This window comes from Somniosus microcephalus, chromosome 9, assembly GCF_052327205.1.
Source record: "Somniosus microcephalus isolate GS21.2 chromosome 9, FLI_Smic_1.0, whole genome shotgun sequence".
In the NCBI taxonomy this organism is placed as follows: Eukaryota; Metazoa; Chordata; class Chondrichthyes; order Squaliformes; family Somniosidae; genus Somniosus; species Somniosus microcephalus.
In genome coordinates, this window is record NC_140995.1 from 11801132 (window position 1) to 12082886 (window position 281755).

The window sequence follows — 281755 nt, forward strand, 5'->3', positions numbered from 1 at the left end:
AAGATAGTCACCAGGAAATCCAACAGGGAATTCAGGAGAAACTTCTTTACCCAGAGAGTGGTGAGAATGTGGAACTCGCTACCACAGGGAGTGGTTGAAGCGAATAGTATAGATGCATTTAAGGGGAGGCTGGACAAGCACATGAGGGAGAAGGGAATAGAGGGTTACACTGATTGATTTAGATGAGGAAAGACAGGAGGAGGCTCGAGTGGAGCATAAACACCGGCATGGACTGGTTGGGCCGAATGGCCTGTTTCTGTGCTGTATATCCCATGTAATCCTGTGTAATGTAATTATTGGTCAAATGCAAGGTGTGCAATATCTCAGGCTGCAGCATGTGGAAGTCCTTGCACCAGGTCCCCTCCTGGTAAGATGGAGACAGGCCTAGGTTGAGGTGCAGAGGGCAGCAGGTTCACCCCAGGACTGTGGTGAAAATGAGGACCAGTTCAGTCCCAAGAGGCTCCTCCTGACACACAAAAGGCAGGTACCTCACACGCCCCGGCCACGCGGGCAGCACCAATGGCATGCACTAGGTTTTAAGAATTTATGTCTCGCACACGGGCACCCAGGGGAACCACAGTGTGGGTTGGGAATAAAATGATAGCACCACTCAAGTTGTTCTACATGCAGACATTGCCGTTAGCAAGGTTCGGAAGTGGCTCTGATGAGGGCGCACAATGGGAAACTTTGTGAATTGATATGAACAGAGAAAGGTCTGTAGTTGATAGCATTTTTGAGGAGGGAAAGGGGAAGATATAGACTAGATTGTTCATACACTGGCCAGATGTGGTAGTCAAGAGGTCTCCCCATATCAGATTGGCATGAATATCTTTTTGCAGCTGACAACCGGTTGTCCTCCGCTTCTTCTTCAGGCTATGGCTGCTCCTCTTGCTGATGCCCTTGTGCTTTATTGGAACCTTTGTCCTCTGGGGCGTCCACGAGGAAGCCTCTTTCTCAGACAAGGTTGTGCAGCATTCAGTACACCACCACAGTCCTCACGGCCCTCGCCAGCCTATACTCCTTCTTCTTAGGCAGTCCCTCGGAACCGAGGATGACTTGCTTCCACATTAAAAATGAGTTCTCAGGTGACTGCTGAGTCCAATGCGGGACCTACAGTCTCTGTCACAGGTGGGGCAGATGGTGGTTGAAGGGGTGGGTGGGTGGGGTGCTTGGGTTGACGTGCGCTCCTTGCGCTGCCTGCGCTTGGTTTCCGCTTGCTCCCGGCGAAGAGACTCGAGGTGTTCGGCGCCTTCCCGGATGCTTCTCCTCCACTTTGTGCGGTCTTGGGCCAGGGATTCCCAGGTGTCGGTGGGGATGTTACACTTTTTCAAGGAGGCTTTGAGGGTGTCCTTGAAGCGTTTCCTCTGCCCACCTGGGGCTCTCTTGCCGTGTCGGAGCTCTGAGTAGAGCGCTTGTTTTGGGAGTCTCGTATCGGGCATGCGGACGATGTGACCCGTCTATCGGAGCTGATCGAGCATGGTCAATGCTTCGATGCTGGGGATGTTGGCCTGAGCAAGAACACTGACATTGGTGCGCCTATCCTGCCAATGGATTTGCAGGATCTTGTGGAGGCAGCGTTGGTGGTACCTCTCCAGTGCTTTGAGGTCCCTGCTGTACATGGTCCATGTCTCTGAGGCATACAGCAGGGCGGGTATCACTGCTGCCCTGTAGACCATGAGCTTAGTGCTGGGTTAGAGGTCCTATACAGCAGGACACCCGCAGGTCAACCCCTCACCCAGGTAACACTAGCAAGCCGGTAGACACCAAATCAAACCCCGTTGTTAGGAATTTTTGACTACTGAACCCGATCAGATTGAGAGATGAAAGCCTCAGATTCAAAGGTGAAAAGTGGCGTTAAAGCGGGATTCCTACACGCCCCACTTGCACATAAGTGGGAATTGTAATAAAGCAAACTTTTCACAATTTAAAGCACAGGTGAAAAAAAATGGGTTTTTAAAAAAATGCTTGCGTCAAAGCGGGAATTGCAATTAAAGTGAATTACGCATAAACAGGTGCGGCTGTAAGTTATTACAACAGACATCCTTCCATCTAACTCCTTGAAAAGATTGCTAATCCTTTGGAAAAACACCAGGAGGTCACAGTCACTCTTTTCCACGAAATTCTTTTATTGCTTTGACAGCCTTTAATCTAAATGATACTTTGGAAATTCACAGGTTTTTTTCTCTCTTTCAAGGGTTTTGAATTCACCAGTTTGTCTTCTGAAACTTTTAAGTTGACATCCCTCCTCTGATTCAGACACAAGCAGTCTTTTATTTCCGAGAAGGTGGTGATCGGGGATTTCCTAGATTTGCATTGTATCAAAATAAACTTGTTACAGGGATGCAGTGGAGTTTTTTTATAAATGCTTCTGTACACTGACTGGATTTTAAGGAGGAACGGGTACGCTATTTGTAAATTCCGCTGAACCCCAGAAAATCGCGGTGCGTGCTATTCCCCAAAAGAAACCATCACAAGGAACAGGATGTTTGGATTGAGTTGCAGTCAAAACCAACGAACATAGAAAAATAGGAGCAGGAGTAGGCCATTCGGCCCTTCGAGCCTGCTCCACCATTCAATATGATCATGGCTGATCCTCTATCTCAATACCATATTCCCGCTCTCTGACCATACCCCTTGATGCCTTTTGTGTCTAGAAATCTATCTCCTTCTTAAATATACTCAGTGACTTGGCCTCCACAGCCTTCTGTGGTAGAGAATTCCACAGGTTCACCACCCTCTGAGTGAAGAAATTTTTCCTGACGTGACAATCTCACCCTTCGGAAGCACTGCTCATCCAAGAGATGAAGGAAGCTGAGCCTCTGTCTGTAGACCCTGTTAGGTGGGTATGGCCTCCTGCGACCTCGACCCCTCTGTTGCTCCCTTCTCTGCTGGCCACCTGCAGCTCCCTCCTCAGCAGGTCCTTGCTGCTGCCGAGCCTCATTGTCCTCCTCGTCTGAAACCCAATCAAAAGCAGCCTGGTGCACCCTTTCTGATCTGCTCTATGTGAACACCTCCAAACTGTACAAATAAGTCTCTCACAACAAGTGCTCTGGGAGGAGGCTCGTGTGGAGCATAAACACCGGCACCGACCAGTTGGGCCGAATGGTTTGTTTCTGTGCTGTGAATTCTATGTAAACTGTTTCCCAGAGGGAACTGAGAAAGCAGCTGTGAGTGCTGAACCTTTATTCAGATCTAGCCTCTTGACCTTTAACCATCCCGATAAAGTACCGCTCCCAATCTCGCCTCGGTTTCACTGCCGGTTTTCCAATCCCTGGGAAACCCGTGCAGTGGCCGTTAATTCCAAACCAGGCTCACACTCGCATTATAGGAGCCTGATTTACATATGTTAATGACGAACCCACCTCTCCACAGTGGGAAACTGTGACACCACGATATCTGCTGCCGCAGAAACAGAAATTACCACACGTGCCGCGGTTTAGTGTTGCGTTTTGTGCATTTTTGCGGTTTAAACTCCACACCCCCACAACCCACTTCCGTCTGTCTTGGGGGTGCGGGCGGGAAGGGGTCAATATCAAGGCCAGGGTCTCCCCTTGTAATCATGCTTTGGGGGTTTGTTTAACAGCTTTATAGGCCACCTAAACTGCTATTAAATGTTGGCCCAGAAATTCGGGTCTCCACGGGTGAGTACGCACGGGGTACTCACGCGTAGGCCCGATGGAAGTGCCGGTTTCCTGCATGCACTGCGCATGCGCGGGAAACCGGCACTTCCGTTCCTCTGAACGAAGAGGTTCAGAGGTCAAACGCGTGCGCAGGAGAGGCTGCGCGTGCGCATCAAACTTAGTTTTTTTTTTATAGGTTTTCCCGGGAGGGTAAGTCTCCAGAATTTACACATATAAAAAGCAGGCATAAGGCCTGCTTTTTACAAGGTAAGTGGTGAATTAATTAAAATTAAAACATTTTTTCCACAGGTTTATTATTTTTAAATACTTTAAAGCAAGGTAAGTTTATTTTCAGCCCCGTTAGAATATAACATTATTTTTTTCAAAAATTTAAATTGTTTAAAATAGTTATTTAATGTAATTTATAGTTTATTTAAAAAATGTGATGTTTTTTTAAAATTTATTTGAAGGTTTAATGCTATTTTGGGGCCGTAGTATTTATAAGTCTTGACAGCACTTCCTGTCAAGACTTATGAATGGAGCATTCCCTGCTCCGATTGGCTGCCCATGGCCCACGTGATCCCAGGGGACGCATCAAACTAACTGCGCCCCTGGTATACGCAAGCACTGCGCGCCGGCAGATGGATCAGGCCCCGAATCGGAGTTCCACAGGGGCCCACAGCTCAACGGCTGGCGCGCAAGGTAAGTGCAGGTCGGGGGCTTGCACCCGCGGGAAGCCCCCGACCCGAATTTCTGGGCCATTGTATTCAGAAGTACTTCATTGGCTGTAAAGCGCTTTGAGACGTCCGGTGGTCGTGAAAGGCGCTATATAAATGCAAGTCTTTATTCCTTTTTTATGAGCATTGTTCCCGATTCATCACATTTACCCCACTGTCCCGTAGCAGAAAATGTATTTTTTCATTGAGAGCAAAGTTCAGTCCATTTAATAAAGCTATATTGTCCTTCCCCTTCCTATAGTCTTGCACCCTCATGCCATGTCTAGCTAAGAGGGTGGATGGGGACTGCATGCTGCAACTCAATGCTAGATGACTCTACCTATGATTTTCACTCCCTTCCTGCACCAAAGCATCCTTTGTTGTCTCTCCGCAACAGCACAAGTGAGTTTGAAACTTAGCACATGGAGTATCACTAACACAATTCTGAGTGAACGAACGAGCGAATGAACGAGCGGATGATTGAACGATTGAATGGGTGAACGATGTCAGTAGGACTGGCGTGATACGGGTTTTTTCTTGGTTTATTGAAATAGTGGTAGTTTGTACTGTAAATATTATTGATTCATTTGTAAAATTTATCATTGCATTTATATTGTTAACCATAAAGCTGTTCGCAAGGCTTTATTTTTTTCTTATTGTGGTCAATGAATGTAATGGATTTACTATGTAATTGATGAGTTGTATAAGTACTGTTGTACAATTAAAAAAAACACAATTCTGAGTACTACTAGGCGGTGGTGAGGCGAGTTGACGCCTTAACAAATAGTGTTCCTGCTCTGCTTTGTAGATGACATTCCGCTGAACACAGCACCCCCCCCCCCACCTATGGATTTTCAATGAGTATTTCAAACCAAATGTCCCGAATCGCACACACCACGTCTCGCCAGGCTGTAGACAGCTGGAATCATGGATTTTAGGCTGCATTTATACTGTCACCTTTGTGTTGATGCAAGGTGGTTTTGGCTGCCGTCAATGCAAAGCTCAGAGTATAACTGGGAGATTAAAGTCTGCAGAAGACCCCTCCAGGAGGCCATGGCATAGTGACTTGAATTCCCAAAGATGGCAGTATAAATCCAAACATTAATTATAAAAATGCACAAAACCGTAAAAGGCCCATCATTTGAATGATTTCCACCGATGCAATTCACAGAAATCATAGGCTCCAGGCCTCCTACATACTCGCTTAAAACACGTCAAATTACTTGTTTTACCTGAGCTCTTCAATTTTGCAAACAGAATGTGTTGAGATCTCTTGCTGAGCCCAGTAGAGTAAAACCATACAGCTTTTTGCATAAAATATTTGCATCGAGAGAACAATGGTAAAAACCGGCAATGGCAAGGCGAGTGTTTAAACGGTCAACAAACGGAAGACTGAAAGTCCTGCGACCCAACTTGGAAACACAATTGAATTTCGAATCCGCATCAAACACCAACTCCGGACACGATTATGAGCATCAAGTCAAAATGGCGTCGAAGAGCACAAAAGGCATTTTTATTGATGGGTGAGTGCAATTGTGTCAGCTGTGGCTCAGTGGGCAGCGCACTCGCCTCTGAGTCAGAAGGTTCTGGGTTCACAGTCCCCACTCCAGGGACTTGAGCACATAAAGCTAGGCTGACTCTCCTGTGCAGTGCTGAGGGAGTGCTGCACTGTCAGAGGTGCTGTCTTTCGGATGAGATGTTAAACTGAGGTTCCGTCTGCTCTCTCAGGTGGATGTAAAAGATCCCACGGCACTATTTCGAAGAAGAGCAGGGGAGTTATCCTCAGTGTCCTGGGGTCAATATTTATCCCTCAACCAACATAACAAAAAAAACAGATTATCTGGTCATTATCACATTGCTGTTTGTGGGAGCTTGCTGTGTGCAAATTGGCTGCCGCATTTCCCTACAACAGTGGCTACACTCCAAAAGTACTTAATTGACTGTAAATCGCTTTGAGATGTCCGGAGGTCATAAATGCAAGTCGTTCTTTCTTTTTCAACTGAAAGAAGTGTACCAAGTCAACAACAGAAGATGCTGGAAACGCTCAGCAGGTCAGGCAGCATCTGTAGAGAGAGAAACAGAGTTAACGTTTCAGGTCGATGACCCTTCATCAGAACTGGAAAAAGTTAGAGGTGCCTCAGAATTGATGGGGAGGGGAAGCTACTTCACTTCTCCCCACAGGAAGATGGGAGTCAGCTGCTGCAATTTTATGCATGAGGTATTTGGAGACAACCAAAGTGCTGAATAGAAAGAAAGCTGATAGCCTGCACCTTAGCTAGTACATTTTGCCCAGAGTATGTTGTGATATGGGAGTGTTGGATTGCTCATGTGCTTGATTGATGAACTTGGGACCAGAAAATCCTGGGTTCGAATCTCAGCAAAGTTCAAGTACCCTTTCCCTGCCCCCACACTTGCTTAAATATCTGTTACTTCTCCAACTTTTTCCAGTTCTGACGAAGGGTCATCGGCCTGAAACGTTAACTCTGTTTCTCTCTCTCTGCCATGCTGCCTGACCTACTGAGTGTTTCCAGCATTTTCTGTTGTTGTTTCAGATTTCCAGCATCCGCAGCGTTTTGCTATTGTGCAAGTGCACCGAGGATTTGGCTCAGAGACCAGACATTAGCTGTAACGATTCCCCAAGATTGTTTGCAGAACCTTATCGCGCCAACTCATTTTCATTTTTTGTTTCTCTTCTTCTTGTGACCGGAATAGAGTACAGAGAAAGCTTTTGTGGAAGCTAAAGGTCGTTACAGATGGGTGCACTTTAGAGAGAGTTACCTGCTGATGTTTTTTATCTGAGAAGTTTAGAAAAGAATATAATCACTATTTTAAGGGCTGAAAAAAAATATGGGAGGTGGGTGAAGACGTATGGTGATAAAAACTCGCCAGTGCAAGGAACCCCTGTCTGGGTACATGGTGCAGTGGTGATATGGGGGTGGCACTGGGTGCAATCTGGATGCTTTGCTGCTTTTGCTGCTTTGCAGCCTGTCGGCTGGGCTTCCCCAGCGCCCCGCCCCCCGGGGCCCGGATTGCTACAAGAGTCGCGCGACATTACCGGTTCCGGGCACAAGGGGCACGCGACAGCGGCGCCCACCCGCCCGGTTAGCAAAAAAAACACCGGCGACTCGCTGCAGCCAAAGCGTTTGCAAACCGGCGACTCGCTGCAGCCCAAGCGCTTGCAAAACCGGCGACTCGCTGCAGCCCAAGCGCTTGCAAACCGGCGACTCGCTGCAGCCCAAGCGCTTGCAAAACCGGCGACTCGCTGCAGCCCAAGCGCTTGCAAACCGGCGACTTGCTGCAGCCCAAGCGCTTGCAAACCGGCGACTTGCTGCAGCCCAAGCGCTTGCAAACCGGCGACTCGCTGCAGCCCAAGCGCTTGCAAACCGGCGACTTGCTGCAGCCCAAGCGCTTGCAAACCGGCGACTCGCTGCAGCCCAAGCGCTTGCAAACCGGCGACTTGCTGCAGCCCAAGCGCTTGCAAACCGGCGACTTGCTGCAGCCCAAGCGCTTGCAAACCGGCGACTCGCTGCAGCCCAAGCGCTTGCAAACCGGCGACTCGCTGCAGCCCAAGCGCTTGCAAGCCGGCGACTCGCTGCAGCCGTCCGGCGGGGCAACCGCGACCAAAACTCGTTCCCACCCACTGAAAGAGCAGCGGGAAGACCAGCTTTCCAGTGATGGGTAATGTGCACAGGAGCTGGACTGTTACTAGTGGTAATGTCGGGATGTTTATTATTTTTTGTTGGTTCATCTTGCAATCATATTCCATCTGTTTCACCAGTGAAGGAACTCGAGCCGCTTCTGGATAGGATCAAACAGTCTTTAAAGAGTTACTGAGATTACCCCCTCCTCCTCCTAGAATCGTTGAGTCATCTTTCTGAGTAACAAGTTGAAACTGTTGCTCCAGCTGCCTTTAGTCACACTGGGGATGATTTTCTCGCAGATGGTCGGCATATAGTGGGGCGCTTGTGATGCGATTTTCGGTCTCTGACATAGGGCGCTTTATGTGAGAAACTGTGTATATTTTTTTAAAAAGCACTTTTTTGAGGAGGCTGCCTGCAGCATTCTTCACGGCTCTGTCTGATGCCTGATTGTCTGTGTAAGCTGGACAAAGCCAGAACAACAGTAAAAAGAAAAGCGGCCCAGACTTCCTGACGCCAGCCCCAAGAAGAGCTCCCACCAACTCTGCGGCCAGCCGGCCAAGATTGTATCTCGCCAGCTCATTTTCACCCCCCTCTCCCCCTCTCTCTTGTGACCGGAATAAAGTCCAGGGAAAGTTTTTGCGGTCATTACAGATGATCTGCTGATGGTTTAGATCGAAGAAGTTTAGCAAAGAATATAATCGAAACTTTTTAAGCGGTGGGGGAAAAAAAAAGTTATGGGACTCGATGACAACTTTTTAAGGGGTGAAAAGTATGGAATGTTTCACGTAAATTTTGATCATTGTGTACCCGATTTTACTTTTCTCTCATTATACTGTCATTTTATTTTAAAATCTGAATGTTTATATACTTTAATAAAATCAGAGCAAAACATTTGATTTTAAAAACAAGTTTGGTCGGGACTGACCATTCTGGTGTTTTTTGTTGCCTTGCAGCTGCAAGCCATATTGCATCCTATTTGTGCATGGGGGGGAACTCCTGCCCACTAAACGTTAACTTTACAAATGGTGCATCCTATTTGTGCATGGAGGGGGACAACTCCTGCCCAGTAAACGTTAACTTTACAAATGCAAATGGTGCAGGTGTGTAGACCCCCTCCCCTTTTTTTTAAAGAAGAGGAGGCCGGGGTGGCGAATTCAATGGCTGGTATAGAATGGGGCGGTGAGTGAATAGCTGGGCAGCCGCTTGCTTGCTACTTGCTGCTTGCCCTTGTTGCGGCGGGGATGATTGACAGCTCTCGTTGCCATGGCAGCCGCCTGAGCGGCGCCGCGCTGACTGGCTGGAGGAGGGGGGGGGAGGAGGCCCGCTGTGAATGGGTGACGTCATGGGGCTGGCGCCAGCGAGGCGGCCCGGGCTTGTTCTTGCCAATTAATCAGCTGTCAGCGATCAGTCAGGGAGGCAATGGACACAGCTGGGAGACAAGAGCACACACACAGGGACACAATGCAAGCAAGACTTTTGCACCCAGATGTGCACAAGACTTTGAGAATCTGGCTTTCTTGCATTTTGCATCGCATTACTACCAACAACAACAAACCACCCTCCAGATTATAAGCAACCCAAAGATTATATAAGAGAGGGGTGGGGGGAAAATCTGTTAAATGAATAAGTTCTGACCGCTCTGCTTTATTCGTCCCGCGGGGCCTTCGGGATCTGGGAACTGTCGCTTTTTTTTGGTGTGCATGCAAAAAAAATAGTATTTTATTGCAGTTCAAAAGGTAACTGAACTAGTGTTATTTTTTTAATTTTAAAATGGTCATGCTACGTGAAATATTCTCAAGAATCAAGATTGCGTTTTATTCCATACCCATTGCATGCAGAGTCTAGAGGGGGGGGGGCGAATTCCTTTACTTGCAAAGAAAAATTCACAAATGCAAAAAAAAAAGCAACAAAGGTGGATTTTTTTTTAGTATATTAAAAGGGGCGATATGTGCCAATTGCACGGGGAAAAAAGTCTTGTATAATACCATCAAATACTGTCATTATGCATCAAATTTTTGACAGGGCCGTGATAATCTCAGACCGACTGCTTTACTATGTTGCATCACACACAACAAAAAAGAATGTACGGCAAGTGATACAAGCGAGGAAGCTGCACATCACTTATCGCATCAACATACAATGCAGCAGACGTGTTGAGACCGTGACACAGGCAGCGATTGGTAGATTGCAGCCTTCTATATCACTACAGCGCCTAACCATTGCGATGAATGGAGACAATGAACCATTGCACCAGTTATGATCAGACTTGAACGTTCACAACATGCTTTATTATGTATATATATATAAAAAAATAAAAGCTGCCAAGACGTATTTTGGGGTGGGGGGAATTGCTTTAGATTGAAACAGATAATTTCAAACACCAAATGCAGGCATGACTTACAAAAAACTACGGCCGTGTTTACCACATTTGTTAATTCTGAAAGGCAATTCCAGTGGTTTACCATTAAAAAAAGGTATACTGTAACACGTTTTTCAAAAACCGAATCCCTAGAATTTATATGCTTACAAAGAAGGATCATAAGACATCCCAAAAATATGCATGTCATACAGACAAGTTTTGCCCTAACAGCAATTACTAATCACTGCATCGCTTTACATGAAAAGCTAATTTCAGACCGCAGATGTGGAAAGCCCTTGATAATTCTGGAGCGGTTAGTGAAATGACTTAACATCAATAAAACAGTATCGGATTCATTTGGTTAATGGTATGATCACTGTGAAGCAATTTAAAGTTCACATTATAATGTCCAAAACCTCTTAATTTATTGTTAGGCCTGGACACTGAGGCAGCATTGTTTAGAATGTGTAAAGCCTTGCAATATTGGCACACGTCTTTAGATAGTCAGCTAATAGCCTCTCGTTTTAATTGTCTGCACTTTGTGATCGATAAACTGCTCGATAAAGTCGACTCAATGCATTGCCAGTGTTTTCAGTATCATATTGCAATTTCAAAGCCAGCTGAAGAATGATTTTTGAAATGGCAGTGCTCGGCATGACTATGCGCTACTTACTGTCTGGAACTGGGGAAACGGTCCCATTTCACAATGAGGCACCAACCACGGTACCAGAAGGGTCCCAGACCTGAAACGTTAACTCTTGTTTCTGTCTCCACGGATGCTGCCTGACCTGCTGAGTGTTTCCGGCATTTTCTGTTGTTATCACAGGAATACTTACTGTTAATTATCTGAGTGTTTATATTAAAAAAATACTTTCTTGTTACATTTGAGATTATTTCCGGAGCGTTGGACACAAACTTTTTCGCTGTTTGTGAACAGTGTGTTGGTGCCACCATCTCCCGGGAAAGTACAAATGACAATCACTCAAATAAAACAAAAATACAATCCCATATATATGTGCGTGATCCCATACCCAACTGAAAGTTTTCTGTATCCTTAATTAAAGCCCTCCCTCCAATGATAACATTGTAAAATGTTCAATGTTGTCACCAAGAACATCTGTTAGCTTGATCCTTGGGTATTTGTTTACTGGCCATTGAAGAAACAATTGAGAAACTTGCAAAATGACACCTGAACAAGCTTAAAATATATAAAACGCGTTGTATTGAATGAAATGCTCATTCCAGGTTTAATAGTTCGTCTACGACAGGCTGAATTTTCAAAGGGAGAATAATATATACCCGCCGCTGTTTGTTAAGACGTTAAGAACATATACACACACACAAAAACAGAAAGTAAATTGCTGAATGACAAAACAGCACCAGTTTTGTGAAATAACACTTTCTATACATAACACTTTCTTATTAAAAAAAATGGGGAATATTACATTTGGTAAACAGTGCATATTATTGAGCCCGATTTATATGAGATGTCAAATCTCTTATCGATATTTTAGGGCGGATAAAAGCAATTTCTACCCCCAGCCCCTCTGGTTTTATTATTGACATATACAAGATATTGTTGCCCAGGTAGGGGGTCATCAACACGCCCTCTCAAATTCCAGCAGTCGAACACAGTATAACTCCAAAAAATAGTGTTTTTTTTTAAAAAAAGAAAGAGCTGGCTCTAAAAAATGTGATACTACAGGCAGGATTGTGGGTCGCACATCAGAAGAGTCCCTTTAAATGTCGCCGGGTAAAAGCTGCCAGCTCTCTTCCTCGTCGCAAGCTGTTTCCAAACCCCGCCTGCCGGGCAGCACAATTGGTGCGGGAGTGAGGCTTGCTGGAGGGGTGGGAGCAACAGACGGGCCAGTGACATTGCGGCTCTGTCTGTAATTGACATTCCCTCGCACCGCCAATGAGTTGCGGGCCAGGGGAGGAACACACCGAAAGCCCGGAGTTTGCTGCTATATAAGTGCAAGCCAAGTGGAAACGGACGGAGACACAGCAGCAAAAAAAAAACCCACACCACAACCGGGGAGCTTGGTGGCCACTTAAAGTAGGTAGAATCTGGAATACTAGAGCCAAGCAATCAATCTCAATTTTTATTTAAAAGCATTTTTTTTTAGGGGGGAGGGGGTTGGTTTTTTTTAAGCGAGGGGGGGTGGGGGTTGGAGAGAGAGAGAGAGAGAGAGAGAAAAAGGCAAGTCTCTCTTGAGATTTGAAGCAGCTAAGATGAAAGCTGTCAGCCCGATCCGCTCAGCCAGGAAACAAAGCAGCGGCGACGTTGTGCGCGGCCTGTCGGAGCAGAGCCTGGGCATCTCTCGCAGCAAAACGCCGGTCGAGGAACCCCTGGGCCTCCTCTACAACATGAACGACTGCTACTCCAAGCTGAAAGAGCTGGTGCCCAGCATCCCGCAGAACAAGAAGGTCAGCAAGATGGAAATCCTGCAGCATGTCATCGACTACATTCTGGACCTGCAGATCGCCCTGGACACGCACCCTTCCATCGTCCTGCACCAGGGACAGAATTCCCCCTCTAGGACACCGCTGTCAACACTCAACACAGACGTTGCCATCCTCTCCTTACAGGTACCCAATCCAGCCAGCCACCTCCTTTCAATGCACGTTAAAAATGCTTTCAATGCACGTTAAAAATTGCTAAGAGCAGTTGACATTTTTTTAATATCATATTGCATTTTAACGACAAAAAGGTAGTAGTTTTATTTTAATTTTTTCCTGCCTTTAATGCCTTATATTTTTTTCTCTCTGGCTGTACTTTTTTTTTGTTGTTGCCCCTTTTTTGTGATGACATTTTTTCCCCTTTCCTTTCAATTAGGCATCTGAATTCCCCAAACAATTGTTGACAGACGACAGCAAGGCATGTTGTCGCTGATCTGCCAGTAAGTATAAATTACCGATTTTATTTTTGTGTGTTTGTGTGTGTGTATTTTTTGTGTGTGTGTGTGTGTGTGGGGTGGAGGGTTTAACAGCCGCTCTCTGGCCTTGCTTTAGGTAAACCCCGATTCTGGAGAAACGACCTAAATTAATCTATTGTGTGTGTGTGTATATTTTTGGGAAGAGGCAAGTGAGAGTAGTCTTAGCAATCAAACTCGATGGTAAGGTGAAGGCGAGATGTTTTGCTGAAATTGCTGCACCTAAGGTTATGAGAACCGATCTCCCCATGCGAATTTTGTATCCCATTCTGCAAAAAAACAAAATCCCCCCCCCCCCCACCTCTCAAAAAATCCTTTTTATATTTTTGTGTCACTCTTGTGTTAAACCGAAGTGAAACTTAACCCAAAAATGGAAGCTTATGCAGTCAAACAAACAAATGTCTTGTGGTTTGGTTTGGTTTGGGGTGAAATTTGACTTGGATGCACGTGAGTGGGTTTTAAGAGGCACTTTTGTACAGTCGGGGAGAGAGAGAGAGAGAGAGAGTGCAGGCTTGGGGAACGGCTGGAGACTGGCAAAATGCTGTTTGTGTGGCTTTTCTTCTGTGGCGCCAGTCTGTCCGAAGGCCCGAGCTCTGTGTGTTTTGTTACTAACACGCCCCTCCTTTTCTGTTCAGTGTTTTGCAGGTGTTCGTATATCACGAGGCCTGAGCTGATTCAGCCCCCGGAGCGATCGCAGCCACCAAGTGACCCAACAGCAATCATTGACTGACTGTGTGACTCGACTCCCTGAATGATCCTCCAGCTCCTTTTCACCCGGACTGATCGGTTATTTATAAACGGACTTGAATGCCCCTTTCTTCATTGGGAGAAGGCTTGCAGTTGTTGTCTTTATAGTTTTATTATTAATATATCCCAGATGAGGGAAAGCGCAAAAAACACACACACACACACACACATACACACACACACAAGGAAAACCGCCGTTGGAGGAAGACTTTGCCTTCTGAAGGTTGAGCGTGGCCGAAGAGAGAAATCCGATTGTTGATTTTTTTTTTTTTGAAAACATTTTGTCAGAAATTTTATTTTTCTGACATAAGCAGGACTGGCGCTGAGTTTGTGTGATAGACAGCCTTGTGAACTCTAATCAGAGTATTGTGTATAGTAGCGGAGATGTCTATTTCTGCAACGTTGTCATGCTGTACTTAATTAATGCTGAAACTTTTTATAAAAGTTAATATTGTAAATCGTACTTTTTTTATACAAAATAAATCGTCGCTTACTGAATGCGGAGTGAGTTCATTGCCCTTGGAGGTGGCTGAGAATTTTAACATAAACACGTGTACATTGTTATACTGGGCAGAGTGCTCACTGTTCATATAAACAGGGGAAATGTGACTATCCAAGGCAGCTTTCTCTACACGTGGGAGAATGTCTAACCCAGAACATGATGCAAACTAGGTCGATTTCGCAGGAAAGGCAGCAAATTTCAGCAAACTGACTCGCTCCCTAGTGTGTTACACTTCTAAGGTAGTGACAGATTAATCAATGGATGTGCATCTTAATAGCCTGCACGGAGTTTATCGCCTCTTGTAATAAACATTGAGCAGATTTTTGTTAAGATGCACTGGTAGATTTACTGGCTGCAAATTTGCAAACTTATGTCTAAACTTTAAAATTGCCTTTTTTGCTTTTTCAACCTGTACTTCCCCCCCTCCTGCACGATGCTGCGTTGTAAACAAAGTGGTAAAGTTTTCGAGAGAAAGCTTGGAAAACCCATCAAGATTTTACATGCGCCAGGCTTTTTTTTAAACAATAAATGGGACTGAGATAAAGGCAACGTGTACCGACTTGAATCTGATCCTCGAAAGTGTGGGGGTCAATACTGCTTCAAAATAAAGGCGTTTATTAACGATCCAGAAACCATCCCAGTTGGAGAAAATGCGGTCTCACTGATTCAACTCGAGTCTTGTGACTGCCTTCAAAAGTATGTTGTCGCCAATGGCAATCCTAGTAATCAGATTAATGGTGCAATGTTTACTGTTTCGCAACTTTTGTGCATAATTTAATTAGGGGGTTACAACCCTGTATGTAATGGTGCCGTGTGTTGACCCAGCCCGTGCTCATCTTGGAGATGCACCACGTCGCTTGTGAGAATACCTCCAGAAAGAATTGTTGTGTGTTGCGCGTCTCTCCAGTTAATCTGGGTTAGCCAGCGTGTACCCAGTGCTGGGAGCTCTTATTCTGAAAGAAGGAATCTTCTTGCGAAATACCCTCTCACCTGTGCGCAGTAAGACATTAAAGCTGAGTTTTAACAGGTGTTGAGGAGGCGGCAGCCAGTCTGGAGCTTGTTGCCCTTGACACAGTGCCACACACACATACAGCCCCGGGGGCTGCTCGCTATTCCTCCTTCAGCACGATCGAGTGAAAGTCAGACCCATTACTCTGTACAACTACTGCAGCCGAATAGAAATCGACTCATTACTGCCCTTACATTATATAGACATGGTGGGGGGGAGTCTGATCCACTGCACCCATAATGTTATGCAGACTGAGAAAAGTCCGCAATTCTGATCTTCATCCAGTGCATCATCACCCCCAGCAACCAAATTTTAATTTAATTGATTTAAGTTTTTAAGTTACAGTCTATTTGTTTATGGGTTGCTCACTAAGAACACCGGTTCTGGGAAAGCTCTCCGGTCCCCAGTTTGGTGAAACTTTGCTGCACTCCTCACACTGTGCGCAGTGACAGCTGCGAGCACTGTTTTTTGCACTTTAATCCGACGCTGATCACATTGCACACACACACACCGTGAGGAGTCCTCGCTTCAATACCAGGCACACATGGAAAATGCAGAGCGCTGAGGGTTGGGATCCAACTTTGAAACACGTTGGCCGCTCACAAGTCACATCCACACACAACCACCCAGCAACCATTGGCAGGGTCGAAGTGTATGAAACTCTGGATACTGCCCACTTCACAGAAACATTACTGCCTGTTTCACTGGTAAATTGGGGAGAGGGGCGGAGAGGAGATTATTGAGTCCAATGCCATCTCATGATCTGTGTCTGGCATCACACTCGCAGGCCCCTGAATAGCCTGTGTGGTGAGTCTTGTTACCACAACGTGCGGTGACCAGGATATAAATGTCTTTTCCCTTTGACCCATAAACAACCAGCCGCCCCCCCCCTCCCTTGGTGCTTTGCCACACACATTACAGTGCATTCTCCCTGTTTTCCAGGCCTTCGGATGAACAAAGTTGGTGCGAGGCAGCACAGGACACCCCGAAAGTGCCCTGGAACTCACCTGCACAGACAGTTCAGTTCCTGACAGTGCTGCTCTTGTGGGTTGCAACTGCACCGTGGGACCCCAGGCAAATCACGCTTGGGAGGGGGGCAAGTTGCAAGCGAGGATCATTTCCTTACTCCAATAAATCGTGCCCTTGCCTTATACGTTCTTTATGAGATTGACGCTCATGCAATTAAGTTTTATTTTATGAAGATTTGCTTTCTCTCCCCCCGCACCCACCCCACCTCTCTGATCTGGGAGGCAGGCCAGAAACTAATGCAGAGTGAGTTTGAGGGGGCTGAGTGTGTCTGTGTACTGATTTGTGGGAGCAGTGCGCCATCTGCTGGTGAGACACATCCGAATCCACAGCAGCAACAACCTTCCTGACAAAAAAAACATCCCAGGGCCGCTCCACAGAGAACAGCAACACGGGGGGAGGGTTAGTGGTGATGACCAAAAGCTTGCTGAAAGACATATATTTATTTTCAGAAGTGAGGTGGAAAAGTGGAGAGATTGAGGGAGGAAGTTCCAAAGAGTTGAGCCAAGGCCATAGACAAAAAAGAAAGACTTACATTTATATAGCGCCTTTCACGACCACCGGACATCTCAAAGTGCTTTACAGCCAATGAAGTACTTTTTTGAAGTGGAGGCACTGTTGTAATGTGGGAAACGCGGCAGCCAATTTGCACACAGCAAGCTCCCACAAACAGCAATGTGAAAATGACCAGATAATCTGTTTTTGTTATGTTGGTTGAGGGATAAATATTGGCCCCAGGACACCGGGGATAACTCCCCTGCTTTTCTTCGGAATAGTGCCCATGGGATCTTTTACGTTCACCTGAGAGAGCAGACGGGGCCTCGGTTTAACGTCTCATCTGAAAGACGGCACCTCCGACAGTGCAGCACTCCACTGGAGTGTCAGCCTAGCTTTATGTGCTCAAGTCCCTGGAGTGGGACTGTGGACCCACAACCTTCTGACTCAGAGGCGAGTGTGCTACCCACTGAGCCACAGCTGAGACTAGGTTGCGTACAGACCAATTCAGCCTCAGTGAGCAGCCAGGCAGGTGTTGGGAGTCAGTGACAAGGGGACAACGTTTTTGGCAGGGGGCAGGAACAAAGACATCGGTTCCTGCAATCTCCAATCGTAAGAAAGTCTGGACTTTGTCAGACAGGCAGTTTTGACAGCACACAGAGAGAGAGTCATGGGGTGGAGTGAAGTGGTGGAGAGTTGGCTGTTGTCAACGTACATGTGGAAGCTGACCCATTGACTGCGAATTAAGTCACCAAGGGGCAGCATTGTGCATTAGGGAGCGAGGGAAATGAAGGCGCAGGTTGAGGCCACTAAGCATGAGAAATTGGCTTGCTGCATAGGCTGCTGAAGGACTAGAAGGGAGGAGGTCTTAGCAAGGAAGCTGCCATGGGATTCAGGAGGATGGTAGATGACAAAAACAAGGAAGGATGTTCTTGCCATGGAGGGAGTGCAGCGAAGATTCACCAGGCTGATACCTGGGATGGCAGGAATGACGTATGAGGAGAGATTGGGTCGATTGGGCTTGTACTCGCTGGAGTTTAGAAGAATGAGAGGGGATCTCATCGAAACTTATAAAATTCTAACAGGACTAGACAGACTAGATGCAGGAAGGATGTTCCCGATGGTCGGGGAGTCCAGAAACAGGGGTCACAGTCGAAGGATAAGGGGTAAGCCATTTAGGACGGAGATGAGGAGGAATTTCTTCACCCAGAGAGTGGTGAACCTGTGGAATTCTCTACCACAGAAGGCAGTTGAGGCCAATTCATTAAATATATTCAAGAAAGAGTTGGATATATTTCTTAAGGCTAAAGGGATCAAGGGATATGGGGAGAAGGCAGGAACAGGGTACTGAATTTGGATGATCAGCCATGATCACATTGAATGGCGGAGCAGGCCCGAGGGGCCGAATGGCCTACTCCTTCTATGTTTCTATGTTTAAATGGTTGGTGGAAGAAGGTGAGGTGCTTGAACGAGGAAGAGGTGCCAAGGAGTTGGGGAAGAGTCTGAGGTGGGACTTGCCGATCAGAGCTGTGCCACTGTTATTGCAGTTTGGTTTGGGTAAGCGGTGAAATGTGCTGGCTGTCATGAGGCTTCACTGAGAGGGAAGTAATCACAGGCCATAAGCCATGTATCTGTCAGCGCCAGGATGCCACTTCAGTCATCCAGGAGGATATAAACTTCAGTTCATGTTCTTGTTTATTTGGAAATTCCACTAAAAATCACCCTTGTGGTAAGTTCTGTTTACTTGGATAGATTTTGAAATTTGGACTGTCACTACACAGATTTAATACATTTTATTTTTCTTCTGCATATCGTATTCCATTTTACGTGATTATTACCTTTGAAATGTTAAACATACTGTTATGCCGTGTGCAGTTTTACTTGAATCGGTAGGGTGTTGCTGCCCACTGCTGGTCAGAGGTTGAGTTTCAGGCATGCCAGCTTGAAAGCAATTTCCTTTTCATTCATTCAAAATTTGACTTCTCAAAGGGTAAGTTGTACAGTGTGGTGTGCTGCCGAGCCCTACATACCAGGAAGGTCCTAGGTTAGGGGAGCTGAACAGCCATAGAGCAAGATGCTGAATTAGAGTCTCCCCTTAACCAGAGAGCATCGTGACGGGTTAGTTGTACAAGTGTTGCTTTAAGAGGGGGAAGAGTGTGCTGATGCCCGGGGTGGGCAATAAAGAAAAGGGAGAATGTCAAGTGTGTTACCTTGCCTGCCCTGGTGAGGTTGTTGAACTTTTGTGGCACTGTCAATAGTCCTGTGGGTGAGAGAGTTGGCATTCAGTGATATTCATGACTGGCTTGCTGGCATGGACACCCAGGAGTCTGTGCCTCCTTAATTCAGTTTCCTTGTGGAGGGCTTGGAGATTTGAGTGTGACAAATGCTGTGTTCGTGTTCTGTGCCTAGGTGCCATGTTCTACTGCCTTATTTGGCTGCTTGCTCCAGAGAGTCATAGAATCACACAGCACAGAAGGAGGCCATTCGGCCCATCGTGCCTGTGCCGGCTCTTTGAAAGAGCTCCAGTTAGTCCCACTCCCCCCTGCTCTTTCCCCATAGCCATGCAAATTTTTCCTTTTCAAGTATTTATCCAATTCCCTTTTGAAAGCATTGAATCTACTCCTACCACCCTTTCAGACAGTGCATTCCAGATCATAACAGGGTCCTTAGGGGGGTTTATCTACAAGGACAGGCTGGAGAAGCTGGGTTTGTTTTCATTAGAGCAAAGGAGGTTGAGGGGTGATTTGATAGAGGTGTACAAGATTATGACGGGTTTGGATAGGCTAGACGGGGAAAGGCTGTTCCCACTAGTTGATGGTACAAGGACTAGGGGACACAGATTTAAGGTTTTGGGCAAGAGATACAGGGGGCAAGTGAGGAAAAACTTTTTTACGCAGCGAGTGGTGAGGACCTGGAACTCGCTGCCGACGGAAGTGGTGGAAGCGGAGACACTTAATGTTTACAAGGGGAGACTGGATAGGCACTTGAGGGAAATAAACTTGCAGGGCTACGGGGATAGAGCGGGGGAATGGGACTGACCGGATTGCTCTACAGAGAGCCGGCACGGACTCGATGGGCCGAATGGCCTCCTTCTGTGCCGTTATGACTCTATGGCTCCTACTGTAGACGTTCTTGAAAACTATTGATGAAAATTTGCAGTAATGATACCTGAGAGTGAAATGAGTGAGCCAAGCATTGCTCCTTCTGATGAAGGGTCCCAGACCTGAAACGTTAACTCTGTTTCTCGCTCCACGGATGCTGCCTGGCCTGCTGAGTGCTTTCTGTTTTATTGCTCCTTCCTTGCCTGGTTGTCCCCCCCCCCCAGTCTGCTGCTGAAGTGTGCAGGCGGAATTGTCTTTTTAAAGGCTGCACTTTAATTTCTCTGCACCTCTGCAGCTTACACCCATTTTACACCGGATTTACGCCAACCAATACTCCAATGGTTATGCAAATGAACTCACCCAGGAAACCTTCGTGCAAATACCTCTCAGGGGCCCCCTGCGGGTGGAAATATTTCCCACTGGCTCAGCGCGACATAACTCACCACATGGACTTTCTCCCCTAGTGTATTTTGGCTGACAAGTGCACACTGCTTATTATATAAGCAAATTAGGTACCTGTGAAATTCTGAAATCTCAATGAAAAGTTTAACAATTTATCAATTTGGAGAATTGACCGGGCCATTAAAAAAATACATATGGATGAATCTTGCCCTCAGGAAGCTGGAGAACGAGGCAGGGTTACGTAGAATTACATAGAATTTACAGAACAGAAACAAGCTATTCGACCCAACTGGTCTGTGCTGCTGTTTGTGCTCCACACGAGCCTGCTCCCACCCTACTTCATCTCACCCTACTGGCCAAACCTTCTATTACTTTCTTCCTTATGTACTATTTTTTTAAATGCAGGGGATTAAAGGGTTAAATTACGAGGGACAGGTTGGATAAACTTAGCTAGTTTTCCCTTGAATGTGGAAGGTTAAGGGGTGGTCTGATTGGGGTGTTTAAGATGATTAAAGGATTCGATAGGGCAGATAGGGAGAAACTTTCCTCTGGTGGTGGGGGGGGGGGGGGGGGGGGAGTCCAGAACAAGGGGGCCTAACCTTAAAATTAGAGCCAGGCCGTTCAGGGGTGATGTCAGGAAGCACTTCTTCACACAAAGGGCAGTGGAAATCTGGAACTCTCTCCCCCAAAAAGGGTGTCGAGGTGGGGAGTCAATTGAAAATGTCAAAACTGAGGCTGCAATGATTCTGTTGAAGCTCCTTGTCCGGGGGCTGTCCAGGAGAAGCCCCAGGATGTGAATCCAGACAGAACAGGCTTGCAGATTTTGGAGCCCAATATCTCTATAGCATCTTTCGATTAGGCGCTTTACAGCCTTCTGCACTCAACATCGAGTTCAACAATTTCAGACCATAACCTCGGCCCTTATCTTTTTTTCCATTTTTCTTTCTCTCTCTCACATGGCAACTGTCGAGAATTCTGCCATTGCCATTTACACTTCATCTAGAGCCATCTTTTGTTTCTTAACTTGTCCCATTACCATCTCCTTTTGCCTCGCACCATCATCCCTTTTGTCTCTCAATCTCTCCTGCCTTCCATCCTATCACAGAACCTTCCCTTTTGTTCTTTCCTCCCCTCCCCCCCTTTCCCGGCCACTTGCTTAAAAACCTGTTCCGTCTCCAACTTTTTCCAATTCTGACGAAGGGCCATCGACCTGAAACATTGACTCTGTTTCTCTCTTTCTCCACAGATGCTGTCTGACCTGCTGAGTATTTCCAGCATTTTTCTGTTTTTATTTCAGATTTTCAGCATCCGCAGTATTTTGCTTTTGTCGCTATAGCATCAGTTCGTTTGTTTCTACAAAAATCCACAGCTAGACCTCTGTTAATGGCGGCTTCAGGGTCGATGGCCCTGGAGGTGCCATGGGGACTGGGCTTCCATGAAGCAAACAAGCACCACTGCGAGAGGGTTTGAGTACAGGAACAAGGATGTCTTGCTGCAGTTGTACAGGGCCTTGGTGAGACCACATCTTGAGTATTGTGTGCAGTTTTGGTCGCCTTATCTGAGGAAGGATATTCTTGCCATGGAAGGAGTTCAGTGAAGATTCACCAGGCTGATACCTGGGATGGCAGGAATGACGTATGAGGAGAGATTGGGTCGATTGGGCTTCTACTCGCTGGAGTTTAGAAGAATGAGAGGGGATCTCATTGAAACTTATAAAATTCTGGCAGGACTGGACAGACTAGATGCAGGGAGAATGTTCCCGATGGTCAGAGAATCCAGAACCAGGGGTCACAGTCTAAGGATAAGGGGTAGGCCATTTAGGACAGAAATGAGGAGGAATTTCTTCACCCAGAGAGTGGTGAACCTGTGGAATTCTCTACCACAGAAGGCAGTAGAGGCCAATTCATTAAATATATTCAAGAAGGAGTTGGATATATTTCTTAAGGCTAAAGGGATCAAGGGGTATGGGGAGAAAGCAGGGACCGGGTACTGAACTTGGATGATCAGCCATGATCGCATTGAATGGCGGAGCAGGTTCGAGGGGCCGAATGGCCTACTCCTGCTCCTGTCTTCTATGTTTCTATGTTTTAGGGCACAGCGCCAGTTCTTCAACTCTCCCAATACCCTAAACACTCACTTCTTACTCTGATCTATAGGCAATGCTGGCCGGGTAGAGTATCTGACCCATCCCCCGAGCAGGGTCCCCATGGCACCTCCAGGGCCATCGACATTGAACGTACAAAATGATGCTTTGTTAAACCTGTAGAGGACCCTGGGTCAGGCTGCACTTGGAGTGCCGTGCACAGTTCTGGTCTCCATACTATAAAAAGGACATAGCAGCACTGGGGAAAGTGCAAAAAAGATTTACAAGGATAGTACCAGAACTGAGAGATTACAGCTATCGGGAAAGATTGAACCGGTCGGGGTTTTTTTCTTTAGAAAAGAGAAGAATTAGAGGAGACCTGATAGAGGTCTCTAAAAATTATGAATGGGTTGGACAGGGTAGATGTGGAGAGAATGTTTCAATGTATGGGAGAATCAAAAGCTAGTTACTAATAAATCCAACAGGGAAACAAGAAGAAATTTACGACAATCCAGTAGTTACATGGTCACCATTACTGACACTAGTTTTCTATTCCAGATTTATTTAATTAACTGAAATTAAATTCCATCAGCTGCCGTGGTGGGTTTTGCGTCTCCGGATCATGAGTCCCGGCCTCTTTTGTAATTAATTTTTGAAGAACAAGTGCCTTGAAGAACTGACCTAGATTTTTTCTCTCAAACTTTTTACTGGAGTGAGTTTTTATCCACATCAACAATGATACGGCTCGGAAATAGAGAACTGTTCCATCTTGGGCACTCGGTGTCAGTATCAAGCATTCCCAGGTCAGGTACAGCACAGTTAGAAATAAATTAAACAACACCTTACCGATTAAAGGGGAGGGGCCTAGCACAGCCTATTTATGTTGGAGCCCGAGTGGTTCAATTACTAGCCCAGTACCCTAAACACTATGCTACCGTACTATAACCATCATACTATCATTCCCCCCTAATCCACACCGGGAGCATTGAATATTTAATTAAGTGAATCCCACAAGGTCCTACATGAAATGCACGTGCACACTTACAATCGCAACGTCACTAGGCCTGAGCCGGAAGCTCAATCCACCGTCCTTGTGGCCCTCCATTTTTGAACTTTGATTTAAGGAACCAGCTGCTTTTTAATTGCGAGCTATTTTCAAACAGACCAAATGAAATAAGGCCGGAATTTTCCTATTGGTCTTGGAAGCCTGGGAGAAACTTTGCAGGGACCTTCCCTCAGGGGGGACAAGATAAATTGGTTAGAGCCCACCATGGGGAAAACTGCAGATGGTTTGTGGTAATAACCGGCTTGATGGGCCAAACAACCTTTCCTTGTGCCTCTTTTAAAAATACAAACTTATAGAGTTTAGGGGGGAAAAATTCGGTGGCGCCCTCTTTGGGGCGCTAACTTTGCCGGGGCGCTAACCCGAAAACGTTAGCACCTCTGTGCTGTAAATTCAGTGGTAGCGCCCCAAGCAGGAGGCGGGACGCTACTGGAAGCGCTCCCCCTCCTTCCTGGGGCGCTCCCATTGAATATCGCGGCGCTACGTGCAACAGCGCCACGTGCGCGTCGGCACACAGCGCCGCGGTATTACAGGCCTTCCTCCACCTGATTAAAGGGGAGGGGCCTAGCGCAGCCTATTTACGTTGGAGCCCGAGTGGTTCAATGGACGAGACGCTGTTCTTTCTCATCTGGGCACCTGAATTTCAATCCAGCACAGATAGGTGGGACCGAAGTCTCCTCTGTCCCATATGAAATAAGTTCGGGCAGCCTCAGTGAGCTTGGTAACTGGTAACCTCCCTCTGAGTGGACACGGGCTATCTGGTGTGGGAAATAGAAATATCACATGGATGCGGTAGGGTGTTGTTTAATTTATTTCTAATTATGCTGTACCTGACCTGGGAATGCTTGATACTGACACTGAATGCCCAAATTGGAAAACTTCTCTATTTCCGAGCCGTATCATTGTTGATGTGAATAATAACTCACTCCAAAAAAAGGTTTCAGAGAAAAAAACTAAGTCAGACTAAGGCACTTGTTCTTCAAAAATTAATTACAAAAGAGCTGTAACCCTGAACTGAGGAATTCAAAATTGGAAAGACTGAGTAATATTAATTAGCAATTAATGACTATTCTGAATTGTGTACGGTGTCTTTTCAAGGATCAGGTTACCAGACTGTTCTGGAATATAATCAGCTAAAAGTTCTTATTGAATAACAAGCGTTAGATGCCTTACACAGAGAACAGCAATTACAGTAATGAAACCCTAACTTTATCTCACGGTGTAATCAGGTGCTCTAAAAACCATAAACATTGCCAAACAAATCAAATATGATCATATTAAATTGCAATCCTAGAATCATAGAATGGTTACAGCACGGAAGCAGGCCATTCGGCCCGTCGAGCCCGTGCCGGCTCTCTGCAAGATCACCTCAGCCAGTCCCACTCCCCCACCCTTTCCCCGTAGCCCTGCAAAATGTTTTCCTTCAGATACTTATCCAACTCCCTTTTGAAAGATAAGATTGAGTCTGCCTCCACCAGCCTTTCAGGAAGTTTTTTTTATTATTTGTTCACGGGATGTGGGCGTCGCTGGCAAGGCCAGCATTTATTGCCCATCCCTAATTGCCCTTGAGAAGGTGGCGGCGAGCCGCCTTCTTGAAACGCTGCAGTCCGTGTGGTGAAGGTGCTCCCACAGTGTTGTTAGGGAGGGAGTTCCAGGATTTTGACCCAGCGACAATGAAGGATCGGCGATATACTTCTAAGTCAGGATGGTGTGTGACTTGGAGGGGAACTTGGAAGTGCATTCCAGATCTTAACCACTCGCTGCGTAAAAAAGTTTTTCCTTATGTCGCCTTTGGTTCTTCTGCCAATCACCTGAAATCTGTGTCCTCTGGTTCTCGACCCTTCTGCCATAGAAGCATAGAAGATAGGAGCAGGAGTAGGCCATTCAGCCCCTCGAGCCTGCTCAGCCATTCAATGAGATCATGGCTGATCATCCAAATTCAGCACCCTGTCCCTGCTTTCTCCCCATATCCCTTGATCCCTTTAGCCTTAAGAAATATATCTAACTCCTTCTTGAATATATTTCTTAAATCTGTGTCCTCTGGTTCTCGACTGTTCTGCCAATGGGAACCGTTTCTCTCTATCAACTCTGTCCAGACCCCTCATGATTTTGAACACCTCTATCAAATCTCCTCTCAATCTTCTGTGCTCCAAGCTTGAAACTTGAAAGAAAACTTACTTTCCTGAACTGTCGTGGACTCCATTGCCCATCAGAGAATACCTAGATTCTTCCACTGTAGTTTGTAGCAGATCCTCAAATCTAGCTCTTATCAATCATAAGAAATGTCCCTGATTAAACCCAGCGTGCACACACTTTACCAGATTTAGCAGTCAAGGTGACCTATATCTCCCCGTTGCAAAAACAAACTTTGACAGAGCAGCTTTTGTGTTTTCAGGCTCCCAAGTTATGTATCACAAAACTTTAGTAGCATTGAGGTAGGGAATTCAAAATGTTAAACTGTACAATGTTAATCGACATTTTGCCCATTTCTCTCTTCTGCTGCACATCTTGGTTAGATGACATTTGGCAAGAATGCATTCCGAACAAGGTTTCAGGTGTAACGGGATAATCTGTACAAATCTTACGTAAATAGCATGAATGTTAAAATGAATAGTTCCCCATCCTCCATATTAGCTTCGCAACTCTATTTCTCAACTAATTCCACCTCCCCGAGCACAGAATTGTGTCGTGAAGTGTAATTTAAAGGGGGGGAAAAGTGTAAGTGCAATTCTGAAATTTCTTGTGCTGGCGGGAAATTCTAACTTGCCTGCAGTATGAAACCTCCATTATCACTGAGGGTGAATCATAGAAAAAGAAAACACTGCAGACGCTGGAAATCTGAAATAAAAACAGAAAATGCTGGAGATACTCAGCAGGTCAGGCAGCATCTGTGAAGAGAGAAACAGAGTTAACGTTTCAGGTCGATGACCCTTCGTCAGAACTGGAAAAAGCTGGAGATGGAACAGGTTTTTAAGCAAGTGCAGGGGCTGGGAAAGGGGGGAGGGGGTGAAAGAACAAAAGGGAAGGTCTGTGATAGGGTGGAAGGCAGGAGAGATTAAGAGACATTAAGAGATATTCAAGGCGAGCGGAGATGGTAATGGGACAGGTTAAGAAACAAAGGGTGGTTCTAGATGAAGTGTGAATTGCGCTGGCAGAGTGAAAGACAGCTGCCCTGTGGGGGAGAAGAAAAAAAGGCACAAATAGAAAGAGTGGATGAAAAAAATATATATATGATAGGGGCCGAGGTTATGATCTGAAATTGTTGAACTCTATGTTGAGTCCAGAGGGCTGTAAAATGCCTAATCGAAAGATGAGATGCTGTTCCTCGAGCTTACGCTGAGCTTCAGTGGAACAATGCAAGAGGCCAAGGACGGAGAGATCTGAGTGGGAGTGGAGCGGAGAATTAAAGTGACAGGCGACCGGAAGCTCGGGGTCACCCTTGCGGACTGAACATAATCATACGGTGAATCATAGAGCATTTTGTCGGTCACATATACGTTTTACGTTGCTGCAAGGGTACAATTGACTCACAACCTTAGCTGTTGTAGGTTTTGGGTAAATATGCTGAGATGGTTCATCACTCAAATAATCTTTCAGAATTTCACAGAACAAAGAAAAACGAGTATATACCTGTATAATTAAAAGTTTTGTGTTTAGTGTACGGCATTTTTTTTTCATTTTGATTGGCAGGCCTGCTGGTTCTCTCGAATTTCCCACTCACTAAAGAAAACACTACCTCATCTGCTCTGCTTTTCCATTCATTAAAATGCAGAAAGTGAAGGACCAGCAAACAATTAAAATCGCTTAAAGCTTTTTTTTACCAAAATCTTTTGAGCAGACATGTTGGTTTCCCACTCGCCCCACCATCCACCGCCAAAATTTAATTCTTAACGTCATCAAAAAATTATGCAATTGTGAAAAAAATTAATGAATGCATCCATATACCCATTCATTACATGTTAGGAATACTTTCAACCACTTTCCTCTGTATAGGCCTGCCACTCTCGCTGGGGCTTGGAGCTTTTGTTTTATATTCGTTCATGGGATGTGGGCGTTGCTGGCAAGGCCGGCATTTATTGCCCATCCCTAATTGCCCTTGAGAAGGTGGTGGTGAGCCGCCTTCTTGAACCACTGCAGCCCGTGTGGAGAAGGTGCTCCCACAGTGCTGTTAGGGAGGGAGTTCCAGGATTTTGAGCCAGCGACGATGAAGGATCGGCGATATATTTCCAAGTCAGGATGGTGTGTGACCTGGAGGGGAACTTGGAGGTGGTGGTGTTCCCATGCGCCTGCTGCCCTTGTCCTTCTAGGTGGAAGAGGTCACGGGTTTGGAAAGTGCTGCTGAAGAAGCCTTGGTGAGTTGCTGCAGTGCATCTTATAGATGGTACACACTGCAGCCACGGTACGCCGGTGGTGGAGGGAGTGAATGTTTAAAGGTGGTGGATAGGGTGCCAATCAAGTGGGTGTCGAGCTTCTTAAGTGTTGTTGGAGCTGCACTCATCCAGGCAAGTGGAGAGTATTCCATCACACTCCTGACTTGTGCCTTGTAGATGGTGGAAAGGCTTTGGGGAGTCAGGAGGTGAGACACTCACCACAGAATACCCAGCCTCTGACCTGCTCTTGTTGCCACAGTATTTATGTGGCTGGTCCAGTTAAGTTTCTGGTTAATGGTGACCCCCAGGATATTGATGGTGGGGGATTCGGCGATGGTAATGCCGTTGAATGTCAAGGGGCGGTGGTTAGATGCTCACTTGTTAGAGATAGCCATTGCCTGGCACTTGTGTGGCATGAATGTTACCTGCCACTTATCAGCCCAAGCCTGAATGTCATCCAAGTCTTGCTGCAAGCGGGCATGGACTGCTTCATTATCTGAGGAGTTGCGAATGGCACTGAACACTGTGCACTCATCAGCAAATATCCCCACTTCTGACCTTATGATTGAGGGAAGGTCATTGATGAAGCAGCTGAAGATGGTTGGGCCTAGGACACTGCCCTGAGGAACACCTGCAGCGATGTCCTGGGGCTGTGATGATTGGCCTCCAACCACCACAAACATCTTCCTTTGTGCTAGGTATGACTCCAGCCAGTGGAGCGTTTTCCCCCCGATTCCCATTGACTTCAGTTTTACTAGGGCTCCTTGATGTCACACTCAGTCAAATGCTGCCTTGATGTCAAGGGCAGCCACGCTACCTTCCCTCTGGAATTCAGCTCTTTTCTCCATGTTTGGACCAAGGCTGTAATGAGGTCTGGAGCCGAGTGGTCCTGGCAGAACCAAAACTGGGCATCAGTGAGCAGGTTATCGGTGAGTAAGTGCCGCTTGATAGCACTGTCGATGACACCTTCCATCACTTTGCTGATGATTGAGAGTAGACTGATGGGGCAGTAATTGGCTGGATTGAATTTGTCCTGCTTTTTGTGGACAGGACATACTTGGGCAGTTTTCCACATTGTCGGATAGATCCCAGTGTTATAGCTGTACTGGAACAGCTTGGCTAGAGGCGTGGCTAGTTCTGGAGCACAAGTCTTCAGCACGATAGCCGGGATATTATCGGGGCCCACAGCCTTTGCTGTATCCAGTGCACTCAGCCATTTCTTGATATCACATGGATTGAATCGAATTGGCTGAAGACTGGCTTCTGTGGTGGTGGGGACCTCAGGTGGAGGCCAATATGGATCATCCACTCGGCACTTCTGGCTGAAGATGGTTGCAAACGCTTCAGCTTTGTCTTTTGCACTCATGTGCTGGGCTCCACCATCATTGAGGATGGGGATATTCATGGAGCCTCCTCCTCCAGTTAGTTGTTTAATGGTCCACCACCATTCACGACTGGGTGTGGCAGGACTGCAGAGCTTTGATCTGATCCGTTGATTGTTGGATCGCTTAGCCCTGTCTATAGCATGCTGCTTCTGCTTTTTAGCATGCATGTAGTCCTGTGTTGCAGCTTCCCCAGGTTGGCACCACATTTTTAGGTACACCTGGTGCTGCTCCTGGCATGCTCTTCTACACCCCTTATTGAACCAGGGTTGGTCCCCTGGCTTGATGGTAATGGTAGAGTGAGGGATATGCCGGGCCATGAGGTTACAGATTGTGGTGGAATACAATTCTGCTGCTGATGGCACACAGCGCCTCTTGGATGCCCAGTTTTGAGCTGCTAGATCTGTTCTGAATCTATCCCATTTAGCATGGTGGTAGTGCCACACAACACGATGGAGGGTGTCCTCAGCTTGTATTCAGTTCTATAGCAAGAGCTTGCATTCAGTACCTTGGGCCTTCACTGCAGATGTTTTCCAGAGTCCCCTTATGCGCTAGTTGACTGGCCTTCAGTATCTCTTTTGGGGCCTCTGCACATGTATCAGTCATCAATGCTCTTCAATGCCAGTTTGAAAGTCCATGATTTTGGAGGTCATTTTGAATTCAGCCTCTAGACTTTCCCCCTACCCCCTGTTTCTAGATCCTGCCATTGCAACCCAGGACCAGGTCCACACCCCAACCTGCCCATTCCTTTTTCAATTGCCCTGGGCCCAGACTCTGTCACTTCCAGACCTCTCTCTGAGTGTTGCTAGACCCTGGCCCACACACACCCTCAACGCTGCAATGTCCAAGACCCCCATCCTTGAATGTTATTGAATCCCAGACCACCCACTTTGGAACTAAACCTTGACCCAAGTCAGCCTCTGATGCTTCTATCCACATCATCCCACATGCCAACCAGTCCAACAGCCAAGTTTTTCTCTCACCTATTAGTGTTGCAACAACTCCTGCTCCCACATCATCTGGTATGCATCTCCAATGTGTGTTGGATGTCATCATTGGCGTACCTTGGACTTTAACAAAAGTAAGGCATAGAAGGTCAGTATAGTCATTAATTAATGAACATGTGTGAGCACGATCCAGAGACATATAGAAGAGAAAGGAGATTGAGGGAAGGACAGACTTGCAGACTTGCAGAAAAGGTGATAGAGGATGAGTAAGACACAGACAGTGCAATGAGAAAACCTGAGCGGTATACAGAGAGAGAAAATCAGAGACTGAGGGAGAGTGTGAAAAGTACTTCAAATAATGGTAAGTTGTGAGCATTTCACTAACTAAATATTGCATCTCTCTGCCTCAATTGGGTTTTAGTTCGAAATTTCATTCTGGCAATATTCCGCTGGTCGATGTAATGAATAACAAGGTTATATCGGGATGGCAGGGCAGGTGTGCCACAACTGCAGCATGTGGAGTTTGTGGAGAGCATTGTGATCCCGGACGACCGCGTCTGCAGTAAGTGTCTGCAACTCGAGAAACTTCAGCTCCGAGTTGTTGAGCTGGAGTCCGAGGTGCAGACATTGCGGGGCATCAGGGAGGGAGAGAGTTACCTGGACACTTCGATCCAGGAGGCAGTCACACCCCTTAGGTTAGGTAGTGGTACAGGTCTGGTTAGTGGTCAGGGACAGGAGGGTGTGACTGCAACTCAGGCAGGTAAGAGGACCCCAGGTGCAGTGCTGGAGGAGCCTCAGCCTTTGCCTTTATCCAATAGGTATGAGGTTCTTGCTGCCTATGTGGATGAGGGCAAAGTCTGCAGGGTGGATGAGCAAACAGAGCATGGCACCATGGTGCAGGAGGTCATTCAAGTGGGGGGAGTGGAAAGGAATGTTGTAGTGTTAGGGGACAGTATAGTCAGGGGGATAGATACGGTTCTCTACAGCTGCGGCCAGGAGCTCCGAAGGCTGTGTTGCCTGCCTGGTGACAGGGTTAAGGATAACTCTTCGTAGCTGGAGAAGAATTTGGAGTGGGAGGGGGAGGATCCAGTTGTTGTGGAACAAATGACATAGGGGGGACTAGGAATGAGGTGCTGCTGAGGGAGTTTGAGGAGCTAGGGTCCAAATTAAAATGCAGAACCTCAAAGGTAATAATCTCTGGATTGTTACCTGAGCCACGCGCAAATTGACAGAGGGTCAAGCAGATGAGAGAGTTAAATGCATGGCGCAAGGAGTGGTGTGAGAGGAAGGGGTTTCAATTCATGGGGCACTGGCACCACTGCTGGGAAAAAGAGAGAGCTGTTGCGGTGGGACGGGATAGGGAGATCAGGCTGGAAAGTGGAGTTGAGGTCAAAGATCAGCCATGATCTTATTGAATGGCGGAGCAGGCTCGAGGGGCTGTATGGCCGACTCCTGCTCCTATTTCTTATGTTCTTATGCTGTGCTTTTGAGTGAGAAATTATGCAGAACAATTCCCCCCCACCCCCCCGCAAAAACATAGCATTAGTGAAGTGCGACTCCTGCAATCCATTAGTTTGTTTGCAAACAAAGTGGAATTATGTTTGTATCAATTAATCGGAAACAAATTTGATCTTGGTCAGAATTTATATACCATCTGGTCTAAAGCAGCACATAAGAGTCAATGGCAACCAATTCAGATCTGACATAAGGCTTTTGTAATAACGTACAGGAGAAAATCAATGAGGATTCAGATTATGTTGTTACATCAACATCCTGGGGTCACCATTGACCAGAAACTTAACTGGCCCAAGAGTTCAGAGGCTGGGTATTCTGCGGCGAGTGTCTCACCTCCTGACTCCCCAAAGCCTTTCCACCATCTACAAGGCACAAGTAAGGAGTGTGATGGAATACTCTCCACTTGCCTGGATGAGTGCAGCTCCAACAACACTCAAGAAGCTCGACATCATCCAGGACAAAGCAGCCTGTTTGATTGGCACCCCATCCACCACCTTAAACATTCACTCCCTCCACCACCGGCGTACCGTGGCTGCAGTGTGTACCATCTACAAGATGCACTGCAGCAACTCACCAAGGCTTCTTCGGCAGCACCTCCCAAACCCGTGACCTCCATCACCTAGAAAGACAAGGGCAGCAAGTGCATGGGAACACCATCACCTCCAAGTTCCCCTCCAAGTCACACACCATCCTGACTTGGAAATATATCACCGTTCCTTCATCGTCGTTGGGTCAAAATCCTGGAATTCCCTCCCTAACAGCACTGTGGGAGTACCTTCACCACACGGACTGCAGCGGTTCGAGAAGGCGGCTCACCACCACCTTCTCGAGGGCAATTAGGGATGGGCAATAAATGCTGGCCTTGCCAGCGACACCCACATCCCATAAACAAATTTAAAAAAAAGTAAGCCCTATTGAAATCAATTAAGTCATGTAGACCAAGGACTCTGTAATCTAGGTTCAAAATATGAATCCATGGAGTATATTGTTGGTGCAGTGTATTGGAACATTATATTTCAAGATGTCATCATGGAGTGACAGGATATTCATTTACCCTCATTACCCTACACAACCTATTCTTTATTTCAGCTATGCCATTTACGAAGACATTAAATGGACTCTAGATAATTACCTATAAGTGAGGAAAGAAAATGAGAGATAGACTCAATCATTTCAGACTGCTCCTGGGTATCTCCTTGCAGTCTGTTAAAGAACAGTATTTAGCAGAGCCCTATATGCAGGTTGCCTGACCATCCTCTTGGCTGAGGTGGTCTGAATAGGATAGAAAGATTCACCAAAATCCTATACACTTCTCCAGGTTTTCCTCATAACTCAGAGCCCCGACACTGCGAATCAATCTCGTGGCTCTTCTCTACATTACCTCCAGCGCTTGAACGTGCCTCTTGTTTCTTGGTAACCAGAACTGGATGCTGTATTCAAGATGGAGCCTGAAGTTTGATCATTACCTCCTGTGACTTGTATTCCATCGTGTTGACTATGCCATTCAACATCTTATTGGCTTTCCTGATTGTTGTTCTGAGTTGGTCATACTTGCTCATGCCCAAGGTCCTGAAGATCCGTCCACCTCTGTTAATCAATCCTGGCCTACGGTCTCCACTCCCAGCAGCACAAGAACCATCATGTCCCATGGAATATTTGTCCACCTCAGTCTATACCCATGTACATAAAATTTCCAATCCCATTCCTAACCAGATATTTTTCCATTTTGAAATGAGCTAATTAACACAGTATTGACTGCTTTTTCCTGGGAATATGTTCTTCATTATCACAGAATCACAGAAACCCCACAATGCAGATAGAGGCCATTTCGGCCCATCGAGCCTGCACCGACACATATCCCACCCGATCCCCGTAACCCCTACACCAACACATATCCCACCCTATCCCCGTAACCCCACGTATTTAATCCCCCTAACACTAAGGGTCAATTTATCATAGCCAATCAACCTAACCCGCACATCTTTGGACTGTGGGAGGAAACCGGAGCACCCGGAGGAAACCCACGCAAACACGGGGAGAATGTGCAAACTCCACACAGACAGTCACCCGAGGCCGGATTCGAACCCGGGTCCCTGGCGCTGTGAGGCAACAGTGCTAACTACTATGCCACCGTGCTACTGTTCCATGTGCATGCATGGAAAGAGAGGCTGGGAGGAAACTCTTCTAATCTGTAGTTTTACTAGAGCTCTTGTTTCAATGTTAAATAATTGGATTATACACCCCTTTAGTTTTCTTTTCAATAATGAATACAAGTTCAGTTCTACAAGTTTGCTGTTGTAATTTACAGGCATAAATCCAGGAATCATCCTCAAACTTTTTATTTGTACAGGAGAGACCTTCCTGGAGCATCAATCAATCACTACCTGTAACAAATGGCCTTGGGTTGATCACAGCCACAGTAACATTTATTTTTAGTGATCATGAGTTGCAGTGATCCTGTGGATGTGCTACAACAGCAGCAAGTTGCATTTATCTAGCGCCTTTGATGTAGAAAAACATCCCAAAGCGCTTCACAGCGGTGTAATCAAAAAAAAAATGGATGCCTAGGTACAACTGCCAATGGTGGGGTGAAGGGAGGGGGTTGCACAAGAGGCCAAAGTCAGAGGGACAGAGGGTTGCAGGGCAAGAGAAAGTTACAGAGATGGAGAGGAGCGAGGTCAGGAGGGCATTTAAACACGAGGATAGGGATTTTTAACTTGAGGGGTTGGTGTACTGGGAGGTATGTCATGGATGAGGGTTTCAGCAACAGATGGGCAGAGGCAGGGACAGACAAGGAACCCAGTTTTGCCCTATGGAGTAGACAGAAAGTAGTCGTAGGAGCTGGGCATACCTGGAATGGATTTAAGATTTTACTGGCATTTGTTGAAAATTTGTAGTATTTCCTGAGAACTGGCTGATGAGAACCTCAAGGATGTGTACTTTCTCATAAACCTCTCTCAGTAAAGCTGTTCTCTGAAGAGATACTTCCTCTGTCAGGCGGTTCTAATAGCCGCGAGGGTTACCAGTGATTAGAAGCTAACTGGACCAGCCATATCAACATCTTGGCTACAAGAGCAGGGCAGAATCTGGGTACTTTGTGATAAATGACTCTCCATCCAACCCCTCAAAGCCTCTTCACATCTGCAAGACTCAAAGTCAGGGGTGTGATTGAACACTCACTGCTTGCCTGGATAGGTGCAGCTGCAATAACATTCTGGAAGCTAAGACTGGGCGGGCCGTGCGCCGTACACACTCAGTCCATGTATCCTGGCGTTGAACAGCCCAAGGTCCCCCCGGGCTTCTCCAAGGCTCTTTCAGTGCGATATTTCTCTGAAGCCAGTTGCAGGAATGTGCCTCCTAGCTCTATAAAAATACAGTGGGTCGTTGCCACCCCAGACTCGCCCCCCGCCCCCAAACTTCACTTCCTTAGCCCTCAGGACCTACCTGCGAGCCGACCCTCCATCGAAGTCGGCCGAAGCTCCTCAGGCCTGAAACCGCTGCGCTGTATCGGGATGTCCATTTGACATTCACAGCTCACTGGTTCCGTTTAAATGAAGCTCAGGCCTCAAAATGGCTCCAGCTTCTTCGCCCCCCGGAACGGCCGGCCAGCTGGCTGGAGCACTCCGCTAACTAGCCCACAAGTAAAATCCACCCAATGTTTTTACTGGCTCTGAACAATTTATTGGAGAGACCAGACCCAGATTAAGGATTCTGAAGTATTTCATTCACAACATAGGCAGGTAACAATGCTCCAATTATGTCCACATATCAAGAGAGACAGGGTCCTTGGTTAAAGCTAAAACACCACGTTCCATGCGTGGAACTTTCAACTGGCCGACCCGATAGCACCAGCTTTACACCCCACCAACGTTGAAATATATTCTTTTAGACTGGCTCCAATGCATTGCCAAAAATACTGAGCTCTATTTGTTGGAGGAAATTGTTTATCAGCCCAGCTAAACATCCTTTTAAATATCAAAATAATTCAGGAGAGTATTCGTGCGACCAGCCCCGTACTCCCATTGACTACCCAAGCATCTCGGGTATCTTATTTTTTTTAAATTCGTTTATGGGATGTTGGCGTCGCTGGCAAGGCCGGCATTTATTGCCCATCCCTAATTGCCCTTGGGTGGCGAGCCGCCTTCTTGAACCGCTGCAGTCCGTATTAAGAGACAACCACATTGCTGTGGGTCTGGAGTCACATATCGGCCAGACCGGGTCAGGATGGCAGATTTCCTTCCCTAAAGGACATTAGTGAAGCAGATGGGTTTTTAACGACAATCCGGTAGTTTCATGATCACCATTACCATCCAGGTTTATTTAATTAACTGAATTTAAACTCCCCAGCTGCCGTGGTGGGACAGGCCGCTGGATCACTGGCCCGGTGACATTACCACTATGCTACCGTTCCCTTGTTCCACTGTTGACAATGATTGCTAATACAAGGGGGCTGATTAGGGGGTAGCTTTCCTATTTCACACTCCCAATAGGGAGGGGCCATTTCCAGAAGCGCATATTGGAAATTCAAACATGTCTTGCGCATGATTTCTCCAAATTTAAATTAATAATGGTTGGAAGCTCGTGCCCAGCACACACCTGGAACTTCTGATATGTACTCCTGGTAAAAATCAGAAAATTATCCTTTTATAGAGTGAATTTATGCCCTAAAAAGAGCAAAAATTGCCTGATAGCTAAAAGACAATTAGCCTCAAAATTATAACAGATGGAGTTGGTCCTTATAAGGGAAATGCGATTAGAACAGATTTTGAAATTGGTAAATGGCACTAAAACTCTACTGATTTTTCTTAAAGTTCCTGGAACTACAGGGCCTGGCCTCCGTAGTCAGGAAAAGTTACAGTCGGAGCTGGGAATTTTTCCAAAGCTGAGCAGTCTTTCAAAGTTGGGAGGAAACATTTTTTTACTTGGCTTCCCCAAAAAACCACTCAGTGTCAACCAAGTTCCGAAAGTATCCACCAGGAAAAATGAACTCGCATTTGCGTAGCACCTTTCACATCCTTGGGGGGCCCCAAAGCACTTTACCACCAATGGCTTACAGAAAGGATGCAGAATGATGAAACACGGGCGCAATTCACCAGTCAGGCTGTATCAAGCAGAAAAGTCTACTGCAGACAGCCTCCCTTGTGAGGGTATGATGCAGTGATGGCGGATTATAGAACGGTGAAACTGTTGTAATGTTGCTGTAGTAGAATTACAGGAAACTTTTGATTTACCGGCACCTAAATAACCAGAAATCTCGGTTAACCGGCAAAATTCAGGAGTAGGTTTTACTTCATATTGTATTTGTCTTCCTCCATCTGTTGCTGTGCAAGGGTATGGCTGCAGCTGTTGCTAAGCTACAGAGACGCTTGGAACTTGTGGCCATTGTTCTACACTTGTTGCTAAGCAACAGGGTTTGTTGCTTTATACGGAGCTGTCAGCTCTCCCTATCGGTTATCCGGAATTTTTGATGAACCGGCACCACGTCGGTCCTGTCCGTGCTGGATAAAAAAGTTTCCTGTATGGAGAAATATACATTTCTGTCAGCTGGTAATTTGCTATATTTGTCACAAGTTGCTGCCACAGCAAAAAATGAATAGTGGTCAATGACTGTGGGGGAGAGAGTTAAACTGACATCGCTGGCAGTTTCACTGAATAGTATAAGGAAGACAGGGACTACCATGAAAGACCACATCCATAAAGATGCGGTCAAAGATAGCCGACCTTTGGAGAGATATAAAACAATTAAATGGAGACAGCATGTCCAGCATTTCAACTGTTATTACCTAGGTTACATTCCAAGGTATCTTAATTAGCATTCAGCAGTTTGAGTGATTGACTGAAGAGGCAGCTTATACATGTTTGTATTAAGATTCGTAACCAATCCGTGAAGGTGCATGCAGGCCCATATCCAATCAGGTGGCAGGAATGAATTTAACATGAGGTGGCTATGCTTATTGTAATGTATAAAATGTAGTGTTTTCTGTAACAATTTGGAACGGTCTGGCTAAGACAGAGCTGTTTCCCCACCGGTGCAATAAAGACAACTTGAATATCGATCTAAAACCTTGTGTCGCGTGTTGGTTTAAAATACTCCACAACAGTCAATGACTGTGATTATGTACAAATAATCTCTATGTAAAATATTTTAGGTTTTAAGTTGGGGTGGATTCAACTTTCAGTATTAAATTATTGAAACATTTGCAGTTAGTTTATTGTAGAGTCAGAATAACTAGACAAAAATATTAACAACTATTTATTTCAACAGATAGTTACACAAAAGACAGCAGCTTTTTCAAGATCACATAACAAATACAAATCAATATATTAAGATTTTTTGACATTAAACAATGTAATATTAACAGCCCAATCTACCACTACCCTCATTGGGGAAAGTCAAATACCACCAAAATTATTTATTTAACTACATTGACTGTCAAAAGCACAAGTCACAGGTACAGCTCAATGGTGGCATACATGACTAAAATCGGAGGATTCACATAAGCAACGCTAACACAACAAATCAATACTTACAACAGTAAAGCCAATATTCATATTAAATAATATTTGAACAAATGCACTTAATGCAATAAATACTAATCACATTTACAGTTAGAACTTGACAAGACTACCAAAATTACAATCACAAGATATCACTTTAGCTCAGAATCACAACAGTATATTATACACAGACATTGAACAGTACCACTCTCATATATTACTAATACATACACCACCTCCTTGATAAGAATGAACCTAATACTTAATTTAAGGGATGTGCTAATGAAACAAACCATGAAAGGTGTGATGTCAGAAAGATAGCCAAATGCAGAATTTATATCAATGCAACATATCCTTGAGTCGCCTTTTACCAAACATAAATCTTCAACAGATGGTTTACTTTCTTTTACAGGATGCTCTCCCGTTCTTCTCTGTAGGAAGCACTAGGCCCAACTGCATGTAGCTCAGATGCGGTGCTACTCTTTGTGTGCTTGATAAAATTTGATGGAGCTTTAGATGCAAGGCCCCGTTTAATACCGAGACCTCGTAGGTTGTCATTCTTGAATGAAGCTGCATATGTATCATTCTGGACTGGTGCTTTGCCCAGAGCTGAGCTTGCTGTCGGATGGGCAACTCGAGGTGCGTGCTTTCCCAGGTGCTCAGGGTCACCGGCTGTTTCGATGAATTCTTTCCTCTCATCTTCACCTGCATTCGGCAGCCTATTAGAAGCATTGCTGTTGTTGTTCAGGGTCTCAGTGCTTGCTGTTCTGTTGATGTTGGCTACATTAAACATTTTCTGAGCGACGGGCCAGTTTTCCTCAGGGCTACTGGCCAACAGACTGCTTTCAGAGGTTGAACCAGAAGGGCTCTTCTTACCTTCAGAGCAGATAGACATACGGGCAACACTTGGGTCTTGAAGGCCACTTAAACTGTTCGGTATACCTCGTTTATCTCTGGATGGATCATCCTCCAACTCTATCAAGTTCGTCTTCTCCAGCTGACTGTCTTCGGTTTCATCACGGAGAGAGTGGTTTGGCGAACTCTCACTGGATCTGACCCCAGAGTCTGATGAATCCTTTTTATCAAGCATGGCATCAGAAAGATATTCCTTCGATTTGATCAGGGATCTGACCGCTTCACTTCCATGCTCAGTGGAATTGGTTTGTTTTTTGTTTCTGTCTTCTGCCTTCCCATCTTTAAGAAATGGGGTAGAATCAGCTTCTTCTTGACCTGATTCATCTTCATCATTGGGCAGTTTCCGATAATGTAAACCTTTCAATGTTAAATCTGCTCCTTGGAAGATATTCACTCTGTCTGAAGATTTCTTCCTAGAGAGAAGCTTGGTTGTTGAGGGGTCTGGTTTTTCATCTTCTTCAGTGATGGGATCCAATAGCGATGCATCAGATGCAGAAATAGTGGATGATGTATAGTCGCCAAGGTCACTCATAGAAGACTTGCCTCCACGTGGAACGCTGTCTCTTTTTCCTGCAAAGGATTTTTTATCATCATGTTGCTTCTGCTCAGCATCTTGCTCCAAAGTGGTTTGAAAGGGAGCTTTTCCCAACAAAAACTGACCAGGATTGTGGGGTACGGGCAGATTAGACTTGTCAGTGCTGGCAGTTGTGGAGACGGATGGACCATCTAACTGTGCCATCTGTGCAATATATTCTTTATAGGCATCTCTGTATTCAGCCTGTTGCTTGTCTGTGAGCCTGGAAAGGTCGTTGGAAGATTCCAGAGAGTTGATACTTGAGAGACTTGGTGTTCTTTGAGGCTGTAGTTAAATAAAAAAAAGTTTATCACAAACCTATCATCAAATACAGTAATTATCATGTCAATTAGAAATCAACCGAGATGCTTACTCTTAAATTTTATCCCGGCAAATGCCAAATGTTTACATGAGTCAATCTCTCAAAAACATGCAGCAGTCATGATTCTTTGGATAGAACTGGTTCCACAATCATTGTTAAAAGGTCTGCAACTGAATACCCCAATCATTCTTGGGATGAATGCAAGTTATTTAATGCACTTTGTCATTTCTCATCTTACTGTTCAGTGATTTAGAAATCTATTAATTTGTTTATATTTGCGTCCATCAAACTATATTGGCATTAAGTTATTCCTTTCCATGTAGCTGCTTTCCTACTTTCATGAAATTGATATTTTTAAATGGGCATTTATCAACATGTTTAACTGTGTTGTTTAGTACAATATATAGTGCAATATACTTTTGTGTTGTATTGAATTGAAGGCATGAATACAATTGGTTTCTGATACTGTACACCAAAAATGTATTTTCTTCTGACATTAAAGCCTTCAGACATAACCAGCACATTTAAATAAAAATATTTTAAATGTGTGAATACTTTTATCAACTTTGAAATTTATTCAGAAAGAAAGCGTCATTAAATTATATGCTACAGGAAACTTTCCGTCCGGAAAGCTCTATCTACCGGCAAAATTCAGGAGCCGTTTCCTATAAGTTTTTTTACTTCTTGTTGCTTTTTTTTTTCCCCAGTCAGGCTCTGCAAGGTCTAGCTGAAGCTGTTGCTTAGCTACAGAGACACTTTTAAGCTGCGGCCGACTGTTTTGAAGCTGCAACAGGGTTTGTTGATTCACACGGCGCTCAAAAGCTCCGTATGTTTTAACATTAGCGCTGGTTTCTACGGCAGTTTTGGTGGTACGGCACCAGCTCGGTCCCGTCAGTGCCGGATACCAGAAAGTTTCCTGTATAATGCTTCCAGTAATTAATGAGAAACAAATTTTAAGTGCTTTGTGAAAAAATCTTATGAAATCTTTTGCAATGCTAAGCCATTTTATTTACCCATTATCTTTCCAGCAGTATTTTTAGGAACAGGAGTAGGCTGATCTGCACCTCAATTCCATTTACCCACCTTTCCTCCATATTCCTCGATACCCTTACCTAACAAAAATCTATCCATCTCGGTCTTGAAAGCTCCAATTGCCCTAGCAGCCACAGCCTTTTGCGGGATAGAATTCCACAAACCTGTGTGTGAAAAGTGCTTCCTGATTTAATTCCTGAATGACCTGGCTCTAATTTTTAGATTGTGCTCCCTGATTCTGGATTCTCCCACCAGAGGAAATAGCTTTTCTCGATCTACCCTATCAAACCATTCTATCATTTTAAAAACCTCAATTAGATTACCCCTCAACCTTCTAAACCAGGGAACACAACCCAAATTTATGTAACCTGTCCTCATAATTTGACCCTTTAAAGCCCTGGTATTATTCTGGTGGATCTGCACTGTACCCAAGGCCAATATATCCTTCTTGAGGTGAGGTGCTCAAAACTGAACGCAGATTTTCAAGATGGGGTTGACAGAGGCTCAGTACAACTGAAGCATCACTCCCTACCCTTTGTATTGCAGCCCTCTTGAGATTAAGGCCAACATTCCATCAGCATGTTTGATTACTTTTTGTACCTTTTAGTGATTTGCGTACCTGGACACCCAAATCACTTTGCTCCTCCACGGTCTCGCGCCATTAAGGAAATATTCCGATTTGTCTTTATTGGATCCAAAGTGGATTAACCTCACACTTCCCCACACTGAACTCCATCTGTCATAGTTTTGCCCAGTCACTTAATCTGTCTACGTCTTCTTTTAGAAGGTGGTGACATTTCAGGGACTCAACTGGTCCAGTACCAACCTGCCAACTAGGATCGGTGTGTCTCACTGGTTCTTCAATATCAGCTCTCAGTTCCTCAAAGCTGAAAGTTAAGCTGAAGGCTTCCTGAGGGGATTGTCCAGGAAGTTCAGCGTTCCCTGTATAATCGCCATTTGCTGCATGAAGACTGGAACAATCATTTTGTGCTGGCACATTTTCACCAACAGTTCTTAGTTCTTCTTGAATTACCTGGGTATCCAAATGGCGCATCTCAAACACCTAGGAAAAAGATTAAACAAATGGAGTGCAATTACTTGTTTTCTTGATCGGATATACGTTCAATTATTAGGGGAATCCTGTTGTAGTAAAAATGTAGTTTAATGGAACAATTTCACTTTACTACCTATCAAACAGGATAATAAAGGCATATACGAAACAGTGCTGGTTAGTAACGTGTTTGGATTTTTGTCATATATAAAACTTACTTTTTTCCTGCATATTCAAAAAATCTCCTTTAAATATACAGTACAGGGGGAAAAAAAAAAAATCACAATTCTTTTACATTTCTTCATAGAGTTGCAAAAATATGAACAGATGAACAGTCCCTTTAAAGTGCTCCTTACCTCAGGTCTCGTTTTTGTTTCCAAGAATGTTACATAAAATACACACACATATATCACAAATCCAATACCTATGCTTTACTATCGTAGCTTACAATCTCATGCAAAAGCACACTTAGAATTATTTTGTTCATTAAAAAAAAAAGACAGCTTGTTCATTTTAGCTTGCACGTGAAAACTAGCATGGTACCAGAGGGTGACGGGCACCCCCAGAGTTTTCTGCCAACAAGGAGTCAACAGCTTCAGGAGAGATTGACTGTGGTCAGTGATGCTGGGTCCAAGTAGAATATCTAGCGTATGACCGGAGCAAAGGACAGCAATGGCTGTGGGAAAGCAGGGTTCGCAAGGCAGTGGAGCGATATGGCAGCAAGGCAGACGGCATTTCTTGAGCAGAGGAGATGGGAAGCGGAAAGAGAAGCAAAGTAAGTGAACAGGGCAACAAAGGAATGAAAGAAAAGCAAAAAATTGGCTTGTGGGACAGCTTCTCAAGCAGCGGAGATGTTAGAAGAAATGTTAGTGCCCAAAGTGTTTCAATGTTCAGCTGGTGGTGTCAGTTCTGATGATTAAGGCAGGAATTGGTCTTGGTGAGGATAGGCAAATCTGAAGTCACCGTTTAAAAAAAAAACTGCAAAAAAACCTTTTAAAATGAAGTGTTTTAAAGTGTGACAAAGTGACCTGACACCCAGGTGTGACCGTGTTGTTGCACAAAATTGTGACAACAACTTGCATTTATACAGCGCCTTTAACGTAGTAAAACGCCCCAAGGAACTTCACAGGAGCGATTATCAAACAAAATTTGACACCGAGTCACATAAGGAGGTATTAGGGCAGAAGCTTGATCAAAGAGGTAGGCTTTAAGGAGCATCTTAAAGGAGGAGAGAGGTAGCGAGGCAGAGAGGTTTTAGAGAGTAATTCCAGAGCTTAGGTCCCTCGGCAGCTGAAGGAACGGCAGCCAAAGTCTTGTGGGGCTGGAGGAGGTTAGAGATAGGGAGGGGCGAGGCCACGGAGGGATTTGAAAAGGAGGAGAATTTTTTTAAAAGGTGTTACAAAAATGGGAGCCAATGTAGGTCAGCAAGCACAGGGGTGATGGGTGAACGGGACTGGGTGCGAGTTAGGATATGGACAGCAGAGTTTTGGATGAGCTTAATTTTATGGAGTGGAAGATGGGAGTCCAACCACGAGTACATTGGGATAGTTGTCGAGAGGTAACAAAGGCATGGATGAGGGTTTCAGCAGCAGATGAGCAGAGGCAAGGGCGGAGTCGGGCGATGTTACAGAGGTGGAAGTAGGTGGTCTTAGTGATGGCGCGGATGTGTGGCCGGAAGTGCATCTCGGGGTCAAATACGACACCAAGGCTGTGAACAGCCTGGTTCAGCCTCAGACAGTTGTCACGGAGACGGATGGAGTCAGTGGCTAGGGAACGGAGTTTGTGGCGGGGACTGAAGACAATGGCTTCGGTCTTCCCAATATTTAGTTGGAGGAAATTTCTGGTAGGTTACCTGGTAGTGTCAGCTGTGGCTCAGTTGGTAGCACCCTCGCCTGAGTCAGAAGGTTGTGGGTTCAAGTCCCACTCCAGAGACTTGAGCACATAAAGCTAGGCTGACACTCCCAGTGCAGTGCTGAGGGAGTGCTGCACTGTCGGAGGTGCTGTCTTTCAGATGAGATGTTAAGCCGAGGCCCTGTCTGCCCTCTCAGGTGGATGTAAAAGATCCCCATGGGCACTATTTCGAAGAAGAGCAGGGGAGTTATCCCCGGTGTCCTGGGGCCAATATTTATCCCTCAACCAACATCACAAAAACAGATTATCTGGTCATTTTCACATTGCTGTTTGTGGGAGCTTGCTGTGCGCAAATTGGCTGCCACGTTTCCCACATTACAACAGTGACTCCACTTCAAAAAGTACATCATTGGCTGTAAAGCGCTTTGAGACGTCCGGTGGTCGTGAAAGGCGCTATATAAATGCAAGTCTTTCTTTTTCTTTTACCCTTGGACTGCATCGAGAGACAGTTGAACTGAGGTTGATGTCGTTGTACATTTACTGTTATTGCAATTGTCGGATCTGATTTACTGCACAGCATTTCAAGGCCAGCAGAACTGTGGTCCAGTTGCTCATTTCAGGAGTTTGTAGAAAGTGTCATCCTAGAAGTATTTGCAGAGGGAAGACAACGACATTTGTATAGCTACAGAAGCACAGCTAATTTTCCATTTCGTCCAAGCTTTTCAGCATATTAATTCACTTATGAGCTTTAACTGCAAATTCAAAACACGAATACAATCAACCTAAACTATTTGCCCAGTATTGATAAAAGAAAGAAGCCAATGCTCAGCCTACCATGTTTCTAAAAAGTTGCCAGTCACCAAAATTCATGTTTAATTCTTTCTTCAGTTCATCCAGATTGCACTGAACTAATACCCTTCCATTAATGTTTGCCTGGGGGAAAAAAGAGAACATTGCAATTTAAAATACTGGATGTGACTAGTGCCAAAAATTCACTCTTCATTTAAAAATAGGCGTGGACAGCCGTTGATGTCTCCTTGGATACTGTTATATACTTCTTGGGTCAACTGACCAGAAGGCATGCTTATGGAAGGGACCTCCTGAACAGTTGTTCTTTACTTCTCAAGATGACACAGGCAAGACAACAGAAACTCGTATTTCAGATGGAAGTCGAGCAAATTTCAGTGACGATTCTAACTTCCATGTAAAATTTATCTTTCTACGTAACAGCTACTAGACAACCCATTTATCACTTCAAAATAAGGGAGCACCCTCCTTTAGCTCAAATAAATTTGAAATCCCCTTGGATCCACTTTACAACTATAAATTCGATAACAAAAGGGGAAACATTTGTAGGGTTATTTGGAAAGGGCAGCGGGGTGGGACTAATTGGACAGCTCTTTCAAAGAGCCAGTATAGGCATGATGGGCCGAATGGCCTCCTTCTGTTCTGTATCATTCTATGAAAAGAAAACCAGAAGTACTTAAGTAACATTTACAATAACCCCATTTAAGATTAATTTAAAGACCAAATCTCAAATTATTTTTTGAACAAGGTACAGGCATTTCCTTCTGTTTAAGATAAACATATGCATAAGAAAGCCAGTGGTTAAAGATCAAGTTAATTGCAATCTTTTCCACATCACTAAGTTAATCAACACGTACAGGCAACACAGGTAGGGGCAACACCACACCTGTACATCGTGCAGAGCTGAACGCTCAAGTGGCAGAAGATCCTGTGTGTTAAGTTTTTGAAGGTCCATGATCAGAGCCATGGTTATTGCAAGAGTAAAGAACCGTATGATGTTTTGTATTACATCTTGCTGGCAATACAAGAAATATTATTCAGCCGCTGTACATGACCTTGGTTAGTCCTCATTTAGAATACTGTGAACAATTTTGGTCATCTTCCATGGTCATCTCATCTCATATAGAGGAGGGCCACTGGATTGATTGCTAGTTTAGAGGCCCTCAGGTACCACGATAGGCTTAAAGAGCTGGGTCTTTTCAACTCTAGAAAAGCTCAGGCCTTAAAGAGATTACATTGAGATCTTTAAAATAGCGAAAGGATTAGATTCTGTCCACATGGATAGGCTAGTCAAGCAAAAATAGGTTAGAGAGAACCAGGGAGACGAGTTTAAGATATGTAAGCATTGAACTCATTTAGATGTCAGGAGGCACTTATTTTTGCAGAGAATCATCGAGCTATGGAACAAGTTGCTGGCACGTGTAGTGAGTGTAGATTCACTGTCGGCATTTGAAAGGGTGCCGAGTGTGGCCAACGTGACTACATATAGAAGACAGGTGGGTAACTGGGGGATATGTCTCCCAGTCAACGTGGTCTCCTGGAACTTGTTTGACCACCTTCAGAGATCAGACAGGGATCTCTTTCCTAAAATGGCCTAAGGTTTTTTTTTAAAAAAACACTGTTTTTGTGCCTCTCTCGTGAGATGACATGGCTGAGGGATGGGAGTCATGGCATGGAGAAGTTACATCACAAGAGGCTCAACAGGCCAGTTGGTCTTTTCCGGTCCTTCATTGTCATACGTTCATAACACGTGAAGGGATTCCACATGAATTGCAAACACGAACACAACAACTTCATTGAAAGGGTGCAAAACCAACTTTTCCAGATGATAAAATTATTTTCAAGATTAGTGGATTTCCCAAGGCATTGCTCACAGTAAACCAGATGAGGCCTTTTTAGAATGATGGGGCCGTTATACCATGTAACGTACAATGTAGTGATGGCGCGATGCCCATTCGGCAACAAAATGTTAAGTAAATATGAACTAAGGTTAGAGCTTAATTGTTGGGGAAGTTTCCAGAATGGAATGCATTGGTCAGTTCAAGCTGTGGTCAGAAGCACCCGCATTTGAGAGTCAAACTTTGTTGAAGATGCAATAAGATTAAAAGGCACACGCAGTATATAATCTAGCATACAAATCTGTAATATTCAGTAGTTGAAAGATTCTCCACTTTCCTGTATCAAACATAAAGATCACAACTTGCTTGAGATCAGTATTTGGATCCAAGGAAGAAGGATGTGCTGTATTATACCTTGGAGATTCTGTCATTTTCCACCAAATAACAGGAACATTAAAGGGTGTGAGGAGCAAGCATGAGAGTATTATTAAATTAGGTGGCTCATGTGGGGAAAAAAACACTGGTACAGATCCAATGGGCCTAATAGTTTAATTCTGTGTTAGGATTTCAAGCAGATCTTGCATAGCAAAGGATTATGGCCAAAACCTATTCTGAACAGTTCACCCTCAATATAACCCAATCTCACGTTACCACTGCAGCAGACTTCACACAAATTGTTGTTTAGGTTATACATCACTATACCGGGAAGAGGAAGCTTAAAGGAATAAGTGAACTTAAAAAAAAAAAAGTGTTATAGCATGAGCAACCATTCAGAGAACTGGAGGGATTGTATGAATACTACTGGAAAAGAGAATAAAAGAAACAACTTCAAATGAAGGAGAAAGCTGTGGCAGACCCGAACCTGCAGTAATAGCCAGGAAATAAACAGAAGCACAGCAGAAGTTTCAAAAATGTTAATAGTATTAAAATTTGCAAATAAAAGGTGGCAGAATTGTGAAGGATAAACATAGAAACATAGAAGATAGGAGCAGGAGTAGGTCATTCGGCCCTTCGAGCCTGCTCCACCATTCAATGTGATCATGGCTGATCATCCAAACTCAGTACCCTGTCCCTGCCTTCTCCCCATATCCCTTGATCCCTTCAGCCTCAAGAAACATATCCAACTCTTTCTTGAATATACTTAATGAACTGGCCTCCACCGCCCTCTGTGGCAGAGAATTCCACAGGTTCACCACTCTCTGGGTGAAGAAATTCCTCCTCATTTCAGTCCTAAATGGCTTACCCCTTATCCTTAGACTATGACCCCTGGTTCTGGACTCCCCAGCCATCAGAAACATCCTTCCTGCATCTAGTCTGTCCAGACCTGACAGAATTTTATAGGTTTCGATGAGATCCCCTCTCAATCTTCTAAACTCCAGTGAGTATAAGCCCAATCGACACAATCTCTCCTCATACGTCATTCCTGCCATCCCAGGTATCAGCCTGGTGAATCTTCGCTGCACTCCCTCCATGGCAAGAACGTCCTTCCTCAGGGATGGTGACCAAAACTGCACACAATACTCAAGGTGCGGTCTCACCAAGGCCCTGTACAACTGTAGCAAGACATCCTTGTTCCTGTACTCGAACCCTCTTGCTACGAAGGCCAACATACCATTTGCCTTCTTAACCGCCTGCTGCACCTGCATGCTTGCCTTCAGCGACTGGTGCACAAGGACACCCAGGTCTCTTTGCACTTCCCCTTCTCCCAATCTATTGCCAGTCAAATAATAATCTGCCTTCCTGTTTTTGCCACCAAAGTGGATAACCTCACATTTATTCACATTATAGTGCATTTGCCATGTTTCTGCCCAATCACCCAACCTGTCCAAATCATACTGGAGTTTCCCGACATCCTCCTCGCAGCTTACCCTCCTGCCCAGCTTTGTGTCGTCTGCAAATTTGGAGATATTACATCCAATTCCCTCGTCCAGATCATTAATATATATTGTGAACAGCTGGGGTCCTAGGACCGATCCTTGCGGTACCCCACTAGTCACTGCCTGCCACTCGGAAAACGACCCGTTTATTCCAACTCTTTGCTTTCTGTCCGCCAACCAGTTCTCTATCCAAGTCAATACCTTGCCCTCAATCCCATGTGCCTTAATTTTGCACGCTAATCTCTTATGCGGGACCTTATCGAAAGCCTTCTGAAAGTCCAAATACACCACATCCACTGGTTCTCCCTTATCTATTTTACCAGTTACATCCTCAAAAAATTCCAGTAGATTAGTCAAGCATGATTTACCTTTTGTAAATCCATGTTGACTTTGTCCGATCCTGTCACTGCTTTCCAAGTGCTCTGCTATTACATCTTTTATAATAGACTCTAGCATTTTCCCCACTACCGATGTCAGGCTTACCGATCTATAATTCCACGCTTTTTCTCTACCACCTTTTTTGAATAGTGGGGTAACATTAGCTACCCTCCAATCCATGGGTACCGTTCCAGAGTCTATCGAGTTCTGGAAGATGATCAGTAGTGCATCTACTATCTCTAGGGCCACTTCCTTAAGTACCCTGGAATGTAGACCATCAGGCCCTGGGGATTTATCGGCCTTCAGTCCCATCAATTTTCCCAACACCAGTTTCCTACAAATACTGATTTCTTTCAGTTCCTCGCTTTCATCAGACCCTATGTTCCCCGGCATCTCTGGGAGGTTATTTGTGTCCTCCTTTGTGAAGACAGAACCAAAGTATGCATTTAGTTGGTCTGCCATTTCCTTGTTTCCCATTATAAATTCCCCCGATTCTGACTGTAAGGGACCTACGCTTGACTTCACTAATCTTTTTCTCTTCACATATCTATAAAAGCTTTTACAGTCAGTTTTTATGTTCCCTGCTAGCTTACTCTCATATTCTATTTTCCCTTTCTTAATTAATCCCTTTGTCCTCCTTTGTTGACTCCTAAACTGCTCCCAATCCTCAGGATTATTGCTTTGTCTAGCCAATTTATATGTCCTCTCCTTGGATCTTATGCTATCCCTAATTTCCCTTGTTAGCCACGGTTGAGTCACCTTTTTTGTTTTATTTTTACGCCAAACTGGGATGAACAAATTCTGTAGCTCATCCATTCGGTCTTTGAATGTTTGCCATTGCCTATCCACCGTCAACCCTTTGAGCGCCATTCCCCACTCAATCCTACCCAACTCGCTCCTCAGACCATCGTAGTTTCCTTTATTTAAATTGAGGACCCTTGTCTCTGAGTCAACTACTTCATTCTCCATCTTAATGAAGAATTCGATCATATTATGATCGCTCCGACCCAAGGGGCCTCGTACAACAAGATTGCTAATTAATCCTTTCTCATTGCATAATACCCAGTCTAAGATGGCCTGATCTCTGGTTGGTTCCTCGACATATTGGTCCAGGAAACCATCCCGTAAACACTCCAGGAATTCCTCCTCCACAGTAACAAAGGCACAAAGGTGACTAAACATGAAGCATAAATGGTGATTAGGTATATTTGTATACTGCTGTATACACCATTTGGGTAAACTTCAAAACTGAAGATTTCTGACCAATTCTTGTATTTGCACAGGTAAATCTGTGGCCTCTGCAGACGGTCGAAGGATGCTTGTAGGGACTTTCTTTCATTAAATAAAAAGGTAATTAAAAAAATATATATTTATTTTTCCTAGCATGGGACAATAATGGCCAAGTATGGTTCCCTTCTTCAGTAACATGATGTGCAGAAGAGAGATTGCGAATCTGCTCAGTGCTATCACAATATCCCATTACCTGGTGCACTAAAATGATCCAGAAATAATTTCCTCTCTCTCCAATTTTCTCTTCCTTTCTCCCCTCTTGACAGCAGTTACACAAGCACCAGTAACCTTGCAGTGCATTGCCTAGAAAACCATTCCCCACACCAGTCATTGTTGACAGGCTATTCACCCATTGCAGCAGCGGTCAAATTCAACAGCCATCCACGAGTGCACTCATTCTAGTGAAGTTTGTTGGGTTTTTTTTTTATCTTCACACTCTTCCCTTGGAGGATAATGTGAAGTAGTGGAAGGATTTGCAGACTGATCAACATGCCATAACATGAACACTCCTTCCACGGTTATAACCATCTTTATACCAGTCGATAGCGTGATTAGTCCTGCCCGGCAGGAGATTTATGGGCTCCCACATCCCAAATGACGTGATGTGGAGAGGCCACCCACACCCACCCAATGAGAGTATCCCGCTGGCTGTCAACCCAGAAATCAAAGCCAGAGCGGTGCTCTCCATTCGCCGGGACAGTCTGCAGCGGGTTCGAAGCCTGCATTTTCGGACTCAGTGGTGGGAATGCTGCCAGTAAGCCAAAGGCTCGCTCCCCAGTGATGGTAACTCAGCAATAATTAGGCATTGTAATAGTTCCTACCTTTTTGACAGTGGAAACGTACTGAAGCATCATGGTTTGGTCAATTCCTTCCAAGTGTTTAAGTCTTTCACAAATAGCATCCACATTCATTGAATTGAGTGGAACAGTAGTACAAGCTGCTGCAATGGAATTGGCCACCTATCGGGCAAGAAAACATTAAACTATGTAATTTACACTAGCAGATAACTATGTTGAGAATACTCAGGATTATCTGGAAGAAACACAACTAGAATCTTTAATAGGTTTACACACTCTAGTCATTATTAATTAGTTTATACTGCCTTAACCTTAAAATACATTTATATATGTGAAGAGATCTGACATGAACACAAGTCATCAAAAGGTGAAGACCACACGATGGCACAAACTGAACATGGACAAGCATGCTTAGCGTTTTGATGTTACAAGCAGTCACGTTGCAAAAGAGCCAAACAACTCATTAGGCAAGTCTGTATTACAGCAAGAAAATACTGAATTGCATTAACCATTTTAATTCAAATTTCTTAGCTAAACAGTTTTCATTAAACTGTACAATTGCAATGCTAATGCTTGAGCCATATCTGTTAAAAAGGACACAAAATTAAAATGCATAAATAGCATTGAAAACAAAACAGGTTTCCCTAGTCATGGTCAGTGAATGAGCTGTTTAAGGGATGGTAGATTGAGAGCATTAAAATCAAATGGGAGAGTCTATTGTGCAATGGCTTCGCACCTTGTCCTTCCATCTCCGGTATCTGGATTCAAATCCAGCCCAGGCTGATGGACTGAACGTTTTCTCTCTGTGAGGATCCTACAGTTTTCACAGTTCTAACGGAGTTTTAGCAGTCTTGAGAGAGATCCCAATGGGCATAGGTACACAACAGTAAACCGCCCCTGGTTTAGTTTTAACAGGTAATCTCACTCAAAGACCTCAAGGATAGCTGGAGTTGGAAATCGGGAAACTTCATACTGGTGCACTAGAAGATGCTCTTCTGAGATTTGGACATAGTGGAAGGAATTTTAATGTCCAAATGACTCTTCTATATCTGACCTGAGAGTTCTCAATGCTGACATTAGTTGCCTGAAATGGAAAGGTATTCCATTTCTCAGTGCTGACATCCCTTGTCTTAATGAGCAAAAAAATAGTAAAAGCACATATTGGTCAATGTGAAAGCTACTACCCACAATGCCGTGCTTTAATAGTATTTGAAGAATGGCAACTGAAAGCAGAATTAGAATGACCATTTTTCACCTAAGTAACAAAAGACTAAATGCTTATTGAACAGATCTTAGAGTAATATGATGCTTACGTAATTTTATTACAGTTTAGTGTTATACTTCAAAACTTTTAGCTGCTACACTTACCTGTATCATCCATTTAGATGTCCAGCAATATTTGAAAGAACACTACACAGCTCTAACAATCATCTGAGCCAGACAGTCAGAAAATGTCCATTTTGCAATATATATGCACATCACTCTCACATACAGAAAATGATGTACTTTATGGTCATCAAGCTCCAAGCCCGCAAGCAAAAAAAACCGTCAATACTAGCCAAACTCATTTTAACAGGTCATGCCCAAGCATATACGCCACAGTTACAAGGTAGTAAACAAACTATTTTTTCTCGAGAGTACGCACCCTCCAATATCCCGCCTCCCAACCTTTTTTTCCCCCCCAGCCATGCACGTCTGCAGCCAACAAAATGAGTGGCTTGCTCTCAGACCTCCATCTATATTGTTTAGGCTACCAAAAGAAACGTAAAAAGGGCCTCCAATCAATTCTTTTTCCAATTTCCCGTAATCCTCCGGAAACAAAATCACCCTGCCTTGACTCAGCACCTCCAGCCAACAGCGTGACTGCGAGAATGGTTCAAAGTAGGAGACAGCCCACAACCACCACATTGTGTGATGTCTTCGTTTTTTTTAATGCAATGAATAATATCAACAAAGATCAATATTAATTCTTTGTCAATGTTTAAAAAAAAAATTACAGATGATAGTAATCATATTTTAGCAAGATGATTTTTAACTGCACCTTGTTAAAATGTTTAATACAATAGAAATACTTGTTTACATTCCCATAATAAAGGTTTGCCAATAATTGACAGTAAATATTTTACCCTCCTGAATTAAAAAAAAACTAGTATGTTACTAGCATAATGAAGCACTCTTTCTTTTATCACATAACAACGTGCAAAGGGCTTGTTAATCTGATCAGCAAGCAGTTTTGCGGTTCATAAGGCAGTGTAGCACAAACGGTTAAGAATCCAATAGCAAACACTGCTGCTGCATAAATTATTTCACTCCAGGAGCAGACAGGGTTATTTGTGTACCTGCTTTAATATAAGCTGTATAGGAGGAAAAAAAAAAGAGAGAAATACAGACATAAAATTTGTCAAAAAGACACAATAGAAAGGAGATTCAGAGGAAGCAATTTAAAAACAACTTCGATAATTAGAATGCTTCTCAGTAAACCAATTCCATTTTAACCCATTCAAAGTGGAAGTCTCCACTTAACTGGCATCTCATCCCATAATGGCTGGTGGCATACGGCTTGCTGTTCCACACAAACACAAGTTCAGAAGCGCACAGTTTAGGAAATCCGTCGTATATTGATTTTTATTGTTAAAGGTCATCTTTAAAACACACCAAGCTCCTCTGTTTCATCACTAAAAAGAACTTGTTATTTAAGAAGTGCCTGTGTTTCCAAAAAATTACAAAAGATATTCTCAAAACAGTTCATGCCATTAGTAAGAGAAAGGAAAGTCACCTTAACACTTAAGTTTTCTAATGTAGATAAAAGAACAATTGCCAAGGATTAATTAAGAACAAAAGTGCCAAAGATTAATTATTGAAGTAGTTGACAATGCATTAAATATAAGTTTGGAACCTCGAGGTTTTCTTCAATAAACATAAAATACATTCAGAAACACTTCTAAATGTGGATACATAATTGTAGTTTGCCATTTTGTAGATTTGGAAATTCTTTAAAACAGGTCCTTTAGAATAATTACATGTTATAATTACAGTACTGACAGCCAAACAGCATATAACCATTAGATTACTGCATGCTATTTGCAGGCTCCAAAATCAGTATAATTCTTACATGTAACCTATTTAATTTATTGTTCATAAAATTTAGATTGAAATGATGTCACTAACCAGTAGAACGTGTTTCTACAAAATTTACAGAAGGATAATCTTTTTTTAAAATTGTAAGATGCTTGTTGTTACAGAGTACAAAAATGTTACTGCAGTCACTAAAGGGTTTTAAGCAGAACCATAAAATAACAAATTGCATCTAAAAATCAAAGACTACTCATTAAAAAAGTTTATTCAAGTAAATATGGTTTATGGCTTAACATGGAAATGGTGTACAAGATAGACCTTTAATAATGCAGCTTAAGGAAAAAGAGCCTTTGCAAAGCTGCCAACTCTGCAGCTGGCAATTGGAATAGCAGCGGAGGCCATGTCGCCAAGTATCTATGATGCAATTATAATTGCTTTAAACCCAGTCAGCATGTGGAATATTCCATCATGGAGTCAAAACTGAAACTCAATCATTTCTTACAAGAAGGAATATGGAATGAGCAAATGAAATTAGTGTAAAATGCTAATAAATTAAAGTAAAAATTAAAACTTGAGCAGTGTGATGACTTACAGAATTATATATAACAAAGGGCATAACGAGGAGCAGGAGTAGTCCATAAGGCCCATCGAGCTTGCTCCGCCATTCAATATGATCATGGCTGAACTTCTACATCAACTCCACTTTCCCGCCCTATCCCCATTTCCCTTAGTGCCTAAAAAGGGATCGATCTCAGTCTTGAATATACTCATCGACCGAGGACCCACAGCCCTCTGGGGTAGAGAATTCCAAAGATTCACAACCCTCTGAGTGAAGAAATTTCTCCTCATCTAGTCCTAAATGGCGACCCTCATCCTTAGACTACGCCCCCTAGTTCTAGACTCCGCAGCCAGGGGAAACAGCCTCTCTGCATCTACCCTGTCAAGCCCTCTAAGAATTTTATACGTTTCAATGAGATCACCTCTCATTCTTCTAAACTCCAGAGAGTATCGGCCCAATCTACTCAATCTCTCCTCATAGGACAGCCCTCTCATCCCAGGAATCAATTTAGTGAACCTTCATTGCACCCAATCTAAGGCAAGTATATCCTTGCTTAGGTAAGGAGACCAAAACTGTACACAGTACTCCAGGCGTGGTCTCATCAAAGCCCTATATAATTGCAGTAAGACTTTCTTACCCTTATACTCTGACCCCTTTGTAATAAAGGCCAACATACCATTTGCCTTCCTATTTGCTTGCTGTACCTGCATGTTAACTTTCTGTGATTCGTGTATAAGGACCTCCAAACCCCTCTGACTTGGCAATATATTTAAATAGGCAGTTTTAAAGTCCTTTGTGTTTATGTAATTTTCTCCAGAAATTTTCTCCTCAGTCAGACTTTCCTAAAGCCAGCAACTCATACCAGGGTACAATTCCACAGGAGATGGTGACCCTTTGGTAGCGTTGTCACGTGGCTGCTCTTATTGTGTGAGCCCGGACTGTGATTGCTGATTGGCCATAACAGTTGATCGTGACCTTACCTAAATGTTCACATATGTTCTAGCATGGGCTATTGGACAGGCATTAAAAGTGGAAACTAGGAATTATTTTTTCAAACCCCAGCATCACCGTGATCAATCATAGTACCATCATTGCCGTCCCAGCGGAGATCATTTAATTCACTACAGATCAGGTTATCAAACCTGGGGTTTTACCCAGTCTGTATGACACAGTGCTACACCCTTCAATGCTTGTTTATTCACTGAGGCACTGGGGAACTTGTGCCTGTTGCATTATTACTTTTTATATAATTTGGTCTGCTGTTGCTCCCAAAGGGAGTGCAATGCAACATATTGGATATTTTGCCCAGACTAGCAAAGTCTAATGAAGTAAACTATGAATCAGTTTAGGAAACCTTAAATCTGGCCTATAAAAATACCACTAATTGCCAGAACTTACTAAATTAGACAACATGTTGGACATTTTTACTTATATTTTTTATCCACACCTTTGTTTTGGCCCTTTCCCCCCCCCCCCCCTTTCTTTTTTTCTCTCCCACATGGCAGCTGTCTCCCATTCTGCCAGCACATTTCACACCTAATCTAGAGCCGTCTTTTGTCTCCACTAGTCCGATCACCATCTCGTCTGGTTTTGAATACCTCTTCATGTCTCTTCACTTCTCTTTTGTTCTCTCCCAGCCTGGCCTCTTAAATCTATTTCATTTCCTGTGCCTCTTTAGTCTTGACAAAGGGTTCATCCGAAACGTTGACCCGGTTTTCTCTCCACGGATGTTGCCTGGCCTGCTGAGTTTTTCCAGCATTTTCTGTTGTTATTTCGGATTTCCAGCATCTGCAGTATTTTGCTATCGTACTAATGTTGGACATGCTGCCTGGTTGAAATACCATGGTTGGAATTTTCCCCTAAAAAAAACCAGGTGAGTTTGGAGCGTGGGGGCAGTTAAAGTATTAAAAATGGGATTCCCGACCAGATCCCGCCTCCAACCTACCCACTTCTGGTTTTGTTGGAGGCGGGACGGGGGGGCAGGCGACCAATCCACTCCCAGTGGGTGTTACCACAATTTAAATATTGTAATGAGGCTAGCAGCCTCTTTCTCCCCGTCTATTTTGTGTTTAACTGCCTGTGGACGGGTTTCACACAATTCGTGAGACTTGGCAGTTAAACCGAGGCGGGGACTGCTGCACCCAGGAGGTAATTGGCTTTATACCTACCTCCTGGATCCAGGGTCCCGACCATACCCACCCCTGTGATCAGAGACCCCCTCACGAGGCCTGTGAGGAGGCCAGCCATGATCCTCTAGTGGCCGGCCACGATCCTCTTTCCCTCCCGACCACCCCGATTCCCCAACCCGTCGATGCTCTCCCACCCCGATCCGTGCCAATGCTCTCCCAGCCCCCAGCCAATGTTCGCCCCCACCCACGATCCCCGGCTGATTCTCTCTTCCCTGCCTTTGGACCAGCCCTTTGCTTCTGAGGTCTACCTGCCCGCAGCCAGCCAACCTTTCAATCTGGCTGGCTGTGGGCGGGAATTAGAGGCCTCGAATTCAAATCAGGCCCTGCCGTTAAAGTCGGCAGGCCCTGCGGGAAACCCTGGACGCCTCGGAGGCCCCGACCCCCAACCCGCCAGCCTTGAGAAAATTCCAGCCCATGTTTACGAGAAACCCAATGCAAATGTATTTAAAACAAAACTAACTTACTAACTTTGCTTTTATAACCTCTAAAGTTCAATTATTTTTTCCATATATTGCCTATTATATATACATCCTATTAAAAAAAAACAAAGATTTTGAACACACCATCCCCGCACTCTAAACACATACTAAATCTATATATAAAAATATTGATTGTGTAAATGTGGGAAAATGATTGAAAGCCTATAAAAGCAGGCACGCAGCAGACACAGAGGTCTTCTAACTTGAAAATAAAACCAGCTGATGGAAAAATACAAAACATCCTAATACAAGTTTGATTGTGGTTATAAGTTTAAAAAAAAATTAAATGCGTTGTAAATTGCCAGGCAAGATTCCCAGCTTTTGCATTACTTGGATTGAAGTTCCAATAAGCCCCAACGTGAGTCCATCCACAAGTGAAGAGATCTGCCCACTGTTTGGCTGGGTACAAGGTGGCAATGGGAGAGGGGGAAACAACATCGACACTCTGCAACATGGGTAACTCAGGATTAACAACACCTCGAATGCTTTTTGACACAGCATTAACTTTCCAAAGGTAAGAGTCAAGCAGAGCCGCCAAGTTTACTTAAATTGATATTTTGCCCTTTGTTAGAATGTTTTAACATGATTTAAAAAGTCAATCTATTCCAGCATTCCAACAATAATGCTATGATAAAATAGACTCAGGCACAATATTACGGGAAATAAAAGGTCCTCTAAAATAAACAAACAGAATGTGTTAATAGCTGGACCAGGTGGAACGATATCTTAAGTATTCTATTGAACAGTAAAGTTCCTCCAGGGCTCATGAATGAGATAGAATGGTAAACAATGGGATGTGTAAAACTGAATGGGAGGAAGTGATTGAAGATGCAAGATAGAAACAGGAAAATTACACCATCAAATGGAATTTTCCTAACATTCTAATGAAAGTCAGAAAAGTGTAGGTGAGAATAGTAAATTGATAGCTTTCTCTTGGAGTCTGTGTGTCCTGGCCTATGAACAATAATAAAACTGCATTTGATAGCCTGGTCGCTACCCGAGACATTGGGACCATGCAGGGGGCAGTGAGCAAAGATCTTCAGACACCGCTCCACGATTTGTTGATAAGATCACCTGATAGCCCAAGGGTGGCTTGTATCAGATGTCACGTGGCATGGTAGAGATACCAGTGCGTGTGCGTGTGTGCAAATGTGAGGCAACTAGCATGCGGAAATGCATGGTGAATTTGCGCTGAAGAACAGGGCTCAGGCGATGCTCAGTTAATTGACAACAGCACAACATGAAATGGTTACTGTGGCTCAGGAGAGTAAGACAACCTTTTAAATCATTAAGGTACTGACACATGCTCTAAACTGGAAACTCCAAAATGAGCCAAGGTAAAGCCAGAAAGAAAGTTAATTGACTCAGTGATTGCTCATTCTGTGTCCGAATGTTTTAGGATGATTTAAAAAGTCAATCTATTCCCGCATTCCTTTCTTTTAACATTTTTAGTGGTAGAGCAAATGTGAGAGAAAGGGAAATCTTCATCTTGTCTCTATATCTGAACAACAGTTTGGAAACGCAAGGGCAGAGAATGAAAACATCCAGGTCTAGGGAATGGGATAAACATTTGGCCGAAGCACTCACTGTATTATAAACAAAACTTGCAGGACAGGGACAAAGGCTGAAAAGATTATAAAGTGGGTAAACACCTAAAAATGCACCCTCAGCTAAACGTGCAATCGTATTACACAAGCACAGGCCAAAGTTGTATTATGGTCTAAGAACAGAACCAGGTCCCCTTTAAAGCAGAGCGTTCAAGGGTCAGGAGCAATGCAGCTGCGCGGTGAGCTGAGGGCACGGGAGCTGGTCACTCAGGACTTCTGTTGTTCTCGGACATCAGCGAGCATGCTCAGAGGTAGCCTGGGAATGAGGTTGTATTATTTGCATGCCATTTAATATAAATGGAAGACCAAATCAGCCACTGTAATAAAGCTTGTTACAGGAAACTCTTTTTTAACCGGCACCTAAATAACCGGAAATCTCTCTTAACCGGCAAAATTCAGGAGTAGGTTCAGGTAAGTTTTACTTCACATTAGTGGCTGTGTAACCGGGGTTCCTGGATCTGTGGCCGTGTAACCGGGGTTCCTGCACTTGTTGCCGTGCAACAGGGACTCCTGGATCTGTGGCCGTGTAACCAGGGTTCCTGGATCTGTGGCTGTGTAACCGGGGTTCCTGGATCTGTGGCCGTGTAACCGGGGTTCCTGGATCTGTGGCCGTGCAACAGGGACTCCTGGATCTGTGGCCGTGCAACCAGGACTCCTGCACAAGTGCCGTGTAACCGGGGCTCCTGCACCTGTAGCCATGTACGGGGCTCTCGTACCTTGGTACGTATACCTCTCTGTAATCCAGACTTTTTGATCAGCCGGCACCACGCCGGTCCCGGATAAAAAAAGAGTTGCCTGTATTATAAAAAAACACTCGTGTGTGAATCATAAACTGAGTTATTGCCGCCAGACTAACAACCCTTTGTTGCGACAGTAACCACCAAGAAATCCGCTAACACCCTTACTGTTCTCAGTGTTGCTATAGGTGGATACATCCTGAATCCACCAAAAGCTTTGTGGAGAAGTCCTTCCCGTACCGTCCGGCCTGCAAAACAGAAGCAACTGGAACTGAGGGTGGGTGGCGTACCTTGAACAGCTGGCATTGTGGGGCAGCTGCACACGGTCAGAGAAGCCCCCCCACCATTAGAGAGCAGCTGGTCCAGCTCAGAGCAGCCCTGCACTGTGGGAATGCAGGGCCAGGTTTGAGTAGCCAGCATTGCTGGGAACAGGACCGAGTTTGACCAGCCGGCGTCTGTGGAAAGTGGGACCGGGTTTGAGCAGCCAGCGTCTTGGCCCAATCGGAAGCAGCTTTTGTGGAAGAAATGCGGAAGGGAAAAGATTTAATATTGTTAAAACCAATTACAATTTCAAATTTTGGCAAGGATTTCTGCTCTTAAAAAACATTTATCACACCATTTATAATGTAGACTAAGGTTCTATACTCTGAAATTTTATAGAACTTTCTCTTGACAGACTACAGGAAACTCTCGATTTACCGGCACCTAAATAACCGGAAATCTCGGTTAACCGGCAAAATTCAGGAGTAGGTTCAGGTAAGTTTTACTTCATTTTACTTGCCTTCCTCGATCTGTTGCTGTGCAAGGGTGTGGCTGCAGCTGTTGCTAAGCTACAGAGATGCTTGGAACTTGTGGTCATTGTTCTGCACCTGTTGCTAAGCAACAGGGTTTGTTGCTTTATACGGAGCTCTCAGCTCCGTATCTTTTACTATAGCTCTCGGTTATCCGGAATTTTTGATGAACCGGCACCATGTCGGTCCCGGATAAAAAAGAGTTTCCTGTAAAATGTTGAAATGACTGCAGCCCGCATTGGACTCATCAGTCACCTGAGAACGCATTTTTAATGTGGAAGTAAGTCATCCTTGGTTCCGAGGGACTGCCTAAGAAGAGAAGATATTATTGGAACATGGAATGTTTCATTCCAAGTGGCTATTGATGCAGAAACATCATGCAAAAGTGAATTGGACAAGTATTTGAAAAAGAAGAATATGGGAAATAGGATTAGGGTAGATAGCTGAAGTTGAAGAGCATGACACACACAGGGGTAGATGAACAGACACAGGGACTCGGGAGATGTACGAGAGATTTTTGCTGAGGTGCTATTCACATGTTGCAACAGCCCCCAGGATCTTATCTTCTTCATGTATACGGCCATGCAGTAAGTGTTGGCAGGCTAAATGCTTTCCCAGCAGGAATCGCTACTTAGCACTCAGGCGTCAGTCTGGTGGTTAGGCTGCCAGAATGGCCTCAGTACCCTTAAGTCAAGGAAAGCAAATCCACGGTTTCCACATCTGATGACATATTTAGGCAAAATACCGCGGATGCTGGAAATCTGAAATAAAAACAGAAAATGCTGGAAATACTCAGCAGGTCAGGCAGCATCTGTGGAGAGAGAAACAGAGTTAACGTTTCCGGTCGATGACCCTTTGTCAGAACTGGAAAAAGCTGGAGATGGAACAGGTTTTAAGCAAGTGTAGGGGCCGGGAAAGGGGGGAGGGGAGGAAAGAACAAAAGGGAAGGTCTGTGATGGGATGGAAGGCAGGAGAGATTAAGAGATGGTGCAAGGCAAAAGGAGATGGTAATGGGACAAGTTAAGAAACAAAAGATGGCACTGGCAGAATGAAAGACAGCTGCCATGTGGGAGGGAGAAATAAATAAATAAATAAATAAAACAAATGGGAAAAAAAGATAGGGGCCGTGGTTATGGTCTGAAATTGTTGAACTCGATGTTGAGTCCAGGAGGCTGTAAAGTGCCTAATCGAAAGATGAGCTGCTGTTCCTCGAGCTTACGTTGAGCTTCATTGGAACAATGTAATAGGCCGAGGACAGTGAGGTCTGAGTGGGAGTGGAGCGGATAATTAAAGTGACAGGCGATCGGAAGCTCGGGGTCACCCTTACGGACTGAACAGAGGTGCTCCTGCTGTAAGCGTGCATGTGTGGACATCAGTCGAGTACAGCATCATGCTCAGCTGTAACACCTCTGCACAGTCCAATGGCTTAAAGACACCCCACTGTCAATGCTCTCACGCAGCTAATGGCCTCTTCAGCAAGACACTACAGAGCAGTCAGTGTCCAAAGAACCAACAGCAAGAAGTCAACCTTTACCTTGTTAGTGTCATTCCCTGGAACAGCTTCTTCAGCTTAGACCTTAAAGCTTATCCATGTTCAATATTGCATGTAGCCATTATATTCTGTGCTCACAAAAACCTGCTGCTTCAGTTAGATAAGGTTATGCACGTCTGTCATCAAACCCACAAATATCATCATTTTACAATGATCCATATGGATTGAGATTGCGGAACAGCTCTGGCATCAAAGTTAAGAATGAGCCAATGAGATGTTTTCAAACAGTGTGATAATGTAATCAACAGAAGCCTCAATAAGCTGGAATTCACAAATAATAAAATTTATTTCAAGGCTGACAGTCAATGACTGAATTGAAATCAAAGTCTGAACTGAATAAAAAAGTTCTGAAGTATTTATTTAAACCTTTACGAAGTAATGCGCAAGGAGATTTGACTTTGTATTTTTCCCTAAAAAGGCTGACCACATAATTAACAGGCGTTGTGAAAAAGTTATACTCTCCGAACAGAACCCTACATACATGTTCAGCAGGGTGAGGTAGGACCACATTATCATGTTGTTAACTTTGGAAACCTCAAATTCTTGAGATAATGGGGGATTTTCCAGTCCGAGGGCAATTCACATCTGAAAGGAGGTTGCTTCTATTTTGCAGGCCGAACGGTATGGGAGGGACTGTTCTCTGCAGTGCTTTTGGTGGATTCAGGATGCATCCACCAATAGCAGCACTGAGAACAGTACGGGTGTTAGCGGATTTCTTAGTGGTTACCGTCGCAACAAAGGGTTGTTAGTCTGGCGGCAGTAATGCCGTTTATGATTCACGTGCGAGTGTTTTGGGTTTTGCACTGACATAAATAGAAGTGAGAGATTTGTATTTGCACAGTAAGCACACTAGTGGCAGGAACCAAAAACTGCATGTTATCATCATTTAAAGTAATGGGCATGATTAAAGGGGAGTGCCAAAATAGGGTGACAACATTCTAAAAGCCACTGAAGCTTCAATTGCATCTCTACCCATTAGCAGCCTTTGGCAAGGCTGAACAGGATGGGAACCAACAAGAAACAGGCAAAAATGAATTGAAAGGAAACCCAAGGTGTAGGCACAAGTGTGCAACCAAGTGACTGAGCAGCCCAGTGCCAGGCCCTCTGCTTGATGGATGCTAAAGTGCAGATGATGTTGCATGCTGTGATTGTGAAGAGGGCTGCCTTCTGGGCCAGTCCAAGGCACCATCCCCCAAGGCCAAGACTGCAGCCTGTCTGCAAGGAGGTGAAGCCAAGTTTCAGTCCACAGCTGACCATTACTGTCACTGTGCCAGCCCTTTGCTGCACCGTAGTTCCACGTATCTGCCCCATTTGCACGTGCAAATCTGGCAAGCTGATCAGAAAATCTTCACTCGTGTCTCAGTGTTCCTCCCTCTCCAAACCTCAACTTTGGGTGATGACCTACTCATTTGTATGTACAGGTTGAATGAAAGAGAGAAACTTCTTTTCCCTCCACACAACCTACACAGTAAACTCTTTTAATAATTGCCTTCCCTTTCAAGTCGTACAGACTACTTAAGTTATTAAAGTGAATACAGTGGAACCTCAATTAACTGACAAGATGGTAGAACCCCAACCCCAGCAGATACCAGAAACTGACAGATAACCAAGCGTCCCTTGGATACTATACTCTGCCGTTTTCTCTACCACTCCCCACCGGCTTGCCTCAGCCCTCACCACCAGCACTTTACTGTATTACATTTACTGGAAAGACCTATTATTTGATAACTTCTCCAAGCAAACCAGCCACCAAGCCCACCACAGAACCGATGGAGCCAGCCAATGTTCCTTGTGATGCCAACCATGGTCTCGCAGCTAGAGACAAGTATTATAGGCATTAATGTGCTCATCGCCACCTGTCCCACTGGCAACCTCCACGGCATTGATCTCAGCAGATCACTAAAGGCGAGCATACACTAGCTGTAACACCTCCAGAGGTGGCAGGAAGGGGGCACAAAGCTAATGGGCCTATAGTTGCCAGAGTCAGTTTTGTCACTATTTTTAAATATCTGCACCATATTCATTTACTTTCAGTCCTGCAAAACCTCACAAGGGCCCAATGGCTCCTCCATTGCAATAACTAGTGTCTGGCATATTTCCTCCCTAGTCTCCTTCAAAACTCGAGAATGTATGTTATCTGGCCCAGGAATTTTTGTCTCAAATCTCTTCAATTTGTCAGTATGTATGCCACATTTACCCCTAAAATCCTCTAGGTTATTGAGCATATTACAAAAATTGGATATCAAGTTCATTTTTTTTTTTGTGTTTCCCTTATATGTCCCTCTCCTGGTACCTCTAAAGGTTGAGAGTTAGCTTCATACTAATGGAGGTGAAGTCACATCAGGTTCTTATGGAGATTCAAAAATGTCATGATCACTAAAGGTAATACAGGTAGACTATCCTTTATCTGAACTTCCGAAAACCGAAAACCTCTAAAAACCAAAAGTTTTTTCGCTCAGCGTAAGTCGTGCGCACGACATGACCAGAGTGGCGCACGACTTACGCTGAGCAGGGCAGAGGGTCACAGAGTTCCCTCCTGGGTAGGAGATTGCAGGCCGAGCCGGGCAGTGTGAAGGAGGTACCGGGAGAGTGAACCCAACAATACAGTGGCCCGTCCGATAGCTGCAGCGGCCCGTCCAATATTCTTTTCTCCCCCCGACCCGAACCGAACCGCGGCCCGTCCGATATTCTTTTCTCCCCCCGCCACCCGACCCGACCCGTCCGATATTCTTTTCTCCTCCCCACACCCCCCCCCCCCACCCACCCCGAACCGCGGCCTGTCCGATATTCTTTTCTCACTCCCGATCCCCGACCCGATTTGCGGGCCAGCTTAGTAGGAGTCAGCCGATATCCGGCTTTCCAGAGAAGCAGGAAGGGGAATGAGACACGGAACAGTCGCAAGAGGTAGCCTGAACTTTTAAAATTTATATTAACATTTCTGAATAGTATGGGTATCCATGCCTCCATTAATATAAAAACAGACCCATTCAACATGTGGCATCAGTGTCCTGTGGGGGTGATGGGGGGGAGAAAGAGTGGCGGACTAACTGTGTACTACAATATTATTACATAGTAACATCGTTTCAGGCAGAAGACCTTCAGACCATCCAGCCCACATATCCACAGTACTCCCTTAGTGTATTTCTAATAACCCTAAATCTGATTTGTTGACAAGAACATGTCTAGTTCCTTGTTGAAACCCATTAAGTGTTCTTGCTTCTCCACCTGTGCCAGAAAAGCATCGGGCCATTTATATTTTTTAATTATAACTTCAGATCTGATGCACTTAACAAGCCTAGAATCAACTATGTTACGTGCAATAAACCAGGACAAAGATTACAAATAAAATGTGCTCATATTGTGTTTGGCTGCATCAGGTACTGATCAATAAATGGGAATTTGTTAAAGTTAATTTCTTGTAGAGTAACAGGAATTTGCTTTTACGATTTAAGAGGCATTACTATACAAGGGTAATTTTTCCAGAAGCTGGTTTTAATAAAGTCTAGTTCCGTGAACTAACCTGAAGCGATGTACAGACCGAGTAAGACTACAAAAAGTGAAGTTTTTGAAATGACAACATTATGGTCAACACTGCAACCAAGTAAATCACACCAGTGACAGACAGTGAGGAAGAAAATGAAAATGTTCTTCAAAACGGCCTAAGTGGTTAGGTATCATCACAGTGGAAGAAGCAATGAGATGCTACAACTCCACACCACGTGACTACTCATTACCAGTGAGGTGTCTGAGGGGGAAGGAAGCCCCTCATCAGCAGCCTCCGCGATCACCTCCTGACGAGAACAAAAATCACAATTTTGGGTAACAATACAAATACATCAGAGAGCAAATAATGTACACCTTGAACTAAATCTCGTTAACATTACATGCAGAGTGGCGAACTGATTTTTTTTCTGTTTCATGGAACCACTGTAATTGTTTGTGTAACAACTTTTTTTTAAATGTAGTTAACTTGAACTAAATTAAATAGTACAAATTATTCTGCAATTATTAAACCTCTTAAATTCACAGACTGATTTATATATCACCACAAATGGATGAAAATCCAAAATACCATGTCAAAATATGAAGTGGTCAAAGATGACAATGCGGTGGGTCATATAGCCAGTCTGTTTTAGTTGCTATCTTAGTAATTTAAAATTAATTTTTGTTCCTGACCATTGAAAATGAAAGTTTGGCAGCAGCTCCATGCCACTTGACTTTTCCCCATTCGATTTATATATTCTATATATGGCAATTTATGTTACTGTTGTTTCATAGAGAATAATAGCTGCCCACGCTCAACTGCAAAAAAATATGTATGCACTCCAAAATAGTTAGTTTACAATTGCTACAGCCAAAGGGGTATACAAAACCTCAAATCAAAAAGTTCAGCAATTCACCACTGATCATCCAATACAGATTTTTAACGAACACAATTCAGGTATTCGGAGCAAGAAACCCAAAGTTTAAAAAAAAACAACAGCCAGCGCTAGGTTAATATGAATAAACACAAAGGCGAACAGTTTGGAATGAAACAAAAAAGGAGGGAACAACTTTAGCAGAATGTGAAAATAAAAAATTCTGTCAGGGTTCAGAAAAATAACTACTTGTAAAATTTAAATGGGGAGGGGGAAACCCCAAAGAACCAATATTAACTGGGATAGTCAGAGTGTGAAAGGCTCAGAGGGTGTAGAATTCTTAAAGTGCATCTAGGAGAGCTTTTTGAGCCAGCATGTAGAAAGTCCTACAAGAGAGGGGGCGGTACTGGACCTAATTCTAGGAAATGTGGCCGGCCAAGTGGAAAAAGTGCTAGTAGGTGAGCACTTTGGTGATAGTGACCATAATATGGTAAGATTTAAGGTGGTCATGGAAAAGGACAGGGATGGGCCGGAAATAAAGTTTCTAAATTGGGGGAAGGCCGATTTTAATAGGATAAGGCAGGATCTGGCCAAAATGGACTGGGATCAGCTACTTGTAGGAAAATCCGCATCGGAGCAATGGGAGGCTTTCAGAAGGGAGATTGAGATCATACAATGGCAACATGTTCCCGTAAAGGTCAAGAGTGGTTCCAAAAACCACAGGGAACCGTGGATGTCAGGGGATATACGAGAATGGATTAGGAAAAAAAGGAGGGCTTTTGGTAGATACAAAAGGCTAAAGACGGAGGAAGCCCTAGAGGAGTACAAAAAGTGCAGGGGGATACTTAAAAAAGAAATTAGGAGATCAAGGAGGGGCCATGAAATAACACTGGCGAGCAAAATAAAGGAAAATCCGAAGATGTTTTATAAGTATATTAAGGGTAAGAGGGTAACTAGGGAAAAAATAGGGCCCATTAGGGACAAAAGTGGCAATCTGTGTGTGGAGCCGGAAGATGTAGGAGGGGTTCTAAATGAATTTTTTGCATCTGTTTTCACTATGGAGAAGGACGATGTAGACATAGAAATAGGGCGGGGGGGACTGTGATATGCTCGAACATATTAACATCGAGAGGGAGGAGGTATTGGCGGTTTTAGCTGGCCTAAAAATGGATAAATCCCCAGGCCCGGGTGAAATGTATCCCAGGCTGCTGTGTGAGGCAAAGGAGGAGATTGCGGGGGCTCTAACACATATATTCAGGACCTCTCTGGCCACAGGGGATGTGCCACAGGACTGGAGAACCGCTAATGTAGTACCATTATTCAAGAAGGGTAGTAGGGAAAAACCGGGGTACAGGCCAGTGAGCCTAACATCAGTGGTAGGAAAATTATTGGAAAAAATCCTGAGGGACAAAATTTGTCTCCACTTGGAGAGGCAAGGATTAATCAGGGATAGTCAACATGGCTTTGTCAAGGGAAGATCATGTCTGACTAATTTGATTGAATTTTTTGAGGGGGTGACTAGGTGTGTGGATGAGGGTAACGCAGTGGATGTGGTATACATGGATTTCAGTAAGGCCTTCGATAAAGTCCCGCACAGGAGACTGGTCAAGAAGGTAAGAGCCCATGGAATCCAGGGTGCCTTGGCACATTGGATACAAAACTGGCTTAATGGCAGAAGGCAGAGGGTGATGGTCGAAGGTTGTTTTTGTGACTGGAAGCCTGTGGCCAGTGGGGTACCACAGGGATCGGTGCTGGGTCCCTTGCTGTTTGTGGTCTACATTAATGACTTGGATATGAATGTAAAGGGTATGATCAGTAAGTTCGCGGATGATACAAAAATTGGTAGGGTGGTAAATAGCGAGGAGGGTAGCCTCAGTCTGCAGGACGATATAGATGGGTTGGTCAGATGGGCAGAACAGTGGCAAATGGAATTTAACCCGGAAAAGTGCGAGGTGATGCACTTTGGGGGGACTAACAAGGCAAGGGAATACACAATGAATGGAAAGACCCTAGGCAAGACGGAGGGTCAGAGGGATCTGGGTGTGCAAGTACACAGATCCCTGAAGGCGGCGGAACAGGTGGATAAGGTGGTAAAAAAGGCATATGGGATACTTGCCTTCATTAGCCGAGGCATTGAATATAAGAGCAAGGAGGTTATGATGGAGCTGTATAAAATACTGGTTAGGCCACAGCTGGAATACTGTGTGCAGTTCTGGTCGCCACACTACAGGAAGGATGTGATCGCGTTAGAGAGGGTGCAGAGGAGGTTCACCAGGATGTTACCAGGGCTGGAGCGCTTCAGCTATGAAGAGAGACTGGGCAGATTGGGTTTGTTTTCCTTGGAGCAGAGGAGGCTGAGGGGGGACATGATTGAGGTGTACAAAATTATGAGGGGCATAGATAGGATGGATGCTGAGGAGCTTTTTCCCTTAGTAGAGGGGTCAATAACTAGGGGGCATAGATTCAAGGTAAAGGGCGGGAGGTTTAGAGGGGATTTGAGAAAGAACTTTTTCACCCAGAGGGTGGTTGGAGTCTGGAACTCACTGCCTGAAAGGGTTGTGGAGGCAGAAACCCTCACAACATTTAAGAAGCATTTGGATGAGCACTTGAAATGCCATAGCATACAAGGCTACGGGCCAAATGCTGGAATATGGGATTAGATTAGACAGGGCTTGATGGCCGGCGCGGACACGATGGGCCGAAGGGACTCTATCCGTGCTGTATTACTCTATGACTCTATGACTATGACTCTAAGCAAAACAATGTTGTATTGTAAAGATACTATTTTGGTGAAAATGTATGGAGAATCGAAGCAGTATTTTTGAAATTGATACTTCATTAATAGTTAGTACCAACATTTTATAAATCTGTGGTATACCTAGCAGAAGAAAAGTTTCATAATTATACTTCAATGATTTACGAAATATATTCTACATTTCATTACTACGAAATTCACCCTTTTTTGCTTTTGCAATACTTACTAGATGACTGTTCTGTTCCCTTGAGAAACTGGTTTTAGTTGAACGTGAGATGGGATGCTGCAAACTGCCAAAGTATTGCCTTGGCAGGTAACAAATATGAGGGGCAAAATATGGCTATGGAAAAGGAACAGGTGAAAAAAAAACAATTTAGGAAAATCAAATGAAGTCACAAAGAAAATAAATACACAGAACATGTGACATGGCATATCTAATGTTCCAATTGTAGAATATGTTTACTTCCCAAATCCTGATTCACAATGGATTAAACTTAAAGTAAGCACTATAAAACAAAGGTAACACGTGGTTATAAATTAGATGCGAGGGAATGACAAATATGAGGATGTTGCAGTGTCAACACACAGAATCTTTTAAAAAAAAGTCTATAGTCACTTTGCAGCTAGTACAATAAAATAATAGAATAGCAAAATACTGCGGATGCTGGAAATCCGAAATAACAACAGAAAATGCTGGGAAAACTCAGCAGGCCAGGGCAGCATCCGTGGAGAGAGAAACAGAGTTAATGTTTCAGGTCGAAGACTCTTCGTCAGAACTGGACAAAAAGCAAGAAAAGGGATAGGTTTTAAAGCAAGTTTAGGGGCTGGGAAAAGGGGGAAGGGATGAAAGAACAAAAGAGAAGGTCAGTGATAGGATAGAAAGCAGGAGAGATTAAGAGACATTGAGAGATTTTAGTTTACTTACCCGGTTGTAAAATGGATGCTGTTGTCCCACCATGCCACTATAATAGTTGCTAGGATGTTGTGGTGACATTACATTACCATTGAATGAAGTGGAGGAGGAGCAGACTGATGGTGCCTGGCTGAACACAGACGCAGCCCGAGGGGGAGCTTCCTGCAACGGTAGCGAAGGATAAGGAATTCCTGTGATATTCACAGTGGACATCTGCTCCCTGGCAGCTCGGATATCTGTAGACATGAAGAAAAAGCATGAGTAAAGAACCAATTTTTAACAACAGCTAATGCTCATAAACACACATATATTTTCAGCAAGAAAAAAATACATACCAAAAAGTTTTGTGGACTCGGTTGGTACCTTAGGTATCAGTATTTAAGAACACAAGAAATTCGGCCCCTCCAGCCTGCTCCGCCATTCAATAAGATCATGGTTGATCATCGACTGCAACTCCACTTTCCTGCCCGATCTCCATATCCCTCGATTCCCCTAGAGTCGAAAAATCTATCGATCTCAGCCTTGAATATACTCAAAGACTCAGCATTCACAGCCCTCTGGGGCAGAGAATTTCAACAATTCACAACCCTCTGAGTGAAGAAATTCCTCCTCATCTCGGTCTTAAATGGCCGACCCCTTACCCCGAGACTTTGGCCCCCTAGTTTTAGACTCTCCAGCCAGGGGAAAAATTAAACTGCTGCTGATGTCTGCAGGAGCAGATTGGAGAACTTTTGGTATTTTAGGTCACAGCCTAGAAAGGAAGACCTCAAGTCAAACGTATTACAGGACACTAAAGCTCAGACTCTGCATATTAGAAAAACGATAAATAACCCTGCCTAAGAAAAGAATCAATTAAAAGAACTATTTTGCAAAGATTTTACCTCACAAGCACTTCCTGAAACCTTGCTAAAGATCATTACCCTGGAAATAAAAACTTTTAGAAAATTTACCTAATACAAAATTAAAAATTTTATTTGGGGGGGGGGGGGGGGGGTGGTGGAAGAGATTGGTTAAGAAGCATATAGGAACTATTCCTTAAAAAATACATTATAAAATGAAAAGCATAATTAAAAAAAGATTAAACCTAAGTTTAGTGTGCATATCGTCTTTGTCATTATGTACCCGAGGCCAGCACTGGTCCTTACTGTAGATCTGCCAGTAAATATTAAGAAATATCAAAGACTCTGGTTGACCACCCAAATGGTATGTTGGCCTTTATTACAAGAGGATTTGAGTATAAGAGTAAAGGGCCTAGAAATTCAGTGGGCTGCGCCACCCATTAGCGCCTTAAGAGGGAGCTAAGTGGGTCAGAAGCCACTGGCCACGCCTCCCGCTAAATTTAGCAGAACGCTAATGGCGGCGCTAGCCGTTAGTGCTGCGCCGCGACCGATGACATCATAGGTGTGCGCAGTGCCCCGCTACCGCCCTGATCGCGATATTTAGTTGCGCCCCCTGCTTTAACGCTGGACGCTATTTGCAACCGGTGCAGGGGGCCTACCTGCGGCAGTAGAGGCGCTAATTAAAGGAGGTGCGGGGCGGCCATTTTTTTTTTGGCCGCCTGCCAGCACCTCTCCGCGCTGCCATCCCCGGCCTCCTGAGCTCCCCCCCACCACCCCCGCGGAGTGCCAACTGCGTTCCAAGAGCCCGGCACTTCTCCTCGGTGCCGGGCTCTTTTGCCGGCACTCGTGATCCTCGATCGCGCTGCAGAAGGCCCCTCCCCTTTAAGAAGGGGAGGAAGGCCTGCAGTACCGCAGCGCGCCGTGCCGCAGCGTGTGGCGCTGCGGCATGTTGCACCGCGATCTTCAGCTGCAGCGCCCCAAGAGGGATGCGGGGCGCCTCGAGTAGCGTCGCGCTTCCCTCTGGGGCGCGCAAAGTGAATTTCCGGCAGGCGGCCACGACTGCTTCCGGGGCGCTACTTTTAGCGCCCTGGCGAGGCTGGCGCCCCAAACGGGGCACTACTGAATTTCTAGGCCAAGATGTCTTACTGCAATTATATAGGGCACTGGTGAGACCACACCTGGAGTATTGTGTACAGTTTTGGTCTCCTGACCTAAGGAAGGATATACTTGCCATAGAGGGAGTGCAACAAAGGTTCACCAGACTGATTCCTGGGATGAGGGGATTAGAAGAATGAGAGGTGATCTCATTGAAACATACGAAATTCTTACAGGGCTTGACAGGGTAGATGCAGGGAGGATCTTTCCCCTAGCTGGGAAATCTAGAACCAGGGGCCACAGTCTCAGAATATGGGGTCGGCCATTTAGGACTGAGATGAGGAGAAATTTCTTCACTCAGCGGGTGGTGAATCTTTGGAATTCTCTATCCCAGAGGGCTGTGGAGGCTCAGTCGTTGAGTATATTCAAGACAGAGATCGGTTGATTTTTGGATATTAAGGGAATCAAGGGATATGGGGATAATGCAGGTAGGTGGAGTTGAGTAAGAAGATCAGCCATGATCTTATTGAATGGATGAGCAGGCTCGAGGGGCCGAATGGCCAACTCCTGCTCCTATTTCTTATGTTCTTATGTCTACAGAACCACCCCAATTGTCATACATAAAAAGTACTAACCTGCAATAATCTCACGCAGTTTAGGATCCAAATTTACTGTGCATGGTAGAAATGTTTTTACATCTCGTGATGAAAGCATTGGCATTCTTGAAGATAGGAAAACTTCAAAGCTTCGAATATCGCTGTCAATTTCTAGAAGTGGCTCCACATCTTTGGTAGTTGGTATATTTTTGGAAATTCTGAAGATAATCGTAGGAAATACTTTTACATAAATTTTTAAAAAAAACAGACTTCTAGAACTGCCAGAAACAGTAACAGCATATTTTACATTTTGTGAAACATTTACCAAGTATGTTATTTGCACCATCTCAAACTGCAAAGGGGCAAATAAAAACACACTGATAAACAGAATTTAAAAAAAGACAAAATTAATTTTCATAACCCAATGCTATTTATAAGTGAAGTGACAGTGCTGTAATGTACACTTCTTGTCTATAAGAAGTTTCAAACAGATGAATTTCCCTTTGTTTTTTGAAACCAGTAAACAATCGCAATCAGGAAGCGAATGCTGTGTGAACGCAATGTACTAATGTTTTCACTTAAGTGAAGGAAAGCTGTTATAGTCGTCAAAGTTGTGCCAATTAAGTGAATAAATACTCCTGAGATAGCAGAATAATTTAGATTTTTAAACAGTCTCTTAAAAGAGAAAGTAGAAAGGCAAACTATGTAATTCAAAAACTCAAAACAACCAAATTATTGTTCCCTCGTTACAGTATAACCTAAATAACATTTTTGCACAATTGGTCGAGCAAATATCAACTTCATTTTTGATCCATTGGTCACAGAGAAAAAAAAATTGAACTGGCAGTAAATAAAATAGAATTGAAGCAGCTTTTTTAAAGATCGGATCAATGTAGTCCTTTAGTACACAAAGGAAATGTATTTAGTTCTAAGAATAATTAGCAATTAAACAGGGTTGCTTTAAAGGGTTTGAATTTCATTCTCAGCTGACATGTCACATGAAGCAGACTAAAATAATTTTTATTGCCAGCTGCACCCCGCAAGCTGAATCTCGACGGTGAACCCAGTATGTAGTCAACAAATATTTTCAGTGCTCGAGTGGTTTGCAGTTCTGCACTGTTTCAGTATTTTACATATAGCTCAATCAGCTTTACTAGGCCATACTAAAGAAAGAGTTGACTATTACAAATATTGTGTACATCAGTCAAAAAAAAATCACAGTATCAAATAGTTCACCAAACAACAGGCATTTTACTTGTAACTGGCTGAGAGCTACACATGTAAATAGTGTTTTGTTTTGCTCAGATAATGCAGTCCTTTGCCACTCAATTTTGTAAGCATCAGACAGTTGCAAATATTAAAGGAAAAACAATGGCTTGGATTTTCCGGGCCTAAATGCCCCGCAGTTCCTGCTTTCCGCACGCGCGAAGACCCGGAACTTGCGCTGTGTCAAGTTTCAGCTTGACCGATCATCCGCGTCTTTGGGAAATGAACATCCGCTGGCGGAGAGTTGGGCTATTTGTACCATGCTTTACCCAGATCCCGTCTGTAAATGGAACCCCTACAAGTATAAATGGGGATTCCCCCCTTTTGGATTGGTTGGCCTGGCTCACGTGATCCCAGGGGGGCGCCGGCGAACCGCCCGCGCCCCTGAGATACATGGGCCTTTACACGCAGCCCAGGAGCGGGAGTCTACGAACCTCCGGGACCATCAGGTAGGTTCGTACTTTTCTTGCTGTTCAGAGGCATTTGCCCGCGTTGAACCACCAACCGCAAATTCAGGCCCATTTAATTTTCACCATACAAAGCAAAAATACTACAGCAAACATGCAATGACTATAAAATGTTGAAATATTATCAATCATACCCAGTACCCACATTTTAAAAGGCAAAAGTGTAACTCTGCAGGAGTCCATTTTTGCTACTAAATCACAAGTATTTCAAATAGGTGTGCTCAACTCACAATTTAAACATTTTCAGAAGACTACCTGTTTAATATATTTTCCCCACCACTTAAATGGTTACGCTATCCTTTAGCTTCCAGCAATCCTTGTTCAATTGTTCCAAGATTATTTGAAGAGGACTTAATTTTAAAGCATTATTTAATTAAAAAAAAATATATATATCAATTAAAAAAAAAGAGCAAGTGTAAAGATAGCAAGCGAGAGAAAAACAGAACCTCATTTCGAACATGACCCTCTCTATTCATTACAGACCAGCTATAGCTTTTGTTCGCGTTGGAAATATGAACATTCTAATTATTTTTCTCAACGTATAGTCAAATTGTGCCTCTGACCATAACAGTTTGTGTTTTTGAAAAGTATTTGAATGTAAATTGGACAATAATTTTTTTTTTTTTTTTAAATAAAAGCTATTCATTTTTTATTTTAGAAAGCATGAGAGGGGGAGAGAATGTCATTCGTCATCCTAATTAGACCCAATTACAAAACAATGAAATCAATGTTTACCAAGATCTTATCGAAAATTACAAAGTGCTGCCAGGCCTGTGCCCTTCCCCTTCCCTGACTGCTGACAGACACCAGGAATTCAACAGTTAGCCAAGCCTCCACATTCCACTTCCCAGTTCTGCCAAATCTCCGGTCCTGCTCCAGTTTGCCAAATCCAGGTTCCCCCTTTACAATAAAGCCAAAACAAATGACCCATGCTGGAAAATTGAGCGGGGTGTATAACAGGTGAACGATTCGCTACCGCCTGTTTTATCCTTGGTGAGACCACACCTTGAGCATTGTGTGCAGTTTTGGTCGCCTTATCTGAGGAAGGATGTTCTTGCCATGGAGGGAGTGCAGCGAAGATTCACCAGACTGATACCTGGGATGGCGGGAATGACGTATGAGGAGAGATTGGGTCGATTGGGCTTATATTAGCTGGAGTTTAGAAGAATGAGAGGGGATCTCATTGAAACTTATAAAATTCTAACAGGAATAGACAGACTAGATGCAGGAAGGATGTTCCCGATGGCCGGGGAGTCCAGAACCAGGGGTCACAGTCTAAAGATAAGGGGTAAGCCATTTAGGACAGAGATGAGGAGGAATTTCTTCACCCAGAGAGTGGTGAACCTGTGGAATTCTCTGCCACAGAAGGCAGTTGAGGCCAATTCATTAAATATATTCAAGAAGGAGTTAGATATATTTCTTAAAGCTAAAGGGATCAAGGAATATGGGGAGAAAGCAGGGACAGGGTACTGAATTTGGATGATCAGCCATGATCGCATTGAATGGCGGAGTAGGCTCGAGGGGCCGAATGGCCTACTCCTGCTCCTATCTTCTATGTTTCTATCCCCACTGAAGTTGAAAGTTCCGTTCACTGTTTCTTAGAAAGTGGGACCAAAAAAATTTGGGGACATCTGATTTGATAAAAGAGTACAGTAGGAATCGAAATAAGTCATTCTGAAATTGTATAGTGTGCTCTAGTCAGATGACATCTGGAGTACGACATCCTGTTATGGTCAGCAAGACATTTGCAATCAGCAAAGGCGCTTGCCGCAGGATCCGAAGTAAGCTTCCTACAAAGATCTCGCAATCTCTGGGGCGAGAAGTTCGGCTTTTCCGACGCATAATCCAAATTAGCTGCTGTGACGTGAACAAGCTGTCCAAGCAGCCAATCAAAACGCAGAATTCTCAGCAAACCAGGAAGTGGGTAAGTGCCTCTGAATCTAACTTTTTAAAAAAAATGTTAGAGAGCAAAACAAAGATTGGGGCTCTCACATGAGGAAAAGGCAAACCTGAAATAAAGATGAACAAACTTAAAAAAGTGAATTTCGGATGCGCTGCGCTAAATCCTGAGGTTGCGGTTAGTTCCAAAGGGGCAACAATGAACGCGGTTATTACCACCACAAATTCCGAGCCAACAGAAATATTCAAGCATAGGAGGCAGTTCTAAGAACCATGAGACTGATCTGTAGCATCAATGGAATCAGTTATGAGGCAACACTGGAGAAAATAGTTTTTTAAGTCTTGAAATGAAGCATCTGATAAAATAGCAAGCAATATCGAAAAGGTACATCACAAACGATAGGTCAAGGTGATACACTTCAAACTAATAAAAGGTAAACATAGGACATAATAGGAACAGGAGTAGGCCATTCAGCCCCTCGAGTTTGTTCCGCCATTCAATGAGATCATGGCTGATCTGTATCTGAACTCACTTTGGTTCCGTAACCCTTAATACTCTTGCCTAACAAAAATCTTTCAACCTCAGTTTTAAAATTTTCAACTGACCGAACCTCAACAGCTTCTTGGGGGGCGAGGTGGGTAGAGAGTTTCATATTTCTACTACTATTTGTATGAAGAAATGTTTCCTGACATCACCCCTAAACAGTCGAACTCTAATTTTATGGTTATTTCCCCTTGTTTTGGACTCCCCCCACCAGAGGAAATAGTTTCTATCTATCCTATCAACTCATTCAATCATCTTAAACACCTCACCTAGATCACCTCTTAATGCTCTATCCTCAAGGGAACACAAGCCTAATCGATGCAGCCTGTCCTCGTAATTTAACTCTTTCAGCCCCAGTATTATTCTGGTGCATCTGTGCTGCACCTATTCCAAGGCCATATATCCTTTCGGAGATGTGGTGCCCAGAACTGAACACAGTGACATGAATCTTGTCATTCATGTGGAAATGACTCATGAAATGATACTGGGCGGCCTGCTGGTGGCGCTGTCCAGGGAGAGTATAAATACTCGGGCACGGGCCCAGCTTGCTCAGGACATTCTTCAACAGGAACTAGTGAAGGACACAACTAGGTCTCCATGTTGAAAAACAGTTGATTAAAGCCTTGTTTAATACTCAGACCAAGTGCCTAGTAGTTTTCTTACGTCACACAGAAAAGGGGTCGAACTGGAGCTTTATACAACTGTAACATTACTTCCACCCCTTTGTAATTCCAGCCCTCTTGCGGTAAAGGCCAATATTCCAGTGGCCCTTTTAATTATTTGTTGCACCTGTCCACTAGCTTTTAGTGATTTCTGTACTTGGACCCCTCGATCTCTCGGCTCCTCCACAGTTCCGAGCTTCTCGTCATTTGGAAAATACTCTGATCCATCCATCTTAGGTACCAAGTGGATGACCTCACACTTCCCCAGATTGAACTCTATCTGCCACAGTTTTGCCCAGATGTCAGAAAGTTCTTTACACAGAGTGACCAACACATGGAATGGGTTTCCAAGTAGGGTTATGGAGGCAAAAAGCCGAGAACCATTTAAAAAAGCAGTTAAATGTCATGATTGGGGGCCTGGAGGTGAGCCAAAGATCCTTCCACACCTGTATCTATCTCGAGATGTGAATGATTTTGACTTTAGATACTGGAATGAAGTGTTTGCAAGATGAAAACAAAAAGTAAACCTGAGATTAGAGGGTAAGGCCTAGAAATTGGGTATAGCCCCGCTTGGGGCGTTAGAATTGGCGCTGCGCAAATTTTATAGCCAGACGCAACTTACCGCCACCTCGCGCGATATTGGGTTGCAGCGCCCCTAAAGGTGATTGAGGCGCAAAATCAGGCATTACACGGGACTCCTAAGGCGCTAACCTGGCGGCGCTACTCAATATCGGGGCGGGCGGGCGCAGCGCAGGTGCTGTCAATTACCGATGACCACGAGACTTTCAGGCGCCGGCCAACTCTTAAAGGGGTGGGTCAGTAAGGATCAGCAGCCACACTCTGCGCCTTGTAGGCCTCAAAATCGGAGCTGGCCATTCTGTGGCGTTCCAAACTTTGAGAAGATGGAGAGGGTGAGGCAGAGAGCGGAGTGCTTCACCAATGGGGCACTGGATGAATTGGTAGGCGCAGTGGAGCGCCGGTGAGATGTGCTGTACCTCGACAATGGCAGGAGGCCTAATCAGAAGGAATACCGAAGAACTTGGAAGGAAGTTTCTCAAAAGGTCAACTCCAACAGCATGGTGACCAGGAGCCCTGTGCAGTGCAGGAAGAAATTCAACGACCTCACTCGGGTTGTGAGGGTGAGTGGTGTTTCGGCATCCCTCCATCTGCACCTGACTTTATGGCCAGAGGGTGCACAATGCCCCATTGGCCATCTGTCAGCAAGCACCCATGGCCCTTTCTGGGAACACACATGCACATTAAACTCAGGGCATGATGTAAGGGCTATTCCACCATGAGGGGCATGAGATGACAACTCAGGGCATGATGTAAGGGCTATTCCACCATGGGGGGCATGAGATGACAACTCAGGGCATGATGTAAGGGCTATTCCACCATGGGGGGCATGAGATGATAACTCAGGGCATCATGTAAGGGCTCCTTTCCACCATGGGGGGCATGAGATGACAACTCAGGGCATCATGTTTCATCACTTCCCGTCCTTTCTCCTGCAGGCCAAGCTGGCGAGGAACCGCAAGGAGCAGCTTCGCACCGGAGGAGGACGTCCTCAACTCCAGACTCTCACGGATCTCGAAGAGAGAGTCCACCAGATTGTTGGAGGCCGTATGATTGGTCCTGTCACCACTGGAGCTGCCAACCCCATTGTGCACAGCGATGGTAAGGTCCTCACATTTTTGAGCTGTCTCCTTCCACTTGTTCCCCCCGCCAGCATGCTTTTTCACTCTGGACCCATGTCATAGCATTGCAGCACTCTTGCATCCCTTGCTGCCACCCTGTCCTTTTGCTAAAGCCACTCTTCAACCTCCCTGCTTTCAGATGCTGCATCACCAGCTCGGGAGCCGGGCCCTCAAGCTGCCAGTGCCACTGCCTCCGGAGGCGACGAGCAGGAGGAAGCCGGAACATCCGTGCCAGCCTCAGGGGAGCCAGCCCATCTGGAGACTGGGGATAGTAGTTCCCTGGAGGGGAGGGGAGGGGGGTCTCTGATGAGGAACCAGTTGCAGGAACCAGCGGGCTGCAGCAACGCGAGGGGGGTAGGGAAGCTCGGGGGCCGTCTCCCCGGAGGGCGAGGCAGGCCACGATGACTGCTGCACAGAGTGCAGAGGAGGTGCATAGCCTTTCAGAAATGAGCGCCCAGGCTCGGCTCAGGCACACTGAGCTGATGGCTGCAGTGGGGTGGATGCCTGACTCCATCGACACACTGGCAAAGAGTGTGCAGGACTTTGGGGCAGCAATGGAAAGGACTGTCCAGGGCTTCGGGGCAGCAATGGAAAGGACTGTCCAGGGCTTCGGGGCAGCAATGGAAAGGACTGTCCAGGGCTTCGGGCCAGCCCTGGAAAGGTCTGTCCAGGGCTTGACCGAAGCAGTGGAAAGGGCTGTCCCGGCCTTGTCCGAAGCAGTGGAAAGGACTGTCCCGGCCTTGTCCGAAGCAGTGGAAAGGGCTGTCCAGAGCTTCTCCGAAGCACTGGCACCTGCCACGCAAGTGCTCAGTGCTGCCACGCAGTCACTTGCTGGCTGCCTGCACACGCAGATCGAGGCCACGCGAACACTGACTGCTGCCACCCTAGCTGGATCAGGCAGGATTACCCGGGGCCCTTGCAGCACCACAGCAGGCCATCAATCTGTGGACCAGCCGATTGTGGCGCATGTTGCGGTGCTGCCCCGTCAGAGTGCCAGTGTGTCGGCCGACCACGGAGCAGGTGTCCGCTCTCAGGATATAAGCATTCCTGATGCCACCGCTGGCACGTCTCCACTGCAGCTGCCACCACCTGCAGGACAGACTGCTTCCACCCAAGCCCAGTTGGAGCAGTCAGCATCCGGGCCCTCCAAGCCCAGAGTCTGTCCAGGCCGTCCCTCAGGGGCTTCTGCGCTTTCGGACACTCAGCAGGCATCCCCCAGCCTTGACGCAGCCACTGGGGTCCAATTACGGAGGAGCTGCAGGGAGGGAAGGGGCCGATCTCGTAAGAGAAGTAGATCTCCATCAAGGGGTAAAGAGTAGAGGGAGCTGTTGAGACGTCTCATTTGTAGAATTCAAGGCCGTCTACACCTGCTGTGAATGTTAGTCATGTTTTGGGTAGTGTCGCGGGTTTGCCAGACAGTTATGTGTTAGTTCGTTAGTTATGCTTTCTGTTGCCATTGCTTTGTCATGCTGGAAGGAAGCACTTTTTGGAAAATAAAGAAAATGTTTTATTTACACTGGAACTCTAGACTATTTACAAGCATGGTGGCCTTCATAGGCTTTGGGCGAACCAGAGGGCACTGTTCCAATTACACCCAGCATTCCGTCAGAGGGGCCTGGAACCGAGTCCTTATGAGCCTCTGACGGACGGCCCTTCCAGTTTCTGGACCCCTCCCGTCTTCCTCCTCCTCCTCCTCCTCCTCCTCCTCGGCTGGACCTTCAAGGTTGGCTGGCATTGGCTGGGTGCGTCGGATGGCCAGGTTGTGGAGCATGTCGCAGACCACGACGATGCGCGACACTTGCTCCGTCGAGTACTGCAGGGCACCCCCCGAATGGTCGAGACAACGGAACCGCTGCTTGAGCACACCGATTGTGTGCTCCACAATGTTCCTGGTCGCCTGATGGCTGGTGTTGTAATGCTCTTCTGCCGGGGTGCTGGGCAAACGGAGCGGGGTCATGAGCCATGGGCAGAGAGGATAGCCCTTGTCGCCAAGAAGCCAGCCTCGTGGGTGAGCCGGGGCCTCGAAAAGGTCAGCCACTGAGGTCTGCTGCAGGATGAACGCATCGTGGCTGCTGCCAGGGAATTGGGCGTTGACCGCGATGATCATCTGCCGGTGGTCACAGACCAGCTGCACATTGAGGGAGTGGAACCCCTTGCGGTTGCGGAACTCTTCGGGATTCTGTAATGGCGCCCGCAAAGCCGCGTGTATGCAATCAATGGCGCCCTGCACCATGGGGAAGTCCGCTATAGCCGCGAAGCCCTGTGCGCGCTCCCCCTGCTTCTCCAGGGTCAAAGGGAAGGTGATTAATTCCCGCCTCCTTCTATAGAGGGCAGCTGTCACTTGCCGGATGCAGCAATGCACCGCAAATTGAGAAATATTTGCAATGTCCCCAGTTGCTGCCTGAAACGAGCCGCTGGCGAAAAAGTTTAGGGCAACAGTGACTTTGACGGCCACCGACAGAGAGGTCCTGCACCGTAACCGCGGCTGCAGATCTTCAGCAAGCAGGTGGCACAGCTCAGTCACCACATCCTTTCCAAATCGGAGCCTTCGCATACACTGCTCCTCCGACATGGCAATGTATGACACCTGCTGCCTGAAAACCCTGGCAGCGTACGGTCGCATTTGGAGACGTCTATTGCCCCTCCTCCTTCTGGCCATTCCCGGCCCTCTCTCCCTCCGCCTCTGTGCCCTTGCCATATGTTCAGCCAGCAGGACGTTCCCCTCCAAAACAGCTCCCATTATAATGTGAAAGAAGTAAGACGCAGTAATATCTCACCAGCAAACTGTTGTGGACAGAGCTGAAGGTCCAAAGGCACCGCTGGCTCAATGAAAAGTACGCTCTCCCACTGAAGGTCAGCAACCCTCTCCAACAACCAGCAAGATGCCCACCCAAAATGGCTGCCGCTTTTATACTAGTGCAGTCCCCTTTAAATAGCGCCCCCCTAGCCCGAGAAGGACTTGGGAACGTTCCAGCAAGCTGTCACTATTAGCGCCAGGCGGAATGGAGGCGGGCACCACTCAATTTCCGGTCTGGGGCGCCAAAAAGGCGTTGCACACTGAAATGACGTCATGATCTGCCTGCGCCCGCAAGCGGGCGCTAAGATTTAGCACCGGCGCTAAAACCCACTCAATATAGCAAGAGGCGCTGGGTTCACTGCGCACGGGCGAAAATTGGCTAACGCCCCACTTCTCGGCCTCTTTAGGCGCTAATCGCTGGCGCAACCAACCGAATTTCTCCCAAGTGTTTTAATATCATAAGCCAAATCTTTCTTGTAACCATGGACAAAATTGATATAAATGGGCACCACCGTTCCAAAAACCGACCCAAAAATGCAAAAAGGGAATCCAAGGAAGACAACAAGAACACAAAATTAAATTAGAATCTTCACTACACAAAGATCATTTTCTACAAGACTGATTGAAAATTGCTTAAAGATCACAGAAAGCCACTTATTGATAGTTTTTGTCATAATGATGTCATTAATATTGTCTGCATGATGTCATCCTGAGCACCAACCAGCTTATTTGAGTAAAAGCAACCGAAGTTTGCTCTTTTATAAACCAACTATGCCCTCATGCTCAATCACACCATCCTCCTCCACTGCCTCTCCTGTGTTGTCCAGATCGATGGGACTGCCCTTACTTGATTCCACTCACGTATCTGTAGCCACATCATCTCTAGCAATCTCTCCTCTTCCCTTTCCTACACTGTCACCTCTGAAGTCCTCCATGGATCCCTCCATGGCTTCTCCACATATTCATCTATGTGCTGTCCCTTAGCTACGTCTTTGGGATAAAACAAGGTCAGCTTGCATGTACACTGATGACACCCAGCTCTACCAGATCACTTGCTTGATATCCAATATTGGATCAGTCATAATTTCCTCTAGCCTCCTTACCCTACAATCCCTTCTGTACTCTCCCTTCCACTTACTCCGGGCCCTTGTACATTGCCCCCTCCCTTCACTCCACCATTGGCAGTGGTGCCTTCAGCTGCCGAGGCTCCACACTGTGAAATTCCCCCCTAAAGTCCATCCCCCTCTACACCTTTGACACCCTCAAGACCCACTCCTTAATCTTTATATCTTTGGTGCAGCATCTCTTTCTCCTCACGTCTTGAAGCACACTGGAATGTTTTTCTACACTAAAGTTACTATATAATTGTAAGTTGTTGTCATCATAGTCATCTTTGGCAGTTTGGAAAGTTTTGCCATTGTTAAAGGTTTTAAGGCTGAACATCCATGTTCCTTGGAAGACTATTTGGGGGAGAAATTGAGTATAGCCCCGTTTGGGGCGCCAGCCTCGCCAGGGCACTAAAAGTAGCGCCCCGGAAACATTCACGCCCGTGCACCGGAAATTGAGTTGTTGCGCCCCAAAGGGAAGCGCGGCTCTACTGGAGGCGCCCCGCATCCCTCTTGGGGCGCTGCGAGTGAATATCGTGGCGCTATGTGCCGCAGCGCCACACGCTGCGGCACGTCGCGCTGCGGTATTGCGGGCCTTCCTCCCCTTCTTAAAGTGGAGGGGCCTTGTGCAGCACGATCTGGGGCCCAGCTGGGCCCCCGAGGATCGGGAGTGCAGGCAAAAGAGCCCGGCACTGAGGAGAAGTGCCGGGCTCTTGGAGCGCAGACGGCACACCGCGGGGGGGAGGTTCAGGAGGCCGGCGACGGGAGCGCAGGCAGGTGCTGGCAGGCGGCCAACAACAAAAATGGCCGCCCCGTACCTCGCCTTTAATTTGCGCTTCCCCAGCCGCAGGTAGGCCCCCCTGAACCGGTCGGACATAGCGTCCGGCGGTAAATCAGGGGGCGCTGCCAAATATCGCGGCCGGGGCGCCAGCGGGGCGCTGCGCACACCGATGACGTCATCGGCAGCGGCGCAGCGCTAACGGTTAGCGCCACCACTAACGTCCCGCGGAATTTAGCGGGAGGCGTGGGCAGTGCCGCGCCCGGGCGCCAGTTGGCTTGCGACCCACTTAGCGCCCTCTTAAGGCGCTAACGGGTGGCGCAACCTAGTGAATTTCTCCCCCTTTATCTTTTCACTCATTTTTTTCACCATTGGTTAGATTCTTCTGTTGACTGTGCAAAATAATTAACATATCTCAATATAAACAACACAGATTCTTCAACCAAAAACCCAGTTTCACTAAGAAAGCATCTACAACTTTCAAACCATCATGATTTTTGTAGATAAGGATTTAAAGTATTTGCATATAAGCAAATACTTCCTTAAACACGGCAACAGAACACATGACCGTTCGGTTACTGGACAGGACCAATAGATCACTACCGAGGAGCACTGCATTGAACTGTACTAATAAATGTTTCGAATGAAACAGTGGCCTCTGCTGGTAGATATCACTTTCACATATTTATACTAGTATTCCATCTAATGGAAGCAACGGAGCCCCAATGGCCACTTGCCCGGTCAAGTCTAAGTGCTCCTAATTGCTTCCCCAGTCAGTTTCTCCACCCACCAGCATTAATTTTTATTAGGAGTCTGTTTTAACGTGGCAGTGTTCTGTCCTGCTCACCAGCGTCTTTTAAAATTAGAGTCCAAATTAAAGTGTCGGTGAGCGGATGGAGCGGAAGGCCATCACTGACCAGCGGAGCACAGACGCTCTAAAACACTCTCCTCAATAACACTGAAATGCTGGTAAGTGAAGACTGCGGAAATTTATGGGACAATCAGGACCCAGGTAGGCAGGAAATCTTCTCATACAATTCCTACACTGCTGGCACTTTTGAATCTTTAAGCTAATGAAAGAGCCCCAGTCCAGATCATTAGCGTGTAAGGGGGAGTGGATTTTACAAATATAAAACAACATATGAACAAGGATCAACTGAGAAAAAATGACAGCTGAAATGACATTATTTCAACTTCCGGGCATCTTGGTTACACAAACACTGCCACCGCTACTATGATGGAATGTGAATTCACCGACATGGTTCTTCCCAAATCTCAGAAGGGGTATCTGGTAAGAAGTCAATTCCTACCTCCCCCCACATCCCACCATTAGAAGGAAAGAACGTGCCGAAGGAAGACACTGAAAGATCAAGAGGGTTAATCTTGTATTCCTACTAGCATCTAGTTGAAAAGATTTAGACAAAAGAGCAGGGGGCATAACTTTATGACAAAACCATATAGAAAAAGTAAACATGTGCCAAGATAAGCATGTTTGAAATGGGGGAATTAATTTAAATTAACTATGAAGTACATTAGTTAGATACCTTTCATAGATGTTTTTCAGGGTGAGATGATCTGGAACATTGTCAGTCTCTTCCAGGTATAGAATAAGCCAAGAGGTCCTGTACGGCCATTGTTCTGTGAGGTTTATCCACGAGGCAAGCCGGTCCCAATTGAAACTAATCTGGTTAGCCCTCAGTAAACGTCCTGTAATGAAATATAATTAAATCCATCTCTGAAAGGCTTTATTCTTATGATCACAAATAGTTCCAAGACTGAAACAAATTAGAGATGCTATTTTAAATTACAATTCAAACCAACTTGTAGGATAACTCTTGAAAATTGGACGGCCACTATAACTTCTAAACCATCAATACATTACATATTAAACGCATTTATATAATTTCATCCTGAACTTTAATTGGGAATCAACGATTAGAATTGTACAAGCATCTTTTCTGCATCTTCCTGGTTAAACTTTTAAAGAAATAGTTAAGTAAACAATGGCAAGTATGTTTGCCCAAGGAATAATGTTTAAAAACCATGAGATTTAATTTTAACCTTAGCTTCATTTCACCGTAACATTTTGATATTCGAAATAGCAATTTAATTGATGACACCCGGTTGTGCTTCCAAAATTCCATAGATTCTAGAACAGTTCCCGTGGATTGGAAGGTGGCAAATGTAACCCCACTCTAAGAAAGGAGGGAGAGAGAAAACGGTGAACTACAGACCAGTTAGCCTGACATCAGTAGTAGGGAAAATGCTAGAATCTATTATTAAGGACGTGGTAACAGGGCACTTAGAAAATAATAATAGGATTGGGCAGAGTCAACACGGATTTATGAAAGAGAAATCGTGTTTGACGAATCTGTTAGAGTTTTTGGAGGTTGTAACTAGCAGAATAGATAAGGGGGAACCAGTGGATGTGGTGTATTTGGATTTTCAGAAGACATTCGATAAGGTGCCACACAAGAGGTTATTAAACAAAAATAGGGCTCATGGGATTGGGGGTACTGTAATATACTCGCATGGATTGAGGATTAGTTAATGGACAGAAAACAGAGAGGAGGTCATTTTCAGGTTGGCAGGCTGTAACTAGTGGGGTACCACAAGGATCAGTGTTGGGCCTCAGCTATTCACAATCTATATCAATGATTTGGATGAGGGGAACCAAATGTAATATATCCAGGTTTGCTGATGACACAAAACTGGGTGGCAATATAATTTTATTAAATATTTTATCATTCTTCACCCCTTTAGGTATTAAAACAGTAATTTGGTTCCCCAGTCCTAGCGTCCTTCAAAAGACCACCTGCTGTTCAGCACCATTGGTTGGTCAGTCCTGTTCTCAACCACCACGGCTCCCTGTGTTGGCTGCAGGCTAGTTCTCTGCTGCCACCATTGTCCTGATCTCCCTACTGATGCACCAATCCATAGTATGACTTTAAAACGAGGACTGAATTTTGTTTGCATACCTTGGGTCCAATTAACCCCTATCCTTTAACCCAACTTCATCTGAGGACTACAGCTGTTCTCGACTCCTGTGAAAGAGAGAACCTGCTTGTCACCATCCTATGGCACAGTGTTGTGTACTACTGGGTTTCATTCAATTTCCATGTTAAACCCATGTTGAAGTGGTCAGTGACCTTCGAGTATATTAAATTTTCATGGAATTCTGAAGAACTCGTAAAGGTTACAGAGAATGGCAAACACCCAAGAATGATTACAAGGCAATAATCTGACTGGGAGATGTAGAGAACATAATGAACTGTGAGTGAAATTCAAGTAATTTATAGCTGATACTTGAACCAGGAAATAAGATTATTGTGTTGAAATCACTCCAGGGTAGTGAACTTCACTGTAGCTTTATTCATTTTGACTCAGTTTTTTGGCAACAGCAGTTCTCAGTGCGGATGCCAGTCAACGCACTCCAAGTTGTTGCCGTGCGACGATGTCCACCATATAGAACATAACTACTGAAAGTTTATCAGGAAAAAATTAATTGATTACTAGGCAATAACAGAAGTAACATAATTACAGCGAAAACAATACCATGATTACAAAGCAAGAATCCTATGAAGGGGTTTGGAATATATCAAAATTCTACCACCACTCCACCTCGCCAGGTATCATGTAGTGCACAAGCAGCGGAGGAATAATGGCACCCAGTCTGCAGGATTAAATATTATGGTGTAATGACTACAGTGGTTATTGAACAATAATCTACAGTTTATCAGAAAATAAGAACCTATTAAGGGTTTATCAAGCACCTGTGATCTTAAGATGTTTAGACACTTTAAGTATTGACCAAATAAGGCATATGTAGCAGATATGTTCCTAGTGTATTATTGAAAGTACATCTGCATGGAAACCACGTGAAAGTGAAAATGAAAGTTACTACTCACCCGTTACTGAAACAATGTTGAGCAATCGCCTCATGGTCTGAGGACTAATGTCACTAAACCAATCTTCAGTAACCAGAAGCTTGGTCAGATCAAAAGACATCTGCCTGGTAACCTGTCGCTGCATCTGTCGGCGGCGATATGTATCCTGTTGATGCAGAAAATGATCAGTGTTCAAAAAAAGAGAGAAAGAGAAAAAGGAGGGAAAGAGAGAGGAAAAAAGAGAAAGAAAATAGAGATAGAGGGAGAGAGGAGAGAAAGAGAGTGAGACAAAGAAAGGACTTGCATTTATATAGCGCCTTTCACGACCTCAAGCTATCCCAAAGAGCTTCACAGGCAATGAGGTACTTCTGAAGTGTAGTCATTATTATAATGTAGGAAAACGTGGCAGCCAATTTGCACAGAGCCAGATCCCACAAACAGCAGTGAGATAAATGACCAGATAATCTCTTGTAATGAGGTTTGTTGAGGGACAGGAGACCGGGAGAACTCCCCTACTCATCTCCCTATAGGGCCATGGGATCTTTTGCTTTTACATGAGGCGGCTGGTTTAATACCTCATCCAAAATATTGGACCTCTGACAATGCATCACTGTTTCAGTACTACACTGAAGTGTCAGCCTAGATCATGTGCTCGTCTCTGGAGTGGGGCTTGAACTGAAGAACTTCTGTTTCAGAGGAGAGAGTGTGCTCTCTGAGCTCAGGCGGACACCCGAGGGCTGTATAATGCAGGATTTAAAATGTTTAAGTATTTAATATGACAATTCGAATAAAGGAACCATTTTCAGAGAATTTAGCCATAAAAAGTAGGAACACTTATCCCTCAAAACCTGTTGATACCTACCTAGTAATGAATAAATTGCAGTTCATTTTAATGAAACAGATAAGCAAGATCAGAGAGTAACACGCGCCTAGAGTCCCCGTAGCGCGCGCCCAGAGTCCCCGTAACGCGCGCCCAGAGTCCCCGTAACGCGCGCCCAGAGTCCCCGTAACGCGCGCCCAGAGTCCCCGTAACGCGCGCCCAGAGTCCCCGTAACGCGCGCCCAGAGTCCCCGTAACGCGCGCCCAGAGTCCCCGTAACGCGCGCCCAGAGTCCCCGTAACGCGCGCCCAGAGTCCCCGTAACGCGCGCCCAGAGTCCCCGTAACGCGCGCCCAGAGTCCCCGTAACGCACGCCCAGAGTCCCCGTAACGCACGCCCAGAGTCCCCGTAACGCACGCCCAGAGTCCCCGTAACACACACCCAGAGTCCCTGTAACACACACCGAGACTGCTAATCACTGCTGCTTGAAATCTCTCTTTTCTTCACCTTATTGGCCGCCAACCGATCCCTCGTTATGCGGACCGGATCCTAAATTCATTAAAAAATGAAGGTATTTCCTCCTCTCCCCTCTCTTGGGTCTCACTTTACATTGCAATATGCTTTGCTGAGAAGACAAGTAACCTTCTCCCTAGCCGCCACCATCACTTTGAAGATAGTTGCAAGAGTGGCCTGGGATAACCTGTCCCGAAAGGGAAGCAGTTGATCGCTCCACAATTAAATAGTGAGCACAGTTAATATATGGAATCTAACATATAGCAACACCTTGTGTGCCACAACTGCTACGTGCTGTACCACTACAAATGACTACCGTTTTTAGTTAATATGATTGTTAAAGCCTATATTACTTTTGGATGGCATACATTGCTCAATTTTACTTTGATTCTAAGGAATAAAAAAAAGACAAACACGTCCTTAAAGGATCCTTTTTAAAAAACACACACACACTTCATTAGTGTTCATTACTGTATAAATTCTACAGAGTGTTGGAAGAAAGGAATTTAAACTAGAATTTTGTTTTTAAAAAGCAACGTGAGCAGTTACCGCTTAAATTTGTTCTTTAGCAAAAGTGAACCAAGCATCAATAGCCCGGAATTTGCGGTCCGCAGCGAAGCAATGGCCTTCACCACTGGCCCCCCGGAGTAAGCTTCGCAACAAAGATCTCGCAATCTCCGTCGAGAAGTTTGGGTTTCCCGACGCGCAATTCAAATCAATGTAGTGTAGTGGGAATCCCCGAGCGCGAGCTGCTGTGACGTCAACAGGCTGCCTAAGCAGCCAATCAAAAGGCAGAATTCTCACAGACAGCAAACCAGGAAATGGGTAAGCTCATAAAATTCTAACGCTCAGATGGGGACAAGGCAAACCTAAAATAAAGATGAACGAACTGTTTCAAAGATTTTTTTTTAAGTTTCTTAAAAATGATAATTTTTATTAAAATGGATAAATTTGACACTGCACTAAATTAGAATTTGTTTTTCCAAGTCCATAACCATTGTTTAGCAATCAATACGCTGTTAAAACCCCAGTTATACCTAATCCCTTTGGGTCTAACTTTTAATGGGGTATTTAACAGCGCACTTACTGTGGAAGAGCCAAAGTTTTTGGCCTAGAAATTCGGTGGGTTGTGCCACCAGTTAGCGCCTAAAGAGGGCACTCAGTGGCTTTAGCGCCACTGGCCGCGCCGCGCCTCCCGCGATATTTAGCTGGGGCGCTAATGGCGGCGTTAACCTGTTGCGCTGCGCCGCCTCCGATGACGTCATTGGTGTGCGCAGCGCCCCGCTACCGCCCTGATCTCGATATTTGGCAGCGACCGCGTCTGTAGCGCCGTTCGCAAATGGCGCCCGGTTCACGGGGTCTTCCTGTGGCGGCAGTGGCGCAAATTAAGGTGGAGGTGCGGGGCGGCCGTTTTTTCCGGCGGTCGCCTACCAGCACCTCCGTCCCCGGCCTCCTGATCGCCCCCCGCGGCATTGCCGGCTGTTTTCCAAGAGCCCGGCACTTCTCCTCGGTGCCGGGCTCTTTTGCCGGCACTCGCAATCTCTGATCGCGCTGGTGCAGGCCCCTCCCCCTTAAGAATGGGAGGAAGGCTTGCAGTACCGCAGCGCGCCGTGCCACAGCGTGTGGCGCTGCGGCACGTTGCGCTGCGATATTCAGTTTCAGCGCCCTAAGAGGGACGCGGAGCACCTCGAGCCTCGCCCCGTGTCCCTCTTGGGGCACTGAAACTGAATTTCCGGCGGTCGCTGCTGCTCCAAACGCTGCGCTAAATCCGGCGCCCAGGCGAGCTTGGCACCCCGTCTGCGGCTCCACCCAATTTCTCCCCCTTTGTTTGTTCCCATGATGAGAGAGATTTCACTGATTGCCAGCTCTGTGGGGTGGTGGGTCCACAGAGCAGCCTGTGGAGGAGCAGTGAATGACAGACCGCAACTTCAGGATTTCCGCATTAGGCTGCGCATGTGCCAAGTCCTGAAGTTGCGGTCAGTTTCAAAGGCGAAATGACGGCGAATGCTTCCAGCTCGCTGTCATCAGGAGCGCAAGTTCCGGGCCAATGATCTTATCTGTATGGGGTTCTACTTTCCAATGGTTCCCAGCCCTCACTCTGTTGAGATGGTGACTTAGCTACTCAATAGTCTCTTTCAGCACAATTTAACAAAACTCCAATCTCAACTCCACTATTAATTTCTCTTCCAGGAGGTGATGTCTGTAAGGACACAACCCTCAGTCAATACCAATTTCCAGGATTACTGTTGAAATTACACTGTTCAATTGTCTTAGACAGTAAAGCCTCATCATGTAAGCATCAGATGAAAGAAAAAAAAAATAATTTGAATTTAAAACCGTTTCTTACCCTTCTATTGAGTGCCGTCTTACTGCCGAGTTTGGTCAATTCCCCCAAGCTGTGCTGGGAAAGTTTGCGATCATTATCTTCATGCCAACCTGCAGCACAGTAACAGAGACGGTTCAAAATGATTTGTACTCCCAGAACATCTGCAACACAGCTAGAATGCTCAGGAAATACATCTTGTAAAATTGAAGTCACCGACGAGATTCTTACTTGTACATTCTGAGTTTCCAACATCTCCATTAGATGGCGCTGCTGCAAAAACCTTCTTTGCACTGCTAAACCCACGACTGTTTAGATAGACAGGCAGATGGACTATATTCCGCATATAGTCATGTCCATTTATATTAGAGTCTCTTAAAACACTGTTCAGATTCTGATTGATAGCTTTTATGATGATATGTGGGTCACTGGCAAAAATGGCAATAAAGGGACCTTTTGAAAACAGAACACGTACCTAGAAGATAAATTACATGGTAAGGTTGACATTTAAGAATCTAAACTCAAGGGCTAATATATTATCTTACAAATACTGATGCATGCCCATCCTTTTATAACTTGAAACACATCTATCAAATCACCCCGTAATATTTTCTGTTCTTATAAAAACAGCTTCAATTTTGAGTCATTTTTCATACTTGTATTCCCCATATCAAACAGCAGTCTAGTGAATCTAGGTTATATTTTCTCTATTGCTTCAACATCCTTCCTGTAGTGTGGAGCCCAAAACTCCACACGGTACTCCAACTGTAGTCTTACAAAGGTTTTATGTAGATTCATCATTGCAGCTCAACATTTACAGGAAACTTTGGTTTATCCGGACGTTAACTGTCCGGCATGCTCGGTCCACCGGCAAAATTCAGGAGTCGGTTCAGTAAGTTTTTTTCCCCACCAGTCAGGCTCTGCAAGGTCTAGCTAAAGCTGTTGCTTAGCTACAGAGACGCTTGCAAGCTACAGCCGACTGTTTAGAAGCTGTTGCTAAGCAACAGGGTTTGTTGCTAGATACGGAGCTCAAAAGCTCCGTATGTTTTAACATTAACGCTGGTTTGTCCAGCAGTTTTGATGGGACGGCAACAGCTTGGTCCCGTCGGTGCCGGATAGCACAAAGTTTCCTGTATATTGTTTACCTTTGGCCATAAACCCAGTATTCCATTAGCCTTTTTATGGCCTTCTCCACAGGAGCTGCTGCTTTTAATGTCTTGTGAACCCGAACCCCCCAAAATCTTTCCGCCCTTCCACATCACTCAGCTTCTCCCCCTCCACATTCAAGTATAATCATTACTTTTTCAACCAAAAATGTACCTTCTCACATTCACTGACATTGAATTCCATTTGCCACGTTTGTGCCCTTTTCACCATCTTATCAATATCCCCTTGCAACATAGAATCATAGACTCGTACAGCACAGGAGGTGGTCATTCGGCCCATCGAGTCTGTGCCGGCTCTTTCAAACAGCAGTCCGGTTAGTCCCACTCTTTCCCCATATCCCTGCAATTCTTTTCTCCTTCAAGATTTTTCCAATTCCCTTTTGAAGGCTACTATTGAATCTGTATCCACTGCCCTATCAGGCAGCACGTTCCAAATCCCAGCCACTCGTTCCCTAAAAAAGTTTTTCCTCAGGTCGCCTCTGGTTCTTTTGCCAACCACCTTAAATCTGTGCCCTCCGGTTATCGCCCTTCAGCCACTGGAAACAGCTTCTATCACCATCTTCCTCACTGTTTACTACACTTCCAAGTTTCGTGTCATCTGCAAATTTCAAAATTGTGCCCTGTACCCCCAAGTTCAAGTCATTAATGTATATCAAAAACAGCAGTGGTCCTAGTACTGAACCCTGGGGAACACCACTGTATAACTCCTTCAAGTCTGGAAAAACAGCCATTCACCACAACTCTCAGTTTTCTATCACTTAGTCAATGTTGTATCCGTGCTGCTACTGCCCTTTTATCCCATGGGCTTCAAATTTACTAACAAGCCTATTATGTGGTACTTTATCAAACGCCTTTTGAAAGTCCATATACATATCATCCACCGTACTGGCCTCATCCACCTTCACTGTTACCTCATCAAAAAACTCAAACAAGTTCATCAAACACAATTTTCCCGTAACAAATCCATGCGGGCTCTCCTTTATTAGTCCATGCTTGTCCAAGTGGCTGTTAATTTTCTCCCGAAATTGCTTCTAAAAGTTTCCCCATCACCTACGTTAAACTGACTGGCCTGTAAGGGCCAGGTTTATCCTTCTCCCCTTTTTTTGAACGAGGGTGCAACATTTACAATCCTCCAGTCCTCTGGCACCATCTCTGTATCCAAGGAGGATTGGAAGATTGTGACCAGCACCTCCTCAATTTCTACCATTACATCCCTCAGCAACCTTGGATGCATCCTCAGAGGGCCGGGTGACTCACCCACTTTAATTACTGCCAGCCTTTCTACTACATCCTCTTTATCGATTTTTATCTCACCCAGTATCTAGACAACCTCCTTGTTTATCGCAGTGGCAACATCCTCTTCCTTGGTAAACACCGATGCAAAGTACTCATTTTGCACTTCATCCATGCCTTCTGCTTCCACCAACAGATCTCCGTTATGGTCCCTCCCTTAGTTTAAACTAGCTTTTTTAATGCATTCTTTTTCGTTATGACAATATCTATCATCTTGCTTTTAACCAATTCAGAAAGTACTTTCTCCCAACATCCTCTCTTTTGTAAACGCTGAAGCAAAATATTTGTCAAGTATCTCCGTCAATGTCTGTTTATGCTCTACTAATTCACGGTTCTCTCCTTTCAGGGGCCCCACCTAACATCTGACCATGCTCTTTTTACTGATATATTTGTTGAATACTATACTGTCCCTTTTTTAGTTTTTTCCAGATTCGCTCCTCATACGTCATCCTTGCTTTCCCTTATCGCTGTCTTAACCGCCTTCCTTACTTTCTTGTATTCTCTCATTTTTATCATACCTATGGGCCCCTTAGTGCCTCTCCAATTTTTGTTTGTTTCTAACCTTATTTACCTACATTCTAAAATTTGAGCTTTTTAAAAAAAAGGTATATATTTATTCTACAACTCTGAAATCTCTTTAAAAAAATCCATGTTCCAATTTACCTCAACTAGCTCACTCATCTTTTGAAAATCTGTCCCAAGCCACTTGACTCCTTTGTTTTTATACTATCTTTTCCCCCTTTATATTTGCAACTAAACCCTCATCATATGATCACTACTCCAGAAGCGCTAACCCACATTAACACATCTACGTCATTACTCATAACTATATCAAGCAATGCCTCTCCCCTTGTAGGTATAGAAACATACCGCTTGAGGAAGGAGTCCTACACATATTTTAGGAATTCCATTCCTTTTTCTTCGTTTATTCCCTTCCTATCCCAATTAATGAGTGGGTATTTAAAATCTCCTAGAACAGTAATGTTCTTACTCATCTCCCTGCTCGTTGTAAAGATTTCTTCTTCCATTTCCCTTCCACAATACAATCCCTGTAAATACACAATACAACCCCGCTAATGTATCATTTAAAAAAAAAAATCTTTGATCCCTAACTCTGTTTGAACCTCTTTTTGTGCCCATCAGTTCCTTCTACAGCATGTGTTCCCTGCTTAAGGAGTAGTGATCAGTACATGAATAATTTGAAACATGACAGGTATTAAGTGTAGCATGCTTGGGAGGAACAGGTGAATTTGGACCTGTGGTTTCCAAAGCTCTCCGCTACTGGGATTTTCCTCGCCTCATGTCTGGGTGTGTGGTCGACCAATTGATAGAGATCAATTGCTACGATTAGTCAGCAACTCCATTATCATTGTATCATGCAGCAACTTGGATGGTAGAAGGCGAACTAGATAGACCATGGTCATTTTTCATCTAGCAATTCCTACGTTCCTATACTTCACCAATATTACCACTCCTCCTATTTTATATATTCTGTCCTTCTAAAACTACTATAACCCAATATGTTTATTTTCTATTTCTGGCCAGTTTGCAACTAAGTTTCTGCTAGTTCTATTAGATCTACATCTTGTGAGGCAATTGTTTCTAATTCTCCCAGTTTATTTCCCACACCAAGCAAAGCAATACAGGCATTTTCTATTTTTTTGTTAGTATTTAATCCTACCCTTTCCCCCTTTTTTGTCCAAGCTAACATCACATTCCTTTATCTCACTCTTTTCCTGCTTATTAATTCATTGATTTAATTTTACTCCTCTCCTCCCTTTATCCCTTCTCCCTGCTATCTTTGCTAAATTCTTTTTTCTTTCTATATTTACCTCATCTACTTCTATCTGGTCTACTTGCTCTTTCTGATTGCTTTCCTTTTTGGCCCTTCCCTTTCCCGTTAAAATGGTTCTTCACTTCCCTATTTATTCATTCTGCCAGTTCATAACAGGAAAGCAGGCCTTGCTGTTCGATATCCTTAGTGACTAGCTCCCATCTTACCCAGAACTGGTGCCCCATGAAACAGAAATTCTCTTCCCGACACCACCTCTTTAGCAATGCGTCATGCTCCCTAATTTTCCTATCCTTAATCTATTCTAGCACATGGTCGGGGAAGTAAACCAGAAATTACCACCTTTGAAGTCCTATTCCTAAGCCTGCTTCCTAATCTCCTAAAATTACTTTTGCAGAACTTTAGGCCTTTCCATTCCTGCGTCGTTGACTCCCACGTGGACCACAATGACTGGATGCTCTCACTGACCAGAGTCCTCATCCATCTCAAAGGAAGCTAGTGCTTCAAACTTTTTGGAGAGGGTAAAGTGCTCTGGACGTTGCTCTATTCTGTCCCTCTTCACTCTCCCTGACCTGTGTGTAGATTAAACTGCTCTATATACCTTATAGCTTCCTCAGCCATGCAATAAAAGTTCCATCTTACAAACAGTATGGCTTAAACTCCACCATTCGGACATCTGCACCATGCAAAGGTGAAGTTGTTATTTTTTTTTTTAAATGAAGCTATTTAGGTGCATATTAACATATATACTTTATGAAGATATTGTACATTTTGATCACATGGTGCACATGGGAGGAATGCATCAACACATCCAGGTTTCTTGGTGTAACTGTATGTGCACTGGAAGCATTGTGGGTGGGTGGGTGAGTTAAGCCACTTTTTGGGTCTTGGTTTAGTTGTGCCTCAAGATGGGGGAGGAGGCCCTATATATTTGTGGTCATGTCGGTTGGGATCACTGCCCTTCAGAGTAATTGGATGAGGTGCCATGCTAGAAGAGGAGCAATTTAAGTTGAGCGAGTCTCCAAGATGGCCCAGACTGCATGGTATTTCCACATTTCCAGGCAGAGGGCTGATATCACTCACTCATGATTGACATGTCCCACATGTGTTTCATTTAGTTGTGGGGAGGGCTGCATTTCCTCCTGGGTACCCTCCTCAGCACTAAGCTATGTCCCAGTGGACTCCCAGACTGGCTAGATGCAGGGGTAGAAAAGTGCCCTTCTGGCCACAGCCCCTCCAATGCAAAACTGCTTCTTAAAAGGTTTCTGCTACAGTACAAGCATAACAAATGTTGTCAAAGGTGCAAAAGTAAATTACATAGAATGGGGACTATGAGCAGATCCTTGGCTGTATAAGCTAAGCTGCATCTTGAATTCCAAAGTTTGCTCATAACCATAGTATAGTCACCACGGAGATAAACTTTAAGTCTTAATTACAAATAAAATTAACTGGTTATTCAAACTGATCTTCACTGTGCATTCAGTGTTATTTGGCTTAATACACCAACTAAATGAAGATTAAAACAACACATTTTATAAAGTTCACTCGGGGTTCTCCTATGGCACTGCTGACTAAGGAGCAGAGCCAGCGTAATCACGGTATTTGAATAATGAGTTGGAATGGCTCGTGTAGGGTCGGCACTTCCCTGGGCTCTGAGAATACGCATGCATCAATGGGGAACAATGCGCTCAGTTCTCTTACAACAAAATTGGGCAGACCGTCCACATGGGTACTCTATGTCAGCGGCAAATTATTTTTCTTCAAAAGTACACCACGAGTCAGCTGCTCTATTCAACCACGCAACTGGCTTCATTAAGGCCAGATCAAGATTAGAATATCAGATGGTCAGAATGTCATTCAGAAAATAGACATTTTCTCCAGAAACTAAAGGCTAGAAATGACAAATTGCTATTTTCAAAGTAAAAATTTGTCACACCTTCACAGAGGCTTGGGAAATATTCGGAGAGAAGGCGAAGCTGAACAAAGCAAGCTCCAGGAAAGAAGCAAAACCCAAACTCGTTGGAAGTAGTCTTTTTTGTAGACATAGAAACATAGAAGATAGGAGCAGGGGTCGGCCATTCGGCCCCTCGAGCCTGCTCCGCCATTCAATGAGATCATGGCTGATCATCCAAACTCAGTACCCTGTCCCTGCCTTCTCCCCATATCCCTTGATCCCTTTAGCCTTAAGAAATATATCTAACTCCTTCTAGAATATATTTAATGAATTGGCCTCTACTGCCTTCTGTGGTAGAGAATTCCACAGGTTCACCACTCTCTGGGTGAAGAAATTCCTCCTCATCTCTGTCCTAAATGGCTTACCCCTTATCCTTAGACTGTGACCCCTGGTTCTGGACTCCCCCGCCATCGGGAACATCCTTCCTGCATCTAGTCTGTCTATTCCTGTTAGAATTTTATAAGTTTCAATGAGATCCCCTCTCATTCTTCTAAACTCCAGCGAGTACAAGCCCAATCGACCCAATCTCTCCTCATACGTCATTCTTGTCATCCCAGGTATCAGTCTGGTGAATCTTCGCTGCACTCCTTCCATGGCAAGAACATCCTTCCTCAGTTTTCTTTGCTAGTTAGGAGACGCTTTTGTGTTCTCTAGTCTCCTTTAAGCAACTTTGGTGATTTTTTGTGATAAAGGTGAAAGCTACTAACACTGGGAAACAGAACACTGTTCCACTCCTTACAATTCTAGCTAAGCAGCGACAGAGGCCAGACACAAGGTCAAGCTTGCTCCATTCTATTGGAGCCCCTTAACCTCATCCCCAGAAGAGCACTTCCTATTGTACGACTATTAAATTTCCATTTATAACACCAGTTCATTTTTGTCTCTCTACACAAATCAATTTTATACAAATTACAGGAAACTTTGTGATATCCGGCACCGACGGGACTGGCGTGTTGCCGATCTATCAAAACTGCTGGACATACAAAGTTAATGTTGAAGCATACGGAGGTTTTCATCTCCGTATCTGACAACAAACACTGTTGCTTAGCAACAGCTTGTAAACAGTCGGCCCATACCTTGGAAGCGTCTCTGTAGCTTAGCAACAGCTTCAGAGACACTTTCCAGAGCCTGTTTGAAAAAAAAGCCACGAGAAGCAAAAAAACCTAACAAAACGGCTCCTGATTTCTGCTGGTAGAGCGAGGTTTCCGGACATACAACCTCCGGATAAACCAAAGTTTCCTGTAGTGCCCAATACAGGCAGTTTTCTGGTGCGACTTTGCAATCATTAAAACAAGATTAAGACTACCATATCTAATTTCACATGGTCATTAACAACCAGCAAAATGAGATACGGCTTTTATGTCCATCAGCCTGGATTGGATTCCAATTCAGATCCCAGAGGTGAATGGTCAGTGCAGGAATTGATTGCTGAACACAAGTTTAAGATGGAAAGAGGCATCATAATAACAAAAAAATGCACAAATATATATTTTTTGTAAGAGCTTAATAGGAACAGGAGTAGGCCATATAGCCCCTCGAGCCTGTTCCACCATTCAATGAGATCATAGCTGATCTGTGACCCAACTCCATATAACCGCCTTTGCCCCATATCCCTTAATAACAAAAAGCTATCAACCTCAGATTTAAAATTAACAATCGATCTAGCATCTATTTCCATTTGCAGAAGAGAGTTCCAAACTTCTACCACCCTTTGTGTGTAGAAGTGTTTTGTAACTTCAATCCTGAAAGGTCTGGCTCTAATTTTTAGACTCTGCCCCCTAGTCCTAGATTCCCCAACCAGCAGAAATAGTTTCTCTCTATCTACCCCATCAGTTCCCCTTAATATCTTCAAAACTTTGATTAACCTTCTAAATTCTAGGGAATACAACCCTAGGTTGTGTAATCTCTCTTCGTAACTTAACCCTTGACGTCTACACTGCACTTCCTCCAAGGCACTATCCTTCCACTAGTCACATCCTGCCAATTAGAGTACCTGCCCAATTATCCCTACTCTGTGTCTCCTGCCACTCAGCCAATTTCCTAACTAGGTCAATAATTTGCCTTCAAATCCATGAGCTTCAGCTTTAGCTAACATTCTCTTATGAGGGACTTTATCAAATGTCGTCTGGAAGCCCATATAAATAACATCCATAGACATTTCCCTGTCCACTACTTTAGTCACCTCTTCAAAAAATTCAATCAGGTTCATCAGGCGTGACCTACCCTTTATAAATCTATGCTGGCTCGCTCTAATCAGCTGAACATTTTCAAGGTGTTTAGTCACTCTAACACTGATGATCTGTCGTTTTACCCATAACATATTTGCCCAGTTTACTGTGGACAGTCTCTGTCTCTTCGCATTGAAGTCAGCCTTGGTAAATCTAGAATCTTAGCAGCTGTTTTGCATTTCTCCCTTTCAAACACTACGTTGAACGCGATCATATTATGATCCCTTTTCGATATTCACGCGCCGTTAGGCTATTAACTAAATCTGGTTCATTGCTCATTACTAAATCCAAAATAGCCTGCCCCCTTGTTGGTTCTAGGACATATTGTTGCAGAAAACTATCCTGAACACACTCGAAATTCACTACTTTTCTGACATAAGCTAGTCTACTTATCCCAATCTACATGTAAGTTAAAATCCTCCATTAAAACCACTCTGTCTTTACTACATGCTTGTCTAATCTCTGCATTTATGCATTCTACCACTTCAAAGCTGCTACCAGGGGGTCTATAACACAACTCCTACTAGCCTTAAATCCTTTTCTATTTCTTAATTCTACCCATAAAGTCTCCACTGCCTGCTTACCTCTCGGTATATGCTCTCCTATTATTGAAGTGATTTCATCCTTAATCACTAAGGCTACTCCTCCCCCTCTACCATTTTCCCTATCTTTCCTATAGACCTTATAACCTGATATATTTAGTTCCCAGTCCTGACCGTCTTGCAACCGTATCTCAGTAATGGCTACCATGTAATACCCTCCAAGTTGAATTTGCACCGGCAATTCATTCAATTTGTTCCTTATACTCCGCGCATTTGTATAAAGAATGGTTATTTGGGCCACACCCCCTAGCATGTCCTTCAGCTCTGATGTTTTACTCACACATTTCTTATTTCTCTCTCCTGGTTTAATTACTTTACATCTTTTAGTTTTCCCTTTACCTGCCCTAGCCCACAGACAATAAAATCGGGTAACTTATCATAGACCATGGACTCTGAATCTTCCTGATTTCATGTCTCATTATCACACCACATGCGATTTCACCCACTGAGCTATCAGAAGTGAGCGCAGAGCATGGAACCATTTTGTCATTGTTCTCAAAATCAATATATAATGGCCCAAATTTTGCGGTCAGCGGCGAACGAACGATACGTGCTGTTCGTCGCACTTACACGTGCCCACAGATTTTCTGTGGGCTTTTACATTGCGATTTGCAGTACAGGAAACTTTGTGCTATCCGGCACCCACGGGACCGAGCTGCTGCCGTTGCCTCAAAACTGCCGTACTCTCCAGAGTTAATGTTGAGATACGGAGATTCTTATCTCCGTATTTGACAACAAACACTGTTGCTTAGCAACAGCTTCTAAACATTCGGGTGTGGCCTGCAAGCTCTGTAGCTGAAGCTGTTGCTATAGCTACAGACCTTGCACAGCTTGACTGTTCAAACAAAGCAAAAAAAACAAACAAAAAGAATAAAAAACGGCTGCTGATTTTTGCCGGTGGCTCCAGATTGCCGGATAGCACAAAGTTTCCTGTAATTAGAGAGCCGAAACAGCGCGGCGCCCACTACAGGGGATCTGGGACGTGTGTGAACAGACAAGCAACGGCGCGTCTCCTCAACCAATCAGACTGACGAATCCTCACAGACACGCAGAGTCTAAACCAGGAAGTGTAAGTTAGAGTATTTAATTCAATGTAAAATCATGTACAGAAAGCAAAATAGAAGGAAAGCAAGATGGGATTAAGAGAGAAGAGAGAAAAAAGAGACAGAAAGAAAAAGTTAGAAAAATTAACTTTTTTTAAAAATCACCAATAATTAAAATCTAGACTTCACACTTGTAAAAGTAAATTTTTAGTGCCAGAGTGGTTGTTTGGTAATAATTAAGAATTAACGCGCCGTTAAAAATTCACTTACATTTGAATGGACGACCTTAACTTTTTCCGGCTTATTTAATGGGTAAGAACCCCAATTTGATGCCGTTGCATGTATGTGAATGCAGAGCCTCTCGGCGAGGTACCAGTATAGCGAAGCTTGTGGAGGAGCAGGGAAAATTGGACAGCAACTTCCTGATTTCCATGTTTAACTGCGCGTGTGTGTGGTTGTCAGAGGTGCTGTCTGATTTACTCCACAGTAACGGTGAGTGCCGATAGCCTCACCATTATTCTTACCGCAAAATCCGGGCCAATGTAAAGTAGCTTTTCGGTTAAATAGTGTAGCTCCACTGAAATTATTGCAGCAGCCACACTGCAGGCATCATTTAACACATTTATAATAGAAAAGGACAAAAGCAAAAATAGATACGAGCATCTTTTTTTTTTAAAAAGAGCTCCTGATTAATAAGGGACCATTAAATTTCATTTGTAGCAAAGGCTGGCAAACAGTTTCATTGTGAAGGGTTTTGTTAATGTATGGATAGTGGCGATTGAAAGATTACTCACTGTGTCTAGCATCTGCAGGACTTTATCTTGCTCACATGCATCCAATCCATCAATAACAACCACAAGTCGTGTTTGATTCTGAGTAAAGCCATCAATAGACTTGGCCATCCGGGCCATGAGCTCCACTTCATTCTTTAGAACCTTTTAAAGCAAACAGACAATGTCTTTTCCACCAAAAAAAAACTTCTACTATTACAAGTGAACTGTTAGTATTAAACAAGTTATTTGTACATCTAGTTCTTTGAGTTGGGAAGAACTGAAACTAATCAAATTAAATGAAAATTAGAGGTCCACTCAAAGTTCATCCGTGCTTTGGCTGCGCAAGAATGCTGTAGCCAGAAATGTATTCTCTTTCTATCTTTCTCCTCGCTCCAAGCCAGAAGATCAAGCTGAGGTTAGGTTTCACAGGCCCTGCCCTGGCAACCTTCCAGTACATCTCTCAAGTGAGCATTCTTCATGTGTAAGTTTAGACAGCGTGTGCCATCAGACTATTTGCCAAGGAGGGTATTACAACCGACCCTGATCCAGTTTTCATTCAACATCCATTCACAAACTCTTTCCAGCAGGGGTCATTGAATAATCAAGAGTAGAGACTGGTTAATTTTCCTTACTTAGCTCAGGAGCACTGAAGTTAAGTTTTACTACTGCTGATGTCACCCGCACCCCACCCCCCCCACCCCAACGAGATCAAATGACTCAGCACAGACAAGGATCAAACCTGAGACCTTCTGGCTCATGTGACATTGCCGCCCTGGGCAGGGCCTTTGGCCACTAGACCTTCAAGCATGCTCATGTAGATTGGTTTTTAAATTAAGGCTCTGAAGTCTAATTTCAAACAAGGCTTAGACTGGAAGTCCTCATTTTATTCAATAAAACTGCCTTTTCAACAGTGGCCGTAGGCACAGGCACAATGGGCCGAATGGCCTCCTTCTGCGCTGTATCGTTCTATGGTATCTGTAGCATCATTTAGTATCACTTAGTGTCAGCTTGGCTCAGTTCGTAGAGCTGTCACCTCCAGATTACAAGGTTATGGCTCACAAGTTTGAGCACAAAATATAGACAGACACTCCAATGCAGCATTGAAGGAGTGCTACATTTCGAGAAGTGCTATCATTTCAACTGAGATATTAAACAAGAGATCCTTGCTGTCCATTTCAATGGATGTTAAAGATCCCATGGCACTATTCAAAATAGAGCAGGGAATTGTGTCTCAACCAATATCTCTAAAAATAGATCAACTTGTCATTCATCTCGTGACTGTTTTTGGGGTCATTCCTGGAGCAAAATGGCTGCTGCATTTGTCTACCTAACACCTCAAAATTATTCACTGTGTCAAGTGCTTTGAGGTATTGGTACATGAAAGTTGACATTTGACTGTAAGTATTTTTCTTCCAAATTATATCACTACTGCAAATGCTCTAACAAAGAATCCCTCTACAAAAAATGCACTCTCATATCCTAACAACAACTTGTATTTATATAGCGCCTTTAACACAGTAAAACGTCCCAAGGCGCTGCACAGGAGTATTTTAAAGACAGAAAAATTTGACACCGATCCACATAAGGATAAATTAGGGCAGGTGACCAAAAGCTTGGTCAAAGAGGTAGGTTTTAAGGAGCGTCTTAAAGGAGGAAAGAGAGGTAGCGAGGCGGAGAGGTTTAGGCAGGGAATTCCCGAGCTTAGGGCCCAGGCAGCAGAAGACACGGCCATCAAAGGTTGAGCGATTATAATATCAGGGATCCTCAAAGAGGGCAGAATTAGAGGAGCGCAGATATCTCGGGGGGGGGGGGGGGGGGGTTGTGGGGCTGAAGGAGATTACAGAGATAGGGAGGGGCGAGGCCATGGATGGATTTGAAAACAAGGATGAGAATTTTGAAATCGAGGCGCTGCTTAACCTGGAGCCAATGTAGGTCAGCGAGCACAGGGGTGATGGGTGAACGGGACTCGGTGCGAGTTCGGACACGGGCAGCCAAGTTTTGGATGACCTCAAGTTTACGTAGGGTGGAATGTGGGAGGCCGGCCAGGAGTGCGTTGGAATAGTCAAGTCTAGAGGTAACAAAGGCATGGATGAGGGTTTCAGCAGCGGATGAGCTGAGGCAAGGGCGGAGACGGGCGATGTTACGGAAGTGGAACTAGGCGGTCTTTGTTATGCTGCGGATATATAGTCGGAAGCTTTAAGGAAAATTTAGCTACAGGAAACTTTTGTTTAACCGGAGGTTAAAAGTCCGGAAAGCTCTATCTACTGGCAAAATTCAGGAGCCGTTTCCTATAGGTTTTTTTTACTTCTCGTTGCTTTTTTTTTTCCAGTCAGGCTCTGCAAGGTCTAGCTGAAGCTGTTGCTTAGCTACAGAGATGCTTTTAAGCTGCGGCCGACTGTTTTGAAGCAACAGGGTTTGTTGATTCACACGGAGCTCAAAAGCTCCGTATGTTTTAACATTAGCGCTGGTTTCTATGGCAGTTTTGATGGTACGGCACCAGCTCGGTCCCGTCGGTGCCGGATACCAGAAAGTTTCCTGTACTAGCACAGATATTCACATTAACCACAATTACATATTTATTTATTTTTTTATTTGTTCCTGGGCTGTGGGCATCGCTGGCAAGGCCAGCATTTATTGCCCATCCTTAATTGCCCTCGAGAAGGTTGTGGTGAGCCGCCTTCTTGAACTGCTGCAGTCCGTGTGTGAAGGTACTCCCACAGTGCTGTTAGGGAGTATATTTTGTGCCCTTGCTACCCTCAGTGCTTCTTCCAAGTGGTGTTCAACATGGAGGAGTACTGATTCATCAGCTGATGGAGGGCGGTAGGTGGTAACCAGCAGGAGGTTCCCTTGCCCATGTTTGACCTAATGCCATGAGACTTCAAGGGGTCTGGAGTCAATGTTGAGGACTCCCTCCCGACTGTATACCATTGTATCTCTGGTGGGTCTGTCCTGCCGGTGGGACAGGGCATACCCAGGGATGGCGGAGTCGTCGTCTGGGATATTGGCTGAAAGGTATGATTCTGTGAGTATGACTATGTCAGGCTGTTGCTCGACTAGTCTGTGGGACAGCTCTCCAAATGTTGGCACAAGTCCCCAGTTGTGAGCGAGGAGGACTCTGCAGGGTCGACCGGGTTGGGTGTGTCTTTGTCGTGTCCAAAGACGGTGCAGAGGCTGATGTCGGTGGTCCGACCAGTTTTATTCTTCTTGTTGTTTCTTGTAGCGGTTTGTTCCAACTGAGTGGCTTGCTAGGCCATTTCAGAGGGCAATTAAGAGTCAACCACATTGCTGTGGGACTGGAGTCACATATCGGCCAGACCGGGTCAGGGTGGCAGATTTCCTTCCCTAAAAGGACATTAGTGAACCAGATGGGTTTTTACATTACTGATACTCGCTTTTTATTCCAGATTTATTTAATTAACTGAATTTAAATTCCACAGCTGGGATTTGAACTCATGTTAGTCCAGGCCTCTGGATTACTACATAACCACTAAGCTACTGTACCCCTGATAAAACAAAAGTGTAGTCAATCTGATAATTAGGCAGTGGACCAATAGATTACTGGCATAAATGCTACAATTAATATTTTAAAAGAAATCTAAGACGACATTTGCTGTTTGAATCATGACTATCTGCAAATAAATAGCTCACAGAGAGAAAAGGCAATAATAAATGAAACAATTATAAAATGCATCTTTGGCATTCACACACTTCACCAACATCCTTCTTTCACATTATTGCATACAAAATACTTACTTTCATAAAGCCTTCGGGCTTCAGCTTGTGAAGCTTTGAAGCTGCTAGTAAAACTCGCTTTCTCTGAGAGTGAAGGACAGAATCGAGCACCTGCCACCACGTGTGGCAGTTAAGGACCAGTGCCAGACCAAGGATGCAAGCAATCGATATCAGAATGGCATTTACGGTCAGGTGTTCCTCATTTGCCTTGAAGATGGCCAGCAGCAAGATGCCAGCAACGAAGCAGGCCAAGATAAAAATAAAGATGACAAACGATGGGAGACAGCAGGTCTTTTTCCACTTCTTCACTCCTTTTTTACCTTTAAAAAAAAAATACAAACCAACATCATTTGTTTTCATAAATCTTAATTTTTGAAATGAGTGCTCCTTTTAATAGGGCTACACACACTGTATGGAATACACACACATCGTATCCCGTTCATTTCATCATATAATTTATCTTCAATACTTTATTAGTTTCTCATTAGTAATTATTTTAAGTCAGCCTAAGTACACAGAATTCACTGGTTGGTCGATAATGAATATATGAAATGGATTTGAAATTCACTACGAACACTGGACAATGTATCTTAACCACCAAACGCCGGAGTTTCCGCTTGGTTTGATTGCACTGATTATCAACTGAAAAAGCGCAAAAGATCGCAGAATTTACAACACCAGCGAGTCACGCCCATAACCACTTACGCTCAAGATTCTGCAGTCATTTAAGCTGGTTCAAAAGTCAATTCCCCCGAAGCAGTCCCACCCACAAAACTGGCCACGCCCCCCAGAGCAGCATGGCAAGTTTCCACCGATTGCACCAGTTTGGGCATCACAGACACCCGTGGTCCATTGTTAATGACCTGCAGCTGCAGTGACCAGCAGCCAATTGAAGCCTCACTCTGGTCTATGTCTCATACTGACGTTACAATTACTTTAAATTCAGTTTCAATTAGTTCAAATTCAGTCAACTGATCTTCCCTTAGTACACAAGACAGACCTGCGACCAACGGTCACTTGAAACCACTGATTGGCCTGTTTCTTCAGCTGCAGCAATTACTTGGAACACATTCCGTTTAAATTAAGTTTAATTCAGCCATGTTCCAGTCAGTAATTGATTACGCCTACCGACTGCGCTGATTCACGGAAGAGTTTATGTTCGGCCATGTGCAAATGCACAGAAACCTGGGCGCAACTGAATCTCGGCAAAACCAGCGCAGTTTCCAGCACATTTTCCCAATTGTACCCCTGGTGGAAACTCCAGGCCTAAATTTTGACACTGTGGGTGTTCCCCTGATCTCCCACCATTACTTCGGCAGAAGATTGACGGAACCACCAGAGAAATGGGATAAAATGGCTGAAAACGGCCATTTACAACCATTTCTCGGGGAATCCATTCGTCTCCAAGCGAGGTTATGGCACTTTGGGAGAAACCCTGGGAAATTTCCATGCCAATCTTTTTATTTAGCTCATTTGTCTAGACAGACGAGACAAAATATATTGTTGCAAGGGTACAAAGCGATTAGAGTCTTGCACTGAATTCAAACAAAAATGAATGTTCAAATGAATTGATCTAATTTATGTGGTATTGAACACACAGTAAAGGCCGTCTAAATAAGTTTCAGTTCAGACACACAAATGGAACAACATATCACCACACATTTTCCAGCAGGAACTGCTCACGAACTGGGCTCACATAGATAAAACATAGAAGATAGGAGCAGGAGTAGGCCATTCGGCCCCTCGAGCCTGCTCCGCCATTCAATGAGATCTTGGCTGATCATCCAAATTCAGTACCCTGTCCCTGCCTTCTCCCCATATCCCTTGGAAGCTCTTTGGGATCAAGCTAAGCAGAGGCATGAAGGAGAACGAAAGGGTGAGGTAAAATGAAAAATAGTTGGAAAAGTCGATGCACCTGAAAAATTGGTATACAACTTCAATTAGTTCTATTCAACTTGTTAGGGAATGGCGCACCTTGAAAGCTTGAAACCTAAAAAGCGGTAGAAAAACTATAAATACAGAAGAAGAGTTCAGAGCAGGAGTCATGTAAGCAACTATGTGCCTGCCACCAGACAATAATAGCCTATTGTATATCCCCTTACGATCATTAGTTGTCTGCAATGTCTGGGGTAGACAAGCTCGAACACAATCAGCATAGCTCATGTGGTGCTACTTGCAGGTTGTCCACAGTACAGGACAGGAAGCAGAGCCATTGAATGGTTAAAGCAGTATTGATTCAGGCATCTAAATTAGTGTGACTTGTGTAGCATTTCATCATTTTCATGCTAGTTTATTTTGTTTCATTAGAAACACTATTATACATACCGTACTGATTTATCGAACGATTCCCTCACTTGCTTAAATTACATTTTTCCAAAACTACTGACATTTGCAATGTCTAAGAATGATTGTACTAAGATTTCTCAGCTGACCATTTTCTTCAGCATTCATATTCTTCTTTCACTGCTCGAGTTAGAAGTGGGTGTATTTGAAAAGGTCTTGAGGAACTTTTCAAATACACTCAGCAAGGATGTAGAATAACTACAATCCCATCTTCTGCAATTAGCCGTGTGCAGCAGCAGGAAAGACAGCTCTGTTACATTCCTAAAAAACACTGGTAACCGTGAAGATAGGCAGCTTGAGGACTATTTTTTTTTAAATTAATCTGCTTTTCAATTTTAGCGTCTGCATTAACAAACTGTTAGTGCTTACAAACTGGAGATGACACAGAACGACAACAGCCCTTGGTTCAACTGGCAAAAACACACCACTCTTCTATAGTAGCTGCAATGAAAATCCATTTAAGCAATAGAGCTGTATATTCAAATTCGCAGATGGCACTAAGTTAGGAGGCACAGTAAGTTGTGTAGATGGGAGTAGGAAGTTACAAAGGGACTGACGTGAATCAACTGAGCGGCCTGCGGGTGGCGCTGTCCAGGGAGAGTATAAATACTCGGGCACGGGCCCAGCTTGCGCAGGACATTCTTAACAGGAACTAGTGAAGGACACAACTAGACCTCCATGTTGTAAAACAGTTGATTAAAGCTTTGTTTAACGCTTAGACCAAGTGCCTAGTAGTTTTCTTACGTCAGGGACATAGACCGATTAAATGAGTGGAAAAAAACTGTGGCAAGTGGGAGTTCAATGTGGGGAAGTGGGAGGTAATCCACTTTGCATCCAAGACAAATCAGAATATTTTCATAATGGCTAGAGACTAGGAACTGTGGAAGAGGAAAGGTATTTGGATATCCAGGTACACAAATTGTTAAAAGCTAGTGCACAGGTACAAAAAGTAATCAACAAAGCTAATAGGGTGTTGGCCATAACCTAAAGGGGGTTGAAATACAAAAGGGGCGAGAAAGTGATGCTTCCGTCGTGCAGAGCCGTGGTTATATCCCATCTGGAGTGCTGCCTTCAGTTTTGGGCACCGCACCGTAAGCAGGATATATTGGCCTGTGTGGGGGTGCTGCGCAGATTCACCAGAATGGTACATACCATGGTTTAAATTATAAGGACAGGCTGCATAAACTTGGCCTGTATTTCCTTGAGTTTATAAGATTGTGGGGTGAGCTAATCTTTAAAATGATAAAAGAATTTGATAAGAGTAGATAGAGAGAAGCTATTCCCTCTGGTGGGGGGGGGGGGGGGGGGGCGGAGTCCCTCAGTCTTCGAGACTGCAAAGAAGTGGTCATAGGCCAGCAGAAACATTTTGACTGTGGTCAATGACAGACTGAGTTCAAAGCTTTTGTGTTCAAACTCCACCATCGATGTGAGCACATAATCTAGGATGATACCTCGGTGCAGTTCTGAAGGAGTTCTCCATTGTTGGTGGTGCAATTTTCAGATGAGGCATTAGATCAAAGGCCTGTGTCTGCTCAGCGAACATAAAAGATCCCGTGGTAATTTTCCAAGAAGAGCAGGAAATTCTCCTGATGTGCTGGCCAACTTTCCTCTCTCAACCAACAGCACCAAAAACAGATTACCCGGTCATTTGTTTATTTGCTGTTTATGGGATCTTACTGTGTGTAGACTGACTGCTGCATTTGGCTAAAAATGTTACTGCATTTCAAAAATAATCCATTAGCTGTAAAGCGCATAGCACCTTATTACATCCTCAAAAAGTCGCTATGTAAATTAAAGTAGTCTTTTTCTTTTTTGCACATACAGGAAACTTTGTGCTATCCGGCACCGACGGGACCGAGCTGTTGCCGTCCCATCAAAACTGCCGGACAAACCAGCGCTAATGTTGAAACATAGAGATTTTGAGCTCCGTATCTGGCAACAAACCCCGTTGCTTAGCAACAGCTTCTAAACAGTCGGCCGTACCTTGCAAGCGTCTCTGTAGCTTAGCAACAGCTTCAGCGAGACCTTGCAGAGCCAGACTGGTGAAAAAAAAGCAACGAAAAGAGAAAAAACCTAACGAAACGGCTCCTGGTTTTTGCCGGTGGCGCGAGCATTCCGGACAGTTAACCTCCGGATAAACCAAAGTTTCCTGTACATGAAGTTTGGTACATGCTCCCAACTGCCCATGGTCTAGTGGAAGGAACAGAGTTGATGGGCAGAAATGTTATTTCTCATTCCATCCTTTCAATGTTTTATGAAATGCAAAAGAGATAAAGCCAGGGACTTCTCTGTAGCTGTTACAACGCTGCAGTGATGGAAAATAAATTACCATCAAGTAAACGAACCACAGGGTTACTGGTAAAGAGGTTTACAATATCCTTGGGCCTGCTAGCTGTTGATGAGGTTTGCCCAACTTATTAAACATTAGAAATGCATGTAGAAATTAATGCACATTAAACAACTGGAAGGGAATGAAACAAAACGGTAATTATAAAAGCAAAATATTGCAGTTGCTGGAAATCTGAAATAAAAATAGAAAATGCTGGAAACACTCAGCAGGTCAGTTAGCATCTGTGGAGAGAGAAACGGAGTTAATGTTTCAGGATGCTGACCTTCCATCAGAACTATTTGCAGCATTTTCTGTTTTTTATATTAAAAAAAGTAATAATCTTTGGCCCAATTAGACCATTTGGCAATGGCGCCTGGCAATTTCTTGAATGTCGTGATCAGTAGAAGCTGAAATGTTGGAGGTGGGAGAGCATGGAAAAACAAAACTACTCTTCTCTCCTGAAGGCAGTGGCTCCTAATGGGACACAGTTTTGCAGGTGCTGGCAGTCCACCGTAACTTCAGCAAGGTGGCCATTCTTAATGTGGCACGACACAGTTGAGCCAAATTCTTTTTTTTATTCGTTCCTGGGATGTGGGCAAGTCAGCATTTACTGCCCATCCCTAACTGCCCTCGAGAAGGTGGTGGCGAGCCACCTTCTTGAAGCGCTGCAGTCCGTGTGGTGAAGGTACTCCCACAGTGCTGTCAGGGAGGGAGTTCCCGGATTTTGACCCAGCGCCGATGAAGGAACAGCAATTTATTTCCATGTCAGGGTGGTGTGTAACTTGGATGGGGAACTTGCAGGTGACGGTGTTCCCATGCGTCTGCTGCCCTTGTCCTTCTAGGTGGTAGAGGTCGCGGGTTTCGGAGGTGCTGCCGAAGAAGCCTTGGCGAGTTGCTGCAGTGCATCTTGTAGATGGTACACACTGCAGCCACGGTACGCCGGTGGTGGAGGGAGTGAATGTTTAAGGTGGTGGATGGGGTGTCGATCAAGCGGGGCTGCTTTGTCCTGGATGGTGTCGAGCTTCTTCAGTGTTGTTGGAGCTGCAGTCATCCAGGCAAGTGGAGAGTATTCCATCACACTCCTTACTTGTGCCTTGTAGATGGTGGAAAGGCTTTGGGGAGTCAGGAGGTGAAACACTCGCCGCAGAATACCCAGCCTCTGACCTGTTCTTGTAACCACAGTATTTATGTGGCTGGTCCAGTTAAGTTTCTGGTCAATGGTGACCCCCAGGATGTTGATGGTGGGGGATTCGGCGATGGTAATGCCACTGAAAGTCAAGGGGCGGTGGTCAGACTCGCTCTTGTTGGAGATAGTCATTGCCTGGCACTTCTGTGGCACGAATGTTACCATTCTGTTATTAATTAATGTCTACACATGCATACTTTCCAATACAAGTCATGATGTAGCAGTCAGCAGTGGAAACCCTGGCTGATTTGTTCCCTTCTCCCCTCCCTGCAATGAGCGTAAGAGTGCTGTGGCCAACCGCAGCGGCAGTATTCAGGACAGACCAATTTTGGGTAGGGGACCTGAAACACGCGTTAGGCTCCTTATTTGCAAATAATGGACGATGTTCAGGCTTGGGCCGATAAGTGGCAGGTAACATTCACGCCACAGAAGTGCCAGGCAATGACTATCTCCAACAAGCGAGAGTAACCACCGCCCCTTGACATTCAACGGCATTACCATCACCGAATCCCCCACTATCAACATCCTGGGGGTCACCATTGACCAGAAACTTACCTGGACCAGCCACATAAATACTGTGGCAATGAGAGCAGGTCAGAGGCTGGGTATTCTGCGGCAAGTGTCTCACCTCCTGACTCCCCAAAGCCTTTCCACCATCTAAAAGGTACAAGTAAGGAGTGTGATGGAATACTCTCCACTTGCCTGGATGAGTGCAGCTCCAACAACACTCAAGAAGCTCGACACCATCCAGGACAAAGCAGCCCGCTTGATTGGCACCCCATCCACCACCTTAAACATTCACTCCCTCCACCACCGGCGTACCGTGGCTGCAGTGTGTACCATCTACAAGATGCACTGCAGCAACTCACCAAGGCTTCTTCGGCAGCACCTCCCAAACCCGTGACCTCTTCCACCTAGAAGGACAAGGGTAGCAGGGAACACCACCACCTCCAAGTTCCCCTCCAAGTCACACACCATCCTGACTTAGAAGTATATCGGCCGATCCTTCATCGTCGCTGGGTCAAAATCCTGGAACTCCCTCCCTAACAGCACTGTGGGAGTACCTTCACCACACGGACTGCAGCGGTTCAAGAAGTCGGCTCACCACCACCTTCTCAAGGGCAATTAGGGATGGGCAATAAATGCTGACCTTGCCAGGGACGCCCAGATCCCATAAACTAATTTTAAAAAAGGACCTAACTACGTGTTTCAACCTTCACCAACATAGTGGGCAGTGCACTACCGATGTGAGATGTGCATGTGCACACCACTCACCATAGTGCATGCTTCAACACCAACAATTTCTAGACCTTGAAGTTTAAGTCCTGCTATGGAAAATGTTGATATATAATCAAGTGATCCAAAACTTACCTTCTTTCACAGTAAACCAAATCATGCTTTATCTTTTTAAAATGGGTTGAATATAAAATATGATCTGCATGTGAATATTGTTTAAAATATCTTTCTATTTCATAAGTTTATATCATTCTGAAAACAAAACCCTTCTCATAACAGATTCATACCTTGCGTATCTTCAGTCTTGAAGACTCTAAAAAGTCTTGATGCCAGAAAACCAAACTCTCTTTCACAAGCATCAGAAAGAGTTGCAATCATCTCAGCCATTGATGTTTCTCCACCAACACTAGACAGCCTGTTATAGTCTGTGAAAAGAAATCTTTTAAACAAAAAAATAAATTTTTTAAAAATGAAATTCAATAAATTCACTAAAGCACCGAGGACAATGCTGACTTACAAGAGTTTAATACATGAAGTATTAAGGTGTATTTGAATTATTTCAACAATAAATGCTTCATTTTAAATCGGAAATCAGTAAATAGTGTGAAAAATTGCACATATAAATAAAGTGGAAAGTCAAAAGATAATTTTTGGAGCACGGTGGCATAGTGGTTAGCACTATTGCCTCACAGCGCCAGGGACCCGGGTTCAAATCCGGCTCGGGTGACTGTGTGTGGAGTTTGCACATTCTCCCCGTGTTTGCGTGGGTTTCCTCCGGGTGCTCCGGTTTCCTCCCACAGTCCAAAGATGTGCGGGTTAGGTTGATTGGCCATGATAAAAATTGGCCCTTAGTGTTAGGGGGGATTAAATACGTGGGGTTATGGGGATACGGGGATAGGATAGGGCTTGGGTGGGATGGCTGTCAGTATAGGGACTGGGTGCTAGGGTTTGGATGATCAGCCATGATCTCGTTGAATGGCGGAGCGGGCTCGAAGGGCCGAATGGCCTACTCCTGCTCCTATCTTCTATGTTTCTATGTTTATTAAGATGATCCTGGAAAATAAAAGATTCCCTACTTTTAGTATGGTGTGTCTGATTCGTTAACTGCAGTTTATCCCGCACATAGTTCTGGACAACCTCAGCCAGTGGGAGAAAATCACTGGGACAATGTTCCTCTCAGTAATATACTTTGAAGTCATGAAATCTTCCCTTACTCACGTACTGCACAAGAGCGTGCCCACAGAGTATTCATCAGCAAAAGTAGCCTGAGTACCTGTATAAGGCTTTGTTTATACAGCAGGATAGACAAATTCATCAATATGAAATAATGTCCAAATGTTCGAAAAACAATGAGATGAGGAAGATGGGAGAAGGTAATGGCCTATTTCTGTATTAGAATTTCTATGTATTTTTGTGCATGTAGAGGATAAATTATATTCAAAGAATGAAGGAAGATCACACCAGCAGTATGCAAATCTTTTTTTGTCATTAATTTATCCTTCATGTAGCTTAGGAGCACATATGTCATAGAAAAGCCAAAGAATGAGTTAACTATGATTGAATGTAAAGATCTGCCTTAAGAGGCAATCAGTCAACATAAGCATCTTCTTGGGAAGATAAATTGAACTTAATAAAGGTGCCAGTACACAAACGCACTACACCAAAAAACAGACTTTCAGTTCTTGCTGTGAAGATTGCAAGTTTTCTTCAGTCTATTCTCCAAAGGGGATGCTTTCCTCACAAGGAAACACAAAGGCCTAGAAATTGGGTTTTGGCTTAGCCAGGGCTTTAGCGCCGGAAATTAGTGCCGGCGCTAAGTCCCCTGCGCGCGCCAAAAATTCAGTGGCGCCGCGCCCAAACGGCTGCCGGCGCTACTGAAGGGTCTTAGCGCCTAGAAAAGGGCGCTAACTGCCGTTTCGCGCCACAATTCCGGCGCTGCGGCACCCGATGCGGTGCGGCAGGCTGGGGAAGTGCAGGCCTCCTCCTTCCGTTAAGGAGGAGCTGCCTGCACCCGGCCGCGGCCCGCGCAAATCTGCTTAAAAATGAGCCCGGCACCTCGGACAAGTGCCGGGCTTGCATCTGTTCCGGGAGGGGGGGGGAGCTGCGGGCAGGCAGCCGGCGGGAAAGCGGCCGGCCGCCGCGGGGCCTTTAATGCGCCGGCGCTAACTGCAGTAAGGCACCTCTGACAAAACGCTGGTTGCGGCTGCCACGGGCGAGGCGGCCGCAACTCAATTTCGGAGTTCGGGCGGGTTACCACGGCAACCGGGACGCTGCGCACACCGATGACGTCATCGGTGCCGGCGCAGCGCTACCGGAGCAACGCCGATTTAGGGCCCCAGGGAATTTCACTACTGGCCATAACTCCGGCGCAAGGCCCTCTAGCGCCTCAAATGAGGCGCTAAGGCTACTGAATTTTCAGCCGAAAGAGTTATATCCAATTTGTCTATGGGAAATTTGGTAAGTCACTGGATAGCATAATATCCCAACAGCATTAAATCACCAGCAGTGTATGACCAAAGTAATTTCACAAATGTTATATTACCATTCAATAGCATAAATAACTTTCCTATCCTGCCAAAATAACTGTTTGAGCTACTTGCTAGTGGATAAATGTGCCCAGTGAATCTGATATACGTCTGCTTAAGAACGACACTCCCCTTTGTACACTCGAAGAGGTACAGGGCTGTTAATGTATTTCAGTGGGGAATCGGCAAGTAAATTGTGCTTCTTCAGTGATCACTGTGACTCTGAAGCTTCTACCACAGAAAGCGCTGAAGAGAATTGGCTGAAACTTTTGTAAATTGAATCTATGATTCGGGACCACGTTGACAACCTCCACCAACATTCTCAGCTCATTTAGGTCGTCTGCAGCACAGCTGGATGGCTGAGCATTAGTTGGGGAAACTACAGCCCCAAGGCTCCCAACATCTGTATTCTTGCCCTGGAAAGATTTTTAGGCAAATAGTTCAGCACCACAAGGAATTGGAGCTTCCTCAGTGCAAGTTCAAAAAACTGCCAGTTCCTAGAAAAACTCCTCTCTCCCTGGTTATACAACATAATGCAGCATGTATGTGCTCCTGTTAGCTCAGTGGGATTAATGCCATAAGTGCCCGAGTAATACATGCCATGGAAGTCTCAAGTTCAATCCCCATTAGGAATGAGGAAATGACCAGGGTCCCCAATCCAGATCGCTATCCAGTTATACAGCACAGAAAGAGGCCCTTCGGCCCATCGTGTCCACGCCGGCCATCAAGCCCTGTCTAATCTAATCCCATTTTCCAGCACTTGGTCCATAGCCTTGTATGCTATGGCGTTTCAAGTGCTCATCTAAATGCTTCTTGAATGTTGTGAGGGTTCCTGCCTCTACCACCCTTTCAGGCAGTGAGTTCCAGATTCCAACCACCCTCTGGGTGAAAAAGTTTTCCCTCAAATCCCCTCTAAACCTCCTGCCCCTTACCTTGAAACTAAGCCCCCTGGCTATTGACTCCTCTACTAAAGGGGAAAAAGTTCCTTTCTATCTACCCTATCTATGCCCCTCATAATTTTGTACACCTCAATCAGGTCCCCCCTCAGCCTTCTCTGCTCTAAGGAAAACAACCCCGGCCTGTCCAGTCTCTCTTCATAGCTGAAGTGCTCCAGCCCAGGCAACAGGTTATCCCTGCTGGAAGCACATGTGCGCAAATATCGGACGAGAGCAGCGCTGTGACATATCCTCCAACCCATGGGGGAATAGCCTGCTGACACACCCTCATTAGCATGGTCTGGGCACCCTCTAGCACAGGACCTGAGCTGGTGAATCTTTAGGAACATCTATCTAATTTTTTTTTTTTTTTTTTATAAAAGATTTGGACTGAAAACCCACTTCAGTTTGAAAATACATCAGTGTGATGCTATGCATTACGCTGCCAAAACATCTTAAAAAATGACAGCAAATTTAACAATTTGGAGCTCTAAAGAACAGACTTAGAACTTAAATGTCCTTGGTCCAGTGAATTTCCCTCAACTGGATAATGGCAGGTGGAGAGTAAATGAGCAAAAGAGGTGAGCAATTATTTTGAAAAAGTTATGAAAAACTCAGGACTGAGAAAGGATAGAAAGCATTATTAAATGGCTTTTAAAATTGACCTTTACCTGACAGGCAAGGCTCTGGAAGTCTGTTCTGGTAGTTCGGGTGGGTTTACAAAAATCAATTTAAGCAGCAGCTCCAAGTAGCTGATTTGCCGAGCAAGCTTAGCACTCAATACCCAGGCCCAATTCCAATTTTCTCCCTCTCGTCGACCACCAAAGTATATAATTGCTTTGGAAATTAAAAATAAAAATTAAGTTAGTGTACTTCAATATAACGAACCACGTTAGTATTAAGAAGATAACCTGCATTGTAGGGTGATCTTTGCCCTTGTAAGGAACATCATCGAAACAACACTGGATGGAGTAAGTCAGACTTTCACTGAGAAAAATTACATATAGGAACAAACATAGGAACAGGATTAGGCCATTTAGCCCCTTGAGCCTGTTCCACCGCCGAGATCATGGCTGATCTGTGACCATACTCCATATACCCTTTTAAACCATAACCTTTTAACACATTTGGTGGTCATTCTGCCAAGATGTCACCGTATGACCCTTCCTGCTCTCGGGCAGCATACGAGGGCAAACACCATCTGCAATGCCAGTTCATTCTTCCCCAAGGCATTTCTGAAAAATACATGAATTGTTTGGACTCCAAACAAGATTACCACTTGGGAGCACAGTGTGCAGAAGAGGTTAATAACGAGGACGCTGCAAGTTAAGCCATCTTTCTTTCTCCTACAGATTGCTTCCTCCAAATAGCTGGATCCTGACCAAAGAGTACACAGGACGAGAAAGAGGGAGTTCACCATGGGGGGGGGGGGAAGAGAGAAACCAGCTGCAAGGACAGACCTGGGAAATGAAATTTCTTTCTCAGATATTAAGTCTATTGGTTTAGTGAATGTGTGTAGCTGCCCGACAATTATTCATTTATTTAACAGACTTCTTTTTCAAGCAGCAGTCATGGAACAGGTGGGTTGACCATTGACTAAGACAAAACATACTATTTTATCCTTGTACAAGATCTTGGTCAAGCCTCAGTTAGAACACTATCCAGTTTTGGTCCCCTCACATAATGGGCGATATTGAGGCTTTGGAAAGGGTGCAGAGGAGGGCTACTAGACTAATTCCCCGTTAAAAGCATTAGTTATCAAGGTAGGCTAAAAGAGCTGGGACTCTACACTTTTGAGAAGCACAGACTTAGGGGGTCATCTGATCAAGGTTTATAAGATGATGAAGGAATAGATTGTATTTGAGTTGACAGTTTGTTCCAATTTAATAGGTTAGGGAGGACCCGAGGTCACAACTTTAAGTTGTACAAGGACAGATCTAGGTTAGATATCAGAACGTGGCTCTTTCCCCAGAGAATCGTGGACCTCTGGAACAGGCTGCCGACTCCTGCAGTGGACACCAAGCGAGAGCTGGATCTGTTTCTGTCTGGGACAGAGATAGCCTCTTACAAAAGGTAGGTACTGCATAGAATTATCAGGGCCAGAGCGATCTCCTGAACTAGTTTCAACCGTCATGGCGGAGTCAGAGAGGAATTTCCCAGATTTCCCCCCCCCAAATTGGCCTGGGTTTTTAATCTGGTTTTTCACCTCTCCAAGGAGATTACATGGTTTTAGGTGGAGTGGAGAGCAAAGTCCTTGAATTTTTTTTTGTGCGCGGTCCCTTTGAAATTGCTGGACGGCCGCGCATGCGTGGCATCGTTTCCAGTGGCAACAACTTCAGAGCGGCCTGCGCGGGACCTCCCAAACGGTGCACGGCATCGCACCTTAGGGGGAACATTAGTGGAGCGTGTACGTACTGTGATACACAGGCTTTGACAATTGTGGGGGACAGGCCGGATGGACCAGAGGGCCTTTTTCTGTCGGGATGCTTCTAAGTGTCAGCTTCACTCAGTGGTGGCACTCTCAACTCAGCCAGAAGGCTGCGGGTTCAAGTCTCGCTGCGAGTTTCAGCACACAATCGAGTCTAACACCTCAGTGTAGTTGTAAGGGAATGCTGCATTGTTGGAGGAGCTGTCTTTCAGATGAGATGTTAAACGGAGACCCACGCCACAGGCAGGACGAAGTGCGCCCACTCCCGTTCAAAGTGGTCTAGGCAGCACGTAAAATTCATGCTGCTTGCTCATTATAATGTTTGCAGCGCTGATCTCAGCGCTAAACACACTGCTGATTGGCTTAGAGCTGAACGGTGGGGGGGGGGGGCAATATCGGGTGCAGTCTACTGGCCAATAAAATTAGGCCTAGGCTCTCTGCACTACTTAAAGTAGAGGTGCTTTGTTGCAGAAGCACCTCATTGTCAGTCTGGATAAAGCCGTGGCCCAACAGGCAAGAGAGAGGGCAAGGAGATTTTCAGATGCGGCACTGGAGGCTTTGGTCCTGGGGGGTTCAAGTATGCCATCAGGTCCTCTACCCGCAGCGGGACAGGAGGCCTACCAGGCAGAATGCCAGAAGGATGTTTTGGGAAGTGGGGGAGATATCGCAAGCTGTTAGTGCGACGTAAGTTGTCCCCAGGACCTCCTAATACACTGCTCCTGGCTTAAGTGTAGGTAGGACAAGTGCTCTCGGAAGACCCTAGGTGGGTAAGGCCTCCTGCGGAGAGCCCTTCAGCCCCTCCTCCTCCTCTCTCTGCAAGCATCTTGTCCTCCTCTTCGTTGCCTCCGCTCCATCTCCCTGTTATACTCGAGCACGAGGGGGACTGCAAGTAGAGTCCTCATGACTGGGAGCAAGTGGTGTGAGCAGGTCCCTTTAAATGAGGGGCAAGGCATTCTCCACTTGCAGCAACACTCCCGGTCACCTCACCAACTTTAAACTACTCTAGAAACCTCCAAATAGTTGCACAAACTTACACAGAGCCAGAAGAAATGAAAAAAGCAAGTCAGTTGCAAGTTGTTGCTGATCCATTTCAATAGCTTCTGGCGGTGGTTGGGGGGGGGGGGGGGGAAGAGAGTCCTTCATGCTGCTGAACAAATTTTTAGCTATTCGAGATTTGGAGAGGGCGTTGAATAGAACGGCGACGTCCAAAATGGCAGGTCGTGCATTAATTCAGCGTTGCATGCCGATTGACGTCACGATCTGCCTCATTTCCATATCTGCAGCAAGCGCGGAAAACAGCAGCGCTGCTGACCTGCCCAAAATGGTGGCTGCCACAGGACCCACCGGAAGTGAGGTGGCCACCATTTTCTCATCCGAACCAGCCTGATTGGCCGGCGCATACAGGCCAAATTTCACGACCCCAGTCTGCCTGATAAGGTGGATGTGAAAGATCCTGTGGCACTACTTAAACAGCAGGGTGTCATGGCCAATATTCCTCCCGCAACCATCATTATCAAAACAGATTATCTGGTAATTTATCTAAATTTCCCATTTGTGAAAACTTGCTGTGGATGTGGTTTACATGGACTTCAGTAAAGCTTTTGACAAAGTCCCACATAGGAGACTGGTCAAGAAGGTAAGAGCCCATGGGATCCAGGGTGCCTTGGCGCGTTGGATCCTAAACTGGCTGAGTGGCAGGAGGCAGAGGGTGATGGTCGAAGGTTGCTTTTGTGACTGGAAGCCTGTGTCCAGTGGGGTACCTCAGGGATCGGTGCTGGGTCCCTTGTTGTTTGTGATCTACATAAATGATTTGGATGAGAATGTAAAAGGTATGATCAGTAAGTTCGCAGATGACACGAAAATTGGTGGGGTGGTAAATTGCGAGGAGGAAAGCCTCAGGCTACAGGACGATATAAACGGGTTGGTCAGATGGGCGGAAAAGTGGCAAATGGAATTTAACCCTGAAAAGTGCGAGGTGATGCATTTTGGACGGACAAATAAGGCAAGGGAATACACAATGAGTGGTAGGACCCTAGGAAGTACAGAGGGTCAGAGGGACCTTGGTGTACATGTACATAGATCCCTGAAGGCAGCGGAGCAGGTAGATAAGGTGGTTAAAAAGGCATATGGGATACTTGCCTTCATTAGCCGAGGCATAGAATATAAGAGCAGGGAGGTTATGATGGAGCTGTACAAAACGCTGGTGAGGCCACAGCTGGAGTACTGTGTGCAGTTCTGGTCGCCTCACTATAGGAAGGATGTGATTGCTTTGGAGAGGGTGCAGAGAAGATTCACCAGGATGTTACCTGGGATGGGGCGCCTCAGCTATGAAGAGAGGCTGGACAGGCTGGGGTTGTTTTCCTTGGAGCAGAGAAGGCTGAGGGGGGACCTGATTGAGGTGTACAAAATGATGAGGGGCATAGATAGGGTAGATAAAGAGGAACTTTTCCCCTTAGTGGGGGGGTCAATAACAAGGGGGCATAGATTCAGGGTAAGGGGCAGGAGATTTAGAGGGGATTTGAGGAGGAACTTCTTCACCCAGAGGGTGGTTGGAATGTGGAATTCAATGCCTGAAAGGGTGGTAGAGGCAGGAACCCTCACAACATTCAAGAAGCATTTGGATGAGCACTTGAAATGCCATTGCATACAAGGCTATGGACCAAATGCTGGAAAATGGGATTAGACTGGACAGGGATGGATGGGCGGCGCAGACACGATGGGCCGAAGGGCCTCTTTCTGTGCTGTAAAACTCTATGACTCTATGACAAATTGGAATTGGCTTCCAAGCCAACAAAAGCTACACTTCAAAAGTAATTCATTAGCTATGAAGCACTTTGGGATGTCGGGGGAAGTAAAGGGCACTATATTAATGCAAGTTCTTTCTTCGGAACATAGGAACAGGAGTGGGCCATTCAGCCCCTCGAGCCTATTCCATTAGATCATGGCAGATCTGTATCTTAACTCCATCTATCCGTCTTGATTCCATAATCCTGAACGCCCTTGCCTAATAAAAATTTATCATTTGCAGTTTTGAAATTTTCAATTGACCTAGTCTCAATTGATTTTTGGGAGAGAGAATTCTGGATTTCTACTACCCTTTGTGTGAGGAAATGCTCTCTGACATCAGCCCTGAACAATCTAGCTCTAACTTGCTATGGACTTTCCCACCAGAGGAATTAGTTTCTCTCTATCGACCCATCAAATCCTTTAATTAGATCACCGCTTAATCTTCAATAATTAGATCACCCCTTAATCTTCTATACTCAAGGGAATACAAGCCTAGTCTATGCAACCTGTTCTCATAAATTAACCCTTTTAGCCTCAGTATCACACTGCTAAATCTGCACTGCACCTCCTCCAATGGCAATATATCCTTCCGGAGGTGCAGTGCCCAGAATTGAATGCAGCATTCCAGATCATCATATTCATAATCAACTTTATTGTCATTGTTAGTGCACAAGTGCAGTACAACGAAATGTAGGCTTGCGGCTCCCAAGAGTGTACATTTAGATTAAGACATTTAAACATTCAACATTCATTTGGCTTGTAATACATTAACATAAACATAATAAAGTGCATTGGCAGATGTGCAGGCTTTAGAGTTTATTTGTGGAGTTCAGTAGGATGACAGCCCTGGGAAAGAAGCTGTTCCTAAATCTGGTCGTACGGGTGTGATTGCATCTGTAGCGTCTCCCAGATGGCAGGAGGGCGAACAGACTGTGGCTGGGGTGGGTAGGGTCTTTGATGATGGTCAGTGACCTCCGTAAACAGCGTTTCTGATAGATGTTCTCTATGGTCTAACCAGAGCTCTGAACAGCTGTAACATCACTTCCACCCCTCTCGAGATAAAGACCAACATTCCATTAGCCCTCTTAACTATTTTTGTACCTGTCCACTAACTTTTAGTGATTTCTGTACTTGGACCCCTCAATCTCTCGGCTCCTCCACAGTTCCGAGCTTCTTGCAATTTCGAAAATACTCTGATCCATCTTTCTTTGGTCCAAAGTGGATGACCTCACTCTTTCCCACACTGAGCTCCATCTGCCAGAGTTCTGCCCACTCACTTGATCTATTAGTGTCCATTTGCAACTTTCTGCTCCCATACACACAACTTAATGCCTCCTAACTTAATGTCATCTGAAAACTTGGATAACCAACTCTGTATTCATTCATCCAAGTCATTTATAATTATATACTGTAGTTAAAAGCTGAGGTCCCAGTACAGATCCCTGGGGGACACCACTAGTCACATCCTGACAACTTGAGTACATATCCATTATCCCTACTCTCTGTCTCCTACCTCCTAACCAATTCTCTATCCATGCACTCTCATTTGTTAGGTTTTTTACGTGGAACCTTGTCGAATGCCTTCTGGAAGTTCATATAAATAACACCCTTATCTACCAAGTTAGTTATCTCCTCAAAAAATTCAACTAGGTTCATTAAACATGGCAGATGCAGAAAATTGTGCAAAAGCCATATAGGTTTTTTCTATAATCTTTAGTTCATTCCAAAGTGACGACTGGACTTCATGTAGCAAGCAGGAATAGCACCTCACCAATGTACCAACATCATATGGTGAAGTCTTACAGATTATCCCACTGTGCAAGAAATAAATTGTGACCTTTTAAACTCTTGTGTACAGAACCAATCTTTGTTTTCTAAGTATATATGCCATCAGTACCTGTACCTTGTGATTTTCTTGTGTGTAGCTTATTTTACTTGCAAATGAATATTAGTTTTAGGCTAAACGTAATGTGTGACATTATGGTATTTACTGCCTTTTGGAATAGACAAGAGAGCACGCTGAGCATCCCACCACCTTGTCTCCAGTGCTTTACACCGTAATTAAAGTAGAGCAGTTAGTCCTGTGGCATGCTATCCTATTCACAGGGTGCCTAAAGACACAGGTTTTTGTCCAAACAAGTCTTTTTGCTATGAACTGTTAAAAAAAAATTGGAAGAAAGCTCAAATCATACAATTATGTCAAGAAACTAACCAAGTTTGCATCATTGCTGGCAGGTGTAGCAATATTAGAACAGACGTATCACCAAGTTTTTTTACTTACTTCTGTAATTTCCTTGCTCTTGGGGGTTTACTTGTTTTCAAGTGTTATAATATGTTAATATTTGTACTCAAATTCTCATATTTCATATTGTTTACGTTGCAGGATACCATAGTTTCTTCTCTGATATCATTAGCCAAGTCATATATCACATGGCTTGAATGTCCTCGACTCAAATTAAATATCTCAACCTCATCACTACCACCGCCTCCTCCCCCACCCCACCCCACCCCACTCCAGAATGAGGTCTACTTCATTCACAACTCCTCTGGATGCAACGCCACAGCAATAGTCCCTTTAATTTTCTTTTTGGGGGCTGCGCAGCCCATTCAAAATACCACGCCTGCTCGGTTTTCCCCGTTTAAAAGCCGGCGGGCCGGCCGCGTGGGAGCTCGAGAGTGCTGCGCAGCGGCTTAAAGGGAACGTTGCTCCACAGCACTTCCTTTTGTAATGCACGAGACCAAAGGAATAAGCAGCAGCAGCTGAAGCACGCTATCAGCAATGGAGGAGTTTGTGGGGAGGGAGAGGAAAATAAATTGGAGAAAGTGAAGCTGAAAAAGAAAAAAGTAAAACACATTGCTCCTATACAGTAACACTTCCATTTCAAGCACTCTCAATTGCCTTGTTCGGCAAGACGATAAAATTGGTATCTGATCACCAGCAGCACTAATGGACAACAGATATATGTTTTTAGACAATAAGTTACACGTACCGAAGAAGATGTAAATAAGCGCCAGTAAACTCAGTCCAACTGCTATACCAAGCTTCAGATCAACTGCGAAGCCAAGAAGTACTCCTGTTCCGCCACATATCAGGAGTGTAATGAATACCACCAGCCAAGAGAACTGGAAAAGGGGTTCCACCTGCTGACCAGCAAATGTCTTCATTTCATCTAAGAGTAAGAATGAAACATTAGCTTGATCCGCAGAAAATTAGTACAAGTAAACTATTCACTATATTAAATTTTGATTCCAGGAAGAGTCTTTGCTAGCCGCATAACATGTTTATGGCCTAATTTCATGCATCTAAGGCTGAAAACAAACTGATTAAAAACAAAAAAATCTATATCCAAGAAAGGCTCACACGTATTTGTGATCCTTCTTCTGGTGCCCAATATTCTTAAAGCAAACATTAAACATCAACATTCGCAGTATTTTAATTTTCCAGCTGCCTATCAGCATGTGGGGCAAATGTTGACCCTGTTTCTGTGCTTGCCTTTGAAGCACGTGGCTCTGGAGTTTATCGCTTGCTGGTTTGAAGTCAATGCAGTCAGTCCAGGACCCTTCCAGTAACTGACATCACTAGAGCAGCCCAGCCTGGAGGGAAACCCTAGTCTGGGCATTTCCACTAAAACGGGGCAGTTTTTTTTTTTTTTTTTTAAGGTCAAACAAATTTCAGGTTAGTTTATTTTCATTTTCTTCTGTAAAAGGGGGAATACTTTCAATAAGTAGCATCTCCCTCAGACCTTAAGTTTTAGGTGTCAGCTGTAGCTCAGTGGGGAGCACACTTGCCAGAAGGCTGTGGGATCAAGTCCCACTCCAGGGAGTTGAGCACATAAATCTTGGCCCACACTCCAGTGCAGTGTTGAGGGAGTGCCGCACTGTCGGAGGTGCTGTCTTTCGAATGAGGCGTTAAACCGAGGCCCCGTCTGCTCTCAGGTGGACGTAAAAGATCCCATGGCACTATTTCGAAGAGGAGCAGGGGTGTCCTGGGGCCAATATTTATCCCTCAATCAACATAACAAAAAACAGATTACAGGAAACTTTGGTTTATCCGGAAGTTGTATGTCCGGAAACCTCGATCTAACGGCAGAAATCAGCAGCCTTTTTGTTAGGTTTTTTTTCTTTATTTTTCTTCTCCTAGCATTTTTTTTTAAACAGTCTCTGGAAAGCCTCTCTGAAGCTGTTGCTAAGCTACAGAGACGCTTCCAAGGTACGGGCCGACTGTTTACAAGCTGTTGCTAAGCAACAGTGTTTGTTGTCAGATACCTCCGTATCCTTCAACATTAGCGCTGGTCTGTCCGGAAGTTTTCATAGATCGGCATCACGCCGGTCCCGTCAGTGGGAGCTTGCTGTGCGCAAATTGGCTGCCGCGTTTCCTACATTACAACAGTGACTACACTCCAAAAAGTACTTCATTGGCTGTAAAGGGCTTTGAGACGTCCGGTGGTCGTGAAAGGCGCTATATAAATGCAAGTCTTTCTTTTCTTCCACTATAATGACTCAATAGCCAAAGAAAACAACAAACTGGATAAATTGAATATTCTGTACTGATGGGATTACATCTGTGAATAGATGGTCAAAATGAGAACTGACCGTCAACGTCTAATTAGTTCACTGAGGCAATGTCAAATATGATTCAAATAGTTTACAAAATTGTGCCATTTCCAGCAGATCATATCTGCAAGAGTGATCTACAGAGTGGAGAGGTCTTGTACCATCTCCTTTGTTGGAAGTAAAATATTTCATTGTTGGTTCACAGGAGAAATATCTTCCATCATTGCAAAACTCAAGGGATGAGAAAATGCCGTTCAGCTAACCAAACCGGTTCTTTCCAAACCACATACCCCACCCAATTCATTTAATCTCCTAAGGGTGTCTAAAGTTTATTTCCTTATCTCACCCGTTACAGTTATCTTCCTTGGGGTGACATTAGCAAAATCCCAGCAGCAAAGGAACAATCACACCCAACACAGTGTTCAATCATCTCTGCACATATTTTTCTACAATCCTCAATGTTGTCCAAAACAACTCACTCATTCAGCTTATTTTTTTTTTAAAAAGTGATAGCAATATAGCAACATTTGCTGGAAGTCTAATCCATATATCACTGCTCTGCACTGAAGGAAAAACCAACTTATAACATCAAATCTTCCTTCAAGAATTGTGTTTTTGGATTGGAAAAGCCACTGTATTATTTATTTAAGAAGGGAGGGAGAAACCAGGTAACTACAAACCCATCAGTTTACCGTCAATTATGGGGAAATTACTGAAATCTATTAGAGACCAGAGTGACTGAGCATGTGGACAAATATTATCTGATCAGAGAGAGTCAGCATGGATTAGTGATGGGTAGGTCATGTCTGACTAAACTAGTTGAATCTTCTGAGAAGCTCACTAGCATGGAGGATAGGGGAATGTCTATGGAGGTTGTCCATATGGACTTCCAGAATGCATTTGATAAGGTTCCGCACAAGAGAATATTACCAAAAATCAAAGTGCAGGGAATTGGATGTAATCTTGCGACAATGGGTTGATAATTGGTTGGGAGATAGGAGGCAGAGAGTAAGAATAAAGGGAATGTACTCGGATTGGCGGAATGTGACAAGTGGTGTTCCCCAGGGATTTGGACTGCGGCCTCAGCTTTTCACCCTATTTATTAATGACATGGATGAAGGAAGAGTTGGTTGGCCAAGTTTGCAGATGGCACTAAGTTAGGAGGCACAGTAAGTGGTGTAGATGGGAGCATTAAGTTACAAAGGCACATAGACAGACCAAGTGTGTAGGCAAAATTATGGCAGATGGAGCTCAATTTGGTGAAGTGCGAGATCATCTACTTTGGATCAGAGTTAGACGAATCGGAATTATTTTCTTAATGGCGAGAAACAGGAGCTGTGATGGGGCAGAGGGTATTAGATGTCCAGATACAAAAATCACTAAAAGCTACTACTTACCGGTACAAAAATTAATCAAAAAGGCTAATGGAATGTTGGCCTTTATCTGAAGAGGGTTGGAATTCAAAGTTGAGTGAGTGATGTTTCAGTTATACAGAGCCTCAATCAGACCCCCATCGGGAATACAGCGTTCAAGTTTTGGGCATCAAATGTTAGGAAAGTTATACTGGCCTTGGAGGGGGTACAGAGCAGATTCAACAGAATGATACCAGCACTTAATAGGTTAAATTGTGAGGACAGGTTGCATAAACTTGGCTTGTACTCCCTTGAGTTTAGAAGGTCTTCAAAATGATAAAGGAATTTGACAGGGTAGATACAGAGAAACTATTTCCACTGGGATATGGGGGGGGGGGGGGGATCCAAAACAAGGGGGCATAATCTTAAAATCAGAGCTAGGCCATTTAGAAACATTTCTTCACACGAAGGGTAGTGGAAATCTGAAACTTTCTTCCCCTAAAGGCTTGGATGTTGGGTCAATTGAAATTTTCAAGAGTGAGACTGATAGATTTATGTTAGGTAAGGGATATGGAGCAACAGCAGGTAAATGGGGTTGAGGTGCTAATCAGTCATCATCTAAGTGAAGGGCAGAACAGGCTCAAAGAGCTGAATGGCCTACTCCTGTTCCTAAATTCCTATGTTCAGGCTTGCTTATTTTTCATGCCTTTTTATGACTTCCTCCCCAATGTATCCTTCTGTATGCATTCTGTTTTAGCAGAATGGAAGCTTTGTTTTTAAACATCATTTTAAAGAATTGCTTGAAAATGAAAAATAACTGAAGAGGAGATGGAGGTTCCCGTGCAGTTGTCGGTACCCTGTATAGCCTAGCTTAGGCAAACTGTTTCCAGACTTAAATTATCTTGCACAATATTTGTGGTTGACCACACTGGAGGAAGATGTTAAAATTGAGAATATTTTGGGGCCAGGCATATGTGGAATAATAGCACAAGAATAACTAAAGTGCTATTCACACATTTAAAAAAAGTAGAGGGAAAATTACTCAACCAGCATGTAAACACTAGGACATGAATATCTAAAAAGGGATATTGTCGCAATGATTTTATCCCAATGGATGACAGAAATTCCAATTTATGTGGAAGTTGAATAAATGAGACCCTATGCGCATCACTGAACCATATATATCAATTCTGTAAATGTGCAATCACAATGTTTTACCTTCAAGCTTTTTCAGAAGAAATGATTTTCCGCTTCCCCACTGTGCATAAAGTCCGACACAAATAGGTGGCTGCATAGTTGGCTCGCTCAGGATATCTGCCAGTGCACTGCTATACAGGTCATAACCAAGCATATCTCCGTCCGTCTCCGAAGGTGAGAGATGTCCTGTGATTTTTTTTTATTAAAAAAGGGGTTATTTTTTTACTACAACATGTAATATCATATGAATTGGTTTCACCATACCTATTTGAAAAAACAAATTTATACCAAGTAGCAAAGAAAAATAAGGACAGTAAAGGAGTATCAGTCAGTCTGCTGCCGTTTAACTACAAGAGACGGATTAGAGAGGAAGGAGCTAGTTATGAAAGCAAGATAACTAAAGCAGAAAAAGGAATGGGGAAAAAATAAAAGCTGAGCTAAGAAAGAGATCGCAACAGAGGGTGGCATACATTATTAGCACCTCGAACCTATTCAAATGGTATTTTCTTTTTTGACTCCAATATAAACTTATCTACTTAACATAGGAAATCTCCAGAAAGGGAAGGAATATATAGTTAAATGATGCTTCAGTTTATTGCAGCTTACAGTGTAACTGCAGCTTCCTCTGAACACATGCGTTCTTCAACGTTGGGGCTCCACCAGAGCAGCTCAATGAATGACTTGCTCGCATCGTGGATCCATAAACCAGACCCATTTGCAATCTCAGCGAAGATACAAGCCCTCGGGATCAGCACTGCAACTTTAAAGCAAAACTAGCAGAAGTTTGCAGCTCAATACCGCAGAATGAAAGTTGATTAGATACGGCAGGGAGTTGTAGCTGTGCCCTGACGAAATCAAAAGAGGATGATTTTGATAACCAGTCCTGGAACACGGTAACATTTTTTGATGTCCTAGAGAAGTCTATGGAAGCAGCTTCCGTGTCAGAGGAAGCAAATTTCCTATTATGGTAACCTTTCCCCAGAACTACTGGACTGCAATCATAAGATCAAGTCAATTATAAAGGCCCTATGCGACTTAAAAAATAAATTCTCAGGATGTGAGCAACACTAACAAAGCTGCATTTATCGCCTATCCCTCAATGCCCTGATAATATGGTGGTGGATGTTTTCCTTGTGCTGATAGTGCTTCCAAAATGGTGTGAAGATATTAAACCAGTTATGATTGCTGCTGTGGGGCTGGGAGGTGCTGTCGAAGTAAGCTTGGCAAGTTGCTGAAATACATCCTGCAGCCACAGTGCACTGGTGGTGGAGGGAGTGGATACGGAGTTCAGTGGCAGGGATGCTGACCAAATGGATTTCTCCATCCTGGACGGTGCAAGCAGTCACGTTTTGTAGCGGCGCCCTTCCATGCAAAAGTATTCTTACACATGCCTAACTTGAGCCCTGTGGATAGTGGAAAGGCTTTAAGGGGGTCAGGCAATGAGCTGCACATCGTAGAGCACCCAACATCTGCTCTGCTCTTTTAATCAGTGATGGTACTATTGTTTAATTAAGCTTTTAGTCTCTGGTGACCTCCAGGAGGTTAATGGTGGAGGACTTGGCAATGGTGGGACTGTTGAAGGTCAGGGGAGATGGTTGAGGCTGCTCCATTGTCAAGAGTTGTGAATGGAGCTGGAAACTGTGGAATCATCTGCAAACAGCTCCACTCCTGACCTTATGATGAAGAGAAGGTCATTGATGAAGCAGCTAAGTTGGTCAGGCCAAGAAATCTGCCTTGAGGAACTCCAGTAGCAATGTCCTGGGTCTACAGTAATTAGCCTCGAACAACAATGAAAGTCGTCCTGTGGGCCAAGTATGACCCAGTCTTTGGAAGGTTTTCTAATTAACCCTCATTGACCTGTTTTCCTAGGAGTTCCTTGGTGCTATACTCAGCCAAGTGCTGCCATAATGTCAAGGGCAGATGCTCCCTTCTCTTCTGGTACTCAAGGCTCTCCGTCCACATCTGTATCAAGACTATGATAAAGTCAGGAATCAAGTGGTGCTGGCAAGACCTGAACTGAGCACCAGCAAACAGGTCATTGGTGAGTCGGTGTTGCGAGATGGCACTATTGATGACCTCGTCCATCAATTTGCTGATGGTTGGTAGGGCAGTAATTGTCTGGTTACATTTGTCCTGCTTTTTAAGGATAGGTCACACCTGGGTAATTTTCCAGATTGTCAGGTATATGCCAGTGTCATGGTTGCACTGCAATAGCTTGGCGGCGGAGAAAAAGTTGGTCACACACAGGGTACAAGATTCTACTTTCAAGACCTATCTTCCAACTTGCGGTATGACACGTCTATATTCAAGACATGTTGGTACAATTTCTCCAGCAGAGTATGGGGGAAAGGTACCAGTGTGGTTCCTGTTGAAAGTCATCACTTGGAAATGCTGCAATTAAATATGGTCTCCGCCACAAACTCCGTTCCCTAACCATCGACTCCATCCCTCACCTGAACACCTGCCTGAGGCTGAACCACACTGTTCCCAATCTTGGTGTCATATTTGACCCCGAAATGAGCTTCCGACCACATATCCACAGCATAACTAAGACCGCCTATTTCCATAACGGCGCCCGTCTGCACCCTTGCCTCAGCTCATCCGTTGTTGAAACCCTCATCCATGCCTTTGTTACCTCTAGACTTGACTATTCCAATGCACTCCTGGCTGGCCTCCCACATTCTACCCTGCGTAAACTTGAGGTCATCCAAAACTCGGCTGCCTGTGTCCTAACTCGCACCAAGTCCCGTTCACCCATCACCCTTGTGCTCGCTGACCTACACTGGCTCCCGGTTAAGCAACGCCTCGATTTCAAAATTCTCATCCTTGTTTTCAAATCCCTCCATGGCCTCGCCCCTCCCTATCTCTAATCGCCTTCAGCCCCACAACCCCCGCCGAGATATCTGCGCTCCTCTAATTTTGCCCTCTTTAACATCACTGATTATAAATCGCCCAACCATTGGTGGCCGTGCCTTCTGTTGCCTAGGCCCTAAGCTCTGGAATTCCCTGCCTAAACCTCTCCGCCTTGCTACCTCTCTTTCCTCCTTTCAGACGCTCCTTAAAACCTACCTCTTTGACCAAGCTTTTGGTCACCTGCCCTATTTTATCCTTATGTGGTTCGGTGTCAAATTTTTTGTCTTTTAATACTCCTGTGAAGCGCCTTGGGACTTTTTACTAAATTAAAGGTGCTATATAAATACAAGTTGTTGTTGTTGTTGCAATTTCCTGCGGTTTAATGCTTTATAACATTATAGGTGGCATGTATTAAGCATAGTTTTTTTTAAGTAATGTCATAAAGTGATATGCAACCAGGCCTGTCTTCAAGGATAAGAGAATGCATATGTCTGTAAACGCATGGCTCCTTGGCTCCACATTCTAAACTCCAACATTGCAAATTTGGCCAATTTCCCTTAACGCAACAAATCTCAACTTTTCAATTAATATTCTAACCTGGAAGAAAACTAACATACTCTAGCATTACTTCAAGAAACCCACACAGGATGTTTAGTAAGCTCTATTCCATATAGCTCTCTTTGTTCTCCTCCCACTGCTCCTCTAAAAGATAATGGCCTAGAAATTGGGTTGGGGCACCAAAGTGGCACAAAAGTCGCCTGAGTGCAGGATTTAGCGCAGCGTTCGAGGCTTTAGCGATCGTCAGATATTTTCAGTTCCATTGCCCCTAGAGGGAGACGGGGCGAGGCTTGAGGCGCTCCGCGTCCCTCTTAGGGCGCTGAAACTGAATATCGCAGCACAACGTGCCGCGCACACTGCGGTACTGCAGGCCTTCCTCCCATTGTTAAGGGGGAGGGGCCTGCAACAGCGCGATCCCTGCTCGCGCGAGTGCTGGCAAACGAGCCTGGCACCAAGGAGAAGTGCCGGGCTCGCAGGAAACAGCCGGCAATGCCGCGGGGGGGGGGGGTCAGGAGGCCGGGGACGGAGGTGCTGGCAGGCGGCCGCCGAAAAAGGTGGCCGCCCCGCACCTCCACCTTAACTTGCGCCGCTGCCGGCACAGCAAGGCCCCGTGAACCGGGCGCGGGTAGCGAACGGCGCAACTGCGGCGTTCGCTACCAAATATCGCGAATGGGGCGCTGCGCACACTGATGACGTCATCGGTGGCGGCGCAGCGCAAATGGCTAACGCCACCATTAGCGCCCCTGCTGAATATCGCGGGAGGCGCAGCCAGTGGCGCTACAGCCACTGACTGCCTCTTTAGGCGCTAACAGGTGGCGCTACTCACCCAATTTTTCCCCCAGTGACTTTCCTGTTCATAAAGCTCTCCTGCTGCTCATGGAAAAACAGCATGATGGTTAAGACGGCGAACATGTCACTCTAGGGCTCCATGTCACTCTAGGGCTCCATGTCACTCTAGGGCTCCATGTCAGGGAACTCAACATACATCTCCCATTCCATTTGTCACATATTTTTGATATCGTCTCACTATCCATGTGTGAAGGAACTGCTTCCTAAACCCTAGAGTAGACAAGTTATCCTGTAGTGCAACTCCTCCTTCAACTATGATCCAAACCTGTCCTGCTTCTCAGAATATGGATCTTGTAAATGTCTAAGCAGGTGTAATCCAACAGCATTCAATTTTTGTTTTAATCCAGCCACATAAAACCAACTATAGAATAACGTTATCCCCTTTTCCACAACACCCATTTCAGCATCAAAAATTAGTTAACTGACTCTTCCAATACCTCAAGAGAACTTATCCAGTAAGTAGCTGGGTTATACGGACCAGGAAAGTCCCAGGTTAGATCCAAAGTTTACGCTAAGATAACTGATCATTGGTGACATGTCAGCAAGCTAACAACAATTGATTTCATCATCCGTCGGCTAGTGCTAGGAGGGTTGGGGGGGGGAAATCAGCAAGGAATCACATTCCTGATCAGTATCCAGTAACCCCTGCTGGAAGTGTCCATGTGCAAATATCAGGACAACATTGGGTTCAACTGTGATGCCCCCCACCAAGTCTCACAGCCGGTTGACACTCACTATCAAAGCTCACGTGAATAATGGTCACTTGGTACCTGTGGAAATATATCCCAAAAGAAAAGTCAATGCCCTGGCTGTAGTATTCAGTTGATTATAATATTCAACTGTTAATCTGCCAAAATCTCAGATTTGAACTAGAGTCCCCCCCCCCCCCCCACCCCTGACTTAAAATGTCCATTTTTAAAATGGGCAGTCGCTTGTATCATCCAAAAAGCAATAACCATTACCCATTTTTATCAACTTCAAAGTTGCCGGTTATAGCGTTTTAAGTGCTCAGTTTACTTCAGGCAGAAGCAGCTATATTAAGGGATTCTGACAATGTAATGAATTTTTATCTTCTTTTTTCACACAGATCGTGGAACGTTATTTCAATTAAACTCAGATTATAACGAATGAAATTACAGGAGACTTTGGGTTATCCGGAGGTTGTATGTCCGGAAACCTCGATCTACCGGCAGAAATCAGGAGCCGTTTTGTTAGGTTTTTTTTCTTCTCGTGGCTTTTTCCCCCCCAACAGTCAGGCTCTGGAAAGTCTCTCTGAAGCTGTTGCTAAGCTACAGAGACGCTTCCAAGGTACGGGCCGACTGTTTGAAGCTGTTGCTAAGCAAGAGTGTTTGTTGTCAGATACGGAGATGAAAACCGCCGTATGCTTCAACATTAACGCTGGTATGTCCGGCAGTTTTGATAGATCGGCAACAGCTCGGTCCCGTCGGTGCCGGATATAACAAAGTTTCCTGTAGGTGGATTCTGTGAATTACAGGATTGAAATTTAACCAGCCTCTTGGTTTACTTAATAATTTCTTTGTTGAGGAATCTCCGCCACTCAACACTAACATGCAGGCGGTATATTTTCTATTCCAATTAGACTTTAGGGCATTATTAAAGGAATTGGAGAACATCCCTTTAACAGAAGGACGTTACTACAGCCCATCTGTGGTTAGTGAGATGTGACTTGGGCCAGGCTGTGAACTGTCAACAGCACAGAGACGAAAAGGAGGTGGTGTCACTGAGCAACAAATGGTTGCAAAAATCCATAATAGGATCGTGCTGGCGGACCTGGTCAGTGGTCATTCTATATTTACAACCCTCAAACTACAGGTTGCAGATAATCTACTCCTCGTTTTCCAGCGTGAGCTGTTTGTGTGTACGGCGTCGCTCAGACCCTATCTGGAGGACTTTTATACCCATATTACAGTGCTACAATGTTATACCGGCCATTGCATATAGCGGGCAAATCGCACCCACTACAAGCGGCAGGGACTGTATGACAAAAAAAGGATTCAAGGGGCAATTAGATGTGTTTTTGGGAATGGGAGGATATGATGAGAAGGCATGTAGGTGGGGCTGGTATAAAAATCAAAAAGGAGGCTTACGAACATGCAACAAAAAAGTTCAATTGCTTGGCATAGCCCTGCGAACTTGGTGCTTTGTCCCCTTTTTACGCTCAAAAAACAGGCGCAATGGGTTCTAACCCCACAGTTTTTTGTACTGGATTGTTTTTGCAATACAGCCACGAGCCATGCATTCTATTTGCCTCTGCAATAGCCTCTCATTACTGGTCCTGCACTTTCAGAGACTCGTACTACGGTTCCCTGTTTATTAGTTATGGCAGGCAGGATGGCCTTACTCCAGCATTTTTAGCTTCCCCCACTGTGGGAAGGTGGGTTCCCTGTCCCTAACCTCCTGAATTATGAAAAATGTTGTAATGGTTCAGGCAAGGACAGCCAAATCTACAAGCAAATATGGTTTCAATGTTTTTACCTCAAAGTTCTCAATATTCATAGTGTACATGTTTGCAACTTTTATACATTGGAGCTACATTCGCAGAGACACGATACAAAATAACGCACCTGGATTCAAATGCTCTGGAAGATTACTCTTCAGCTGCACAATGTCAAGGCCCCAGGTGCTGTCAGCTTTTTTAAGCATAGTTCACGGGGCTCTTCAGAATTTCCTAGATTGCAATAGGGCACCCAGCATACACAGTATCTCTCCTGATGGGATTGGGCAAAACCTCTCTGTATTTGTCTATTTTATTGGAGGTAAACTGGCCAACCTCTTATCTCCCTTTCAGAGTTCCACCTTCCACATTCTCTTTCACCCTTTTTTCCTCTGACTGGGAATGTAAGTGGAGGTTTGACATGTATTTTAAGACATTTTACATAGTTTTAATTTATATTAAAAATGAATCACTCAACCGGGAGATTTAATTAACTCTTTTTATCATTCATTCAGGACTACATACTTCATTGTTCTTCCTTTCTTGGAGTTTACAGACATCACATGGTTCTGTTGTTTACCTATCTTGTTTTAATCATCCTGTTCTGACCTGGTTATTGTTCTTGTTGCACTCTATTTATTTGCTGAAAATTATAAAATTACAAAACTTTTAAAAAACAAACCAAAAAAAAATTTGAATACAGTAAGGGTACAAGAAAAATAAGAGAGGGGGCATGATGTGGGTGGATTATTGTAATGTGCACGATGGGCCAAATGGCCACCTCCTGTGCTGTAATAAATTTCGATGAAATCAAGAGAAATTAAAATTTCAGGGGGGGAGAATTCTCACTAACGACATGCAAGAATATTTGTTCCATGTCCAACTTTGCTATTTTTGGTACAGGTAGACTACCCTTTATCCGAACTTCCGAAAACCGAAACCCTCTAAAAACCGAAGGTTTTTTCGTTCAGCGTAAGTCGTGCGCACGACATGACCAGAGTGGCGCACGACTTACGCTGAGCAGGGCAGAGGGTCACTGAGTTCCCTCCTGGGTAGGAGATTGCAGGCCGAGCCGGGCAGTGTGAAGGAGGTACCGGGAGAGTGAACCCAACAATACAGCGGCCCGTCCGATAGCTGCAGCGGCCTGTCCGATATTCTTTTCTCCCCCCCCGACCCCCACCCTTTCGGATAAGGGATAGTGTATCCTTTATCCGCACTTCCGAAAACCGAAATCCTCTGAAAACCGAAAGTGTTTTCGTTCAGCGTAAGTCATGCGCACGACCCCCAGCCGACCCCAACCCCCCCGCCGACCCCGACCCCCGACAAATTTCCCAGTCTTATAAAATACCTTCCGAAATCCGAAATTTTCCGAAAACCGAAACACGGCTGGTCCCGAGGTTTTCGGATAAAGGATAGTCTACCTGTACTATATTCCGGGGGGGTGGGGGGGAGCGCATAAACCCAGCTCCGTTACATCAAATGGAGTTGAAACTAAAATGAGGAATCAGCCATTTTAAACAGTATGGAACAACAAAGTAGCTGATGAACATCAAACTCTGCACAAACTAAAAATAACAAAGCTGTGATAGAAGCATTTGGAAACTGCATTGCTGATGTTCAATATAAAAGCAGCTATTTTTATTCACGTAAAGGGAGTTCTAGGAACTACATGAAGGCGCTGGGCTTGCAACCAACTGACAACCAAACACATTCTCCAAGTTTTCTTTACTCTCAGTAACTACCGGAGTTAATTTTGAGAAACACCTGTTCTTACACTTGGCTCCCACCCAAGAGAAAAAGTTATACCTTGAATTGATTATGACACAGCAATCTCATCAAGGTCTTCAGATGATGTTACAAAATGAAGAGCAAAGCAGTTTATAACCATTACAGGTGCACTATCCCTTATCCGAAAGCCTTGGGACCAGCTGAGTTTCGGTTTATGGAATTTTTCGGATTTCAGAAGGTATTATTATAAGACTGGAAAATTTGTATTTAATATAAATTTTAAAAGTTCAGGCTACCTCTTGCGACTGTTCCGTGTCTCATTCCCCTTCCTGCTTCTCTGGAAAGCCGGATATCGGCTGACTCCTACTAAGCTGGCCCGCAAATCAGGTCGGGGGTCGGGTGGGGGGGAGAAAAGAATATCAGACGGGCCGCGGTTCAGGTCTGGGGATGGGTCGTCGGGAGGAAAGAATATCGGACGAGCCGCGGTTCGGGTCAGGTCGGGGAGAAAAGAATATCGGGCAGGTCGGGGGGGGGGGGGGGAGAAAAAAATATCGGACAGGCCGCTGCAGCTATCGAACGGGCCGCTGTATTGTTGGGTTCACTCTCCCGGTACCTCCTTCACACTGCCCGGCTCGGCCTGCAATCTCCTACCCAGGAGGGAACTCTGTGACCCTCTGCCCTGAACCTGCCTGGAGTTCCAGGTTCAGGTCATCTGTAAAGGCCCGACATTCCCTACTCGCAGGCCTATCCCTCGGCAGGGAATCAGGAATGGAGAACCAGCCAGAATATGTCCAGGCCCAAAGATCCACTGCAACACCTGGGTGGGGTGGGGTGGGGTGGGGGCAGTGCCCTTTTAAGCCTCACTTGTCTGCTGCCAACTTCTGGCACCCGGGTTTCGGTGTACACCTGACATACTTGCAGCAAAAAGAGACGGATTAACACCTTGGGCCTTCCCACCTCATTTGGCTGGCTGTCCCTCAACCCTGGAAGATCTTCAGGAAGCACCCAAATAACATAAAGGGGTAGTTACCAAAGCCACAGTCTCTGCCCCCTTTTTCTTCTCCTTTGTGCCAGGGATAGCTGCGCACATGCTGGCATCTCCCAGTCAGTCTCTATTATAAAACGTTATCTTTTAGAATTATTGATTAGCAGCGACTCGAGAGTTAAGACATTCAGTTCCACTTCTGTAAAAACCACGGGCTGAAAATTCAGTAGGGTTAGCGCCCCATTTGAGGCGCTAGAGGGCCTAGCGCCGGAGTTATGGCCGGTTTGTAAATTCAGTGGAGCCCTGCCATCGGCGTTAGACCGGTTGCGCTGCGCCGGCACCGATGACGTCATCGGTGTGCGCAGCGTCCCGGTTGCCGTGGTGACGGGCCCCAACGCCGAAATTGAGTTGCGGCCGCCTCGCCCGTGGCAGCCGCAACTAACGATGTTTCAGCAGAGTCCTACCGAGTTAGCGCCGGCGCATTAAGGTCGCGCGGCGGCCGGCCGCTTTCCCGCCGGCCGCCTGCCCGCACCTCCCTCCCCGGACTCCTCCACCCCCCCCCCCGCGGAACAGATGCGTCTGGCCTGCGAGCCCGGCACTTCTCCGAGGTGCCGGGCTCATTTTTTTCAAGATTTCAACGGCCAGCGGGCGGGTGCAGGCAGCTCCTCCTTAACTGAAGGAGGAGGCCTGCACTTCCCCAGCCTGCCGCACCGCATCGGGTGCCGCAGCGCCGGAATTGCGCCGCAATACGGCAGTCAGCGCCCATTTCGAGGCGCTGACACCCTCCTGTAGCGCCGGCAGCCGTTTGGGCGCGGCGCTACTGAATTTTTGGCGCGCGCAGGGGGACTTAGCGCCGGCGCTAAATTTCCGGCGCTAAAGCCCTGGCGCGGCGCCAACTGAATTTCTAGGCCCACAACTGGAAATAAGGTGTCACTAGATGGTAATCAGGAGTGAGAACTCGGATAATTGTTTTTCCCCCACCCACACTAGGAGGGGAGGCCAAAGCCTATATTGTAGCACCGTAGCAGAGATTAGCTTACTTAGCACTGACTTTCCTCATCTGTATGGCTCAGCACCACACCAGATACTATGACATGCCATCAGAGAAGCCCAGTGTATTTTTACGTAATTAGCCAATTTTGATTCTTTTCACAAACACAAGTATTTCGCGATTGCACACAAACAAGTAAAGCTCTTACTTGCTCCAAATATCTGGGTCAAGATGCTTTTCTGATGGCTGCAATCTATGTTGTATGGAGTCTCGCTTGCTTTGTTAGGTCGGTACAGCAGACGTCCATCTTTAGGGTTTCTCAACAGCAATTCTGCTAATTTTCTGCTCCTCCCACGGATCGCTATGTGAAGTGGAGTGTCTCCCTTCTGAAACCATAAATAATAAAAACTTTTGGAAAAATATTTCCCAGTCCAACCATATTGTGCCTTGCTAACCAGACTTCATTTAAAAAAGACAAGTTTACATAAAGGCAATCAGAACATAATTCTGATTGAAGCATAAAAGTTCAGCATTCGACTAAATAAAATAAAAATAAGATTTCACAGCAGATTGATGACATTAAAAAATATTTATTGGCATCCAAATTCTGTGATTTTACTTAAAAAAGACATACAATATAATTAATTACAAGTAACACCTGGGGAATAAAATATTCAAGCACTGCCAGTATTATACATATGTATGTTATTGAATGACATTTTCCCATTGGAAGCAGTGCACTATACTTACTGTAGCGGTACAATTGTTGAACACCCAAATGCTCAGTCAAAAAATAAAAATCAAACAAGCAAATTTTCCAAGGCAAAATATTCACGCATATCTATGTTTAAGCACTAAAGTAAATAACATAAATAAGGGCAGCACTTTGCAGCTAAACGAGTTATCTCCACTCATTCAGATATTATTTCCATTAATTTACTTGGTTTGTTGGCCAAATAACCAATTACTCAGCCAGACAAATCAAATAAACCACTTCAATAAATTCACGAGACAGACTATTGCCTGTTTCAATGAGAGGGGATCTGATTGAAACGTATAAAATTCTGACAGGGTTAGACAGACTGGATGCAGGGAGGATGTTTCCCCTGGGGGGGGAGGGGGGGGTCTAGAACGAGGGGTCACAGTCTCAGGATATGGGGTAGGGCATTTAGGACTGAGAGGAGGAGAAATTTCTTCACTCAGAGGGCGGTGAACCTGTGGAATTCTCTACCACAGAAGGCTGTGGAGGTCAAGTCACTGAATAATATTTAAGAAGGAGATAGATAGATTTCTAGACACAAAAGGCATCAAGGGGTATGGGGAGAGAGCAGGAATATGGTATTGAGATAGAGGATCAGCCATGATCATATTGAATGGCGGAGCCGGCTCGAAGGGCCGAATGGCCTACTCCTGCTCCTATTTTTCTATGCTTCTGTATGGAGTACGGCTGCACGTATTTAACCATATTAGTGTCAGTCACAAACGATCTTTCAAATTGCTACAGAATAATCCACAAATTATACAAGGTAACAAAATGATTAAACTGTAAAAAGGTACAAAGTCAAAGTTGTGGTGAAAGATAAAATAGACCGTATGGCTAGACAGCAGTGGTGTAGAAAAATAAAAACAGAAAATGCTGGAAATACTCAGCCAGTCAGACAGCATCTGTGGAGAGAGAAACAGAGTTAACGTTTCAGGTCGATGACCCTTCGTCAGAATGTTGACAGGTCATCAACCTGAAATGTTAACTGTTTCTCTCTCCACAGGTGCTGCCTGACCAGAGGTTGGGGCTGGGGGAGGAAATACTGGCATAGATCAGGGTCAAATGTTGGCAGGCCAGGATGAAGTGATCTGCTACCATAAGGAAATTTCCATTTCCAAATTTGGTGATCCCCAATTCCGCAGCCTGGCAAGTAATGTACGCCTGCTTCATGCAGGCTTACCCTATATGCTGGGGGCACCAGATGATGAACTGCGAGGTTTTCCTCTGTGCATCATCTAGTCCGTCCCACCTCTTTCCGTAACGTCACCAGTAAAAAAGGCAGAAACAAGAACTGCTCGTCTTCACTCCTTCAGGAAATCCCCATGTGACACAACGGGTCTTGCTCCAAAATTCACTTTCACACTCCAGCCTAAATAATACTCCAGCATGCCCCGATTTCCATCTATGCCTCATATTTTGTATCTATTGATAGTAAAGAGAATGCACCACGGACTGCCAGCTCCAGATTGTATCTTGATCGAGTGTTTGCAAGGTTTGATCCGAATTTATTTCCAAAGTGCTTTCTTAAAGTAATAGCACTCTAATAACGCAAAAGTGATTTTCCCTATTTACACTGGATTACTTCACCTGAAGCCACAGTAAAATGAGATTTGATCCAAACAAATATTCTTGTGATAGCATTCTAGAAAAAACTTTGACCTTAAGCTGACAATAGAAACAGGATATTTATGTAATCACAGAGGTTACCTGCACAATGAAACGCAATTAAATGAGAGGTAGCATCAATGCTGATTAGTGATGCAGTGAAAAACAGAAAAGTAAATTTAGTACAAATAAAAAGGCCTTTTTTTTGCAAACGCTGGAAAGTAAAGTTACTGACGCATTCAAAGAAGCTATCATAGCAGCACATGCCCTGTAGCAATTTATGGTAGCTATGAAGATTGATTGAAATATTTGCTGTCATGTGAAATTGTGTAAAGAATTTTGGGCTACAAATTCGGTGTCGCCCCAGTGGGGGCGCTAAATTTTTTTGAAGTTGGAGAGTTAGCGCCAGGCACTAATCCTTCTAACCTCCCGCTAAATTGATTGTTAGCGCTCCAAGAAAGAACTGGAGCGCTAACTCAAGCGCTAATCACCTAACTCAGGGTGCTACACACAGAGAGCGGGGCGCTACACAGAGAGAGAGCAGGGCGCTACACACAGAGAGAGCGGGACGCTACACACACAGTGATAACCAATTTCAGGTGCAGTCCAATCGGGACTCATCATTCACACTGGCTCCTTCCAGTTCTTAAAGAGGAGGTTCAATCATTCTGCACCACCTCATTCTGAAGCGGAGCCTTCTAAGACACTGCTCCTTGGTTAAATTTATGTAGGAGAAGTGCTCCCGAAATACCCTGGGAGGATAAGGCCTCCTGTTGGCCCTCCTCCCTCTGGGCACATTTTCCAATCTTTGTCTCTGCCTCCGCTGCCGATGCTGGAGGGCGAGGTCGAGTGCCAGTACTGCCCCCATTAATGTAAGCAGTTGTAATGTAGAGAGTTTGAAATTTTAGCAGAATGAAAGTGACAAATTTTTAGCAGGCAGAACACTCCTGAAAGTAAGAAACGTTTAACTCACTTAAGTCGGCTGTTTTGCAATGTGAAACTGAGAAGGCAGCATTGATTGGCCACTAAAATGAAAGCGGATATTGATCCCTTTAAATACCGCTCCTACAGCGACCATCGAATGCAGAATGCCACCTCTTCCTGCCGTTGTTCAGGCCAGGCGCTAAGACAGGGGGCGACAGTCAATTTTGCATCTGAGCCGTTAACGGGGCGTTCCAAACTCACTGATGTCACGATCTGCCAGGTGCTAAAGGGCTAGGTGCTAAATGTTCGCGCCAGCGCTAAATCCTGGGTTAATTTCGCGTGCGGCGTTGGATTCACCGTGCCCTGCCGCAAACCCATTAGCACCCCGCCCCCCCGCCCCCCGCAGGTGCTAACATACCGAATTTCTCCCCCTTTATTTCGGAACTGAAAAATTTACTACTGTTCATCTTGCATCACCAAAAAGCACTTTTTTTTGTACAACCCCAACGAATCCTCTCCAACTGTACATTATGTTGTTTGCCTTAGAATCTCAATTATCCACCCGCCTCTTACCCACACTCTCATTTCACAGGAGTCTGGGGATCAGTAAACCACACTGTAGAAAGCAGTGAGAGAGGGCGCACTGGTCAACTGTTTAGGAGTATGGAGCAGCTTCTTATATTTGACTTTCCCTAAATTGGTTCCTTCTGTCAGCTCAAGAATACCTCAAAAGAAGATCTGAAAGGAATCAAAACTTGAGGGATATATAATAGGCAACTCCAGTCCCCAAAACTGCTCATCAGCACATTCCTCGTTCCAGTGAAATCTCAATTACAGGAAACTCTTCCATATCCAGCACCGACGGGACCGGGATGGTGCCGGTTGATTAAACATTCCGGATAACGGAGAGGTATATCTACCGAGACTATTTTTAACAAACAAAAATTAAAAAATCAAGAAATGTGCAGTATAATTGGGTACTCGCCTACAGAACGTTGTGTTCAATGGACTCGGACTCGGCAACATTTCCGGTTATTGAGGTGTTCGGATCAGAAGAGACTTCCAACAGCGCCAAGAAGCCAAGTACTGGCAGTTTGGAGAACTACCCCCACTGACTAACTCAGCCACTGCGGGAGACTCGAACTCGGCAACATTTCCAGTTATTGAGGTGTTGTTTTCGGGAGTGAGGATTTTGCCGGTTAATAGAGAATTCTGGATATTTAGGTGTCGTTTAAACGAGAGTTTCCTGTACCCATCAATTTTTATTATCTCTCCATCATGGCAAATAATCAAGGTTCCACTGCATATGAATTTTCTTTTTTTTTTTTAAATCTTACTGAATTTGACTCCCACTCCGTAAATTGTCCTGTACTGTGGATGACATCAGAATGAACGTGTTGAAAAGTTCCACACAATATTTCACTGTAATAATTTGTTTTCAACGCAAGTTTTACAACTTGTCGTAAAAGTCAATCATTGAAAATAACAGGACATCAAAGATGCTGCAGCATCAACTTTACTAATCAAATTACATGCAAAAGCAGCTGTTACCTTATCCACTGCCGAGACTTTAGCACCTTTATCCAGTAAAAGTTCAACAATCTCAATATTTCGCATTTTAGTTGCTTTAATGAGAGGCGTCTCACCATCCTGAAAATGCAAGATATTATTCATTTAAAAATCAGTGACTTAAATATTCTATAACCTACTTAACACTGCCTTCTCCAGATGACAACATGAAAAATAGGTCTTCTGTGGAGTTGTAGCAATTCTCAAAGACTCTGCAACAAATAATTTCATTGCATCCACCCCAAAAATCACCAATTAGAGCAAAAAAAAAAGAAATATAACTACTAATCAACTAATTTAATTTGTATTTAATCACAGTTAATGAACATTTCATTTGCAAATAGTTATACCTCTCTATAAACTCAATAGTTATATGTCAACAAGTAATATACCTGTAGTACTAAAACTGGAAATGCTTTAAGACTGGTGTTCTGTTTTTCAGTATTATAATATGGAATATCGCATACTTCAAATGTCCTGGCAATTCTTCGAAAATTTCAAACAAAATTGTGATGAATTGTGTGTCAGCAGAAACATCAGCACCCGGAAATACAGGAAATGTTTCCAGCTTATGCACCCAGAGTCAACAGTAAGTGCTCCAGGCTAGGTACAGTACAAGCTAAGTGCAGGGTAAAGCTCCCTTTACACCCCCCGCAACTTCAGTAGAACATTCCCATAGTACTAATTCATTATTCCATTCCCCTACTAGTTATTATTGTGGTCTCTCCGTCATGGAACTGTAGCTAATTTTGTGCAATAGGATCGCTCTCACTAGGAACTAAATCAAAACTTTACAAACTTATTCACTTAAGTCAATTAAAGATGGCAGAAAAGAAGAACTTTACCAGCAGAGAGAGAATTTCACCCTATATGTATGTGACTGTTTTCATTCGGAAGTGAACCTATGTGCCAGATCTTGCGGCGTGGCCAGTTAAGTTAGGCTTACTCGTGCACATTTAGATTTTAACATTTTTTGCCCACAAAGTTGCTGGAAGTGTGAGCTGATAACGGCGCAGCGAGGGAACCAGGGCATCTGAGACCTTGGTGAACAACAAGACAAACAGTGCATCTCCTTAACCAATGAGTTTTAAGGATTGAGAAATAAACAGAGGAAGAATGGAGAAGGAGGGTGAATTAGAGAGGTTGAATTCAATGTCAAATCAGGTACAAAAGAGAAATAAAGAGAGGGAAAGAGTGATTGAATTAAGAAAGAGAAAGAAAAAGACAGAAAGGAAATGCAAGAAAAAAAGTTAATTTTAAATTTGACATTTTTAAAACTCGAAACAATTCACAACTTGAAGGAATGGGACTCCACACCTAGAATTGTTTACTTTCTGGGCAAGAGGGGTTGACTGGTAGTCATTAACAATTATCTCATTGGTAAAAGGGTACTTATGCTATTAATTACTAGACTTAACTTTCTGTGGCGACTTTAATGGCCGATTAATGTGCAAATGCAGCAACTTCATGAAAATCAAGGGGAGGTTAAGGGCAAGATGCTGTTTTCGTGAAGCTAATGGCGGAGCAGTGCAAATCATTCAGCAATTTGTGGCGATTCGCAATTCATGGGGTATCTCTTCCTCGCTGCAAATTGTTGGCTGATTTTCACATTAATAACGGCTTGCATCGTTCATATGCCGTTACTTTTTCACCAAAATCTGGCCCATAAATATTCTAATGAACTGCAGCACCGACCATTACCAAAAGTGATACAACTCAGCAGATACAATAATACGGGTCTCACAATGGCAAGCACACGCAAGGATCCTCCAGGGGTCAAAGTTGCCAGCATCATTTGGGTCATGAAGTTCAGGGAGAGGGGAAAACTGATTGGGAAAGAGACCTTTTACATAATAATCAAGTTAATTTATTAGATCTGTCAAGATGTCTGCAAATTAGACCTTGCCTCCTGGGGGGACAAAGAGAGAAAGAATAAAGTGACAAGATACCAAAATAAAACAACATTAGTGTAATTTTGTACAGTATCGATTCCAGTAAGTATCCAGTCATACCTTAATGCAGATTTCTGTGTCAGGATTGCACTGAAGAATATCCCTTACTACGGTTGCATTTCCTTTCTCCACAGCCCAGTATAGAGCAGTTTTATTATCCTAAAAACAATTTTAGAAGAAATTACAGCATTAAATAAATTAAAATCTTATTTCACTTTGCCAAAGGCGGAAAAATCTTCCTTTTTCTTGGAACTAAACCACCCAATATTCAACTTTAAACGTGAGCTTGGCTCTGCGGTATTACTCTTGCCTCTGAGTAACAAGGTTGCAGTTTTAAGCCTCACTCCAGAGACTGGAGCACATAACCTAGGCTGACACTGTAGTGCAGTACAGGAAACTTTTTTTTATCCGGCACCGACGGGACCAACGTGGTGCTGGTTCATCAAAAATTCCGGATAACCGAGAGCTATAGTAAAAGATACGGAGAGCTGAGAGCTCCGTATAAAGCAACAAACCCTGTTGCTTAGCAACAGGTGCCGAACAATGGCCACAAGTTCCAAGCGTCTCTGTAGCTTAGCAACAGCTGCAGCCACACCCTTGCACAGCAACAGATCGAGGAAGGCAAGTACAATATGAAGTAAAACTTACCTGAACCTACTCCTGAATTTTGCCGGTTAACCGAGATTTCCGGTTATTTAGGTGCCGGTAAATCGAAAGTTTCCTGTACTAAGGAACAACCACACTGCAGCGGTGTCTTATTTTGGATGAGGTGCTAAACCAAGATCCCATCTGCCTTCTTAGGCGGACATAAAAGAAACCATAGTACCTTTTCAAAGAACAGCAGGAGAGTTCTCCCGGTCCTGGAGAAGATTTATCCCTCAAACTGCAACACTAAAAGCAGATTATCTGGTTGTTTCTCTCATTGCCGTTCATGGGACCTCTGTACACAAACTGGCTGCCGCATTTCCCTACAATAGCGACTACACTTCAGAAATACTTTATTGGCTGCGAATCGCTTTGGGACATCCTGAGTTCGTGAAAGGTTATATAAATGCAGGTCCTTTCAAAACAATTTTTTCCACCAACTGATGCGGTGAAGTGTAAAAGGACTACTCATTTTCCCCATCAGCATCAAACACCCTGTAACATCATCCTATCCTTTTAATTTTTATATTTTACCTCAAAGCGTCAACTCATGATGGGGTATGGTTCCTGAAGCAGAAAGCACCTTTCAGTACCTTCTCCAAGTAGCCATTCTTCATTTATAAGCCAAGACGAAGTCTATTAGCAAAATAAAGAGACCACATCTTGAGTATTGTGTGCAGTTTTGGTCGCCTTATCTGAGGAAGGATGTTCTTGCCATGGAGGGAGTGCAGCGAAGATTCACCAGACTGATACCTGGGATGGCACGAATGACGTTTGAAGAGAGATTGGGTCGATTAGGCTTGTACTCGCTGGAGTTTAGAAGAATGAGAGGGGATCTCATTGAAACGTATAAAATTCTGACAGGACTGGACAGACTAGATGCAGGGAGGATGTTCCCGATGGTCGGGGAGTCCAGAACCAGGGGTCACAGTCTAAGGATAAGGGGTAGGCCATTTAGGACAGAAATGACAGGGAATTTCTTCACCCAGAGAGTGGTGAACCTGTGGAATTCTCTACCACAGAAGGCAGTAGAGGCCAATTCATTAAATATATTCAAGAAGGAGTTGGATATATTTCTTAAGGCTAAAGGGATCAAGGGGTATGGGGAGAAAGCAGGGACCGGGTACTGAATTTGGATGATCAGCCATGATCGCATTGAATGGCGGAGCAGGCTCGAGGGGCCGAATGGTCTACTCCTGCTCCTATCTTCTATGTTTCTATGTTTAAAGCCATCATTTAACCTTTAAGAGAAAGCTTTGCATAAATATGTCCTCGTCTATCCAGGTAATAGAGGACCATTATGTCCCAGAAAGTATTTGATCATCTCAGTTTGCATTTAATAATCTCTGATTTTGTGGATAGTTTTATATTAAAAAACATGTCTCCTCCAGTGTTCACTACTGAAGCTAATCATCTCTGCAGCAATACCTTTCCTTGTCTTGTGATGATCTATGTTTAGACTTACCGTTCCCTTTATATCTATGTCAGCATATTTTTGCAGCAGAGCCCTCACAATCTCCACATGACCACCTTTGACAGCACCAATTAGGACCGTGTCACCACTCTGAAAAGAAAATGCACATACAACATGATGGAAATTTCTCCCACAAGCATAATTCCATGACAATGGGGAATTAATAAGATTGAACATAGCATCAGAATCATCATGTAAATGCACAAACTAAAGTTTAAACCTACTTTTGGTAAAACTGTGCTGTGTGCATGCTGTCCAAGCCATTCATTTAGTTGTTGCTTTTTTAAGTACACAAATACTCAACAAAAATTCCTGCCAATCACAAGGTTAGCTTCTAATCTCAAATATACCATTGTGATGAGGCGTTTCCCTGCAAAGAGGGGGGGGGGGGGGGATCAAAGAGCCAGTCATCACGCCCATCAAATGTGGTAGATTTCCTTGCAGCAAGTTATGCAAATGCAGGAACAGAATGCCCAGCCAGTCTGCTTGGAAAGGGATAGTGTGACACAGGGAGAAAAAGATGGACAAGAAATAAAGACATTCCAAAACTACACTAAGATTACAGTATCCCTTAGTAGAAAGCTTCAAGAACAATAATATGAAGAACTTTAAGGTTCTAAATTACTGTCAAAACCATGAAGGGAATTTTTATGACCAGTAGCCTATATATAATAAAATGCTAGTTACAAACGTCTGGGAAATAAAGTAGCAAGATCCACACTTTTTCCAAGGTTTAGGATTACAAGTGTTAGTTTGTGTAAATTTGAATCTGCATTGTAAACCTCAACTAAAATTCACTGAACACAAACTACTAGAAAAAAAATACTAAATACAAACCCGGTCAGGGATGTTGACATAAGTGCCAGCGTCCAACAGATCCTGAACAATCTCGATGTGACCTTCCTTGGCAGCAATCATCAAAGCTGTATTCCCATCTTTATCAGTCAGATTGACATTTGGGTTGCGATTTAGCAATTCCTTCACTCCTTCAGTATAGCCCCCTTTAACTGCCACTATTAAAGCGGTCATAGAGTTCTACAAAAAGATGTGAAAATTCGTGTTTTTTTTAACAAAGCTTAATACAAATAATATTTTTCTAACATAGATGCCACAGTGTCATCTCTTCCTTTCGAGGAGCTAGTTAGTATTAGTACTAGTTATTAGTATATCTCCTGTGGCGTTGGACACAGGGAGTGAAGACCAAGTGTGAGGTAGTACATTTTGGTAAGAAAAATAAGGAGGTCACATACTCCTTGGAAAAGTGCCTAAATGGAGTAGAGGAACAGAGAGATCTGAGGGTACAAATACACAAATCACTAAAAGTTGCGACACAGGTTAATAAGGCCATTAAAAAAAGCAAACAAAGCACTGGGGTTCATTTCTAGAGGGATAGAATTGAAAAGCAGAGAAGTTATGTTTAACTTGTATTGAACCTGGGTTGGACCATACTTGGGAGTACTGTGAACAGTTCGGGTCTCCATATTATAAAAAGGACAGAAGCACTGGAGAAGGTGCAAAAAGGATTTACCAGAATGATATCAGAACTCAGAGGTTATACCAATCAGGAAGGATTGAACAGGCTAGGGTTCTTTTCTCTCGAAAAGCAAAGACTGAAGGGTGACCTGATGTAGAAGTCTTTAAGGTTATACGGTAGACGTTGAGAAGATGTTTCCACTTGCGGGCCAGACCAGAATTAGCGGCCAGAAATATAAGATAGTCACGAATAAATCCAATGGGGAATTTAGGAGAAACTTCACCCGGAGAGTGGGAGAATATGGAACTCACTACCACAGGGAGTAGTTGAGGTGAATAGCAGAGATACATTTAAGGGGAAGCTGGATAAACACATGAGGGAGAAAGGAATAGAAGGATATGCTGATGGGGGTTATAGATGAAGAAGGGTGGGAGGCAATGTTTCCTTTAAGATGTTTTAAAACCTGAGCCATAGAATGCTGTCAAAAGGCTGCACACTGCCCTGGAGGAGCAGAAGATCCACAAGAGCTGTGCAAAAACGCCCCTGCTATCCCCGTCACCAAGTCCCTTTCTCGGCTTCCCTCGCAGTACCAGGCGGCCCCTTCCTGTGCTGCTGCTGCCTCTCAGAAGGGATTCTGAAATCAGTTGGGAGGTTGATAGGGCGTACAGGAGAACAGAAAACAGAGAGTAGGGATAAACGGGTTATTTTCAGGTTGGCAGGCTGTAACGAGCGGGGTGCCGCAAGGAACAGCGCTGTGGCCTCAGCTGTTTACAGTTATATTAATGACTTAGATAAAGGGACCGAATGCAATGTATCCAAGTTTGCTGATGATACAAAGCTAGGTGGGAAAGCAAGCGGTGAGGAGGACACAAAGAGCCTGCAATGGAATATAGACAGGTTAAGTGAGTGGGCAATAATGTAGGGAAATGTGAAGTTATCCACTTTGGTAGGAAGAATAGAAAAGCAGAATCTTTTTTAAATGGTGAGAAACTATTAAATGTTGGTGTTCAGAGAGATTTAGGTGTCCTCGTACAGGAAACAGAATTAGAATGCAGGTACAGCAAGCAAATAGGAAGGCAAATGGCATGTTGGCCTTTATTGCAAGGGGGTTGGAGTATAAGAGTAAGGAAGTCTTATTACAATTGTACAGGGCCTTGGCGAGACCACGCTGGAGTACTGTGCACAGTTATGGTCTCCTTATCTGAGGAAGATATATTTGCCTCAGACACGATGCAACGAAGGTTCACTGGATTGATTCCTGGGATGAGAGGGTTGTCCAATGAGGAGAGATTGGGCCTGTACTCTCTCGAGTTTAGAAGAATGATGGGTGATCTCATTGAAACATAAAAGATCCTGAGGGGCACTGACAGGGTAGATGCTGAGAGGTTGTTTCCTCTGGCTGGAAAGTCTAGAACTAGGTGGCATAGTCTCAGGATAAGGGGCCAGCCATTTAAGACTGAGATGAGGAGACATTTCTTCACTCGGAGTTGTGAATCTTCAGAATTCTCTACCCCAAAGGGCTTTGGATGCTGAATCGTTGAGTATATTCAAGGCTGAGAGAGATAGATTTTTGGGCTCATGGGGATATGGGGTTCGGGCTGGAAGGTTGAGTTGAGGTCGAAGATCAGCCATGATCTTACTGAATGGCGGAGCAGGCTCAAGGGGCCGTCTGGCCTATTCCTGCTCATAATTCTTATGTTCTAACTCCTCAGTCTTGAACCCAACTTGAGTTAAGGGATGCAATAGGGAGGCTGCACAGGGTGAGAAGAGGTGCAAGGAATAGGCTGGGAATCAGGGCTAGCTAGGAGAAAAAGAAGCAGGGTGCAAAAAAGTCAGAAACAATGACCATCAATATGGTAGAGATATCAGCCAACTAGACTGCAGTCAGCAGGGCTGCAGGTGTGCGTGATTGGGGCAAGGCAATGCATTCTAGTAGGAGGGAAGACTAAAGAGATGGGCCAGTGGCTGAACCCAAAGCCAGCTAGGCAGGAAGTAGTAGGTAGACAGTGGAGGGGTGTGGGGATTATTTATTTGCCGAGAGGCAATATAAATATATTAAAAGGTAAAAATAATTATTTTTAAAAAAATTTAAATCGAGGAACAGCAGTCTAGAGGCCTTGAAGTGGGTGAAAGGGAGGCCAGGAGAAGCGGATAGGAATTGGATTTATCTTTTAATTTTAGAGGGGAGTCAGAAGGCTGAAAAAGATCCCCAAAAAAGGAGGAAAAACAATTAAATTTAGCGTTTAAAAATAAACTGCTAAAAAAAAAGTGGTGGCACATGCTAGATCCAGCATTTAACGCAAATCACAAGAAAGATTTGGTGTTCTTTTCCCAGGTACTTTGTATCAGGGCCACTCTTAAGGATGCGATAAGCTGAGAACTCATTTAGGAGAATAATCTATAGTAGAGAATTTGACGTAGCTAAAATAAGCAGAAAGGGCAGAACCGACCCAAAAACATAGCAAAGGTGTTTTCCTTGAGCCTGTAGATCGAAAACAAACCCCACTTTTGCCCTGGCCCTTATCGCATTGAACACATTAAGCCAGAGAATTTAATTTATACCATGGCAAAACCTGCAGTGTTGATTCAACGACCTTACCTCCCAGATATACCTTGCATGCAATCAGCCCCTGCACCATTCCTGCAACTTCTGTTCTTCGTGAAAGCCCTCAGCTTGGCTCAATTGATGGCGCTCTCACTTCAGTCAGAAGACTGTGAATTCAAGCTCCACTCCAAGATTTGAGCACATAATCTGGGTCAATAGTTCAGTGCAGTACTGAGACACTGCTGCATTACAAGAGCTGCCATCTCTCAGATAAGATGTTAAAACTGGGTCCCAGCTACCTGCTCAGTTGTATATAAAAGGACTCATGGCATTATTTGAAGAAGAGCAAGGAGTTCTCCCAGCATGCTAACCAACATCCCTGCCTCAACCAAGACCACCAAAAACAGATTAACCGGTCATTCATCTTATCTGCTGTTTGTGGGACCTTGTTTCATGCAAAATTGGTTGCCACATTTGCCTACATATCAGCGTTTGCATGTCAAAATTCACTGGTTGCAAAGCACTTTGGAATATCCTGAGAATGTGCTATTGGCCCTGAATTTGCATTCGGTTTGATGGCATCACACTGCCTTTGAATGACCGCAAGTTCGTGATTTCCGCATGTGCTAAATCCCGAACTTGCAAGTTCCGACTGGGCATTGTTTCACCTACCCATTCAAATCAACGTGCTGGTGAAAAGTTGGATTAATTACCCATCTACTGCGCATTAATTACCCTGAAATGTTTTACGTCTGGTGCAAACAGGCGCAGAAGCCTGTTGCACAATGCAAGGGGGGGGGGGGGAGGGCAAATGAGAAAATTGTATTAGTTGGTATGTGCTGACTGACTCAGAGTGTTTCCAGCATTTTCTGATTAAAAATCTACTGGCCAGACTTCAGGTGTCAAAATCTTTCCCGATGAGTTTTTGAACCCAGAAATTAAGCACAGTAAACACCAGCAAAAGGCACTCTATAGATTGGATATATTGGTTTACAGGCAAAGTTTTTATGTGCCAATTATTTCTCTACATACAGGAAACTTTGGTTTATCCGGAGGTTAACTGTCCGGAATGCTCGAGCCACCGGCAAAAATCAGGAGCCGTTTCGTTAGGTTTTTTTCTTTTCGTTGCTTTTTTTTTCCACCAGTCAGGCTCTGCAAGGTCTCGCTGAAGCTGTTGCTAAGCTACAGAGACGCTTGCAAGGTACGGCCGACTGTTTAGAAGCTGTTGCTAAGCAACAGGGTTTGTTGCCAGATACGGAGCTCAAAATCTCCGTATGTTTCAACATTAGCGCTGGTTTGTCCGGCAGTTTTGATGTGACAGCAACAGCTCGGTCCCGTCGGTGCTGGATAGCACAAAGTTTCCTGTATTACAATAAAAAAACCTACAGATTTATAGAAACAAATTATGTACTGGGGTTTGCTATTTTATGGGCACAATTCAAATAATGGAGCATCTAATCTAATACTGAGTAGATAAGAACCGTATATCTAACAAATGCAGTATTATTTACACATAGTTATGAAAGATGTTTGATCAAACGTATATCTGGCATAACTAAAATATATATACCTAACTTTTTAAATCCCTTCAACCAACATTTCCAATTAAGAGTGGCTATTAAACGCGATGTAGCTTGTAAATATATGCCAGTAGAAGACTTCTGTCTTCTATTGACATATATTTACAATCCTGTTTTTTAGCAATCTCCTCGGTTTCCTGATTGGCCAAGAGTCAGGAAGTGAAAGGAGCACCGCCCCACGTGATCCCAGGTTCGCATAAGCACAACCCTGCGTCCCTGGAATCCGTGGACCACTACACTGCGCACGACTCTGCAGTGTCTGAGAGCAACTTCACGAAGAGGGGTTCGCACGAGGTAAGTGCGGATTTCGTTCAGATGTCAGCGGCGGACTCCTTAGCTACACCGCTGACTGCAAATTCAGAGCCAGTGTGCTATTTCACTTCCATTGCTCCGGTTAGTGATGTTTCAGTGATCCCTATGACATTGCAATCACCGGTTGTCACCACTGCCTCAAATTCAACCACTTTATTTTGTATGCTTATTTTAAGCCATAATTACAGCTGCAGATTACGATAGATACAGCTCAAAGGCTTTTACATAAATCTCATTTTTAAATGAACTATTTTTTAACTGAATGCAACATACAGCAGAACCATCTCCATAAACAGTAGGTATGATAGAGCAAGACAGGGTTATGAAGTGGTTTATACTATTAGACACTAATGCCCTTCTTTCCTGCGTTTGTAACGATGCGTTGGTTTTGTGCTTTTGCTGGTAGCGTGACAACTGATGAGTGTTCATAGGTAATTTTGTTGTATCTGTAGTCATATTGCAGACAATCAGCAACATTCAATTAAGTGATGTATTGCTTTATTTATTTGTTTTTTCTTGTATATTAGGTGGTGTTATAAAGTCCAAACAGTGATCGCACAAACTGGGACAAATTCTCACAAAACACAGTCCAGTGGTAACTGGAAGCAAGAAATATATGGGAAAAAGTATACCAGAGTAGCAACATGCAAGTCACAGTCCCATAATTTGATGCATGTTGCAACAAACTTAATTCAGCAGGAATGGTTAACTTCAAATCTGAAAAAGGGACAGAGTTCTAGGAGACAATACTGTCTACGAACTAGTTCTACAGGTAGCAAACAGGGCGTGTAAAGCTTTGCTATGAGTATTCTGCAGACTATCTGGACCAATGTTTAGGTGGTGCTACAGCAACTACACCTAACTCTCCTAGAAATAGCCTGCATGAAGAACTATATTTACTGTTAAATATTATTTACATATCCTTATACTACATGCTATAGAATTAATTTGCTAATCAAATCCAGGTTAGGTGTTTCTCAGCCAAAGAAAAGTCTATCTCTACTACATTAATGCAACTCCTAGTGACCAATTTAACACCAATGGAAGAGGGTTGAGACAGGTAGCCTCTCCGATAAATCAAGGAGAGAAGGGAAAGGGGGTGGGGGTCAGGTGACAAAGGAAAACAAAATTGAGACGGAGGGAAGTGCATGAGCCACAAACATCTGAAAAAAGGTTAACACTTTACTTGGGTAGATGATTCATAACCACAGGCACCAAAAGATAATAAGCTAACAGTAGATCAAGTTACCTTGACTCCATAAAGACCAATTTTCAATACCACAATACCACTAACTTTACGACTTAGCAAAGAACAATCTGTACACCAGATACAGTCATTTGAAAGCAAATCAGCAAAAATTCAACAATGTTACTTATTGTGTCAATGTTTTAGCTTAATGACTAAGTTTTAAACAGAAGTCAAAGAAGTACTAGGTTTGCCATTTTGAATATTGCAATGTTTGCATTTTATTACTTGCTGAAGTTAATTTACAATGATTACATCGGAGCATCATATTGGAAGACCTGCGGCACTCATAACGTCAAGTCAAGCCAAATTGTGAATATCAAATCATTAGAGCTATGCTACATTAAGTAATATTATTTTAATTTGGAAAAATCATTTAGCACCCATTTTCAACTCAAATGCGTTCAGGGGCTATACCAAAATGTACTTGCACACTGAAGATTCTTTATTCCTATGCAAAATTCAAGGGCACTTCATTACAGTTCAGCATAAATATTACACTTACAAAAACATTTTTTTTTGTTTAATCCTCTGCACATTTCAAAACTCATTTTAAACATATATTACATGTAGGAATAAAATAGTTGAGAATACATACAGCTCCTTCTTGATCGACATCAGCACCCATTTCCAACAAATGCTTCACGCACTCGAGATGACCCTTTCTGGCAGCCCAGATCAATGGAGTTGTTCCATACTGAAAAAAACGACATCAGAAAAAGAAATGCTTCTTGCAAATATACTTAAATCTTCTCAAAAGGTATTACTTCTATAGGTTTTAGAATTCACAGATGGGGCAGCAGAGTACCGTTCACAACATGGTTGTAAAGACGCGTTCAACATTTGACAAGTTATATTCTCATCGATCATCTTCAGTCCCAATTGGACTGCCTCCCTGAAGTCATGATTAGAATCCTTTCGTACACAAATAAATTTAAACAAGTAAACACAAGATTTTAAATTCTGTTTTTATAGTACCCCCATATGAAAAACTGCACAGCCAATTACTTTTTTAAAAAATCTCATGCGCACAATACTTCACTCCATTCTGGCAGAAGTTCCAGTAAAATCAATACTTTGCAAGAATTATTACAGTAAGACCTTGGCTACATATCCATTTGATACATCCAATAATATTTTGAGCTTAATGGAAGTGAAAAAGTTTTGTTATAGTCTTTAAAAACAAATTGTTTAATAAACATATTCAATACATAACTGGTTATCCACTATTTTTCCACTAAGTTTCAAACCTTGGCGCTAGCTTGTAGATTAAAATCATTTAAAAAATAATTCATCTTCCATTTAAAAATCAAATAATTATCTATTTATTTCAGAATGACAGAATCATCGCATTAAATAAGAGGAAAAGTTAGCTAACCCTTTCTCATTCTGAATGGTTCACCCATAACTGCCTTTATATCACCAAAAGTAGTTTGTTACCCCATCAATACATGATAGTTAGTGGGAAAGACAGGCCATTTTCCTTGCAAGATGTTCTTCATTCTTCCAATTAAAATTTCCTCCACATACTGCAGCATTATTCCGATTGGTGAGCAAGACCCCGAGGGACTGTGTCCCTCGAAGATGTGGATATTGCTACGACAATCACATACAACTTTCCTTTGCATGCACTATAAAAGTACGTCCCCAACCCAACTAGCCAGAGTATGCAGTCCCAGTTGGGTTCGCATTGGTATATGGAGGATGTTGGGTGAGGGACAGGTAAATGAGGATAGGAGAGGACACAAAGGGGCAGAGGAGAAGGGGGTGGTAGTGGGGAAGAGCAATGGGGAGGGAGAGGACTGCGGCTGGAAAATTACCTCAGAGTTGAGGAGGGAGTTCTGTGGATGAAAAAAATCATTCTGGCAAGGTGGGGCGGGGAAACCGGAAGTGGGTCAACCATACTGTCCTCCCGAAAGTGATGCCAAAATGGGACCATTTAGAATCAATAGTCTAAAAACGTTATGGGATCGGAGCAGAGATGGTCATGATGGCACATTCTTGATGTAAATGCTGTAATATCTGGTGAGCGAGAGCACATAACTGGTGAATTTTGGGGGGGGGGGGGGGGTAGTAGCACATCAAGTTAGGACACATAGTAGCTGCTAATGGAGAAAACAGTGAAGGAATAAAGAATCTGAGACCTGCAGTATACCCTCAGGCAGGACTGAGAAAGGGAGAAGAACCCCTCCATGTGTTACCACGAAAGGGGCTAGGCTCTTCCCCCCCCACCCCCCATACAAAAACACAGCAGATCAATCGGTATCGTCAGGACATTAGGTGAGGGTTACAGCCCGCAGCGAGTACAATGACTGTGGATGGAGGCATGGAATTTTCACTAAGCCATTTGATAGCTGACTGAGTTAGTTTTTAAATTTTAATAGAATTGAGGATTCATTTCAAGTCACATGAATGGATAGGTTCAAGTGGAAAGTAAATTAGGTTTATGAAGTTCCACAGTCAAATACAAAAGATGATGGCGTTACATTTCATGCAGGAGCTCAGAAGCCTAATGTGGTTTCCATGTGTCAACTGAAGCATTCAATTGTTATGAAAAATAACTAAGTGAATCTTGATGAATTTGAAATCAAATCTTAGGATAGAGCTGACATGAAGAAGTCAACAGTCCAGTGTCTGAGGGGAAGCCTCATGGGGAGGAAGCAACAATGGTGTACATCAAGCAACTCGGTTGTCATTCCAGCATCAGTCACATCGCGAGAACAAATATTTTTAATATTTTTAAAGCTCTGGATGGAATATCTGACCCATCAATTAAGAGTGTACATCGCATCTGTCTCAGGAGATAGTTATATTGGATTGTTTGTGTTTTAATACTGCAATCTCAAAAACAGTGGTTTCCAAACCCATTGTGGAGATATCAATATTAATAATTCTCCAGCTACTGGGCAGCCTCTGGGAATCAGGCATGACACAAAGATCAGCAAGCAGCCATGCTTTCGAAGCAGTATTATGGAAGTCTGCAATAGCAGACAATGCCCAACAGTTTGAGCACATGTCACAAAAGATCATTTATATTGCCTCACCTGTGTAACGGACTTATTCTCCAAACCAACAAGTTAGCTACTGCTTTGCTGCAAGCCACTACAAAATCATATGGTACTACTTCCCAACACAAGCTTCACAAATTAATTCCATCCAATTAAAACAAGTTATTTTGGCCTACGCTGCTGTTTTTCCTCCACATTAGCCAACTTGTCCATTCAGAAGCCGACTGAATGATGCGACTAGATCCTTAAAATGCTTAGATGAGGTGGCTCGTGTTGCGAAGAACAGCAGCACAAATATGATGGGCCAATTGGCCTGTTCCAGCTTGCTATAACATTTTATAATTCAATGAAACCTGAAGAGAATCTATGACACACTTATCTTTGCTTACTCTCGACAAGATGCCGTCAACTTTTGTTTAATAATCACTCCTGTGAAGTGTCTTGGGACATTTTACTATGTTAAAGGTGATATATAAATGCAACTTGTTGTCGTGATGAGCTACATTCTTATTCCTATTAATTCAAAGTTGCTTTTTGCTAAAAAAAAAAAAATTATCCAGTACTTTGAATTAAGCAATTTGAATAATACAGTACTGGAGACTTTTTTTTTGCACAATTTCAATTAACAGATAATTCAAGAATCATAATCAAAAATATAAGGATAAAGGATATCAAAAGTACAAGTGCTGCAGCCACAGATAAGTTCTAATAATTGATAGGAATTTTGCAAACAAACTAGGCAACTGAAAATTCCAAGGGGAAAATGTTGTATGGATGGTTCCTTCCTCAAGCATCTTGTCTTTGGAATTACAGACACAAAGGGTGAATTATGACATGCAAGCAAGCATTCTTGAAGTTGATTAAAATTGGATAGTAAGCCAGGAAGACCGGCTGATTAAGGAGAGCCATGAACATTTCCTTCTTGATGAGCATTTAAAAAAAAAATTCCCTCAGAATATGGGCGTTGCTAGCAAGGCCAGCATTTATTGCCCCTCCCTAGGAGACCTTGAGAAGGTGGTGGTGAGCCCTTCTTCTTGAACCGCTGCAGTCTATGTGGTGAAGGTACTCCCACAATGCGGTTCGGAAGGGAGTTCCAGGATTTTGACCCAGCTACAATGACGGGTCAGTGACATATGTCCAAGTTGGGAGTCAGGATGGTGTGTGACTTGGAGGTGATGGGTTTGGGAGGTGCTGTTAAAGAAGCCTTAGCGAGTTGCTGCAGTGCACCCTGTAGATACTACACGCTGCAGCCAAGGTGGTGGAGGAAGTGAATGGATAAGGTGGTAATGGGCTGCCGATCCAGCAGACTGCTTTATCCTGGATGGTGTCAAACTTCTTTAGTGTTGTGTGCTATTCCATCAGACTCCTGACTTGTGCCTTGTAGGTGGTGGAGAGGCTTTTGAGAGTCAGGAGGGGAGTCTCTCACTGCAGAATACCCAGCCTCTAACCTGCTTCAGTAGCCACTGCATTTACAGGAAGTCTAAAGGCTAAAGGCTAAGGCCTAGAAATTCACTTGGGCGCGGGCAGCTCGCTCGCGCCCAAAAGTTAGCGCTGGGCGGGGAGGCATTAGCGCATGCCGTATATTCGTCTTCTGCGCCCCAATTCGGAAGCGGGCGCTCCGATGCGGTGCGGCAGGCTGCGGTACTGCAGGCCTCCTCCTTCTCTTAAGGGGGAGGTGCCTGCAACGGCCGGAGCCCCGATCGCGAGTGCCGGCAAAAGAGCCCGGCACAACAGAGAAGTGCCGGGCTCCACGGAAACCAGCCGGCAATGCCGCGGGGGGGGGGGGGGGGGGGGGTGTGGAGGAGGCCGGGGAAGGAGGTGCAGGCAGGCGGCCGCCGAAAAAGCGGCCGGCCGCACCTTCCGCTTTAAAGCGCCCCACTATGGCAGCAGGACGGCCCCGTTTTCTGGTCGCTGTTTGCGCCCGCTTCGGAGGAGGCGGCCGCAAATAAATATGGGGATCGGCGCGGTTTCGGGGCGTTACGGGCCACCGCGCACACCGATGACGTCATCGGTCCCGGCGCAGCGCTAACGGCTACCGCCGCCAATACCGCTGCACTCAATTTCCGCGCTACCACCCCGCCGGCGCAAAAGACCTCTTTAGGCGCTAAGTGGGCGCAAGGCCCACTGAATTTCTAGGCCAAAAGGCGGAAGTCACACCCCCATCCACATCAATGGGGCTGTGGTGGAAAGGGTGGACAGCTTTAAGTTCCTCGGAGTCCACATCACGGAAGACCTCTCCTGGTCCCTCAATACCTCCTCTCTGGTGAAGAAGGCCCAGCAGCGCCTATATTTCCTAAGGAGGCTGAAGGGATGTAACCTGTCACCCCTGATCCTCTCTAACTTTTACCGCTGCACAATAGAGAGCATCCTGACAAACTGTATCACAGTATGGTATGGCAGCTGTAGCTACTACGACCGGAAAGCCCTGCAGCGGGTAGTCAAAACTGCCCAACGCATTACCGGCACCCGGCTACCGACCATAGAGCACATATACCAGAAACGCTGTTTACGGAGGTCACGGTCCATCATCAAAGACCCTACCCACCCCAGCCACAGTCTGTTCGCCCTCCTGCCATCTGGGAGACGCTACAGATGCATTCGCACCCGTACGACCAGATTTAGGAACAGCTTCTTTCCCAGGGCTGTCATCCTACTGAACTCCACAAATAAACTCTAAAGCCTGCACATCTGCCAATGCACTTTATTATGGTTATGCTTATGTTAATGTATTACAAGCCAAAAGTATGTTGAATGTTTAAATGTCTAAATCTAAATGTACACTCTCGGGAGCCGCAAGCCTACATTTCGTTGTACTGCACTTGTGCACTAACAATGACAATAAAAGTTGATTTGATTTGATTTGATTTGACATGGCTGGACCAGTTGAGTTTCTGATCAATGGCAACCCTCCAGGATATTGAAGGTGGGGGAATTCGGCGATGGTAATACCAATGCCACTGAATGTCATGGGGAGGTGGTAAGACTCTCTCTTGTTGGAGATGGTCATTGCCAGGCACAAATTGCATGGCAACAATATTACTTGCCACTTATCAGGCCAAGCCTGGATTGTTGTCCAGATCTTGCTGCGTACAAGCTTGGACTGCTTCATTATCTGAGGAATTGCAAATGGAGCTCAACACTGTGCAATCATCAGCGAACATCCCCACTTCTGATTGTACGATGGAGGTCATTGATGAAGCAGCAGATAAATAGTTGGGTAGGAGCCACTACCCGGAGGAACTCCTGCAGCCTGGGGAGGAGATGATTGGTCTCCAACAACTACAACCATCTTCCTTTGTGCTAGGTATGACTCCAGCCAGTGGAGAGTTTTCCCCCAATCCCCAGTGACCACTTTTGCTAGGGCTCCTTGATGCCACTCTCAGTCAAATGGTACCTTGATGTCAAGAGCAATCACTCTCACCTCACCTCTAGAATTAAGCTCTTCTGTCCATGTTTGGACCAAGGCTATAATGAGGTCTGGAACGGAGTGGTCTTGGCATAACCTAAATTGAGCATTGTTGAGCAGCCTATTGGTGAGTAAGTGCCGCTTGATAGCACTTTTGACTCCTCCTTCTTTCACTTTGCCGATGATTGAACGTCGGCTGAGAGGACAGTAATTGGGCGGGTTGGCTTTGTCCTGACTTTTGTGGACAGGACATACCTGGGCAATTTTCCATGTTGGGTAGATGCTGTGTTTTAGCTGTACTGGAATAGCTTGGCTGGGGGCGTGGCTAGTTCTGGAGGACAGGTCTTCAGCACTACAGCCTGGATGTTGTCGGGACCTGTAGCCTTTGCTGTGTCCAGTGCATTCAGCCGTTTCTTGATATCATGTGGAGGAATCGTATTGGCTGAAGACTGGCTTCTGTGATGGTGGGGACCTCAGGAGGATGCCATGAAGAATCATCCAATCAGCACTTCTGGCTGAAGATAATTGCGAACACTTCAGACTTGTCTTTTGCACTCACGTGCTGGGCTCCGCCATCGTTGAGAATGAGGATGTTCATGTAGCATCCTCCTCCGGGAAGTTGCTTAGCTGTGCATCACCATTCACGACTGGATGTAGCAGAACTGCAGGGCTTTGACCTGATTGTTTGGCTGTGGGATTGATCCTCTCAGTCGATATAATGTAGCTTCCGCTGTTTAGCATGCATGTAGTCCTGTGTTGTAGCTTCACCAGGTTGGCACCTCATTTTCAGTTCCACGCGGTGCTACTCCTGGACTGCTCGTCCACACTCCTCATTGAACCAGAGTTGGTCACGGTGATGGAGACGTGCAGGATATGCCAGGTCATGAGGCTACAGATTGTGGTGGAATACAGTTAATTCTGCTGCTGATGGCCCATAGCGCCTCATTGATGCCCAGTTTTGAGCATCTTTTCTTAATCTATCCCACTTAGCACAGTGGTAGTGTTACACGACACAATGGAGGGTGTCCTTAGTGTGAAGATGGGACTAGATTTCCACAAGGACGGTGCGGTGGTCACTCCTACCAATACTGTTATGGGCAGATGCATCTGTGACGGGTAGACTGGTGAGGTCGAGATCAAGTAGGTTATTCCCCTGTACTGATTCTATCACCTCTGGGCCGCAGGCCCAGTCTGGCAGCTACATCCTTCAGGACTCGGCCAGCTCAGTCAGTGGTGGTACTACCGAAACACTCTTGGTGATGTTGAAGTCCCCCACCCAGAGTATATTCTGTGCCCTTGCCCTCAGGGCTTCCTCCAAACGGTGTTAAACATGCAGGAGTACTGATTCATCAGCTGAGGGAGGGCGGTAATCAGCAGGAGATTTCGTTGCCCGTGTTTGACCTGAAGCCATGAGACTTCATGGGGTCTGGAGTCAATGTTGAGGCTCTCAGAGCCTCGCCCACCCGACTGTATACCAGTATGCCCCCATCTGTGATGGTGATGGGAGTCTGGGATGTTGGCTTATAGGTACGATTCTGTGAGTATCACTAGGTCAGGCTGTTACTTGACTCGTCCATGGGACAGCTCTCCCAATTTTGGCACCAGGTCCCAGATGTTAGTGAGGAGGACTTTGCAGAGTCGACTGGGCTAGGTGTGTCTTTGTTGTGTCCGATGCCTAAGTCACAGACGAGTGGTCCATGTGGTTTATCTTACTTTTTGTAGCGGTTTGATACAACAGAGTGGCTTGCTCGGCCATTTTAGAGGGCAATTAACAGTCAGCATATAGGCCAGACCGGGTAAGGATGGCAGGTTCCATTCCCTAAAGGACATTAGTAATCCAGATGGGTTTTTACGGCAATTTATGCCAGATTTTTTTTTTAATTTTTTTTAAACCGAATTCAAATTCACACTGCCATAGTGAGATTTGAATTCACATTCTCGATCATTATTCCAGGCCTCTGGATTACTAATCCAGTAATATAACCATTATGCTACCGTACCCCACAAAAGGGGCAGTTCCACGATTGTGGACAGAATCCCCCATACATCTTATAATCTCAAAGAAAATGGAATATTAATTCTTCGACAACTACTTGATGACAACCCAGTGCAAATGTCAGGATAATTCAGTCACCGGTATGTTTACAAGTGAATTATTTACTGGATGATTTGAACAGGCCCTGAAATGCGAGGGAACCCTATTCAAAATGTAAAGACAAGTTCGTTTTTTATGTTTTCTGCCCTACCACCTGTGGTGAAGCTCCTCCACTAAGTAACAACAGGTTGAAGGTGGTCCTCGGTGGAGTAGGATAGCTTCTGAATTATTGGAATGAGGCCTTGTAGTTCTTGCATAATTCTAATCGGTAGCTGCTGCCTTTGGGCATCTTGGACCTTGATCTGGCACTCTGTAAATCCATCCAAAATTCTTAAAGAACTTGCAAAATAGGCCTCACCTTCGCACAAACAGGCAAAATCCCTATCCTTGCAGATAGCCTAGGATAACCTTTCATAGTCATTTAGCAGTGGCTTAGAGTGTCAGTTCTACTGCTTTTAGGTGTTAATGCTGTAGTCTTTTTAGGGGAATTCTAAAAACGGTGCAGCCATTCTGTCCCCATTGAGAACAGTTAAAAAGTACAGGAAACTCTTTGGTATCCGGCACCGACGGATTGCCGGTTGATTAAAAATTCCGGATGGCGGAGAGGGTTATCTACCGAGGCTGTTTTTAACAAAGAAAATTTTTTAAAAATCAAGAAATGTGCAGTATACAGTAATTGGGTACTCACCTACAGAATGTTGTGTTAAATGGATGGTGGAAGATGCTTGATTAAGTACAGTACTGCCAGTTGAGGGTAATGCAATGCAATGACTACCAGCAGCATGGGAGACACACAGTACCCCTGTAAAATGGCAGATCAGAAGAGACTACCGGCAGCGCGGGAGAGTCAGACTCCTGTTATGGGGCTTTGAGGTGTTCCGACTTCCGACAGCGCCAAGAAGCCGAGTAGTGGCAGTTTGGAGAACTACCCCCACCACCGCGGGGGACTCGGCAACATTGCTGGTTATTGAGGTGTTGTTTTCGGAGTGAGAATTTTGCCGGTTAATAGGGAATTCCGGATATTTAGGTGCCGTTTAAACGAGAGTTTCCTGTCATTTGAAGACAGTAATGGCTAGCACCAAGCTGGCTTTCCTAGGTCAAACCATCTTATCTTTAGCTGAGGTCAGCCAAGCCAACCTTTCCCCTGTCCTCAACACATATGCAAGTTAAAAACCCAAACCTTTTTATGGGCACGGAGGTAACACCTTTCCTATACACAGTCAGATCCAGCTTACTTCCACAGCAATTTGACCCCACTGCTGAAGGCAATCTCTCTCCGATTCTAATGCTTTGGGTGCAGTTCAAGTGTGCCCATCAGCCACAATAAGGACCCTGGGCATTTTTCCAGTTCTTGCAGTCTGGCCTTCAGACACTGTTGCTCAGTAAGGAAGTCTTTCTGACTGCGAATCACAGCAGAAGCAAGAATGGCTACCAAGCCACATGGTTACGCTCAACGGGGCCAAACAGTTTTTGTTCAAAGTGCTCCTTGTGAATAGTTTGCAAATATTTTCCATTATAGAATATTCCACCATACAGTGAATTAGAGTACCAATACCTTTAATGCTTAATATTAGCTGCATTTTGGGCCCAGCACTTTGAAGAATTTAATTAACTGCTAGCTAGACGGCTGCAGGAGTGGACTCATTTCACTAAACAGGTTACCATTTTTTGGCAAATATATTAAATATGTCAGCATTCCAATACTGAGTGGCAGACAGAAACTTATGATCAAATTTCAAAACACACAAGCAAACAAATCCTGAAAGCATCTAAATGATATGTACTGCATCTTAGAATCGTAAATAACAGAACAAACTTGGCATAATATTATTCTGTGCTAAAAATAAAACCTTATTTTGGTAAGTATATAGGATGGTGCTTGTGCAGCTTCGATCCAGGTGCCATATCAGATAACAATGTTCACTCACTTTTCTTATAATTAAAACTACCAAAATGGTAACTCGGTATCACAGAATGCCATCGGCTCAAATCAGCCTGGAACTTCTGCGGCTCCACTAGGCTGCATCTCTGGCAGGATAGGACTTCTGCCCATCACACAGACGTGCCATTGACCCGACCTTCCAGCCACAAGGTCGTTTAAATAGTGGAGGCACGCCCTCCAGTCTCCACCAGGGAGTTGCGCCAGATTTGAAGTGGAGAGTTTCTTGGAGGCCTGCTGCAGAGTAGGGATACTGGCAGCCTCCACGGTGCCTACAAAAGAGACCAATTATTTTCAAAAATTTTGGTTCTCTCCTAACTCCGTGCAATCTATTGTTCTTCTGTATGCGTATAGCACTAAGTCGTAAGACGACAAGAGCTTTATGAAGAGTAAACTGGAAACAAAAAAATGTTGCAAACACACAGTTGTGGCTTCTACTTACAGCCTGACAATTCAGGCCTCAGGTATAACCGCAGTATGACATTTAGAGATAGGAAATCATTTGGATGACATCAATGGGGGCTTCCTCCAGCCCTTTACTACAGAAAGGAAACTGCTTTCATTTCCTATTATGTTGTAATTGGAGCCCCATAATGGCATGACTGCTGTACAGTTTTCCAGGCAATCCATTGGTGCAAGATTTGAAAATTTCCTTCCCATCTGAACTATTGTCCCAGAATGTGGCATATTATACTGGCATCAATAGAAAAATGTTAAACAAAATTATAAATCTCAGAATTACACTGATTAGAAGAGATACAGGAAACTTTGGTTTATCCGGAGGTTGTATGTCCGGAAACCTCGATCTAACGGCAGAAATCAGCAGCCGTTCTGTTAGGTTTTTCTTCTTTTTTTTTCTTCTCCTAGCATTTTTTTTTTTTTAAACAGTCAGTCTCTGGAAAGCCTCTCTGAAGCTGTTGCTAAGCTACAGAGACGCTTCCAAGGTACGGGCCGACTGTTTACACGCTGTTGCTAAGCAACAGTGTTTGTTGTCAGATACGGAGATGAAAACCTCCGTATCCTTCAACATTAGCGCTGGTCTGTCCGGAAGTTTTCATAGATCGGCATCACGCCGGTCCCGTCGGTGCCGGATATCGCGAAGTTTCCTGTAACTAGAATAGTTCTGGTTACAATTTTCACTAGTTCCATTTCCATTCATCCTCAACTGTCTCCTTGAATCAGTTTGCTAAGAAATCCTAATATGAATCTATCAATCTGGACTTTCTGTATTTATCAAATCATGAAGATTACATTTGTGTTACACTTCTATGCAGAAGCTGGAATTAAGCATTTGATTTTATGTTACATGTTACATACTTACTGTGTCAGAACAGTTGAGCCTACTTACTTTGTCAGAACAGTTGACTTTGGCTCCATGCTGTAGAAGCATTTCAACAATTTCATGATGCCCTCGTCCAGCTGCCCAAATGATAGGATAAACACTATACTGCTAATAAAAATGCCAAGCTTTCATTAACCGATTACTATTGAAACATATGAAGATATTAAGAGAAAATATAAACATGCAAAAAATGAATCTCAAAGTATGCATTTAAAATATACTGAAGTAAAACACGTGAACAAAAGTTTCTTTAAACAAAATGTAATAAATGGCTGGAATAGCATGTTAGGCTGGGTGGCTGTGCGACAAACCATTCAGGGAAGCCAAAATGTATTTGGATGTGAAGCTAGAAGGGAAGTCTGATTCTATAATGATGAGTTTCAGTAGGCGAAGTGCCTCTTCACAAATTCAGGTCCGCCATGGATACCTTCTTGGGTTCACTAGTGTCAGTTGCTCCCGCAAGGGGTCTGTGTGTGTTACTATTATGGGAATTGACTCACAACTACTCATACAATAGCATAGTCCAGGGGAGTAACAATAGCATCCCCTTGAGAATTGGTCCGAATAAGTGTGTCTTTTGCATGTGTATTTCTTTAATCTCTTCAAAAAGCAAGTTGAAACTTGATACAAATTTTTTTACACTGCTTTATTTCCATTAGGCGAACATACAGAAATTAGTTATGATCAGATTCACTTATTTCTATCAATACAACTAGTTTGTGTGTAATATAAAAATAATGAAGACGCTGCACTACCCCACATCAGTGGATCAGCTTGAAGTTAATTTTCTAATTCTCTTCTCCTATATTCAATCCTATTCACAGCCATTTGCTGTCTGGCTGCCTCTAGCTTGCTCAGCTCTCTTTTTCTAAATAAAATCCCAACTCGTGTCACAGTTTAGTCAAACTGAGTACCCACTCCGCAAGAGCGGAATCTACCAACCTAACGTGGCAACTACCCCTACTGGTTTCACATGAATAGAGCTGTCAGAAAAGCAATTAGTGCGAATGATCACTTGAACGTCAAAGTAGTTTTCATTGTCAGCAGGACACTGGTTCAGACCCCCATTCATATTTTAACCGAGCCTCTATCCTGTGAATTTAACCCCTTGAAAGCCAAGTTTCGCTCAACAGTAGTATTTTTGACATATCACACCAAGGTTTCCTTGTCACGATATGGTCTGATAACTCAAAATGTGACAATGGCTTTCCCCTGTCCTAATCTTTTCTCTTGCGATGTTATTTACTACAATTATGGTTTAAAAATGGACAGGCTAGAAAAAACTTGTTACAAAATTCAAGATCTAAGTAATGTTTTGGGTCCGTTGTCAAATTTCAATCAATAGTTAAGATGTAGCACAGCTCCCTCCCTCCACCACCCCACCCAACGACCCACCCCCCCCAAAAAAAACATGGTCCATCCCTTCTTTTCTCAAAAGAATAAACAAATTCCAGATGTAGGCAATGGCTTCTAGTTCTACCAATTCTTTATTTGACACCACAGCAAATTTCAAATCAATACATGAGTTTAAATACAAATTTCCCTCAAAAACACAGCCATCCCCTTTTCTCAAAAGAACAAAAAATATATTATTTTCTTTTTTCTCAGCCTTTGGCAGAAATCACCATTATGGAGACTCAAGCTGGAACAATGAGATCCAGCAATTAAATATATTTTCCGTGTGGGGGGAAAAAAAGACATTTCATGAAGTGTTATAACTAATCATGCACTGAGCAGTTTGCATCAATTATCTGCAAATCTCAGACAAATCTTCTCTAGATTCCATGTAGAATGTGTGCTTGATTTAGCCGAGTGCAACATAACATGTACAAGCCTAAATCAAATCCACTGAAAAGCATGTACATCAAAAGGAAAATATGGTATCTCTACATGCAATAAATTGTTGGTTCTAGCATAATTCAGAGACAAGTTGCTCACCTGTCCAGTAATATTTGGGTTTGCACCTTTCTCAAGAAGTAATCTTGAAATTTCTGCATGACCTTTGTATGCTGCCCACATAAGGGAAGTCCAGCCACCCTGCAACATCCAAAATAAAAAGGAAGCAGCTTTTAAAAAGCTACGTTTTCTTTCCCCTCACATAAATATAACACCGAGTTAGAAGCAGCATGTTGCAGGCAAGTCTGTAGACTCATTAAATAATTCTAACCAGTATGTGCAAAGTTTAGGAAAAACACCTAAAAAGGTATGATTCATTACTAAAGAATGGATTCAAAATCAGACTTCCCAATGCTCCGATTTACTCACCCATAGACTAACCCTAACTTTTATAACAATGATCCAAAGCATTTGCTCAGTTCAACTTTTAATCTGTATCTACCTCATCTGTCTGAATAATATATTGCAGCATTCTCCTTAAAAATGGTTGCTTTTATCTTCCCACCTTTATAGTTTCTTTTTAAATAAAGTTGTTCTATTATTAGAGGGAACCCTAGACACCATGCTAGCTATTGTACAGATACTTTGCTGGTTTAATTAGCAACACATCTTGCACTGTAGGATTCAAGCTGCCAATACAAACTGAAAACATGATTACGCTTTGCGTTTAGGCTGACAGAAAACATGTTATGGGTGTAATATAAACACCCTTGTAAGTAATGTTCTTTCGGAACAAGACATTTTTCTCTTCTTCCCTTTATTACTTTCCCTAACACCATTCTTGACTTAGAAGGCAGAAAGGCAAACTACTGGCTCAGAGGCATTGATCAAGACAGATTTATATGGAACATCAGCCGGAGGCAGACTGCCGTCCTTCCGAGAAGAAATTTGGCCTCCACTTGCCATCATCTCACACTGGCTTCACTGAGATCAGAATTCGAAGTGTAGGAATCATAAGAAGAATTCATATCCTACTCACTCCGTGGTGCAGTTTACTTGCGCGCCAACATGTTACGCCATGGTATGGTTTAAATACAGGCAAAAATTAGCATTCTAAACTAGTTATATTAAAAGCAAATCCCTACAAAAGCATTGGTCTCAATTTTCTTTATCGTGTGTCACATGCCAACAGTGTGGGTCTTTATTATTGACTTACCTAGGCAGTTCTAATTACATGCAACACAAATCCCTCTGTTAATCTTAACAGGCAATTTGATTTATTAAAAAAATACTGCTTGTTCTGATTAATAGTGACAAATTCAGTTTTTATCAATCCCAACCACCAAAAATAGTTATCCTCTTTATTCAAACAGCCCAGAATAGCCATCTCACAAACAACTACATAGACTGCTCTTCATAACTCATGATCAGACATGTTCCTTTCCATCACTGCAAAAAAAAACGGCATATTGTTGCTTTAAACCCACCATATCTCTGTGTTCCAGGTTAGCACTGAAGTTAATGAGCTCGCTCACAATTTCTAAATGTCCTTCCTTAGCAGCTGAAATAAGAGCTGTCCAGTTATCCTGCCAAGAGGGAAAGAATCTCAAGTAAGAGTGATTTTTAAAATACGTAGTTTAAACAAAACACAAACAATTTTATAGTTACTCGGTTATTAAGATTATACAGTAAAAGTACTTACGGCATCTTCCAGGTTGCAGTTAGCTCCTTTCTTGAGCAATTCTTGCACTATCTCAAAATTCCCTTGCTCTGCAGCCAACATTAGTGGAGTCTGCCCATTCTGCAATGTAAAATCCTTAATCAGTTACACAAAGATCCAATGTTCAAATTATCGTCAAAATCAACAAAAGTTTTATATTTAGTGAAGCTTTTTAAGTATTATCATTAATACATACATACATACCTTGTATCCTTTAGGCATTTTACACTTTTTAGAGCATGTAGCAAAGCAAACAAATAGACTGATCAACTACACGCCTCTCCAACAGGTTAAGATATTAAATGAAGATCGGCTGTCGCAGCTCAAACTTATTTCTAAGCATGCTCGAACATGTTCTTTATTAAGAATGATTAATGTAGTATTTGAAAATGCAAAGTATTTTGACAGTTTAAAGCTGTAATGCCTCACTTAAAAAGAAGTGAAGCATTTCCCAACATAACCCTAAACTTATGAGGGTGGATTTGAGGGAGAAAAAGAGGGGGCATTATCCCAAAATTCTACTTAATTGCCAAAACTATAAAGTTTGTTGCATTTGTTTACCTTAACAGTGGTCAGTCAACAGTGTGGGTGTGACAGACCTCAGGCTCCAGTCTGACAGCAGCCTATAATTGTGGTCACACCCACATGACTGGATAAACAAATTCACAAAGCTTTACATCACTAAGAAAACTGAAGACTCTGGCTCCCAATGCTAAGCACTTACCCAACATTAAAAAAAAATAGTAGAGTACTGAAGCTTTGAATTTGGACTGTCTTTTTATAGTGTCAGCTGTGGCTCAGTGGGTAGCACACTCGCCTCTGAGTCAGAAGATTGTGGGTTCAAGTCCCACTCCAGGGACTTGAGCACATAAAGCTAGGCTGACACTCCAGTGCAGTGCTGAGGGAGTGCTGCACAGTCGGAGGTGCCGTCTTTCGGATGAGACGTTAAACCGAGGCCCTGTCTGCTCTCTCAGGTGAACGTAAAAGATCCTATGGCACTATTTCGAAGAGGAGCAGGGGAGTTATCCCCGGTGTGCTGGGGCCAATATTTATCCCTCAATCAACATAACAAAAAACAGATTATCTGGTCATTATCACATTGCTGTTTGTGGGAGCTTGCTGTGCGCAAATTGGCTGCCGCGTTTCCCACATTACAACAGTGACTACACTTCAAAAGTACTTCATTGGCTGTAAAGCACTTTGAGACGTCCAGTGGTTGTGAAAGGCGCTATATAAATGTAAGACTTCCTTTCTTTCTATATTTACTCCAGTAGAAACTAAAGCAGCACACAGGAAGCTAAGATGACAATGCAAAGATAAACCTCGGCTTCTATTCTCTACTGCTAACCGTCTTCTTAAACTCCTGTCCCCGGTCTCCTCCACCCTCACCTCCAACAACAAATGTGAGAAGCTCATGGAGCATTCGTTCAGCTGCCTCTGCCACTTCCCTTCCTTCCCCTAGCTCACCGGGCCAAACTTCCTCGCAGGTTCCCCCCTGCCCTAGCCCTGAACTCTCATCTTTCTCCAGTTTCTCTCCAATCGCCCCTCATGACCTCTCCCAGGCTCATCTTGCCCATGAGACCCACTTCCTACTCCCTCGACCCTATTCCCACCAAACTGCTGACCACCCAACTTCCTCTTCTGGCTCCCATGTTAGCGGACATTGTTAACGGTTCTCTCTCCTCAGGTAATTTTTAATTAAAAATTAAAAATAAAGACACATGTAACTACTTTAGTTAAAAGAAATGTGCATTTTTAAACATCTCCAGCCTATTTTAGTATCTTGAAATTAAAAAAGGGGGAAAATAGCAAGGTTATTGTAAATAACTTCCTACCTCATTTCTTTCATCCACATCCTTGTACTTCTCCAGCAATGCCTTAAAAGCAGTGATATTCTCCTCTTCAACGTAGGTTAACAAGCTATGGGACGTGACAGTGGCCATTTGTGCTGCAATCACACCACAAATGTAGCCGTCGACTATACCTATAATAATAACAAGAATTTACATCACTTTCAAAATAATGGACAGAGGTGGTCAGGGATGTTAAGTGCTAGAGAAATAGAAGACTTCTCATTTCTGGCACCCAACATGAGCATCAAGCACTGCTACATCAGATTATAGTATTGTTACATGCCAGAATGAAGTTTCCTATAATTTCCTAACAATGCATTTCACCCAACTTCAAAAAAGCACCCACTACGGCACCATTCACCAGGCTGATACCTGGGATGGCAGGAATGACGTATGAGGAGAGATTGGGTCGATTGGGCTTGTACTCGCTGGAGTTTAGAAGAATGAGAGGGGATCTCATTGAAACTTATAAAATTCTAACAGGACTGGACAGACTAGATGCAGGAAGGATGTTCCTGATGGCGGGGGAGTCCAGAACCAGGGGTCACAGTCTAAGGATAAGGGGTAAGTCATTTAGGACAGAGATGAGGAGGAATTTCTTCACCCAGAGAGTGGTGAACCTGTGGAATTCTCTACCACAGAAGGCAGTGGAGGCCAATTCATTAAATATATTAAAGAAGGAGTTGGATATATTTCTTAAGGCTAAAGGGATCAAGGGATATGGGGAGAAGGCAGGAACAGGGTACTGAATTTGGATGATCAGCCATGATTGCATTGAATGGCGGAGCAGGCTCGAGGGGCCGAATGGCCTACTCCTGCTCCTATCTTCTATGTTTCTATGTTTCATTCATTTTCTGAAACTGCCAATTTAGTTCCACACTAGGGTCGATATGAACCCAAATCCTAGAGGTGACGGGACAATCTCTAATCCCCTGCAGTGCCTAGACCCTTTAGATTACCTACCATGTAGTGGCTTCATCAATTTTCAGATGCATCCACCATACCTCACTGCAAATTAGAGCACTTTCTGGGAAGCCACTTAATGCCGCTATCTCTTTTTAATATATTGATGAATATCTGCATACAGCAGTATACAAAACCTACACACAACTGGCAAACAGTGAGGATACCAGTCAACTGCAACAGGGCATAGAAAGGCTAGCAGAATGGGCAGACAAGTGGCAGATGGAATTTAATACAGAGAAGTGTGAGGTGATGCATTTTGGCAGAAGGAACAGGGAGAGGCAATACGCACTCAATGGCACAGTTTTAAAGAGTGTGCAGGGACAGAGGGACCTGGGAGTTAATGTGCATAGGTCCCTGAAGGTGGCGGGACATATTGAGAGAGTGGTTAGCAAAGCATATGGGATCTTGGGCTTCATAGATAGAGGTATTGAGTACAAAGGTAGAGAAGTTATGCTGAACCTTTATAAAGCGCTGGTTAGGCCACAACTGGAGTATTGCGTCCAGTTCTGGTCACCACACTTTAGGAAAGATGTGAAGGCCCTTGAGAGGGTGCAGAGGAGATTTACCAGAATGGTTCCGGGGATGGGGGATCTTAGCTGCAAGGACAGGTTGGAGAAGCTGGATTTGTTTTCATTAGAGCAAAGGAGGTTGAGGGGTGATTTGATAGAGGTGTACAAGATTATGATGGGTTTGGATAGGCTAGACGGGGAAAGGCTGTTCCCACTAGTTGATGGTACAAGGACTAGGGGACACAGATTAAGGTTTTGGGCAAGAGATACAGGGGGGACGTGAGGAAAAACTTTTTTACGCAGCGAGTGGTGAGGACCTGGAACTCGCTGCCGACGGAAGTGGTGGAAGCGCACTCAATGTTTTCAAGGAGAGACTGGATAGGCACTTGAGGGAAATAAACTTGCAGGGCTACGGGGATAGAGCGGGGGAATGGGACTGACTGGATTGCTCTTCAGAGAGCTGGCATGGACTCGATGGGCCGAATGGCCTCCTTCTGTGCCGTTATGACAATGACATGAAATGTCACTTCATTTTGACCAACACTATACAGTGAAACAGAATTAAACTCGACATTACACACTCCCCACCGCCCCCCCCCAATGCATGAAGGGAACAGTGTGACGAGGATGCTCTCTTTGAAGAACAAAGATCATCCTAAAATGTAGGTCGTCTTGTTTCACCATTTAACATATAACAGAACATGCATTTTTATAGCTCCCTTCATGTAGATTGTCTCTGGGCACTTTATGGGGGAATAAGGAAGACACTTGGCAGGAGAAAGGTTAAATTCATGGAGAAGGAGGAACCAAAAGCATGGCCAAAGCGATGAGAAAGGTAGGTAGCAAGGCCAAGTGGTTTTGAGAGAACAAGGAATAGTCACTGAAGGGAGGGAAGCTCTGACCAGGGAACAGAGGGAGTGGGGAACAAGCAGTGGATGTGCACAGAGACAAAGCTAGGGAAGATCACTTAAATATGGTGGGCCTAGACAGTAGAGGGATTTGAAAATGAGGAAGAGGGCCATGAAATTAATGTGCTGGGAGAGAGAGGGAGAGAGAGAGAGTCAATAGAGCTTGGCAAGAACTGGGATAATGGGTGCGCAGGAATCTGTGAATGAGAACTCAAGATCAACTGGAGTTTGTGAAAGGTGCAGGTGTCAAGACAAGAGTTAGAGAAATTGATTCTGAGGGTAATGGAGGCTAACGTAGCATAGGGAGAGGGGTAAGGCACAAGCGACGAAAGTTCTGGGGGTAGAAAAATGCAATCAGAGATACTGACTGGATGGAAGATAGAAAGGATAAACAAAATCCTATGGCCGAGTGAGCACCACCAGGTTAAGCTTAAGTGGTTGACTGGGAAAGCTAATACAGTATATCTCTCTCTCTCTCTCTCTCCCTATACACACACATCAATTCCTGTCAATGTCACACTTACTTGTAACACCTTTCCCGCCGTGCCTATTTCAGTCACATTAAAAATTGTTCTTGTGCAGTTTGAGTCTACTTATACTTGCCTCTGATGGGCTGATTTTTCCAATGTGACAGACCCTTAGCTTGGTCCCGTTCACCAGAAGCCCCAGCACTGCAAAAACAAAATGAAATACAATGAAGAGAGCTTGTGATAAAAACAAAAACAGTTCTGTTTTAACATGGCAATGGTTTCTTTATTTAATTCGGCAATGGTACATATGCGGTTACAAGTCATCTCCAGTCACAGGAATCATATCCCATCTTAGTTTGGTCAGTCTATCTGAGACAGGTGTCCAAGGGAGGGGTCAGGTCATTTCATTCAAAATACAAACATCTTTTGGAATTTGTTCAAATATGTGCTCGACTGGCTGTTTTTTTCTGAATTGAACCGTTGGGTTATTTAACGATAGCAAAATACTGCAGGTGCTGGCAATCCAAAATAACAACAGAAAATGCTGGAAACACTCAGCAGGCCAGGCAACATCCGTGGAGAGAAATTAGAGTCAACGTTTCGGGTCTAACCCTTTTTCAAAACTGGAAAGGAAATGAAATAGATCGAAAGGCAGGGCTGGGAGAGAAACAAAAGAAGTGGAGAGACATTAAGAGGTATTCAAAACGAGACGAGATGGTGATAGGACTAGTGGAGACAAAAGACGGCTCTAGATTAGGTGTGAAATGCGCTGGCAGAATGGGAGACAGCTGCCATGTGGAAAGAGAGAAAAAAAAGGAAAGGGGGGGGGGGGGGGGGAAAACCAAAAAAGGGGTGGATAAAAAAATATAAGTAAAAATGTAATGGGGGCCGAGGTTATGATCTGAAATTGTTGAACTCGATATCGAGTCCGGAAGGCTGTAAAGTGCCTAATCGGAAGATGAGGTGCTGTTCCTCGAGTTTACGCTGGGTTTCCGTGGAACAATGCAAGAGGCCGAGTACGGTGAGGTCCGAGTGGGAATGGAGCGGTGAATTAAAATGACAGGCGACCGGAAGCTCGGGGTCACCCTTACGGACTAAACGGAGGTGTTCCGCAAAGCGGTCACCCAATCTGCGTTTGGTCTCCCCAATGTAGAGGAGACCACATCGTGAGCAGCGAATACAGTATACTAGATTGCAAGTAGTACAAGTAAATCGCTGTTTCACCTGGAAGGGGTGTTTGAGGCCCTGGACAGTGGGAAGGGGGGAGGTATAGGGGCAGGTGTTACATCTCCTGCGCTTGCACGGGAAGGTGCCAGGCGAAGGGGAAGGGGTGCTGGGGGTGATAGAGGAGTGGACTAGGTCCACCTCACCTTTTAATTTTGAAGTTATTGATCAGTCCGTCTTTTCCAAATCAGAGTCTGTCTGTAGTCTTCAAAAGAAAGTCAAGCCAGATACCATCCATAAACGGAAAGAGGAAAAGAACCACTACACAAGAATATTACATGTACTCTAGTTTAGCACAGAGGTTGCAAGTTATTTATTTTCTACTACACAAGGAGCTGGCGAAACTCAAGTATAGTAAAAAAAAATGTGCAGTGTTACTGTTAATATTCACTTGTTCTTTCACTGTTTTAATATCTGTCAGTTCGAGCCTAAATGATGGGCCTATTCTACCACCTTCTGGTGACGAGGAGAATCACATGGAAGCGCATGATAAAAGCAGCAACAGCAATAACCTGAAGAGGGTTGTCGGTTTATTTCCTGGGCATGCCACAAATTCACCTCAACATCTGGGCAAATTAATACACTCGGACATAGGGAGCTAGGGTTCACGTAAAAGAAACAGAGAAACCGAGAAAGCCTCGAGTGAAAACAAGTAAAGAAACCCCAGAAGTAGGCTATAAAAATATATTCCCTGTGGCCATTTTAGTGTGTATATAAATAATAAATTGTCAACAGGAGTCCAACCTATAAATAATCAAGTCTTCAAGCCCCCACACACAGTAAAAGTGCAGAAGCCAGTTCAGTACTTCGCTGAAGTTGGCTTAGGGTTCAGTCACAGTGGGCAGTTTGGCAGCCATAGGGAAAGGGGAATTTGTGGAAAAAGTCTCTCACCAGTAATGGGGAGATCAGTATTATTTAAAATACTCAGTTGCATTATAAGCAGAAGTTTGTCCTCGTCATCGTACCCTTCCCCAGCTCCCTCCTGCCGCCCGTCATTGCTCCCAATCACCCTACACTGAGCACCCATACTTTTCCATCCACTATCTGCCTGCCACAAAAAACCTCGGTCACTGCAGTTTTGTCAGCAGCTCCCTCCAAATGCTCCCACACCCAGCCAGCCCCCTTCCCATTGTTTCCAGGCCCTTCCACTGCAACCCAAATGTTGCCACATCCCAAGTTGAACCTCCCATGTGCAGGACCCCTCTCCCACATCCCAGGACTCCCACCAGTGCTACCTTACTCCAAATTCCCTCTCCCAATTCAAATTCAAAATCGCTTTATTGGCATGATAAGGTACATCTTATGTTGCCAAAGCATCAAAATACATTTATGGTTGAACACATAAACGCAGTTCTATTCATACAGTGTATAAACAGGTATATCCCTGAGTGTATAAATATACATTCGCATTGTTTATATATACTCTTTTCTTAGTTTACTGGTTGTCCCTCTGTTCATGGCAAGCTGTAACATAGTGTGCCGCCAGTGTTACACAGCTTCTCTCCTCCCCCAGTAGGAATGGGAGTTTTTGGTTGTCATTCAGATTTCTGAATTCAGGGCATATTTGTGAGAATTTTTGGTAGAAATTCTCCCTGATGCCCTGATATTTTCCACAGGCTCCCACTCCTGACAGATCTTGCTAGCCCCCTCCCAGTGCTCCTAAAAACCACGTTTGCCCCTCCCAGTGATTCCACATCCCACAATCTCTCTCCTAGCTCTCCCAGATCCCGATATCCTCCAGCGTTTACAAATCCCAGAACCACTTCACCAATAGTACCACCCCATATGCACCCAACTGCTCACTACAGTTACATACAGTTCCTACAACCTAGCCCCTATCTATCTGCAACCTGAAGCAGCCTGTCTACCACCGACTTCTGTATCCTGCATTTTAAAAAGAAAAGCAAGAGAAAATTATCTACATAGTTAAATTAACATTTAATTGTAATAAAGTCTACCAATTTAATTTCCATAAAACTATGCAGAGCTCAAGCCCAAAAATATCAGTAACGCCAATAAAAAATCAATTTAACAGTCACCATAAATCAGTGGTCCTGTTAATACATTGCATGAAACTTAGCATGAAACATAGCCTAGAATTCAGCATGGGCAATGCCACGGGAGATCCATCAGGTAGATGGATGGTCTTGTCTCAAGTTTGTCATGTTCTATGACTCATTACAAATGCAAACGGATTCCAGTCACTGATGTTGGGCCTATAAAGTTACAAATGCCCCTTTGATTGATCTCACCAGTTTAAAAGTAGCTACAATTAGTGGGAATTTGCCTATTGAGAGCAGCTAAACATCACTACAGTCCTCCAGATCTGACACTACCCATAAGCAATGCCACAGTAGATCTCTAGTACTGCGCGTTCATTTGGTCACTTTTCCCAAGCATCTTTTAACTATTCACCTGCACAATTCCAAAAAAAATGCTTTGATTGTCGCCTTGTGGTGACTCGCTATTATAAAATTCAAATGCTGTTGGAACATAGGATTACTGAAAATTTCAACATGAGTTGTAATACTATTTCAATTATTAAATGAAATTTTAAGTATTTAAACACACCAACAGAGATAGTGGCCTAGAAATTCAGTGGCCTGCGCCACCAGTTTGTGCCCAAAGAGGGCTTTTGCGCCACTGTCCAAACCTGCCGCGATATTTAGCGGGGCGCTAATGGCGGCGTTAGCCTGTAGCGCTGCGCCGCCACCGATGACGTCATCGGTGTGCGCAGCGCCCCGCTATCGCCCCGCTGGCCATATTTGATCGCTGCCGCCTCCTCTGCGCCGGCCGCAAACAGCGACCGGTACACGGGGCCTACCTGTGCCGGTAGTGGGGCGAGTTAAGGTGGAGGTGCGGCCGGACGCTTTTTCGGCGGCCGCCTGCCCGCACCTCCGTCCCCGGCCTCCTACACCCCCCCCCTCCCCCCGCGGCATTGCCGGCTGTTTCCAGAGAGCCCGGCACTTCTCCTTGGTGCCGGGCTCATTTGCCGCACTCGCGAGCGGGGATCGCACTGTTGCAGGCACCTCCCCCTTAAGAGTGAGAGGAAGGCCTGCAGTACTGCAGCGTGCCGTGGCGGCACTTTGCACGCCGATATTCAGTTTCGGCACCCCGCTTCCTTGTTTAGCGGCCGGCTTCCACTTGGGGCGCTGAAACTGAATATCCCGCTGGCGCAAGTGGCTCCGCGCGCAGCGGTAATTCCGGCGCCCAGGCGAGCTGGGCGCCCCTAACTGAATTTCTAGGCCAGTGTTTCTAGTTTAAATGGAAGTGTGGTACAGAATGGATTCTCATCAAATCTGGCCAGGTGAATGGTTACCAACTACTCAACAAACAGACCAATCAATCCTCAATCACATCTCTCATTTGGAAATTTCTCCCAATTAAATAACATCAATACTACATAGAAACATGATGTCCGAGCTTGTTCTCTTGAGCAATACTCAAATAGAGAGCCTTCTCATCCAAAGAGAAGAACATGGAATGCTTTACCACAAGCTATCAAGGCAAAAACTAGAACATCATTTAAAAAGGGAACTGATCGAGTATCGTTTGAAAAGAAAGATCATAAAATGATACGGGCAAAGTGTAGAGAAATAGGATTAGAACAGATGGCTCCAGTTGAAGTGCTACAGTACAAAGGGATCTGGGGGGTCCTGGTGCATGAAACACAGAAGGTTAGTATGCAGGTACAGCAGGTGATCAGGAAGGCCAATGGAATCTTGGCTTTTATTGCAAGGGGGATGGAGTTTAAAAGCAGGGAAGTCTTGCTTCAGTTATACAGGATACTGGTGAGGCCACACCTGGAATACTGCGTACAGTTTTGGTTTCCATATTTAAGAAAAGATATACAGTACTTGCTCTCGAGGCAGTTCAGAGAAGGTTCACTCGGTTGATTCCGGAGATGAGGGGGTTGACTTATGAGGAAAGGTTGAGTAGGTTGGGCCTCTACTCATTGGAATTCAGAAGAATGAGAGGCGATCTTATCGAAACATATAAGATTGTGAGGGGGCTTGATCGGGTGGATGCGGTGAGGATGTTTCCACTGATGGGTGAGACTAGAACTAGGGGGCATAATCTTAGAATAAGGGGCTGCCCTTTCAAAGCTGAGATGAGGAGAAACTTCTTCACTCAGAGGGTAGTAAATCTATGGAATTTGCTACCTCAGAGAGCTGTGGAAGCTGCGACATTAAATAAATTTAAAACGGAGATAGACAGTTTCCTAGCTGATAAGGGAATTAGGGGTTACGGGGAGAGGGCAGGGAAATGGACGTGAGTCTAGGTTCGGATCAGCCATGATCCTATTGAATGGCGGAGCAGGCCCGAGGGGCCGTATGGCCTACTCCTGCTCCTACTTCTTATGTTCTAACAAGGCTTTCTTAACTGCCTATAATATCACCAGCTGCAAGCCCATTCAACTCCACAACAAATGCCTATTGTAAGCAAACTGTCCAACAGCAAAGGCTAGAATCCTATTTATTGACAAAATATGGTCAACACACATACATTTGAAAAGAGAAACAAAACTACTTGTTGAATCCTAAAATTCACATTGGCATGGTCAATTAAAAAAAAAACTACAATGAACTAAAAAGGACACGAAAATGGTGGTGTACAAAGTAAACAGCACAACTTCACCCCGATTTGAAGTTTACAGCCATTGCAGAAACTGGCCACTTCGAACGAAAAAAAATTCAGTTACATTGCATGAAATCATTCGTTCAAAAAAAGTTAGATTTCTTTTTAAAACCAGCTTCATTTTTACTGAGCCAGTACCACACCACACCACGTGACACAATTATTCACCAAACAAGTTAAAAACAAACAAATCCCGGGCTACAAAGGCTGAGAAATCACAAGTTTTGTCTGTGCAATTTGGGATGTCACATTAACCTTGATCAAACTGCAGCCTTCTAAATTTCCAAAATAATTTATTATTTTACATGTCCAATGCCTGGAAAAATATGCTGGGGACATTTTCCCACACTTGAACTCGTACAATGACTGGACAAAGAATATTTTCAGGTGTAATCACCCCAAAAAAATTCTATCTTGCGATGAGATTGAACAGTTTAAATAGCTCCTTTTCTGGGCCAGAGAGGTTAATTGGCATTGCATTAACAATTATTACATCGTTAAAAAGGTACTTATACTGCTAAGTTCCAGCCCTAACTTTCTGCAAAGAGTTTAATGGGCAATTAATGTGAAAAATCCAGCAACAACTTAAAAATAACGGGGGATGCCATGTCGTTTGTGCGAAGCAATACGGCGGAGCGGTGCAAATCGACCAGCAAGTTCTGGAGATTCGTAACTCACGGTGTTTCTCTTAATCCCCTGAACTTGTTGGCCAAGTTAATAACCACGTGCTTCATTAACACGCCATTATTTTTCCAGCAAGAGTCGGTCAAATGTGTTGAGATTCTCTCTAAGCAACAGAAGAGAAACTGGACCTGCTGTTCGTCACACCCACATTATATCAATGCAAAGGTACAACTGCATCGAATAACTGAGCATTCTTCCATCAAGCATGCTGGGTGACTTTAAAGGACTAACTGAGAAACAAATCTCTATTGTACAGTGCCTGTAAAACCTGTGCAAATAATATATATTTTGAAGTGGAGTAACTTTAAGAGAGATTCAATAGGGCCATAAAAAAAGGCAAGTCGTACTATCACTCAATCATCCAACACTAAATTTTAAGTATTTGCTCATCTTTCTATGTTTTGCTTCCAGACTATTCATCCCAGCCTTTAACCGGCTCTATTTTTCTGGTATCATACAACACAAGCCACAAATCGACACTTATTTCTAGCTTCAAGAAGAACAAACCATTAAAAAAAATCACATTTACAACTCAATAAGCATTTTTTAGGTGAATTAACTGCATCTCTCTTTTTCAAACCATGATACATTCTGCACGATAATTTGACCTTTCAACAAAAATAATTTATGACAAAGAAAATAAAATGGCCTGGAGCAATCTGCACACTTAATATGTATGATGGTAATTATTGAAGTAGAACACAATATATATGTTTTCCTCTGACTTAAATTAACAAATTCAGGCTTACAAAACAGTTGTAGGTTTGTATTAGTTCAAACAAATGAACAGAATTCTAATAGTAAGGTTGTTTAAATAGCACATTATCTATTCCTTGTACCAGTGAAGCAATCATCTTTTGTGCAGGCATGTTTATTGCATGTCAGAGCAGAGCAGCTTAAGACGACCCCTGTCTTATGAAAAGCATTTCAATGTACTTGGGGAAAAATGCAACCAGCAGACCAGAAATAGAACTCAGGTCAAAGTTGCCCAGAAGCTAATTTAAAAAAATTAGACTTGCATTTCAAATTATTTTGCTTCTCAAACAAAACCAAAATAGCATTGTGTGTGATAATTTACAGTAAATTACTGCTGATTGCATCCATTCAAGACCCTTCTTGAAGTTCTCTGTATCTACAGAAAATAAAATACTAATAAAAATCGAAGAGGTTAATAAAAATGAAATGAAATAAACAAGGAGCATCAACAACATTGTACAGCAGCTGGGATACAAAATTCAACCCTGGATTAAATAATGCATGAGTAGGGATGAATGCTGCACTCTGTCCAATTATTTCAACTCTTCCCTGCAGCTCATGTGGCTTCCTTTGTGACAGTAAGAAAGATAAAACCACAATTAAGGATTTTGATTTTTATCCCCTGCACTGGCAAATTGTACTTATATAAAACGACAATGCATAGAGTTCTATCCATTAAATATTTGCCACTGAATTTCTAATGTTAAAATGTTATATCACTGTTTACAATCTGCAGCCGTCTCTTGCTGTGTGCACTTCTGAAACCTTGACAAATACATTGCCCAAATTACCCTGAAAGCAGAGAACTAAAATCAGCTCGATGAAGATGCCAAAAATGTCAAATAAAAGCAATTTTTACAAAGATGCAAAGCTGAAATGACATCCCAAAAGACACATTATACAATCCTGAAGACTTTTTTGTTCATCTTAGTAAGTGCTTTTGTTTTCACCAGAAGTGGGTTAATGCCTAAAATTTGAAATATTAGACGGAAAATAAAGGAAAATCCGTAAATGCTGGAAATCTGAAACATAAACATGCACGATTAGTAACTAGCAACGATGAAATGTCACAATATTCCAAGACAAAATATAAAATATCTGGATGTTTTTTTTTAATTCAGCATATAAACAAAATCACAACATGCATAAATAGGAGTCAAAAAAGTGGAATGACATTAAAGAGTCAATTTTCAGCATTTAAATAAAAGTACAGGTAGACTATCCTTTATCAGCACTTCTGAAAACCGAAAACCTCTGAAAACCGAAAGTTTTTTTGTGGAGCGTAAGTCGTGCGCACGACATAACCCGAGTGGCGCCAAACATGACCCGACGCGGCCGATGCTTTTCTGATCTGATTTGCGGGCCAGCTTAGCATAGGAGTCAGCCGATATCCGGCTTTCCCACAACTGGCGGCGGCAGTCGAGCCCCAGACCCCCGCTAAGTCAAGGAATTCAGATACGGAGCAGGGGGAGCTGTAAACCGACTGTGAGCGGCAGCACAGAGAAGCAGGAAGGGGAATGAGACACGGAACAGTCGCAAGAGGTAGCCTGAACTTTTAAAATTTATATTAAATACAAATACTAATTACCAAATTAATTTAATGTTCAGAGTTTTCCAGTCTGAAATAATACCTTCTGAAATCCAAAAATTTCCGAAAACCGAAACACAGCTGGTCCCAAAGTTTTCGGATACGGGATAGTCAACCTGTACTACGTAAAAACCTGAATGTTTCAATGTGCTACAAAGAGATCTGAATCAATACTATCTTTGCACCCTACTATAGCAGTTCAGTGCCTCAGTATTAGAATTGGTTGGAATTTCATTTGCACAATACCATGAATTAGTGAACATACTGGGTTAGACTTCTAATTCTACTTTGTAATAGTTTTCTTGGGGAAACAATCACCATCATAATTTTCCAAACGGGCAGGAAATAAATTTTTAATCTGCCATTTTGCAAAAGGGCCAAGTACCAATCACTTTTGTTGGTGGTCAGTATTATCACCAATATACATCATTCTCTTTTTAGTAACTTTATAGCCACTATTAGCCAGAAACAGGGAAAAACAGTATATTTGTTATTACCATTTTTCCTTCAATTGCTCGGAATAAATTCAATTTCCTGCCTACAAGGATATTTCCTACACAAGAAAATTCTGATGTATTTTGGCAAATGTTAATTTTAGGATGTAAGTCACATAGCAATAGCAAACATTTAGCATGGGTTAATAGTGCTGTTAATTTCAATTCCAAATGAAGTTAGCTTTCAAGAAAGTGATCCCATGTGAAAATAATCTGATCATGTTATTTCACTAATTTTATTGGAATGAAGCACCCATTTCTATGCTAAAGAATAAAGAAATCAAAAGCAACCCTATCTTTCTCATTTACTGGTAGATAACTTTCAGTGATTGTAAATGATGGTAATTTCTAAAATAGTTTTTAACAAAAGCAATCACCCCAGAAAAATTGTATGAAAGACATCAGAGTAATATAAAACTCAATTTTCAAAATCACTCTCTTCAATACCAACTTTGCTTTGTCTATAATTCTTTCCATCACCAACCATCCTCATTTCCTCTCAAATTGAGATTTATAATTTAGTGCCAATTTGTACCAGGTTATGGATAGCTGTGGTTTGCAATTACACCAACAAGAAAACAGGCTGAGGTTACCCAAACTCATTTCACTAGAGACACTTATACCCACAGAGGGGATATATTCACCCTTGCATTTGTTCAGGATGTAAAACAGATCGCATAGCTGAAAAGATACTGCATTACAACAACAACATGCATTTATCTAGCACCTTTAATATAGTAAAATGTTCCAAGGCCCCTCACAGGAGCGTAAAACAAAACAAAATTGACAGCGAGCCAAAGAAGGAGGCATTAGGACAGGTGCCAAAAGCTTGGTCAAAGAGGTATGTTTTAAGGAACGTCTTAAGGAGGAGAGATGGAGGCGAGGTTTAGGGAAGGAATTCCAAAGCTTAGGGCCTAGACAGCTGAAGGGACAGCCGCCAATGGTGGGACGAAGGAAGTCGAGGATGCACAAGAGGCCGGAATTGGACGACCATAAGTTCTCAAAGGGTTCTAGGGCTGGAGGAGGTTGCAGATTTAGGGAGCTCCAAGGCCATGGAGGGGATTGAACACAAAAGATGAGAATTTTAAATTTGAGGCGTTGGTGGACCGGGAGCCAATGTAAGTCAGCGAGCACAGGGGCGATGGGTGAATGGTGCAAGTTAGGATACAGGCAGTAGAATTTGGATGAGCTCGTTTATGGAGGATGAAAGGCCAGCCAGGAGAGCCGAGGTAACAAAAGCATGGTCGAGGGTTTAAGCAGATGGGCTGGGGTAGGGGCGGAGATGGGTGATATTGGAGGGCGAAGGAGGCGGTTTTGGTGATGGACTAGATACGGGGCCTGAAGCTCAGTTCAGGGTCAAATTGAACGCTGAGGTTGCAATCAGTCTGTTTCAGCCTGTGACAATGGCCAGGGAGGGGAGTGGAGTTGCTAACTAGGGAACTGAGTTTGTGGCGGGGGCCAGAGACAATGGCTTCGGTCTTCCCAATGTTTAATTGGGAGGAAATTTCTGCTCATGCAGTACTGGATGTCGGACAAGCAGCACGACAACACAGAAGCAGTGGAGGGGGTCGAGGGATGCGGTGGTGAGGTAGAGCTGGGTGTCGTCACCATACATGTGGGACCCGACACTGAGCTTTCGGATGATGTAGCCGAGGGGCAGCATGTAGATAATAGGAGGGGACCAAGGACAGATCCTTAGGGGACTCCAGAGGTAATGGTGCAGGAGCGAGGAGGGAAGCCAATCCCAGAGATTCTCTGGCTATGACGGGATAAGATTGGAACCAGGCGAGGGCAGTCCCACTCAGCTGGATACGGAGGAGAGACGTTGGAGGATGGGGTGGTCAACCGTATCAAAGGATGCACACAGATCAAGAAGGATGAGAAGGGATACGGCACCACAGTCACACTCACTACCCAGTCAGCTCAAATCTTTCACTTTGTATTAAACTCCTGGTAAACATTAAGTACAATGTTTTTGAATTGTCAACAATAATCAAGTGATATTTCACTTCCGAGTGTGCCTGGCTGTCTGCTGCCAAATCTGGTCTGACCATCTGAATATTATTGTTGGCTCTTTAAGCTAAATCTGCACCAGGATCATCCAGGAAAGCAGAAAAACTGCAAACTCCTCGAGGGCAACATTCATCTGGGCATACATCAGGCAGGGTAGGGTATGCTCAGCATCCGCCCGGAGTTGTCGGCGTGGAGCCCGTGCGATTTTCAGTCGGCCCCAATTTAAATTAATCTGCCAAACTGCCAGTGCGAAACGTACTCCCAATAAGCAGCTCACCAATTAGGAGGGCAGGAAATCTGGCAGGACAGCCGTTTCTTAAAAGGCCTGCAGCAGTACTTTTAAAAGGGGAGGTGCACTATTTCATGAGGAACTGAGAAAACAAGATTGTGCAGCAGCAGGCAACGGCTTCCAGCAGGGCCTTGAGATTCTCCAATGCAACGGTGGGGATACTGATAGAACAAGTAAACTTCAGGAAGGAGGTGCTCTCATCATAGAATCATAGAAAGTTACAGCACGGAAGAAGGCCATTTCGGCCCATCATGTCCGCGCCGGCCAACAAAGAACTATCCAGCCTAATCCCACTTCCCAGCTCTTGGTCCGTAGCCCTGCAGGTTACAGCATCCCAAGTGGACATCCAAGTACTTTTTAAATGTGGTTAGGGTTTCTGCCTCTACCACCCTTTCAGGCAGTGAGTTCCAGAACCCCACAACCCTCTGGGTGAAGAAATTTCCCTCAAATCCCTCCACCAATTACTTTAAATCTGTGCCCCCTGATTTTTGACCCCTCTGCTAAGGGAAATAGGTCCTTCCTATCCACTCTATCTAGGTCCCTCATAATTTTATACACCTCAATAAGGTCTCCCCTCAGCCTCCTCTGTTCCAAGGAAAACAGACCCAGCCTATCCAGTCTTTCCTCATAGCTAAGATTCTCTACTCCCAGCAACATCCTTGTAAATCTCCTCTGTACCCTCTCTAGTGCAATCACATCTTTCCTGTAATGTGGTGACCAGAACTGCACGCAGTACTCCAGTTGAGGCCTAACTAGTGTTTTATACAGTTGAAGCATAACCCCCCTGCTCTTAATAGTCTATGCCACGGCTAATAAAGGCAAGCATTCTGTATGCCTTCTTAACCACTTTATCTACCTGGCCTGCTACCTTCAGGGATCTGTGGACATGCACTCCAAGGTCCCTTTGTTCCTCTACACTACTGTGTCCTACCATTTAACGTGTATTCCCTTTCCTTGTTAGCCCTCCCCAAATGCATTACCTCACACTTCTCCGGGTTGAATTCCATTTGCCACTGTTCTGCCCATCTGACCAATTTATTGATATCTTCCTGCAGTCTACAGCTTCCTTCTTCAGTATCAACCACACAGCCGATTTTAATGTCATCTGCAAACTTCTTAATCATACCCCCTATATTCAAGTCTAGATCATTGATATATACCACAAAAAGCAAGGGACCTAGTACTGAGCCCTGCGGAACCCCACTGGAAACAGCCTTCCAGTCTCAACCATTACCCTCTGCTTCCTGTCTCTGAGCCAGTTTTGGATCCAACTTGACACTTTGCCCTGGATTCCATGGGCTTTTAACTTCGTGACCAGTCTGCCATGTGGAACCTTATAAAAAGCCTTGCTAAAGTCCATATAAACTACATCAAATGCACTACCCTCATCTACCCTCCTTGTTACCTCCTCAAAAAATTCAATCAAGTTTGTCAGATACAACCTTCCCTTAACAAATCCGTGCTGACTATCCTTGATTAATCCGTGTCTTTCTAAATGAAGATTTATCCTGTCCTTCAGAATTCTTTCCAATAATTTTCCCACCACCGAGGTTAGGCTGACTGGCCTGTAATTACTCGGTCGATCCTTTTCTCCCTTTTTAAACAAGGGTACCACATTAGCAGTCCTCCAGCACCACACCTGAAGCCAGCGAGGATTGAAAAATGATGGTCAGGGCCTCTGCTATTAACAGCCTGGGATACTTTCATCCGGGCCTGGGGATTTGTCCACATTTAAAGCGGCTAAACCCCTTAATACTTCCTCTCTCACAATGTTTATTTCATCTAATATTTCACACTCCATATTTCACTATCAACAGATAGTCGACAGGTGCCAAAGCAAATTAGTCAATGGGCATGGTAAGAGGTTGCATAAAATGACAATGCTAGTAGCATTATCCCCAGGATCTGGTTGCAGTGCCAAAGGGAACGCTCCTTCACATTTCTCATACTCTCTGCATTGCCCTGCAGGACTCTACCTTTGCCTCAGTACCATGAATCCTTCCCAAGGCTCTGTGAAGTTGGCAGGGAACACTTTACTGCATCTCATTCCTGCTTACACTCACAAAACCGGATATTTCCCCTCACAACTACGTTTCTCCTTTTTAGTCTCATTTGCTGCTTCATCCGGTCATCATGCACACTATGCTAAGCTGCCTTGTATATCTTGAAAGGACACAACAGAAGGAAGACAGCTGGAACAGGAGGAGATCCTGCCACTCTTCAAACACCGTTGCCAACGGAAGATGCCACAATCAACATCAGACAAAAGGCAAGCAGCATCAGAGATGAGGAGGCTGGAGACCATGCAAAACAGGGTATTTGTCCATTTTCCCTTCCTTTCCTCTTTCTACTCAACTCTCTCACACACTTAGCACGACAACCTTATGACCCAATATGCTGCCATTCACAGATGTCAACCTTTAAAGTATTGCAATCAGTGATATGGCTTCTCCAAAACTTGCCGGGGGGTCAGGGGCCCTTAGAATGCAACCAGGAAGAAATCTGGGCAAGAAACAGTACTTCAGCTTCCTTTAAAATATATACTCCGGGGGCTAAAAATTCCAGAGTGCTGGAAATCTGCCGGTGCCACCACAGGCTGTAGTTAATGGCCGCCAATAGCGCTGGCAGCACCAGTATATTGGTGCTGTTTGATAATCATCAGCGCTGCGCTAAACTTACACTGCAAGGCCAGTTTTCGGGTGGTAGTCTCAGCAGGAGGCCCAATGTAGCGTGGCCGTGTCATTGGAGCAAGAACAGTCTTCTCTTAAAGCAAGGCTGTCATTTTAGAAAGCAGGGTCAGTCGCTTTAAGGGGAACTGCCTTCTAAAATGAAAAAAATAAAAACCATTTAAAAATAGGCAGTTTTTAGCCCTTAGTGCTCAACTGCCTTATGGAAAAAAATAAGCCTTAATAAGAATTCCCAAATGGCAGACTTCAGCTCCTAAAGCTGAACCGCCTTCCACACCTAAAAAAAGGGAAAAGTGCTTCAGCACTAACACAAATGGCTCAGCAAGCCAGGGATGGGCACCCAAGGACTCGCACGCAGCACTCCAGCTTTGTACAGGGGCTCAATACTGCAAGAGAGGTCCTCTACCCACAGGGGCCAGGAGGCCCTCCAGAAAGAAGGATGCGGGACCAGATCACTGAGGCCATCACTGCCAGCAGTGTTACCCCCACAACCTGACTCCAGTGCCCAAAGAAACAAGTCAAGGTCAATGAATGCACAGACAAGACAGTCACTAAGGGAAGGCGTGATTAGTTGATTTCTGGAGGTCATATTGGATGGATAGATGTATAAAGTTGGATTGGAAAGTTTGCATTGTGGTGGCTTTTATCTCAGCATTGTGGTCAAGAGGACGCTGTGATGGTCAGTAACAGAGGGAAGGTAAGGTGTGAGACAAATGTTGAAAGGGGAATTGGGGTTGTGGTCACTGGTACCACAGGCAGATGATTCCATCCCAGATATCCCGGCCAGAAAGGGGTTGTCTAGGTTGCATCCTTCCTTCTGCATCTTACACTTCCCTCTGCGAGCGGATGCTGAAAATCTGCAATAAAAGCAGAAAATGCTGGAAATACTCAGGAGGTGAGGCAATATCTCGACCGGAGACGTGAACTCTGTTTCTCTCTCCGCGGATGCTGCCTGGCCTGCTGAGTATTTCCAGCATTTTCTGCCTTCCCAGAGGCCTTCCTTTACCACCAGAGGCCTTGCAAGCATTCAGCAGCACTCCCTGCACACTTTAAAAGCTTTTAATATCTATTGCACTAAGCTACTACTTCAATAAAATACAAAAAATCCAGTCCAAAAGCTTAAATGCAAATTTACCTGAAAGATAGAAACATAGAAAAATAGGAGGAATCGGCCATTCAGCCCTTCGAGCCTGCTCCGCCATTCAACACGATCATGGCTGATCCTGTATCTCAATACTATATTCCCGCTCTCTCCCCATACCCCCTGATGCCTTTTGTGTCTAGAAGTCTATCTATCTCCTTCTTAAATATATTCAGTGACTTGGCCTCCACAGCCTTCTGTTCACCACCCTCCGAGTGAAGAAACTTCTCCTCATCTCTGTCCTAAATGTCCTACCCAGTATCCTGAGACTGTGACCCCTCGTTCTAGATCCTCCAGCCAGGGGAAACATCCTCCCTGCATCCAGTCTGTCTAGCCCGGTCAGAATTTTATACGTTTTAATGAGATCCCCTCTCATTCTTCTAAACTCTAGTGAATACAAGCCTAGTCGACCCAATCTCTCCTCATACGACAGTCCTGCCATCCCAGGAATCAGTCTGGTGAACCTTCGCTGCACTCCCTCTATGGCAAGTATATCCTTTCTTAGGTAAGGAGACCAAAACTGCACACAGTACTCCAGGTGTGGCCTCACCAAGGCCCTGTATATAACTGTAAAGTAAGACATCCTTGCTCCTGTACTCAGATCCTCTTGCAATGAAGACCAACATACCATTTGCCTTCCTAACTGTTTGCTGCACCTGCATGTTTGCTTTCAGTGACTGGTGTACAAGGACACCCAGGTCCCTTTGTACATCAGCATTTCCCAATCTAGCACCATTTAAATAATACTCTACCTTTCTGTTTTTCCTACCGAAGTGGATAACTTCACATTTATCCACGTTATACTGCATCTGCCCTGTATTTGCCCACTCACTCAACTTGTCTAAATTGTCTTGAAGCCTCTTTGCATCCTCCTCACAACTCACAATCCCACCTAGTTTCGTGTCGTCAGCAAACTTGGAAATATTACATTTGGTTCCCTCATCCAAATCATCATTGATATATATTGTGAATAGTTGGGACCCAAGCACTGATCCCTGCGGTACCCCACTAGTCACCGCCTGCCACCCCGAAAAAGACACATTTATTCCTACTCTGTTTTCTGTCTGTTAACCAATTTTCAATCCATGCCAGTATATTACCCCCAATCCCATGTGCTTTAATTATGCACACTAACCGCTTCTGAAAATCCAAATACACCACATCCACTGGTTCTCCCTTATCTATTCTACCAGTCATGATGTGGAGATGCCGGTGTTGGACTGGGGTGGACAAATGTGAGAAGTCACACAACACCAGGTTATAGTCCAACAGCTTTATTTGAAATCACAAGCTTTTGGAGCGCTGCTCCTTCGTCAGGTGAAGTGAAGAGATGCATATAGGCACAGCATATATAGTCAGAGAACGCTGCCAGATGATTACAGGTAATCTTTCTAACTGCCCTTTATCACACCTCAGCAGAGATAATCACAGTAATCAACGGTGTGTATGGTGTCCAAACAGGTCAGTCAGGAAAACATTACATCAAAGAACAATGAGGTGGGGTCACAAGGGGTCAAATGTTACAGATGCTGGGGTCTGTATGAAAAACAAAAAACAATCAAAAAATAATAAAAAGAAAAAAAATGTTTTTGCTGGAAATCACAGCAGGTCCGGCCACATCTGTGTAGAGAGAACAAGCCAACGACGACTCGAGTCTGGATGACTCTACGTCAGGTGGGGTTACATGTAGCGTGACATGAACCCAAGATCCCAGTTGAGGCCGTCCTCATGAGTGCAGAACTTGGCTATCAGTTTCTGCTCGACGATTTTGCGTTGTCGTGTGTCTCGAAGGCCGCCTTGGAGAATGCTTACCCGAAGATCGGAGGCTGAATGTCCTTGACTGCTGAGGTGTTCCCCGACTGGGAGGGAACACTCCTGCCTGGCGATTGTTGTGCGGTGTCCGTTCATCCGTTGTCGCAGTGTCTGCATGGTCTCGCCAATGTACCATGCTCCGGGGCATCCTTTCCTGCAACGTATGAGGTAGACAACGTTGGCCGAGTCACATGAGTATGTACCATGTACCTGGTGGGTGGTGTCCTCACGTGTGATGATTGTATCTGTGTTGATGATCTGGCATGTCTTGCAGAGGTTGCCGTGGCAGGGTTGTGTGGTGTCGTGGTCGCTGTTCTCCTGAAAGCTGGGTAATTTGCTGCGAACGATGGTCTGTTTGAGGTTAGGCGGCTGTTTGAAGGCGAGTAGTGGAGGCGTGGGGATGGCCTTAGCGAGGTGTTCGTCGTCATTGATGACATGTTGAAGGCTGCGAAGAACATGGCGTAGTTTCTCTGCTCCGGGGAGCAGCACGGTGGCATAGTGGTTAGCACTGTTGCCTCACAGCGCCAGAGACCCAGGTTCGAATCCGGCCTCGGGCGACTGTCTGTGTGGAGTTTGCACATTCTCCCCGTGTTTGCGTGGGTTTTCTCCGGGTGCTCCGGTTTCCTCCCACACTCCAAAGATGTGCGGGTTAGGTTGATTGGCTATGATAAATTGACCTAGTGTTAGGGGGATTAAATACGTGGGGTTACAGGGATAGGGTGGGATATGTGTTGGTGTAGGGGTTACGGGGATCGGGTGGGATATGTGTCGGTGCAGGCTCGATGCACTGTGGGGTTTCTGTGATTTCTGTGAATACTGGACGACAAAGGGTACTCTGTTGGTTGTGTCCCGTATTTGTCTTCTGAGGAGGTCTATGCGATTTTTCGCTGTGGCCTGTCGGAACTGTCGATCGACGAGTCGAGCGTCATATCCCGTTCTTACGAGGGCGTCTTTCAGCATCTGTAGGTGTCCATCGCATTCCTCCTCGTCTGAGCAGATCCTGTGTATTCGCAGGGCTTGTCCATAGGGGATGGCTTCTTTAACGTCGTTAGGGTGGAAGCTGGAGAAGTGGAGCATCGTGAGGTTGCCCGTGGGCTTGCAGTAGAGTGAAGTGCTGAGGTGTCCGTCTTTGATGGAGATTCGTGTGTCCAAGAATGAAACCGATTCTGAGGAGTAGTCCATGGTGAGTTTGATGGTGGGATGGAACTTGTTGATGTTATCGTGTAGTCTTTTCAGTGATTCTTCGCCGTGGGTCCATAGGAAGAAGATGTCGTCGATGTATCTGGTGTATAGCATTGGTTGGAGGTCCTGTGCAGCGAAGAAGTCTTGCTCGAACTTGTGCATGAAGATGTTGGCGTATTGGGGTGCGAATTTGGTCTCCGTGGCTGTTCCGTGTGTTTGGGTAAAGAACTGGTTGTCGAAGGTGAAGACATTGTGGTCAAGGATGAAGCGGATGAGTTGTAGGATGGCGTCTGGAGATTGGCTGTTGTTGCTGTTGAGTACTGAGGCTGTCGCAGCGATGCCATCATCGTGGGGGATACTGGTGTAGAGTGCCGAGATGTCCATCGTGGCGAGGAGTGTTCCTGGTTCAAATGGTCCGTGGGTGCTGAGTTTCTGTAAGAAGTCTGTAGTGTCGCGACAGAAGCTGGGGGTTCCCTGTATGATGGGTTTCAGGATGCCCTCGACGTATCCAGAGAGGTTCTCACACAGGGTTCCGTTGCCTGATACGATAAGACGTCCGGGTGTGTTGGCTTTGTGTATCTTTGGGAGGCAGTAGAAGTCTCCTACGCGGGGAGTACGTGGGATGAGAGCGCGTAGGATGCTTTGAAGGTCTGGATCGAAGGCCTTGATCAGTCTGTTGAGTTGGCGGGTGTGTTCTTTGGTCGGATCTGCGGGTAACTGTAGTGTTCCTGGTTGTCCAGTTGTCGGTATGCTTCTTTGCAATAGTCCATTCTGTTCTGTATGATGATGGCTCCTCCTTTGTCTCTGCTGGTTTGATGACGATGTTGCGGTTGGTCTTGAGAGCGTGGATGGCGTTGTGTTGCGCTCGGGTGACATTCTGGACTGTCTTGCGAGTGCGGCTGATGAATCTGGCGTTGATGCATCTCCTGACAGTTTGAGCATACATGTCAAGCTTAGGGCGACCCTCCGAGGGGTCCAATTTGACTCTGTGTTCTCTGACTATATACAGGAAACTTTTGTTTAGCCGGAGGTTAAATGTCTGGAAAGCTCTATCTACCGGCAAAATTCAGGAGCCGTTTCCTATAAGTTTTTTTACTTCTCGTTGCTTTTTTTTTCCCAGTCAGGCTCTGCAAGTTGCTGTTGCTTAGCTACAGAGACGCTTTTAAGCTGCGCGGACTGTTTTGAAGCTGTTGCTAAGCAACAGGGTTTGTTGATTCATACGGAGCTGAAAAGCTCGTATGTTTTAACATTAGCGCTGGTTTGTACGGCAGTTTTGATGGTACGGCACCAGCTCGGTCCCATCAGTGCCGGATACCAGAAAGTTTCCTGTATGCTGTGCCTATATGCATCTCTTCACTTCACCTGGCAAAGGAGCAGTGCTCCGAAAGCTTGTGATTTCAAATAAAGCTGTTGGACTATAACCTGGTGTTGTGTGGCTTCTCACATCTATTCTACCAGTTACATCCTCAAAAAACTCCAGTAGGTTTGTCAAACACGATTTCCCTTTCATAAATCCATGTTGACTTTGTCAAATCCCGTTGATATTTTCCAAGTGTCCTGTTATCACATCCTTTATAATACACTCTAGCATTTTCCCTACTACTGATGTTAGGCTAACCAGTCTGTAGTTCCGTTTTCTCGCTCCCTCCTTTTTTAAATAGTGGGGTTACATTTGCCACCCTCCAATCTGCAGGAACTGTTCCATAATCTATAGAATTTTGGAAGAACATAATAAATAGGAGCAGGAATAGGCCACGTGGTCCCTCGAGCCTGCTCCGCCATTCAATAAGATCATGGCTGATCTAGGGCTCAAAGCCACTCCCCTGCCTGCTCCCCTTAACCCTTCACTCCCTTACCTTGCAAAAATCTGTCTATCTCCACCTTAAATGTATTTAATGATCCAGCCTCCATGGCTCTCTGTGGCAGAGAATTCCACAGATTTACAACCCTCTGAGAAGAAATTCCTCCTCATCTCAGTTCTAAAAGGGCGACCCTTTATTCTAAAACTGTGCCCCTGCATTCTGGATTTCCCCATGAGGGGAAACAGCCTCTCTGCATCTACCTTGTCGAGCCCCCTCAGTATCTTATATGTTTCAATAAGATCACCGCTCATTCTTCTAAATTCCGAGTATAGGCCCAGCCTGCTCAACCTTTCCTCATAAGTCAACCCCCTCATCTCTGGAATTAATCTAGTGAATCGTCTCTGAACTGCCTCCAATGCAAGTATATCCTTCCTTAAATAAGGAGACCAAAACTGTACGCAGTACTCAAGGTGTGGTCTCACCAATACCCTGTACAGTTGTAGCAGGATTGAAATAAAGGCCAACATTCCATTTGCCTTTTTGATTACTTGCTGTACCTGCATGCTAACCTTTTGTGTTTCATGCACAAGGACCTCCAGGTCCCTCTGAACTGTAGCATTTTGTAATCTCTCTCCATTTAAATAATAATTTGCTTTTTTATTTTTCCTGCCAAAGTGTATAACCTCGCACTTTCCCACATTATACTCCATCTGCCAAATGTTTGCCCACTCACTTAGCCTGTCTATATCCCTCTGCAGGTTCTTTGAGTCCTCTGCACAACTTGCTTTCCCACCCATCTTTGTATCATCTGCAAACTTGGCTACATTACACTCGGTCCCTTCATCCAAGTCATTAACGTAGATTGTAAATAGTTGAGGCCCCAGCTCTGATCCCTGTGGCACCCCACTAGTTACCGTTTGCCAACAGGAAAATGACCCATTTATCCCGACTCTCTGTTTTCTGTTAGTTAGCCAATTCTCTATCCATCCATGCTAATATATTACCACCAATTCCGTGAGCTCTTCTCTTATGCAGTAATCTTTTATGTGGCACCTTATCGAATGCCTTCTGGAAATCCAAATACACCACATCCACTGGTTTACCTTTGTCCACCCTGCTTGTTACCTCCTCAAAGAACTCCAGCAAATTTGTTAAACATGATTTCCTTTTCATAAAACCATGCTGACTCTGCTTGGCTGCATTATGATTTTCCAAATGCCCTGCCACTGCTTCCTTAATGAAGGACTACAGCATTTTCCCAACGACAGATGTTAGGCTAACTGGTCTATAGTTTCCTGCTTTCTGTCTCCCTCCTTTCTTAAATAGGGGTGTTACATTTGCAGTTTTCCAATCCGCTGGGACCGCTCCAGAGGCCAGGGGATTTTGGTACATTGCAACCAATGCATCCACTATCTCTGCAGCCACTTCTTTTAAGACCCTGGGATGCAGGCCATCTGGTCCAGGGGACTTGTCATCTTATAGTCCCATTATTTTACCAAGTACTATTTCCTTAGTGATAGTGATTGTCTTTAGTTCCCCCCTCCCTGTGGCCCCTTGATTATCCATTATTGGGATGTTGTTAGTGTCTTCTACCATGAAGACAGATACAAAATATTTGTTCAGAGTCTCTGCCATTTCCCCGTTCCCCATTATTAATTCCCCAGTCTCATCCTCTAAGGGACCAATGTTTACTTTAGCTACCCTCTTTTTTTATATACTGTAGAAGCTCTTACTATCTGTTTTAATGTTTCTTGCCAGTTTACTCTCATAATTCACCTTCTCTCTCTATTATTTTTTTAGTCATCCTTTGCTGGTTTTTTAAAAATTTCCCAATCCTCTTGTCTCCCACCAATCTTGGCAACATTGTATGCCTTCGTTTTCAATTTGACACCATCCTTTACTTCCTTAGTTAGCCACGGATGGTGCTCCCTTCTCACTGGAATATATTTTTGTTGAGAGTTTTGAAATATCTCCTTAAATGTCTGCCACAGCATTTCAACTGTCTTACCCTTTTATTTTTCCAGTCCACTTTAGCCAGTTCTGCCCTCATACCATTTGCCTTTGTTTAAAATCAGGACACTGGTTTGAGATGCAACTTTCCCACCCTCCAACTGAATTTGAAATTCAACCATGCTATGACCACTCTTTCCGAGAGGATTCTTTACTATGAGATAATTTATTAGTTCTATCTCATTACACAGTACCAGATCCAAGATAGCCTGCTCCCTGGTTGGTTCCATTACATACTGTTCTAGGAAACCATCCCGAATGGACTCTATGAACTCCTCCTCCAGGCTACCATGGCCAATTTGATTTGTCCAATCAATATGGAGATTAGAATCACCCACGATTATTACCGTACCTTTTTTACAGGCCTCCATTATTTGTTGATTTATATTCTGTCCAACAGTATTGCTACTGTTCGGGGGCCTGTAGACTACGCCCACCAGGGACTTTTTCCCTTTATTATTTTTTATCTCCACCCAAACCGATTCTACATTTTGATCTTCTGAGCCAATATCACTTCTCACCACTGCACTCATCCCATCCTTTACCAACAAAGCCACCCCACCTCCCTTTCCTTTCTGTCTATCCTTCCGAATTGTCAAATACCCTGGAATATTCAGTTCCCAGCCCTGATCACCTTGCAACCACGTCTCTGTAATGGCGATCAGATCATACCCATTTGTATCTATTTGTGCTGTCAACTCATCTATCTTGTTACGAATGCTGCGTGCATTCAGATATAGAGCTTTTAACTTTGTCTTTTTACCATTTCTCCTTGTTTTGGCCCCATTTTCTGTTGCACTTATTTTTAAACATTCTGTCCCTTCCCGTCACACTCTGGTCATTATTTCCCCCATCTCTATCCTGCTCTATTGCTTTCTGATTTCTCATTTTCTCTGACTTTTTAAATTCCCGCTCACCTGGATCCTCTCCCCCACTATTTAGTTTAAAGCCCTCTCTACAGCCCTAGTTATTCGATTCGCCAGGACTCTAGCCCCAGCATGGTTCAAGTGGAGCCTGTCCAAACGGAACAGCTCCCTCTTATCCCAGTACTGGTGCCAGTGCCCCACGAATCGAAACCCATTTCTCCCACACCAGTCTTTGAGCCACTCGTTCATTTCTCTGATCTTACTTACCCTATGCAAATTCGCTTGTGGCTCAGGTAGTAATCCAGAGATTATTACCTTTGTGATTCTGCTTTCTAATTTAGCCCCTAGCTGCTCATACTCTCTCAGCAAAACCTCTTTCTTTGTCCTACCTATGTCATTGGTGCCTATGTAGACCATGATAACTGGATCCTCCCCCTCCCACTCCAAGTTTTTCTCCAGCCCAGATGACAACCAATGCATCCACTATTTCCATGGCTAGCTCTTTTAGTATTCTGGGATGCGGATTATCAGGCCCTGGGGATTTATCAGCTTTCAGTCTCATTAATTTCTCCAGCACTATTTTTTTTTACTAATACTAATTTCCTTTAATGCCTCCTTCTCACTAGACCCTTGGTTCCCTAGCATTTCTGGGAAGTTATTTGTGTCCTCTTCCGTGAAGACAGAACCAAAGTATTTGTTTAATTGCTCTTCCATTTCCTTGTTCCTCGTTATAAATTCTCCCGTTTCTGACTGTAAGGGGCCTACATTTGTCTTCATGATGTGGGTGTCCCTTTGAGAAGCGCGGACAGAGTCTCTGTAGGTCTGCTGCACACTCGGTTTTCAGAGTGAGCTTATGACCCAGCGCTAAACTCAGCGCCACGGTCCAAGTTCGCAGAGCGTGGCATCAAATCAGCGTTGCTCGACAACTAATGTCACGCTCTCCACATTTGCATGTCTAGGGCCAGCGGTGCTAACGGCAGCACTATGGCCCTCACCATAATGGTGGCCGCCAAGTCCCGTGCTAGAGGCGGGCTGGAAGAGCGGCAGTCGCCTTTTTTTCCCACAAATCTGCCGGTAAAAGGTGGTGGTAAGTAGCTGAATTTCTAGGCCTGGGACTGCCACTGTGAATGGGGAGCCATTTTATCTGGCGGGCCAATGGATTTGCAATGAGGCATCCCACATTCAAACATCTGCAGATGCACCCACTGGGATTACCTGTGCAAATTTCTTCCTTGCTGAATTCTGTTGAAATTGATTTTTTTTTGGTGTTGCACCAATGCCTTTTACTTCCAAATCAATTTAAACCTTTATTGAAATCAGTGAGATGGCCTCTCCAAAACTGCTGCTGGGCAGTTCTGTGTCTTAATTTGGCTGGTGTTCGACATTCACCGAGTCAGTGCAATGCTTCTGGATCATTTGCATCCATGTGCCCTGCAGCTTGGAACAGATGCTGGGGTGGAAAAGATTTACTGTAAAGATTTCTGTGATTTTAGAGCACATTGGTGAGACTGTGCGATAGACATCAAATCCGTGCGACTCAGAGAATCCATGAGTTGACACATCTGCATTCATCTGCTGTTGCTTACCCTCGCCACTACTTCCTAACCCACGTGTTCCTCCCTTTTTTTCCCCTCAGTCCATCAGAAAACACAGGTGTTTCAATCACACAGCATTAGGAGAACCTTTCAGAAGCACAGAAATTACAAGATTATAATATGGGTGCTTATTTCTTAATGCTGCTGAAGAGTTGAAGACTTTTGGGGGACCAGTCTTTAAAAGATATAGGAAACTTTGGTTTATCAGGAGGTTGTATGTCCGGAAACCTCGATCTAACGGCAGAAATCAGCAGCCGTTTTGTTAGGTTTTTTTTCTTTTTTTTTCTTCTCCTAGCATTTTTTTAAACAGTCAGTCTCTGGAAAGCCTCTCTGAAGCTGTTGCTAAGCTACAGAGACGCTTCCAAGGTACGGGCCGACTGTTTACAAGCTGTTGCTAAGCAACAGTGTTTGTTGTCAGATACGGAGATGAAAACCTCCATATCCTTCAACATTAGCGCTGGTCTGTCCAGAAGTTTTCATAGATCGGCATCACGCCGGTCCCGGATATCGCGAAGTTTCCTGTAGATGCTTTCTGTGCAACACAATTGCTGCCCTAGACTGCCTGCTAAGGCGCTTCCACAAAAAGGAGTGAGGAGGAATCCACTACCAACTTGTGTGGGATTCTGGCACATGGCATTGACACTCTGCAGTCAACTATTGAGCGTGGGGTCGCCTCAATGGATGCTGCAGCTGGGCCCTCCATTCAGGAGTCTCTGGCACCACTAGTAGCATCTCTCAGGTATGTTCCTACTGGGGCCTTGTGGGCTCTGGGCTCAAACATCTCCTTGCCCTTGGACAAGCTGGGAGACAGAATTGATAGAGGCTTCATTTGGACGACAGATGTCCTAGAGTTTGTACTCCTGTAGACAGTAGCTCCGAGGGGTCACAAACCATGAGTACTCACAAGCCCTCGAATGAGCCATAGCTGCCTGCCACCTCCCACATTGCAGCCACTAGGGTAGCACCTCATAAAAGCACTAAAGTAGTTGAGAGAGCACTTGAAACAGGCATTAGAGACTCACATCAGGGTGATAATTAGTATGTAGGCATTTCTGTCAGTCAGCAGAATTGTAACGATAGCAAAATACTGCAGATGCTGGAAATCCGAAATAACAACAGAAAATGCTGGAAAAACTCAGCAGGCCAGGCAACATCCGTGGAGAGAGAAATAGAGTCAACGTTTCAGGTCCCTGAGACGTTGACTCTATTTCTCTCTCCACGGATGTTGCCTGGCCTGCTGAGTTTTTCCAGCATTTTCTGTTGTTATAGCAGAATTATAATGCTTTTTGACATGTGTGTGTGCGCAGTGTTCGTATCATAGCTGGTGACCTTGCAATCTTCCTTGACATGATTATTTATTGTAGGGTGGAAGCACTGCAAGAGAAATGCAGGGGAGCAGGAATTGTTCAGGTCAAGCACTCTACAATGAACTGCTGCTAAAGAAGTCTGGCTGCAAGCAATTGTTGGGGCCCTCCCACATCCTTGCCATCCTGTAAATCCTCAGTGCCTTCCCCATGATCATGCCGAAAGTCCCCTTCCAACAGTAGCTCCATGTGTCGCCCGTTGCAGAGCAAAGTTATGCAGGATACAACAAGCCACAATCATACAGAACACTTTGTGGGTTGCACTACAAGATGCCACCAGATCTGTCCAGGCAGCAAATTGCTGCTTGAGGACTCCAGACGGTCTGCTTCATGAGGCTCTAGTTGGCCCATGGATCAGACTGTACTGATATTCAGACACCTAGCAGATTCCAGAGAAGAGACATTAGCCAAGTGTGCAGTGGATAAGTCCTTAGCTCAATGAAGCCAGCCTCTCACTTGCTGTGCAGGGGAAATAAAAGAGTGGGGCAACAGAGGATTGCCATAATATAAAACGTCATGGCAGCTGCCAAGGGAGCGAGCATAGACCAGCATAATACACTGCTAGTGATCACACACTGGCTGCACATTAACAGAGTGGAAGCCCTTGTGATTCATAAAGGCAATGGGCTCATGTGGAGGTGCCCGCAAAACATCATGTGTCAATGACACACTGGACTTGTGGGAAGGTTGCAATCTGTGCGAACCCCAGAGTCCTTTCTTGTTGCTACCAGATGTCCATGGGAAGCAATGAAAGTATTTGATTTAGCAAACAAGGGCATCAGTCATCAGTTTAATGCAGACATGGTATGCAGGCTGCCGTCCCGTGGCAACCTTTAAAACCTTGCTTACGGCACACAACTCCTGTCCACACTTTGCATCATGATTTGTGTGTCAACATTTAACGTTGAAAATCACTATGAAAACATTTAGAATTGGAAAACCCTATCTAAAGTTGTAAACATTTGCTATGTAAACAGTAGACTATTATGTGTTGAAGGTTAGCGCAACTTTGTGACAGTCCAGAGCAGTCTCTCAAATCTCTATCCCCCAACTCAGGTCACCATGTTTGGTCTTAATTAATGTGCAAGTTTCATTTTAATTTCTATCGCCAACTTTTTAATTTTTAAAATACTTTTTGCACAGTTATCCCTCTTCTGGCACCCTGGTGGTCTCTCAAGCTTTGGTCCTGGTCTCTTGCTCTGCCTTCTCTTTCTCTCACCATTGGCCTACTGATGCGCCCGCTGAGCTCATGCCCGTCCCAGTCTCGGGCCCAGTCCAAATTGCCCTGACTATGAAATTCTGCTACCTCTCCACCAGCCCCTGTCCAACTCTTCTGGGGCCCAATAGCCCTTTGATGGCCCTTCACCCTGCCAGGCACACTTGAAAAACCTGTTCCTAGTCTCCACCAGGAACTGGCTTTTGAAGTGCAAGTATGCAGAATTACCTGAAGGGTTTCCCCATAACATAGCAGGGTTGAGGGCGCAAAAGGGTTGAGGGAGGAGGCAGACAGGTGTGACTGTGGTGGTAGCCATGGGGGGGAGGCAGTTCGAAAGGGGCCAAAAGGTAGTTGGAGTCCCATTCTCCTGAGGCTCCTCCCCCACAAGGGTGCTATATAACCCACTCTACCCCAGCTCAAAACTGCCAGATTTTCACAAAACTGCCAGCTCTGCCCCCTCATACAACAAAAACCCCACCCCAGGCCTGCTAGACCCACAACTTTCCTTCCCAAGCTTCCTCCAGCCACCACTCCAGATCTCCGGACCCCCTCAGTGGTCTCAACTCATTTGATTGCATTTCCAGCGCACCCAGAGCCCAGAACCACCCCAGACCCAGCTTTAGATATGATTTTCCCCATTAGAACTGCACTCCTATTATAAAATCTCGGAGACTCACTGTGTGCGGTGCTGCAAGAGATCTGCTAATTTATAATGAATTCTGAAGAAATGTTTCTGATCTTTATTAGGCTACATACAATTTCTACAATGCAAGATCAGGACACTAATTTTGGTTGCTTCACAGCCCTAGCTTAAAGGTATAGTGGAAAAAAAATCCACACTAATATAATTAATGGCAAGCTTTTTAAACAATCAGGAAACTTTTTAACACAAGAGCTATATTATCCAAAGTCTGAGTGAATCATTTGATTGGATTGTCGTCCCTCTCAGCTTCTCTCAGGATGTAATTATGACAAGAGTTTGGATTGGCCACCTCACAGCCATTGTTTAATGCTCTGGTTAGAAACTGGTTAAGCGAGTTCTGAAGGTCCCTCTCTCTCCACGAAAGAAGTTTCATCCCTTGTCCATCTCCAAGGCAACCACTTCCATTGCAACTTCTCTAAACCTTACACCCTAAATTACTACTGTATCACATGATTCACTTCCTTCTCTGGACTTTCCAAAATGACCTCATCACATCCAACTTCCCAAATCTAACTTTCTGTCGTTTGCTAGATCGGCCATCAACGGACATCTTATCATTTATCAAAGTTTCCTAAGGGTTCAATTATTAATTGCATCTTTTTCCACTTAACACCATCCAAAAGCTCAATGTAAATTGAAAAATACTCAACCGTCCCACAGATAATGTTTTGCACTCTTGCAAGTGGGAATTATGGATAGCCAATTGAAGATTCCAAATCTCAATCTCTCACTTTTTCTTTGAAGTTAAACATGGTCTGATTTCAGTGTTTTGTTAGAGTAGAACTTTATTTTCAGTTTCTTGATCCACATGTTGCTCAAGTGTCTCTTACACTACACACACTAGCAAACTGCTCCTGGCTTCCATCAACAGCACTCAAACATGTAATTTGACAGTGTCCCACTATGGCTTGGGACTCACTTCAACTTTTGCCTTCTGCTAGGAAGCATCTAGTCCATTCTCTGTATAGTCCATTCTCTGTACGAGATTAGTAAATGAGAAAATAGACGACCATAAGCAAATATTCTATCACTCTATACACCACAGACATGTCAGCTCCTGTGCACTGCAACACCAGTCTCCTCAGGGACAGAGGCAGCTTTTCCTTTTTAATCCCAATTTTCCATCTCCCCTAAGTTCCCAAGTATCAATCTCTGTTTCAAACACCTCGATTGATTCTGCATTGATGGCCTTTCAGGGCAGTTCGCTTTATAGCCTCACAATTAAATAAAAAGATTTTTTCTGGATTCACTTAACTGTTTAGTTTGAAATCGAAGATGATATCTTCCTGTTCTGGGTTATCCTATTCAAGAAGCTGTTTTCTATCTAACCTATCAATTTCCATTGTTATTTTGAGCACCTCAATCAGATCACCTCTTAGCCTAGTCACCTCCAGGGAATGTAACCCTAGTTACACGGCTCTCAGGATAGCTATGTCCCTTCATCCTAGGTGAATTGTTGCTGGATGTTCTCCGAGGCCAGTATGTGTTTTCTAAGGTGAGCCTTTCAAAAACTGAAAACAATATTCCAAATGCGGTCTGACCAGCACGCTGTATAACAGTAGTGGTACTTCCTTGCTTTTATATTCTATATATCCCTTCCAATGAAGCAACACCCTGCATGGAGGAGCTACATTTTAATAATTCATGTACTCGATACCTGTTCATCTACCGCTCCTTCCCCAGTGCTTCATAGAATCATAGAAAGTTACAGCACGGAAGGAGGCCATTTCGGCCCCTTGTGTCCGCGCCGGACGACAAAGAGCTCTCCAGCCTAATCCCACTTCCCAGCTCTTAGTCCGTAGCCCTACAGGTTACAGCATCCCAAGTGCACATCCAAGTACTTTTTTTAAACGTGATGAGGGTTCCTGCCTCTACCACCCTTTCAGGCAGTGAGTTCCAGACCCCCACAACCCTCTGGGTGAAGAAACTTCCCCTCAAATCCCTCCACCAATTACTTTAAATCTGTGCCCCCTGATTTTTGACCCCTCTGCTAAGGGAAATAGGTCCTTCCTATCCACTCTATCTAGGTCCCTCATAATTTTATACACCTCAATAAGGTCTCCCCTCAGCCTCCTCTGTTCCAAGGAAAACAGACCCAGTCTATCCAGTCTTTCCTCATAGCCAAGATTCTCTACTCCCAGCAACATCCTTGTAAATCTCCTCTGTACCCTCTCTAGTGCAATCACATCTTTCCTGTAATGTGGTGACCAGAACTGCACGCAGTACTCCAGTTGAGGCCTAACTAGTGTTTTATACAGTTGAAGCATAACCCCCCTGCTTTTAATAGTCTATGCCATAGCTAATAAAGGCAAGCATTCCGTATGCCTTCTTAACCTGAGATTTAAGGTGGTCATGGAAAAAGACAGACGGCCCGGAAATAAGGGTTCTAAATTGGGGGGAAGGCCGATTTTAATATGATAAGGCAGGATCTGGCCAAAGTGGACTGGGAGCAGCTACTTATAGGAAAATCCACATCAAAGCAGTGGGAGACTTTCAGAAGGGAAATAGAGAGAGTACAACGCCAACATGTTCCCGTAAAGGTCAAGGGTGGGACCAACAAGCAAAGGGAACCTTGGATGACAAGGGATATACAAAAATGCATCAGGAAAAAAAGGGGGGCTTTTGGCAGTTACAAAAGACTAAAGACGGAGGAAGCCCTAGAGGAGTATAAAAAGTGCAGGGGCATACTTAAAAAAGAAATTAGGAGAGCGAGGAGGGGCCATGAAATAACACTGGCGAGCAAAATAAAGGAAAATCCTAAGATGTTTTATAAGTATATTAAGGGCAAGAGGATAACCAGGGAAAGGGTAGGGCCCATTAGGGACCAAAGTGGCAATCTGTGTGTAGAGCCAGATGATGTAGGCGGGGTTTTAAATGAATTTTTTGCATCTGTGTTCACTATGGAGGAAGACGATGTAGACATAGAAATCGGGCAAGGGGACTGTGATATACTTGAACATATTAGCATCGAGAGGGAGGAGGTACTAGCGGTTTTAGCAGGCCAAAAAGTGGATAAATCCCCAGGCCCGGACGAGATGTATCCCAGGTTGCTGTGTGAGGCAAAGGAGGAGATTGCAGGGGCTCTGACACAAATTTTCAGAACCTCTCTGACCACAGGGGATGTACCAGAGGACTGGAGAACAGCTAACGTAGTACCATTATTCAAGAAGGGTAGCAGGGATAAACCAGGGAATTACAGGCCAGTGAGCCTAACATCTGTGGTAGGGAAATTATTGGAAAAAATTCTGAGGGACAAAATTAGTCTCCACTTGGAGAGGCAAGGATTAATCGGGGATAGTCAGCATGGCTTTGTCAAGGGTAAATCATGTCTGACCAATCTGATTGAATTTTTCGAGGGGGTGACAAGGTGTGTGGATGGGGTTAATGCTGTGGATGTGGTATACATGGACTTCAGTAAGGCTTTTGACAAAGTCCCGCATAGGAGACTGGTCAAGAAGGTAAGAGCCCATGGGATCCAGGGTGCCTTGGCACGTTGGATCCTAAACTGGCTGAGTGGCAGGAGGCAGAGGGTGATGGTCGAAGGTTGCTTTTGTGACTGGAAGCCTGTGTCCAGTGGGGTACCTCAGGGATCGGTGCTGGGTCCCTTGCTGTTTGTGATCTACATAAATGATTTGGATGAGAATGTAAAAGGTATGATCAGTAAGTTCGCAGATGACACAAAAATTGGTGGGGTGGTAAATTGCGAGGAGGAAAGCCTCAGGCTACAGGACGATATAAACGGGTTGGTCAGATGGGCGGAAAAGTGGCAAATGGAATTTAACCCTGAAAAGTGCGAGGTGATGCATTTTGGACGGACAAATAAGGCAAGGGAATACACAATGAGTGGTAGGGCCATAGGAAGCACAGAGGGTCAGAAGGACCTTGGTGTACATGTACATAGATCCCTGAAGGCAGCGGATCAGGTAGATAAGGTGGTTAAAAAGGCATATGGGATACTTATATTCTATGCCTCGGCTAATGAAGGCAAGAGCAGGGAGGTTATGATGGAGCTGTACAAAACGCTGGTAAGGCCACAGCTGGAGTACTGTGTGCAGTTCTGGTCGCCTCACTATAGGAAGGATGTGATTGCTTTGGAGAGGGTGCAGAGAAGATTCACCAGGATGTTACCTGGGATGGAGCGCCTCAGCTATGAAGAAAGACTAAACAGGCTGGGGTTGTTTTCCTTGGAGCAAAGAAGGCTGAGGGGGGACCTGATTGAGGTGTACAAAATGATGAGGGGCATAGATAGGGTAGATAAAGAGGAACTTTTCCCCTTAGTAGGGGGGTCAATAACAAGGGGGCATAGATTCAAGGTAAGGGGCAGGAGGTTTAGAGGGGATTTGAGGAGGAACTTTTTCACCCAGAGGGTGGTTGGAGTCTGGAACTCACTGCCTGAAAGGGTGGTAGAGGCAGGAACCCTCACAACATTCAAGAATCATTTGGATGAGCACTTGAAATGCCATTGCATACAAGGCTATGGACCAAATGCTGGAAAATGGGATTAGATTGGACAGGGCTTGATGGACGACGCAGACACGATGGGCCGAAGGGCCTCTTTCTGTGCTGTATAACTATGACTTAACTACCTTATCTACCTGGCCTGCTACCTTCAGGGATCTGTGGACATGCACTCCAAGGTCCTTTTGTTCCTCTACACTACTCAGTGTCCTACCATTTATAGTGTATTCCCTTTCCTTGTTAGCCCTCCCCAAATGCATTACCTCACACCTCTCCGGATTAAATTAACATTTGCCACTGTTATGCCCACCTGACCAATTTATTGATAACTTCCTGCAGTCTACAGCTTCCTTCTTCAGTATCAACCACACAGCCGATTTCAGTATCTGCAAATTTCTTAATCATACCCCCTATATTCAAGTCTAGATCATTGATATATACCACAAAAAGCAAGGGACCCAGTACTGAGCCCTGCAGAACCTCACTGAAAACAGCCTTCCAGTCACAAAAACACCCATCAACCATTACCCTCTGCTTCCTGTCCCCGAGCTAGTTTTGAATCCAACTTGACACTTTGCCCTGGATCCCATGGGTGTTTAACTTCGTGACCAGTCTGCCATGTGGAACCTTATCAAAAGCCTTGCTAAAGTCCATGTACACTACATCAAATGCACTACCCTCATCTACCCTCCTTGTCGCCTCCTCAAAAAATTCAATCAAGTTTGTCAGACACAACCTACCCTTAACAAATCCGTGCTGACTATCCTTGATTAATCAGTGTCTTTCTAAATGAAGATTTATCCTGTCCTTCAGAAATCTTTCCAATAATTTTCCCACCACCGAGGTTAGGCTGACTGGCCTGTAATTACTCGGTCTATCCTTTTCTTCCTTTTTAAACAAGGGTAGCACATTAGCAGTCCTCCAGCACCACACCTGAAGCCAAAGAGGATTGAAAAATGATGGTCAGGGCCTCTGTTATTTCCTCTTCTGCTTCGCTGAACAGCCTGGGATACATTTCATCTGGGCCTGGGGATTTATCCACTTTTAAAAGCAGCTAAACCCCTTAATACTTCCTTTCTCACTGTTTATTTCATCTAATATTTCACACTCCTCCCCCGATAGCAATGTCTGCTTCGCCCCTCTCCTTTGTGAAAACAGACACAAAGTATTCATTAAGAACCCTACCGACATCTCCCGCCTCCACACACAGATTACCCTCATGATTACTAATAGGCCCTACCCTTTCTTTAGTTATCCTCGTACTCGTAATATATTTATAAAACATATTCTCATATGCCACTCTCACATTCTAAGTACGTTACTTCACATTTTGTTACATTGAACTGTACTTGCCATTGCTCTGCTCACTCACTTAACCTATCCCCATCCGAAATGTTCTACTCTTCAGAATTCATTATACCTCCAATCTTAGTATTATCCTTATGTTCAGCTCCTAAAAATAACACTCATCACTTTGCAGGATAGAGATAATTCCCTACATGCAAGTAGGACATCTGGTGGATAACCCTGCTTTCAAGAATCTTTAAGACTAGCAGCATCACTGTGTAATTCCCCCACCCCCCTCAAATTTATCAAATGAGTTTCACTTTTTTTGACTACATTTCCATTATACCAGGCCCAAGGGAGTGGAGTAGCTTTACACTCTGTGCTATTTAGAGTATAGGCTGCAGTGATCAGCCCTTGCGATAACATTCATCACAAACAGCTTTTGTTCTGTATGGACAGCCCAAAACAAATATTCCAGATCATAACTTGCTGCATTAAAAAAAATCTCATTAGCCCTCTGGTTCTTTTGACAATTATCTTAAATCTGTGTTCTCTGGTTACCAACCCTCCTGCCAATGGAAACCATTTCTACTTATTTACTCTATCAAAATCCCCATAATTTTGAACACCTCTATTAAATCTTCCTTTAAGCTTCTCAGCTCCAAGGAGAACAATCCCAGCTTCTCTAGTCTCTCCACATAACTGAAGTCCCTCATCCCTGGTTTCATTTTGTTAAATCTCTTCTGTATCTTTTCCAAGGTCTAATTATAATAATCTACCCAACTCATTATTGTGAATGCAAACCTTGCTCTTATCACAGGAAACCATTTTCTCTCCATTGTATAAGCATGTCATTATTCCTTGCGTGTCTCACACCCACTCTCCATTTCGGTAACACCGACAATAACCCCAAATCGGGGATAATCTGCTCCAAACTGATCGTTACCTGAAATCAGATTTCACTCCATATAGTGACCTTTAATCCAACAGATTCTCAGCAGCTATGTGTGTTTTCCCCACGTTCATTGGGGCAGGGGTTAAAGATTGAATAGATTATGTCTGTGAAAGTGTAAAGAAGGGATCAGTTATCTGTATATTCTAATATTATACCCGTTCGCCCTCATAGTTCAGTATCACTCTGGTATTGCTCAGGTTCTCTCACAGGGCGAGAGGGGTAGAATAAGGTGAATGAACAGCCCAAAATTCATTCCTGCTTTTCAGGGCAATAACTTAAAATCTACCTTTAGCTGTCACTGTGATACCTTCTTTCCTGATTGTCAATTTCCCCCACCTCCAAGTAGTTCCTGCCTGCCTGCTTGATATGAAAAACTTCACCCTCAAGGACACAGGCACAGTAACCAAAGCTCTCCGGAATGCCAGGGAGCTGCTGCCACTCATCTCAGTCTCACACTGCTCAGGTCCTCAAACAGGGCTAGCTGAAGATGGACTGTGTTAGGGTTGAGAGTTAGAAAGGCTACAGCTTGGCTGTGCCTGTCTATTCTCCAGACCATGGCTGAATATCAAATGACCAAAGTTCTAAAGAATTTAATTATTGAACAGTTCTTGCAATAGTAAACAAATTGAACGTCTGATTAGCGAGTCAGTTTAATTTCAAATCTTCAAATTAAGGTCACAAGTCAAATTTTTGCAGTTACAATTTCCAGAGCTTGACATATACCAACAAACTGAAAGTGAGACAAGACAGCCCACATGCCAAGTATCCAATCTCAACTGCTCAGTGTACGGAAGGGACAGTAAGGATTTTTTTAAATAGACAAGTATCAGTCTTTCATGCTTCACACTGAACAGTTAAAATAATATCAATGACAGATCCCCAAGAGTGGGTTCCCTGCCTGTCCTCTTGGCCAGAGGTTTGCTTAATATGGGGCAACCTAAATTAAAATGGGAGCAAATACCTCAAAAGCTTTTTCTTAAAAAAGATTAAACACTTAGATGACCTAATCAGATGATCTTTTAACAACAGTAGCAGTGGGTGATGGAGAGGGCTCTCCTAGTGTCCCTTTAACTCCAGTGCCTGGGTTTGAATCTAGTCCAGACCAGAAGGATAAAAGAAAAACATATAGTAGATGCTTTTCTGTGGTTGGAGTTAAAAGTAACCATTCAGCAGTGCCTTTGTTACTGATTTAAAAGTCTAATATTGCACTGGCACCGAGGGTGCTCAAATCTGATCCTTAGTCTGCATTTACACTACAACTGTAGCATCAGTGCAAAACTAGTTTTGCTTCATCATACTAATGTGTAAACTTCAGTATAGATCTAAAACCAAGGGCCAACCTGATTCAAACAAAGCAGAGACTCTCCGGTTCATTCTGAAGTCAGGTAGGACCCACTCTGGAGTTACGCATCTTCTTGGCATCGGTGCAAAGTGTGGTGTAAATGCAGCCCGGGTGGCAGAAATGAAACGTGTACCATTCCCAAACATGGGCATCCCTCACTTTTGTCAGCACAAAATCCACAAAAAAAATAAACAATACTTTTGTAAATTAGAGTTCCACAATTAGACACTAGTCAGTGGCAAACAAGGCCCAGCTGCATTGGAGGATGCAGGGGGCAGAGTATACCAGGCCAGGAGAGCAAACAAAGTAATTAAGGTACAGCCAGCAGAGGAGTGGGCAATTAGATGTTTAATGTAGTTCAGGCACAGATTTTTAGTGCAAACCATTCAATGGTTGTGCCAAGTACATCGGGATTTCTGTTCCAAAAGGACGGGGGTGCCTGCTGTGAAGTATTGCTTTAAAAAAATCAACAGGTTGAGACTGACATCACCAGTCATCAACCATCTTCAGCTGCTTCATCGATGACCTTCCCTCCAACATAAGGTCAGAAATGGGGATGTTCGCTGATGACTGCACAGTGTTCAGTGCCATTCACAACTCCTCAGATAATGAAGCAGTCCATGCCCACATGCAACAAGACCTGGACGACATTCAGGCTTGGGCTGATAAGTGGCAGCTAACATTCGCACCAGAGAAGTGCCAGGCAATGACCATCTCCAACAAGCGAGAGTCTAACCACCGCCCCTTGACATTCAACGGCATTACCATCACCGAATCCCCCACCATCAACATCCTGGGGGGTCACCATTGACAAGAAACTTAACTGAACCAGCCACATAAATACTGTGGCAACAAGAGCAGGTCAGAGGCTGGGTATTCTGTGGCGAGTGTCTCACCTCCTGACTCCCCAAAGCCTTTCCACCATCTACTAGGCACAAGTCAGGAGTGTGATGGAATACTCTCCACTTGCCTGGATGAGTGCAGCTCCAACAACACAAGAAGCTCGACACCATCCAGGACAAAGCAGCCCGCTTGATTGGCACCCCATCCACCACCTTAAACATTCACTCCCTCCACCACCGGCGCACCGTGGTTGCAGTGTGTACCATCTACAAGATGCACTGCAGCAACTCGCCGAGGCTTCTTCGGCAGCACCTCCCAAACCCGCGACTTCTTCCACCTAGAAGGACAAGGGCAGCAGGCGCATGGGAACACCACCACCTCCAAGTTCCCCTCCAAGTCACACACCATCCTGACTTGGAAGTATATCGCCGACTCTTCATCGTCGATGGGTCAAAATCCTGGAACTCCCTCCCTAACAGCACTGTGGGAGCACCTTCACCACACGGACTGCAGCGGTTCAAGGCAGCGGCTCACCACCACCTTCTCCAGGGCAATTAGAGATGGGCAATAAATGCTGCTTTTGCCAGCGACGCCCACATCCCATAAACAATTTTTTTTTTTTTTTTATTACAACAAATTCGTTTTCAGGGAAAAAATACAAATAGGTGGTCACTATTGATCATAGCTCTAGCTCTTCAAGTAGTTATAAACACTATCTTTTTTAATCTATAATGTATTAAATTTGCTATGTAGGTCATGCACTCCTTATTTGGGCATCATACCTGCAGCTGCAAATTTATATCATATAGGATAGAGCTTCAAAAGCTTCAGATGGAGCAGATTCCCATACCTACAAGAGTATTAATGCACAGAGGAAAATTCACTTTGTCCTTGCTTTCCATGGGCAAAGCCATGAGAAATCCACTAGCATATATAAAACAGCATTCACAAATGCTTTGTGTACAACAGCACATTTTATAGAGTAAAAGAAATATTTTCAGTTGTACGACCCACACAACAGGAAGGTGCGTATTAACACCTTTAAAATAAACAAAATATTTTCTGAAAATCACAGGCAGAATCTTTGAAATATTTACATTCAAGTTAGGCATTGAAATACTTGGACCCCAATTTATAAAGAAACACATTCTCTTAGGCACACGTCCCTGGTCAAAACTAGGGCGGGGGGGGGGGGGGGGGGGGGGGGAGAGAACAGGTACAATAAACGTAACAACTTCCATTTACAGTATATAGCACCTTTAACATAGTTAAAACATCCCAAGGCACACAAGAGCATAATCAGAAAAAAACTGACACCGAGCCAAGGAGGAGACATTAGGACAGCTGTCCAAAAGCTTGATCAAAGAGGTCGATTTTAAGAAGCATCTTAAAAGGAGGGGAGGTTTAGGGAGGGAATTCCAGAGCTTAGGGCCTAGGCAGCTACATTTCTCAACTTTCTTTCGAGTAGTTTTTCTACTTCTATTTCTGTTTGTGCTGCTATCTCCATATTTTGTAAACTGAAAAATGCTGCAGGAGTAGTAAAGTTATTTTAATCAAATATTCCTCGGTGACCACGACATTTCTTTTGGGTAGTCTTTCAGAGATTAGAAGAGGTGCTTGCTAGATCTGCCGTCAATGTTTGCAAAGGAACATCCAGAGAGAAAACGTTTTTAAAAAATCACTGGTGTAAATCACTGTTAAAATCCGTAACAACATTGAATGTTAAATCATTAATGGAGCAATTTTAATTATTGAAACATCAACTTTTTTTTAAACTTCATTAAAAAGGTGGAGACCTATCCTGTTCAGGCATTCTTAAAACACTACGTTCTAACGCTTTTGTTTGTACTGAAAATTACTGTTTAACTTCCCTTAAATTTGTATTGAATTGTATCTATCTACCAAACAAAACTTTAAACGGTGCAGCATTTTCCAGTTTACAAAACATGGAAATGGCAACACAAACAAAGATAGAAGTACATGTCAGCTGAAACACAGTTGATTCAAACCTAAATATAGGTTTGCGTTGATTAAAATATTTCATTTAAAAAGCTGTTCTAACAAACAAAGGCAAACCACACTAGAGCATTTACATTTACCCCCCCCACCCCCCCCCCCCCCGGTTGGTAACAGAGCTGCACAAACCAGAAAGCTCTTGGGCACAATCCCCAATCTTTACTGAGTTCGCAGTAGCAGTGCTGCAATTGGCTAAGGGAGGGGAAAACACATCAGTCAGAACTCCCATTCCTGAATGCAACCCCAACTGGAAACTGCACACGTGGGTGGGTCAGAATCATTTGTAATTCCATAACCCCCACCCCCACCAACCCAACATCCTGCCACACATGAAGAATACCTATTAGAGGGAATTAGCACAGGAAATTGACATACATGGATCTAAACCTCAGCATGAAAAAAGAAATAAAACACACACTATAGTACTGTAATCCATAATTACTATAAAAATACTATTTTATACTTAACATACTGGGCCACTTTCCAATTTACCTCTGCTGGCAACACAAATACCAGTATTGCCTATCAAGCTCAAACACAAACAGGTGAGAGAACATGATTTTTTTTTTTAATTCCACAAATGACAACAGAAGACAGGACGATGCACTATTTCTTTCCAGATACTTGTGTTTGGATAGATCGTTTTTTTAAACCACTTGTTCAATGATTCTAAGTTCTCTCACATTTGTTTGTTCTCATTATTTCTTGTCACCAGTCCCATTTTAAGTCACCCTCATCCCAAATTGTGTGGATTTTTTAAAAAAATTAAACATTTATTTTCCATTTCTCCTTTTCCTCCACTATTCTCCCCTCCTCAACAGCGCCAATCACCCTCCAGCACTTATCCCAAATGGTCACTCATCATGTGACTCATCGAATGTCATCGGGCTATTTGGCTGTAGGGGACAGAAGAGTCAAGTCCAATCCTGTCCTCACTGAACGTTAAAGCAACTTTCTAGCAAAGGTCGCTGGATGGCAATCGGGAGAGGGAACCGTAGACAAATTTTCCTTCCCCAATCAAAGGGTGCTAAAGCCAGCTTGGCTGACATCAGTTCACTCAACACAGACCAAAGATAAAATCTAAATCCTCAAAATTATTCACTATCTTAACAAGCTGAGTCTACATTCTATTCAAGTTGTTTCAGCGAGACACGAGATGATGGCGATGACTGTTTTTTATATTTCCAATTTTTTTTTAAATGATAATTTGAATTGTTTTAAAAAACTGGAAATTAAATAAACTCGGTATCAGTAAAAGTGACCATGAAGCTGTTGGATTGTCGAAAAAACTCAATTGCTTCACTAATGTTCTTTATGGAAGCAAACCTGCCGCTCTTACCCAGTCTGGCCTTTATGCGATTCCAGTCCTGCACCAACATAGTTGACTTTTAATTGCCGTCAAGGGGCCTAGAAAGCAGCACAATTGTATCAAACACTAGCGGTGCAAGGCAGCGGCTCACCACCACCTTCTCAAGGATGGGCAATAAATGCCAGCCTTGCCTACATCCCAAAAATGAATTTTAAAAAAGACTTGCCGAAGCCACTGGTGCTGGGCTACTTTGTAATATGCCGGAAATCGGGTGCAGTTACAATGGTCCACAAACCAGGAAAAAACTTGACCGCCTCTAGCAATTACCAGTCAATCAGCCTGCCGAGCTGCCTAGGAAACCCAGCTGCATAAGTGAAGGACTACTTCAGTGCAGCTAAGAGGACAGAACCCGCTTTTGCAACACTGCACGGTCTTCAGGGCTGCAGACCTTAGTAACGTTCGATAAGGTTCCACACAAAAGATTATCATGCAAAATTAAGGCTCATGGGATTGGGGGCAAAGTATTAACGTGGATAGAGAACTGGCTGGCGGATAGAAAACAGAGAGTTGGAATAAACGGCTCGTTTTCGGAGTGGCAGGCAGTGACCAGCGGGGTGCCGCAAGGATCTGTCCTGGGACCCCAGCTGTTCACAATATATATAAATGATCTGGATCAGGGAATTGGATGCAATATTTCCAAATTCGCTGACGACACTAAACTAGGAGGAGGGGTGGGCTCTGATGAGGATGTCAGGAGGCTACAGTGCGATTTGGACAGGTTGGGGGAATGGGCGGATACGTGGCAGATGCACTATAATGTGGATAAATGCGAGGTTATCCACTTTGGGGGTAAAAACAGGAGGGTAGATTATTATCTAAATGGCAATAGATTGGGAGATGGGGAAGTGCAGAGGGACCTGGGTGTTCTTGTGCACCAGTCACTGAAGGAGAGCATGCAGGTGCAACAGGCGATTAAGAAGGCAAATGGTATGTTGGCCTTCATATCAAGGGGGTTCGAGTATAGGAATAGGGATACCTTACTACAGCTGTACAAGGTGCTGGTGAGACCGCATCTGGAGTATTGTGTACAGTTTTGGTCGCCCCATCTGCGGAAGGATGTTCTTGCCATGGAAAGAGTGCAGCGGCGATTCACCAGGCTGATACCTGGAATGGCGGGAATGACCTACGAGGAGAGATTGAATAGTTTGGGCTTGTACTCACTGGAGTTTAGAAGATTGAGAGGGGATCTCATCGAAACATATAAAATTATGGCAGGCCTGGACAGGCTGAATTCAGAGAGAATGTTTCCAATGGCAGGGGAGCACAGAACCAGGGGCCACAGTCTAAAAATAGCGGGCAAATCATTTAAAACAGAGATGAGGAAGAATTTCTTCACTCAAAGAGTGGTGAGCCTGTGGAATTCCCTGCCACAGAGGGCTGTGAAGGCTAATTCAATAAATATTTTCAAGAGAGAATTGGATATATTTCTGAAGGCTAAGGGGATTAAGGGTTACGGAGAAAAGGCGGGGACGGGGTACTGAACTGGTAAGATCAGCTAAGATCTCAGACGAAGATCAGCCATGATCTCATTGAATGGCGGAGCAGGCTCGAAGGGCCGAATGGCCTACTCCTGTTCCTATCTCTATGTTTCTATGTTTCTATGTTTCAATCAGAGCAATTTAGCTGAGTCAATGGCATTGAAATCCACACATCTGTCAGAGCAGATGGTTATAAATTCCATAATGCATCCGATAGGAAAAAAAGGCCGCCTTAGCAAACTCCCAATGTTAGTAAAAGTAGTAGAGAATCGCAGGTGGACACGTCAGGAGCAAAGTAACAAAACAGAGGCGCAGGGAAACAAAGGAGCAAAGCGAGGAGCAAAAATGTAGATGGGGAAGACAATGCAAGACCAAACCAGGTAATCAAAGAGGATGCAGAGCAAGCCTGGAAGAACAAAAAGGCTGAGATACAGTCTTAGTGTGAGGAGAGTTTATACGTTTAGTATATGGCAGCATGGATTTTTAGTTGGGGGGGCTGCTTGGAATTCTAATTCAGTAGTTATGCCTTGTGGAGCCACCCGCCTGCTCCAAAAATTTGGACACATCTGGCATAAAGTATGGTACTAATATGCTAAAATTACCCGAAGCATCCAAATTCTGTTGCTCTGTTTTGACAGAAACTGAACTTTTGGCAATAGGAACAGGTCATCAACTTTTAGTGTCAGCTGTGGCCGAGTGGGTGGCACCCTTATCTCGGAGTCAGAAGGTTGTGGGTTCAAGTCCCGCTCCAGAGATTAGAGCACAAAAAGCTAGGCTGACACTCCCAGTGCAGTGCTGAGGGAGTGCTGCACTGTCGGAGGGGCCGTCTTTCGGATGAGACATTAAACAGAGGCCCTGCCTGCTCTCTCGGGTGGACGTAAAAGATCCCGTGGCACTATTTCGAAGAAGAGCAGGCGAGTTATCCCCGGTGTCCTGGGGCCAATATTTATCCCTCAATCAACATAACTAAAACAGATTATCTGGTCATTATCACATTGCTGTTTGTGGGAGCTTGCTGTGCGCAAATTGGCTGCCACGTTTCCTACATTACAACAGAGACTACACTTCAAAAAGTATTGGCTTGTAATACTTTTAATTGGCTTTAAAGCGCTTTGGGACGTCAGGTGGTCATGAAAGGCACTATAGAAATGCAAGACTTTTCTTTTTTTGTCTTTTCTTTTCCCTTAAATAAATGTATTCTAAAAAATTAACTAATTGCTTGACCATTTTTTAAATGCATTATTCACCCACAAAATAACACCAGCCATAAAGCAATTGACAGATCAACTTTCAAAATACCTGTACACTGAATTTTTAGAATGTACAAAATAACTTGCACTTGCATAGAGCCATTAGTGTAGTGAAATGTCCCAAGGCACTGCAGAGAGAGAAGGAATTGACCACAGCAGGCAGTACACGAAACTCTCTTTTATCCGGCATCAACGGGACCAGCGTGGTGCCAGTTGATCAAAAAGTCCGGATTACAGAGAGGTATACTTACCAAGGTACGAGAGCCCCGTACACGGCCACAGATCCAGGCGTCCCTGTTGCATGGCAACAGGTGCAGGAACCCCGGTTACATGGCCACAGATCCAGGAACCCCGGTTACACGGCCACAGATCCAGGAACCCCGGTTACACGGCCACAGATCCAGGAACCCCGGTTACACGGTCACAGATCCAGGAACGGCCACTAATATGAAGTAAAACTTACCTGAATCTACTCCTGAATTTTGCCGGTTAAGAGAGATTTCCGGTGATTTAGGTGCTGGTAAAAAGAGCGTTTCCTGTATATGTGAGGCAAGAGTACATCTTCCTTACACTTATCTGTGAAGTGCTTTGGGGCTTCAGGTTAAAGGTGCAATATAAATGCACAAAGAGATAGAGTTTAAGGAGGTTTTTGAAGATGTATCATGTTTAGGAAGCAAATTCCATGGAGATCTGATGGCTGAAGGTTCTGGTAGAGATGGGGCCAGGAGGAAATCTCACCGTAGACCAGAGTTGGAAGGGCAGAGGGTGAAAACTGGTACATAGGAATGGATCAGGGTGTGGCAAGACCATGTAGGCATTTGTAAAGACAAAAAGCTTTCTACCCAATTAAGGCAGTGCTAGCAAGTACAATACTGGAATTCCCAAACACCACTTTTAGTCCCCCACATTCATTTGGAACTAGCCCTGCATTCTGAAACCATTTGCCACAATTTGTAGCCCACTGGTCTTTCTCTTACTAGATTCCCCACCCCCTGACCATCACCATGTGATAATCCATCAATCTTCGTTCATCTAAACTCACCATAGACCAGGAATGAAAAACTGCAAAAGCATTATTGTTCTTCCTGCACGTATGGCATGTATTCATGGAAAATCCAGTTTTATTACCAGTTTCATATAAAACAAATAGAATATTGTGATGGCGCCATTCGAAAACAGGAAACACATCTGATGTTATTTTCCAAAAAGAGGGCCCATCATCATCATAGGATACAATTGAGTTGAGTCTGCCCATTAGATAAATAAGTCCTTCATGTGCATTTTACACTAGACGGGTGGTACGTCCTCAATTACACCAAAGTCGCCCTTTACAAGATGGTGTGTTAGAAGAAACTACAGCTTCACGATCGCAGCTGCCGAGTTTGAATCGATTCCTCAGGTTGCCCGGACAGAAAACCAAAACCAATTAGATTTGCGTTTATTACCGCAGTTGGAGGGACCAGCTGGAATTTCCTTTTTGTTTTTGTTTGTTCTCAGGAAGGATGGCTTATACTAAATATATTTATTTAGAAGAAAAAAATGAATGACACTCCCTTAAAAAAATCCGATTCCCTACAATCATTTTGTTCCAAAAGGAGGTAATTACACCAACAACAAGTAAAAGCAAATCAGATTCCAAACATGTAACAATTAGAGGAGCCGTCAGGTACATAATTAGGCGGATGCACCTGCTACTGCTTTCTCGTCCAGGTTGAAGAGGCTTCGCCGCTTCCACTCAGCCACCGGTCCGCAAATCTGCAGCGGAGCGGCTGATCCCCGGGTCTCCCACCTCACAATCAATGAGCTGATCCCCGGGTCTCCCACCTCACAATCAATGAGCTGATCCCCCGGGTCTCTCCTCACAATCAATGAGCTGATCCCCCAGGTCTCTCCTCACAATCAATGAGCTGATCCCCCAGGTCTCCCACCTCACAATCAATGAGCTGATCCCCCGGGTCTCTCACCTCACAATCAATGAGCTGATCCCCCGGGTCTCTCCTCACAATCAATGAGCTGATCCCCCGGGTCTCCCACCTCACAATCAATGAGCTGATCCCCCGGGTCTCCCACCTCACAATCAATGAGCTGATCCCCCGGGTCTCCCACCTCACAATCAATGAGCTGATCCCCCGGGTCTCCCACCTCACAATCAATGAGCTGATCCCCCGGGTCCCCCACCTCACAATCAATGAGCTGATCCCCCAGGTCTCTCCTCACAATCAATGAGCTGATCCCCCGAGTCTCTCCTCACAATCAATGAGCTGGTCCCCCGGGTCTCCCACCTCACAATCAATGAGCTGATCCCCCGGGTCTCTCCTCACAATCAATGAGCTGATCCCCCGGGTCTCCCACCTCACAATCAATGAGCTGATCCCCCGGGTCTCTCCTCACAATCAATGAGCTGATCCCCCGGGTCTCCCACCTCACAATCAATGAGCTGATCCCCCGGGTCTCCCACCTCACAATCAATGAGCTGATCCCCCGGGTCCCCCACCTCACAATCAATGAGCTGATCCCCCGGGTCTCCCACCTCACAATCAATGAGCTGATCCCCCGGGTCTCCCACCTCACAATCAATGAGCTGATCCCCCGGGTCTCCCACCTCACAATCAATGAGCTGATCCCCCGGGTCTCCCACCTCACAATCAATGAGCTGATCCCCCACCTCACAATCAATGAGCTGATCCCCTGGGTCCCCCACCTCACAATCAATGAGCTGATCCCCCGGGTCTCTCCTCACAATCAATGAGCTGATCCCCCGGGTCTCCCACCTCACGATCAATGAGCTGATCCCCCGGGTCTCCCACCTCACAATCAATGAGCTGATCCCCCGGGTCTCTCCTCACAATCAATGAGCTGATCCCCCGGGTCTCCCACCTCACGATCAATGAGCTGATCCCCCGGGTCTCTCCCCACAATCAATGAGCTGATCCCCCGGGTCTCCCACCTCACAATCAATGAGCTGATCCCCCGGGTCTCTCCTCACAATCAATGAGCTGATCCCCCGGGTCTCCCCTCACAATCAATGAGCTGATCCCCCGGGTCTCCCCTCACAATCAATGAGCTGATCCCCCGGGTCTCCCACCTCACAATCAACGAGCTGATCCCCCGGGTCTCCCCTCACAATCAATGAGCTGATCCCCCGGGTCTCCCACCTCACAATCAATGAGCTGATCCCCCGGGTCTCCCACCTCACAATCAATGAGCTGATCCCCCGGGTCTCTCCTCACAATCAATGAGCTGATCCCCCGGGTCTCCCACCTCACAATCAATGAGCTGATCCCCCGGGTCTCCCCTCACAATCAATGAGCTGATCCCCCGGGTCTCCCACCTCACGATCAATGAGCTGATCCCCCGGGTCTCCCACCTCACAATCAATGAGCTGATCCCCCGGGTCTCTCCTCACAATCAATGAGCTGATCCCCCGGGTCTCCCACCTCACAATCAATGAGCTGATCCCCCGGGTCTCCCACCTCACAATCAATGAGCTGATCCCCCGGGTCTCTCCTCACAATCAATGAGCTGATCCCCCGGGTCTCCCCTCACAATCAATGAGCTGATCCCCCGGGTCTCCCACCTCACAATCAATGAGCTGATCCCCCGGGTCTCTCCTCACAATCAATGAGCTGATCCCCCGGGTCTCCCACCTCACGATCAATGAGCTGATCCCCCGGGTCTCCCACCTCACAATCAATGAGCTGATCCCCCACCTCACAATCAATGAGCTGATCCCCTGGGTCCCCCACCTCACAATCAATGAGCTGATCCCCCGGGTCTCTCCTCACAATCAATGAGCTGATCCCCCGGGTCTCCCACCTCACGATCAATGAGCTGATCCCCCGGGTCTCCCACCTCACAATCAATGAGCTGATCCCCCGGGTCTCTCCTCACAATCAATGAGCTGATCCCCCGGGTCTCCCACCTCACGATCAATGAGCTGATCCCCCGGGTCTCTCCCCACAATCAATGAGCTGATCCCCCGGGTCTCCCACCTCACAATCAATGAGCTGATCCCCCGGGTCTCCCCTCACAATCAATGAGCTGATCCCCGGGTCTCCCACCTCACAATCAATGAGCTGATCCCCCGGGTCTCTCCTCACAATCAATGAGCTGATCCCCCGGGTCTCCCCTCACAATCAATGAGCTGATCCCCCGGGTCTCCCCTCACAATCAATGAGCTGATCCCCCGGGTCTCCCACCTCACAATCAACGAGCTGATCCCCCGGGTCTCTCCTCACAATCAATGAGCTGATCCCCCGGGTCTCCCACCTCACAATCAATGAGCTGATCCCCCGGGTTTCCCACCTCACAATCAATGAGCTGATCCCCCGGGTCTCCCACCTCACAATCAATGAGCTGATCCCCCGGGTCTCCCCTCACAATCAATGAGCTGATCCCCCGGGTCTCTCCTCACAATCAATGAGCTGATCCCCCGGGTCTCCCCTCACAATCAATGAGCTGATCCCCCGGGTCTCCCCTCACAATCAATGAGCTGATCCCCCGGGTCTCCCCTCACAATCAATGAGCTGATCCCCCGGGTCTCCCCTCACAATCAATGAGCTGATCCCCCAGGTCTCCCACCTCACAATCAATGAGCCGATTCAAATCGGCAATAATAACAGCCACAGGCAGCGAAGGGTCGTTTCTGAATATCAGCGTAAAGGGCGCGGGTCCTCGGGGAAAGAGCCCGACCCGCGGAGCCGCCACTTCACCATAAAACACAATAAACATCAGACCTCAGCCTTTCAACCCTCACTCAACACAGGCTCGGGTTCACTCACCCACTACTTTCTTTATATATAAAACGCCGCTCCTCACGCCGAAGCTCCAATGTGGTTGTTGATATAATTTGTTTTCTCTATTGTGATGGAGACAGCGGCATCGCCCGGGCAGCCATTTTACCGCCAACCGACTGGCGGTCACGTGCCCCCCCGCTTGACGTCACGGAGACAATACCGCCTCTCTCCCCAAAAAAACCAAAGTCCTTGTGTTCCAGCAAAGATCCAGACATCAGGGACCCAAAATAAATTTCACACTAGGAACAACCAAAATTGAACAAACCACTAACTACACATACTTGGGCTTAAAAATCAGGTCTACGGGAAATTTTCATCTGGCTGTGAATGAACTGAAAGAGAAAGCAAGAAGGGCTTTCTATGCCATTAAAAAATCAATCCAAATAGAAATCCCAATTAGCATTTGGCTCAAAATTTTTAAATCAGTAATTGAACCAATTGCACTCTATGGCAGTGAAGTGTGGGGACCGCTAACACAACAAGAATTTGCAAAATGGGACAAACACCCAATTGAGATCCTACATGCAGAATTCTGTAAAAGTATCCTCCGGACTCAAAGGAAAACCGTAAACAATGCATGCAGGGTAGAACTAGGCCAATATCCATTAATAATCACTATCCAAAAAAGAGCCACCAAATTTTGGAAACACCTAAAAATGAGCAACCCCCACTGCTATCATTCCGAAGCCCTGAAATGCCAAGAGAGGACCATAAAGAAGAATACCCTCAGTCAACTAGTCCTGGGACTCAGTGAAGTAACTACTAACACTACTAACAATAACCAGCCCCAGGACAGTGACAGCGTAACACAAAGAATTTGACCCAACACAATCGTCACTAAGCAAAAGGAAAAATATCTGTCATATTGGGCAGAAACAACAAAAACCCAAAACAAACTCAATTGCTACTTGGCCCTAAACAGACAATACAACATGGCTGATTACCTGACCATGGTAAAGGATAGCAAACTGAGAAAAACCTTGACAATGTACAGACTTAGTGAACACAGCCTGGCGATCGAAAAAGGTAGACACAGGCAGACCCGGCTACCAAGAGAGTACAGGATATGCTCTCACTGCAGTCAGGGAGTGGTGGAGACAGAGATGCACTTCCTCACAGCTTGTAGAAAATATCAGGGCATAAGGGAGAATTTCTACCCAAAATTCACAAAAATATGCCCGGAATTCAGAAATTTGAATGACGACCAAAAACTCCCATACCTACTAGGGGAAGAGAGAAATTGTGTAACCTTAGCGGCACACTATGTTACAGCTTGCCATAAACAGAGGGACAACCACTAAATATAAGAAAAGAGTATATACAAATTATATGAATGTATATTTATACACTCAAGGATATATCTGTTTATACACTGTATGGATAAATCTGTATTTATGTGTTCAACCATGAATGTTTTTCGATGCTTTGGCAACATAAGATGTACCTTGTCATCATCATGCCAATAAAGCGATTTGAATTGAATTGAATTGAGTGTTGGTCAGTACCGACTCTCTCCACAGGGAGTGCTGGATAATACAGCCTTTCTCCACTGGGCGTGCGGGACAATACCGCCTCTCTCCACAGGGAGTGCTGGACAATACCGCCTCTCTCCACTGGGAGTGCTGCTCAATACTGCCTCTCTCCACTGGGAGTGCTCAGTCTGTCAAATTAGGTAACCACACCTCCCCCCCTCCCCGACCCTGAACACGGGGGCCCCACAAGGATGTGTGCTGAGCCCCCTCCTCTACTCCCTCTTCACCCACGACTGTGTGGCTGTTAATGGTTCCAACACCATCATCAAGTTTGCAGATGACACCATGGTAGTAGGCCAGATCACCAACAACGATGAGTCAGCCTATAGGGAGGAGGTCCAGCATCTCGTGAAGTGGTGCGTCGACAACAACCTGGCCCTTAACACCAAGAAAACAAAGGAAATAATCGTGGACTTCAGGAAGTCCAAAGGCAGAAGTCACACCCCCATCCACATCAATGGGGCGGAGGTGGAAAGGGTGGCCAGCTTTAAGTTCCTCGGAGTCCACATCACGGAAGACCTCTCCTGGTCCCTCAACACCTCCTCTCTGGTGAAGAAGGCCCAGCAGCGCCTATATTTCTTGAGGAGGCTGAAGGGATGTAATCTGTCACCCCTGATCCTCTCTAACTTCTACCGCTGCACTATAGAGAGCATCCTGACAAACTGTATCACGGTATGGTATGGCAGCTGTAGCTCCCATGACCGGAAAGCCCTGCAGCGGGTAGTCAAAACTACCCAACGCATTACCGGCACCCGGCTACCGACCATAGAGCATATATATCAGAAACGCTGCCTACGGAGGGCACGGTCCATCGTCAAAGACCCTACCCACCCCAGCCACAGTCTGTTCGCCCTCCTACCATCTGGAAGATGCTACAGATGCATTCACACCCGTACAACCAGATTTAGGAACAGCTTCTTTCCCAGGGCTGTCATCCTACTGAACTCCACAAATAAACACTAAAGCCTGCACATCTGCCAATGCACTTTATTATGGTCATATTTATGCTAATCTACTGCAAGCCAAATGTATAAATGTATGTTGAATGTTTAAGTGTCCTAATCCAAATTGTACACTCTCGGGAGCCGCAAGCCTACATTTCGTTGTACTGCACTTGTGCACTAACAATGACAATAAAAGTTGATTTGATTTTGATTTTGATTTTTTTTGGGGAGTGCTGGTCAATACCGCCTCTCTCCACTGGGAGTGCTGGACAATACCGCCTCTCTCCACTGGGATTGCTGGACAATACCGCCTCTCTCCAGTGGGAGTGCAGGACAATACCGCCTCTGTCCACTGGGAGTGCTGGTCAATACCGCCTCTCTCCACAGGGAATGCTGGTCAATACCGCCTCTCTCCACTGCGAGTGCTGCTCAATACCGCCTCTCTCAACTGGGCGTGCTGGACAATACAGTCTCTCTCCGCTGGGCGTGCGTGACAATACCGCCTCTCTCCACAGGGAGTGTTGGACAATATCGCCTCTGTCCACAGGGAGTGCTGGCCAATACCGCTTCTCTCCACAGGGAGTGCTGTGGACAATACCGCCTCTCTCCACAGGAATTGCTGTACAATACCGTGTCTCTCCACTGGGAGTGCTGGTCAATACCGCCTCTCTCCACTGGGAGTGCTGGACAATACCGCCTCTCTCCACTGGGAGTGCTGGTCAATACCACCTGTCTCCACAGGGAGTGCTGGTCAATATCGCCTCTCTCCACTGGGTGTGCTGGTCAATAACACCCCTCTCCACAGGGAGTGCTGTTCAATACAGCCTCTCTCCACTGCGAGTGCTGCTCAATACCGCCTCACTCCACTGGGAGTGCTGGACAATAGCGCCTCTCTCCACTGGAAATGCTGGTCAATAACGCCTCTCTCCACAGGGAGTGCTCGACAATACCGCCTCTCTCCACTGGGAGTGCTCGACAATACAGTCTCTCTCCACTGGGAGTGCTGGACACAATGCAGCCTCTCTCCACTGGCAGTGCTGGACACAATTTCTAGAGGTGGTCACCCCGCAGCTTAAGAGTATGCAAGCAGAGAGGGAATGGGTGACCGCCAGACAGAAGAGGAGGACCAGGCAGGTAGTGCAGGAGTTCCCGGAGTGCATCGTGTGCTCTCCAACCAGTATTCTGTTGTAAGTAATGGTGAGGGCGATGGTTCCTCGGGAGTGCAGCCAGAGTCAAGTCCAAGGCACCATGGGTGGCTCAGCTGCGTGGGTGGGGGTGGGGGTGGGGGGGGAGGAAAAAGAGTGTAAGAGCGATAGTGCGGGAGCAGACAGACGTTTCTGCGGCAGCAGACTTGACTCCAGGATGGTATGTTTCCTCCCTGGTGCCAGGGTCAAGGATGTCGCTGAGTGGCTGCAGAACACTTTGATGGGGGAGGGTGAAAAGCCAGAGGTTGTTGTCCATATTGGTACCAACGACATAGGCAGAAAGAGGGATGAGGTCCTGCAGGCAGAGCTTAGGGAGCTAGGAGAGAGATTAAAAAGTAGGACCTCAAAGGTAGTAATCTCTGGATTACTCCTGGTGCCATGTGCTAGTGAGTACAGAAATAGGAGGATAGAACAGAGGAATGCGTGGCTGGAGAGATGGTGCAGGAGGGAGGGCTTTAGATTCCTGAGGCATTGGGACCATTTCTGGGGAAGGTGGGACCTGTACAAGCCGGATGGGTTACACCTCAACAGAGCCGGGACCAATATTCTCGCGGGGAGGTTTGTTAATGCTGTTGGGGAGGGTTTAAACTAACTTGGCAGGGGGGTGGGCACCAGCATATAGGAGTAGAAAAGAGGAATAAGATGCATAAAAGAGTGGGTGTGTTGGATAGTACTAGAGAAGATAGTACTAGAGGCGGTAGTAGTAGCATATTAGACAGGAGCAGACTAAGAAAGACTACGAAAAATTTAAAAATGTGTTTAGAATGCATGTACGGAAACGCACAAAGTGTGGTGAATAAGGTTGGTGAGCTACAAGCACAATTAGTTGTGTGGCAATATGATGTGGCAATAATGGAAGCATGGCTTAAAAATGGTGAGAACTGGGCACTTAATAGTCAAGGGTACAAGGTGTTCAGAAAAGATAGGGATGGAAAAAAGGGAGGTGGGTGGCAGTCAGTACTGATTAAGGAAGACATTGTAGTGTTGGAAAGGGAGGATGTTCTTGAGGACAGAATCCATTTGGTTAGACTTGGGGAGCAAAAAAGGTATGATCACGCTATTGGGGGTATTCTGTAGGCCTCCAAATAGTGAGAGGGAGGTAGAGGAGCAAATCTGCAGGGAAATCGCAGAGATATGCAAGAGCTACAGAGTGGTGATATTGGGGGACTTTAATTACCCAAATATCGATTGGGATAATGCTAGGGTAAAGGGAAAGGAGGGGGAGGAATTTCTGAAATGTGTTCAGGAAAATTTCCTTGACCAATATCTTCTTGGCCCAACTAGGAAGGAGGAATTGCTGGATCTAGTGCTGGGGAATGAGATGGGCCAGGTCGACTAAGTGTCTGTGGGAGAACACTTGGGTATGAGTGATCATCGTATCATAAGATTTAGATTAGCAATGGAGAGGGGCAAGGAACAATCTAGAGTGGAACTTCTAAACTGGGACAGGGCTAACTTCAATGGGATGTGAAAGAATGTAGCCAGAGTAAAATGTAACCAAAGACTGACAGGAAAAATTGTAACAGAACAATGGGTGATCTTTAAGGAGGAGATGTTCCAAGTACAGGCTAGGTACATTCCAACAAGAGGGAAGGGTAAGGGAACCAAAGCAAGGGCTCCTGGGATGACAAGGGAGATAGAGAAGATGATGAAACAAAGAGGGTGTATGATGCATGTCAGGTGAATTCTTTAAGGGAGAACCAGACCAAATACAATAAGTTGAGAAGGGATGTGAAGATGAAAATAAGATTGGCAAAGAGAGAATATGAGAGTAGAATGGTGGTGAACATAAAAGGGAACCCAAAAATCTTCTGCCGGCATGTAAACAGTAAGCGGGTAGTAAGAGGCAGGGTGGGGCTTATTAGAGACAAAGAAGGTGATATATGCTTAGAGGTGCAGGGCAAGGCTAGAATACTCAATGAGTACTTTGTATTGGTGTTTACTAAGGAGGTGGATGCTGACAAAATATCGGTAGAAGTGGAAAAGGTAGAAGCAATGGAAGGGGTGAAAATTGATAGACAGGATGTACTAGAAAGGTTGGGTATGCTTAGAGTTGACAAGTCGCCTGGTGAAGGTGGCTTGCATCACAGGTTGCTAAGGGAATTGGGGGAGGAGATAGCGGAAGGGCTTGCCATAATTTTCCAATCTTCCCTAGATGCGGGGGAGGTGCCTGAGGAATGGAAAGTGGCAAATGTGACACCATTGTTCAAGAAAGGGTGTAAGGATAATCTTAATAACTATAGGCCGGTCAGTTTAACATCAATGGTGGGTAAAGTTTTAGAAACAATAATCAAGGAAAAATTAACGGGCATTTGGAGAGGTTTAAGCTAATTAAGGTGAGCCAACATGGGTTTGTAAAAGAAAGATCATGTTTGACTAATCTAATTAAATTTTTTGATGAAGTAACAGAGAGGATTGATGAAGGGAATGCAATGGATGTTGTCTACCGGGATTTTCGGAAGGCGTTTGACAAAGTACCACATAGAAGGCTGGTTAACAAAATTGAGGCTCATGGAAAAGGTGGGTCAGTGACAGCTTGGATAAGGAATTGGCTTAAGGACAGAAAACAGCGAGTTGTGGTAAATGGCTGTTTTTCAGACTGGAGGATGGTAGACAGTGGTGTTCCCCAAGGGTCAGTGCTGGGGCCACTACTTTATATATAAATAAATGACCTGGATATTAGAATACAGAGTAGAATTTCTAAATTTACCAATGACACCAAACTTGGGGGTCTGGCAAACAGTAATGATGATATCAATCGACTGCAACAGGACATAGAAAGGCTAGCAGGATGGGCAGACAAGTGGCAGGTGGAATTTAATAGAGAGAAATGTGAGGTGATGCATTTTGGCAGAAGGAACAGGGAGAGGTAATATACACTTAATGGCACAGTTTTAAAGAGTGTGCAGGGACAGAGGGACCTGGGAGTTAATGTGCATAGGTCCCTGAAGGTGGCAGGACATATTGAGAGAGTGGTTAGCAAAGCTTATGGGATCTTGGGCTTCCTAAATAGAGGTATTGAGTACAAAAGTAGAGAAGTTATGCTGAACCTTTATAAAGCGCTGGTTAGGCCACAACTGGAGTGTTGCGTCCAGTTCTGGTCACCACACTTTAGGAAGGATGTAAAGGCCCTTGAGAGGGTGCAGAGGAGATTTACCAGAATGGTTCCGGGGATGGGGGATCTTAGCTACAAAGACAGGTTGGAGAAGCTGGATTTGTTTTCATTAGAGCAAAGGAGGGTGAGGGGTGATTTGATAGAGGTGTACAAGATTATGACGGGTTTGGATAGGCTAGACGGGCAAAGGCTGTTCCCACTACTTGATGGTACAAGGACTAGGGGACACCAATTTAAGGTGTTGGGCAAGAGATATAGGGGGGGATGTGAGGAAAAACTTTTTTACGCAGCGAGTGGTGAGGACCTGGAACTCGCTGCCGACGGAAGTGGTGGAAGCGGAGACACTCGATGTTTTCAAGGGGAGACTGGATAGGTACTTGAGGGAAATAAACTTGCAGGGCCACGGGGATAGAGCGGGGCAATGGGACGGACTGGATTGCTCTACAGAGAGCCAGCATGGACCTGATGGGCCGAATGGCCTCCTTCTGTGCCATTATGACTCCCTGACTCTATGACGATACAGGCTCTCTCCACTGGGAGTGCTGGACAATACAGCCTCTCTCCTGCTGGACAATACAGCCTCTGTCCACTGGGAGTGCTCGACAGAATACAGCCTCTCTCCACAGGGAGCGCTGGACAATACAGCCTCTCTCCACAAGGAGCGCTGGACAATACAGCCTCTCTCCACAGGGAGCCTGGGGACAATATAGCCTCTCTCCACTGGAAGCCCAGGGAAAATACACCCTCTCTCCACAGGGAGTGCTGGACACAATACAGCCTCTCTCTACCGGGAATGCTGGACAATACAGCCTCTCTCCACAGGGAGGGCTGGACAATACAGCTTCTCGCCACTGGGAGCCTGGGGACAATACAGCCTCTCTCCATGGGGAGTGCTGAACAATACAGCCTCTGTACACTGCGATTGCTTGACATAATACAGCCTCTCTCCACAGGGAGCCCGAAGACAATACTGCCTCTCCACGGGGAGCCCGGAGACAATACAGCCACCCTTCACAAGGAGCCCAGGGACACAATACAGCCTCTCTCCACTGGGAGCCCGGGGACAATACAGCCTCTCTCCACTGGGAGTCTGGGGGCAATACAGCCTCTCTCCACAGGGAACGCGGGGACAATACAGCCTCTCTCCACAGGGAGAGCTGGACAAAACAGCCTCTCTCCACAGGGAGCCCATGGACAATACAGCCTCTCTCCACAGGGAGCCTGGGGGCAATACAGCCTCTCTCCACAGGGAGCCCGGGGACAATACAGCCTCTCTCCACAGGGAGCCCGTGGACAATACAGCCTCTCTCCACAGGGAGCCCGTGGACAATACAGCCTCTCTCCACAGGGAGCCCGGGGACAATGCAGCCTCTCTCCACAGGGAGCCCGTGGACAATACAGCCTCTCTCCACAGGGTGTGCTGGACAATACAGCCTCTCTCCATGGGGAGTGCTGGACAAGACAGCCTCTGTACACTGGGAGTGCTGGACAATAGAGCCTCTATCCACTGGGAGTGCTGGACAATACAGCCTCTCTCCACAGGGAATGCGGGGACAATACAGCCTCTCTCCACAGGGAGAGCTGGACAATACAGCCTCTCTGCACAGGGAGAGCTGGACAATACAGCCTCTCTGCACAGGGAACGCGGGGACAATACAGCCTCTCTCCACTGGGAGTGCTGGACAATACAGCCTCTCTGCACAGGGAGAGCTGGACAATACAGCCTCTCTTCACAGGGAACGCGGGGACAATACAGCCTCTCTCCACTGGGAGTGCTGGACAATACAGCCTCTCTCCACAGGGAACGCAGGGACAATACAGCCTCTCTCCACAGGGAACACTGGACAATACAGCCTCTCTCCACAGGGAGAGCTGGACAAAACAGCCTCTCTTTACAGGGAGCCCGGGGACAATACAGCTCTCTCCACTGGGAGTGCTGGACAATACAGCCTCTGTCCACTGGGAGTGCTGGACAATACAGCCTCTGTCCACAGGGAACACGGGGACAATACAGCCTCTCTCCACAGGGACAGCTGGACAAAACAGCCTCTCTCCACAGGGAGCCTGGGGACAATACAGCCTCTGTCCACTGGGAATGCTGGACAATAAAGCCACTCTTCACTGGGAGCGCTGGACATAATACAGCCTCTCTCCATGGGGAGCCTGGAAACAATACAGCCACCCTCCACAAGGAGCTCAGACACAATACAGCCTCTCTCCACAGGGAACCTGGGGACAATACAGCATCTTTCCACAGGGAGTCCGGGGACAATACAGCCTCTCTCCACTGGGAGCCTGGGGACATTACAGCCTTTCTCCACAGGGAGCCTGGGGACATTACAGCCTCTCTCCACAGAGAGCCCAGGGACAATACAGCCTCTCTCCACTGGTAGTGCTGGACAATACAGCCTCTCTCCACTGGGAGTGCTGGACACAATACAGCCTCTCTCCACTGGGAGTGCTGGACAATACAGCCTCTCTCCACTGGTAGTGCTGGACAATACAGGCTCTCTCCACTGGGAGCGCTGGACAATACAGCCTCTCTCCACTGGGAGTGCTGGACAATACAGCCTCTCGCCACTGGGAGTGCTGGACAATACAGCCTGTTCTGGACTTATGGACATTATGGACATTTTACATGCAGATAGCACCCTCTGGTGGTGGTTATTGTGTTAGCAGTGTTTGTATACAGCAGAGGTCATTTGACCTTTCTACATTTCTTCCTGTTTGACCCAGGAAGTAGAATTCCAGAAAGAGCCTAGCAGCGCAATGGAGAATCTGCCATGAGGGGTTCCATCCTCAATCCAATGTAATCTGATCTCATATGTTAGGCCAGGCGCAATATCTGTGAGTATCTTTGTTTGTTAGCATAATAGCAACTTTGTCAGTGCGGTATTTTGACAATACTATGTTTATGAGAAGTAATAGTTGATATTTACAGAAGTACAGTCCAAATGTTAGTTAGTTATACAATTAGTCTATTCTACTGTTGTAAATATGTTTATATCTTATGTAATATCGAATGTATAGTACTCAGTTTATGTACAAAATATACTTTGTCTTTGTTTACAGTTTCACAAATTTGTTCAAGTAAAGCTTCAAACAGCGAAATGGCTTCACGAGGAATTATTTGAATAAGTGTTTAACTTGCTGGATAACTAGATAGGAACACGTCTAGCGAGGCCAGTACAGTGAAAAGATAGCAATATGGCTAGCTGTGAAGAGTGGAGCAGCAGGAACTCAGAGTGAGCCTTAACCTCGTAGACCACACCTACCTCACATCAACATGTCAGAAGATAATAACGAAAATGCTATGCAGCAAGGAGAAGACCTTAAAGAGGCAGACGAAACTGTAGAATGTGACAATCGGTCTATAAGCTCCAGTTACTTCAGATCGCAAGCTGGTTCACGGTCACCAAGTTGAACGCCAGGCTGAACAGGCCCGTCTCCAAGCCACATTAGACGCTCTGCAGCAACAAAAAGAGATAGATGCTGCATTAGCTGAGACACAAGTATTCGAGGCAATTTTGGAGGGAGCTGATCCCGAGACAGCTTACAAACCTTTAATTCCCGTTTCGCGGCAGAGTCGACGACAGCGCACCATAGATTACGTGAGCGACCATGCCGACATACAGTCTACAAGAGAAAGGGATGAAGGCCCGCACATCTCTACAGATGCAAGCACTTCATATAACATGCCCCAAGTTGCCAACCAAGGTCAAAGTAGACAGCGTGCCTCAAGCCGCAGAGTCTCCCCCAGCAGGACGGAAGACACGGTGCAGAGGAATAGAACGCTGGATAGAGAAAGTCAGCAGCGAACCCCCTCTCGTTTCCTTGAGACCCCCAACAGAACCCCTATTCAGGGCAACCCTGGCACAGGTCCCAGTACCTACGACCTTGCCAAATACCTTGCACGCACCCAGCTGGTGACTACAGGGTTAACCAAGTTTGATGACAGGCCGGAAAATTATCGGGCTTGGAAGTCCTGTTTCCACGATGCCATATCGGGCTTAGACCTGTCGGCAGGAGAAGAGCTCGGCCTCCTTATCAAATGGCTCGGCCCAGAGTCAGCCGGACAGGCATGCAGGATAAAAGCGGCCAATGTGGGACATCTGCCAGTGGGGTTGAAGACGGCATGGGCGAGGCTGGAAGAAAGCTACGGCTCGCCTGAAGCCATTGAAAGGGCTCTCTTTGACAGGTTGGAGAACTTTCTGAGGTTGACGAGTAAGGGACCCCAGAAGCTCCGCGACCTTGGAGATCTGCTGTTGGAACTCGAAGCCGCAAAGCAGGACGGCTACCTACTCGGTCTATCGTACTTAGACACTTCCAGAGGGGTAAGTCCCATCATTGAGATGCTTCCATCTAACCGGCAGGAGAAGTGGATAACGTTTGGATCAAAGTTCAAGCTAAAGCACAACGTGGCCTTCCCACCATTCTCTACGGTTGCCAAATTCATCCGTAAAGAAGCCAAAGCCAGGAACGACCCCAGTTTCAACCTCTTCTCCTCCCACCCAGCACTTGCCAGAAGAGACAAGTTTGACAGACATGGAAAGACACCAATATCTGTCCACAAAATGCAAGTGTCCTCAACTGAGAACACAAAGATTCAGAAGAAACCTGAGGATATGAGCAAACAATGCCCTATCCACAACAAGCCCCGTCCTTTAAAGAAGTGCAGAGGCTTCAGGGAGATGTCCCTGGAAGATCGGAAACAATATCTTAAAGAGAACTTTATATGTTTCAAGTGCTGCTCTTCCACGAAACATCTCGCCAAGAACTGCAAGGTAGATGCAAAATGCACAGAATGTGAAAGTGATCGGCACATTTCAGCACTCCACCCAGGCCCAGCTCCTTGGAAATCAGAGTCGCCTCCTCCTGCCTCAGAGCACGGCGGGGAGAGAGAGGGAGCTGCCAGTCCGGAGATTACATCCAGGTGCACCGAGGTGTGTGGAGAAGGAGTGAGCGCAAGAGCATGCTCCAAGATATGCCTCGTTAATGTGTACCCTGTAAGACGTCGCCAAGAATCTGAGAAGATGTATGCCATACTAGACGAACAAAGCAATCGTTCTCTAGCAAGATCCGAGTTCGTCAACATCTTCAAGATCAAAGGAAGTCCATCGCCTTACACGCTGAAGACGTGTGCTGGACTTTCAGAGACAGCCGGCAGGAGGGCCTGCGGTTATGTTGTTGAGTCAGCCGATGGGAAGATTAGCCTCCCCCTTCCTACACTCATCGAATGTAATCAAGTCCCTGACAACTGTTCTGAGATTCCCACTCCGAATGCAGCTCGTCATCACCATCATCTGAGACGCATTGCAGACGAGATCCCACCTCTTGATCCAGATGCAGGCATACTTCTGTTGTTGGGAAGGGACATCCCGAGGGTACATAAGGTAAGGAAACAGATCAACAGTCCACATGACGCCCCTTTCGCCCAAAGGCTAGACCTCAGCTGGGTCGTTGTTGGAGATGTGTGCCTCAAGGGAGCTCACAAGGCATCTCAGGTGAGCACACTCAAGACTTCCATCTTGGAGAATGGTCGTCCAAGCTACCTTACCCCATGCAGTAGTCAGATCCGAGTGACAGAGAAGTTCAGTCATACGGCTCAGCCTCAGAAAACCCCAGCGCTGATCTCTGCAGACAGCACACAGATGATGCTCACTGGAGAGAACCCGGGTCAGTCAGTCTTCTGTCGCACCGCCAACGACCACAAACTTGCTCCATCGATCGGCGACATGAGGTTCCTCCAGATTATGGACAATGAGGTCTCTCGTGACAGCTCTAACAGCTGGGTTGCACCCTTACCCTTCCAGAACCCCAGACGACAGCTGCCAAACAACAGGGAGTATGCCTATAATCGTCTTAACTCACTCCGTCGCACACTAGAGCAGAAGCCAAAGATGAAAGCACACTTCCTAGAATTTGTAAAGAAAATGCTTGTCAACAATCATGCAGAGAGAGCTCCTCCACTCCAGGAAGGCCAAGAGTGTTGGTACCTCCCTTCCTTCAGAGTCTATCACCCCAAAAAGCCGGAACAGATCCGCGTGGTGTTTGACTCCAGTGCACCATATCACGGAGTCTCTCTCAACGACATACTCCTCACGGGGCCCGATCTTAACAACAGCCTCTTGGGAGTACTCAAGAGATTCAGGAAAGAGCCCGTCGCCATCACTGCCGATATCCAGCACATGTTTCATTGCTTTGTGGTGAGAGAAGACCACAGAGACTTCCTCCGCTTCCTGTGGTATCGGGACAACAACCCCAACAGAGACATTGTGGACTACAGAATGCGTGTCCATGTCTTTGGGAATAACCCATCCCCTGCTGTCGCCATATATGGACTGAGGAGGGCTGCCAAGGAAGAAGACGACGACTTTGGCAGTGATGTGAGAGGGTTCATCGAACGAGAGTTCTATGTCGACGACGCACTGAAGTTATTCCCGACCAAAGCAGAGGCCATCAGTACCCTCGGACAAGCTCAGGAACTACTTGCACTATCCAACCTCAGGCTGCACAAGATAGCCTCTAACAGACCAGCAGTGATGGAGGCATTCCCCCCTGAAGATCGTGCTAAGGACGTCAAGGATCTAGACCTCTTCACTGATAACCTCCCCCTACAGCGTAGCCTAGGAGTGTCTTAGAACATAGCAACAGACACGTTCACATTCCAAGTCTTAGATGCCAAGAAACCCTTCACACGTAGAGGAGTGCTCTCTACAGTCAACAGCCTATACGACCCTCTCGGCTTCTTAGCCCCTGTCACCATACAAGGCAGGCTGCTCCTCAGGGAACTCTCCACATGCGCTGAAGAGTGGGATTCACCTCTCCCTGAAGAGATGGAAGCGGAGTGGGACAGATGGAGAGACTCACTCCAAGACTTACAGGAGATCCGAATACCTCGCTGCTATACGTCTTTCTCTCCCTTAAATGCCCAATTCAAAGAGCTTTGTGTCTTTGCAGACGCATCTGCTAAGGCCATTGCAAGTGTGACTTATCTGAAGGTCACCACTCAAGATGGACAAAGCAAAATCGGCTTTGTTTTTGATAGGGGCAAGTTGGCGCCCCAGCCAGACCTCACCATACCCAGATTGGAACTGTGCGCAGCAGAACGCAACCTACCCCCTCACAGCAGTCTACGGAAGCTGCATCCTATCGTTGACACCGACGGACTGTCTCTGAGGTGGTTTTTCTTTTGTCGCCAGAGGACTCCAGTGACAAGTAGAGTTCGGACTATGTGGAGTCGTTAACGACCCCAGACGGGGAGTGTTCTGGACTTATGGACATTATGGACATTTTACATGCAGATAGCACCCTCTGGTGGTGGTCATTGTGTTAGCAGTATTTGTATGCAGCAGAGGTCATTTGACCTTTCTACCTTTCTTCCTGTTTGATCCAGGAAGTAGAATTCCAGAAAGAACCTAGCAGCGCAATGGAGAATCTGCCATGAGGGGTTCCATCCTCAATCCAATGTAATCTGATCTCATATGTTAGGCCAGGCGCAATATCTGTGAGTATCTTTGTTTGTTAGCATAATAGCAACTTTGTCAGTGCGGTATTTTGACAATACTATGTTTATGAGAAGTAATAGTTGATATTTACAGAAGTACAGTCCAAATGTTAGTTAGTTATACAATTCGTCTATTCTACTGTTGTAAATATGTTTATATCTTATGTAATATCGAATGTATAGTACTCAGTTTATGTACAAAATATACTTTGTCTTTGTTTACAGTTTCACAAATTTGTTCAAGTAAAGCTTCAAACAACGAAACGGCTTCACGAGGAATTATTTGAATAAGTGTTTAACTTGCTGGATAACTAGATAGGAGCACGTCTAGCGAGGCCAGCACACAGCCTCTCTCCAGAGAGAGCCCGGGGACAATACAGCCTCTCTCCACAGGGAGCCCGGGGACAATACAGCCTCTCTCCACAGGGAGCTCGGGGACAATACATCTCTCTCCACTGTTAGTGCTGGACAATACAGCCTCTCTCCACTGGGAGTGCTGGACAATACAGCCTCTCTCCACTGGGAGTGCTGGACAATACAGCCTCTCTCCACTGGGAGTGCTGGAAACAATACAGCCTCTCTCCACTGGGAGTGCTGGACAATACAGCCTCTCTCCACTGGGAGTGCTGGACACAACACAGCCTCTCTCCACAGGAAGTGCTGGACAATACAGACTCTCTCCACATGGAGCCCGGGGACAAAATACAGTCTCTCTCCACAGAGAGCCCAGGGAGTGTAATGGAATACTCTCCACTTGCCTGGATGAGTGCAGCTCCAACAGCACTGAAGAAGTGCGACACCATCCAGGGCAAAGCAGCCCGCTTGATTGGCACCCCATCCACCACCTTAAACATTCACTCCCTCCACCACCGCACAGTGGCTGCAGTGTGTATCATCTACTGTAGCAACTCGCCAAGGCTTCTTCGGCAGCATGTCCCAAACCCGCGACCTCTTCCACCTAGAAGGACAAGGGCAGCAAGTGCATGGGAACACCAGCACCTCCAAGTTCCCCTCCAAGTTACACACCATCCTGACTTGGAAATATATCGGCCGTTCCTTCATCGTCGCTGGGTCAAAATCCTGGAACTCCCTCCCTAACAGCACTGTGGGAGTACCTTCACCACACAGACTGCAGCAGGTCAAGGAGGCAGCTCACCACCACCTTCTCAAGGGGAATTAGGGATGGGCAATGAATGCTGGCCTTGCCAGCGACACCCACATCCCAGGAATGAATAAAAAAACGGAAAAGATCCCCAGCCTGTTCAATCTCTCCTGATGGGCGTAACCTCTCAGTTCTGGTATCATTCTAGTAAATCTTTATTGCACCATCTCCAGTGCCTCTATATCCTTTTTTAGAATATGGAGACCAGAAAACTGTTCACAATACTCCAAGTGTGGTCTAACCAAGGTTCTATACAAGTTGAACATAACTTCCCTGATTTTCAATTCTATCCCTCCAGCTAAATGAACCCCAATGCTTTATTTGCTTTTTTTTATGGCTTTATTAACCTGCATCACATAGAAACATAGAAGATAGGAGCAGGAGTAGGCCATTCCGCCCCTCGAGCCCACTCCGCCATTTAATGAGATCATGGCTGATCATCCAAATTCAGTACCCCGTCCCTGCCTTCTCCCCATATCCCTTGATCCCTTTAGCCTTAAGAAATATATCCAACTCCTTCTTGAATATATTTATAGAAACATAGAAGATAAAATTTTAGTAATCTGTGTATCTGTACCCCCACATCCCTCTGTTCCACTACCCCATCTAGACACTTATTTTCCAATAGCATGTGGCCTCCTTATTCCTACCAAAATGTACTACCTTGCACTTATCTATACGGAGGTTAATTTGCTAATTATACGCCCATTCTGCAAATTTATTAATGTCTTCCTGTACCTTGTTGCAGTCCGCCCCGTATTAATTATGCCCCCCAATTTGGTGTCATCCACAAATTTAGAAATTGTACTTTCGATTCCCGAGTCAAATCATTTACGTAGATGGTGAACAACAGTGGTCCCAGCACTGACCTTTGTGGAACGTCATTTGCCAATCTGAGTAACTACCTTTAACCCCGACTCTCTCTTTTCTGTTTTGTAGCCAGCTTGCTACTTGTCCTGACTCCACATATTCTGACCTTAGTCATGAGTCTATTATGTGGTACCTTATCGAAGGCCTTTTGGAAATCTAGATAAATTACATTTACTACATTACCTTTGTCTACTCTCTCTGTTACCTCTTCAAAGAATTCAATGAGGTTGGTCAGGCAAGACTTTGCCTTTTGAAATCCATACTGACTATTCATTATTATAGTTTTGGTTTCTAGATGTTCTTCTATTTTTTCCTTTAGTAGGGATTCCATTATTTTTCCTATAACTGATGTTAAGCTGACTGGTCTATAGTTCCCTGGATATGTTCTAGCTCCCTTCTTAAATATAGGTATTATTATGTTAGCTATCCGCCAGTCCTCTGGCACTACGCCTTTTTCCAACGAATTATTAAATATGTGTAATAGTGCCTCTGCTATCTCTTCCCCAGATTCTTTTAAAATGCGCAGATGTAATCCATCCGAACCAGGGGTTTTATCCTCTTTGAGTTTGATTAGTTTATTTAATATTTCTCCTCTTTATTTTAAATGCGGTTATATCATTTCTAATCTCATCTTCCACTGTCATGTGCACCTGATCTGTTGCCCTGGTAAATACTGAAGCAAATTAATAATTTAATATTTCTGCCATTTCGCTATCGCTGCCTGTGATTTTATCCTGGCCGCCCCTTAGTGGCCCGATTCCCATCCTGACTTTCCTTTTTTTATTAATGCGCCTGGACAATATTTTTTGCTCCTTGATAATTTAATTTCATAGTTCCTCTTTGCCTTCCTAATTGTTTTTTTGACTTCTTTCCTAATCTCTTTGTATTCTCCCTTGTCATGCTCTCCCCTGCTGTCCATGTACTTAATCTACTCCTCTTTCCTTACCCTCAATTTTTCCCTTATGTCTTTATTCATTCATAGTGTTTCATTAGCGTTTAGCTTGTTCTTGTTTTTTAGCAGAATATATTTTCCCTGGACTCTGTTGAAAACTATTTTAAATATTTCCCATTGCTGTTCTACATCATTGTTTGTCAAGTTGTTGTCCATTTTATTTTCCTAAGTTCTATTCTCAGCCCCTCAAAATTAGCTTTTCTCCAATCTATTACCCTGGTCTTCATCATACTTATGTCCTTCTCAATTATTACCTTAGAGCGTATTATATTATGGTCACTATTGCCTAGATGTTCCCCTACTTTTACTTCTCTTATCTGCACTGGTTCATTGCCTTCTTAAACCACTGAAGTCCACGTGGTGAAGGAACTCCCACAGTGCTGTTAGGTAGGGAGTTCCAGGATTTTGACCCAGCGACGGTGAAGGATCGGCATTATATTTCTAAGTCAGGATGGTATGTGACTTGGAGGGGAACTTGGATGTGGTGGTGTTCCCATGTGCCTACTGCCCTTATCCTTCTAGGTGGAAGAGGTCGCAGGTTTGGTAGGTGCTGCCGAAGAAGCCTTGGCGAGTTGCTGCAGTGCATCTTGTAGCTGGTACACACTGCAGCCATGGTGCGCCGGTGGTGGAGGGAGTGAATGTTTAAGGTGGTGGATGGGGTGCCAATCAAGCGGGCTGCTTTGTCTTGGATGGTGTCGAGCTTCTTAAGTGTTGGAGGTGCATTCATCCAGGCAAGTGGAGAGTATTCCATCACACTCCTTATTTGTGCCTTGTAGATGGTGGAAAGGCTTTGGGGAGTCAGGAGGTGAGACACTCGCCGCAGAATACCTAGCCTCTTACCTGCTCTTATTACCACAGTATTTATGTGGCTGGTCCAGTTAAGTTTCTGGTCAATGGTGACCCCCAGGATGTTGATGGTGGGGGATTCAGCAATGGTAATGCTGTTGAATGTCAAGGGGAATTGGTTAGACTCTCGCTTGTTGAAGATAGTCATTGCCTGGCACTTCTGTGGTGCGAATGTTACCTGCCACTTATCAGCCCAAGCCTGAACATCGTCCAGTTCTTGTTGCATGCGGGCATGGATTGCTTCATTATCTGAGGAATTGCGAATGGCAGTGAACACTGTGCAGTCATCGGCGAACATCCCCATTTCTGGCCTTATGTTGGAGGGAAGGTCATTGATGAAGCAGCTGAAGATGGTTGGGCCTAGGACACTGCCCTGAGGAACGCCTGCAGCGATGTCCTGGGGCTGTGATAATTGACCTTCAATCACCACAACGATCTTCCTTTGTGTAGGTATGACTCCAGCCCGTGGAGAGTTTTCCCCCCGATTCCCATTGACTTCAGTTTTACTAGGGCTCCTTGATGCCATACTCGGTCAAATGCTGCCTTGATGTCAAGGGCAGTCACTCTCACCTCACCTCTGGAATTCAGCTCCTTTGTCCATGTTTGGACCAAGGTTGTAATGAGGTCGGGAGCAGAGTGGTCTTGGCAGAATCCAAACTGGGCATCAGTGAGCAGGTTATTGGTGAGTAAGTGCTGCCTGACAGCACTGTCGATGACATCTTCCATCACTTTGCTGATGCTTGAGAGTAGACTGAGTGGCCGGATTGGATTTGTCCTATTTTTGTGGACAGGACATACTTGGGCAGTTTTTACCATTGTCGGATAGATGCCAGTGTTATAGCTATACTGGACCAGCTTGGCTAGAGGCGCGGCTAGTTCTGGAGCACAAGTCTTCAGTACGATAGCCGGGATGTTGTTGGGGCCCATAGCCTTTGCTGTATCCAGTGCGCTCAGCCATTTCTTGATATCACGTGGCGTGAATCGAATTGGCTGAAGACTGGCTTCTGTGATGGTGGGGAGCTCAGGAGTAGCCAATATGGATCATCCACTTGGCACTTCTGGCTGAAGATGGTTGCAAACGCTTCAGCCTTATCTTTTGCACTCACGTGCTAGGCTCTACCATCATTGAGGATGGGGATATTCATGGAGCCTCCTCCTCCCGTTAGTTGTTTAATGGTCCACCACCATTCACGACAGAATGTGGCAGGACTGCAGAGCTTTGATCTGATCCGTTGATTGTGAGATTGCTTAGCCCTGTCCATAGCATGCTGCTTCCACTTTTTAGCATGCATGTAGTCCTGTGTTGCAGCTTCCCCAGGTTGCCACCTCATTTTTAGGTACACCTGGTGCTGCTCCTGGCATGCTCTTCTACACTCCTTATTGAACCAGGGTTGGTCCCCTGGCTTGATGGTAATGGTAGGTTGAGGGATATGCCGGGCCATGAGGTTACAGATTGTGGTGGAATACAATTCTGCTGCTGCTGATGGCACACAGCGCCTCATGGATGCCCAGTTTTGAGCTGCTAGATCTGTTCTGAATCTATCCCATTTAACACAGTGGTAGTGCCACACAACATGATGGAGGGTGTCCTGAGTATGAAGATGGGACTTCGTCTCCACACTGATTGTGCTGTGGTCACTGCTACCAACACTGTCATGGACAGATGCATCTGCGACAGGTAGATTGGTGAGGATGAGGTCAAATAGGTTTTTCCCTCGTGTTGGTTCTCTCACCACCTGTCACAGGCCCAGATTGGCAGTTATGTCCTTCAGGACTCGGCCAGTAGTGGCGTTACCGAGCCTCTCTTGGTGATGGACATTAAAGTCTCCCACCCAGAGTACATTCTGTGCCCTTGCTACTCTCAGTGCTTCTTCCAAGTGGTGCTCAACATGGCAGAGTACTGATTCATCAGCTGAGGGAGGGCGGTAGGTGGTAATCAGCAGGAGGTTTCCTTGCCTATGCTTGACCTGAAGCCACAAGACTTTATGAGGTCCGGATTCAATGTTGAGGACTCCTAGGGCCACTCCTTCCCACCTGTATACCACTGTGCCATTACCCCTGGTGGGTCTGTCCTTGCTCGTGGGACAGGACATACCCAGGGATGGTGATGGAGGAGTTTGGGACATTGGCTGAAAGGTATGATTCTGTGAGTATGACTATTTCAGGCTGTTGCTTGACTAGTCTGTGGGACAGCTCTCCCAATTTTGGCACAAGTCCCCAGCTGTTGGTGAGGAGGACTTTGCAGGGTTGACTAGGCTGGGTGTGCCGTTGCCGTGTCCGGTGCCGAGGTTGATGCCGGGTGATCGGTCCAGTTTCATTCTTATTATTGTGTTCCGTAGCGGTTTGTTACAACTGAGGGGCTTGCTAGGCCATTTCAGAGATGACTATATTACAACAGTGACTACACTTCACAAGTACTTCATTGGCTGTAAAGCGCTTTGGGACGTCTGGTAGTCGTAAAAGGTGTTATAGAAATGCAAGTATTTCTTATCTAACTTGCGCAATATCACAAGAGTAATTAAAAAATATCACAGATATAGACTGACAAACAGAACAGAATATATAGATTCTTGATCACAAAAATACGTTCTCTCACCCTCCTTCCATATTCTATGCCTTGCTTTTGAACCATTCTTTCCTCACCCTCCAAGTATCTCATTCCATCTTTCTCTCCCACCTCCCCATTACCCATCTTTCATGCATTGCTATTACTCTCTACCTTCCATTGCAAATAACAGAGAGCAACAATTGAGTTTGATTTTCCTAAAAAAAATCACAAGGTAAAGTCTGAAGTTCGGAACTTTGAGGTAAGTTTCAACAGGACACACACGGCGCACGGCAGATATGCACGACACACACCCACACCACCCACGACACACCACCCACGGCACACACACACACCACCCACGGCACACACACACCACCCACGACACACACACAAACACGACACACATACAAACACGACACACACACGACACACACACCACCCACACAAACACGACACACACACACACGACACACACACCACCCACACAAACACAACACACACACACACACACACACACACGACACGCACTTGCAAGGGGTACAGTTGCCTCCCCACCACCACCCATTTTCTGTCCGTGAGCAAGATCACTGGTGATCAACTATAATTAGAGCAAATGATTTGATGCAACAAAAATCATGGGACGGTTGCAGAGAACATAACATCTTACAGTTTGCAAAAAGATACCTTTCTGGCACTCCCGGTATTTTCTCCTCTCACCAGCATTCTATTTTAATCACCAATAGGCTTTAAAATACCAGTATTGTGCTTCTCTTGAACTGCCCCACCCTTGAATGGAAGTTCCCACTGGTTACAGCAACAGGTGGCTGCAAGCGCGCTGTGCACCCGCATGGTTTTAAAATTTAGTTTGGATTTACTCGCCAGTAAGTAGAGCAAGTACTGCAGGCATGAACACCTGTTAGAAATCAACTGGAAACTTCCCTCAGGTTGAGATAGGCAGAGCGCTCAAAAATATGATCAGAATTAAGGAACCAATCAGGAGAGAAACGGTCAGGGAAAGTTACGCTCGAGTGAAACATCAGGATTTCACAAGATAGTATACCACGACAAATCACTTGCTCTAACTGGAACTCATTGTTTTATAATAACATTAAACAGTGACACGCACATTGACAATCTGCCGGTATATATAAACTTTTCCTCCAGTGCATGTTGAGTCAGTCACACTTCAGTCATCCTGTATAATATGTAAATCTGTCACACTTAACCGAGCGAGAATGAGGAACTGAAAGAAATTAGTATTAGTAAAAAAAAGTACTGGAGAAATTAATGGGACTGAAAGCCGATAAATCTCCTGGACTGATGGCCTACATCCTAGGGTTTTGAAAGAGGTGGCTATAGAGATAGTGGATGCATTGGTTGTCATTTTCCAAAATTCCATAGATTCTAGAACGGTTCCCGCGGATTGGAAGGTGGCAAATGCAACCCCACTATTTAAGAAAGGAGGGAGAGAAAACGGGAAACTACAGACCAGTTAGCCTGACATCAGTAGTAGGGAAAATGCTAGAATCTATTATTAAGGACGTGGTAACAGGGCACTTAGAAAATAATAATAGGATTGGGCAGAGTCAACATGGATTTTATGAAAGGGAAATCGTGTTTGACGAATCTGTTGGAGTTTTTGGAGGTTGTAACTAGCAGAATAGGAGGAGGAACCAGTGGATGTGGTGTATTTGGATTTTCAAAAGGCATTCGATAAGGTGCCACACAAGAGGTTATTAAACAAAATTAGGGCTTATGGGATTGGGGGTAATATATGAGCATGGATTGAGGATTGGTTAACAGATAGAAAAGAGTAGGAATAAATAGGTCATTTTCGGGTTGGCAGGCTGTAACTAGTGGGGTACCGCAAGGATCAGTGCTTGGGCCTCAGCTATTTACAATCTACATCAATGATTTGGATGAGGGGACCAAATGTAATATATCCAAGTTTGCTGATCACAGAATCACAGAAACCCCACAGTGCAGATAGAGGCCATTTCGGCCCATCGAGCCTGCACCGACACATATCCCACCCGATCCCCGTAACCCCAACACATATCCCACCCTATCCCTGTAACCCCACCTATCACTAAGGGTCAATTTATCATAGCCAATCAACCTAACCCGCACATCTTTGGACTGTGGGAGGAAACCGGAGCACCCGGAGGAAACCCACGCAAACACGGGGAGAATGTGCAAACTCCACACAGACAGTCGCCCGAGGCCGGATTCGAACCCGGGTCTCTAGCGCTGTGAGGCAACAGTGCTAACCACTATGCCACCGTGATGATACGAAGCTGGGTGGAAATGTAAGTTGTGAGGAGGATGCAAGGAGGCCTCAAGGGGATATAGACAGGCTAAGTGAGTGGGCAAGAATATGGCAAATGGAATATAATGTGGAGAAATGTGAAGTTATCCACTTTGGTAGGAAAAATAGAAAAGCAGAGTATTTTTTAAATGGTGAGAGATTGGGAAATGTTGGTGTTCAGAGGGGCCTGGGTGTCCTTGTACACGAATCACTGAAAGTTAACATGCAGGTACAGCAAGCAATTAGGAAAGCAAATGATATGTTGGCCTTTATTACAAGAGGATTTGAGTATAAGAGTAAAGACGTCTTACTGCAATTATATAGGGCCCTGGTGAGACCACACCTGGAGTACAATGTACAGTTTTGGTCTCCTTACCTAAGGAAGGATATACTTGCCATAGAGGGAGTGCAACGAAGGTTCACCAGACTGATTCCTGGGATGGGGGGATTGTCCTATGAGGAGAGATTGAGTAGACTAGGCCTATATTCTCTAGAGTTTAGAAGAATGAGAGATGATCTCATTGAAACATACAAAATTCTTAAGGGGCTTGACAGGGTAGATGCAGGGAGGATGTTTCCCCCTGGCTGGGGAGTCTAGAACCAGGGGTCACAGTCTCAGAATAAGGGGTCGGCCATTTAGGACTGAGATGAGGAGAAATTTCTTCACTCAGAGGGCGGTGAATCTTTGGAATTCTCTACCCCAGAGGGCTGTGGAGGCTCAGTCGTTGAGTATATTTAAGGCAGAGATCGATAGATTTTTGAATATTAAGGGTATGGGGATAGTGTAGGAAAGTGGAGATGATCTTATTGAATGGCGGGGCAGGCTCGAAGGGCCAATTGGCCCACTCCTGCTCTTATTTCTTATATTCTTAAACGATTGGTCAAAATTACATTTTCATAAAAAGCATCAAGTCACAGCTAAAGAGATAGTGAAGAATCAAATCACAAAGAAGGAACAAGAATAGGAAAACTACCAACATATCAAGACGACAAATAATGCTGAAGCAGACAATCAGCGAAATAATGCAGTAGACGTAATATATTTGGTTTTTCAAAAAGCCTTTCATAAGGTACCACATAGTAGACTTATAACTAAGATCAAAACATGTTGAGTCAGGGGACAAATAGCACAATGAATAGCAAGCTGGCTGCAAAAAAACAGAAAAGAGAGAGTAGGTGTTAAAAGGTAGTTACTCAAACTGGTGAAAGGTGGGAAATGGTGTTCCACAAGGATCGATGCTGGCGCCACTGTTGTTCACTATTTACATAACCGATTGACTCAGGAATCGAAAGTACGATTTCAAAATTTGCAGACGGCACCAAATTTTGCTGGGGGGGGCGGGAGGGCGGGTGCGGGGTGGGTGGTATAGTTAATAGAAGAGCTTCGGACACTGTGATGCATCAGGGAGGGGGAAGAGTTATCTGGACACTTTGATCCAGGAGGCAGCCACATCCCTTAGGATAAATACTTCAAATATCGTCCGTGGTCAGGGACAGGAGGGTGTGACTGAGAGTGAGGTAGGTATGGGGATCCAGATGGTAGCACTGGGGGAGCCTCAGCCCTTGCACTTGTCTGACATGTACGAAGTTCTTGCAGCCTGGTGTGGACGAGAGCAGGGGCTGCAGGGAGAATGAGCAAACTGACCACAGCACCGTGGTTCAGGGGGCCATTCAAGCTGTTGGGCGGGGGGGGCGGGGGGAGTTAAAAGAAATGTAGTAGTGGTAGGGGACGGTATAGTTAGAGGGATAGATACTATTCTCTGCAGCCGTGAGCGTGAGTCCCAAAGGCTGTGTTGCCTGCCAGGATTAAGGACATCTCCTCGGGGCTGGAGAGGAACTTGGAGTGGGAGGGGAAGATCCAGTTGTCGTGGTCCCCATAGGCACCAACGACATAAGTAGGAGTAAGAAAGTTTCTGCTGAGGGAGTATGAGCAGCTAGGGGCCAAATCTCTGGATTACTACCTGAGCCACGAGCAAATTGGCATAGGGTCAATAAGATTAGAGAGTTGAATGCGTGGCTCAAAGATTGGTGTGGGAGAAATGGGTTTCAATTCATGGGGCACTGGCACCAGTACTGGGGAAAGAGGGAGCTGTTCCATTGGGACGGGCTTCACTTGAACCATGCTGGGACCAGTGTCCTGGCGAATCGAATAACTAGGCAGTAGATAGGGCTTTAAACTAAATAGTGGTTGGGGTGGAGGGTTCAGATGAAGGGGAATTTAGAAAGTCAAAGAGAAAGAAGGCGGCAATAGTGCAGGGTAGCGATAGGGGTAATGATAACCAGAATGTGACAAGAAGAGACAGCGTGTATAAACATGAGTGCTTCAGCTAATAGGGTCAGAGTAGGGAAAAATGGTAAAGAGACAAAATTAAAGGCTCTTTATCTGAATGTACGCAGCATTCGTAACAAGATAGATGAGTTGACGGCACAAATAAAAATAAATGGGTATGATCTGATAGCCATTACAGAGACGTGGTTGCAAGGTGACCAAGGCTGGGAACTTAATATTCAGGGGTATTTGACATTTTGGAAGATTAGGCAGAAAGGAAAAGGAGGTGGAGTAGCTCTGTTAATAAAAGAACAAGATCAGTGCAGTGGTGAGAAATGATATTGGCTCAGAAGATCAAAATGTAGAAACAGTTTGGGTGGAGATAAGAAATAGCAAGGGAAAGAAGTCACTGGTGGGAGTAGTCTATAGGCCCCCTAACAGTAGCTACACTATAGGACAGAGTATAAATCAAGAAATAATGGGGGCTTGTAAGGAAGCTACTGCAATAATCATGGGCAATTTTAATCTTCATATAGATTGGACAAATCAAATTGGCAAGGGTAGCCTTGAAGACTAGAATTCATAGGGTGTATTCAGGATGGTTTCTTAGAACAATATGTTGTAGAACCAACCAGGGAGCAGGCTATTTTAGATCTGGTAATGTGTAATGAGACAGGAATAATTAATAATCTCATAGTAAAGGATCTTCTAGGGAAGAGTAATCGTAGCATGATAGAATTTCAAATTCAGTTTGAGAGTGAGAAACTTGGGTCTGAAACTAGTGTCCTAAACTGAAATAAAAGCAATTACAAAGGTATGAAGACAGAGTTGGCTAAAGTGGACTGGGAAAATAGATTAAAGGGTAAGACGGTAAATCAGCAGTGGCAGACATTTATGGAGATATTTCATAACTCTCAGCAAAGGCTTATTCCAGTGAGAAAGAAAGATTTTACGAGAAGGATGAACCATCCATGGCTAACTAAGGAAGTTAAGGATGGTATCAAATTGAAAGAAAAACCATACAATGTTGCAAAGATTAGCAGTAGGCCAGAGGATTGGGAAATTTTTAGAAACCAGGAAAGGATGACTAAAAAATAATCAAGAGGGAGAAGATAGATTATGAGAGTAAACTAGCAAAAAATATAAAAACAGACAGTAAGAGATTCTACAGGTATATAAAAAGAGAGTAGCTCAAGTAAACGGTGGTCCCTTAGAGGATGAGACTGGGGAATTAATAATGAGAAACAGGGAAATGGCAGAGACTTTGAATAAATATTTCATATCCGTCTTCACGGTAGAAGACATTAAAAGCATCCCAATAATAATTGATAATCAAGGGGCTTTAGGGAGGAAGTTAAAACAATCACCATCATTAGAGGAAAAAGTACTAAGCAAACTAATGGGACTAAATCACAGAATCACAGAAACCCCACAGTGCAGATAGAGGCCATTTCGGCCCATCGAGCCTGCACCGACACATATCCCACCCGATCCCCGTAACCCCTACACCAACACATATCCCACCCTATCCCCGTAACCCCACGTATTTAATCCCCCTAACACTAAGGGTCAATTTATCATAGCCAATCAACCTAACCCGCACATCTTTGGACTGTGGGAGGAAACCGGAGCACCCGGAGGAAACCCACGCAAACACGGGGAGAATGTGCAAACTCCACACAGACAGTCGCCCGAGGCCGGATTCGAACCCGGGTCCCTGGCGCTGTGAGGCAACAGTGCTAACAAGTCCCCGAGACTTGATGGCCTGCATCCTAGGGTCTTAAAAGAAGTGGCTGCAGAGATAGTGGATGTATTGGTTGTAATCTACCAAAATTCCCTGGATTCTGGAGAGGTCCCAGCGTATTGGAAAACCGCAAATGTAACGCCCCTATTTAAGAAAGGAGGGAGACAGAAAGCAGGAAACTATAGGCCAGTTAGCCTAACATCGGTCATTGGGAAAATGCTGGAATCCATTATCAAAAGGAAGCAATAGCAGGACATTTAGAAAATCATAATGCAATCAAGCAGCAGCAACATGGTTTCATGAAAGGGAAATTGTGTTTGGCAAATTTACTACAGTTCTTTGAGGATGTAAGGAGCAGGGTGGATAAAGGGGAACCAGTAGATGTAGTGTATTTGGATTTCCAGAAGGCATTCGATAAGGTGCCACATAAAAGGTTACTGCACAAGATAAGAGCTCACTGGGTTGGCGGTAATATATTAGCAGGGATAGAGGATTGGCTAACTAACAGAAAACAGAGTCAGGATAAATGGGTAATTTTCAGGTTGGCAAACTGTAACTAGTGGGGTGCCACAGGGATCAGTGCTGGGGCCTCAACTATTTACAATCTATATTAATGACTTGGATGAAGGGACCGAGTGTACTGTAGCCAAATTTGCTGATGATACAAAGATAGGTGGGAAAGCAAGTTGTGAGGAGGACACAGAGTCTGCAAAGGGATACAGACAGGTTAAGTGAGTGGGCAAAAATTTGGCAGATGGAGTATAATGTGGGAAAACGTGAGGTTATCCACTTTGGTAAGAAGAATAAAATAGCAAATTATTTAAAGAGAGACTACAAAATGCTGCGGTACAGAGCGATCTGGGGGGTCCTCATACATGAAACACAAAAACTTAGCACGCAGGTGCAGCAAGTAATTAGGAAGGCAAATGGAATGTTGGCTCTTATTGCAAGGGGGAGTATAAAAGTAGGGAACTTATGCTACAACTGTACAGGGCGCTGGGGAGACCACATCTGGAATACCGCTTGCAGTTTTGGTCTCCTTATTTAAGGAGGGATATACTTGCATTGGAGGCAGTTCTGAGAAGGTTCACTAGGTTGATTCCTGAGATGAAAGGGTTGTCTTATGAACAACGGTTGAGCCTGTACTCATTGGAGTTTAGAAGAATGAGAGGGGATCTTACTGAAACATAAGATTCTGAGGTGGCTCGACAGGGTAGATGCAGCGAGGATGTTTGATATACCTATCAATTTATCCAATGAAAAGCGACGAGATACGAAAGTAACTATAGGTTTTTATTGGCTAAATAACAGAGCCCACCCTCGTGGGTGATCGGATCCAACAAGGAGGAATACCAGCCAGTCGACCACCTTTATACCTGGGCAGGTAGGTGGAGCCGTGGGCGGAGTCAGCAGTGGTCAGCCCAGGTATAACAGTGTGACAAGAGGCGACCTCGTATAGTGATACAACAGTGTGAACAGTGATAACCATAGAGTAACGATATAACAGTGATAACTATAGTGTAACGATAGTGAACGATAAAAGTGGTTTACCACATTCACCCCTTGTTTAGATTTGAGTCCGGCGGGGTGAAGTGTACTACCAGTTCTGGTATGTCAGTCTGTCCGGAGGCCTCGTAAGCCTTTCTGATCGTCGCAGCGGCGGTGTTGCATTATCCGGTGTTAATGCTGGTGTCTGCGTGGTCGGCGAAGGCTTGTGGGGTTCCGGCATGCCGTCTACCTCGGGTGGCATTGGGGGGGTGGTGTCTCAGGAGTGCCCGAGGGTGCGAGGTCTCGTAAGGAGACTGTGTCCTCCCGCCCGTCTGGGTATGCCACATAGGCGTACTGGGGGTTGGCGTGCAGGAGGTTCACCCTCTCGACCAGGGAGTCCGTTTTATGGGCCCTCACGTGCTTTCGCAGCAGGACGGGCCCCGGAGAGGTCAGCCAGGTTGGTAGCGTGGTTCCTGTAGTCGACTTCCTGGGGAAAACAAACATTCGTTCATGGGGGGTGGCGTTAATGGCAGTGCACAGTAGTGACCGGATGGAATGCAGCGCTGCCGGGAGGACTTCCTGCCAGCGGGAAGTTGGGAGGCCCTTAGACTTTAAGGCTAAGAGGACGGCCTTCCATACCGTCGCGTTCTCTCTTTCCACCTGCCCGTTCCCTCGGGGGTTGTAGCTGGTGGTCCTGCTTGCAGCGATACCTCTCGCTAGTAGGAACTGATGGAGTTCCTCGCTCATGAAGGAGGAGCCCCGGTCACTATGTATATAGTTTGGGAACCCGAACAAGACGAAGAGGTCGTTCAGGCATTTAATGACCGTGGTACTGGTCATGTCTGGGCAGGGGAAGGCAAAGGGGAAACGGGAGTACTCATCAACAATGTTGAGGAAGTACACATTGCGGTCAGAGGACGGGAGGGGCCCCTTAAAGTCGATGCTCAGGCACTCGAAGGGGCGGGTGGCCTTGATCAGGCTTGCTCTGTCCGGCCTAAAGAAGTGCGGTTTGCACTCGGCACAGGTCTGGCAGTTCCTAGTCATGGTCCTGACCTCCTCGATGGAGTAGGGCAGGTTGCGGGCCTTAATGAAGTGGTAAAGTCTGGTGACTCCGGGGTGGCAAAGGTCGTTGTGGAGGGTCTGAAGTCTATCAATTTGCGCGCTGGCGCATGTAATTCGTGAAAGAGCATCAGGGGGTTCGTTCAGCTTACCTGGCCGGTACAAGATATCATAATCATAGGTGGAGAGCTCAATTCTCCACCTCAAGATCTTGTCATTCTTGATTTTGCCCCTCAGCTTGTTATTAAACATAAAAGCGACCGAACGCTGGTCGGTGAGGAGGGTAAATCGTTTGCCTGCCAGGTAATGCCTCCAGCGTCGTACCGCCTCCACAATCGCCTGGGCCTCCTTCTCGACCGACGAGTGTCGGATCTCAGGGCCCTGTAGGGTCCTTGAGAAGAAGGCCACCGGTCTCCCCTCCTGGTTAAGGGTAGCGGCTAGGGCGAAGTCGGATGCATCGCTCTCCACTTGGAAGGGGATGGACTCATCCACTGCGTGCATTGTGGCCTTGGCAATGTCTCCCTTAATGAGGGAGAAGGCTGTGCACGCTTCCTCCGTAAGGGGGAAGGATGTGGACTTCATGAGGGGTCTGGCTTTGTCCGCATAATTGGGCACCCATTGGGCATAGTAGGCGAAGAGCCCCAGGGTTCTCTTTAGTGCCTTTGGACAGTGGGGGAGGGGTAGCTCTATGAGGGGGCGCATTCTTTCGGGGTCGGGGCCGATGACTCCGTTCTCTACTACACAGCCGAGGATGGCAAGGCGCGAGGTGTTAAACACACATTTCTCCTTATTGTAGGTGAGGTTCAGCCGTTGGGCCGTACGGAGGAATCTCTCCAGATTAACATCATGGTCCTGCCGGTCGCGGCCGCAGATGGTGACGTTATCTAGGTAGGGGAACGTGGCGTGCAGCCCGTTCTGGTCAACCATCCGGTCCATCTCCCTTTGGAAGACCGAAACCCCGTTGGTGACGCCGAAGGGAACCCTAAGGAAGTGGTAGAGGCGGCCATTCGCCTTGAAGGCGGTATACTGGCGGTCCTCAGGGCGGATAGGGAGTTGGTGGTAGGCCAACTTAAGGTCGATGGTCGAGAATACTCGGTATTGTGCGATCTGATTGACCATATCAGATATGCGGGGAAGGGGGTATGCATTCAGCTGGGTGTACCTGTTTATGGTCTGGCTGTAGTCGATGACCAGGCGGTTTTTATTGCCGGTCTTAACGACCACGACCTGGGCACGCCAGGGGCTGGTGCTCCCCTCGATGATGCCCTCCTTCAGGAGACGCTGCACCTCGGAGCTAATGAAAGCTCTGTCCCCGGCGCTGTACCGCCTGCTCTTGGTAGCGACGGGTTTACAGTCGGGGGTGAGGTTAGCGAACAGGGAAGGTGGCGGGACCTTGAGGGTGGATAGGCCGCAGGTGTTACGCGGTGGGCGGTTTAAAATCTGTTGGTTGTCGACTGTGAGTGGGGGGAGGGGTCCGCCGTATGCTAGCGTGACGCTTTGGAGGTGGGATTGGAAGTCTAGACCTAGTAGGACGGCAGCGCATAGCTGGGGCAGGACGAGGAGTTTAAAATTTTTATACTCCGTGCCCTTAACCGACAGGGTCACACCACAGTAGCCGCTGATGTCTGTGGCGTGGGACCTCGATGCCATCGAGATCCGGTTGCGCGTTGGCCGGACAGTGAGGGAGTAGTGGCTCACTGTGTCTGGGTGGATGAAGCTCTCCGTGCTTCCGCTGTCGAACAGGCAGGTCGTGGTGTGGCCGTTTACTTTGATGTCCATCATGGACTTGGACAGGTGGTGCGGGCGGGCTTGGTCCAGTGTGACGGAGGCTAGTGTATAGCTGAGCGAGTTGCTGTCGTCGGCGGGTGAGGCGGTGGTCGGGTCTGGAGGCACGGTGGCGGTCGAGCGTGGTGGGTAAAATGGCGGCGCCCACGAGGTTGGACAAAATGGCGGAGAAGATGGCTGCCCCCACAACTCACATGAGGCACTGCTGGTGTCGGTTGCCTGGATCAAAGATGGCCGCCCCCATGACTCACATGTGGGGATGCTGGCCTCTGTGGCCTTGATGGAAGATGGCCGCCCCCACAGCTCGCATGAGGCACTGCTGGCCTCTGTTGATCTCCCTTTGCAGGCCTTTGCAAAGTGGCCTTTCTTCAGGCAGCTCGAGCAGGTCGCGTTTCTGGCTGGGCAGCGCGCCCTCGGGTGTTTCGCCTGGCCGCAGAAGAAGCAGCCGGCGGCCCGATCGCGGGGGTCCGATGTCGCAGCCGGTACCGGGGGTGGCGGTCCTGATCGGGTCCGGGATGCCGACGCTGAGGTAGGTCCCAGGGGGGGTGTTGCGGGGGGTATTGCGGCCGGGGTCGGTCCCGAGTCCCAGGGTCGCAAATTACAGTACCTGGAATATGCCTCGAGGTCCCGATGGGCCACTTCTAGGGAGCGAGCGAGGGCTGCAGCTTTGTCCAGGTCGAGGTCCTTTGCTTCAAGCAGTCTTTGCCGTGAGTAGTCGGACCGCAGGCCTTTCACGAAGGCATCGCGGACATTGTCTTCAGTATTTTCTGCCGCCGTTACCGCTTTAAAGTTACAGCCCCTGCCGAGTGCTTGTAGCGCCTGTAAAAATTCATCTACAGACTCTCCTGGCTGTTGCGGGCGGGATCTTAGGAGGTGCCTGGCATACATGGAATTTACCGGGCTCTGGTACTGTCGTTTCAGCCGGTTGATGGCGTCCTCGTATGTTTTAAGGTCCCGGATGAGTGCGAATACTTTAGGGCTCACTTGGGCAGTCAGAACTCTTAGCTTAGATTTCTGAGGCACGCCGGATTCTCCCAGGTAGGACTCGAAACAGCTCAGCCAGTGTTCGAAGTCGAGGGCTGAGTTTGCTGCCTGTGGGTTTAGATCCAGGTACGGTGGTCGGAGGGCTCGCAACCAAGCCGGCTGCTGTGGCTGTTGTAGCTGGGCGTTTGGCTGGTCGTTTGGCTGGTCGTTTGGCTGCTCAAGTAACGACATTTTAAAATTTAGCCAATAAAATTGATATACCTATCAATTTATCCAATGAAAAGCGACGAGTTAAGAAAGTAACTATAGGTTTTTATTGGCTAAATAACAGAGCCCACCCTCGTGGGTGATCGGATCCAACAAGGAGGAATACCAGCCAGTCGACCACCTTTATAGCTGGGCAGGTAGGTGGAGCCGTGGGCGGAGTCAGCAGTGGTCAGCCCAGGTATAACAGTGTGACAAGAGGCGACCTCGTATAGTGATACAACAGTGTGAACAGTGATAACCATAGAGTAACGATATAACAGTGATAACTATAGTGTAATGATAGTGAACGATAAAAGTGGTTTACCACAATGTTCTCCCCTCGTGGGGGAATCTAGAACTGGGGGCATAGTTTCAGAATAAGGGGTCGCCCATTTAAACGGCGATGAGGAGGAATTTCTTCTCTGAGGGTCGTGAATCTTTGGAATTCTCTACCCCAGAGAGCTGTGGAGGCAGAGTCATTGAATATATTCAAGGCGGAGATTGACAGATATTTGAGCTACAGGGGAGTCAAGGGTTATGGGGAGCGGGCAGGAAAGTAGAGTTGCGGCCAAGATCAGATCAGCTATGCTCTTATTGAATTGCGGAGCGGGCTCGAGGGGCCAAATGGCTTACTCTTGCTCCTATTTCTTATGTAACCTTGGTTAGACTACACTTGGAGTACTGTGAGCAGCTCTGGTTAGATTGAAAGGCCGGACGGGAAGCACTCTTGCTGTTAAAGCTGGAAGAGAGAAAAATAGGAGGCCAGCAGCCTCATCAAAATATTTAAATGAGCAACCCGCCTCCTTGGAGTGGGTTGGTTGCCCGCCTCCCCATTCCACCGCCGTTAAAATCGAAAGTGAGTGGGTTAGAGTCGGCCTGGGTTCGTGTTTGAGATTTTAAAAATGTTAACGTCCCACGCGACCAAAAATCACCTGTTTTGGGGTGTTAAAATTACCCTCCCAAGTGTCCGGAATCAACTGCAATAAAAATATTTAAATACTGCTCACTATACCAGACTTCCTGTAGTGAGGGTTCTCGGTGCCTGCCCCCTTAATTAGACTTTTCACCTCAAAATGATTTTTCTTCATAAATTGCTGGATATGCAATTGACAACGGCATGATGAGGGCAATGGAGCATCTGGGACCTTGGTGAACGACAATGTATCTCCTTAACCAAAGAGATTTAAGGATCGAGAAAGAAACAGTGGAATGATGGAGAAGGAAATAGAGTGAATTTGAGTCAAATCTAATCTAACGTTGGAAAAACTCAGGCGGCCAGGCAGCATCCATGGAGAGAGAAACGGAGTTAACGTTTCAGGTCGAAGGCCCTTCGTCAGAACTCTTCGACCTGAAACGTTAACTCTGTTTCTCTCTCCACGGAGGCTGCCTGGTCTGCTGAGTTTTTCCAACGTTTTCTGTTATTTCGGATTTCCAGCATCCGCAGTATTTTGCTATCGCATTTGAACCCCTAAATAGTTAGCATATTAGCATCTGCCTTTTCTCTGAGCTCTTCTGAATGTTATGCTGCCACATCATGTTGATTCTAATAACGGTGCCTGTTACCATCTCTATCAACAACTGTTCCACCTTTGCTTCCTGCTGAATACTCACCTGGTGACATCAATAGTGTGGACAAGACTAGCAGTTTTAAAAAGTCTCTTCCCTTTTACTGTTCTTCGGTCCTCAACGCCAACTGCTTCTTGGGTACGGTAGCATAGTGGTTATGTTACTGGACTAGTAATCCAGAGACGCGAGTTCAAATCCCACCACAGGCAGTTGGGGAATTTTAATTCAGTTAATTAAATAAATCTGGGATTAAAAAAATAAGCTAGCATCAGTAATGGTGACCATGAAACTATCGGATTGTTGGAAAAACCCATCTGGTTCACTAATGTCCTTTTAGGGAAGGAAATCTGCCACCCTTACCCGGTCTGGCCGATATGTGACTCCAGACCCACAGCAATGTGGTTGACTCTTAACTGCCCTCTGAAATGGCCTAGCAAGCCACTCAGTTGTAACAAACCGCTATGACAAAGTCAGCACTGTGGGAGTACCTTCACCACAAAGACTGCAACAGTTCAAGGCGGAAGCCGACCACCACCTTCTGGAGGGCAACTTGGGATGGGCAATAAATGCCAGCTTTGCCAGTGATGCCCACATCCCATGAACAAATAAAAATATATATAATTCCATGGATACCAGTATGTACCTTGCCCAAGTAGTCATTCATTATGTGTGAGCCTCAACAGTGAATCGGGCGATTCAACTGCAAGGGGCTTTGCGGCCGAGCCCAATCTTGTCCTCGTCCAATATCTTGACACATGCACTTCTTGTAGGAAGTACTGCATAGAGATTAGATACAGAAACACTGGCTGATTTTCCCGTTCATAAATCAGGAGCACCAAGGCCCTTTGCAGCTCCCTACCATCCCTCGGGCTAAGGTTAGCTAACTCCATACAGACCAAACTTGGGACCTACCTGATCTAGAAGGTCCAACCATTACAGAGTGCAATCCTTTACACCCACCTGAGGGGGCAGACTGGGCCTCACAGTCTATTTCAGTCCTGCTGTGTGTCAGTATAACCAGGGGACGAGATGAAGTTGCTCAGTATTGCCTAGAACTTGTGGCATCAACTTTGTGGCATACCAGTTGCTTAACATAATGCAAAATAGCGTAAAGTTAAACTAGCTTGAAATTTAAAAGTAATGCACTTTTCGCTGCCCTCATTTTCAAATTATATTTTTTGATCACATTCATTCTACATGGGAGTAAAATCATGTGTAATCATTTAGCATGAAATTTTAGTTTGTTAAATGGTGTTTATGTGGGTTGATTATATTTGCAAACAACCACATTTTACAGGCAGTCAATATCAGTCATCAAATGGTTGCTGCATACGTATCAGCCTAGAAAAGCAGCAAAAGCTGGACAGTGCAGTTGAGGACTGGGTGTCATTAATTAAGAGGAACAAGGCTAGGACAGTTGAGGTGAAGATTGAAATCAGAGTGATCACATGGTGCAGAGGCTAAAAGGAAGAGGGAAGGGAGCCTTGTGGAGGGTGTGTGTGTGTGAGCAGTAAACAAAGAATTTTAAATGAATGGCAGGAGGGATAGAAGAAAGCAAGGTGCTCAAGAAGAGCTGGACGAATGAAGAGAGCAGCAAAGGCATCATTTGGAGATGAGGACACTACCACTGCCATGGCAGTTTGGGCAAGTGGTGATAATGGCCAGGCAGAGAGGCCTCCATAAAAGGAGGAAGACGACACTGCGGTGAGCCAGGTTAGTCAGTACCAGGCTGTCTATACAATTAACCAGAAAGTCCACCCCACAGCACTTCCAGTATAATTACATATTTTCACAGGGACTGTGCCTCTACCCTTAAAAACCGTTATCATCTTTCCTGAAAAAAACCTGCATCATTCTGCCTGTCCTTACGAACTATGCCATCTCCAACTTCCCTTTCCTCCCTTTTGTCCACAAGTGTTATCTTCCAGCTCTCCCTTAATTTCTTGTTCAAATGTCTCCAGTCCAATATCTGCAGACTACCCTAATCAAAGCCACAAACGGCATCCTCAGATAATAACCATGGTGGTTTATCCATTTTACTCCATTCCACAGCATTCTACATAGTTGATCACGTCATCGCTCTCTATTGGTTTTCCTCCATCATTTCATGGTCCCATTTCTACTTATTCAAAAAGTAGCTAGCACAGCAATAGCAATGGCTTCTCTTCCCTCCTCCATATACTCACCTTCGAGTCTCCCCCTCCTCTTAGTGATCCTCAAGCTGTCCATCAGTGACATGATCTGGAGCCATTGAATCAGTTTCCACATCTATATCAATGACACCCAGCTGTACCTCTCTCTATGTTGTCATACTGTTTCCCTGACATCCAAGCTCGGGTGACTCACAACTTTCTCCATTGGAAGGACTGAAGCCACCGCCTTTGCACGCCTCCCCCCCCCCCCCCCCAAACCCGTCTCCCGATTCAATCCCCCTCTTCAACCACTGTAACTGGATCGTTTGCAACTTTGGTGGCCTGTTCTACACTGAACTGAGTTTCAGAACCTATATTCTCTCCATCACAAAAGACATTTATTTCTACCAGCTCTACACTGTCCACTTTCGTGCAATCGCTATTGCAACCCTTACACATACATTTGTCAGCTCTAGACTCAGCTACTCAAATCACCCTCCTAGTTGTCCAAAATGCAGCTGTACGCATCCTGCACTAATGCCCACCCATCACTATGGCTATGTCGACCTATCATCTTTCAATCCCTCACGTCAACCTATCCAGTCTCTTCCTTCTCTCCCACCCCACCCTCCATTTATTTGACTCTGGTCTTTTGTGCCACTCACGCCACCCTTTGTAGCTAACCTGCGTCTACCTGTCCCGACCTCTGCAATTTCCTCCTGATTTTTCTACACCTTAGAAACCGCATCAAAACCCATCTTTTCTACCAAACTTTTAGACACCCCTCCAGCACTTGGAAAGCAGTGACAGGATCGGACAAAGTCAACATGGATTTACAAAAGGTAAATTATGCTTGACTAATCTACTGGAATTTTTTTGAGGATGTAACTGGTAAAATAGATAAGGGAGAACCAGTGGATGTGGTGTATTTGGACTTTCAGAAGGCTTTCGATAAGGTCCCGCATAAGAGGTTAGCGTGCAAAATTAAGGCACATGGAATTGGGGGCCAGGTATTGACTTGGATAGAGAACTGGTTGGCGGACAGAAAGCAAAGAGTTGGAATAAACGGGTCGTTTTCCGAGTGGCAGGCAGTGACTAGTGGGGTACCGCAAGGATCGGTCCTAGGACCCCAGCTGTTCACAATATATATTAATGATCTGGACGAGGGAATTGGATGTAATATCTCCAAATTTGCAGACGACACAAAGCTGGGTGGGAGGGTATGCTGTGAGGAGGATGTCATGAAACTCCAGTACGATTTGGACAGGTTGGGTGATTGGGCAGAAACATGGCAAATGCACTATAATGTGGATAAATGTGAGGTTATCCACTTTGGTGGCAAAAACAGGAAGGCAGATTATTATTTGAATGGCAATAGATTGGGAGAAGGGGAAGTGCAGAGAGACCTGGGTGTTTTTGTGCACCAGTCGCTGAAGGTAAGCATGCAGGTGCAGCAGGCAGTTAAGAAGGCAAATGGTATGTTGGCCTGCGTAGCAAGAGGGTTCGAGTACAAGAACAAGGATGTCTTGCTGCAGTTGTACAGGGCCTTGGTGAGACCACACCTTGAGTACTGTGTGCAGTTTTGGTCACCTTACCTGAGGAAGGACGTTCTTGCCATGGAGGGAGTGCAGCGAAGATTCACCAGGCTGATACCTGGGATGGCAGGAATGACGTACGAGGAGAGATTGTGTCAATTGGGCTTATACTCACTGGAGTTTAGAAGATTGAGAGGGGATCTCATCGAAACCTATAAAATTCTGTCAGGTCTGGACAGACTAGATGCAGGAAGGATGTTTCTGATGGCCGGGGAGTCCAGAACCAGGGGTCATAGTCTAAGGATAAGGGGTAAGCCATTTAGGACTGAAATGAGGAGGAATTTCTTCACCCAGAGTGGTGAACCTGTGGAATTCTCTGCCACAGAGGGCGGTGGAGGCCAGTTCATTAAATATATTCAAGAAAGAGTTGGATATATTTCTTAAGGCTAAAGGGATCAAGGGATAGGGGGAGAAGGCAGGGACAGGGTACTGAATTTGGATGATCAGCCATGATCTCATTGAATGGCGGAGCAGGCTCGAAGGGCCGAATGGCCTGCTCCTATCTTCTATGTCTATGTCTAGTTTATATCAATTTTCCTCATACCTATGTAGAGTACCTTCTGACATCCTTGCATTAAAAGCATTATATAAATGTAAGATGTTGTGTAATGGGAACAGGGGTGGGGGGTAGGGTACACATGAAAGCCTGAAGGCAAATGCAAGTGCTGAAGACACAAGATTTATTTTCCAGAGATCTGGGATACGTTCTTTCCCACCACCATTCCCCACCCTGCAAAAAAATGGATTAACATTTTATTTGATGTTTTTTGTCCAGCATTTTGGAATCTATAATGAACACAGCATTGCATTCTTTCACCTAAAAAATAAAAAAGACATTATTCGCTTAGGTAGGAAGAATAGAAAAACAATATTTTTAAATAGTGAGAAACTATTAAATGTTGGTAATAACAACAGAAAATGCTGGAAAAACTCAGCAGGCCCGGCAACATCCGTGGAGAGAAATTAGAGTCAATGTTTCGGGTCGAAACCCTTTTTCAAAACGGGAAAGGAAATGAAATAGATCGAAAGGAGGGCTGGGGAGGGAACAAAAGTGAAGAGACATTAAGAGGTATTCAAAACCAGACGAGATGGTGATAGGACTAGTAAAGAGACAAAAGACGGCTCGGATTAGGTGTGAAATGTACTGGCAGAATGAGAGACAGCTGCCATGTAAAAAGAGGGGGGGGGGGGAACCCAAAACAAAGGGGTGGGGGAAAAAGAAAAAATTATAAGTAAAAATGTAATAGGGGCCGAGGTTATGATCCGAAATTGTTGAACTCGATATTGAGCCCGGAAGGCTGTAAAGTGCCTAATCGGAAGATGAGGTGCTGTTCCTCGATCTATTTCATTTCCTTTCCAGTTTGGAAAAAGGGTTTCAACCCGAAACGTCGACTCTAATTTCTCTCCACGGATGTTGCCTGGCCTGCTGAGTTTTTCCAGCATTTTCTGTTGTTATTTCGGATTTCCAGCATCTGCAGTATTTTGCTATCGCATTAAATGTTGGTGTTTGGAGATTTAGGTGTCCTCGTACAGGAAACAGAGTTATCATGCAGGTACAGCAAGCAATTGGGGAGGCAAATAGAATGTTGGCCTTTATTGCAAGGGGGTTGGAATATAAAAGAAGTAAGGAAGTCTTGCTACAATTGTACAGGGCTTTGGCAAGACCACACTGAGTACTGTGCACAGTTTTGGTCTCCTTAGCTGAAGGATATATTTGCCTTAGAGGCAGTGCAACAAAGGTTCACTTGATTAATTGCTGGGCTGAGAGGGTTGTCCTATGAGGAGATTGGGCCTATACTCAAGTTTAGAAGAATGAGATATGATCTCAATGAAACTTACAAGATTCTGAGGGGGACAGACAGGGTAGATGCAGGCTGGAGAGTCTAGAATTAGAGGGCATAGTCTTAGGATAAGGGGTCAGCCATGTAAGACTGAGATGAGGAAGTATCTCTTCACTCAGGGGGTTGTGAATTATTGGAATTCTCTGCCCCAGAGGGCTGTGGATGCTGAGTCGTTGAGTATATTCAAGGCTGAGATCGCTAGATTTTTGGACTCTCGGGGAATCGAGGGATATGGGGATCGGGTGGGAAAGTGGAGTTGAGGTTAATTATCAGCAATGATCTTATTGAATGGCAGAACAGGCTCGAGGGGCCGAATGGCCTACTCCTGCTCCTAATTCTTATGACATTTGTTCAAATTTCTTGAAAACGACTCTTTAAAATATAAAGAAAAACTACTCATTCTCAAACATGGCAAAACTCCAATCTCCCAACAGCAACATAATGTACTACGGGGGGGGGGGGGGGGGGAGAGAAGAGAGAGAGGAAGGGTTGTTAATCCACTCACCTTTTAAAAAAAGTATTGCCCAACAGCAAACTAATTTTGAACCAGGTCAGATTGTACTGCTCCTAGTCAGTCAGTCAGGGCTAGAGGCAGCAAAGTGTACACAATTCTTCCAAATGCTGCACCCCACCCCTGCCAATCACAAAAGCAAAACAAGACATTGCAATTACATGAACCGACCTCAACTTGCTATCTTTGCAATTGCGGTTAAACTCTAATTCAGTTTTGTACCAAATGCATTGTGCATTTAAAAACAAAGCTGGTATTGCTCTTAATTTGGTCTGTTCTGTGCACTAGTCATAAAAATAAAAACCCACTCCCCAAATTAGTGGCAATGACATCCATTGTATAGCAAATTGTGAATTCATAAAGTTACACAAGAACCCATCTCTACAACTATTCATTAAAACAATGAAACACAACTCAAACTTTTTTTATTTAAGTTATTTTTTGAAGAGACACAAATTCTCAGCAATTGTTTGAATCAAACGTTGATAATCACACAGATGAAACACCACTTTATATGAAGTTACAATCACTTGAACAGCATGTATCAAAACAATCAAAAAATAACTGCTGCACTGTACAAAAGGAGAAGAATCTGAAATGACATCAGTGCAGCACTTTACTAAGTCTCCCCCCCGCTGTAGATTACAAGTACAAAATATTTTATACATTTCATTAAACAAAAAATTAGTCCAAAATATTGTACTATAATTTTGCTATAAGAATTAAAAACCAGACAACATTGTGAAAATTGGAAAGGCATATTTTGGTGATTATATTCAGTTTAAGATCGTGAAAAGCACACAAGCCACTGAACATTTCTTTCACTGGGAACAAGAAACCGTAATCAGTCATGTTTAACGTGGTATTAACAGGAAAATAACATTGATTACAAAGTCAATATTTGAAAAGGTTTTTTCCTCCTTGTCTAAGCCATTTATGAAACTAGTCTAAAGGCATTTTTAATGGTCAAATCCAAAAACAAATTACAGGGGATCCAGAGTTGTGGGGTTTTTCTTTAGGAGTTGTGTCAATAGAAATCTAATATTTCACCTTCTGACATATGTTTTTGAACCATTTTCTCATTTTCCTGAACTGAACGGGAATGAATTTTAAATTCAGTTCAACACTTTGTCCAGATAATGCAAAGTTTAAATACAAATATTTAAAACTTGTAAACTTGATACACCCACAGTGCAATGATACATACACATGGAATAAAAATTCTACCATTACTCGGCCTTAAGTAGTCTCAATATTCATATCACCCATGCATCAATGGTCAAGCCCAGAATGTTGAAACTAAGGCTAGTTAAAAAGAATGAAACAAGGAACTTAGATTATGCTTAGCCCTCTCAAAAACTGCTACTGAAACATGCATTGAATGTACAAAGAACGCAGATATATTACTGTAGGGGTGATAGTGTATGCTACTTTATTAGTCCAGCTTTGTAGAAAAGCAGAATTCTTGGCCTTTTTCGTAATTTGCCTTACTACACCTCCTACTTCGAACTAGTTATTTACAGGAGACTTTGGTTTAGCCGGAGGTTGTATGTCCGGAAACCTCGATCTACCGGCAGAAATCAGGAGCCGTTTTGTTAGTTTTTTTTCCTTCTCGTGGCTTTTTTTTCTTCTCGTGGCTTTTTTTTCCCCAACAGTCAGGCTCTGGAAAGTCTCTCTGAAGCTGTTGCTAAGCTACAGAGACGCTTCCAAGGTATGGGATGACTGTTTAGAAGCTGTTGCTAAGCAACAGTGTTTGTTGTCAAATACGGAGATGAAAACCTCCGTATGCTTCAACATTAACGCTGGTATGTCCGGCAGTTTTGATAGATTGGCAACAGCTCGGTCCCGGATATAACAAAGTTTCCTGTACTACGTTAGACAGCCCGCTGTGGAAATGACCAATGTAAAGGTGCTCAACAATTCTTTTCAAGTTTCTTGATTTCTGATTAAATATATATCCTCTCAAATTCCATTTTTAAAAACAGTAATATACAACATGAATGAATGGATCATAATATTTAAGCAACTGTGGCCATATTGTTTCGGATAAACTACAGAGAAATTACTTACTATTCTTTTTTAAAAAACAGCTAAAGCGATCCTATTTATGGCCTGACACATTGGTAGTTATTTCATTAACAAATATTCTGTGCTTAGTAATGTTTCACATTAAATCTTCTTGTACATCATCACTTATCTTCGTGATCTAGCTCAGGAAAACTGACTGAAAAGATCTCAGTTCTGAACATCCACACCTGCATAGTATCAAGAGCTCACATTTTAGCAATGTCGACGCTAGTAATATCAATTTAGCAATTAATTTTCCATTTATTCCTTGCAACAATTTCAAGTACTTCTGTTTTCTTGTTGATCCAGTAAAAGTACAAGTGTTTCTTTTTATTAAAAAAAGCTTAAAATTTGACACCAGAAATTATTTAAAAATCAGAAAGGATTCAAAAAAAATGTTTATTGCCCAGTATCTCCACATAGCACTCAATTCTATAAAAGGATTCATAGCATCCGATACAAATGCTCTGCTCCATTTAACAGCAGTCGATGCAAAACCTAACTACAACCGAGGGTGGGGGGAGGAAGAGTCTATAACATGAACCATCTATTCAAAAAGATTATACAAACTGACCGCGGCATCTCATTGTTTGATATGGAATTTTGTTTTGATGGTGTAACTCCATTATATGCTACCAATAGAATATACAGGACATTACCCAAACTAAAGCTAAGGGGACTACAAAAAATCAAATCAGAACTCGTGTAATGTTGTGTTACTTTAAAAAAAAAAAAATGTAATTTCTCACAATCAGGGCTAATTAAAGAAAAAAAAGCCTAAACATTTTAAACCATATTGACCGATAGCCCCGTTATATATTATAGAACCACTTTACCAATCAAAAAAGGAAAAAGTATTCAAGGTTTAAAAACTGCATGCGGTCAAGCAGTCATGGTTTTCCACAAGGGGGTATTCGAGTTAGGGAGAGGATTACAAACTGGATTAAAAATTGTTTAATACAATACTGCGGATGCTGGAAATCTGAAACAGAAAATGCTGGAAGCACTCAGCTGGCCAGGCAGCATCCGTGGAGAGAGAAACAGAGTTAACGTTTCAGGTCTGGGACCCTGCATCAGAACTGGAAAAGGTTAGAGATGTAACAGATTTTAAACAGGTGCAGGGGGAGGGGGAGGGACTGAAGGAACAGTCTGTGCTAAGGTAGGAGGCAGGAGATCAAATGTTGCAAATGGAGATCGCAGAATCAAACAGCCTGAAAAATGGGGGCAGGGATTATAGTCTGAAATTGTTGAACTTGATGTTGAGTCCAGAAGGCTGTCAAGTGCCTAATCGAAAGATGAGGTGCTGTTCCTCGAGCTTACGTTGAGCTTCATTGGAACAGTGTAAGAGGCCGAGGACCGAGAGATCAGAGTGGGAGTGGAGCGGAGAATTAAAGTGACAGGCGATCGGGAGCTCGGGGTCACCCTTACGGACTGAACGGAGGTGTTGCGCAAAGCGGTCGCCCAATCTGCATTTGGTCTCCCCAATGTAGAGGATACCGCATCGTGAGCAGCGAATACAGTATACTAGATTGCAAGAAGTACAAGTAAATCGCTGTTTCTCCTGGAAGGGGTGTTTGGGGCCCTGGACAGTGAGAAGGGAGGAGGTAAAAGGGCAGGTGTTGCATCTCCTGCGCTTGCACGGGAAGGTGCCGGGCGAAGGGGAAGGACTGACTGAGGAGTGGACCAGGGTGTCGTGGAGGGAAAATTGTTTAGACAGGAGAAAACAGAGGGCAGGAGTTTGAGTGATGGGAAGTGGGTAGTGGTGTCCCTCGGGGTTCAGTTCTGGGCCACTTCTGCTCACTGTGTACATCAATGATTTGATATCGGCCTAGGAGGAAGTAATGCCGAAATTTGTAAATGACATCAAAATAAGAGACAATAGTTAATTCTTTAGAAGACCAAATAAAGCTGCATAGAAATATTGATAAAAGAGGGGAACAAGATGGGTTAAAAGTGGCAGATGGAATTCAATGTCACAAAGTGTGAGGTGATGCATTTTGGTAAAAAAAACAGTAATTGCACTTTGAATGGAAGTAGGTTCAGTGCTGTGGAAGAGCAGATGGGCGTGGGCTACAGGCTCACAGTACATTAAAGACAGCATCGCAGACTAATAAGGTTTCAAAACAAATGCTAATGGAATAAAGTCAAGGTAATGCTGAGCTTAAGACCTCAGTTAGAATAGTGTGCAGTATTGGACTCTACACTAATCGGAAGGATACTGAGGCTTTAGAGAGAGAGGGTACAGCACAGATTCAGTAGGATGCTGCTCGGTATGAGGAAATACAAATACGAAGACAGACTTGAAAAATTGTGTTTTTTCCTTGTTGGAACAATGCAGATTACAGGGCGATATGATCGAAGTGTTTATTAAAGGATGGGACAGGAGAGTGAAGCAGACTATTTCCAGTAGTTGAGTCCACAACAAAGGGCCATTGATACAAGATTAAATGTAAAAGATTTAGAACGGGGGCAGGAGAATCTATAAAAGAAGTGTTCAGAGGCGGTGGAAATCACTTCCAGCATTAGTGGTGGAGGCAGAAACTGTGTCAACAGTCAAGATTAGACTGAATAGATGGACGAAGGAAAGGGGGACGAAGGGATGAATATAGGGCAGGTAAACACGATTGGAGCTTTGTGTTCACGGAGAGAGGAAACGCCGATATGGACTGGTTGGGCCGAATGGCCTGTTTGTGTTGTAACGTCTATGTGTTCGTGTATCCCTGACAGATTTAAAAAAAAATTCTCACTCAACACATCTCGTTGGGGGCACATGCCAAGGACAATACTAGAGAGATTATTGCACGCAAGAACATTTTTAATGGACTGTGGGGAGGGGGGAAAGAGGAGGAGAGGGGGAGGGAAACCAATGCCACAGGTCTTTTGTTTGGAAAATATACATTTAAAAATAAAATGCTCTATTGATAGCTGCAGATGATCATGAAGAGCAGCAGATCACGTGGACGGAACAATGTGCAGCCAAATGTTTGGGGGGGGGGGGGAAATGGTCATTAGACTCAGATCACAAACTACAGGCATTACAGAATAATCAGATACAGGTGTAAATTTCTGTGACTGCAGGATTGGTATTTCAGACCTGTGAAAATCAAATGCTAATGCACATATATGTTCAACAGTGGACAGTACAGCAATAATGGCAAACTTTGCGATGTTCAATTGTGTGTGTTTTTTTTAATATAAACAGTAAGAATTTTACTTAAAATAAAAATAAGCTGGACTTTCACCGATAGTAGTTGTTGGAATTTAGTCGTCTTGGAGCAGGAAGTTACTCTTATAGAAAGTGGTTTTACAAAAAGGAAAAAAAAAAAAGGCATCACAACATAATTGCAGAGTATTGATATGAATCCACATCAGTTTAAAAAGGAATGAAAAGTGACTGTTGCCAACACACTGCAAGCGGAGGACTGGATTCCTGCAGAAAGCAGCACAGCTTCCCCAGATCAACCTGGGCACTTGAAAACAAAAGAATTCAGGTCTTGGAAGTCAAACCCTTCAATTCCCGATTCCAAAGCAAGCGCCCTCTAAAATGCCACGTGCCATTTATGGTTTGGATAATAGATGCAGAATGACGAAAAAAAACATCCCAAACAAAATTGCACAATTAAAATATCACACCCTCCAAGTTTCTATGAATTTAAACTCCAAATATAAATTATCCTGGCAATTAAATGTCTCTGTTCAAGTTTATTATAAGTTTTCTACATGCCTAACTTAGTGCAGTACTCCTTTGCAAGTATTTTTTAAAAATTTCTTTCCCTTCGATCTTCCACGCCTCCAAACATACTGCAAAGCCTCTCAAGAGCCAATGCCAGTCCTGTAATTACACAGAGCAAATGGAATAGAGTTACCCTGAAGTGGAATCAACAATTTGTTCTGCTCGCTATCTATCCAACACAACAGCAATAGACATAAAACTGTGGGACTGCAACCAATACCATCTGGTCAGGAAAGCTGTGCTGTCAGCTTGACCTACTGGGTTGCCAATGAACACACAATATATGCCAACTAGTTTATTTACCTACAACTATTTCAATAGAAGTCCTCGATGGTGTAAATCACATACCACCACATTCCTTCAGGTTCTAAACCATAAGCTACATATGTTCAGACCACCCACCCAATGAATAAAAATAAAGTAAAAAAAACACTGTTCAAATTCACTCAATAGATTATATCATAACAATTAGCTGGTCGTGAGTAATGAGGCTAAATCCCTGAAAGAGACAGTCTTGCACCCTTTGCTCTGGAGCCAACTCGGGCCCAGACTTTGGATTTGAACATCTCTTATCACTGCTACAGTTGTAGTGTAAATGCAGTCTCTGATAGCTTAACTCGCACACTGTCTCCCAAAAAAACTGGACAGGGGAAGAGAGGGGAAATAGGCATGCTTATTTTTTTTTAATTATTTTTTTTATAAAAAGGAACTAATTACTCTTACCAAATGGGACTTTTTTTCCTACATATAGTACACAAAAAGATCTCAGTATGAGTCAACTGATGTGTAAAAGAAACCAAAAACAAAACAGGGGCAATCAAGATAACTTGTAAATTTCTGAGTTAAAAACAAGTATGAAGCGAGTTGTGTGATCTCCCCATTACAATGAAGTCATGTTCATTTTCACAGATCAACTGCAGTTCTTTGGGACGAGTCATTGTCAGCCAAGACTGATCCACCTTGAAATAGTTTAAATGGAACAAAGTGTCTCATCATACCTGGGGCCACATACAGTTTTTGGTTTTGTACAAAAGATTCTAGTTGGATTGGCTGTACATGTCTCATACAGCACAATGACATGGCTTATCTAAAAGTGCGGTTATAATAACCTCTTGAAGGCAACGTTTTAATAGAGGGCAAGAAAACTGGTAGTCTCTGGACTGGAGTAGTGTGCATAGAAGAGATTAATTCTAACCAGCTGACTTTTTATGGTCTGCGTAGTGCGGCTAATCACTTGTTACCTTCATTCTTCCTCCACTTCACCACCTTTTTAGTCAAATATAAATGAGTGTTTGCTTCTGTGTGGCATTTCAAAAAAAATTTATTTGAAGTATTTTGTCACTTCAGAATACTTTGCACAAGTCCAACAGCACAGTACCCTCTTTAATATGCCCTCAGTAGTTAAGGAAGGTAATGAATTTATTTGCAGTCCTAACCTCCCATTCAAATGCACTTGGTGTTCACGACGGTCTTGGTATCTGGTTTAAGTTGTTATTCATAGCAGAGTAACTGTTCATAGGCAGCACATTGTCCACTTCTAGCCGTTTCTGCTTTGTGTGATTTTGTTCATTTTCCTTTCGTCTTGGCTTCATTGGCAATACTAATATGACCAACAGGGCAACAATATGGAGACAATAATACCAAGAGCTAGGGGGGGGAAAAAAAGTTAAAGTTAGTGAAGTATGGCAAGCAGATAGATGCAAGTACTGAAACTGCAAATTAAACTGATTACATTTTTTTCCCAAAAATACAGGTTGAGCGTCCCGAATCCAGCAACCTCGGGACCGAGGCCGAGCTGGTTTTCCCGGACTTCAGAACGTGTTTCTGATGTCCGGAAACGCCCGAGCCCAGGTTGCGATATTTCCGGACTTCAGATATCAGAAACACGTTCCGAGTCCGGAAATGCCTGGGCCGAGGTTGCAACACTTCTGGTTTTTGGTAAGCCTCCCTCAGGGTGTCCGGATTGCGGAACATTTTACGGATTCCGGACGACCCTGCCACCAATCGTCCCGGAATCCGGATTCTGGACGCTCAACTTGTATTTCTTTGGTACTAAGAAAGCTACCCATCTAAATTATCAGATTCATTGCAGGGGCAAAAAAAATAAGCGTCAAAATGAGATAATGCAATCTAAAGCACCAAATGCATCTCTTTAAAAATACTGCGTCATACAATGGAGGAAAATTGGAATGAACAATGGACTTTAAAAAGAGATCTTGGTTCATCAAGAAAGACAGATGACTTACCAAACATCCAGTCATCCTTACTCTCTACATAATAGGACACTTCCCCATACCCTGGGGATTATGAACATTTATAGTCAGTAGATGCATGAAATATATACACTTGCCCCATTACATTTGGCCTGGGGTATAGGCCATAACCTTGTGCGATTTTTCTTCCTCCTTCCTTGCACTGTATTTCCATTAAATTTTACAGAACAGAGGCAATTCAGTGACATTCCTTAATCACTTGAAATGCACCACCACTGAAATCCTCAAAAATGGAATAAGTTTAGAACCTTGTATTAAACTGACAAATGATAACTCTTAAAGCGGTCAGGTAACAGCAAAGACCTGAGGAAAGATGGGAGACAGACATCTTCATTCAGTGAATGGGGGGCAACTAACTATAAAAGAAAAACGAAAAACGAACAAGAACAACTTCTTGCATTTATATAGCACCTTTAACGTAGTAAAACGTCCAAGACGCTGCACAGGAGTGTTAGACGACAAAAAATGGACACCGAGCCACATGAGAAATTAGGGCAGGTGACCAAAAGCTTGGTCAAAGAGGTAGGTTTTAAGGAGCGTCTTAAAAAGGAGGTGGAGAGGTAGCGAGGTGGAGGGGTTTAGGCAAGGAGTTCCAGAGCTTAGGGCCCAGGCAGCTGAAGGCACGGCCACCAATGGTTGAGCAATCATAATCAGGGATGCTCAAGGAGGAAGAATTTGAGGAGCGCAGATATCTTTGTGGGGGGGGGGGGGGGGGTGGTTGTGAGGCTGAAGGAGATTACAGAGATAGGGAGGGGTGAGGCCATGGAAGGATTTGAAAACAAGGATGAGAATTTTGAAATTAAGGCGTTGCTTAACCGGGAGCCAATGTAGGTCAGTGAGCACAGGGGAGATGGTTGAACGGGACTTGGTGCGAGTTAGGACACGGGCAGCCAAGTTTTGGATGACCTCAAGTTTACGCAGGGTAGAATGTGGGAGGCCAGCCAGGAGTGCGTTGGAATAGTCAAGTCTAGAGCTAACAAAGGCATGGATGAGGGTTTCAGCAGCGGATGCAGGGATGGAAATAGGCGATCTTAGTTATGCCGCGGACATGTGGTCAGAAGCTCATTCCAGGGCGAAATATGACACCAAGGTGGCGAACAGTGTGGTTCAGCCTCAGACAGATGCTAGTTGGAGTGATGGAGCCAGTGGCTAGGGAACGGAGTTTGCGGCGGGGCTCAAAGACAATGGCTTCGGTCTTCCCAATATTTAATTGGAGAAAATTTCTGCTCATCCAGAACTGGATGTCAGACAAGCAGTGTGTTAATTTAGAGACCGTGGAGGGGTCGAGAAAAGTGGTAGTGAGGTAGAGCTGGGTGTCGTCAGCGAACATGTGGAAACTGACGCTGTGTTTTCGGATGATGTCGCCGATGGGTACCATGTAGATGAGAAATAGGAGGGGGCCAAGGATAGATCCTTGGGGGACACCAGAGGTAACAATGTGGGAGTGGGAAGAGAAGCCATTGCAGGTGATTCTCTGGTTACGATTGGATAGATAAGAATGGAACCAGGCGAGTGCATTCCCACCCAGCTGGCTGATGGTGGAGAGGCGTTGGAGAAGGATGGAGTAGTCAACCATGTCAAAGGCTGCAGACAGGTCGAGAAGGGACAGTTTACCCACAAAGGAGGTCATTTGTGACTTTGAGGAGAGCCGTTTTGGTACTGAATAATCCCCCTTTCTTTTACAGCTAAAGAAGTGAAATTAAAAACGAACTCGAGACAAAAAAAAACCTCCCCCAAAAAACACAGCTGCTTGAGCGATTGGGATTGTCTGCTTCACACCCGTCGGCCGACATCCACATCAAACAAACTTGTTCTTTTCGCGTTTCCAGCGGGTCAGGAACAAGTCCTTGCATTTTCAGCTCTCAGCCAGGCGGCACCCTGCCGTCTCCAGCCAGTGATGCGCAAACCTGAACTCTCCTCCCCACAAAAACAAACAGTCGGCAACCTGACGGGCCCCAGGTCTCCAACAGCCCCGCTCCCTCCACCGTGCAACTTTGCGGCACATAAATCAGTGCTGCCGCGGTAACGGGATTTCGGCTCGAATCGGCACAGCGGCGGTTTCAACTCGCCGACATTAACGATCCAAGATTATCCCATGCAACTGGTTCGGGAAAAATTCGTGCAAGGAATAAAAAAAAACTTTCAGCAGACTGCACGAAGCCAGCAGGAGGTTTGTGGTGAACAATGGCGACTTGGCCTTGGTTGAACTTTAAAACTTACTAATCCAGAATCATAGATTAGTGCAGCACAGAAGGTGGCCATTCAGCCCAGAGTCTGCATCGGCTCTTTCGAAGAGCAATCCAGTTAGTCCCACTCCACTGCTCTTTCCCCATATCCCTGCAACTTTTTCTCCAAGTATTTATCCAATTTCCTTTTAGAGGCTGCTATTGAATCTGTATCCACCACCTCATCAGGCAGTGCATTCCAAATCCTAACCACTCGTCGAGAAAGGCGGCCTTGGTCACACACGTGGGGCAGAAAGTAAACCCCAAACACATCCTGTCGGTTCAGTGACCAAGCGGCCACTGCATACTAGAATTTTTGCTTAAATACAAATGACTTCCATTCCCCGTGGATGGCAGGTGGTGATGATGCGTAAACACAGCGAGATTTGTAACTGTGACGTTGAAGGTTTTTCCTCGCAGGCCCACAAATTTAGTGTCCATCAAGGTAAAAGGATGTTAGTAGTGGAGAATGGAACAGTTTTCCACTTTTCAGCTTGAGGGCAAAACGAAAGTGAAATGAAACAATGTCACACATTGCGGTTTACAAAAAAAAGTGTCAAAAGTTTCTAACATGCACGGCCACCCATTGTAAGCATCAACAACTCCCAAGTCAGGCACAGTATGGGCTAGCTGCGGAGCAAAGCTCCCACCGCACTACCCATCAAGCACACCTAGGCAAGGTAAAACCCCCAGTACCACACACCACAGACATCACAAGCAAAATTGACAAGAATCAAAACTGTACAATATTTAATAAAACTAGAGGCAGCGGAGTTTAAAAAAAGAGAATCTATGACATTATAAAGACCACAATTTATAAATGTTACACCTGTAGCCAGGCATGGAACACCAAATCAGGCCAAAGGATCTCCAGACTCTCCGCCGAATATATCCACACTATCGGCTTGAGGGCAAAACGAAAGTGAAATGAAACAATGTCACACATTGTTTTTAACAAAAGATTGTAAACCGCAGTGTCAAAAGTTTCAGAGATTTCTAACATGCATGTCCACGATCTGGAACCTCAAGTGGTCTCATCCGCTTCCTCCACTGTCCAGTGCCCGCAATTTACCCCGAAAGGCCTCGCCCATTGCGGTGTTTCCCTTCCCGCTTGCAGTGCTGCAAACTGAAGGCTGCCCCACCTCCTGCACCATTACTCACTCTGCTCTTCCCAGCCACATCTCTCCTCTCCATGAGACTGAAAAATAAACAAAGCTGGACCCCAATGGAAGGCTTTTCCAAATAAGTCGCCCTTCGCTGCATTACCAGCCAGCCAACCTCAGCTCTCCTCCCACATACTCCAACTAGCTGGGGAGCCCCGCGTTGCGAGGGCAATTTTGGGGCGCGAGGGCAATTTTGGGGCGTTTGGTCTCCCTGCCCCTGTGTGTCCCCCCTCTCCCTGTCATGTCCTCTCCCTGTCCTATCCCTCCCTCCCCTCCCCCCTCTGTCCCTCTCTCCGGCCCCTCCCCCTGCCTAGCGCCTGAGGTCCGGTGCCGTTGCTGAGGTCCCCCGCGTATCGCGCGGCTGATGGACGGCCGCTGCGGGCGGCGCATGCGCGGTGAGTGCGGGCGGCCCGCGGGAGCCGGCAAGGCCGTTAGCGAGCGGGAAACTTCGGGCGGCACGCCCGCGCTCCGTCCGCGACACCTGAGAGGGGGGAAGTAGAGAGAGACAGAGAGGGAAGAGGAGAGAGGGAAGAGGAGAAGGAGAGAGAGGGAAGAGGAGAAGGAGAGAGAGGGAAGAAAGAGAGAGAGAGAGAGAGAAATTTTTTCAGCTTCAGGCCCCGAGTCCCCCCTGCGCGAGGGTGAGGAGGAGGGGGGGGGGGGGGGTTGCTAAACACAATATAAAACTCAAATAAATTGTTAATTAATTGCCTAACACATAATTGAAATATTTACCTTAGTTCCCTAACACAAAGTGTGGGGGAAAAAATCGTGGAAAATCAAGATGGCGGCCACTCACCTCGGTTCAGAAGGATAAGGCCCGCCCACACACGCACCGATTGGTCGACCGGTCAGGTCACCGAAGCGTAGGATTGGTCAATCGTCGAGTCACTCGACACTCAACTGTAGGAAGACCTCGACGTCACATGGTCGCTAATGAGCGGAACGCTGAACGTTTTTGGGATACCGCGGGCGGGATTTTTGTCCGGCCGAAACGTAAATACGCCGATGACCGGTCCGGAATCGCAAGCTTTCTTTTGAGGCGACGCGCGCGTCGGTATGCTCTAACTTCCAAACGTATAGTGACCAGGCGGACAGACAGACAGACATCGGGACAGACAGAAGAGCCGCTTTATATATATAGACTAGCTGGGGGAGCCCGGCGGTGCCGAGGCTTTCTTGAGGGCATGTTGTTGTTGGAAGAGAGAGAGGGAGCGACTGGGGGGAAGAGAGAGAGGGAAGGAGAGAGAGAGAGAGAGAGGGAATGAGAGAGAGGGAAGGAGAGAGAGAGGGAAGGAGAGAGAGAGGGAAGGAGAGAGAGAGGGAAGGAGAGAGAGAGAGGGAAGGAGAGAGAGAGAGAGAGAGGGGGAAGGAGAGAGAGATGGAAGGAAAGAGAGAGATGGAAGGAGAGAGAGAGGGAAGGAGAGAGAGGGAAGGAGAAAGAGAGGGAAGGAGAAAGAGAGGGAAGGAGAGAGAGACAGAGAGGGGGAAGGAGAGAGAGAGATTGGGAGTGTGAGAGAGAGAGAGATTGGGAGTGAGAGAGAGATTGGGAGTGAGAGAGAGATTGGGAGTGAGAGAGAGAGAGATTGGGAGTGTGAGAGAGATTGGGAGTGAGAGAGAGAGAGAGAGAGAGAGAGATTGGGAGTGTGAGAGAGAGAGATTGGGAGTGTGAGAGAGATTGGGAATGTGAGAGAGAGAGAGAGACTGGGAGTGTGAGAGAGAGAGATTGGGAGTGCGAGAGAGAGAGATTGGGAGTGTGAGAGAGAGATTGGGAGTGTGAGAGAGAGATTGGGAGTGTGAGAGAGAGAGAGATTGGGAGTGTGTGAGAGAGAGAGATTGGGAGTGTGTGAGAGAGAGAGATTGGGAGTGTGTGAGAGAGAGAGATTGGGAGTGTGAGAGACAGATTGGGTGTGTGAGAGAGAGAGATTGGGAGTGTGAGAGAGAGAGACTGGGAGTGTGAGAGAGAGAGACTGGGAGTGAGAGAGAGAGAGAGAGAGAGAGATTGGGAGTGTGAGAGAGAGAGATTGGGAGTGTGTGAGAGAGAGAGATTGGGAGTGAGAGAGAGAGAGATTGGGAGTGTGAGAGAGAGAGATTGGGAGTGTGTGAGAGAGAGAGATTGGGAGTGTGAGAGAGAGAGAGATTGGGAGTGTGTGAGAGAGAGAGAGATTGGGAGTGTGTGAGAGAGAGAGATTGGGAGTGTGAGAGAGAGAGATTGGGAGTGTGAGAGAGAGAGATTGGGAGTGTGAGAGAGAGATTGGGTGTGTGTGAGAGAGAGAGATTGGGAGTGTGAGAGAGAGAGAGAGATTGGGAGTGTGTGAGAGAGAGATTGGGAGTGTGTGAGAGAGAGAGATTGGGAGTGTGTGAGAGAGAGAGATTGGGAGTGTGAGAGAGAGAGAGAGATTGGGAGTGTGAGAGAGAGAGAGATTGGGAGTGTGAGAGAGAGAGAGATTGGGAGTGTGAGAGAGAGATTGGGTGTGTGAGAGAGAGAGAGATTGGGAGTGTGAGAGAGAGAGAGATTGGGAGTGTGAGAGAGAGAGAGATTGGGAGTGTGAGAGAGAGAGAGAGATTGGGAGTGTGAGAGAGAGAGAGATTGGGAGTGTGAGAGAGAGAGAGATTGGGAGTGTGAGAGAGAGAGAGATTGGGAGTGTGAGAGAGAGAGAGATTGGGAGTGTGAGAGAGAGATTGGGTGTGTGAGAGAGAGAGAGATTGGGAGTGTGAGAGAGATTGGGAGTGTGAGAGAGAGAGAGATTGGGAGTGTGTGAGAGAGAGAGATTGGGAGTGTGAGAGAGAGAGAGAGAGATTGGGAGTGTGTGAGAGAGAGAGATTGGGAGTGTGTGTGAGAGAGAGGTTGGGAGTGTGTGAGAGAGAGAGATTGGGAGTGTGTGAGAGAGAGAGATTGGGAGTGTGTGAGAGAGAGAGAGATTGGGAGTGAGAGAGAGAGATTGGGAGTGAGAGAGAGATTGGGAGTGAGAGAGAGATTGGGAGTGTGAGAGAGAGAGAGATTGGGAGTGAGAGAGAGAGAGATTGGGAGTGAGAGAGAGAGAGATTGGGAGTGTGAGAGAGAGAGATTGGGAGTGTGAGAGAGAGAGAGATTGGGAGTGTGAGAGAGAGATTGGGAGTGAGAGAGAGAGTTGGGAGTGTGAGAGAGAGATTGGGAGTGTGAGAGAGAGATTGGGAGTGTGAGAGAGAGAGATTGGGAGTGTGAGAGAGAGAGATTGGGAGTCTGAGAGAGAGAGATTGGGAGTGTGAGAGACAGAGAGAGATTGGGAGTGTGAGAGAGAGAGATTGGGAGTGTGAGAGAGAGAGATTGGGAGTGTGAGAGAGAGACTGGGAGTGAGAGAGAGAGAGATTGGGAATGTGTGAGAGAGAGAGATTGGGAATGTGTGAGAGAGAGAGATTGGGAGTGTGAGAGAGAGAGAGATTGGGAGTGTGAGAGAGAGAGACTGGGAGTGAGAGAGAGAGAGAGATTGGGAATGTGAGAGAGAGAGAGATTGGGAATGTGAGAGAGGGAGAGATTGGGAGTGAGAGAGAGAGAGATTCGGAGAGAGAGAGAGAGAGATTCGGAGTGAGAGAGAGAGAGATTGGGAATGTGAGAGAGAGAGAGATTGGGAGTGTGAGAGAGAGAGAGACTGGGAGTGTGAGAGAGAGATTGGGAGTGTGTGAGAGAGAGAGATTGGGAGTGTGAGAGAGAGAGAGATTGGGAGTGTGAGAGAGAGAGACTGGGAGTGTGAGAGAGAGAGAGATTGGGAGTGTGAGAGAGAGAGACGGGGGGAGATAGAGAGAATGGGGAGATAGAGAGAGAGAGCGACTGAGGGGTGAGAGAGAGAGAGATGTGGAGAGAGAGAGAGAGGGAAGGAGAGAGAGGGAAGGAGAAAGAGAGGGAAGGAGAGAGAGAGAGAGAGAGAGAGAGAGAGAGGGAAGGAGAGAGAGATTGGGAGTGTGAGAGAGAGAGAGATTGGGAGTGTGAGAGAGATTGGGAGTGAGAGAGAGAGAGATTGGGAGTGAGAGAGAGAGAGAGATTGGGAGTGAGAGAGAGATTGGGAGTGAGAGAGAGAGAGAGAGAGAGAGAGAGATTGGGAGTGTGAGAGAGAGAGAGATTGGGAGTGAGAGATAGAGAGATTGGGAGTGTGAGAGAGAGATTGGGAGTGTGAGAGAGAGAGAGATTGGGAGTGTGAGAGACAGAGATTGGGAGTGTGAGAGAGAGACTGGGAGTGTGAGAGAGAGAGAGATTAGGAGTGTGAGAGAGAGAGAGAGATTGGGAGTGAGAGAGGGAGAGATTGGGAGTGAGAGAGAGATTGGGAGTGAGAGAGAGAGAGAGAGATTGGGAGTGTGAGAGAGAGAGAGATTGGGAGTGAGAGAGAGAGAGATTGGGAGTGTGAGAGAGAGAGATTGGGAGTGAGAGAGATTGGGAATGTGAGAGAGAGAGAGAGAGAGAGATTGGGAGTGAGAGAGAGAGAGATTGGGAGTGTGAGAGAGAGAGACTGGGAGTGTGAGAGAGATTGGGAGTGTGTGAGAGAGAGAGATTGGGAGTGTGAGAGAGAGACTGGGAGTGTGAGAGAGAGAGATTGGGAGTGTGAGAGAGAGAGATTGGGAGTGTGTGAGAGAGAGAGATTGGGTGTGTGAGAGAGAGACTGGGAGTGTGAGAGAGAGAGAGAGAGATTGGGAGTGTGAGAGAGAGAGACTGGGGGGGAGATAGAGAGAGAGAGATTGGGAGTGAGAGAGAGAGATTGGGAGTGTGAGAGACAGAGATTGGGAGTGTGAGAGAGAGACTGGGAGTGTGAGAGAGAGAGATTGGGAGTGTGAGAGAGAGAGACTGGGGAGAGAGAGAGAGAATGGGGAGATAGAGAGAGAGAGCGACTGAGGGGGAGAGAGAGAGCGACTGAGGGGTGAGAGAGAGAGAGATGTGGAGAGAGGGAGAGACTGGGGAGATAGAGAGAGAGACAGGGGGAGAGAGAGAGAGACTGAGGGGGGGAGACAGAGCGACTGAGGGAGAGAGGGAGACTGGGGGAGAGAGAGAGAGATGGGGGAGAGAGAGAGACGGGGAGAGAGACTTTTTCGAGGGCATGTTGTTGTTGGAAGAGAGAGAGCGAGTGGGGGGGGGAAGAGAGAGAGAGAGCGAGTGGGGGGGGGGGCGGTGCAGAGGCTTTTTTGAGGGCATGTTGTTGGAAGAGAGAGAGGGAGCGACTGGGGGGAGAAGAGAGAGAACGACTGGGGGGGGGGAAGAGAGAGAGCGACTGGGGGGGAAGAGAGAGAGCGACGGGGGGAAGAGAGAGAGCGACTGGGGGGGAAGAGAGAGAGCGACTGGGGGGGAAGAGAGCGCGACTGGGGGGGAAGAGAGAGAGCGACTGGGGGGGAAGAGAGAGAGCGACTGGGGGGGAAGAGAGAGAGCGACTGGGGGGGAAGAGAGAGAGCGACTGGGGGGGAAGAGAGAGAGCGACTGGGGGGGAAGAGAGAGAGCGACTGGGGGGGAAGAGAGAGAGCGACTGGGGGGGAAGAGAGAGAGCGACTGGGGGGAAGAGAGAGAGCGACTGGGGGGGGGAAGAGAGAGAGCGACTGGGGGGGGAAGAGAGAGAGCGACTGGGGGGGGAAGAGAGAGAGCGACTGGGGGGGAAGAGAGAGAGCGACTGGGGGGGGAAGAGAGAGAGCGACTGGGGGGGAAGAGAGAGAGCGACTGGGGGGGAAGAGAGAGAGCGACTGGGGGGGAAGAGAGAGAGCGACTGGGGGGGAAGAGAGAGAGCGACTGGGGGGGAAGAGAGAGCGACTGGGGGGGAAGAGAGAGAGCGACTGGGGGGGGGAAGAGAGAGAGCGACTGGGGGGAAGAGAGAGAGCGACTGGGGGGGGGAAGAGAGAGAGCGACTGGGGGGGAAGAGAGAGAGCGACTGGGGGGGAAGAGAGAGAGCGACTGGGGGGGAAGAGAGAGAGCGACTGGGGGGGAAGAGAGAGAGCGACTGGGGGGGAAGAGAGAGAGCGACTGGGGGGGAAGAGAGAGAGCGAGCGACTGGGGGGGAAGAGAGAGAGCGACTGGGGGGGAAGAGAGAGAGCGACTGGGGGGGAAGAGAGAGAGCGACTGGGGGGGAAGAGAGAGAGCGACTGGGGGGGAAGAGAGAGAGCGACTGGGGGGAAGAGAGAGAGCGACTGGGGGGGGAAGAGAGAGAGCGACTGGGGGGGAAGAGAGAGAGCGACTGGGGGGGAAGAGAGAGAGCGACTGGGGGGGAAGAGAGAGAGCGACTGGGGGGGAAGAGAGAGAGCGACTGGGGGGGAAGAGAGAGAGCGACTGGGGGGGAAGAGAGAGAGCGACTGGGGGGGAAGAGAGAGAGCGACTGGGGGGGGAAGAGAGAGAGCGACTGGGGGGGAAGAGAGAGAGCGACTGGGGGGGAAGAGAGAGAGCGACTGGGGGGGAAGAGAGAGAGCGACTGGGGGGGAAGAGAGAGAGCGACTGGGGGGAAGAGAGAGAGCGACTGGGGGGAAGAGAGAGAGCGACTGGGGGGGAAGAGAGAGAGCGACTGGGGGGGAAGAGAGAGAGCGACTGGGGGGGAAGAGAGAGAGCGACTGGGGGGGAAGAGAGAGAGCGACTGGGGGGGAAGAGAGAGAGCGACTGGGGGGGAAGAGAGAGAGCGACTGGGGGGGAAGAGAGAGAGCGACTGGGGGGAAGAGAGAGAGCGACTGGGGGGGAAGGAGAGAGAGCGACTGGGGGGGAAGAGAGAGAGCGACTGGGGGGAAGAGAGAGAGCGACTGGGGGGGAAGAGAGAGAGAGCGACTGGGGGGAAGAGAG

The 281755-nt window shown here is 45.1% G+C and overlaps 2 protein-coding genes and 1 long non-coding RNA gene across 10 annotated transcripts; 1 reads left to right on the top strand and 2 right to left on the bottom strand.

Moving 5' to 3' along the window:
* Positions 1-12264: 12264 nt before the first annotated feature.
* Positions 12265-14514, top strand: LOC147112256 (DNA-binding protein inhibitor ID-2-like). Its single transcript, XM_085996352.1, has 3 exons — positions 12265-12925; positions 13173-13236; positions 13905-14514. The coding sequence occupies exons 1-2, from the start codon at positions 12569-12571 to the stop codon at positions 13227-13229; spliced, it is 414 nt and encodes a 137-aa protein (XP_085852478.1). The 5' UTR covers positions 12265-12568; the 3' UTR covers positions 13230-13236; positions 13905-14514.
* Positions 14515-38151: 23637 nt separating this feature from the next.
* kidins220b (kinase D-interacting substrate 220b) lies at positions 38152-223444 on the bottom strand. Of its 8 annotated transcripts, none has more exons than XM_085996355.1 (31): positions 223302-223444; positions 175592-175659; positions 172588-172736; positions 170735-170833; positions 170520-170618; positions 169135-169233; positions 167203-167301; positions 156005-156103; positions 149087-149284; positions 148241-148339; positions 146191-146289; positions 144161-144259; positions 139526-139703; positions 128920-129084; positions 124786-124965; positions 117252-117417; positions 113408-113559; positions 106048-106346; positions 102316-102456; positions 91675-91918; positions 91468-91556; positions 87811-87955; positions 85447-85609; positions 72726-72904; positions 70169-70392; positions 69470-69583; positions 65865-65921; positions 51166-51303; positions 44989-45087; positions 42079-42315; positions 38152-40183 (listed from the first exon to the last, which is right to left on the bottom strand). In XM_085996355.1, the coding sequence occupies exons 3-31, from the start codon at positions 172693-172695 to the stop codon at positions 38816-38818; spliced, it is 5436 nt and encodes a 1811-aa protein (XP_085852481.1). In that variant the 5' UTR covers positions 172696-172736; positions 175592-175659; positions 223302-223444; the 3' UTR covers positions 38152-38815. The 8 variants fall into 8 exon arrangements, with proteins under 8 accessions (XP_085852481.1, XP_085852479.1, XP_085852484.1 ...); XM_085996353.1 differs by having other exon boundaries at positions 167203-167304; XM_085996358.1 differs by lacking the exon at positions 65865-65921 and adding an exon at positions 53481-53495 and having other exon boundaries at positions 223302-223443.
* Positions 223445-263933: 40489 nt separating this feature from the next.
* LOC147112258 (uncharacterized) lies at positions 263934-275235 on the bottom strand. The gene is made up of 2 exons (XR_015079470.1): positions 270762-275235; positions 263934-269424 (listed from the first exon to the last, which is right to left on the bottom strand). It is a non-coding gene; the product is annotated as an uncharacterized LOC147112258 (long non-coding RNA).
* Positions 275236-281755: the final 6520 nt, after the last annotated feature.

Coding starts and splice junctions, on each gene's coding strand:
- LOC147112256 (XM_085996352.1), top strand. CDS start 12,569: ATGAAAGCTGTCAGCCCGATCCGCTCAGCCAGGAAACAAAGCAGCGGC. Junction 12,926..13,172: donor TTGCCATCCTCTCCTTACAG/GTACCCAATCCA, acceptor CCTTTCAATTAG/GCATCTGAATTCCCCAAACA.
- kidins220b (XM_085996353.1), bottom strand. CDS start 172,695: ATGGCCACTGTCACGTCCCATAGCTTGTTAACCTACGTTGAAGAGGAG. Junction 149,285..156,004: donor ATGTCGATCAAGAAGGAGCT/GTATGTATTCTC, acceptor ATCTTTTTGTAG/AACTCTATGACCGCTTTAAT. Junction 117,418..124,785: donor GCTTATTTACATCTTCTTCG/GTACGTGTAACT, acceptor TAATTTCCAAAG/CAATTATATACTTTGGTGGT.